The sequence below is a fragment of the Rhipicephalus sanguineus genome, chromosome 1, assembly GCF_013339695.2.
Source record: "Rhipicephalus sanguineus isolate Rsan-2018 chromosome 1, BIME_Rsan_1.4, whole genome shotgun sequence".
Taxonomy (NCBI): Eukaryota; Metazoa; Arthropoda; class Arachnida; order Ixodida; family Ixodidae; genus Rhipicephalus; species Rhipicephalus sanguineus.
Window position 1 is genome coordinate 169,221,586 of NC_051176.1, and position 288,358 is coordinate 169,509,943.

Sequence of the window (288,358 nt, forward strand, 5' to 3'; positions counted from 1 at the left end):
TTGACGTGGATACGAAAGATCCTATCGTACACCACGAGCCATAAGCTGTGGGTGCAACGGAAAGCCTGTGACCGTGAGTGGGGAGGATAGGGTTGCAGAAAATAGTGCCATTCTCTCCTCCTCCTCAAGAACCATTATAGGACACTGGCAACATGCACCCTCTTGCCATGCACACAGTTATGGAGGGGTCGAGGGGAGGTGCATGGTAGAAGGTAAGACAGCGCTGCTGTGCCCTATCTTGTACCGTAAAATGCCGAGAGAGTGCCCCCACCCGAGTGAGCGCCCCCCTCCCTTTTTCGGGAGATCTGAAATAAGCGCCAGGGACCGAGCAAGCGCACCCCCTCCTCCTCCTCCTCCCCTGCATCCACTTTTTTTTTCAAGACGAGCATCGCTTGTGTAAAAAGAACCACAAGAATGAGTACACTGAATGCGTATCTAATGTTGTTTATAAAATTCCGTTGTCATGTGGCCGGTCGTATATTGGTCAAACTGGTCGCTGCTTCAATGGTTTGACAATGACGAGGGGAAAAAAACAGTAAATGAATATTTCATTAGAAACGTGGTTGGGCATTTTTTATACAGTGAAACCTCGGTGATACGAATCTCACGGGACCACCAAAAATATTCGTATCACCAGAAAGCATGGAAAATTAGCATGCGACGAAAGAAAGGTGGCATACATTTTCATTTATTGTTTTTCAGGGCTGCAGCAACGTCAGAACCCTGAATGATTGTCAGTTAAGTATTTAGATGTCGGCAAACATACCAGCACTCGTAAATATGTGGCCCGTACGTGCGTATTTAATTAATGAACCAGGTGCGTTGTGACCCGCGACAGCAGTAGCCTCTTCCAAATTTTAGTATGATTTTTTGCATGACACCGGAGTACTGCAGCGAAAGTAACAAACGCTTTGACGCGATGGATCAAGGCCACAAAGGTTCAGAACCACGGTCCTATGTTATGATTTTGTTATTGCGGAGGTGTTGGGGATGTTTTTGGGAGATTTACAGTCGTTCCCTCACAAGTGCGACCTCAGCGGTCACGCATGTTGACGTTGTGAGGCCTGACTCCTTCACCAAGACCGTCCTCGCCTTCTTTCAGCCCTCGTGCACCTTTCATAGGATGTCTGATGCACGAGGCAGGCACGTGTAAACACAGTACAACGACAGCAGCTCGCGTCGACGCGTTAAAAAAAAGCATGATGCTAATGTGCTCTGTAATATAAATGCGAAGGCACACAGAGGCACATAAGAGCCTCAAATATTCGCGCACACAGTGTCAGAGGCCGTGACGCGTCTCTGAAGGTTTTTTGGGACCGTAAGAAAAATGCTTTTCTTCCACCATGATTCTGACGATTTGGCGGTGCGGCGCGCATGCCCACGCTTGCGTTCCCGCGCTCGCACGTGCTTGGCGCGTCCTCCGCGACAGCACGGACAGCACCTTTTTGTACCTGGGCGGTAGCGTACGTTCGCATCAAACGTCGCTGGGTGAAAATCGGTTCGCAACAACCGTACTCCATTACATTGCAGGCCAATGGGCCTTGGCCGGGACCAACGAAATATTTATCACCGCGAAATTCGTATGAGCTGTGATCGTATCACCGAGGTTTCACTGTATTTAGCAGCTCTCCCACCGCCATCTTGAATTTCCGTCCGGGACCAAGCAAGTGCCCCCCTTCCAAATATGGTCGGATTATCCTTCACCGTAGGGGGGCGCTTGCTTGCCATTTTACGGTAGTAAAATTCAAAGGCTTCTTGAGGAAAGGCTTCTTGAGCACGGATTCAAAGGCTTCTTGAGCACGTGAAATAAGTTTTGAAAAGACCATCGCTGCTTGCTGCACGCGATAGGAGCATGCAGTTTGGATGCTTGAGTCATTAGAGAGTTTTAGTATAGCGGAAAGCAGCAAGCACAAGGATTTAGAGTTAGCATTGGCATTGCATGCTCCACACTGTATATGCACAGGACATAAACGTAGCTGGAGCTCCCATATACATATGCTATTTTTGAAGTTTAGCATTTAATACCAAGACATTGAAGGGGAGCTGTATGTAGGACAGTGGCAGCACCTGTCGAAGTGAGAGCAGTCTGCTTCAGATCTGTATAATTATCGGCTTGAACTGTTAATCTCATTCATTCACCATTAATGCTTGTATTTTCTTTAGATTTGAGTATTGATGCATCGCCAGCAGTGTACTAGTGACAAAATAACTCCGCTTTCAAGACATGCTCTTGATAAGTGGCATAGAAAGTTTAATGAGAAAGAACTGCAATTCACTCATGTTTGCTGGAGCCACATTGATATGACATTAGATGGCACCAGTGCCTTTATTTTTTCATTCATTCACCCATTTCTGGGGGTATGGCCACAAGTCGGCTGGGATGTGTCATGTTTTCCGTGGCAAAACAAAGTTAAATGTAGTCATTTAAACTTGGGGTTTGTCAGTACTTAGTGATTTTACATCTAGATGGTGCCAGATATGCTTGCACTTGAGTTACTGTGTCTCTCCCTTCCACTACATTAAAAGACTAGTTTTCTCCAAGCGGTGTACCCTTTCTTAGCATTAGTGTCGAGAGGTGCTAATGTAAGTATTTTACGCCATACTAAATCTCTCCAGTAAGCAAATAAAGCAAAGCTGTGCGTCCGGTATAATGCATAAAGTGGGTTCTTCGAGTCAAAAAGAGGGGAGAAAGACGAGGTAGAATAGAACAGCTGGCCTAGCAAACGGACATCATACCTGTTTCTCTCTTTACACGGTGGCATTTTCATGCCACTTGAATATTCGTGTAAGAGGGTTTGAACATAGCCAGAAAACTGTGTGAATCTGTAGTTGAGCGTCTTGTGAATGAACCAAACAATATTGCACTTCATGCTGCAGGGAATTCGCAGTTTGATTCAGAAAAAGACAAAATTTGAAATATTTTGCTGCGGGAGATTTGCAAGGCAACAGAGTCCGAAAGTAATGTCATTCTGTAGTAATTTATAAAGGTGTTGCTGGGCCCCTTTAGTCTGTTTTAAGCACATTACATTCATTGTTCTGGGCTTGTAAAGCAGACTACAGCACTTTTCCACGACTTGCATGCTTGATGGCCATTTTATCTTCTCAGACAAACATGCTTTTTATGCACCATTAAAGGGCCCCTAAACCACCCAGAGGTCAAAATTTAGTCATGGTGTTGCAATTGTGCACAAGTCTTCAATAAACGCGCAGCCACGAGAATGATTCCAAAAGCGGCCCCTGCTTGCTTCGCTATTCCTTCACTAAGCTCCGTTCATCGGCTCATCTCTCTTTCTGGCCAAGTGCTCCTCGTCGCCATGCGAGAAGGAAGTGCAGCGAGCGTGCATACCTGCGAGCAGTCAAACACGTTCTTTTTGTGGATGACATGACCAGACATGAATGTTGGTGTCACAGCCAATGCTGCAAATTACCGAAAAGGCCGGAGAGAAGGGATTGTTTCTTGGAATTTGTGGCGCACCTGCGGCTTGTAGCGTTGCCGCGTTTTGCATTGTTCATTGTGACGGCATTGTGAACTCAATGCGCGTGTTTACTTGAAATGTTAAAAAAATCATTGGAGGTGGTTTAGGAGCCCTTTAATGTACAAGGCATATTCAGAAAGTAAGAGCCATTTGATTATATTGAACTTTTGGAAGGTCAAAGCAAAGTTGTATACACATTAATCTGTGTACTGGTTGCTTCTGAAGGCACTTAAGTTATTGTTGGAATCCACCATTTGTTTGCTTGTTAGTGAATGTAGACAACAATATCCGTGGAAATTCTCACTTCCACCAGTTGTGATGTGCATGCTTTGATTTGATTTTTGTTTAAGAAAGGATCATCAGCTGAAAAATTCATTGAGAGTTATCTAGTTCATTGATTTACACAAATGTATAGAAATGGGTGAAGGTAATTTTGTACAGTGACGATTTTGCTGCGCAACCTCTTGAAATTTTTCTTCTAATGCCAAGAACATTCCCCAAGCATCATTTGCTAGCAAGTGTACATCTCCCACATGAATATTTTTTAATTTATTTACTTGCTTACATTTTTCAAGTACTCTCTTTGCCAAAAAGAGCAGTAGGGTTGCATTTGGAAAAGCAGTTCAAAATTTAAGTATGTGGTGTCACATTACAGTTGTTACAGTAGCAACGTAATAAACTCTGAAAAACACATGCCATAGTAAATGTCGTAAACAGCATCATTGTACACTGGAATGGTGCTTAGTGAAGGGGAGGAGGGAAAAAAGGTGAAAAACCAATGCTAGATGTGTACATATATCTTAAATGCATAGACATATAATGCACCCTTAAAACAAGCAGATGCTGACGACCTGAGGGAATGAACGAAAGCGTAATTAGATTGATTTCTGAGGGCAGTGATTGAAGTTGTAGGTAAAGCAAAGGCAATAAGCAAGCAAGCTCTTCACAAAAGACTTAATAAACAAACGACAACAGATGAAAGTGACTACCTCAAGAGACAAAATATAATTTGCTGAATTGTCAAAGCAGCTAAAAGGAAACTTCATTGGAAGGACCAAAATGCATTCAGTAAAGGATAAGCAGAGGAGTGTTGTTAGCAGTTTCGACTACATAGTGAATGTGGCAGAAGAGAGATATTCTAAACTGCACAGCTTGCATATCATTCGAACAACCTTGAGCAAAATCAAAGTTGACCAAGACACTGAAGTTCCAGACGTTACTATTGATGAGGTTAGAAGGGCCCTACAAGGCATGTCCTGCAGAAAAGCAACCAAAGCAGGCAGTGTAACAGTCCATTTGATCAAAGATGGAGGCGATTTTATATTTAGAAAACTTGCAATACTTCATCCACAATGTCTTAAGATTTCAAATGTACCAGTGAGTTGGAAAAGCATAAACATTATATTAATACACAAGAAGAGAGATGTAAAAGACTTGGTATGGATCACAGCCACGTGATCAATCAGGTAAACGAAAAATCTGCCGAGTACAACAAGCCCCCTTTATATGGTTTTCATAGACTACGAAGAGGCATTCAACTCTGTAGATACACCAGCAATCTTTGAAGCAATGCGTCACCAAGGAATGCTTGAAACATACGTGAATACTTCAGTCGATATCAGCAAAGACTAAAACTACCGTGCTTCTTCATAAGAAACATAAAAAAAAATTTACAATCTTGAAAGAAGTCAAGCACGGCAAGAGAATCAGTCTAGTGTTCACTGCATACTTAGAAGTATCCAAATGACTAGATATGGAAGAAATAGGGATTAAGATTAACAGAAGATATCATTGCAGCTTACAGTTTGCAGATGATTATGTGCTACTTGGCAACAATGGTGACAAATTGCAACCAATGATTCAAAACCTCAACCAAGAATGCATTAAAGTAGTGTTAAAAACAAATATGCAAAAGACAAAGCTAATGCTCAATAGCTTAACAAGAGAAGAGTTCACAATTGGCAACCAGACCATAGAATCTGTTAAATGGTATAAATATCTAGGCCAGTTATTAACAGGGGAGCCTACTCATGTGAAGGAAATTCACCGAAGGATAAGGATGGGCTGGAGCACATATGGCAGGCATTTTCAAATCATTACCGTAAAAATTTGCACAGAGATCCTGTTTGACACAGTTAGAATTTGTTGATGCAGTGTGCTTTTTCTGTACGGACTCTTCCTCATTCTCATTTCGGAAAGTATAAGAGTAGAATTGATACATCCCACTTAAGTCCCACATGCATGTGATTCTGGAATATCCTATGGATCACCTACCTTGTTTCACTTGGGAGGTTTTTAGAATTAGTGACAAATATCCTTAAGATGTCCATGAAATCCCATTGAGGACATCCTTAAAATGTCTCTTGGGTGCTTGTGTGTTGTTGGGGGTGTACCACCCGATAAGCAATAGCATGGTGGAGCATTTTCACCGTCAGCTTCGGCCTGTGCCCTCATCAGCCGAAGAACACAAATGGGTGGAGATGCTCCCACTCGTCCTTTTAGGCATACGGTCCACCCTAACAGCAGACATTGGCTGCAGTGCCGCTGAGTTGGTCTATGGCACAACACTCAGGTAGCCAGGAGAGTTCTTTGTGCACGGCTCAGACGAGGCACCTATTGCTCGCAGTAGTTATGCACTCTGCAGACACAATGTTATGAGCAAACTTTGCGCTGCACCCGCGCGGTCCCCAGGGACGCAGGCAGGTAATGTTGACCTGCAGCTCATATCGTGCCCATATGTGTTCATGTAACATGACGCTGTTTGGCAGCCTTTTCAACCACCATATAATGGGCTGTTTAGAGTCCTCCATCGTGGGGAGAAGCATATCACCATAAATAAATGCAGCCGCCAGGACATTTTGTCGCTTGACCGCATTGAGCCAGTGCACATGCGACAGCAACGGCGCTGCAGTGTCTATGCCAAGGGAGCCCCTGCCTTCGCCACGAGCTCCAGCTGCAGCGCCAGCCCAAGCTACAGAGGTGCCCATTAGGCATACGCACAGTGGATGGTGCTCAAGAGCCCCTGCTCGCCTTGACTTAAACGTGCCATTCAGCAGCTCACTAGGGGGACAGCGCTGTAGCGGCCATGAGCAGGCCACAGCATGCAGGCAAGAGTGCGAAACAAGCGCTCTCGCGAACCGGTTTCTCCTTGCCATCTCCTCCCCCCACATAGAGTGAGGAGAGGGAAGGGGGAGAAGGCTGAAACTAATGAACAATAAAACCATTTGGGAGTTGGGTTTCACGCCATCAAGTCATTGCTCTATTCTGTGCATACTCGCGACCCAACAGACTTGTTTGGCTTTCACAGGACTGCCTTTGTAAAGTGCACATGAACAAAGATTATTACCATCTAGGTTCAAACTCATTAGTTTTAATATGCAGATTTAGAGTTCCAAACAGTTTTCACAAGTACTCGCATGCTCCCACAAATCCACATGTCCCTCAGTGTTATATGTGTAATTCTTGAGAATGAGCATGATTTAAGTTGACCCGGACGACTATGTGCAAATGTTTAATGTGTCTCTTGCGATCAATGTTTCATATTGCTTTCATCTAAACATTATGCATGACCAATTAGGTCATAAAAAGATGCAAGCAATATGCAGTTACAGACACGAGAACAAAACAACGCAGTCAAATAATTTATTACAGGTTTGACAATTATTGTCCACACAAATAATAAAGGCTAACAATAATATTGCACATAAATGAGAACGAGAACCATTAAACTTTCTAAGCAATCCTCCACAAGAGAGAAGTTCCTGTCGACAGTAACTATAGTAACCACCAGCTTACAAGGAGTAGAATGGGAAGACAACACACAACATAAAGTTTTCACACCTGTCTGCTTTAAGCAAAGGCACATGGAAGATCTGAACTGAATGCTATGCATCATACCAGATAATTATTAACAGTGATGTGCAAGGTGCATAAGAGAAGCTAACTGACAGAAGCACAGGCATAAAATCAAATAGTGCATAGCAAAAAAAAAAGTGGTGCCTTTCTTTCAGTCCATCTTGCAAGCACACAGCAAACAGCCTTTACAATATGCAATAGCTACATAGTGCTTGAATAGATCGTTTAATGGCATTCACCAATATGCAACATCTCTTTGGTTTGCTTGCTTTCTTGCAGCCAGACTTGTACGGAATCACTTATATTTCCAATCGACTTGTAATCATGTTTTCTGGATAGTTTTATAATGATCTATTACTTTTACTTGGTAATGGACACTAATTCAATTACTTTTTATGTAATCAATTACATGCAGTTCTAATGACTTTATTTACAAGACAAGCTTATAACAGGAGATGCCACATTTAACATTTGCATTTGGTGCAAACAACAGTAGCATGCTTGCAGCCGTGGAATGTGGAGGTCCAGTGGATGTGCACTTTCCAGGAAGCAAAGCTGAGCACTCTGTATTTGTTTTCTCATCTTAAGAGTGGGTAGCGTGGCTTGTCAGTACTGCATTCGGCATCTTGCCATGGTTTCATTTATTTATTTTCATTTTCATACAACATCTCCCGAGCTTCAACAAATTTGCTGTTCGTGACACTAATGAAAGTTTGTAGCATCATGGAAGGATGTAGTGCAGACTACATACATGCAACTCCTGACACAATATAAGTGGACTTGTACATTTTACGAAAAACTGCCATGAAGTGTCGCATAACTGCAACTGTACTTTTGTAAGAGAACCTCATTCATATGGGTGAGGCTTACTCATATCTTAAGGACCTGCACAAGCAGAGTAATACAGTAGACTCTCAGTCAACAGAAATCTGAAACGTAATTGCTGCTTTAATGAACAACTGCCTTAGGTATGACTGGTTTCATACTTGAATTCTGCACCCATTCATCTCTCAGTAAATGGAACTCCTGCTAAAAGGAACACAATTTTCCAGTCCCTTCAGGTTCTGTTTCACGGGTCTACTGTAGTTGAGAAAAAGAGCTCTTGGGCATGAGGTCTTTGGTATACGATACATGGCTTTGCCAAATTGTGGGATTGTTCTCAGTGTGAACCATTCCATTTGAGGCAAGATCATGTCATAGAAGACTTTTCTGTGAGTGAGTAGGCAAATATACGCTTGGCACATAAAATTGTAAGGAAAGTAATGTAAAAGTAGTCACTTACAATCACATCTCATGTATTCATAACCTCTTGTGCATAAAAGCTTTCCACTTGTAAAAAAAAAAGTTCCTAACAATAATCAAATCTTTTATTATGAAGTGAAGGCAAGATCATAATTAGAAAAACTAAGCTGACAGCAGTCCTTAGTGCCACTGGTTTTTTTTTTGTTAATGTTACACATGTATATTTCCTACCAGTTAACACTGTAATTATGCAGAGGCAAGCATAAATTTAAAACTGCCAAGGCATTGCAAACAAACCTCTATTTAAGAATGACGTACTAGCCATTGGAAACTCATTAGCAATCTTTTTCTCAATTATATCTCGTGTTTGAAAAGCACTACCCGCTATCCTAATGCAAGTGAGAAACTTTATAACCTAATTACAATAGAAATTAGAGTGATGGTTGCACTAATGCTACACCTTCCCCTTTTTCCAAATGAGGGTTAGGTATAAAGCCAAATTCTGTTTTTCATTATCATAATTCTCTGTGTGACAGTAAAGCCTGTGTGTATGTGATGCAGTCCGATATCTTTGAAGGCCCCAGAATAAGAAAATAAACATAACAATAATGAACCACACAGACCTTCAGTAATGTATATAAAGGATCCATGTGCACTGGCTGCTGCCTACACCAGTATAGCACAATCCATCTAGCATGAAAATCTTTCAGAGATACTGCAGCCACTACAACGATCAACCCATCACTAAAATCTAAGCTGTTCTGATGATGAAAAAAATTTGGGCTTGCTATTGAGCAAAGTAACATTATGAATGAAACATGAAGGCCAATAGTTTTGTATTTTTATTTCTAACTGAGGTAAAAAGACCTGGAAACATTCCAGACTGCATGAAATATGATTTTGGCATAAGCAAAACACTTGTACACACAAGTCCTGTGGAAGAGATGCAAAATATTTTTCAACTACAAATGGCTTGATAAAATAAATTATTTTTAGTTCTTTTTCCAGGAAGAAAATTTTCAATTTTGCAATAAGTTACGAATTTAAAACATGCCAATGTCTTACATTTATTTGTACAGTTGTAAAAAAATGTGCATGTTTTTTAAAGAAGCTGAAGTACTAGACAAAACGACTTATGTGTTATAGTACAAAAAAAAAGGCAAAAACACAGTAAATTGCTTCATGCTAGATTAATGGATGTGGCAATAAGTGCAATATGCTAGGTGTTTCACACTACTTGACCCAAGCATTTTTTAAAAAGTGGTAGGCAGCAGGCAAGCACAACCAATGGATTACTGTCTGAGTAATCCTAAACTGCCTGGACTATATTTCTTAAATGCAACTAGTTGGCTTATTATATTCAGTTATGCAATATTAAAATATTTACGTTAAGGAATAAGTATTGGAGAAGCTACATAATGTTGTCTTTTTAGGGGGTTCTTTTGTCTGTGCTCTGTAGAAAGCACACAAATGGAAAAAAATTCTTTTTAGCTGTCCAGACATTCAATCTATATGCATGTAAACGAGCCTTTGACCTCCATTTTTCCCAAAACCGCCTCCGAAGCTTCATTTGAATTTGCAAATTTAGATGCACAAATGCCATTTGTAATTTCTCTGTTCACAGCTGGTCGGGAGCATATGCAGCATCACCCCACACCACATCCTATAAATGTTTTGCTCCATGTCACCTTTGCATTATGAACAAACGTATATGAACACCACTACCAAAGAAGTGGAAAGTGGAGGTATCAAGTGTATCTTGGCAGGTGAAAAAAGTAGGGGAAATTTCTTCAGTGTGTGGATGGCCAGATTGCGGCCCGAGAGAATCACTCGTGGAGCCCATGACAGGAACCAACAGGAAGGGCCTATCGAGGCTGAATGAGGGACGGTCAAGTGATTCTTGGTAGAAGAGCCAAAATTTTCAGGTGCCATGTGTATCTGCTGAAGAACTGCTTAAGGTGTTTACTTTCCATGAATGCATGTCACAAATAGAAAGAAAAAAAAAGTGATGGTCAGCACAATGAATTGTTATTTTTGTCTCTGCTCTCTCGCTTAATAACTAGATGCCTTACCTCTTTTGCACGCCAAACTCACAGAAAAAAGGCATATATAAAGTACACATTAAAAAAAAGGACAAAAACGGAATGCTTCTTTAGGACAGACGAGCTTCCCATGGCAAGTGGCCTGCACTCATCTGGGTTGTGGAGGTGTGCAGAGCTTAAAATGAATGATATTTGTTTGAATTATTAAGAAGACATTTTCAATGAAGAGTATAGTCTGCTTCAAATAATTAAATGTATTTTTTTCAACACCACTTCAACCTGCCGCTTACCTCATAGAAAGCCCCCATCACCCAGCCTAGCCTACCTCATGAGCTGTTTTGCTCCAAGAAGAAGAAAAGTCAACATTTTTAGCCATTTACCTCACTGGTTCTTTTTGTGTGATGTGTTGCTTGCTTGTGCACTCCGAGAGCAAAAGCTACATCATTTGGCGAAAAAGGCAGAAGATTAGTAGAGACCTGAGCAAGACATGCTTAACATGCCACCTTTTACCTTTACCACTTTCCTTTATTCACCTGCCTAGCCTAATGCTATGCGGTCTCTGTTGCTGTGTAGTACCAGGCACAGCACCTGCTATTTATAGATGATGAGCCCATCCCACCTTGCACGTTGGCACATCTAAGTTGTCGGTTTTGTCCCTAACTTTTCAGAAGAGATGCTTTTCTCCACGAGGGAAAGTATAGCTCATTTTTGTCACATGAACCTGTTTCTTTGACTCCAATCTCAAATCGGGGAAGGGACATGCAGGTGCTTGCCTTGTATGCTCAGCTGGTTTTTTTGGCCTCTTGTCTTCTTATTAGGGCTTTTGTAGTGTTTGGCCTCCTTTCCAAGCTAGGGGGAGGTGACGTAAGACCTCCTTCCCAAACACTTTTAAATCACTCAGAGATGCTAAAGTTTCTTTCACTGCGACCTACGACAAAAGTGATGACTATGTCGGAGACAAAGGCATCCACCTCATCAATTCATAGGTGAGATCAATTAACAAAATAGCTATAGGCGTAGTGTGACAATGACTACAAAGAATACTGACTGCGCACAAGGTCATGATTTCAAGCTTGAGTAAAAGAAGGATGTCAAATTGGGCAGCAGGTCAGCAAAAATGAGTGAAACTGCACATGATGAAACTAGCAAAGTTCTGGCATGAAGCTTTGGTGCAATATTTTAGATGTAGAAGTAACATAAGAATGCAAACAACACAGGAAACACTTTTATGCACTTACTTAAAAAATACATTTTTTTATTTTTAGGAGGCTACACAATGAGTCAAGTTTCTCACTGTGGGTTTTTATATGCTGGTGATTTATATTCATAAAGTTGTAAATAAAGTGATACCATATTTCTGCTTTTTTTTTTTCACTGACAAAAAATTTTTGCCCTATCTCAAAATGAATTTCTAGGACTGCCACTGGGTGTCAACAGGGCAGTGCACTAATTCATTTATTTTACCACTTCAAAATGTCCCTTTTTACATTACCTGGCTCATTAATGTACACTGGAGTATAAAATTATTGGAATTCTGTTGAATTCTTTTCGGCAGAAAGAAGTAATAGTGCAAAAAATCATAACTACAGACTAAAGTTCAAAGACACAGCAGTAAATACATAATTAATTTCATTATATGACATATTTCCGTTTTCCTGCAGTGAAGCCGCAATATGATGCTACGTGGACCCACTTCTAGAATTTCATGATGGCATTGCATTTCATGTGTCATTTTTATGTCCTGTTGAATGCTACTGCTCAGGTAATCTAAAGTTTAACCCTCTTGTGAAGGCCCCATTTTTCTCCTCAAAAAACAAATCTAGCAATATTTCTGTTAAAGTCCTTCCACTTCCAACCTAGTGGCAGTGCCAGTTTTTATATAATTAATAAAAGGAACTGTGCCATAGTGGCACCACAGCGACCACATGAAGTAAAGCGAGAAGCTCGAAGCTAAGCACCCAAAAGTGCTTTGAGAATATAGGTGCACAGGTGACAGTTAGCTGTGATATTCAGGACAGTTTGAAATTTCAAGATGGCCTGCTCAATGCAATGCACATTTCAGCAGCAATTGTCTTGTGTAACTCTGTGTAACTGTTTACATATGGCTAACTTTTTTTTTTTTTCACTTTAGTCAGCTCTTGAAAAGCCTCTAGTTAATTTTATGGCTTATGAAGCCTGTATCAATCGAATGTATTGCTGGCATCCAGAGCCGTAACTAAGGGGGGTTGAGGGGTTCTGACACCTCCCAAAATTTTTTCATGCTTTAACTTTTCGGGTGACACTAAAATACTTGCACGCCTTCACAGCGACCACCAGTTGCCAAAGTTAGCCGTTCTACACAAAAACAGCCCTCGCAAAAAAAATCCTGGGTACGGCCCTGCTGGCATCAATGATACCTACCTACTTCACCCTCAATTTCACAATGTTCGTGGTAGCCTAGGCTATGATTAAACCAGAAGCTAAACATGAACTTCATAATATGCAATGTTACAACAAGGTTGGTGCCACCAGATCAATGCACCATGTATTTGTTGTGAGGGGGTGTATTCAATGTACTACAACGCATATAGCTAAATAAACAAATGTCACAGATCATTGTGTTTGTACTGCTGAAGTTATATACTAAAGATGTGAAATTTATCTGGTATTAAAGGGCATCCCTTCCTAATCATTCTTCATACAAAGGTTTTTGAATGTATCCTGTATAAGTGGTGTTTGTGGTAATCTCATTTTTTCATTCTTGCTGTGCCCGCAGAAATGTTGTGGTCCACCCATCACTGTGTTGAGGCATAATCATCACACTGCTTAGTTTTGGAGACGTATCAAAAACAAGTCGTAGGGCTCATTTAGGTATTTTTATCCACAAATAAATGCTGCACGCAGTATTTCTGATAATTTAACTTGAACTTTTTCAACTCTTCAGAGGGCTTTTTTGAAATTGCTTTTAATTAAAACACATCTTTTATACAACATTTTATACAACACACCTCTAATGTTATGAGGAGTGTCATTACAAACAGTCTTGGCTGTGTTCTAGAAGTACAACCTCTGAAACACGGGTCATATTGTGGTCATAGGTGATATTTTACTGAATAATGTGAATGCAAAATTACTACACTAAAACAAGAAAACGTCTTTTATAGGTTTTATGAAAATGAATAAATTAAACAATTTCGACAAATTGCGAAACCAATGTTTGCTGAGGTTCAACTATATTGTCAGATGCAAAAGTCAATACCACATGGGCAATGCATATTCGTGCTGTGAAAAAGTCCCATTTCCTCATGGCTTGCAAGCTTGGCTGATCAAAGTGAAGTGCACTGATTAGTCACACACGTGAGTGTGCACTGCATCAATAAACTTCAGGCAGCATGTCTAGACTGTAACATTCTTGTACCAATCGTGGTATCCAAACTTACTTGGGCTAGTATGGGCAAAAAAAAAAAAAAAGAAACCAAGCATATACACAGTGACCATAATTAACAATAAATTTATGGGCACTGCTTTGGTTTTTCTAAGCTTTACTTAGCACAACAGCCAAGCCGTGCCATACACAAAGCCAAGTAAAGCTTGTGCCTGCTGCTTCCATGCGGTTGAGGGAGTCGCGTGATGGCCATAAGACTGTATGAAGTTTCTATAAATGGCTACAACTGGACAAAAAATAGCTTTTTTTTTATAGCACAAAAATAACTTACGTTTGTAGAAAAATTTAAAATGCTGTTTAGCCTGAGGCTCAGTATGGCTTCTTGCAATGTTCAGACAATTAAAATAAATATATTCAAGAACATTCCAGATGACAAATGGCTTAGAGAACACTATACGGGTGAATATATTCCAGTAAATCTAATGCCAGCAGTAATCTAGTTCATGTGGCACCAAGGAAATGATATTAAAACTTAAAACAGAGCCTAAGCACAACTTGGAAATTGAACTCTGTCAGTGGAAATTAGGACTACATATACTTTGATGATTTACTTGAACACACACGCATGCACATAAAAGAAAGAGCAGAAAAAAGTAACTATGATGTTAAGTACATGGTAATGATACTAGCTTTTGACATGTGGTCATGACAAAATGCACTTTGCACTCTTGACACTAATGTACAACATTTAAATTTAAAAATTTACATTCACCGCAAGAAACATGATATTACGGTGACAGTGAATAGCAGTGAGAGTATACTAGCTGCCAAATTTTCATGTAGCTACACAATGTGCTGATATAAGCACTTGAAAGAGTTGATGTGTTGAATCAGGCATGCATCAAGAAGGTGAGAGGCAACTTGTGTGAATAACCTACCAAGGAAAGGTGGAGTTTTTTTTTCTTATGAATTGAAGGATGCAAGACAGTTCATCAAAGGGATGCAATATAGGCTCAACGTCAAATGCATAAACAAGAAGGCAATGGTGCACTGCACTAGTGGTAATGTAGAAGCAGTAGACATTTGGGCTATGCACACTGCTTCACTGCAGAAAGGCGAAGTTATGAAAGCACTTCTTCCTTGTACTGCTTTATCATGGGTAAACATCCTTCATGAGTAAACACTGAGTCTGCACAACCTATCACCATAACAGCGTGAGCGGTTTCCACATGAATCACACCCAGAACTACAGGATACATGGTTGCACAGCAGCTAAGTGTTTCAGTGCATTAACTTGAAGGGCAACAATCTTTAAAGTAACTTCACAAATAACACAAGAAAACAGTCTTCATAGGCTATAAATAGCCTTGAAAAGCATAAAATTTGAAGGAAGTTTGAATTTAAAGCTTTTTTTCATCATTCCTCATGCACTGACCAATAATGCTAGAAGGAATGAAAGTACTTCCCCACACACCATATCAAGTTTACATGTGTTGATGGCCACTTCCAAGGCTCAGTCTGCTAGAACCACTACCACACTGGTAATACAGCAGATGCAATGACAGTAGGTCAGAGCTATTTTTCTGCACAAACCATGCGCCTTTCTGATACTAGGCTTGATTCATGTGCATGAATACAAATCACTGGGACATGCCTCATTGGGCTCACTGTGGCAACACTTCAGGCTCCTCCATGAAATTTCAACCAATGGAGTGCTTTCTTGCTGCAGGAAGCCTCATAAGAGTTGGACTTGGAACCTTCACTCCAGCAACTTCTTATGTTCGGTCAATGCCTATTCAGTCAGCCACACTTAGCAGCCATACACACTTGGTAGGTCTGGTTCATAATTTCTAGCCATGACATGCAACAATGCTAGAATCAGATATATGCATGTTATCCTTTTCCCCTTGTTTTTCTGTACCAAGGTTCTTTTCAAAAATATTAAAATTCTTCTGCTGATAGAAGTCATAGGCTTACCATGATTGACAGCATTCATTGGCACTGCGTGTTCCTGATTAGACATGAGATCACTAAAAGTCTATACCAAAACTGCAGGCTGGCCTTAAATTTTGAAAGCGTGACAGTTTCACCATAACCAGAATTGCATGTTTTTAATGGGAACTTTTAACACTGCAAATACACCAGCCAAAAAACTCAGACACACTAATTTATTTCTTTTTTTATTTGCAGGTCCTTACTAGGTCTAAATAAATGTATTTTGACATATTTATATCAAGAAAAAAATATAGCATCACGTCAAAGCCATTTGATAAACGACAAATAGCCTGCACGTGCTCCTAAATTTTGGGAAACTACATTCAAGATGAAACATTGCCAAAAATAAAGTGCACTTTGGTAATGACTGGACGTTCTACTTTCTCTCGATGATATCAGACAATACTTTTTCTTTCTCCTCCATAGCATGAAGTTAAATATAGCCACATTATGGCATTTTTGAGAAATTATTCGGAAAAAATGGTTGTGTAAAAAAAAAAAGTCACAGTTTGCCGCAGAGGGGAAGCGATGAATGTGATAGCAAAAAATTGGATGTTAAATTGGAAGTAAGGCCGCCAGCTAACTCCATCAGCCCTTTCCAACAAGCATTATGATCGAATGTCTATAAATGCATGAAATTTACATAATTTGATGGCAAGATTCTGGAGACCAAATTAAAAGCAAGTGGCAGTGTTAGAATAATTATAGTGTATATTACAGCAATTATTTGTAATTACAACGTAAATAATTATCCAATTATTGTAGAGTCAGTCATGCAATATCTTTTCATAAACCAAATTCAACAACCCACTCAAACTACATGCAATAGTTATCTGCTGGCAGCGAGTATTTCTAAAAAGGTAAAAAAATATTTTGTAATTCCTGCTAGAACACCCCACATCCAACGTCTTGTTAAACATGGTACTGCCTTCACCAAAGCAATCGTTCGTAGCAAAATATCTCAAGCAGAAGCAATACGAAAGAACTTAAAGCAACAAGAATGCTTAATTTGCCATTAGCTCAGTGTTTGTGATCTCTTCCTTACATACAGTGCACAGAAACATCAAAAGTATGTCGCATCTCCAAATGAGAATGCCGCGTCTCAAAGGGTTAGGATCTGATATGGCGTAACTGTACAAAATGCCGGAGTAAGGGAATATGGAAATAATAAACACTAAATATAACTAGAAAGTTAATTAATCTTGAAATAAAAACTCCACTAGTTATTAGGGAAGCTGTTACAGACTTTAAATGAGGAGAAAGAGGCTCCTGGACGCATGGTACCAGCACTGGCTATTGTTGGCTAACGTCACCTGTGTGTAGTAATGCTTTGCATACATGACAGTTCCCCTTCGGGAAATCTGGTGAAATTTTTTGCAAAATTAATGTTTATCTTGGAGCACAGGTCAGCAAAAAATGCGGAGCTCACTGAGACTCACTCAGGAAATATATTTTGCGCTTAGAGCTCACTCGTACTCAGACTTGCCAAAATTTTCTTTCACCGGACTCGGTCAGACTCAGACTCACCGAAATTTTTCTCAGCCGGACTCACTCGGAATCAAACTCACCAACATATTACTCACTCAGAATCACTTATACTTACGGCTCTGAGTCTGAGTGAATCGACTCGTGAATCCGTTAGCGTATAATTAGATTTCAACCATGGTAGATTAGATTCAACCATGGTGTCTATGCTCTTTAACACCAATATCTCGTATAACCTGTGCTCTACTTGGCGCCTTTTCATCTCGTACCTTCAAATATGAGTTACGAGTGGTTGCAATCCAGTAAGGACATCTCTGTTGAAAGGTATGACTCACACGACATATTGTTATGAACAAGTTCCTGTGAAAGAGTTTGCGGGCGGGGGGGGGGGGGGGAGGAGATCGCGCCACCTGACCCCCCCCCCCCTTCGTAACTCACACCTCTGATCAATAAATATTGAGCTGGCGTATGAACACTAGTGCTTTGAAGTATGTGTGAGTCGACGGGAGTATAAATGTGAGCCAACGTAATGCTGATAGTAATGCTGAAGTTGTGTAGATAGAACCATAAATTGGCAAAAAAGTGCGGAGCTCACTCAGCCTCACTCAAGAAATATATTTTGCATTTAGGGCTCATTCGGACTCGACTCACCAAAATTTTCCTCAACCAGACTCACACGAACTCAAACTCACCAAAGTATTACTCACCCGGACTCCTCAGACTTACACTCACAGCTCGATCTGAGTCTGAGTGAGTCGACTCATGAGTGAGTTTGCTGACCTATGTCTTGGAGACACTCTGTAATAATCAGGTCTACATAAATTTTCAGCAGAAACTACATTTTAGACACAGTTACATAAAGGTAGTTTCAGATTTTTTGCATGACCATTTTTTTCTCAATAATTATCAGATATGCTATAATTTATAACTTCATGTTAAAAGAATAAAAACAAAAAAGTATTGCTTGAAATCATCTTTCAGCAAAACAAATCATTACAAAAAAATGCCAAGCCTGCATAAAACATGCAGCACAGTCACAGCGAAAGCTGGAGGAGCAGCCTTTCTAGAGCTCATTGTAAACTCTCTCGGCGCGACTACTGCAAGTAGAGTTGCAAGGTACCCACTACACCATAAATCATCATAATTATGTGAAGTAGGGAAGTAAGCACTATGCCATTATTCATCATTCTGCGGAGAGGCGAGATACCCACTACACATATGTAAGGCCTTATGTGCATTTTGTTGATGCTGTGGCTGATGACGAAGAATTATACGGCTGAGCACTTCGTAATGGGTGGGAAGCTTTAAACCACCCCGTCGTTACACAATTCGCATTGTGTAATGCACGGTTGTTATTTTGCTCTTCTACCATGCTATATTACATTTGTTATTGTGATTTCTTGCCTGACATGACACCTGTATAGGGTCTTTTTGCATAGGAGTTTCAAGCACTGGTGTGGCTCTGTGGTAGAATACTCGACTGCTACGCAGAGGGCCTAGGTTCCAATCCCACTTGATCCTGAATATCTTTTTGTTACTATGTGCAATAACGGTTACAGACATCGGCAGCGGCGGACAACTACGCCACCAAAATTGTCTGTTGTTGTGATCTCATAACAAGCTTTCGCTGTAAAAATGCAGGTCTTATAAAAAATCACTGAACATTTTATTTTTGGCAATGTTTGTCCTCACATGTATTTCTTGTGGTTTGGTGAAATTCAAACGGTCTTCAAATGTCAGAATATTTTTTCTACATTTTAGGAATGCATTTCTTTAGGCCTAATTTTTAAAACTCACAATTAAATAATTGGGGAAGGTTAAGTTTCTGACGTGCACTTTTAGCATGAAATGACTTCACTAATCATATAAAAAGCATGTATTTAAGCAGCAAATAGTTTTACTCAGTACAAAGATCACATTTACACAACACACACAGTATGAAAAGAAAACGTAAATGTGACCTCAAAATGTCACATAGTGCAAGGAGCGGCATGCAAGCATACTACAATGACACAATGCTGTCAACTGATGACATGAGCGCATGGAAACAAGGGAGGACTCTTGGCAACAGTCCTGAGGCACTGATAATGGCGAGCACGTGTTCAGTAGCTCTACTGCATATGTATCTTGTGCTGATCAGGATGCTCAGCATGGGTATAGATTATGACTAGAACATGCAATATGCGGGCCTTGAGAAACTTGAGAAAGAGTATGTTATGTTTGAAACAACTGTGATGACAGTGAGGTAAAAGCAATCACAATGGCAGCAACACAGCAGCCCTATCACCTCATGTTCATGCAAGGTAAAACTAGAAACTGAAGTTCACAAAAAATGTTAAGGGAAGCAGTTGTCACTGCTCTTTGATCACCAGCTTCAGACAGCACCTGCCCTTCAGCAGTCCACATCCATGTTGAGGAATGCCAGATGGCTCTGTTATGGTAAAAAACAATGAATTATAAGGTGACTTTTTTGAGCTCTTAACCTGCACACATTCTTATATTCTACTGTTCAACCATGAGAGGACACTTTTACCAAATACGAAACTAAAAAAACGGCAACGCTGTCCATTATTTGTGTCAATGAACAGTGTGAATCGTGTGGCACATTTTGCATTCGTATTCAGAGTGGATCACCACATCTGACAACATTGTGGTCAGTGTCTTCTCTTACATGCACATGCAGACGCAATTGTTTGCAATGTAACCTCTTGAATTAATTAATACCTCAGTTTATTAAACATCAGTTTATATCAGAAGATACAACAACTTGTTGCTGCTTCTTTGTAAATAAAACATGACCTCACATAATGAAGCAATACTGCTTGCCTCATTCCCTTGGCAACCCTCTACATGCTCTATTAGACCTGTTATGTGCTTAAGAAGTGGCAAACTGCCATGTAACAGGATGCTTCACACCACTCCACATCTCTCTTACAATCTTGGGGTGCAGTGGCTTGCCCAGCAGTTGACTACAACCTGAAATAGTTTGGAGGGACATACAGGCGGATATATTGGCTTTTTTGCCTAGTTAGGGTTGTGTGAATATAAGATGACCACAGCCATTACCAAATTAATTGACTGTCACTCACTCAGAAGCTATATCGATACCTGCATTAACTTGTGTTGAACACTATTCCTACATCTTTATGGTTTAGCTAAAGATTACTAGTGATTTGAGGCCATAACCTTGATTTAGCCATTCACCAACATTTGTAAAAGTGACCCAATCAATAATCAATGTACCCTTGCCAGCTAAGAAAAGGCTTTTAAATCCATACCTTACACTGCATTTCTTATTCTCTGGAAATGTGTATAAATAAAGCATGCTTTTCGTTATTAAAAACGAAAATGTTATTGTTATGCTTAAAAGATTCTGTGAAAATATGAAGAAAAATGACTAGATTCTCTTGAGCTACGGTGCTGGTGTGGGGTTGTCAGGATTTGCTGGACTGCAAAATGAAGCAATATCTCAGTCATAAACAAGATTAATCCTATTTACATGAAGGTTTGGGCGAGTTGATACTCCTTTGCACAAAACATTAATAGTGTGAAAAAATTAAACGAAGGAAGAAGTGAAGGGATGCAGACAAGTGCTTGTCTGTGTCCCCGCACTTTTTCCTTCATTTAATTTTTTTTCGCATTGTTAATGTCTTGTGCAGAAATTAATCCTAAATGTTTTTTCAAAGCAAAGGCCACGAAACTAAGCCTCCGTTATTTTGGTCACATCATGAGGGCTGCCGGTTAAGTGGAACAAAAACGTATGCTAGCCAGTGTGGAAGGTAAGAGAGAACAAGTTTGCCCTTGCATGAGATGTTTAGATCTTCAGGCCACAGGGAAATATCTAGATGAGCATAAAGAACTTGTATTAGGCAGATCTCCCTGGTGCTCATATACCCCCGGTACCACCAGGAGTCATCAGTGACTTGATGGTACCTAACAACAAAAACATTTTGGTGTTTATCCTTATACTAAGAACCTCGATAGCTAAACAATGCAGTCTTTTATTATACCATGAAACTGAACAGTCCACATACAGGTGGACATGGCTCTATTTATTGTATTTGTTATTGCCATGTTCCAATTTGTGGGGGTGCTATCACCCCCTGTAAAGTCGTTTGCGCTTCATGTCACACGTGCGTCTCACGGATGAGACGCACGTGCGATCAGTTGCAGTTGGGTTTAACATCCGCCGAACGTTGCAGTTGCAGTTAGGTTTAACATCCGCCGAATGTTGCAGTTGCAGTTAGGATTAACATCCGCCGAATCTACCAGCTGCAGTTAGGTTTAACGGCCGCCAAACGAGAGGTTGCGCTGTGATCGCGCAGTGTAAGATGGCGCGGTGGCGCCACCCTGTCATCGAGGATAGACCAAGGTACAGAAAACAGCAGCGGGTCTTTAGGGTATGGCGGCGTGCGCAGATGGACGTCTCCCGTGGTGGGTCCATGTGGTTGATATCGTAGCTCGTTTCCCGTGGACCCCTCGTGGTGAGTCGAATGTCGGCGACGCAGCATTTACGGTACATTGTGCATGTTATGTTTTCTGTGTATTGTATAGGCATTGTACAAGGTTACTTAGCGTGTTACTAGTTGTGTATTAGATTCGGCCGGCGAGCTCGTTGATGTAAAAAAGAGGTTAATAAATTTACATGTGTTGTTGTTGCACGATTGTGTGACTGTGTCTGTTTGTTCCGAGAGCAGCATTCTCCTTCAGACCCCACACTGGCTGCCCAACGTGGAGCTCTTGGAGCATCGGACGACAGTTTTCGTGGGCCGGGGCAACCTTTGTGCGAGCCGGATTAGAGTAGGCCTAAGGGGGAATTTTCATCGCTAACATCGGCGACGTGCTTTCTTGAGAGTGAGGAGATTGGTTGCTGTGGCGTGTTTGAACTTGTCGGCACACTACGAATTTTTTTTTCTGTTCACAAGTGGTTAATTTTTTTAAGAACGTCGTTGAGTTTTCGGTGCGAGAGCCACATGGTCTGCATCCTGGAAGAGCGAGGCATAGAGCACGTGGATTGTAGGCAAGCCCGAAGCGAGTGAGTACGGAAGCCTCGTAGGTGGTCCGAGTTTTCTGTAAATAGTTTCTTCTGTCTCTGACTCTGGGAGTCACGGCTTTTGTAGCCGGGTGACCAGGGGTCACGGGTGTTGATGCTGCTGGTATTGCGGCTCGATGTCAATCGCTCGTTAAGGTGCTGTGTGCGCTACGAGTGGCGTAGGGCCACCTGACAGAGCTGCTGCCTCTTCTGTGCTTATGCTGGGGGCTGGTTGGATGCTGGCTGTTGTCGAGCGACTCGTAAGGCCTAAGGCTCTGCAGAGCTGCCTGTCACACGTGGGACACAACCTGTTGGATTGTGGTGTTGAGGTGTTGCACTCTGCTTCTCTCATTCTATCTTGCGATGCATGAACTAAGAAAAGTGACCTTTGTTTATTTGAACTGGGCATCTCAGTCGCCGCCGATGTTTGCTAGCCATACTGACCATTGTACCACGTGGGTGATGTGCCCATAGCTCCCTTTCCTTTGTCCTAGTGCACCGTTCTATCGAGAGTGTTTTGAGTGTACGCTGCGGGAATGATGTAACCCGCAGCTAATCGTCTTCTGCACATCACCTTCGCCGCTGGCCAGGAATGCGGTCGAGACATTTCGAGTAGTGGACGTGCCTGTGACCTGTGCAGCTGCCTTCAAATCGGCTCCCTTGTGAGTGCTGCTCACAACCAGAAGACGTGTCGGCACGAGCGACGCTTTCTCGTGTCGACTGCCATGTTGCATTGTGGGTCCGGGACTGAGGTCATGTCGTCGAGCTACTGCGTCGATGTCGACCAGTGGCTGTGTCGTGGTGCACGGACATTCTTTAGGAACATTTACGCCACATGTGTTGTCTTCGTTTTTAGAGCTTGTGTAGCTGTTTGTTTTAAGTTTTTTTGCCGGGATGTGTTGATTTAAGGTTGGAGGGATGTGGGTGTGCTATCACCCTCTGTAAAGTCGTTTGTGCCTCATGGCGCACGTGTGTCTCGCGGATTAGCCGCAGGATTAGCCGCAGTTAGGTTTAAAAGCCGCCGAACGAGAGATGGCGCTGTGATCACGCGATGTAAGGTGGCAATGCCCTGTCGACGAAGATAGACTGGCGTACAAAAAACAGCAGCGGGTCTTTGGGGTTTGGCGGCGTGCGCAGATGGACGTCTCCCAAGGTGGGTCCATGGGGACAATACCACGGCTCGTTTCCCGTGGACCCCTCATGGGGAGTCGAACATCGGCAAAGCCACATTTGTGGTACATTGTGTGTGTTATGTTTTCTGTGTATTGTATTGGCATTAGGTTACTTAGCGTGCTACTAGTTGTGTATTAAATTCGGCTGGCGAGCTCGTTGATGTAAAAGCAGTTAATAAATGTACACGTGGTTGTTGCCCAACGGCGTGACTATCTCCTTTAGGCACCATGTGCAGTAAACAATATGTTCATGCAAATGAAGTGCCGGACGTACAGAATCCTGGTTTATTTCTCTCTCAAAAAAAAGGCAATCCAGTTGCACTGCAATATAGCTATCAATACACCAGTCGTCAGGCTAAGCCCAAATGCTTCTGTAGCACACTGCTGACATTCAGAGATGCCTCTCACGCATATGAAAGTGCTTGTTGCATGTTTTGATTACAGAATTGACATAGTACCATGACACATCAGTGTGTATAAAAACTGTGCTACATGAACGCCGATGCAACAGGAGTCATAACACGCCCTACATGCCCGTTAACGGCGTTTAAACAGCCAATATCATCTTCTGTCTCTCGGTGCCACGAGTTTCCAAATCAATTCCTGTGCATGTGTTACAAACTCCTCTTGCAAGCATAAATCACCCCCACTCCTCACTATCTGTCACCACGAGTTCACAGATTGTACGAATTTCGTGGCACACACTACAACTATGAGTCTTTAGTGCTACTACCATGTGGGTTGTTTTCGCTACTCAAAGACTCCCAATGTGCGGATTTGGCATGCTATGGCTTCATTAAATGCAGAATGCAATGCAAATTTTTTTGTATAAATAAATCAATTAGTGTTAATCGGGTTAAAATGGGAGTAGGTTGCATTCGTGCTGACATATTGCAGAACCCTAAAATGCTATTCATGAAACCCCCAACTTACACGGAACCCAGTTTGAGGACCCTTGCTCTAGACAGTGATCGCTTGAATTTGCTGAGGTTTCTGTTCTTGTTGAATGGTTGGCATTGCAGGGATTTGCACCATACCCACTCTCTGAACATGTGAAAATTTTGCACCCAATCTATCATGCCATCATGTGCAGCTGTGCCTACCCAATGCACCATTCCTCATAGTATGACTAAGCTACCTGCGTGCCATGTCTAAGGGGGCAGGGGCGATCGCAGCTATACTCCACCTCAAAAGCTGGTTCCAGCAAGGTAGAAGCTATAAGGTGTTATCAAGCCACATGCTCGAATAGCAAAACATAGTTCTATATGTAACTGTCTTATAATTGGCAAGAATGAGACACTTGCATTAGTTTGGTACAAGTTAGATCAAAACAATACGTGATACATTAATCCCACGTTGCATGTATGTTGTATGCCTTCAATAATTGTGTTGGTTACCACCAGTATTTGTGGTTAAGAAGCAAAATGGCACAGCCCATGCATATGCGGCCGCCCGCTTCGACCTGAACTCATGCTTGCTACTTGCCCACTGTACTGACAGCAATGAATAAACAGTGAAATTGGTTATCGCTTTACATCATTTCACGCTGAGGACAAAGCATCAGTTAATTTTTGTTCTCATCTGTTGTTTGTTCAGCCATGCCTGCTAAGCCTTGTCTCCAAGAACTCAAGAGTGGATCTTAGAAACACTGCAAAATAGTCACAAATACATTGCTGTCAAAGCATTAGGATGCAAATATAAAGCCAATACAAGCGTCAGTTTAGAACTTATGGGTTACACAGCACACGACAACGACTTGATAAATTCGAGGTAGAAGGCCTATGTTTTGAGTGATGCCACCCTCTTTTTTTTTTTCTTTTTTTTAAATGGTGCTGCCATCTGCTTGCATTACTTGCCCAACGCGTGTGTGCAGATACCATGGAGACACTGAGCAGACAACACGGTGCAGATGAATACATCTTGTGGGATCTTTGCTCCCCCTATTGGCTAAGCAGCCCTGCAGCATCCACAGTGCCGCAACAAACGTGTGACTATAGGTATTGATTGGGTGCCAAATTGGATTAAAGCTTGTTCATATCGGGAACCTTGGTACGCCTCATTCACAGAGAAGAAGCAGCAAGAAACAGCTACCTCTACAGTACATACCTAAGGCAAAGCTACATTGCCAAGCTATAGTGAAGGTGCTTCAAATCACTTGTCCAAAGGATGCCACTGAATCAGGGGACTACTAAGCCTTCTATGGTGCCTTCGTACTGCCTTTTGCAGCTTTGAGGCACAACCAACACAAAAATGCTGTTAAGTCAGCAAAGCCTGACTAAAAGCCAGTGCAATGCAAATGGATGGGTCAGAAACATTTTTTTTGTTTTGTTTCTCATTTGGCACTAGAAAGAGTGAAACCTAAAGACAGCATTTATCTAGAAAAACTATAGTCTGTCTAAAGACATAATGGATGACCAAGTTTGCAAAAAGTATCTCTGAGGATGTAGATGCGGTCACTGCCCAAATCAAGGTGAAGAACACAGAGACGTTTCGGGACCCATACGGGTTCCTTGTTCACACAGTGTGAGTGTGAGTGTGAACAAGGAACCCGTATGGGTCCTGAAACGTCTCTGTGTTCTTCACCTTGACTTGGTCATGGACCGCATCTACATCCTCATCATGATACCTGACCAGATGAACTTTCGTCGAACTCTTGACTACGTAAAAAAGTATCACTTTATAGCACTTTATAGCAGGTTAAAAGAGATCTCTTTATAACGCTCATATTTATTTTATCTATTTAGAGCAGCATATCTTTTATTAAAATGTATGGAAAATCAACAAGTCTAAAGCAATTCATAATATGACACCTGGTTTGAGCACCATGTTCGTGAATTATATCATTAGCCATGGTAGTGTGTACTCCAGAGGGGTCACTATCTGCATGTACAGGTGGCATGCAATGTTTGGTTCTTCTAACATTCTTAAAAGAGTATTCAAGAAAATGAAACTGCACCATAAAGCAACCAATATGTCACTTAGTTTAAGGTTACAATAACCTATGGAAAAAAACTTATTCTTTTAGGCAAGGAATGCCAACCTGAGATCTTTGAAGGCGCTCCCCAATGTCCTCCTCATCATCACTGTCTCCAATTGTGTCATCCAGTGGCAGCCCTGCCTGGCTCTTTTTGACTGGAGAGGCCCGTTTGCCAGTTGATGACCAGAACTTGAGCTCTCGTCCTCTTTCAGACTGCTGCTTCACAAAGTTTATAAACACCTAAATATAAAAAGAACAAAGCACAGGGAGTTGATCAAAATAGTGGAAAGAGTACTGATCTCTCAACATCAGTGTAATATCCATCATCATTCGATACTATTGCTATTGTAACGCTCATCACAATTAATGAAAACCTTTACAACATGCCATTTTATTCTACAAGAGAAAGAGAAAGACAAATGAGATGGGAAAGGTGGGAGGTTAACTGGAAGAGAAGCTTCTGGCTTGCAGGCCTGCAATGTTGAAAGAAAATGGGGAAAAAAAAAGGACGATTCTTATGAACTGTTGCTTTTACAGTGAAGCTCTTCGTGCAACACGTTTTACTCTTGCTAAAAACAGCAGCATAGATATGAGAGCACGAGAACAGCCAGTTACATTTTCACAGAAAATTTGCTACACAACTCTAGATTCTAATTATTCATTAATTTTATCCAGATAAGCATTTGAGCAGAAATTTTTGGTGGGGCAAATCATTTCATTGCACCTTGTAGGAATAGTCTGTTCTTTTACAAAAGATGTTTAAAAGAATTTTGCGAGATCTGAATCGTTAACAAGCGACCACTTTAGATAGTAAACACTTTATCATCATTGCTCGATTTATCACGTGTTGACTTGCTTCGTGCGCCCAGACATATCTGTAGGTGGGTGAAACACCTTCCTTGCTTGTTTACTATCTTGCAATTTACTGCACTTGTTATTGAATAAGTTATGTTTGCTTTAACTGTTAAAGATTTCTGTGAGTAGTTCTGAGAAAATGCATAACATTGTAGAACTCGCTGTCGGGCTAGTTGGTACATGTCTGAATTAAATAGACAACTTCGCGCCAAATTCACATTCACACAGAAGAAGAAACACAAGACAGGACGGGCGCTCGTTCTGTCTTGTGAGCGCCCGTCCTGTCTTGTGTTTCTTCTTCTGTGTGAATGTGAATTTGGCGCGAAGTTGACTATTTAATTCACGCATAACACTGTGTCTAATCCCCAAATGCCATCAAAGCTTTATAAGTCAGTATTGCTACAAATTACACAATAAATAGTGTACATATTATAATATTAGCAAGAGCAATGACAACTATAACAGCCAGGATAAGTGAAGTAGGAATGTTTAAGGCTCTAGTTCCACATTAAAAATGTCTTATATGTTAAAATTATAACTGAACATTATTTATGCATCTCTGTCTCAGATATGTATCATACTAATTTTTTACAGCACCAATTATAAAAATTTAAATAACCTGAGTATGTGCATTCATTATGCATGTGCTATCATCTCAGCATACACAACATTATGCGTGCACACTCATTTCTGCATGGTGGCCAACCACGATCACGTTGTCAATTGCAGTTTTATCAGCAGCAATTGCAGTACAGAGTAGTTTCATTTCGACATGGTCTGTGCTGGCTGTGTGCCTTCAGAACCAAATGGTCACAATCCATGATAGCATCATCTGCAGTGGTTGCAGCAAGCTGTAGTTTCAATTTGACTCAGTGCTACATGAGTGAAATGTCAGAAATATGGAGCCTTTTATGGGGGAGGCATGTGCATGAGTAGGGACACTTGCTTGGAATCTTATGGTAATTAAATTAACGAGGCTGCTGTCACGTATGCAGAAGAAAACACGAAAATATTTCACTCGATGACTGCCAACACATGCTTTCACAATGCTAGCGTAATGAACAGCTTAAACAAAAGTGAACAAACAATTTGTGCTGCCTCTCGCTTTTTTTGTTAGATAATGCCAGCTACAAAATCTGGGGTTGTCAGCAGAGAGAGTGCACGCTAAGTGGTCAGTCGTCTGAGCTTGTTCAAACTTTGGAACCACCAGATTATACTTGCAAGATAGGATAGAGCAGGCACACTAGCTTTTATGACCATTGCTGTGCAGGGAAATGGACGTAAGATGAAACTCTTCACCTGCATTTCCCCCCTTGACGTGCATGCCTACTTCCACTCCCCATTTCCTGCCTGGGTGTGCTCACAGCCTCCTTCCACCCATACCACACACTCCCGCTTCAAACCCTCCTACACCTTCCAGTGCTTGCACGTGTGAGGACATCTCGTTTACCTTGATCCCACACTGTGGGGTTTGATACCGTGCATTGGGTACGATAGGATCTTTTCACATTTGGACTTCATACGAGCTACCACACCAATTTTGACAGCAAGTTTTCATTAGGAGAGTCCCTATAATTGCTAGGAGAGTCCCTATAATTGCTATCGTAATAAAATAATATAGACAGAATGCAAGCACACCGTCCCGCATGCGCCACCCAACTCATGCAAGATGTGGTTTTGTGGAGGCAATTACAGACAAAAATGTTCCCACATCACATGTTATATCACACATATCACACAATGCATTTCACACTATACCCATAAATTTGTCACAACTCCTATGCACTGGCCAGTTTAACATTCCACAAGGGTGTATTAACAAAATCAATATTGCGCCAACCACACCCAAACACATAACAGTAGGAAGCTATATGCTGTCTAGGGTCGATGTGCCGGACCAGCTTGCTGGTCAGGAGAGTGTGCCAGGCAACTGTGGCTCATGGGTTATGTAATAAGGGCTCCACCCATGAACAAGCCTTCTGGCTGGGAATACACTAGTGCACCAATAATGTCTCTCTCTCTGTCTCTCTTGTATTATGCACATTTTACAGCTGATGATTGAGGATGCCATTAACAATATCAGAAAGATGTTTTTATGACCAGACATGTAGTCCACTTGGACAAAAGTAAGACACAGAAAGACACACTTACATTGTCTAAAGTGTTTTGGCACACAGAATACTCCTCTATTGGGAGTTCTACAAGGGCTTGTTCCATCTGGCAGAATACATAAGCCAGGGATATGTTCTCTGACTTCAATTCATACTGAAGCATGTTGAAATGCTGCTCCTGCAATCAAGACAATGGTGTGACAAGTTACTAACATCAACAAAAACTTTGAAAGTACCTAAGTAATTCTTATGATGTGTAAATGTGAGAGCACTAATTATCACTGAATGTGGTACCTGAAGTGCGCTGCTTCCTTGACAATGTGAAAGGCAGAGCAAGCAGCTCCATCACCATCTAATGAATTGCCCGCCAGGCAGAACTCAACCACGTACACAGCCATTCATCAATGTCATTGTTGCAATGGTGGCACAATCTTGATGGCACATTGGTTAGTGCACTCAACTACGAAGTGGTAGTAGTGGTGATGGCAGGGAAGTTTGAATCCTCACTCTGGCATTTTTCTACCAGAGCTTTCTGCCATGCTTTATGATGATGGCGAGGTCGTACAATGGGCTAAGTAATGCTCTCACATTAATGCTACTACATCACTTCTGTGAATGCTACTGCCACCATCACAGGAAACCTTATACGGCACTAAAACACTTGTATGCTCAATAAAGAACTTTCTACAAGAACACAGAAAAAGGATGTATATAATTCGGGGAAACTTGGCATTTGATAATGCTAGCAGTAAAACTAGTGATAGGACCAAATATTTATATCCTACTTACTACGTACTATATTTTCATATGATAAAGTTAATGATATTTTAAATAATCACTGAACATTCGTGCTGCTGAACACAATTCTATGCATGAAAATGTTTTTATCAGATGTGAAGATTGCTTCATGAGGGGGCACTCTCTTTATTTACAGCATTCTGCTACAGCCATGTGTATGGTAAGCTTTCAGCATATACAAGCTTGGCGGGTTTCTAGAAAAACTACTAGTAAAGGCAACTTTTCATACCTATTTGTAAAAGTAGCACTCTGACCTGTGTTTGTGTGCCACCTGATGTGATGACTGCTGTTGTTCATATTTTACTAGTATTGTATATGCAAAAATACACGCATGATGGTGAACAGCCCTACCTCCTTGAAATAATATACTGGCTACACCACTTATCGGTCTAACCTCACACACCACTGAGGAGCGACACCATTGATTCCTCTGCCAGCATACCTGATCATGCCATCATTCTTGATCATGCCATCATCATGGCACGTCTGGTATTCGCCATGGTTCCTGCTGTGCAACAGCAGTTGTCTCGTGCACTCAACCAATTTTGCAGAACCGCAGCAAAAGCTTCACCTACACAGATCACCACGGTGCATTCTACCTGAAAGTTTGTTCTCTTTCAGCTTTTCACATGCTTCATGGCTGCTGTGATGAGAACTTAGATGGCACAGCGTAAAACCATAAAAGTGGTTGTCAGCTGTGAAGTTCAACAAAAGTTCTGTTTTTGTTGTTACTGAAATTCATTTTTTCAGACTGCGCAATTACTTACCCAGACATTTTTATAGATTTCTTCCACGTAATAAAATGAATTGTGAAAACTGTAAGTTGTATCAAAAATAAAACTTCAATATAATTATATCCGGATATAACAAAGTAAAGTGAAAATTAAATCAATTTCATTATATCCAGGCTTAACAGCATATTTTTAGTATCTCATACAAGACTAAAATTAATAATTGTTGGTATTTTACATCCCAACGTGACAATATGATTATGAGAGGCACTGTAGTAGACGGCTCCGGAAATTATGACCATGAAGTTCTTTAACGTGTACCTAAGTCTAAGCACACAGGCCTCTAGCCTCTAGCATTCCAGCTCCATAGAAATGTGGCCGCCGTGGCTCAGATTCGACCCCGCGGCCTTCGGGTCAGCAGTCAAGCACCACAAACACTAGACCACCGTGGCGGGTTCTCTCATACACAAACCTTGAGCATGGCATTATGGAAGACTCTGTGGAACCATGCAGCAATGGCATCATGGGATGTTCCTCTTGTTCTGACGGTAATACAGTAGCCTTCCCCAAAACGATTCTTCAGGTGTTGAATGCTGCCCAAACACTTGAAGTGGCCATTCACCATGATAGCCAGCCTTGTGCACAGGGCTTCACACTCTTCCATGCTGCATGAGAGAAACTTGTAACCATTTAAAAGAAACAGAAAAATAAAATGCTACTCAAATACCATGGAAGAGAATGTAAACACGGTTTTAGTCCATTCATGGCTTGCTAAGTAAATCTAATAATAAGAAAAACTAGCTCAGCAACTCTTCGGTAGTAGCACTTAGGACCATGGATGACACTGACACTCAAGTCACACATGTAACAGCGGCACAAAACTGGCACTGTCTTATTTGTAGGGGTGTGCGAATATTCGAACTTTCGAATATTTTTCTAATAGTGTTTGCTATTCAATTTGCACCAAAATTTTACTCTTCGAAGTATTCGAACTTCTGGAAAATAAATATAACGGTTTCATTCGCTTAAAATCAAATCACAGTGCTTCTAAATGATGCGTACAAAACCAATTCTCTTAGTGAACTTCAAACTATCTAAAGGTTAACGGCCCTCACCACCTCCTGACACTATTTTAGACAAGGTAGCTTGAGCACTGCACACAGACTAGAAAGAGTGCAGCAAAGCGCAGCATCTGCTTATGCCGTACTTAATCGAATGTAACGCACATCCAATTTTCAAGAGTTCTAAAAAGATGCATCTGTGCGTAATGTTACAAGATCTTTTAAAACTATGGCATACCGCTATGTTGATGATCAGGAGAAAAAAAAAAGGCAAACACAATGCACCCTCATAGCAAGTGTAACTTATTCTGCTGGCAGTTCCTTTCCTTCAGTGATCCAGTTTTGCTGGCTTTAAGGTCGCTTCTGGATACGCCTCGATCGTGTGCCATTTCGAGGACTGTTACCTTGACAAACTCTGTCTACACGGAGCTGCTTGAGAAAGCCTGCAAGCTTGTCATCGAGATCCGGGTATTTTCTCATTTACGGCCCGTAGAAACTTTCTGGTCGACATGCAGCTGAAGATTTCATTCCTTTGTTTGCACCACTCACAGACACAGGTTGCGGGCATGCAGAATAGATGCGACGTAGCTGTCCTCAGCGTGCAAAATAACTTTTCTTTAATATGAGCGTTCATATTGAAAGGGCATGTCACCATTTCCACTTCGCTGGGAACAAATTTGAGGCAGACAGACTGTTGTCGAGCATGAAATGAGCCTGTCCAGACTAGCTTTAAATGCATTCCGTCATCATTTTGTGACGGTGATGTCACTATAATCTGCCACTGGCGGTTGGCTGTTGCTAATGCCGAGAACGTGGTTTCGGTTTCGTACTCGATTGACTTGTTTTGCGAAACATACTTTCCAAATAATGTCTTGGCGCCGCAAAATCGGCCTGCGATATAAAATTCATTAGTACCACGCTGAAAACGGCGAAATATAATGTTATCCAGGCTCGTGACAATACTACACATTATGTCACCTGCATAACTATGCGACAGCCAGCAGTACAGTTTCGATTTCATGCAGTGGACAGTGCGCTACCGTGCAAAAGGAATTGTTTTCTTTCGAAAAATATTCAAGTTGATTTGCACTCAAACTTTAATATTCTAATTCACTTCGCGCCCAAAATTTTGCTATTCACACAGCTCTACTTATTTGTTTTGTGTACATATACACCGCTGTCACATTCATTGTAAACCACTCCTGCTGTAGTCCTAATGGCATGAACAAATAATAAAATTAATAACATGTTTACACAGGGTACAACAGTGCAAGCTCCCAAATGCACAATCTCCAAATGTTAGAAATAAGTACGAATCACCTTCTACCAATTTCTCCTCGGTGTGTGATAATATCTTCACTATATGCGATTCTGAGCAATGCAATCTATTGTAGTAAAACTGAGAAGATGTTTTCATGCTGTCATGAGTAATGGAGTGAATAAGATGTCATGCAATGGCAGACAAATAAAAAAAGCAACAACACACTTAATTAACAATTGCATATAGGATAGTTGTTGCAAGAAAGCCAACATACGGAAGAGAGCAACAAGTGGCTTAATGAGTGAAAACTTCTATGATATTCATAAAAATTTTAAAGCCAAGCATTCAGCCTTCGACCAAGAATATTGGCACAGTGTATGGAAACGGCGTCAGTAGCAAGCCATTTGCAGCGATGCTACCGAGGACTTCTGATTTGGAGCAATTTTTGGAGCAGCAAAATTTCCGTTTTGGAGCATTTTGGAGCAGCAAAATTTTCATCTTGGAGCACTTTGGAGCAGATAATTTTGCATCTGGGAGCACTCTGGAGCAGCAAATTTTACATCCTGGAGTGCACTACAGAAGCATATTTGAATAACATTCAAGCACCGGAATAATACTATGGGGCTGTTATGAAGGCTAGAAATATTTCGATTCATTGCAAATCTAATGGAAAAAATCATCTCAGGAGAACTCTATATTTCACTCGATAAAAAAAAAAATAAGGGCTCATGCAGTTGAGTGTTCTGGATTAACCTCTTCGGCGATTATTTTCGACACTAGCAAATAAACAGAATACCGGATCAATAAAATCGCACTTCATGAAATAACACTCTAAATACATCTATGTGGTTATCAGCAGATATTGTAGACAAACGCCGTGATGTACAGCAGTGCCTCAATGCCAAAAAGCTACACTGTCCCTAATGCATTCCCCTAAGAAAACTCCAAGGCGAAAGCCAGGTTCTTTTTCTTCTCGATCGACGGGTAGATCCTCCCCCTCCCTCTCTGCAAGCTTTCTGCACCTCACCTGGTTTTGCACTAGCTCCATGATCGGCGGGCCGATTACGGAAGCAGTGTAAAGCGACGATGTCATGCGATGGCGTCATCACGTGACATCACGATATATGACGCCATGATGACGTCACAAGTTTTGACGATCTATGACGTGATCATGACGCCATCACATGATGATTATTTTTCGCATCAATCGACTGACGCCGCCGGCGGTCAATTTTCGTGTTTGATAAAGCATCTGAGGCTTTCGCATTAATATTGCGCATTGAACGTTAACAACCTGGCCTTACATACCAAACTGTCCTCCACCATGTCACCTCTTTGCCATGCGCGAAACAGCTTCGCTTATCATCCACTTCACAGAGTGAAATGGCTCCTCAACTTTTTAAAAATGTTTATTGTGATAACAATTATATGGACACTCTCCGCGGATTTTTGCCGTCGCCATTGCCGTAATTTTCTGTATAAAGACCAAATTAATAACATCACCATGAGCATTCTAGCCGCGGGTAAAAGCTCGCGAGCACTGGCGACGAACGCGGCTGAAGTGGAGATTAAACTAGCCGGCCGTCTGTCTCCGTCGAACGGACAGCGCATGAGATAACATCTTCCCGCGTGCAGGCCTGCCCTCGATTGCTCATCAAAAAGAGAGAAAACGCCCCGCCCGTCTTTCGTAAGAAGCATGAAAGGACGCCAGGGGAGCGGAAGGGGGGGGGGGGGGAGGGGGACCGCATCGTTCGAAGGGCACAGTCGCTTGCGCGCGCGCTATCTCGACGCATCAGGAGACGGCTCGTAAACTTGCTGCGCTCTCAACGCTTACTTCGTGCTTAGAGAACTCAGAGCAAGAAAACGCTTCGGTTCCTGGAGCGGCCATAGTCCCTTACACCAGTGTTTTGTTGAGTTACGCGAGATCGGATCCAAAAGAGTTAGCTGCTAGCCTTACTTCGTTCAACAATAGAATTTGTTGGTATCGCATTCATTGCTTCGCCCTTAAGCGAAACTGAGTTCTTTTAACCGTCAGCTATTGACCCCCGAAAGCGAGGGGTGGACGTGTAACATGGGGTAGCCGCTTCACTGTGGGCCGTCAGCGACGGGCCCGCTACTGACAGCTGCGCACTTGCGGCTGCTCCGACCAGGAGATATGCTTTTATTAATGAGATGTCATTTTTAAAAAGCAAGCAAAAAATTCGAATTGGAACCCTAGCACGTGAGCTCGAAAGGGCAGGGCCTTTTAGGGGGTATTTACCGCAGAGTGATTACAAACTCGGACGTGCTGGTATAAGCAATTACGAAAAAGCTCTTCCGAATGAAGATCCATGGATAAAGTATATCTGAGGAAATGTGTGAACGCGTTTCCACCATTCGCGTGCTCTTCCATAGACGCGAAGCAAGGAAAATTCGATATTGTCCCATATATCTACTGCTAGCGATCCCAGATTTCATTCCGCGATGTCCGGAAACAGAAGATGACAGACATTTTAGCAGCACACATGTAGTTATTACTGAACATTGCTTTCCTTACGTGCCATGCGACGCTTGAAACGAGCTATCAGCAGCGTTTCTAGAACAGACGACGTCCGCCGATAAATCGCCGTCGCACTTCCTCGCTACCGATAGGCCTAGACGTCACGAGCCTCTGCGGAGAGCGCGTTTTGCTGTCGAGCCGACTTGCAGAACAGAAGCTGCGTCAGCACCGTGCATGGCATCGTGGCTTACTCGAGACGCACGCGCGAGAGCTATTTATTTAGCGGAATAATTCTTGGTCCATGGTTGCGACTTTGGCAGCCCCAAGATCAAGCTGCACATGTTCTGACGCGCCGGCCGTGCGATTGCCGGTGATAGACGCCCCCGAACCCGAGACTTTGGCGCAGTTTGGCGCAATTTTCGTCGATATTATCAGGATGGCGCAGTAAATACAATTTGGCGCACTTTGGCGCAGTTGGCGCAGGAGTGGAACCACTGCATTTGTAAACAAAGCTGATTGGCCTTCCCTGAGCAAGAAACGATCTGGGTATCTTTCACACCCACTGCCATGTGACCATCTCTCTCTATGTAGACAACCTCTGCACACATTTCTAGACCTTTGTTGAAAAAGTGTTGAAAAAAAGAAGTAGCCTCCCAGAGAAGATGATGCTGCATAAAAATGATTCAGCCCGTTTCTTTTTGTTCTTTGGTGAAGGCAAAATATGTGTCTACAGCCACTAGTTTTTGTTTTTCTTTTTTCGATTGTATCTTTTCATCTGCATGCAACCAGAAAACTACACAACAATTTCTGAGGTAAGACATTCTAAGTGAAATGCAGATGGTGGTTACCCAGTTAAGGTCCACATCATACTACATTTAGCCAAAGGTAAAGAACAGCAAACGCTGAACCTATCGTTCTAACCTGTGAGATGTGAGAATCACTGATCGGCCTCCTCGCACCAGGTCCTGAATCAGGTCCCAGAGAAACCTACGAGTATATGGATCCATGCCTGTGGTAGGTTCATCCTGCAAAGACAAAATGTAGCAGGCAAGGCTTTATCCACCATAAGTGAATATAAGCAGTAGTAGTATTTTATATCATCAAGAGAAAAAAGGAAGGGAAGGGCCACAGGGTCTCACTTCCCAATGGACATCCGAGTTGTCATGTGCCATGGAAACATGCAAGCTAAGACGAAAGATACGAGAAAGTTACAATAAAAAAATTAAGACAGCTTCGCACTAGTGGTGCTAAGCCTGAAGGATCAGCGGAGCTGGGTGGCCTTCTTTTTTTTCTTTTTATTTTTCTCTTTCTTTTTCTCTCCTATTTTTTCTGCCTTCTTTCTCCTTGTTTATTTATATTTCTTTCTTTCTCTCTCAATATATTTTTTTTCTATTTCTTGCTCCTTCTACCTTTCCTTTTCTTTCTCTCCCTATTTCTTGCTTCCTCTTTCTATCTATTTCTCTTTTTTTCTTTGATTCTCTCTCTTCCTGTCTTTCTTCCCTTTCTTTCTATTTCTCTCTTTTGCTTGCTCTCAATGCTATGCTTTATCCTCCCCTCCTCCTTTCTCTCCTCCTCACCCTCACTTCCCTTTCCCACCCAGTTGGTATACTATACTATACGAGGCTATGTTATGCTCTGCTAGCATGCCTGGATAGCCAAGTTAGTTGTAAGTTAAGTCGGGTTTTTTGGCGCAAAAGCAACTCAGGCTATGATGCGCCAGCCACAAGGTTTTGAGAGATGACTCTTAACAGTGATCTTGAGCTAGATGTTCATGATGACATTACAGCGAGTGTGAGCGATGGTTATGTGAGGTGGCTGTAGAGGGGCCTAAAATTCCACACGCAAAAGGCGGGTAAAACGTATATGAATAATAATATCATGAGTGTGATGTGAAATGTGTCTCCTGACAATGAGTGACAAGGTGGTCGTGATTATAGAACTACATAACTATGACAGAAATATGGTGCTACAATTTACTTAAAAAACCACATTCTTTCAGAAAATTGAGCACATCAGAAAACGGCACAAGTTAGTCATCTCCTAGAAGAAGGGATGGATGTAACGGTACGTGTTTTTTGTACAGTGCACTGAAGTGTTTTTGTCTTTGTGTCTCAGTGTGAAAGCATGAGATTAGTATGTGTATAACAGTTAACGGCTCTTGACAATATTCACAAGTTGGTTGGGGCTCGTTTGCAAGTAAGAAGTTGTGTGTCAGGTGAGTATGTCGCATTCGTAGTCTGCATAACACGACTTCTATAAACCGTTCTTGGTGACGACAGGTTTTCCATTCTCCTAGCGCTGGTTTTACCAGATGGAACTTATTACTTTTGCATGTGTCCCAATGTTGCTGCCACTTTGTTAAGAGGGCCAGTTTTGTTACTCGCCGGCTATCTTTGAGGGGAACTTTTGCTTTGGTGACTGTTCTGTGAGCTGCCAGAGAAGCACATTTATCAGCCTTCTCGTTGCCAGGTATGCCAACGTGGCTTGGTACCCAGCAGAACCGAATCTGAGCTTCGTTGTTATGTATTATCATATTTAGAATGTCGCCTATTAGTGGTTCACACTCAGATCTGAAGTCAAGAGCTTTTAATGCGCTTAGCGAGTCTGTGTAAAGGACTGCCTTCTTGTGTTTCTTTGAGATTAGGTCTCGCACTGCCTCTCTCAGAGCATAGACTTCAGCTGTAAAAATGGACATGCATTCAGGTAGCCTGATGCTTATTGCACTTTCCCCTGTCACGATCCCAACGCCCACATGGTTTTTCGTTTTGGAGCCGTCTGTATAATATTCCGTGTAATCGCTGTACTTAAGTTGTAGTGCACGGAAATCTTGTATTATGTGTTCTGGTGGCGTGTTTCTTTTCTTCAGGTGGGTGAGTGACAAATCACAGAGTTGCGTGAAGTCAAACCATGGGGGTAGTCTGGGTGATTTTTGCGCAACGCTCAATACCTTTTTAGGGACGAAATTGGATTGGAGGAATTCTTCAAAACGTAAGATGAGTGGCTTGATTAAGTGTGGTTTGTTCAGGTAATGTGTGCGTGAGGTACATTTGGAAAGAATATCGTGACATATGTGTTCAGGTGATGACTTGATTCTGAGAACATATAACAGGGTTAGTAGTGCTCTTCGTTGGCATAGAGGAGGTTCGTTACAATATACATACAGACTCTGTACCGGTGATGTCCTGTAAGCACCGCTGGACAGACGTAGCCCGAGATGGTGTACAGGATCAAGACGTTTGATGTAGGACTCTCGTGCTGAGCCGTAAACAACACAACCATAGTCTAAAGTGCTGCGCACGACAGAGCGGTAGATTCGCAGCATACATAGTCGGTCGGAACCCCAATGTTTGTGCGGTAATACTTTCAGAAGATTGAGAGCCTTGTTTGCCTTAGTTTTTAAATTAGCGATGTGCGGAAGAAAATTTAGCTTTTGGTCAAATGTAATTCCTAAAAATTTATGGTGTGGTTTTATCGGCAATGTGACGTCGTTTAGATTCAAGACTGGGTCTGGGTGTAGGCCTCTCTTTTGAGTAAACAGAACAGCGACAGTTTTTTGCGTGGAGAATCGAAACCCATTTAGGTCGGCCCATTTCGTCAGCTTATTAATTGTAAGTTGGAGTTGCCTTTCACTTGTTGATAAGTTCGAGGCGCGACAGACAATTTGTAAGTCATCAACGTAGATGGAGTGCATGACTGTGTGTGGTATAACCTTGTTAATAGAGTTCATTTTGATAATAAAAAGAGTTGTGCTGAGTACGCAACCTTGAGGAACTCCGTTTTCCTGCACAAAAACGCGGGACAATACGGTGCCCAGACGTACCTGGAATGTTCTATTCGATAGAAAATCACTCAAACAGTTCAACATTCTGCCACGAATTCCTAAATCAACTAGGTCTCGTAGGATGCCAAATCGCCACGTCGTGTCATACGCCTTTTCCAAGTCAAAGAACACAGCGAGACAGTATTGTTTGTACAGAAAAGCGTCGCGTATTTCCTGCTCTAGCCTGACGAGATGGTCGGTGGTAGCACAACCCTTTTTGTAGCCACATTGGTGTGGGTCTACTAGGCGCTTCGAATAAAGGATGAATGTGAGTCTGATGTTTATAATACTCTCATATGTTTTGGCCAGACAGCTCGTTAACGCAATGGGCCTGTAGCTACTAGTGGAGGTTGGAGGCTTGCCAGGTTTTAGGAATGGCACCAATATGGCATTTTTCCAATCTTCTGGCATTATACCAGTTTCCCATATTTTGTTAAAAAACTGAAGGAGTGCTACTGTAGAGGTTTCAGATAAGTGTGCAAGCATTGTGTAGTGAACACAGTCCGGACCTGGCGCCGTTTTTTTGCCGGCGGAGAGTACTCGGTTTAATTCCTGTAATGTCAGAGGATTGTTATAAGCTTCGTTTGAAGTGGTCGTAAAGGGCAGTCTCTGGTTTTCTGCGGATTCTTTGTACCTGATAAATCGATCTGTGTAATTTTGTGAGCTTGAGATGTTGTAGAAGTGTTCGCCTAAAATATTTGCCTGTTCTTGTACTGTTGTTTGTGCGTGCAGACTTGTAAGTATCGGTATAGTGTATGACGAATAATCTCCTCTGAATTTCCTGACTTTGTCCCAAAGATGTTTAGATGGGATGGAGCTATTAATGGATGTAATGTATTTTTGCCAGGAACACTTTTCCGCCTTCCTTCTAATGTAACGCGCTTTGGCTTTCACCTCTTTGAAGTGGATGAGGTTCTCGTATGTAGGGTACCTTCGGAGAAGTCCCCAGGCTTTGTTTTGCTGTTTTTTTGCTTTTGTGCATTCATCTGTCCACCATGGATTCATCCTTTTACGCAGAGTCCCGGAAGTTCGCGGTATTGCTTTCTCTGCCGCTGAGATTATGACTTCTACAAACTTTTTGTTAAGTTCGTTTATGGATAATTCTGGTGCGAAGGCCTGTTCGAGATTTGCGTTTTTTGTAAAGGTTGGCCAGTCCGCACGGTGTATAATCCACCGACGAGGCCGTTCCGCTAAGGTTGGGTATGATGGTGTAAGTTTTATGATGGCGGGTAGGTGATCACTACCATATGACGTGTTAAGGACTTCCCATTTAAGATCACTAAAAAGGCATGGCGAACAGAGTGCAAGGTCTAAACAGCTAAAAGTCTGCCAAGTTGATGAAAAGTAAGTGAAAGCACCAGAGTTTAAAAGGCAAACGTCATTCGACAGAATGAAATCTTCAATGAGCTGCCCTCTTTGGTCGGTTTTCTCACTACCCCAAAGCGTGGAGTGAGCATTAAAATCTCCTACTAAAATAAATGGCTTTGGCAACTTTTCTACAAGATTGTGTAAGTTTTTGCAGCTCAAATTCACATGGGGTGGAATGTAAAGCGAACATATGGTAATGGTTTTGTAGGATAAAATGGTGACGGCTACTGCCTCAAAGGATGTGCTCAGTTCGACATCTCGGGTAGGGATGCCACCCTGGACAGCGATGGCTACTCCTCCCGACAGTCGGCTGCAGCATTCGCGATCTTTTCGGACTACTGTAAAGCCCTTAAGGACTTGGGTATGTTTCGCACCTAGATTTGTCTCTTGAAAGCAGAAAGCTGTTGGTGAATATTTGTTTATGATGTCCTTCACGTCACCTAAATTGTGTATGAGCCCTCTACAGTTCCATTGAACCATGAAAGCCATAATAAAGTAGCGGGAATAAAAGTAAGCAAATGTATATATGTAGAGCTTTCAGCTATTTAAAAACGGTAGGTGACATTAAAGGAAACTGGTCTATCTTACAGAGCCTTTACCGGGCCCTGTAATTAGGGATTTGTCTTTTTTGGAGCGGTCGAGGAGTTCTCGCCGCTCCTTTGGCGCTGTCTGCGCCTTTCCACTAGGAGTTGTGTCCATTGCCTCTGGCAAGGCAACGGGCACACGCTCCAGTGGGTTGTGTTTTCGTTGTGCTGGCTTCGCCTCAACAGACGAAGCCTTTGGCCCCACCAGGCCGGAGGTCGAGGGGACCTCTACTGCTGCCGGCCAGCCCTGGCTGCAACCAAGGCTTGCAGCAGCCGCTGGTGTGGCCGTGTCGTTCGTAGGCGGAGCAACCTTGGCTGCTTCCGCCATGGGGGCGGGTGGCGTTCGCCTCTGCACACTTCGTGTGGCATGGGCGACCGCTTGTGGCCGCTGCAGTGCTGCCCCCTGTTGCACTGCAGAAGCAAAAGATGGTTTCTGGGGAAAAGTTAGTGTTGCACGCTGTCGGGCTTCTCGAAAACTGATGTTTTGTTGGAATTTGATTGTAAGAACTTCTTTCTCTCTTTTCCAGGCTATGCACGAGCGAGAGTATGCGGGGTGGGCGCCGTCGCAGTTTGCGCAACGACGGGTCTCATCCTCAGCCCTGCAGTCATCGGTGGAGTGCCCAGTTGTGGCGCACTTTGCACAGGTGAGTTGCCCACGGCAACTCTGCGATGCGTGGCCGAACCTCTGGCACTTGAAACAGCGCCGTGGATTGCGTATGTACGGTCGGACGCGTAGCATAAGATAGCCTGTTGTGATTGTTTCAGGAAGTGTGCTGGAGCCAAAGGTGACTATAATGTGTTTTGTGGCAATTTCCGTGTCATCCCGCCTGATTTTGATTCGTTGTACATGTATAACATTTTCATCTTTCCACCCGTCCAAGAGTTCTTCATCTGTGAGGTCCACAAGGTCATCATCTGAAACGCCTTTAACTGTGTTCATTGTTCTGTGCGCGGTAACTGTAACAGGTTTATCTCCAAATGCTACGAGGTTGCTCAGTTTCTGATATTGGGTGTTATCCTTTAGTTCAATTAGAATGTCCCCACTGGCCATTTTGGTGGCTTTGTAGCCGGCGCCAATGGTTTCAGTGAGGCATCTAGAAACCAGAAATGGTGAAATATTTGTTGCTTTCTTGTTGCTGTCACAGTGGATGACATGGTATTTCGGGAAGGTGTCTTGTTTCTTGAAATAGAATGTCGAGGTCGCTTCGGTGCGTGTCCTTTTTGGGGCACGATCGCTGGGTGAGAAGTTCGAGGGTCCCATGAAGAAAGTCATTTGTTGTTCGGCAACGGCGCCTACCACCCACCACGGAGCCCAACAAGGGGGCGTGGCAGGACATGTTAAAAAGTCTGCACCACGCCAGTAGTACGCCGTCACTATAACCTAATATGGTCTACCCAAGGTTGGGGAGCCACACACGGTTAGCCCTTGCCGCCAGGAAAAACGGAAGTAACTAGAAGAGAGGACAAGACAGGATAGATGTAAAATGAGAGAAAAAGACGAAGATCAGGGAAGAGGGAGACAGGAAAAGGCGACTGCCGATTTCCCCTGGGTGGGCCAGCCTAGGGGTGCCGTCTACGTGAAGCCGGGGCCAAAGGGGTGTGTTGCCTCTGCCGAGGGGCCTTAAAGGTCCAATCACCCGGCGTCGGCTCAACCCCCAGGATCCCCTTTTCCCCGGACATGGCAATGCCACGCACGGCTAGGCGTGGGAGGGGGTCGAAACCCCCCCGTTAGCTCGGGTCCGTGGTGTCGGGATAGCCAAGTGCTTACGATGTTCACCTTCAGATCGTTGGTATGCGGGTTCGAATCCCACCTCGTCAAGAAATTTTTATCACCAAGAATTTCTCTCTGTCTCTTTCTTTTTATCTATTTCTTTCTCTCTCTCTCACCCATAAGAGTTATTGCATTCCACGCCGGACAAATCGATGCACGTGTTCTGGGAGCGAAGCAGAAGATGAAGAAGAGGATGAAGATAGTGAGTGCCGGTTCATGATAGTTTTCTGTTGATGGATTACAACCAATGGCTGGCATACGCAGTTCCGCAGTTAAAATTCATGAGCCATTCCACTCTGTAAAGGCAATTGACCGGCGAAGCTGTGTAGCACATGACACAGAGGCGACACAGAATTTTGATGAAAGGTACAGACACATTTTATTGTCTTGCGGTGGCGGCGGTCATTGCAACGAAAAGTGCACATACACATATTTATTCTTGATCGGTGGTCATTACTTGTCTTGATTGGTGCACTGCTCCTCAGGAATGTGCACTATGCACGGCCTCCCAATTACAGAAAGAAGTGAAATTAAATATGAAGAGCAGCTTGTTTATCTGTGAACAACCGCGCGAACAACCGAGACTAAGACGAAAGGAAGAAGTATGAACAAGGCGCCTTTCCCATGCTTGCTCTAGCCTGGAGGAGAAGGATGGCCTTAAAAACCCTCCTTTCCCAGTTGACTCGAGGCCTGAGTGTGCAGCGATTTGCCTCAGAAACCCCTCTTTACCACTTCACTACAGCTCTGAGCGAGCGACGATATGCACTTGCTTTTGTTGTTTGCTCTTTCACAGTCACTTTTTAGGGGAGAGTTTTTCTGCGTGAACGCCATAAAATCCCAGATCCTAGCCATAGACAGCTTTGCTGTAAAGAAGTGTAACTGAAATGGGAAATAAATCATATGAATTGATGAATAACTTTATTTGTGAAAGTGCAAAGAAACAATCTGGGTAACTTTCACATCATCTCTCTCTATGTAGACAACCTCTGCACACCTTTCCGGATATTTGTTGAAAAAGTGTTGAAAAAAAGAATCAGCTCACACAGAATATGATGTTGCATAAAAATGAATTAGCCCATTGCCTTTTGTTCTTTGGTGAAGGCAAAATATGGTTCTACAAATTATGGCAATTTTAGTGCCTTAGTTAACAAATGGCAACAATTACTTGGACATCAAACAGCCCACTAAACTCTAATCTCATGTTGTACCAATGATGTGCATTGGATTTGTAGAAGAGGCTGTACACATCAAAGTGTTTAATTTAGTGTAGATGAGTGTCTTGTTCTTTAAAGGGGTCATGAAAAGAAAATGGAGCTGCCTGTTTGTAATTTTCACTGCTTCAGTAAGCATCGGGCATGCTGATTTATAAATATTTCGGCGCAATGTTCAGTCTATTTTAATAACACCCAATTGAAATCCTAACCATCTTACACTTCTAAAACAACAATGCGGAACAGGCGGCCAGCATAGGCAATAACCAGTGATGTCATCTTAAGACATTTGAAATTGTAAACATATCGTTAACCTTCATTTGCTTTAACATAAATACAGTAGAACCTCGTTGATACGCAGATATTATCCAGAAAAGAATTATCACTCCTTGATGCCTCCACATTTCCGCATGCCTGAGTGATCACAAGTTTTCATGTATATATGTTTGATCCGGCTTCCAATAAATCATTGTGGAAAGCTAGCGCTTGTGTGTGTGTTACTCCCTGTCTCGTCTTCGTCTTTTCAGTTCCGTGCTTTACAATATGAATATGTCGCAGTAACAAGGCCAAATATCTACCCTTGCCAAGGTCATTATTTGTAGCTTTTAACTGAAGTATGATCAGATAAAAAAAAAAACTGAAAGTTGACAAAAAAAAAAAGGATTTCTGCCAGTGGGAACTAAACCCACAACCTCCACAGCTGAAAATGGGATTTTAATTCCATTTCCAATTGCAGTACTTGTCTGTACTATTCACAATAGATTGGAAGTTGCAGCATTTTTTGTACACTATTGGAATGCAGTACCTATGGAATATTTCTGCAAGTACTGACCAGATATATAACTGGTGGTCCTCCAAGTAAAGCAATAGCCGTGGACAACTTGCGCTTGTTGCCACCGCTGTATGTTCCCACCACACGGTCAGCATATGACATCAATCCAAGCTTCTGCAGAGTCCATTCAATAACCTGAAAAAATTATTTTGGAAAAGAAAAAAATATTTACACACCAACAGATGTGGTAACACTGTGGCATGCAAAAGGAGTTATGATTCAAATAATTGTTAAGCATAACGGTTGAACTAATGGTAAAACTAATGGGTAAAAATAATCAGCACGGCAACACTGAGCTCGGCAAAGCCATATAATCTATCTTGCTATTTTTTCTGCTGCGCTGTCTATGACAACAATTTTGACAGTGTCACAAGACCCTGTTACAATGCTTGTAAGCATTGGGTGCTCTTTCAGGGTTGTTGTGTATGGTCACAAAACATGTACAGGGCTCACGGATTGAACCACAACATCAAAACTTTTAGTATAACGACTAGTATGTGCAATCAATATAGATAACCACGGCACGTCGATTACGAAGCTGGCCGCTAAAGGTCATGTTGGCTCTGATGTAAGCGCTCGAGTTAAAATTATGCCAATATGACACGAACTGAAGATGGTGGAAACGAAAGCAAGTGCATTAGTTAGTATTAAATCGTACTGTTCCAATACGCGAGTACTGTGCAGTAAAATTTCCATGAAATCTCAAAATTCAAGCTTCATAGCTGGTCCAGGCAACGTTGTAATTATACATCGAGTTTCATACTGTAAGAGAGAAATATAGCGTCAGTGTCTCTGGGGGGCTCCCTGAGCGGTGCTCAACCACCATGGGAATGATGGGAAATACAGGCTTCGGATTAGCTTCGGATCGGCTTCGGATGCATTTCGTTCTTGAGATTCAAGGCGCTTGTTTACTAAGCTTTAAACAAAGTGATTTGAAGTTATTTCCAATTAAAATTTCCTCCATTGTACCGTATGTAAAACTTATTGCAGAAAGCTTGCGTGACCGTGACATTGAAGTGGAGCCTGGACTAATTCAACCATCAGTGTATGCATTGCTCTATGAATTGCATTCCAGATTTGGCAATACTAAGTAATGAATTTTTTTTTTTTTTTACTACAGTGAAAGCATACATGTGTGTTTTTCTCTCGAAAGCATGCATACTCTAATTTTGAAATAGAAATACTGTATCAAGTGAGAAATAATTATTGTATCGTCTGCCGCAATGCCAGGTGCGTCTGCCTGTGCACAGAACGAACGTAAGAGCAACGGTACGTACAACGCATCTCAGCATCTCAGTCCAAACATGTAAACTTGAAAAGAAATTTTGGAGGATTGGTAGCTATTCTAATGAGACTCTAAACTGTCCCTGCTTCTACCATGCAGTGGTCTTTCAAATACTTCATAAGAACAAAGCATTGGGTCTGATAATTGGTAATTAATTTAAAATACTGCAACACAAAACATATGAACTGCTTTTGAGTTGCTATAGACAGTGCTGTCATTGTTATCATTATTATCACAAAGTTTAATTAGTGCCTCTAGAGCACTGCCCTCATTACTCTCCTCGCAATCAGAGCCCACTGAAAATAAACTTGTACAACTTACATTATTCAATAAGAGAATGCAAAGCACAAGGGCACAATAGCAAAGATGACACATGATGGCACAAGAAACAAATATTGGATGGCCTCTAAACAGTGCTAGAGTGAAATGCATATTGCAGGAACAAAATTACAAAACAACTTGGTCCTGCCAGAAAACATGAATACAGAGGGGCATTAAAACATTGTAATATATCACAATTTCTGTCCATATAAATACCAGGCATTAATATGGTAAGAGTAAAGTTTAAATCTTAAAGACCTAATGAAGTATATGTATTAAAGTGGCTGCTGATAAAAATGGCAGCTGAGTTGCTTCTCTCAAAACAAAATGCATGTGCTGCGTCTCAGCGTCAAACTGCAAAGACATGCAGTACTAGGAAAACAAGGATTGCAGCTGAAAAGTTCATTAACTTTTGTGCAATAGAGAGGCAGTGATGAAGAACAGAAATAAGCATAGCATATATCTTTGCACTTAAACTTTAGGGTACAATATGGAGAGCAAGAGAGTTCACAAATTATGAATGCTGGAATTCATGGTTCAAATTTTTTCAAACATTATATGTGTACCTTGTTTTCCTCCTTCACTGGGATACCACGAAACCTTGAGTACAGTCTCAAGTGCTCCTTGGCTGTAAGTTCGTCATAAAGAGCATCAAACTGGGGACAATAGCCAATGTACTGCTGTGCTTTGTTCAGATCACGTGAGACACTGCAAGAAATGCGGAGCATAGTTTCAACCCTAAGACACACCTGTGCTGCATTACAAGAGCATAGGGAGGGGAGTGTAAGTACAATGTGAAAGTTACTTTTGCCGGCTATGCTGCAAAGATTTTTTTTAATATCTGAATATAGGCACTAAAAGGGAACGACCTTGGGCTAGTTGTTGTTGCATAGTCTTAAGTAAACGAGAGCGCGTAAAACATGGACGAAGAAAGAACAACAACACATTGTCGTTCTGCCTTCGTCCCTGTTGCACGCGCTGTCGTTCAGAATAGGCAAAAAGTGTGCAGTGGTATTCTTTTTAGAGAACTTCAATGTCACAGAGAATCTTAGGAAAGTGGAATAAGGATTTTTCTTTTTACCTGTGTCCATTCAGATAAGCATCTCCTGATGTTATCTCTGTGTCACCAGTTAGCATTTTGAATGTTGTGGATTTTCCAGCACCATTAACACCAAGGAGGCCAAAGCACTGAAATAAAAGCAATAAATCAATTGCAAGAGAATAAAAAAAATTTTTTTGCAAGCCTTCAGTCTGAATAGCTAACTGTTTGCAGCTATGTGCATGGGATAATTTATAGCACAAACAACAACACCCTATTACACGCACAGAACTTCTTTTACCCTGATCACCAATAAAACTGAACCACACATTTGCACTATCATGCCCAACACATTATAATTAGGAAGAATAAGTCTTCCAGATGCACATCATTTGCGTAATTAAGCAGCCATAAAAACAATGCCAACAATGGACAAGCAGTACAAGAATCTTTTCATACGTTCAAGTTTGAACACAGTTCTCATAGCAGAGAGTCATACGAGGGGCGTTCAATAAAGATTTCCCCTGACCCACTTCTATTTATTGCAGGATACGGAAACTGCCCATGTGTAATGACATACGCCACTATAGGTCACGTACCAATGTGTAACTGAACGAATAACGGTCTTACTTTTCCAGCTGCTGAAGTGGTGTGAGGTGTGAAAATGGATGCAGCGACATACAGAGCAGTCATCAAGTTCCTGTACTTGGAAGGCCGCACTCGAAGGGAGATGTTCGATGAGATAAAAGACGTTTATGGGGAGAATTCTCCATCATACGATGTAGCGAAGAACTGGCATCGGCAATTCAAATGCGGTCGGATTTCGGTGGAAACGGTTCCGATTCCAGGGCGACCCCACTCCGCTATCGATGCACACACCATTCAGCAAGTGGAGGCCGCCATTTTGCAAAATCGGCGCGTAACCGTTTGAGACCTAGCCCAAAATTTGAAGATTAGTGTGGGGTCCGTGGAAAAAATTACTCAGGACCATCTTCATATGTGTAAGGTATCCGCTCGCTGGGTTGCCCAGCTGCTCACACCTATCCAAAACCAGGAACGAGTCGAATGCTCCCAGTGTCTTTTGACCATGTGCCATGGAAACCAGAAGGACTTTTTCGACAGATTGATTACACAGGATGAATGTTGGGTCCATCACTATGATCCGGAGACTAAAGTCTACTCGACGCAGTGGAAGCGCTTGGACTCAGCGCCTCCAAACAAGGCACGTGCCCAGCCCTCGGCGGGCAAGGTCATGCTCACAGTCTTTTGGGACCAGCACAGAGTAGTCTTCATGGATTTCCTAGCAAAGGGTGCCATGATTACTGGGGCATACTATGCTTCACTGCTGCGGAAATTGCGGGCGGCCATCAAAAGCAAGAGACGTCGCATGCTCACCAAAGGTGTCCACCTTCTGCAAGACAATGCCCCAGTTCACAACTCACATGTTGCTCAGATGGAAGCACGCTGCGGCGGCTCTGAAATTCTACCGCATCCCCCTTATTATCCCGAGCTCGCACCATCGGACTTCCACCTCTTTCCAACAATGAAGTCATATTTGAAGGGCAAGCATTTTCCAGATGATAAGACTCTGATTGCTAAAGTCACAACGTAACTTTAGCAGCACCCTATCGACTTCTACAAGCGAGGTGTTTACAGTTGCACAAAAAGATGGGAGAAGTGTTTGTCCCTGGGTGGCACCTATGTAGAGAAGGACTAATAAATCTGCAAAGTTTCGTTGCTCTCCGTCCACAGGAAGTAGGTCAGGGGAAATCTTTATTGAAAGCCCCTCGTATGTTTTCCCTACATCCTTTCCATATCACACAGGCTAAAGAAAGTAGGAAGCAGATACAATGTAAACATTGTTTTTACCACTGCCAATAAGTTGGAGAAATTATGTGCCATCGTGCAGAGAAAAACACAGCCAAACAACAAAAGTCTAAGTGACATGTGTTCCATAAAACATACTAATAACTTTACAAAGTGCCACGAAAATGTAGTCCTTAAAGTTTCTTTAGCTATGGTTGCTTCTACATAGGGCAGACAGGCCATTATATAAAGAGATTAGTTGGGCATAAAAGTTTATTAACTAGAGGATCACTGTCTCATCTCTTGTTGTGCTATTGCAATTGTAAACATACACCAAAATTTGATGACTGCACAGTTTTATGCAGACATAAGAAAGAAAAGGTGTAACCTGTGGTTGAGGTTTGGCATATTGTTACGTGGTCGTGACTGTGAAGAAGGAAAAAGTCGGACCGTTAAAGATAAAATTCTTTATTGGGCGAACTTGTGCCCAGGAAAGTGACGGTACAAGCAATACACGCAGTACACTAATAGAGGCAATCACAGTCGTCGGCCGTCGGTGAACTGATCAGTTTTAAGGTGCATCAGCATTTACACACGTGGCATCAAAGATTCCAGCGTTATCGCTGGTGGCCGCGTTAGTTCCAGAATGAACTCCAGCGTTGTGTTGTGACCGTAATCTAATTAGAAGAGTCTAAAATAATTGGAAAGGTTCCGAGACATTCTGGCTTGGCCTGCACAAGGCAGTGGTTACATGTGTAACAAGTTGGTTACATAAAAAATAGAAAAAGAAGCGCACATGGCAATATGAATAATAGCAGAAATATGCACATAAGCCAACCTTCAATAACCTTCAATAAAATGTTAGACCTAAAAAATTATCCTTTGCATAGGCTTCCACGTGTATTAGATTGACAGGTGTCACTGCCATTCTTTAAGTAAACACAGATAAGTTTTGTGTCTACTTTCTTTTCCGCCACAGTGTAACCATTCAAATGATAGTTGAAATTAGTAACGTTTTTTTCCTTTTCTTGTGTCCGTGTCTGCATGCCTAACTTATCCAACAATACAAATCAGCAATATCCAGTCCATAGAGCTAAATGCACTAACTGAGTGTTGTTGAACACCAACAGTTTAGTACAACTGCACAACTCAACTCGCTGCATTACGGTTGCAAGGTTACTTATAAAAACTGCAGAAAGCAGTTTATCGGCAGGAAAAAAATAAGAGAATAGTACCTCCCCTTTCGGAATCCTCAAACACAGCCGGTCAACAGCCAAATGCTTGCCCAGTTTCCTTGTGTGGTATATCTGCATATATATGCACAAAAAGCACACACAAAAAAAAGGATAAAAACACTAAGTACCTGCTAAAGGTGCCAATCACTGAAAAAATGTCTTCTTAAAAGAACTGAACAAAGTTTCCCTTGTAAGGTTCCCAAAACTGTGCTGCAAAGTCTGTTTGCTGAACAAGTGTCGTCTTAAAGAACTGCACAAAGTTACCTTTGTTAGGTTCATGAGGCAGAGTGCTGCAGAGTCGGTTTGACCACTAAGAACACGTCTTCTTTCCTTCTGGACGTCCTCATCTTCAGTGACATTAAGAGCCTCAGGCACAATTACTTTTCTGCAATTGATGAACAAATGTGCACTTGATGCATGTCTATAAAACACCATAGAGCTTTTCTGAACAAGCACAAAAATGGCTGGCACACATTCCTAGCACTTTGACCAATGTTTTTTTTTCCTACTGCTCCTCAGACCCAGAAGGGTTTTTTTTTTTTTCTGCATTGGTTCAGTGAATATTTCACACTACTTCTGTCAGACTGACAGGCCTACCACACTGGCTATGGCTAGAGCTGCCTTTCCAATACTCAGCTTCAGCTAATTTGTTTTGTTTTTTCCTTCCTTTTTGTGTGTTCATATAGAGAGCATTTCGTGCTAAGCACACACTGATTGTCCATCGTTGATTTCTTCAGAGTCAGAGTACATCAACAGCTCATAAATCTCTTCTTCTAAAAGTGCGGATATAACTGATTCACCATGACTGCCCTGCCGAGATAGTGTGACACAGCTCTTGACAGCACTGAGACACCTGTAGTCAAAAGTTTGACTTACAAGTTATGTTTAAATCGCCTACATGTACACGGCAGAAAAGATACACAAAGTTCCTCTTTGTATGAGTTGCTTTTGGAGTGGTGAAGGTTATGCAAAGGTGGGCATGCAAGTTATTCAGACAGTGGCATTGAAGGGCAGAAAGGAGATAGTGAACAAAAATATGAAAAAATGAGGAATGCATTCGAACTGCACTAAAAAGACGCTATTATTCCAATATGAAGTGTTTATTTCTCATAGTTTTGAATAGGTGGCTGTATTTTATGTTGTATATGAGCACGCACTGGTGGCATGCCAGCGCTCATGGGGCGGTGTGCCAACAAGCATCACATCATGCCTACCTAAGCGAGCAGGTAGAGATGGGGGCAGTGCTACGCAGGTGCTTTCGTTTGAGGGACATGTCCAAGCTACGCAACAGATGATGATCACCTTGGCTGACACTCTCTCTCTCTCTCGGATGTCGACAGCAGCATACTATCAGGCATGAAATACACGCAGGCGAATGCCGAGAGAGGGTGAGCAAGTTACCTTTGAACAAACCCATGCCTCCTGCTACAAGATCGCTGCGCCCGACGTTCGAGTAATTGAAAGAGTCAACCCGCCAGCACATTCCAGATAAGCGAATCTCTCCGTTGTCTCCGCTGAATAGTATATGCCGAGCCACAGTTCTGGAGGTTGTATCTATACTGGTTTCAATGACACTTTCTGTTTATCCTGCTTCTTGTAACCTTTGTAACTTTTGAAACATTACAACTCCTTTATAAACTTTCCTCACACCCTTACCAAGCTGTTTGTAACTTTAACACCTCACATTTATTTTGTTAGCCTTCCTTGTAGTCCTCTGTTCTCAAACATGTATCTCCTGCTACGACAGAAAAATGGGGAAGGCGTGTGCGGGGGTTGCAGTTTGACACTTCCCAAAAAAGTTTGCAATGGTGTAGTTGTCCTCTCCCACCGTTATTTATTCTTCTGAGAACACATATTTCTTATGTGTGTGCGTGTGTGCATATGTGCATGCTGGTGTAGTTTGCACTGGTGTAGTTTGCACTGGTGTAGTTTGCACTGGTGTAGTTTGCACTGGTGTAGTTCTTGTTCTCACCCATCACCATTTGTGGCATTTTTTTTCTAAAAGTGCCAAAACCAGAAACAAAAATTGGGCTAAATTTCACGGATTCGTAAAGCGCGCCCAAGTATCTTTCACTTTTAAAACAATTGTAATTGAAATGGTGCAATTCCTGATTATAATATCAACTGAAAAAAGCAGTTTCAAATCAAAAGTGAGCCAAATCCTGCACCTGTTTGAATCAAATTGAGCCAGGTCCATTAAACCAGCACTGAGACAACAATCGTGACCAAAACAACCAACATGGCCGCATCATCCAATATGTTTCATTTGTGTCTTATTTGTTTTCCTATCGCATTTTCGTTCCACAATTAGTTGGGCGAGCTGGTACTTACTGAAGAACATGATGTTGTAGGGCAAGACTCGAATATAAAGAGTAAGAGGCCAACTTTCCCACTTCTTTCTGCCTTGTAGTGTTTCTTTTCGAGCTTTGCACTACAGTATCATGTCCTTTGTGCGCTCCAAGATGGTATATTTGAAATAGAAGACAAGTGAAAAGAAGATATTGGGCACCAATGTATTCCTCGAAGAAAAAGAAGTGATCTGAAACGGCACGGCATAAAACGAGTTAAGAAGAAGAAGAGCTGAAGCATTTTTTGAAGGCCATCAATAGATGCCAAGAACAAGAAAATTCTGCTGACAGTCCAGAATGGTGTGCCTTTTGCCTGGAAGGACCATTCATTCTAAAAGTCTAGTCATCGCCATTACACCCATATAACAAAGTACGGAACCGATGGAAACACAAGGATGGTGTTTTGTCGCAAAATATTGCTATATTGTTCATTCGCTGCGATTTTGGCTTCTTTTATGAGCTAATTCAAGCCCAAATGAAATGTTCTAATCTATAATAGCCAAATCCAAATTTTACTCCTGAATACAGACAATAATGGGCCATAAAGATTTTAGCCACTATATAGGTTTGAGGCATTTCGGTGACATGAGCACACTGGCAAAAAATTGTTGAAGCAGGTTCGGCCATATTGTCAATAGCAAAAAACTGCATTTTTCTCAGTTTCAGTTAAAGTGGACTTGGCTCTTTCAGAAAAAAAAAACACCACATTTATTCTTCTGAGAACACATATTTTGCATGTGTGTGTGTGTGTGTGTGCATGCGTGTTTATGACTCACCTAGGGGCATGTAGCAAGAAATTTTTAGGAGGCGAAACACTCGTTAAAACGGGTGTCCACAGGCATCCAGATAACGTCACAAAAATAGCATGCGCTGATGGAGGCACTTGCATTGGCGGCGCCTCACGGCGTGGAGCCTCAAACACAGTGCAGGAAAACAAAAAAACGAGAAAAAAAAAACGTGACCGGTTGCACGAGCCGGCTTTAGGCGAACACGCCCACGTGTGCTTTTGGTAGCAATCATGAGCAGACAACAGCAGCGTTCACGTGAAGTCAGTGGGCATGTATTTTTTAAAATTTTTTATTTATTTAATTATTTTTGCATTTAATTATTTTTGCGTCAGTTTCTGCGAGCTTACGCAAAGAGTCCATGGCAGCGGATTAAGAAATGAATAACACTTCACATCCACGCTCCGTGTGACTGTGGTGGAGCGGGAGCAACACACACAAACCCGTTCCCTTGGCAATTGAAATGGCGGCAATTTGCTTGTCTGCCGCCAGATACTGCTAGCGTGATGTGATAATGCTAGCGTGACATTATCTGGTTGCCTGAAATAGTGGAGTTGCGCATCCTAAATGTTTCTCGCATCATGATTAGGGGCGATGGTGCTATAAATAAGCATTGGAACCACCTAAACTTTGTCTTGAGAAAGGTCAGTCCCAGACCGAAACGTCATCGAATAAACAGTTGTTTAGAAGCATAAACTTTTTCACACACACACATATATATAGGCACTGTAACCACTGCACACACAAAGAAACACACAATGGGTATTTTTGATATAAGAAGCTAAGAAGGAAATATTTTTCACTCACTTTGGCTTCAAAAAAAAGTTGAACTCTAGGAGCAGCGTGAGCACCAAGAAGAGCATTCCTGACAGTGCCATAGCGAAAAGATTTCTGGTAACTAAGTCCCACGCAAATGGTGACCTCATTCGGTCATACCGACCTGCAAGGAATATTTTGCTCAAAATAAAATATAGGTCTAGGAGGACTGGTATAGGGATTCAACACTACTCCATGACACTGAGCACCACATGCCTAGCAAGTTGCGCACATAATGCATGAATGAAAGAAGGGAAATTTAAGGGCTCGTTTTTCTTTGTTAGACACAATTAATAAGAACTAACAGACAATATACCAAGGAAAGTATAGGGGATGTATTTGTAGTAATTATGATATAAATGTGAAGAAAGTAAAGTGGACGAAAAGATAACTTGCCGCTGGCAGGGACCGAACCTGCAACCTCTAAATAACACGTCCAATGCTCTACCAATTGAGCTACAGCGGCGGTCATCCCCCTGTCCACTTCATTGGGTATATCTGTGCATTTAAACCTGGTAGTGTTAGTCAGCAGCGATCGTAGCCATAGCAGCGAGTGTGGAACACTCTTTTTCTGCCTGCTGGCATCATGTAGCATGTGACGCATAGCACATAATGCATGCCACACATATTGTGATGATGGCACCAGAAAATGAACAGCTGCTGACACTTTGGACCCTCAGAAAAATAGAATGCACAAATGAGGTGCGTTCAAGTAAACTGCATTACTAACACCATCCCAGATTTATGCATACTAGCTAATCTACACAGTACCTAGTAATATCCAAGCTGTGCCATATAGCTAGCAGCCAGGCAAGGCCTTGTAAGCAAATGTTAATTGAGTGTTGTTTTGCTCAAATACCCTAGTGAATGCTGCAGAGAGCAGCACTTCTGTGTGTCATAGTTATCCATGCCATGATTTCGTAATAATATGCCTCCTGATTGATCCTATACAACTATTACCATCCACTATTCATGGCTGCCTGATCCAATACAATAAGACCTCAATATAATGACTTTCAATATAACAAAATTCTCCATATAACAAAGTATTTTACCTTTTAAAACTTCATGCCCATAGAACGCTACTTATCTTTAACATAATGAAACTGTGATATGAATATAACGAAATTTGACAACAAGTGCAAAGTAAGATTGAGGCAATAAATTGAAACATCTGCTGGTGCCAGTGATCAAAACATGCGATTTTTTGCAAACGCATTTTCAAATCACATGCTGCATGAGAAAGAGCAACCGCCAATATGAAGCAGTGCGTTTTCCGCCAGCGGTTCAGGGGCAAGGGAGGAACATTAGTGCTCACCTCCAGGGTGGAGGGGACAGAGAACTTGCAAGTGAGCACTCTAGAGCATCCGACTGCACACTCTACAGCCATTATAGTTCCATATTTCACACCTAACATTCCTTGCATCAACACCATATTTGGCCTTTTTGATGTTGCTGTGTTTCAAGTGACAGGCATTAGTAGCTGTAGGGCAGCAGTACTAAGTTCAAGCTATGAAAGAAAAAATTGACATCCATCTGTTTGTAGCATGAGTTGTCGATTAATTCGCCCTCGTACTGCCAACTGCTAGCCTCCTGGTTAGCTTACTTGGTAGAGCAATCACACTAATAGGTGTTGGTTCCGGGCTCGAACCCCAGACTAGGACAAATCTTTTGTCAACTAAGAAGCATTGCTTTCTGAGAAATTCGCATGTAATTTCTTGTCGCTTAGTGCTACAAATGGGTTGGTGGCCATTTTCTTTCCTAACCCTTTCTCTATCTTGCGAGATTCGACCGAACTTATTTCCTTTAAATTGAACAAGCTCACTTATCTTGCAAGTGGTCTCAACCGTTCAGGAAACAGATGTCACCGACAAAGCCATCTTTTAAAAGATATCAATTGGCAAGAAAAAAGATGTAGCTGCTTGTTTTGGGATGACATAGAGGTAAGCTCATTTTTCACGATCCGTAAGTCTAAAGCAGCTATTCTGGACTCTCTGAAGAATGGGATATATTCCCAGCAAAAGCAATCAGAACAAGCACTTTTATCAGAAATGAAAGTTTTTTGATTAGCACAGTACTGCAACAAGTTTTAAGAAGCTAACTGACTGTTTGCAGTTGCTTACAGTTACACGCTGGACCACTGCTAAGGCTATAATGTTCTGTAAGGATTCTGTGATAAAACCGACACAGAAGACTTGGTTGTACTAATGCACAGCAGTGACGAAATTTACAACGCCATAGCAGATCTTGCTCGAATCTTCAGACATAATGTGCACACATGCATGTGAGGTCACAGATGAGGAAACGTGGCATCCATGAATAAAAGTGCCATAATTCAGGGTGACCTTCCTTTCATGTGATCTTAAATCGTAGCTCATTTGTTTGCAACATGCGATGGGCTTCAATTTTGCCCGTTCAAATGACTGAGTGGAGAGTAAGTGGCTCAGTTTGGTGAGTGGATAATTCGGTGTCATGCTAATCTGGGCAACACCCAAGGTTCTGATGGCAAGTCATAGCCGTGGAATGGGAGCAGTAACTTTGCTTACGCTGATTAACACTGTGCATTGACCTGCACTTCTTTCTGCTTAAAGTACAATATATGGCCGCTGTAAAGAAGATTTTATAAGCACAGCATCAAACAGTAAATGCGGTTGCCAGCTCTCAGGTCTAACAAAATTAATTTTTCATTGCTAATTTAATTAGCTTTTCGTATATGGTATGGACATTTTTTGCGACACCTACCATGTAAAAAGGAACCCACAGGTGACTGTACTTCGCAAAAAAAGCCGTATCTCAACACAGTTAGCCCTTGATATAACACAGTCGGTAAAAGCGGCAATTCATTTTGTCATATTGAAACTTCAAGTTGAAATTCAACCTTTTATGCAAAGTGCAGTCACCAAAAGATTAATTTTTACACTGAATGCCGCAAAAATGCTCGAATAGTATGACAGTCTGAAAAAACTTTTTCTAACGTTAAAAATAAATTTTTTAAACCTGAAACTCGGCAATCGCAATTTTATACCGGACCAACGAGGTCCTCTTTACAGCTCCAGTGCATCACACGTAAAGCCTAAAGAACTGCAGCACCAGTGCACTGTGGTGATATGGGTTAAGCAAAGCTACCGCACATATTCTGCAAAAGCAACTCGTTGTCAAAACCTCACGTGTTACCCAGAGCATTGAAACTCCAATGCTATCATGTTCAATGAACCAAACCACTGGCTTTCCACTCATCCAATGAATGCGCAGCATCGAAAACCATCGCACACAATGAAACATGAGAGCTGTGGTCTAAAATCACAAGGAAGCAAGGGGACTAGCTTACATTAAGGCACCTCTGTTTATGGAGGCCACGTTTTCTATTTTGCGACATCGCACACGAAATCGAGCGCGACACAAGCCAGTGTCACAAATTTTGGTTGCCACTATGCATTGGTTCAACAGAAGTCTTGTAAGTCCACTTTATCGCAAAATATCCACTAATTTCATACAGCTGGTACCAGTGCGGATGATAACTGCGAGCAGCTCCGCAAAATATTGGTCGACCACTTAAAACTCACTGCAGCAGTGCCCTTACTGAAAAAAAAAACTTTAATTTGCGGTAAATGCACCAGCTAGTTTCAATTACTCTTGCCTGGGAATTTATTCTATTCTTAATAGAGTCCAAAATAGCTTCTTTAGAGTTTGGGATCATGGAGAGTGAGCTCTGTGATATGCCAAAACAGGTGACGACATCATATTTCTTACCAATCGAGATGGTTTTCAAGATACCACCTTGTCAGTGAAATCCATTTCCTAAACGATCACTTGCAAGCTGAGAGCTCATTGCATTACAGTCAACCCTGACAATATCGAACTCAGGTAAGCTGAATTATTCTTTATATCAAACTATCTTCGAACACGACAATGTTTTACCACCAATGTATAGGAAAATTTATGACTACATCGAACAAAAATAGCCGGAACACTTGATATGTTGAACATCGGGCAGTGCGATGCACCCAACTGGAGGTTTCAAGCACCCGATGAGTATGCACAGCTGAGTATGAAGATGTTGAGTCGTTGTTTACATCGATACTGTATTTTCTCACCCACAACCCGCATCTGCACATAACCCACATACCCAACTAAAAACCGTGGAAAAATAAAAACTAAAAAAAAACTTCCCTACATATTGCCGTAAACCGCCCAGGCATCCATTCTGCCAAAGTTACTACAAAACCTTCAAAATATAACTTGAAACAGTAACAAAACTGAAGTCACCTGTCTTGAACAGGAAGAAGTTCTGGTACTCATTAAAAGCAATGTCCATAAGTCCTCTTCCAAGGCAGTAGTTAGGAAACATAAGAAAAATGGCCTTGAGTAAGTGATGAACTTCACCAAGGTACTGAAAAATAAAAAAAAGTTTTTGCGCGTGAGCACACACGCACACAGAAGACATAAAAAATAAAGACAAGCAACAACTCAAATTCTATACTAAGCAGGTAACTGAACCAACAGTAGATTTCCCAATAAGCACGTGCAAATGCAAAGAATATGTAGGCACAGTTACAAGCAGTGTCTATAATAAAAAACTATTTACACTTATGCCAGCACCAGAATGACACAACAGTCAAGACATATAAAGCTTCTACAGGACTCTACAAACAATGACCAAATAAATGCCAGTGAGCATAGCTGTGTTATGTGGCATTATGTGCAGTCCAGTCACAATTGTTACTTTAAGTTGGAAACTTAAAGTACAGCTAGCATATCAATGAACATCGCCAGTTAATAGTATTAAAGTAAAAATGACAAGTAAAAATGGTTTATTCAGACAAACTCATTTTTGCAAAAGGAATGAAGTAAAACATACAGCATCATAGGAGAAGACTTCAAGCAAAAAGCTGGTCACAATACATGTGATCCCAACGAAGAGGTTGATCACAATGAGAAAAATATAGGCTGTGCTTGGCTCCTTGAATACGAAGGAAACCGGGTACATAACTGGTGTTATCGACCACCTGAAGAGAGCAAAATGCATCAATGTAGGCAACGTCTTCACAAAAAAGACCAATGCATTTCAGCCATGAATAGATTTTTAACACTTACCCATAAAGAAGAAACAATGAGAGTACAGCTGGAAAATTCTTTGCTGATGTATACGCAGGAATATCAAAAATAAGAAGAATAAGAACACAGCATGTTGCAGGGACAACGTAGCTGCACTGTAAGAAGCAAGAAAAAATTCATTAGACACAAAAATTTGGAACAAATATTCATGGATTTGATACAATCACCAGAACTACAGTAATTTGATGGCATAATTAATGAAGCCACAGCATAATTTGACTTTTGGCTGACTAAATTATGGTAAAGCATTCTTAATAAGCTAGATACTGCTTGGGTGTGTTCATATAAGGTTGGCTGGGTATGTCTGTCAACCATTTTTGGTTTGATTAAAAAATTGCATTCAATAACAAGTGCCATGAACGTCAAAATGAACCTTAATTTCATGAAAACGAAAACATCTCTTTGCAAAAAAAATGTAAAAATGCCATGTGAGCAACATCTTGGGTAACTCCCAAATAAGCAACTACAGCTCAGAAATATTTAGTGACTGACTATGATGGGTCAATATCACTGATTCTAACTAATTATCATTGAATATCACCGCTATATTATATGAAGAAAAAGAAGCTACAAAAACCTATCATTGCACAATATTGGCTAAAGTTCATATTTTTGCGTCTAGTACATGTGTAAAGGGCTAGTTTTTCACATTTTGTCAGCCTGTTGTCATGAAAGTTCTAAAATATAAGGTTCTATTTTTACCCTCATCTGCACAAAAAATCTGTGAGGAGCGCTTATGTTTAGGTGTGTTAGCAAATTAACAATATGCTTTAAAATCTGTTTTAAAAACACTGTCTACAATTTTCTTAACATATTCCCAAAATAAGTCCACAGACTTGAGCTAATATGTGGAAAAGTATGTTGCCTTAGTATACATAAGTTCTGGAATTACAAAACGTGAAATTCCACTGAATATATGGTCAGAGCAATATATAATCAGAGACTATATGGTCAGAGTCTTCCCTATACATGAAACAGTGAGCATTGCTAAGAAATTTGAGTGCACTACTGTTGCTGCATGCCAAGCCATATAGTATGTTTTCAAATCTCATGCAATTTCTTCGCTGCTTTGAAAAATAAAACCACACAAGCTATCAGCACAAAAAAAAATTATTTGAATGTTTTTGTCAATAGGCTTAACTTATCCATTGAAGATTTAATGCTTAACCCTTTGTGGGTCAATGATGCACATGTGCGGCATAGCGAACAAGTCCCAAATGGTCAATGCCATACACGTACGGCACCAAATGTATGCCTAGCAAGTGCTGTAACCCTGTGGTGATGCAGGAAATTTTTTTTCTTGCACCGTTGGCTTTTGATTTCCATCCGAAAGGTCATTTAGGCAGGCACATCGACTGTCACTCACACATCTGCAAGTGTTGGGGCACGTGCTGATAAGTTTGGTTTTTGTCTTGCGGGTAGTTTCCTCTTTTTTTTTTTTGCTTGCAAAAACTAATGTATATATGGTTTCTAATTTCTCAATGGGTAACCACTTGATACTATTTCGTTTATTACCCACAGGCAGGCACCGTTCGAAGGCAGGCACTAGTATGTACGAATGATGCTGCCATATACAAACGACGCTACAGTGCCTGTGCATTTTCTGTCTTGGTAAGCACACTTTCCTAAGCCTGTGATACATATTTATTTCCATGAACATACTTTTTATTAATAAGTTTCTTTCTCATTCTTATCTTTATTATTCATAAATAAGGGGAAAATTTTGGCAAAAAAGTTCTCCCTCAAAATAGTTGAAAAAATTTTGTTAAATTTTGGTTAACTAATTATTAATGATTCACCTAAACGCATGGTAAAGGATACTCTAAGTAGCTCAATAGGAGAGTGCACAATAGAAAACTGGTTGCATTCTTGTAATGCATATACAACTTATTTTTTAGGGCTTTAAGTTAGCTCAAACATCCAATATAATGTGGTCAGAAAATGTTGTTAGTCATGCATGCTTGCACTGTAAAGTAGCTGACACATTGAAGCCCTTCAACTTCTGCAATCTGTAGAGCTAAGCAAAAAAACTAAGACTTAATTTTTTCTCCAGCACAGCATTTCAAAAACCTTTACTGAATATTTCTGGAAGTTTAAAGAAATAAAAGGCCCTAAAAATACGCAACTTATTAGCCTATATGAGTGCACTTCACACGCTCACCTCGGCATACATTATAATCACAGAAAATCTATGCTGAGAAGCGCTTCTCAAACAGTATATGGTAAAGCAAGTGAACAGCTATGTGTGGCTCCATCTTTACAAGTTCACTAGCATTTGAATTTTACTATAAAACTGAGTTCTAGGCCATAGGACTTGTGGGCATATGCACCATTCAATCAACTGCACCAGAGCAATTGCTTCTCTTTAACAATGCTGGTGATGGTGACTAGGAAGTCAAGTACAAGCTATAACTGAATGAAAATCAGTCAAAAAGACATCCATAACAACTTCATTTGAAAATAGCCACAATAAAACAAGCAAGGATATCAGACTTTCACTGTGGTGTTGTAGCCAACGTTTCTTGTAGATGACACATATTTAAGATTATATGAAATTCGTCCCATCGAGATAATATTAGTATACGTTTTTTTTTAATTAATGTGAAGCATTCTTCGGCTAGATGCCTGAGGTGGATGCCTCCATCCCCTTTCTTTCATCCTTCAGCTTCATATAACAAAATCCCGAAACCTGCACAGCCATCTATGTAAGAATACACGAATCTGAACAAGTAAAAATAAAGGGCACAGTTTAGTAGAGCCAGGCTTTGAACTGGCGATCTATCACTCAACAGCTGAGTGTTGAGTGCTTGACTCACTAAGCAACTCGCTATGCTACTCAGGAAGGCGGCAAAAGAGTGAACACATTTGAAGCACATGCATGATTGCTGAGGACATGGAAAGGAGAAAGGACAGACAAAGCTGAGTGGAGGATGATGAGCAAAGTAAAAGGAGAAGAAAGGAGCTCTCTGTATACTCTTTCAGTTTAAGTTGGTACTATCTGTTGAGGAACTTGCAAACCTTTGAAGTAATCTTCAAACCTTTGAAAGTGCCAGCGCCAATACACATCCACCCGAAGTAATGTTTCCTGTCTCGTGTTTCATGCATTCAGAGCACTTGAAAAAAAGAGGATCTGCATTGCATCATATAATACTGGACATGTTCACTGCTTCTATTGCTTAGTACAGTAGACTCTCAGTAAACGGAAATCTCTTAGAACGAAATTACTGCTTAAATGGAACAACTGCCGACAATATGATTGGTTTCATACGTGAATTCTGCACCCCTGTTCATCTCTCAGGAAGTGGAAGTCCTGTTAAACAGAACATATTTTCCTGGTCCCCTCAGGTTCCATTTAATGAGAGTCTACTCTATATGACAATGCTGTGACACCTTAAAGATTAAGTGTGAAGAAGATTTGACTATGAAGATTTAATAAAACAAAGTGCTTATGCGAACCACAGGTAGCACACTTCAGTACAGTCTACTTCACAGTGTGTGTTGAACTCCTGACAAAGAATGCTTACACATTACAGGAGAATTACCATATGTATTTTGTGCTGGTCCTGCCAATGTTTTTTATTCGAGAGGACTTGTCGCAATACATATGAAGAACAAATGCAAGTTAAAGGCCTTCTAGCTGGGCTTTGGCAAGATGCACTTGCTGAAGATAGAAGTATTCAACCTTAAAATGCCAAGTTGTGAAAATTATCATGAAGCACATGAAATAGGTGTACCTTAGAACAATGCACATCTACTCACAATATCCCAGAAGTAGTTAGCCAGCCAGTACACCACAGGATTGACACCGCTGACTATCTGCAGGTGCTTGGCTTTGGTATAGCGCTCATAGACCAGGAATAGTACAAAACTTGCTGGCACAAATGACATTGCAACGATGATGAAGATGGCAATCAGCACATCTGTTCCTTGTAAGCTGAAAGTAACAATGTACAGTGCACTTGCTGAATCAGCACATGCAACCAACCAACTTTACAGTATAGCAAATTAAGACACAGTTTGTTGTGGTCACGCAATGAGCAGATGACAAGAGCGATGAGATATGAGCTAACTGATTAAAGGGTTTAATGGGCTGCTGTGTGCCGGCTCAGCTAGTATGGTAAGAGAGGTCATTTTAAATGTCGAATGACTGGTTTTTCGATTACCATAGCAATGTGTGCACCTAGTGCCACCTACTTGTGATCATGCACATCACACAATTAAATCACAGTATAGCGAAATTCAATATAACAAAATTAATTCTGTAATGAAAGTATTTATTTTTTATAACTTCTTGTCCATTGGACACTATGTATTTTTAACCTCACTATATTGAAGCCCGTTTATATGCAGTTTCAATAAAATGAAGTTTTCCTGCTGCCCTAAAAAAAGACTGTGACAGTAAAACGAAGGCACTAATAGTCAAATCCTTGAATTACATGTGGTGGTTTGTAAATGCACCATTTAAACCGTGCACCATGTGACAGAGGATGGCCAGTGCAGTGGGGCAATGTCTTTTCCGACATCGCCTAAGTTAGCTCTCCGTGGCCTATAATATGCACCGCCAGCTCTCCGAGGCCATATGCTGGCAAGTGCAATGTCAATCACTAGGGGGAAAATGTGGCACCTGTGTGCAAACCTGCTGCATTTTAGGTTATCATCTGACTTTAATGTGATTTAAAAGCCAAGCTGTCTTGTTCTTGTGGCATTTGATGAGTTTCAATGACGCGATGATTGAATTTGGGAAGAATACCAGTTTGGTTCTGTGGACATATCATTCCGTGTCGTACAACCTTGGTTGTTACCTAAGATTCTGCTGCGCACTTTCTGCTGCTCGGCAAGCTGCCGCAGCAGAATGTGCGTGATAGCTTTTCTTCACCACAGGCCACTTAAGCCGCATTTCTTTCAGATTAATCCATGTGTTATAGGGCTTCTGTGAAAAGGATTGTTTTGGCATGGCATCAAATCGTTAATGCAGTTGCTGGCTGAGAGGTCCAACAAATTTCTTCTTTTTTCTTTTTATTTAGAGAGTCTTAGAACTGCCATATCTGGAAATTTTTTTAAGAAAGGTTATCAGTCGGTGACTATACTTTGCTAAAACGTGACATTTTATCAAATTAAAGTTTCGACATAATTAAATGCTGACTTTACCGACTTAGTGATGTCGAGGTTGAACTGTAATAAGGGCTGTACCATATACACTTCACTAACCATTTTTTCTATTTTTACAAGTAGACAAGAAAAGAACAACCTCCTTCAATTTGAGGCTGAATCAGCCTCAAAATGTTAGGAACTATTCTTTAAATAAACCTTGGCAGGAGAGAAATCTTTTGCCACCTTATGTTCTGTACATCAACTTTCTGTTTCAGGCAGATAATGAACTTTACCTGAGCTAGCTACAGTTCCACAGCATGAATAAAATGCTGGCAACTTTTTAGTGACACTACTTAAAACATTAACTGATTCTCACAATGGGCTTCATCTACAATAAACCTAAGATGTGCAAAGTCAGCCTATAACAACATTCGACCTTTGTAATAAGTAGATTTTCACACTTGAGCTCCAAACAAGTTTGATCATTTTAAGTAAACAAGTGTCGCAGGTAGAGCATGCAGGTACAATGACATCATTGATGTAGCACTGGATGTCACAAGTGCTCACAGATTTAAAACTAAGTGCTCTATGTGTCCTCTAGTTTTTTTGCTGTGCATGTTTTAAGTGTTTTAAGACATCAACATACAAACAAGCTTGGACCCAGGCCTTATTTAAAAACTAAAGACCTTGACTGGTCGATGTGATGCCCAACTGCATTTTCACGATATTAATTTCCTCCATGTGCAAGTAGTCAGCAGGTTTACGGTCATCAGCTGGATAATGACCATATCAAGTAAACGACAGTAAAGCGAAGGAAAGCATTGGGGAAATGAACTGTTTCTTTTAAATGAACTATCACATTAATGATAGATGGGGATTAACTTAGTGATTTATATATTCTTGGGAAGACAAAATGAAAGACAAAGAAAGATGCTACCATTGATAGGAGCTCAACCCACAGTATCTTCATGACACATACCAAGCTCGTGGGTTATATTAATTCATTTAGAGCATTGTTTTAAATAATATTAATTTATTTTACACTGTAACATTCTGTTCCTACACTTTTTAACATTCTACATTTTTCTGCATTTTTAACACTCCTTCTTTTTGGAATCTCAGCATGTATGCTGAATGTAACAGCCACATTCTAAAAAAAAAAGGATTTTCTCGGATATGATTTAGCCCATTCAAAATGTGACCAAAAAAAGACACTGCATGAATGGCTTCCGGGTAGCTCTCAGAAAATCATGCTAGCACAAGGTAGCTTTGAGTGTCACTGGCCAGGAGGACACTAAGAAGGCTGGCTACCCACTGGAAAAGGGTTTGGCTGTTTTTGAAAGCTTCATCAAGAAGATAACAAGTGCCAGAAGAAGGGGCATAGAGACTTAGGTTGGCCTCAGCCGTGGCCTGTGCTTTTGCTTTATGTGCATGAGAAATCGTGCCGCCTAAAGGTGGCGACTGCGAGGTGCATAGCAACCACACTGGACAACCTGGTATGCATGTGCACAACTGTGAACTACGCTCACAAGAAAGGCACTTGCATTGAGAAGCACACAACGCACTTTGTAGCGTGCAGGGATGATGTGGTTTGCAAGGTCCCACTTTCATGTGATAAAAGCTACACACATTAAATGCGTAAAAGTGTGAATGATAGGCTGAGAGAGCACTGCTGCAATGCAAAGGCAACTGTGGGTCTGGAGCACCTGGCAGATTATTGTCATAGGTGCCAGAGCAGCCTACTATTTAATGCTACACGTGTTCTCGGCCATTTTAAAAATTAAAAAGTAGGTTGTTGCATGAAGCCTACTGCATAAGTGGAGAGTGAGATAACTGCATTAGTGCTCCTTCAGTTGGAATTATAGACAAGGAGGTGGCCTACTTGCATCAGGCCATATGGTGATATGTATGCGCAATGAACTTCATTCCCTTTTTCTGCTTATCTTCCTTGCACCGTACTCTTTATTAAATTGTCAGTTGTTAGTCCAACGTCTTTGCTGTCCCATAGCAATGGGATGTGAATACAAGAAAATGTGGGATTTGCACATGACTCCAAGGTTCCAAACATAGAAATTGAACATTAAAAACAGCAATAACAAATATACAAACATTTGCAGCTCTTTTTGTTTGAGCAGCTTGCAAATACATCCAGTTCTTGCTTTTTAATTTGGTCAGAACAATGTTGCTAAAACAACAGCAACAGTAATATTACACTGCACTTAAATATCACTTCTGACTGTGCGCACTGGTCTGTTTAAAATGGTGTGCTCTTAAGAGAAAGCAGGGTTTCAAAAGAAATACTAGGATTACTTTTCTTAAATACTTTTCAATTTCAGCATAAATTTCAATCTAACAAAATGGAAGCAATAGAAGAGAGTTACATTTGGTCCTTTGACAGCAGGAACGATGTGTCCGTCATGGGATGATTAACCACAGTAATTCCTACACAGAAAGAAAGAATGAGAATTCGGTAAATTGCTTGATCCATTAATCAGAAAAATGTCAAACTCTTGAAGGACCTAACATCGTGGTTTAGCGCTAAAGAAAGACAGACACAAGTGAGAGACAGGACAGGCGCAGGACAGGAAGTGTCTGTCCTGTCTCTCACTTGTGTCTGTCTTTCTTTAGCGCTAAACCACGATGTTAAGTACTCACCAACTCGCCCAACAACAAGTTCTTGAAGGACCCCTGACAGCCAAATTTTCATGTCTGACTCTTACGCCTTAATGAGTAGGTCTGTGTCTGATAATCATAAAATTTAGTAGTAAATTCTCTAACATAACATATAATTAATGCTAGTGTCATTAATCATGATGAATTTTGGCATCACTTCTAAATGCCCAACCAAAATTATAAGGCACGAGCACCCACAGCGGTGGAGCACCATAAGATCACGTGTGCTAGAGCTTCATAGACGTCGAGAGCATGCTTTTTGAATAAGAGCCCTGTGCATGGGAAGAAATGAAGCGATGACATGGGCAGTGCGGTATTAGCCAAGGTGTAACACACCAGGCATGTTCTCCTGCCAAAATTTCTGTCTTCTATATGACACCTACAATAAATAAAACGACATGGGGCACACCCACCTTCCCAGCACCCTATTCCCCATCGAAAGTGTGCCCCCTCAGAAATTCCTTGCTACACTACTTAAGCATCGCTGGTTTAAGCAACCAGAAGCACCTAGGGAGCAGCCTAACAACAGAGCAAGGGACGATAGCCACTGTTGTGCACCAGTCTAGGTGGTGGTGCAAATGCTTCAAAATTTTGTCTGTCTGTGATGTTGACAATACTCTTGGAATGGGTGAAACATAACAGGGAGAGAGCACAGCCTTTAAATGTGTCATATTGATGCCAATGTTGTGAGGTGCTTCCAAGTGAGATGGGCACTCGTGAATACTTTAAAACTGCATTAAAGTATGCTCAAGGCTACATTTCCCACTAATATGTGCTTAGAAGCACCTATGTATGCAGGAGAATGGAACAACACAAATATTTTGAGTTTGAAAGTTTAATGTCAGGGGTCCTTTCAACTCTGGGAATAAATGACTCAAAAACTGGACTTTTGCAGATATACTACTGGGTGGACGTGATTCCCACATGCTTACGCAAGCTAGCACTGTTAGCAGTTACTTTACAATAAAAAACAGCTGTTTTACAGAATATCAGCACTTTTTAGTGCATACATGAGAACAAGAGGTTTCACAAATGGTGCCGTGCAGTGAAACTTGATGTATAAGGGAATTATGTTTCTGTACACATGCTTTGTGTATGGAGCAGACTTGTAGATCTTACAGAAAAAAAAGTAACCAACTACAATTACAATAACTTCAGCGAAAAATGTAACTGATTACAGCTACCAATTACTGCCTGACGAAAGTAATTGGTGAATTACTAAAATGTAATCAATTACTTTTATGTTGCTTTCCATCCAATTTTATGTGACAAGCATTTCTTTATCTATCACACCAGAAGAGAAGGGTCATTTATGACATCATCTTGCTTTAAATGGAACACCTCACACTTTAAAAAATCCTGCAGTTTGGCAGTGCTTATTCTCATACAAGGGATCTCATGCCCAAGAGCAGAGTCTCAAAACTGTGGCATACCCTTAAAAAAATGTGTTTAGACAGTCTATAGACTGTCTAAACCCATTTTTAGACAGTATATTGACTGTCTAAATACATTTTCGTAAGGGTAGGTCTATAAGGCATGAATAAACCTAAACAATATGCATGAGGTTGTTGTAAAAGAGACAAAAGTGCAGTTGCAGTTACATAGCACCCTGTAATGGTTTCTCTTAAAAAATGTAGGCATGTCCACGTAGCATCAGGGGTTGCATTTATGTAGTCTCTGTGCATTGCTTCCATGAAACAATGAACTTTCACTAATGTCACAAACATCAGGACATGGATGGCAAATTTTTTTAACAAAGATTTAGAGATACTGAATGAAAATAGAAAAGTGAAACCATAGCGATATGCCAAATGCAGCGCAAACAATACAAGTCATGTGACCTGCCCTTAAGATGAAGAACTAAGTACAGCGTGCTCAGGTTCGCCAGTCACAACATGCACATCCATCAGGCTGCTGTGTTCCACGGCTGTGGGCATGCTACTGTTGTTCGTGCCAAATACAAATGCTAAAAGCGGCACCTCCTGTTACAAGCTTGTCTTGCGAATAATGCAACAGTTACATGTAGTTAATAAATTAGTTGAATTACAGTGACTGTTACTCAGTACAAAAGTAATCAATCAATTAAAAAAATACCAAAAAACATAATTGACCACATGTAATCAATTATGTAAAAGTCTGGTATGGAGGAATAATTTAATAAAGTTAACCAGAGATACACTCATAGTTTGTAAAAACCTCATATATCCAGTCCCATGCTAAAAGTTTCTATATCATTATTGTAAGTCGTGTGCATTTTCATACATTTAGTAGAGAATTACTGTCAGTAACACAGTGACTTTACAAGTACCATTTTTCCATGGTCACATAAATATACATAGAAATATACACAAAAACATACACGATATACAGGGTCGTCCACATCTAAGGTTAACCCCTCATTAGTACTCAAGATTTCATAAAAGCTGATATTTCATACATAATCCGGAAAATTATTATTGTGTTTATAGTAGAGCTGTGCGAATAGCAAAATTTTGGGTGCGAAGCGAATTCGAATATTGAGGTGTGAGTGTGAATCGAATCGAATATTTTTCGAATATTTCTCGAATATTTCTAGAATATTGTTCGAATACTTCGAAGCGAAATTGCAGAAAAAAAAGTTAGAGAGGATTCCTAAGCATATTCTTATGAGATAGCAACATGAAAGTGTTTCTTTTCACTAGGTTGATGAAGCACTGGCGGGGTGGTGTTTCATAGTTGTCTTATCAAGAATGAGGCAATGTAGATGCCGAATTCTATTTATGTGCGTGATTTGGTGCAACCAAAGTGTTGCCGACAACACTTTACATGTGATAGGCAAAGATGCCATTTCCTCAGCCTCTCCTCCTCTTTCAACTTCTGTGGAAGCCTAACTGATGCGGCGGACAAGGGTGTGCTCCCTTCAAGTCCGGAGTTCCAAATCTGCCTCGTAGACGTCGATATATAAGAACATCTGAAATTTTGGACGGTAAAAAGCTTCGGCTTCCGATTTTTCGGACTTCCTGCCCAAATTTCAGGTCCAAAACAGCATTAATTGAGCCCCCACCTCCACCACATCTTTCATCTCCATGTTGGAACCAGCGTTTTTTTTTTTAGTTAATACATTTGCGACCGTAGCGGAGCTTGAAAGGCAGCTTTGCCGCAATACGGGGGTGTGATGAGGTGAAGCATATTGAAACTCTGGGGACCCCTTCCAATCGGACGTTGACTGTGTCTTGGCAAAGTTCGACCGTAACGGAGCTTGAAAGGCAGCTTTGCCGCAATACGAGAGTGTAATGAGGTGAAGCATACTGAAAATCTAGGGACCACTTTCAATTGGACGTTGACTGTCTTGGCAAAGTTCGACTGTAACGGAGCTTGAAAGGCAGCTTTGCCGCAATACAGGGGTGTGATGAGGTGAAGCATATTGAATATCTAGGGACCACTTCCACTCGGACGTTGTCTCATGGCAAAGTTCGACCGTAACGGAGCTTGAAAGGCAGCTTTGCCGCAATACGAGGAGTGTAATGAGGTGAAGCATACTTAAAATCTAGGGACCGCTTCCAATTGGACGTTGACTAAGCGGACGTTGACTGTTCCTGGCAAAGTTGCTACTTATACGAAGCTTGAAAGGCAGCTTTGCCGCAATACAGAGTGTAATAGGTGAAGCATATTGAAAATCTGAAGGGGTCACTTTCATCGGACTTTGACTGTACTTGTTTTGGGAAGTTCGAATAGTTCGAATAGTAAAATTCCAGTGCGAATCGAATCGATAGCAAACACTAGTCGAAAAATATTCGAAATTTCGAATATTCGCACACCCCTAGTTTATAGACATCATGTTTAGACATCATATAATGGACATTTTCCTTCAGAAGTACAATAAACATTCTAGTTTTATCGGCTTGAATGCTAATGAGGGGTTCACCTTAGATGTGGTCGACCCTGTAGATCACACATTTATATCTAACATAGAAGGGTCAACCACAAAGTAGCTAACTATAATCAGTATAAGAATCACTTAAATGCATTTAATCCATTTGTTCAAAACAAGAAAACAACTTGTACCATGTGTAAAGCATTACCATTCTCTTCTTGGTATGTTACTGCTTACAAAAAGAAAGGGGAAATTCAAAAGCGGAGACATAATTCAAACAAAACAAAAAAGTGGGGTTGCTCTCTCCACCTGGGTGGTTCCTTTCAAAATGTCTCCTGCCTCCTCATGGCTGCTTCCAAAAGTAAAAAAGAAACAGCAGCAGATTGGCCACACTGGCACATTTTACACAACTAAGATGAAGAAAGAGTGGCTTTCTTTTTTCTCTTTATTTTAGCAACAAGTGAGCAAATTTTTATTCGAAACGGTGCATTTACTCCTCGTCATCTGAAAAACTAGAGGCAAGATCAAAGAATGCAGCCAGAAAAGAAGTAAATCCTTGGTTTAATGGTTCTATTATATGACAAGGCATGCAAAACAATAAAGAACTTTCGACATTATCAAAATGCTTAATGAAGCTTGCAACATTTCATGGCTATAAAACTGATAAGCTGAGTCTAAAACCAGGGTAGATATTGTGGTTAAAAAGCAGCATGAAAGCACTAGGATACGTAAGTTCTCCTGCTTAATAAGGGGCAAACACAGATGTAGGGGCCCCTCCAGCTTTGCACCACATCTGCTTATTGTGCTGCAACCATTTGCACAATGCTTCACAGGTTAACAGCATGGCCAACAGAAGCCATGATATCAAAGTCCAGAAGTATGCTTACGTATGCTTAGTCAGTCCAAGTTACTTTACCAATAAAAAACTTCTCATTCTTTTTTTTTTCTTCATGATCAAGAAATACAAAACGTTTCACGATGAACCTTTCTAGACTTACCATAAGTAGATGGGTGTCCATTTTCAGGTGGAAGGTTAGCCCTCAGAATGGCGTTATTGATGCTATTTATATAAGTGGGCATTGCATGGTATCCTTTATTGTTGTACCACACCTGATACAAAAGAACCATACATAAATTCTTAAAGCAATTAAAATACACCTCCACGCTTTTGTCTAACAATCTTCATGCTCTTGCTAGACTTTCACTTCAATGGAGAAGTGTACTACACAAGTGACAGAAGCCTTTCACATTTCAAGAAAAGGAATCAATTGTGTTAGTCAGCATTCTGTAGCCTTGTCTATAAAAGATAGCCCTGCTTAATCAGGGATAACGGCGGCATTTCTCGCACTTGCGTGTATGAGACAAGGTTTTATGCTTTTATGTACAGTCAAACCTCATTATAACAAAGTCACATCTGCCGTGAAAATAACTTTGTTATATCCAAAAATTCGTTATAAACGTTTATTTGTAACACTATCTATGACAAGACTATTCTTCATTTATTTCGTTATAACCGATAATTCGTTATATCCGTGTTTGTTATATCGAGGTTTGAGTGTACTTACCAGTGTTGTTTTTGGCAATGAGCATGCGCATATGCTTGTTATCTGGCTTAAAAATGCAAAATCTTTCTTTCAATAAACCCAGTTGCAAGTACAGTGTCGTATGTGTCTTCCCTTTCTTGGTCTAGTCTTTTCAGCTGTTGTTCAAATACCATGCAATGTTTCAGTCAAGACTACATTTAATCGCAATAAAATTTGTATAACGTCTTTTTTTACTGCTGTCTTCAAATACCCCCTTAGCTTGAATAAAATAGAATGTGGCTTCGGAAACGTGTACATGCTCCGATCAGGTGAAACTGCACAAAAAATTGTACATCACAGAGTAAACACTGTTTCCTTTTAAACTGATAAAAATAAATATTATGTGGACAGACTAAGACAAGAGGCTATATGCAAGTATATTTACAAGCAGATATATACAAACTTGGCCAGACAATAACAGCCCATGACAGCTTCAATTTGACAGCATCTATTTTTCAAAACTGGCCTCTTCGTCATCACTGGGACTGGTCATTAGCACTACCCTGGAGGCAGACGCACTATTCGGAGCAGTTCAGGCAAAGGTCCAAAACAGTGTAGTAGGCCCCAAGTTTACTGATGTGCACAATGTCACTGGATACCAGGATAGAGTGTAAGGTAGAAGTGACCAGAGCAATCTCTAACATTGCAGGCAGTACTTGGCGTAGCACATGGTAGGGCCCTGTGCATTAGGAGAAAAGCTTTTCCAAGAATCTCACATAATCAGAACGTGACCACAGTAACATGAGCACACCAGGTGAGAACTGTGCGTCACAGTGGCAGACATTGTGGTGATGCCACTGGGTGGTTTGCAGGTTGTCAGCCAAGTATGGGCAACTTCGTGCAGATGGTCAGCCAGGGCGGTGGCATTGCATGCTACTCGCTTGTTGAGGTGGCCACCAGAGGAAGAGAAGTGTCAGGCAGGAGTGGTTCACAACCACACAATAGATAAAATGGTGAAAATTCAGCAGTGGTGTCGTGAGAATTGTAGGAAAATGTGGCATAAATGAGGGCACCAGCCATGGTGGTCTTTTGAAACATACATGGAGTGGTCACTTAGCACTGAGTGGAGCAAGAACACCGAATGTCGGCGATAACTTTGGACAAAAATTAACGTCCATGCTTAGTCAGCAGCTGTCGCAGAGCACCATGAAGATAATGTCATTCAAAAGAAAGTCCATGATTCAGTGGCACAACTAGTCAGGAGAGCCCAAGTGATGGTGTATCAGGTGGCACAATCAGTCGCAGTGGTTGCCCATTTTTTCTTATGGGATGACGTTGGGAAGGGGCCAAGGAGATCAAGTCAGAAACGAAAGAATGGTTGTACAGGAATGTTTATGGGCCAGAGGTGACTGGCAGGGAGCATCTGAAGTGTTTCTCAATGCTGACATGGATCGCAGGCAGAAACGTAGCATTGGACTTAGCAAGTGAGATCGTCCAACAAAAGCGATGGTGGATGCGGCCGTACATACATGATACACCTAGGTGCCTTGCAGTGGACGCATCATGAAGCTCACAAGGACAGTCTGATATAGGTGTGTCTGGGAATGATGAAAAGAAGATCAGGCTTATCAGGATTGAAGTTATGGCAGTATAGAATGCCACCCTGGAGGACAAATTGGCAAACCGAAGCATCAGTTGGTTATGACTGCAGATGGCTGATGAGTGCTCACAGCAACAGGTTGTGATACTGCCCGTCTCGGCAGTTAGTGATGGCAGACACAGAAAATGCATTTAGCAGTGCCATGGTCGGTGGCATCAGGCTCATTGACTGGGCAACGAGACAAGCATCCAGCATTTTTCTGCAGGTGGCCAGACTTGTAAATGATGGAATAAGAATATTCTTGCAGGCATGACGCCCAGTGACCAAGTTGTCCTGCAGAATTTTTCAATGTGGACAACTGGAATAGCGTGTGACGGCCCTTGAAGACTGAAAAGGGTTAGCCGTATAAATACGGGCAGAATTTTGTGACCATCTGCACTATGGCTAGACACTCATGCACCGTGATGGAATAGTTGTGCTCTGAACTTGAAATGAGCCTGATGACAGGTGCAATAATGCAGTTGTTGGCCTCTTGGAATTGTGTTACTACAGTATATACCACTGTAGTGAATGAAGGGAATTTCTGAAAGAAATTTAGATGTTTGTGCGGAATTGTGAGGGTGAAGACGACGGTGACATGAAGGTGAGCCAGGGACAGGTGGCACGCGCGGCGGCGGCACAAGAGAAAAGAAGACGAAAAAGAAGAGAGGCGCGTGTGGAACGTGCAGAGGGCTGAGCGAAGCTAGCCGAAGGACACGCCGGACCAGGGCGCTGTCCGAGAAGTTCGTCGTGGCCGTGCTCAGCGAGGACTAGTGTTTTCCTGGTGGTTCGGGCGTTGGCGGTGGCTCCAGCGAGGATGTGCCGGACCAGGGCGCTGTCCGGGGAGCTCCTCCTGCCTGTTCTCGGTGAGACCTGGGGAGCCGAGCTACCTGCCTGAGGCTACCGGTACAGGGTGCGGCTCCTGCTGTGTCGGCGGGCAGGCGTCATGAGTTCCTGAACACCGTCGCCACCTGGGACGGCGCAAGGCCGTGATCAAACGGGAGGCCTTACGGAGGCCTTGTCTTCCTGCTGTGAAGCACACGGGGCGTGTCACCTGCGTGCCTGGGCTTGCCTTCAACGACACTCGTCGCCGCATGTGGACTGACCCTCGTCAAGGCAACGTCGTCTACGAGTCGTGAGACTTCGTTTTCTTGCTACCTTGAACGGACATTCCGCGGTTAAGACTTTCAGATTAATTTATGTGTGTTTATCTCCGTGCTTGTTTTTCGTCATCGTCCCTAGCATACCTTGTCCCTATAAATGTTGATCGAAACTCATTCGTGCGTATTCTCTTGTCGCCCGTCCCGTTGAGCCACGCACTCGCCAACGTGACGAACCACCACTCGGTCCTTACAACCACTTATAATGTAAGCTGCATGTGAAATTCCACATGTTCCATAGTACCGTGTTCAATTTCTTGGGCACTTGTACGATCGCGAAAGCATAGCAATTGCAAATTGCCATCTGGTGTCATGCGTGCCATGCACTCCGTGTCCATTCATTTCTTGTCTTCTCTTTCATACCATCTTTGTCACTCTGGTAGAGAAGAATACTATAATTTCATTCAAATAGTACAGGGATGTGAACCATTTGAATCCTTGAATGACAGAGTCCATCAAGGTAAAGATTGTGAGCATGCTCTGAAGATGGCTCTGTCACACTCATTTTCTTCAGGCCGGCGTTAGTACAAGTGGCCCTCTGAAGGCACTGAAGGGTCAGTTTAACTGTCGTATATTGTGACAGATGCTAGCAAATAATCCTCAAAGGCACTAATTTTAGCCAGAGACATTCCTCATGGCAGCACTTGTGTTTTCAAGCCAAAGCTGACCACTGGCATCCAGGTGCAATTTTATCTAATACATAAAATGGCATGAGGCACTGTGATACTGTGTGTGAAAAGAACATCGGTCACAGGAGTCAAAAAGTATAAACTGTCAGGCCCTGGTCAGGACAAAGTCAACATATTTTAGAGATGCAGGTGGCAAGTGAATGAAATCCATGGAACTGAGGCGACTGGGGGGCAGTCGGATCCACAAAAAGCAGGTCAAGGTAGATAACTAATACCAGCTCAGCAGCCTATGAGGGCAGAATGCACAGAAAAGAAGTCCAGGCCAGGATGACATTATGGGGGCAGTGGGATGGGACGGTAAAAAAAAACAACAGTAGAGTAATCAGTAACACAGATGCACAGAACACACACTAATTACAGAAGGTGTTCTGCTGTTGTTGATATGGACAGCTGTTGTGGCAGGTGCTGGAATATTTTTGAGTCATTCTTGAAGGTCAACGTTCATCCAAGGTACATGCGCATCAGTGTTGATGACAGCAGAGAGGGAAACACTGTCCACTTGTACTTCACAAAAGTCCATGTTGGTCAGAAGCGTCGGTAGAGGATCTGGCAGCTTAAAGAGCAATGCAGCATCACCTCTGGGTACTGCACCATCTAGTTTTCCAGTTGAGAGCATCCGTGGAACCTGGTCGACTATGAGTGATGGAGCTGAGGTGAGCGAGACTGTCAATGTAGGAGTGAAGCTAATCGCGAGTGTGGGCAGTTCGGTGCAGAAGGCTCAGGGGCAGAGTAATCGGCGCATGCTGTAGAGGGATGGGAAGAGCCGTTTGGGTGGGAGTAGCTAGTACATAAAATGTACAGGTTATGATGGACTGATGGAATTACTACCGTAAAGCGAAACATTAGTCATGAGAAATACCGTAGCAGAGGACTGATTTATTTTGACCATACAGAATTATTCAATATGTGCTACACAAAGCATAGCATACTTGAAACCACAATCATAATGAAGTGATGGCTGCCAGGAGGCAAATGCCAGGAGGCAGGAGGCAAAAAGGAGGCAATAAATGTGTAACAAGCAACAAGCTTACCTCACACTGTCAAGTACTTCCTATAAACTAAGCGTATTCCAAGTAATCATGGATTACAAAAACCAGCTGGTAGGGAATCATAAACATGGAATAGATCTATGCTAATGTTCTCTCTTGTGTTGCAGTGTTTTAATGCTATAGCCTCAATAGGACTGACAAAATTTAATTTGAAAGATAAGCCCTTAAGCACTTATAGTCTTTAATGTAGGCAATAATTTTAGCAACTAAACAAATATAAAGTATCAGTGCTGATGTATGTGTTCCACAAGGTTAGTGGAGGAAAGAAGAAACGAACAGTTGGCATTGTTTGTGTTTGTTTAATATTTCGTCCACTAACCTTTTGGGCCACAAGTGTCAACAGCAATACATAAATTAGCCCAACATCGTACTTTGATAAAAGCACTACCTTGGCAACGTCTCTGACAGCAATTTTTCTAAAAAGTGCTGGTGCATCTTCTCCAAAAGTCGAAGGAACATAGTCACGTGACAGACCAAAGGAAAATGCTCCATATCTGAAACAGTTAAAAAATAGCTTTCTTTTGAATATAACAGACTTCCTTTTGTATGAAGGAATCTTGGAAACATGTTCTATGAAAATTTGAACTCAAGCGAAGTATATGCTGAATGTACGGGAGACAAATAAATGTCAGCAAACTGTTCATTTTTAAATAGACAGCTTAGTCAATGAGGAGCATGGTGCATACAGAAATAAAAAACGGACTTGAATAAGATTTACAGGACATACCCATAACAAACTAAATAATGTTTTAAATGATACTTCCCTTTTTCATTTTGTAGCATGCCTAAGAAATTCTGTTATGATATCAGAAAAGAAGCTCAAGCTTAAGACCCCCAGGACCACAGATGCAGTCCTAAATAATTTTGGCCCGCAAAAGCTTTTAAAGTTAAATGAATCTTGTGTAGTATAAACACGTGTTTTTATAAACTTGGGGTTAAGTAGAAAAATACGAAATAAGAGTCGCTTAAAAGGAGCTTAACGTACTAGAAATGACCAAATTAGTTTCCAGTGTGTACATTTTTCATGAAACATAATAATATATACATTTTTTAGGTCATCCTCTTGAATTCTACACATTTAACATGAAATAGCTTCAAGATTTGTGAATTTGCAACCTGCAACGGTACACTGCATGGATACATTCACATTTGCCAACATAAAGTAACCACAGCAAGAATCGAGGTGTTTCACTTATAGCTAGGAGCTTAGCCTTCCATTTTGAAGCTCCTACTTACACAAGCACAGTGCAACTATTACAAACACAACATAAAACAATCAAATTTTGATTAGCTGAAATGGTAAAAGCTCATTATAAGAGCAAATTATGTAGGACTGCCATAACACATGTTATGTGGTCGCCATTTCTCCGAATGCATATAAAAAAATAACAAAGGTCAGTTTCGCTGCAAGAGTGAGCAATGAATACGACAGCAACCAATTGGAATGTTATACGAAGTAAGGCTAGCAGCTCACTCCTTTAGCATGCAATCTTGCATAACTCAACGAAACGCTGGCGTAAGGAAACATGGCCACTGCAGTGAATGAAGCGACCTTTGTGCAGTACATGGCTTCAACGCAATTTTTGCAATGAGAACACAATACACACAAAAGCATGAGCCATCTGCTGATCTCTGTAAAGACACGGCGTGCTCGACCGCGGGCGATCACACCTGACCGGTCAAAGTATGAAGTTCCTGCTGGAGCCATGCAGCCCCCCTTTCGGTATGCTCCATGCACCTTTTGCGCGACTGAGACTGCTCGTGCATTTCCTCTCTGCTTGAGCCACAATTATCGGTAGCCCTCACATGCTTTCACTCACACATAGAACATACGACGCATGGAGTGATGTTATCAATTTGGACTTCATTGGAACCTCGTGGCAACAGCGGTGGCAAAAATGCATCTGGACTGTCCACATAGTTGCAATCGCAATAAAAAGAAACAAAAGAAGATAATGCAATTCTGTGTATCAAATAATACTACCAGCTGAGCAACTGTCAATGAAAATGTGACATGAGTGGCCCAATGCAAGTCCCCATAAAAAATAAATCACTTGCCCCTCTTTCTCTTGCCCCAATTAAATGACCATCTACTTACCTTCGAAGCCTGTACATATCAGTTGTGTACAAGTAGTACTCATGCTCATTCTGGCTGCTTATGTCGAGAAGGATATCACCAGTCAAAGCCCTGAACATTGGCGGATCTTGGAAACCATATGGTTCACAGACATAACCAGTTTTATCTGCTGAACAGTGACAGTATGGGTAGAAGCGTTCTTTCCCTTCTTTAACTGGTTTTGCTGTAAAGGGAAAAAGCAAGATGAGTTTTCTGATGTAAACAGGCTGCTCAATTTGAGGATATCATTTTCCTACCATAACTATCACTACATTCTAACTTATATTGTGCAGATGATGACCACCACCAACGTCATTTCCCCACAAAAAGGGTAGCTACAGCATAGGAACAAGAACACGATAGAATGTTTTTTGTTCGCAGAAAATTTACATCTGTTCTAATACAAGAAATGTTTGAGCCCACACAGTGGTCAATACCTAGAAAAGATTTGTAATCTGTATCTACTGCTATATATCAAAGGCAAGCAAAATTTAAGTTACACACCACTCCAACACCACTAATTTGTGAGTAGGACTTATACAGATCTCGTGTAAATAGTGCTGTAAATAACAAAAAGGCTGTAAATTAACAAATCATATTTTTGTGCACTATCTGACTTAACACTATCTGACTAACACACATTGTGTTATCTACAAGAGACGCAAGGAAATAGTGCACTTCACTGAAAGTTCACAAAACTGAACATTCACTAGAAGATAGAGCAGCATATGGCACAACAGACATTGAGTCAAAAGTGTGAAATGCAATTTATGGAGTGACGTACACCCGTGAGAAAAAGTATACGGACTGCGGGAGCGCGTGCCCAAATGTATCGGCGCGCCATCTGCCAACACAGTGCCTGTTGTCGAGAGAGGTGCTAAAGCAGCGGTGTGCATGCGTGTCTCATCACATATGCTGGCCTGTTCAGTAGCTTTGCCTGGTGTGGTTATGGTGCTCGTCGACTAAGCGTCAATTGGGTGTCACTTTCTCAGCTCCGTCACATCTGCAATGGTATTATGTTGTGGCTGTGCAGGCTCAGGCGTCCAGCACACATCGCTTTCTTTCTTTCTTTCTTTTTTCATTTATCGCATGGCGCACTGCTTTCTCTCATGCCCTTAGATGACTATCACAAAATGACTTGTTTCTTTCTACGGCGTTGTATTATCGCAAACGGTTCCCGTGTTTGCTGCCGCATGTCGAAGCCCGGCATATCGAAGCGCGATAAAAAAATTTTAAAAAAGCGATGCGCGCCGAATGCATGATACAACCCAGTCGCAGCCGCTATGTAAAAAAATGGTGCAGATGCGATGAAGCAGAGAAAGCGACACCCAGTTGACATCTAGTCTGCAAGCGTCATCACCACGTCAGGCAAAGCCACATTACAGCAAGAAAATATGTTGAGATGCGCTTGTGTCAGCCCCCGTAGCCAGGAATTTTTTTCGGGGGGGGGGGGCACTTGCTGAAAACTTTGGCTATTTGAGAAAAACACCTATTTTCGTTTTTATTTTTGGTAAAAACGACTACTTCACCAAAATTTCGGGAAGGGGGGGGGGGGGGGCTGGCATGTGCACTGCTGCTCTTGGGGCCCTCTCGACAACAGGTGCCGCGCCGGCAGATAGCGTATCGGTGCACTTTGGCACGTGTACCCGTGGTTCGTATACTTTTGCTCGCGGGGGTACATCAATATATACGAAGTGTATAACAGTTGCATTTTTGCCAATCTCAATTGGAAAAAAACCACACAAAAATCTGTACTTTTCATTTGCACTGGAGCTTTAAAAGTGCAAGAGGTAATAATGCTGTCCAGAGAGTATGTTTTTGTGCACTTCCTCTGGCAGAACTTGTTGCTGAGACCCGAAGTCTTGTAACTTTTAAAGGTATCCTACAGCCTCACCTAGTGTTACAGGATTTGAATCTGCCTGTGCCAGCACTGCACAGCACAAAACTTCAGTGAATCAACTTCACAAATGAGACTGGGTCCACTGATCAAAAAGTTTAACTGAAATATTTGCTATTCAGAAATTACTTTAACTGAAAAATTTTCGCATAGAAAGCATAGGAGGATTTTCTAAATGTTCACTATCCTGAAATATTCATTAAACCGACATTTGAAAAACTTTCTAGTTTGCTGTATATTACCTATTTTTGGTGTCGTTATCTAGTTGTAATTATTGTGCTTCTACACTTCTTATTTTTATGAATATTTGACAGTTAACACGGCAAGTTGAGTGAGTTTGTATGCTAATACACTTGGGTAAACGTGCAGCACGGCACAAACACGGAACAAAGAATGGACGACATGAGCGCTGACTCACAGCTGAAAGTTTATTGCATTCACGATCATAATATAAACTTATACCCGTGACGGGGTTTGCCTCTCTTAAACTTCTTTAACAGCTCTTCACAAATGGAGATAGTGCTCAGCTTCTAGGAAATTCCATCTCTTCTAGTCGGCTTAGCTGTCATGTAAAACTGAACTTTGAAACATGGTGACAAGACTTTCTGAGACAAGACTTTCTGACAAGACTTCCTTTTTACACCAATTTCGAACGAGCCGACAAGACATCTAATGTTCATTTGCTTTATCTTGAGTTGTATGGCCAACAAATGTGCTCTGCCCCTCAGCAACAGACACAAAAAGACAGAAAAAAAGTTTGCATTTATCTCGTATGCCCGCTGGATGGGATGTGGTCTAAAAAAGATCGCTAATAAATATCAGGCATGACTTGTATTTTCTGCGAGGAATTAGTTAAGTATGCTGTGTAACCTGATCAATAAACCTGAGGAGACACAAACAACCTCGTGTCAGATCAAGCACACGAGGAAGTTCATCCCGTGTTCCGTAGGAGTGGTGTACACAATACCACTAACATGCGGCAAAGTGTACCATAGGGAAGACCCGCTCAAGTTTGCCCGCCGACGCCAGCGCTTGCCATTCCCCTGCCGGAAAAAGCGCACACTAGTAGCGTGCTACGACCCTTCCGCTCCCTTTGGCTCCCACGCATTTGCGAAGCGCGCGCTGCACGTGAAACGCCCCTCGTTCCGCGATGTCACCCCGGTAGAAAGGGGGGAACTACTGCTGCGTCGTCAATTGTCACAATGGCCATCCAAACACGAAGGGGTTGGCTCCAGCAGTGGAATTCTACCGATTCCCAAACAGATGGCACGAAAAAAGCAAACGACAGGCATGGATGCAAAACTCACGCTTGAGTGGGCACGACCACGACAACTACGAAAAAAGAAAAAAAAAGCATTAGCCGTTGTTGCATGTCCATTGGTTTTTTTCGGCAGTTACAGTGAATAGTTGTTACTGAGTGTGCAGGTACAGCCCGTACAACACGGTGCACTTTCGATAGTGAGCAAGATAAAATTCTTTCTCGTAAGACCGGGCGTGCAAACACAGACACAAGAAAGAAGTCAGGACACCACAAACGCCGTTTGTGGTGTGCTGACTTCTTTCTTGTGTCCGTGTTTGCACGCCCTGTCTCTTTAGAATGAATACTTACCAACTAGCTCAGCTCTCTGTTATTATAAAATGCCTTGACAGCAATTTCTGAAAGCTGGGCGCTCGTCATTTCCCTATTAATAATGCTATGTCACGTTCATAGTACGCATGCTGTTTGTGAACTCGGAGTACCGGCTATGAGAACGGCGATAATGCAAGGAAGGACACACGAGATAGATGTCAATTTTTGTTGCGGGAAAGAAAGAAGCCCGAAATAGACCATTTATTTTTGGAGTGTTGCGTACCGCACGATAACTCGAATGGTTGCTGGTAAATTAAGGTATCCCAACTAATAGCAGTCACAGAGCCAGGGCTGCTTAACCTAAAGCACGAGAAGCGGCCTTACGCACGCATCGAGTAACAAACATAGAGAGTGCGTAGTACACACAGCAAACCAAATAAAACAGAAATATAATTATTAACGTACAGAACATTGTGCTAACTTCACGTCGTAAACAGCGTCGTCCTTCACTTGCAAAATGCACTTCGCTCTGACGAGGACGGCGTCGTCTGCTATCACTTGCTCCGCATCTGCTACATGGCTGAGCAGACGCTGACCTTTCACCAAATTGCTGCCACGCGGACAGAAGCGTGCACATCCTAACCGCGCGCGACGCGAAATTCTCAAAACACGTGCAGAACGCGTGCAGCGTGCGAGCAAAGCAATGCGTTTTCAAGGCAGCTTGAAGGGGACAGCGCAGGGGTCAACACTCGAGTAACCAGTTTTCTCCCCACATTGAGTGACAGCGCCAGGCACCGCAGCGCCTCCCACGGCGTGGGTCTCCCCTATGGCCAGACTGGCCACTGCTGAAATGTTCATCTTAGGGAGAGTGTTTACCCACGCTGCTGTCAGGAATTCGACTAGCTCAAACTTGGTTACACATTGTAGATGCTGCTAATGCAAACCCCTGTTTCACGTAACTGCAGTGCTGTTCAAAAATAGACATCAAACAAGCTGAGAGATAGTCGAAGCGCACCACATGAACATAGATTGTGCCTGATGTGTCAGCCAGACATCTATCTCACTGCATCAAAAAGAAACAGAATTTTTTAATGGCTTGATTCACCAGCTCTCTTGCTTATCTGGCATGCACCATGTGACCTAAGCAGGCCCGTGGACAGGGGGGGGGGGGGGCGAGGGGCCGCCCCCCCCCCCCGAAATTTTGGTGAAGTAGGTGTTTTTACCAGAAATAAATAATGAAAATGGGTATTTTTCCCAAATAGTCAAGGTTTTCAGCAAGTGGGCCCCCCCAGAAAAAAATTCCTGGCTACGGGCCTGGACCTAAGTGTATATCACGGTTGTGCATGATGTCAGTCAGCGCTCGTGCCGTCCATGCTTTGTCCCTCATTTGTGGCGCGCTGCACATTTACCCAAGTATATGGCAGTTATTGTAAAAAAATGTGAAATTCTGAAGTGAAATTTTGATCCCAAACGTTATCGGAATTTACCATTCTCTCTCAGATACAACATAATTTAGTAAATTGATTCAAAAGTTGTATAAGTAAAGCATTTATATGTTTCACATGTACCTAAATATGAAAATTGACAGTAGCACCAAGCTAAAGCTTCCCTTAAAAACTTGTATATGTGGCTCTCTAACTCATAGGTGCCATGCAAAAGAAAAAAGTCCACAGTTACAGTTTCATATTAGGAACCTACTATTGCTCACATTTTACATAACTTAAAGGGAAAAAGCTAACTACACAAAAAGTAGATTAGAAAACAAAAATATGCTCACAAATGTTGATGAGGTGAAAGACATTTCCTGGTGATGTGGTAACATCCACAGAATCTCCAGTGGGGCTTTCAACTGTCGGAAGGGGTGGCACAAAGTTGTCCAAGGGAAGCCCTGGCACAAACACACTCCGGCACTCAGGCTCAAAGGCGTCTAGCATGTCCCAATCAAGGGAGCGCTCTGAATAGTTAGCATTGGATGAAGGCACCAGGATGCTGCTGCTTCCGTTGAGAGGCCACAATAAGACACAAGTGGCACCAACACCAGATGGAAGCCGAAGGGTAGCTGCCAAATGCTGTGCATCAGCATCAAGATTCCACCTATGCAGGAGCAATAATATTCAAATTACACTTTTTCTCACCTTAGTGCAAGGCTGTTTCCTTTCATTACTACCAGTTTTTACCAGTCATATGAAGTTTAGGAAATCCCACGGGCTACTAGAGCTCGGAAGTTTACCCTTTATTGCCCATAAAAAAAATTAAAAATGGCTTTGAAGGCACTGAAAGTATCGTCATGGTTGTGACATGCCAATAATAAAAAAGTAGCTATATGAATGAACTTTTCAGAGGTATGTACTTCAGAAACAAAGATATTTTATTTATTATAATGCCCAAAAGGCAAAGTTCACAGAAAAGTATAGGAAGTACTTACATTTTTCACTGATAACCTAGCAAGAAAATAAGAAAAATATTCTAAAGTATACAAAATGTTTCTACTTCAACAATCTAGAAGTAGTCCTGCAAGAATGAAAAAAGGCTTACAGTATTTCTAATTAAATAATTAATAAAGTTCACCATGCCCCAAAGAAATTTCAATGTTAAATTTGTTGTTAAGTACCACCAAGTTGCTCACAACTCTTGGCAACACCATGGGTACATAAGCACCAGGGAAAACATATTTAATACAAGTTCTTTATGTTTCCCTGTAGCCTCGACAATACCATTTAATTATCATGTACATTGACGACCTCATCTGTTATCTTCTACTTTGCCAAGCATTAATTTTACTGGTGTGCAAATATTCGATTAGAAAAGTTAGGTATTCGATCCAATTTGAAAGACACTTTTCCTGTCAAAAATATTTGAACACCCTAAAATTTCAAAATGTATTCAGAATGTTTTTAGAGCACAGAATTGACATAAAAAATGTTTCATCAGCAAAGGTGGCAAAAATTTAGCGGAATCATGAAAAGAAAACTTCATTTTCCAAGCCACCATACTTTCGCAATGGCTAACTATACAGCCTAGAACATATTCTCGGTACTATAGGCCAAATGAGCGCCACCACCACCATCTTGGTCTTGTTGGAAAGTGCATTCCTCAGTCTTCAAATGTGCCACTTCAGCTAGCCACACCCCAATGAAACAAATGCACAAGAAGCAAATGCTTGAAAGCTGTTTCAAGCTCTCCGATTGGCCATGCCCACAACATGGCTCCAGCATGGTTTCTCATTGGTCAGGTGCTCTCGCTGTGGAAGCAACATGCACTCCTTGTAGTCCTTGCTCCTGGCATGTTTACATAATCTGGTATGCAACTTTCATAATTGCCACTACATAGTTCCTTCCATGTTTTCACTCCTTCCATCATCGTAGATTGACAATCTTAACTGTGCATCAATTTGGCAGCCATAAACGGGAGTCTTCTTTGGCCAAAAAGAAAGCCCAATCACCAGGTGCAATGTGCTCATCGCAAACATCGCAAACATCGCAGAAGCGTGGCTGACATGAATCTCCTTTGTCTCAGACCATCAAGCACATCAAGTGCCGACTCCTAGGACCAGCAGTTAAACATTTCGCACACTGGTACCTTGGTCTGCACAACTAATCACACTGAGCGCGGACTTCTAGGATACGGCAACAAAGCACATTACACAACGACTGCTCAGGAACACGGCTAGAAATATTGCACAGCGCCGCCTCAACTTGCACAATCAAGAACATCTTACATGGATTCATCACACCTGTAGCTAAACATTTCACAGATTGTCACCTTGGACTGCACGATGAAGCACAATGTGCATGAACTTTTTGGAACCGCAGCTAGGAATCTTGCACATCGTTTGTGCCTCGTACTGCATGAAAAAGAATATAGAGTGCAGACTCCGCGAAACCACCACTAGGCATTCACGCATTGGCGTCTCGGACCCCAAGACCAAGCACATTGCGCAGTGACTACCCCGACTCCTGACCAAGCACTTTGCGAACAGGAGAAGTGCAGTGCAGCCATCAATGGCAGTGTTGCTGATGCCAACGGTCAATTTTCAAGGTTGATAAGGCATCTAAGGCTTTCACCTTAAAAGAAATGTCTAAAAATAAAGAAACCCAGCACTATTCTGGGTTAACCTATGATGAAACACCTGCAATGAACATAGTGCCAATCAGTTTCACTGCTCCACCCAATCGAGATAGCATATTCTTAGAGGATTATATCCCTGAAGAAGGCCAGACCTTCGACCAAAACATAGCAAGAATAAAAAACGTTTTGCACATTTTGTCCTATGCTTGAGCACTTTAATTCACTGGATCCAAGGACACTCCTGTCTTCATATGCCTATCTGAAGACAGAACAAGTTAGGCTCGTTATAGTATGCTGCTCAAAAAGTCTGCCAAAATGAATGCATGGTGTGTAGCATTTTCTAAGCTTGCAGTAGCACAAAAAAAATCTGAAAACCGGATTAACTGCTGTACAAAGTGCCTGTATTGCAAACACAGGACTATTAAAAAGGAATGCAAGAGTTTTGATGTGTTTTTGCAACAAAAAACTAAAATGTGATTAGAGCTACACAGGTTATTTTAAAGAGGCAAATTCACTGCAAAATTATTTCCTGTAGAGGCATTCACCAAGTATGTGAAATATAGTAAACTGGCTGAGGTTGTATATTTACCCTCATTATATCATTTCATTTCATTTTATATCCTTAAGGCCATGTGGCATTATAGAGGGGAGTGGTTACAAAGTAAAAGACATCAGAAAAAAATAGAGCACGAAAATGAAATATGCAACAAACAAAAAGCTTCTGAAGCTGTGTAAGGACGAGGACTGAAATACAATAGCTGGTACATAATGCAAACTTGTGCTTTCTAGGCTTGTGCGAATATTCAAGCACTTCGAATATTCGAACGAATATTACAGTATTCAAATTTGCTTCAAAACGAATTTAAATTCTAAGAAATTTCGAAGTATTCGAAATGAACGAATAGACATACATAAACCACATGTAACCCCCCCCCCTAAAGGTGGTTTCACTGCAGTGAAGGAGTGCTCTACCGTGAATACACCTTTCCAAAACAAATCTGCACTGCCGCGAAGCCTCACTTCAAGTTTAAATGAACATACAGTAAAACCTCGTTATTTCAAAGTCACTGGGACTAAAAAATCTAATTAAGCGGGTTTTCGAATGAACCAAACATACAAAAAGCGGGATGCAAGGAACTTTGAATTACTGGAAGTAATCAGATCTGGTCGTTTGCTGTTCCTGCTAGTTTGCGGCTACAAGGGTTATGTCTTCCAGCAATACCTGGTCCCAATTTTGCCGCTAAACCGAGAAGATGGCGGGCCTCGCTGCTGCCAGTGCAAGAAAAAAAAATCACAGCATATCCACGGGTGAATGATGAAGAGCTTGGGCGAAGCTCCTGAAGCAATCATGGTTACACCGTGAAATCTTCAGTGGTTTCGCCCAGCAGTAATCAAAGCGATAGCCCAGTACATCATCAGAGACGTGACAAACACTATATATATATATATATATATATATATATATATATATATATATATATATATATATATATATATATATATATATATATATATGCCCCACCAACGATCCGACACGTACGATTGTGTACAGCGCCATCTAGAATATCATCACTCAACTGCAGTTTGTATGTATTTCTATGAGACAGCGCCATCTATTATACTGTTCGGGAGATACTGCCGGTTACGCCTGACGCAGGACAAGGTTAGACTAGGAGGAGCTTCGCCCCTAAAAAAGAAAGAGGGGGAAAAAACGGTCTCGTGATCAACTGAAATGCGCGCCTGCGGAAAAGACGTGCTTCACTGCAACACAGCGACACACTGGCAGCATGTCACCTGCTCCTCGCAGCGTCAGCACGTCATGATGCGACCATTCGCCCATTCTTTCTGGTAAAATAAAGAATTTAATAATGACCAATGTGCGATGTGTTCTGGGTGGAAAAGATGATCATTGAAGTTTTCGAACTGAGTTTTCGAAGTAGGCGTTACAGGCAAGTACTCAGCCAGCAGTGCAAGTGTGCAAATTGCCAGAACAACCGCCATTTGGAGGTTTGCATACATCGCGAATTCCGTCAGACCGCCCTTTAATAATTTCTCTATTTTCCCAGAAAGAATGGGTAAATCATGACGTGCTGACGTTGACAGAAGCATGCGTCATGCTTCCCGCGTGTCACCGCTGTGTTGCAGTGAAGCACGTCTTCTTTTCCGCAGGCGCACTTTTCAGGTGAGCACGAGACCGCCTTTTGTTTAGTTTTTTTTCTTGCACTGGAAGCAGCGAGGCTGGGATGCTTCACTTGTCACTCATTAGTATCGCTACAATGCATTGCCTTGTGGCTCCTAAGAGCCATTGTTTCTGCGGATTTGCAGCTAAATTGGGATCAGGGGAATTGGCACAAGGCACCCAAAGTTTTCGAATTAACCAGGCTGGTACTGACCACCGCTTCAAATTATCCACTCAAATTTACATTGCAAAATACGGGGCCAAGGAAATCCTTCTAATTATGCAGGATTTCGAAATAACCGAGTTCGAATTAATGAGGTTTTACTGCATTACCCTCAGATCGATTCGTCATTTTTTAAGTTTAAAAGCTTGTTATACCGTCTTATATGCCCCAAGTATAGTAAATATTAAAACATAACATATTTTACAGGTTATCACTTGCATTCTACCGAAAGTCAAATTCTGCTATTACTCAAAGTTGCTTCCACTTCCCTTTGAACCAAAAAGAATGACATATGCATATACCTTGTTTGAACTTTAAAAATATCGTGCTGGTTAGTTGGGTCATGACAAATATGCTCATTTTTCTTTATAATATGTGATATAAACTATACGAATTCGCTTCGAAATTCGCTTTGACCAAATCACTATTTGCTTCGAATTCACTTCGGACCTAAAATTTACTATTCGCACAAGCCTAGTGTTTTCTAATTATATAATATTAACTAAAGTTTGTTGGAAAAGGTGGTTATTAGTAATAGTATAAACGTCTTCGGGTAGGTGGTTCCAATCTACTGATGTATGAGGTATAAATGATCGATAAAAAGACTGTGATTTACAAAATGCGATGCCAACCTTATGATGCTGGTCAATGCAATGGGATATGCACTGAGGTTTGAGGATTAGTAGGTCATGTAGGGTGGGATGACGAAATAATTTGTGGAATGTGGCCAAACGGGATATTTTCTGAGAGAAGGAAGACCTAGGCTAGATTTCATTGAAGTTATGCTGGCAGTTCGATTATAGTCAGAAAGTATGAAACTCATGGAGTTATTCTGTACTGTACAAGTGCAAGTAAAGTAATCAAGTTATTGTGGCAAGGACCCCACAAAGATGAGGCATATTCAAGTTTGGAACATATTAACATTTTATATAAGAGTAGTGTCAGTGCTTTTGAGAAGTTACAGCATATGTAGCCTAACTTGCGATTGGCATTATTAGTAATGTATTCAATGTGAGGCACCCAAGATAGGTTCGACGTAATAAGAATACCCAAGCATTTATAAGAGCTGACCGGATCGAGCAGGACATTGTTCAAGTAGTATGTTAGCGAGGTGTTAACAGTTCTAGTTACGCACATTACTTTACATTTACCAATATTTAATTCCATTCGCCATGTGCGCCAAGCTGCTACGGCATTAAGATCAGATTGGAGGCATAAACTGTCATTATCATTGGTTATTTCATGAAAAATGATGCAATCGTGCGCACAAAAAGATTAATGTTAGAAGCAATTGAGGATGTGAGATTGTTAACGTAAATTGAAAACAGAAGTGGACCGAGGATTGACCATAGTGGTACACCTGAGCTGCAGAAAATAATCAGCAGCAGATTAGCTGCAATGTATTGAACTCTGTTATATTAAAAACACTCCATCCACTTGAGTAAATTACTGTCAAGGTATAGTAGACTCCGTTTGAATAGTAGTAGTTGGTGACATACTTCGTCGAAAGCCTTACTAAAGTCTAAAAAAATGCAATCAGCACATGATGAACGATCCAAAATCTGACGCAGTTTGTGAGTGAATGATATTAGCTGTGTCTCACATGAAAAGTATTTGCGAAAACCATGTTGCGCTGATGTAAAAAGAACTCGATTCAAGGAGTTAATAAGGTTGGTGAAAACGAGATGCTCTAATGCAAGTCATGCAAGTCATTTCACTGTAAGGGCATCCAACTGTATCTCAGGGCAACCTCACTGTCTTCGATGTGCGTCTCTTCAATGCAGTTTCTTTATGACACAATATAAGATCTTTTTTCACACGCACGTAAGACCATAACATGTGTGTTCAAATGCCAATTCCAACACTGTCCTCTCAAACAAGCAACCAAAACAGTAGGTAAGTAACTGTTTCAGATTGAGGCCACTCACTTTGGCCGGGGCTCATCTCGAAAGGCGTAAGGAACCACGTTGCCTCGTGGTTGAGTGTAGTTGTAATACCGGGATGGTGACAATGTCAAAGGTGGAGGGTCCTCAACGTGAGGGGCTGTTAGGGCCACCGACATGGCAATGCTGACAAAAAAGGCCGGCAGCAAGATCTGTGAGAAGAGGCCCTTCCAGTTGCGTCGGGTGCAGTAGTAGCGCTTAAGCAGGATGGCACTCAGCTGCTGCACCAGCAGTAACTTTCCTTCCACCCGGCGACCATTGCCCACCCAGCTGCCACCAGCTGTTGGCTCCTCCCCTGTAGACAAAGCCAACAAGGCATTCGACACAGTACACAGGTGCATGGGAAGAGCAATGACATGTAAGACAAAAAATTGCATAAGCACAGGCTCTATATTATACCATAATGTCCAGGCTTATCCCTTTTTGGGTTCCCTAGCCCAATGTTGATTGGATGAAATGGTGAACCAAGGTACCCCAGTGTGCACCAGTGATTTGTCAAGAATGCAATAAGCAATTGCTTGGATGCATTATGTGATAACAACCATGTCACACAGTGCTTACTCCATTTAGCTGTTCAGCCTTTAAAACCAATTTCAAACCTTTAGCACATTCATAAGCATTGTGGTAATATTACTGTCAGCTGCACGTAAGAGCCGTTTTAGGTTTAAACTATCCAAAATAACAAGGCCATAAACGTGTTCATGGTTATTTTTGTAAAAGCCTGATACAGATGATTTGCCACCCACAATGTGCTTACAGCAGCAAAAGTGCTACACTTCATCATGGACCTTCCAGTGTAAATCTGTAATGAGCCAGAGCTAAGATACAAGGGCATCACAAGCACTCTGCAGCTGCTTTCAACATCTTCTAAACGGAGGTTGCTACCTTGAGCTTTTGCTGTGATGCCATTAGGTGCTTGAAAGTACACTGGGAAATTAAAATCTGTCATACATATTGTCACTCCCCTAACTGCGACAATATTTAGGCACCACTCAGAAGACCACAATAGGGCAAGTATTCCTTCACGCCATGTATGAACCATCACAAAAGAGCTTCCTCTCATCACTTAATGTTCTGCAAGCAACAATTTCCCTGAGAAGGTGCGTCAAGCTAGTCTACAATAATACGGCCATGTACTTGCACGTCAGATGCCAGTTAGCTTGCACACATTGGCTACACCCTTGAAGTACCCAAAAAAGTCCAAACAGGGCTGGGAAGCTACACTACAAACGCCACCTTGCCACCAAAAGACTTGGCCAAAATCAAGTGAAATAGAGAACTGAGGTCCAGAGGAGGCAACCGGCAATTGAAGAGGCGTTCAAGGCCAACAAAGAAGGAGCATTCCTCGTATACGAGAACGTGAGGGGTAGACTAGATGATTGCTGAAATGCCACTGAAGGGAGACTGCAAAGCCATGTAAGCAAGTCACTGCAACGAAAAACCTCAGAAACCACCGAAGCAAGCCAGTGACACTGGATGAAATTGTAGCCTCCTTGTATAAAGTGGCACCCCTAGCAGTAGCTTTTGTCCCTATAAAAACCTGGCTCGAAGTTTCATAAACATTGAAAAAGTATCAGGGGACTGATAATAGTACCAAACAATACACACTCCGAATGGCTTGTCTGAACATTTCACTGCAAACAATCATTTATACAGCAAAGTCTGGCCGTTTGAGTGATGCAGTGTACTGTCCACTGTTATGTCCACTGTGAATGCATACCTGCCAACCTAGAGACTTCTGAAATCAGGAGACTCACCACGTGGGAGGGAGGGGGGCACAGAAAAAAATTGTTTCAGGCAACGCCTGTGATCAGTCAACAAAACTGTCTCCAGCATACGGCCCCCGCGTTCGTAGCGTAGGAACATACGAAGCGGGTCTGCGGCTTGACTGTAGCACTGTTACTATAGAAGCGTTCCAGCCTCTCCACTGTTACTGTGTACTTTCCAAACTAGGCCATAAAATGAGGGACGTGCCCACCAGTGTCAACAATTGGGGTGTGTGCATGTTTGTGTGTTTCCGGTGGAAGGAGAAGAGCCCGGCGAACAACAGGAAACAGCAGTGGCCAGCAAACCTTTCGAGCTGCGTGGACGTTCCCTTTTCTTTGGTGTGTCATATAAATAAGTTCATGTTGTTTTATCACCAGTTTTCGTTTTAGTGTAGCTTTTCTTTTTTCGAAATTGGGTTGAGCCAGTTTATTGGGAGATTAATGGCCACGATCATACAATCGAGAATACAGGTCAGAAATCAGGAGTCTTGCGGGCAAATTGGGAAAGTTGGCAGGTATATCATTGGGATGAAAGTTATCACTGTTGTGCTTCAATTTTATGTTCGATCTGTGAAGAAGAAGACGTGTCACCGGTCAGCACTATTACCAACGCTCGGCGTGCTGGGTGTTGCTCAGATCGCTCGCCTCGCACTGCTGGTCGCTGGTTTCTTTCTGGATGGTGCTCTGCCCTGACTCGCTGTATTTTTTCATTGAGTCACCACAGGAACGCACCGCCAATAAACCTCTTCTCAATTGGTGGAGGGTGCTGAAGTTCCCCGTCAACTGAACCTGGAGCTGCGAAGCAGGATACTTCCGCCCATCATGACAACCAACGTTGAGCAATCGGTCCAGTCCGGCAGCGGCACCAGAGTTCCTCAGCTGAGGGACCCAAAGGTTTTCAGCAGTGCCATGAGACCAGTGTAGAAGATTGGTTTACTAAGTACGAAATGGTGAGCGCGCACAACAAGTGGGATGACGCCGAGAAGTTGACTCATGTCGTATTTTATCTCACTGACGTTGCCGAAATGTGGTATCACAACCACAAAAGCGACATAACGACATGGTCAGTATTCAAGACGTCTTTCGCTAAAGTGTTTGGCTGACCCGCTGTACGCAAATTTTGCGCCGAACAACGCTTACGCACTCGAGCACAGATGACATCCGAAACGTTCACGAGTTACCTTGAAGACATCATCGATCTTTGTAACAGTGTCAATGCTACCATGCACGAGTCTGACAAGATTCAGCACATCCTCAAAGAGATCGACGATGGCGCATTTCAGATGCTCCTGGCCAGGAATCCTCGCACCGTTTCCGAAGTCATCACCTTATGTCAAAGCTATGACGAGTTGAGGAAGCAGCGTGCCCTGACTCGGCCATTCTTGTTGCACGCCGACTCGCTATCGAGTCTTGTTACCGTTCCCGAGCACTCGTCGACACTTCAGGAGATCAAGGACTTCATGCGCAAAGAAGTTGCTCGTCAACTTTTCTTCACACAGGAACCGACCTCTCATCTGACGCCAACGCTCCACACTGTTATTGCCGAAGAGGTCGCTCACCATCAACAGTGCGTGGCCGCGCCTCTTAAGTATGCTCTGGCTATGCAGCCCGTAGCCTCACCTCTTACGTATGCCCAGGTGGTGCGTAGGCCTCCCCAGCAGCCTTGTTCACCCAAGCAGCAATATGCCCACCAATCCGGCCCTCTTCCTACATCTTGGGCCGAGCCGAGAGTCAGCATTTCTTGGAGGACTCCTGACAATCACCCATTTGCTACGCCTGCGGTACTCCAGGGAACGTTGCTCGATATTGTCGTCGTCGGTTTCTAACATCCAGCGACGCTACCCGGCCATTTCAATACGGCACTCAGCCCATGTGCCCATCTGCTACCCACCCCTCACCGCAGTATGCTTACACTGACCTCCCTGACTTTCCGTCGCGCCGCTCACCATCTCCTCGACGGCGATCGCTCTCCCCAATGCATCGTCGACCCGGACCCTCGAACCAGGAAAACTAAACGCCGCAGTTCAAGAGGCAAGAACGGTGCCATCTTCGAAATGCCCAAGTCCTCGCATCTCTTCTGCTAACGTCGTCGGCATATCTGTCGATGGTGTTTCTTCATTTGCCCTTGTAGACACCTGCGCAGCCGTTTCTGTTATAGTTTTTGTTTCTGTTCGACCTGGGAACGGATCACCACGCGCTTTGTTGGCTCGCCACGTTGAAAGATACTTCTGGCCGACTAGCATGCTGGGCACTCCGAATTCAGGAGTACGACATTTGCGTCATCTATCGCAGCGGACGCAAGCAATCTGACGCGGACGCCTTGTCCCGTTCGCCTCTATCTCCAGACTCGGCCTGCGCAACGAACTGCACACACTCAGTCTCATTTCTCGACATTGACTCCACTGCTACTGAACAATGCCGTGACCCATAGATCGCTTCTCTATTTGGCTATCTTTCTGGAGCATCGACCATCCCGATTTCTCCGACGCCAAGCTGCCCATTTCTCCACTCGTGATCGGCTGCTACACCAATGGAACTACACTCCCGCAGGCCGTAAATGGCTCTTGGTCATTCCCTGCAGCTTAAGGTCACAAATATGTGCTGCCTTCCACGACGATCCACAATGTGGCCATGCCGGAGTTTTCAAAACATATGAACGTATTCACCATCGCTACTACTGGCGCGGAATGTACAATTTTGTACGAAAATTTGTTCAGTGCTGCCCTGACTGTCAGCGTCGCAAATCACCACCTTTACGCACATCTGGAGCCTTGCAGCTACTTCCATGCCCTGCAAAACCCTTCGAACGCGTCGGCATTGATCTCTACAGCGCACTTCGGATGACACCGGATGGCAATCGGCGGATCATAGTCACTGTGGACCATTTGACACGCTACGGCGAAACTGCTGCTCTGCCAAGTGCCACAGCACGGGACGTAGCATCTTTCGTCCTATGTCGATTCATCCTTCGACGTGGCGCACCTCGGGAACTCCTTACAGACAGACGTCGAGCCTTCCTCTCAGAAGTCGTCGAAGCTCTGCTTTCCGAATGCCATGTTGTTCACCGAAGGACCACGGCATACCACCCGCAGACTAACGGGCTCACAGAACGATTCAACAGCACCCTCAGTGACGTGCTCGCGATCATCTGATCACGGTAACTGGGACCGCGTTCTTACATCCATAACGCTCGCCTACAACACAGCGACACAGGCTACCACGGGATTCTCACCTTTCTTCCTCCTGTATGGACGCGAACCTTCGCACACCATCGACACTTTCCTTCCATATCACCCTGACGCTTTCGAATGCCCACCTGCATCTGAAGCAGCCCGACAAGCGAAAGAGTGCTGCCAACTCGCACGCACCTTTACGTCCAAAGAGCAACAGCGCCAGAAGGAAAACAACGCCGACTCACTTCGAAGTCCCAACTATTCCCCTGGATCTCTTGTATGGCTGGCTGTTCCTTACCAAACTCCTGGGCTTTCCTCAAAACTCGTCCCAAAGTACAAGGGCCCTTACCGCGTTTTGGAGCAAACTTCCCTGGTGAATTTTCTCATTGAGCCGGTTTCCCCATCTGACGACATGCGCCGGCGTGGACGTGACCCCGTCCACGTGGCCCGTCTCAAGTCATACCACAGCCCTCTGCCTCCAGACTCCTAGGTCGCCAGTATGGCTTTTTTTTCGGCGGGGGCAAATTGTGAAGAAGACGCGTTGCCGGTCAGCACTATCACCAACGCTCGGCAAGCTGGGTGTTGCTCGGCTCGCTCGCCTCGTGCTGCTGGTCGCTGATTTCTTTCTGGACGGTGCTCTGCCCTGACTCGCTGTGTTTTTTCATTGAGTCACCACAGGAACACACCGCCAATAAACCTCTTCTCAGATCGTATAAAATCGATAACATAATCTATTAGATAACTATTAGAAAAATATCCAAATTTATATATAGTGACTATTTGATTCAAGAACCTAGTGAAATAGGATAATATTCAACTTGTTATTTGAAGTTTTCAGACATTTGCCTTATCTAATCGCAACACTTACTGACGTCTCATGGGAAAGGCTGTTTCAAGTGAGGATTGTTTGGAAACATTCTGCTGAAAGAAAAGCTGCAGTTGCACAGAACAAACACACAGATCAAATAACTTGTGCTAAACAATTTACAATGAATCAATAAAAATGTCTCATTTATAGGCAGTAATTATATCTGCAATTTGTTGCTAATAAATTTATTATTTCACCAGGGTAGCTATGTTTATATCTCTTTAGAACAATCTGACATGTTTTATGGTATCACAGCCATCTCCTTCAGTGAACATAATACTCAACATACATATGGGGATATGCTGCCTCCTTGTTTCATTACTGTCCTGGTCACGATCTACCAGATAAATGAAAGCACCTGTTTCTAATTTACAAGTTCCTCAGTTGTCTGGACATACAACTGTGAACAGCGTTGTATGCGGTACCGAAAAAAAGTAACTAAATACGTTAGTCGTTACGCTAACAAAAGGGAACATGTTACCGCCCTACGTTACCCACAAAAAAAGGTAATGCGTTACCTTTACCAAAAAAAAGTAACGCACGTTACTTCTGCCGTTACTCCAGGGTAGTAAATTTGAATCAGTGCGCCCTCGTTGCAGAAACGAGAATAACAATTTAATAAATGTCACATTTATATTTCACATAAAACTTCCAACCAGAACAACGATTTTAGCCAAATTACTGATATAATCAGAAAACTTTGCACAAGTGTGCCAAATTTTAGCGATACTATAGGGGCCAGATGTTTACTGTAGAGCTGCATGTGATGGCTTATAACTCCTTGGCACATCTCAAAGTGACAGTAAACAGAAAAGGGGATTTCATCATCAACGCTCTCCGGGAAGAAGAAATCACTGATCGCTCAACAAATTTGCAGTAATTCTGATGGCGCGCTTTTACTAGCGTACAAAACATATGCGTAGATCTTGTAGGAATAAAGAAATCCTTAACTTGCATAGTCCCTGAAAAAAATATTTGCAGCATAAAACATTTTCCCCCTTTAACCTATATTATTCCCACGAAAATTGCGAGTGTTCATGAGATGGCGTTCAAGGTCAGCCTCACTCGTTCAGGAATTCGACAACCAGAAATGTATAAGCGCAGTTAGAAGTAGATAGAAGCAAATTTTATTTTGAAAACAGAACTGATGAACAGCGCTATAGTATTGCAGGGACAACTTTATGACAACTACAACTTGTAGAATTTAAGCAACAGCTCTATCGCCAAGCTGTCGTCAGACAGCATGCCACGCGTCTTATTGAATTCATCCGCAGCTGCGGTAGACAGGCGCTTAACAGACGCATTAGATGATACTCTGGGAATGTGGCACCTATGAGACGGAGGAGTTTTATGCAAGATTCCTGGGATAATTGGAATAAAAAGTAACGAGTAACGTGGCACCCCACGTTACCTAAAAATGTTAATGTAAGTACGTTACAGATTACATTTATGAAATAGTAACAAGTATGTTACTACATTGCCGAATAAAATAACACGTAACAGGTAAACTTGTAACGCGTTACCACCAACACTGACTTAAAATAGCGTTATATTATATACGTATTAAATAATAGAGAGAGTGAAGAAGAAAAATTAAATGAAAAGGATTGCAGTTAACTAATAAGCTCCAACCTCCAAGGAAAAACAGTAGCAACATTACTGACATAGGCAAGTGCTAGCTTCTCACTAAATCGGCATGTTTATCGCAGCATCCTGCACATGCCATCTTGAAGTGCAGTGATGGGCATGCTGTTTTGGTTGCCCTTCCCTTAATTTGTTTGCACATTCCTTAGTTTGTGCATTTATTTGCTTGTACCAATGAGCACCTCACAAAAAAAAAATGTCTTTAGTGCTTACCCAGGTATAAATCTCATTGTTAATGTTTTTCATTTGTGCTTCAAGTTTATTAGTAATAGAATATCAACTACCTTGCTATCAAGGCGTGCATAGAGGTCATTCTCAAATATTTCCACCCAAATAGTAAATATGAAAATTTCATTATTCAAATATACCTACAAACAAGTGTATCCCAGATCTGACATCATGCAAATGGTACTTGCCCCACCCCATCAATTGTCTTTGAGGTCAATCACCACTTCAACTTACCTGTGTTCGTATATCCATTCCACTGACTGGCCTCATCAACATCACCACCACTGGACCCTGACAATTCAGCAAGACTATACCCGAATTCTGTCAGCGGCTGTTTCTCCTCCGCACATGTGCTGCCTTCATCGTGATTTGAAGAAACAACCTTTGGCTTCATCGGGGACTCATCGTAATCTGAAGAAAGCAAAGCAACACAACGTACACAATGAAATTTGTAATGGAGGACAAAAAGACCCCCTCACTTTTCTTGCAACAGAGATCCATTTAATTTGCCATCTTTAAAGGGACCCTACAACATTATTGTGTGCATAAATGGCCAGTTCGTCTAAATAGTGGCACACATTTGAAAGTGTACAAAGGAATACACAAGTGGCATATCAAAAAACAAAGATTCTGCCACAATGGGGTTTTAGAAAAGAAACCAATAAGTCAAATGTGTGCACTAAGTATAAATAGAAGTACATAAATACCCAACATGAGGCAAGATAAAGTTAAAAGGGAAGCAATCATGTAAGAGAGGTTAATCAAATACTGTCACGTGGCCATGACAGTGAAGAGGGGTCCAACAAGACACAGAAATACGGAGCTCTTTATTGGGCAAATTGTGCCCGCAAAATGAAAGGTCAAAGTACAAACAATTCACGCTGTACAGTGATAGCGGTGAGAACAGTTGTCGGCCAACCGATCATCTTATCAGCGGTAAGGCGCGTCGGCATTTATACATGTGTCATCGAAGATTCCAGCCTTATCGTTGGTGAAAGAAATACTGAAGTCAATTTTGTTAGATTTGTTACGACACTGTTACAAACTGCTAGTTAGATGAATAGAACTTTCTATAGGAATTACAGGGTCAACAGCACACACCTTTATTATGGTGGATAAGTTACAATGCCACAGTAGCCTCAGAGGGAAAGTGCTCCCAGATTTCAGTTCTGCAATTACTTGAACATGTCACAAACGATTTCAAATTGTTTGACAATTTGGGACTATTTAGTCACGTGACCATACAGGCATTTATGAAAAAACTGAGGATACTGTTTTAATGTCCTTGATTTTATTACCTTAATTTTGCTTGCATAACAGCAAGAATCACTCACAGCAATGTTTTCTACAAAGATATGTATAATACTAGTACAGCTGAACGAAACACTGTTGAATATTTTATTTCTTTTTCTTCTGATTCTTTGCTCAGATTGTGCGATGTGATAGGAGCAAGCTACTCTTTTTTTTTTATATAGCAAGCAATAGTCTTATAAGGTAGTGAGGATAGAAGAAGCCCCGTATAACTTGCATAGTAAAACCATACAAGGATATGGTGGATATCACAATGTCATTACAATGCTGGTGAAAGCTAAGTTGACAGCCCATATGCAAACCAAAATCTTGAGTACTTGTCGCTCACACAGCACAGTCACAGCGAAAGCTTGGCGGCCTTTCTAGAGCCCATTGTAAACGCTCTTGGGGCAAATAATACAAGTACACTTGCAGTACACTATGCCATTACTCATCATTCTGCAGAAAAGCGAGGTACCCACTAGCCGTCTGTAAGACATTATGTACACCTTGTAGATGCTGTGGCTGATGACGAATTATGACTGAGCCCTTTGTAATGGGTTGGAAGCATTAAAGGACCCACTCATTATGCAATTCGCATTGTGTGATGCCTTGTTGTTATTTTACTCTTCTACCACGCTACATAACACATGTTAACGTGATTCCTTGCCCGACATGACGTCTGTATAGGGTCTTTTTGCAAAGAGTTTCAAGCACCAGCATGGCTCTGTGGTAGAATACTCGACTGTCACACAGAAGGTCCGGTTTCAAATCCTATCCGATTCTGGATATTTTCTTCGCATTTCATTTTTTCTCATTTCGTGTGATAGCGGCGGCGGACAACTATGCCACCAAAGTTGGCTGTTGTTGTGATCTCATTACAGCTTTCGCTGTAAAGAGATTTGTGCATTGGTGGTGTTGAAACTGCTGACTTCTGAACAAACGTCAAGATGAAAAACATTAGGAAGAGCTCAGAAGCACTATTTTTCGCAACTTGTTTGGGCAGTAACTAGCGTATGTAATAAGGTGCTGTACAAAGGATTGGGGGCCAGAAACCACATTTTCTTAACTTTTGACTGGTTGCCCGTACGAGTGCCCAGATATTGGCTCTTGGTTTTGGCTCAAGGTGACTTGAAGGTTGCCAACAACAGGAGCTCAAAGCATTTCATGCTTATAAGAATGTTGCCACGATAAAAAGTGTAAGGGTGACCGAACGAGGACGTAGACAGAAACAGAGACACAGACAAAGCACAACTTTTGACCTACAGATTTTATTTTTGCATGATCTTATAAATATTTAGTGAATAAGCAGAAACAATAGAAAGTAAAATGAACACTCAGTGGTGCATATCAATCAACCATACACTTGTCTAAGGCATAACCAAAATGAACACTGCAATAGTTACTGCGATAACGCAAGGATAATAGTATCCATTTTGAGACAGTGGCATTGAAGGTTTGCTTACACACCTTTCTATAATTTTGAAATTTAATAGGCCACCACGATTTCTTTTGTCATATTACTATGGACCTTATACAAAAGAGAAGGATGTATTTTAAAATATGGGGATGCAGTGACAATCACGGCAATGAATTCTCAAATGATCCACAATTACTAATTACTTCAATGACGTTATAATGGTGCTCCTTTAATCTCTCTCAGGCCAATGCATCTGCCAGTTTGACCAACATTCATTCGTTGGCATGAAAGAATGAAATTTAGATTTGATTGGAACAAACTTTATTTGTGCCTGCAGTTAGGTGCTCACGCGCCCTGACAAAAGCCTATGCCATCTTCGACGTTGCCGTTACCCAGCGCGGGTCTCCGCTCACCATTGTCGGACCTGCTGGACGGCCCAGAGCTGTTGGTTCTGGTCGTAAATCTTCGCGGCTGCCTCAAGCTGCGCCGGGATCGTTCTTCACCTTTCTTACTTCGGGTGTTTGATGCAGTCCCACAAGATGTACCTGCGATCTGCCGTCTCCCTCCGGCAGACCTTGCACTTGTCGGTCGGGTATGTCTCAGGGTACATGCGATGCATCAGTGCCGGGCCCGGTAGTGATCCGGTCTGGAGCTGTCTCAGTAGTACTGCCTCCACTCGACTCAGCCTCAGGTGCGGGGGTGGGAGAGTCCTGAAAGCCAGGCGGTAGGCCATCGTGATGCGGTCCTTGGCTCCAAACCACATCGGACGGTCTGTCACTGGGGCACGGTTGGTTAGCACTAGCACCGCTGTGTGTGCTGTCTCATTGTGGTTGTCATTGCGTTCCGACGCGTCGCCCGCGTGCACCAGGAACCACTTGATTCTCACTTTTCTGTCTTGCAGTTTGGCTGCTCGCAATAACCACTCGGCCTCCCTGCAAATTTCGCCTTTGGTGAAGTTTTGCCCCCACCTGTCTCAAGTCACTCAGCACCGTGTGGCAGTCTGCGTCGGTGATGGCCAGGGCGATGGCCACCTCCTCCGATTGTTCCACTCCGGCACTTCCCATGGCTGCTGCCGTCCTCGTGGCGCCAATCAATGCCTCAATGACGACAGCTGCGAAGATGTTCCGTTGGTATTCTGCCACGTCCACACACCATGCGTGCGTGTTGTTGGCGCGCAGATTGATGAGAGCCTTGGCCCTCGCAGCTCTTCTTCCCTTGTTGTATTCGGGATCCATGTTCTTGGGTATGGGGTCAATTCTGGTCTGGCGTTGGACCTCTTCGGGGATGGGGAGCTTCGTCTCCGCCTCGTTAGAGCGTCCTATTCCGAGGTCGTCCAGCATCTTCCTCCTGGCTTTCGTCATGAACAGCCACTCCAGTTGAGCAGTCCGTCGCGTTTTGGCTATTTCTTCGAGCGTGTCGTGTATCCCGAGCTATAAAAAGCGGGTCGTGCTCGTGGACTCGAACAGGCCCAGCGCCGTCTTGTACGCTCTTCTGATGATGGTGTTCATCATGTTGCCGGATTTGGTTACGACTCGGATCTTTTCGTATTCGCGTTGTCTGGTCTTGCCTCTGCCGTTGTTGATGGGAGTAGTATTAGGAAACAAATGCCAGTAGATGGGAGTATGTATTAGGAGCTCCGATTTGCTCGGCAAACATCTCAGTCCAGTGCCTTTCAGCTGGTCTTCTCTAGCGTTGATGGCAGCTTGCAGCGCGCCTTTGATGTGGGTGTCGCTGCCACTGGTCACCAACAGCATTCTTTGACATGACAACTAAAGGATCATCAAAATAAAGTCACTAAAGTAATCTCAGGTCATTTGGGCATTCATTGCCGAGACTGCGGCTGCATCCCAATTTTTGAAGATACAGTTAATGCCCGATTTTTGGACTCCCACCGCGAAATCATCCAAAAAATCGGACAGTTTGAGAAAACAAATGCCACCTTTTTTACTTCGCTCAGTTGGCCAAATCGCCACATTCATGTCCGAAACCAGGACGACGTAAGGCCCTATGGAGACAGGGCCGGGGATTGGTCGCAACTATATTTTAACCCTTAGTATATTTAAAGCAGGTACGCATTAATGAGTTTAAACCGAGAGGAGCCAGCAGGTGTGCATGTGTATATTAAGAAACGTACAGTATGTCCTATAACAGTGGCTCCTCTGAATCTTGGTATGCTTCACTGCACATCTCCTTTGCATTGCGGCGAAACTGACTTATGGGATCCGTTACGACCGCAAGCTGATCGGCTCATGAGCGCACCAGTACAAACCTGCAAGATAATCAACGTGGCAGCAATGATGGCTTCCATTAATGTGGTTTCAGACCTGCAATCGGAGCAGAATGCCCAAAAAAATTGGACACTGAAGAGTTTCAACGTCCGAAACTCAATTTAACGAAGTGATGACTACGCTCGAATTATTTTGTTAAATCGGGAAGATCATAATATCGATAAAGGCATTTTTAGGTCCTCAGAAATCTAAAATTGAAATGTAGCGGCACCCAAAGGCTATTACGGCATTGTATTTGCCGCTAACCAACGCCTGCATGTGTGAAAAGTCTGCAAGAGTGGCTTGGACGTGGAGCCTCTCATGTCCAGGCGATGCAGACCAGGTAGACAGTCGCATATCTAGCTATGATAGGCTGCCAATATTCAAAGATGGGGAGAACAAATGTAGTGATATGCATATTAAGAAAGTTGCAAGCAGACAATCAGTGCCGTCCTTTGCATAAACCATGAAGTGACGAAAACAACCACTATAGTGTTCCTGTACGTGGGAGCATTTACAGGGACACTAAAGCACCGCCACTCCAACTAAAGCACCGCCACTACCAACTGTTGAGTCCGTCGTTTCGTGCATGTGTGCGGCTTGCAGCCTTGTCAAAATAAAACTACGGTCGTGACTAGGGTGGCTACACGTTTCAATTTGACAGTGTTAGAGTGCACGCTTGAAGAAAAACCCGTCTGCATGAAAATGAGAAAGAAATCGCCACATTTTTACTCATTTCAGGAAAAACTTCATTAAACTGGGTTAGGAGCCAAGGTAGTTTTGTTAATTTGTGTTGATGACAACACTGGACCCGATGGGCAGCTGCGAGGAATGAAAATTTCTCAGTTAGAACGAGAACTTCATAGAATCGGGTTTCGTTAGAAGGAGTTTTAACTGCATCAGGCATGTCTGCCAATTCGGTCATTGACTGTACTTTTATTTTGTATAATGACCACAGTAGGATGACAAGAGAAATTGTGGAGGCTTAAGAAATTGCAAAACTTGAGGAAAGGTGTGTATGCAAACCTTCAGTGTCGCTATACCAAAGAGAGATACAATTCCTCACAGTATCATGGTAACTATTGCAGTGCTCGTTTTGGTCTTGCCTTAGACACCTGTACGGTTCATCGATATGCACCACTAAGTGTTCATTTTTGTTTCTAGTGTTTCCGCTCACTGCTTGATACATACAGGATCATGCAAAAATAAGATCTATAGCTGAAAGTAATGCTGTATCTGTGTCTCGGTTTCTTTTTATGTCCTTGTTCAATCCTGCTTACACATTTTATCATGGAATCTAACCAACTAGTCTGATAACATGTTTTAGCTAAGAATGTTGCATTGAATGGAAAACTTCAAACAGCAGCAATATATTCACGCAAAGGGCCACCAGTGGTGGCAGAACTTGGATTTGCAAATATGATATTGAGCTAAAGCAGCACATCAAGAAGTGGAAAGAAAGATGAGCCAAGCTCAAGAAAAGCTTTAAATAACAAAGCATGAATCAAAGGAATGTTGCTGATGCTTTTGAGACTGTCATGGCTTTGTGCAGCACAAGTTTACACCTGAAAGTTAAACTGCCTATGCAGCTTTTTATGGGACGGTCCTGAAGTGACTGAAGGATTATGTGCACTGCATGCAACTAAATTTGTTAAAAGAGAGGCACATGATACTGCACGACGATAACTTCCCTTCCACATTCTGCATCGATAGTGCACGAGTTTTTGGCATGCATTTCTATAATTGTGCCAGAAACCCTGAAGGCGGATTGCCCCAAGTGAAACATTTTTGTTCATTAGATGCAAACTTGTGCTTTGGAGGTGGCATTTCATTCATAGTTACGATTCAAAAGTAAAACACATTGCTCTTGAATCACCTGGCATTAGAGAATTTCTAAGGGTGCCTCCAGGAACAGGAGAAGAGGTTGAACCAACATACTGGTGTCTAATGGTGATTATTTTGAAGGTGACCACATGATGTATTTCTGAAATACTATTAAAATAAAACTCACAGGGTCCCTTATGCACTTCCAGTGTGGCTACTTAGTTATCATCATCATTATCTGATCTTGCGAGGTCTTGTGAGTAGCTGTACACTTTGTGTATACTGAGGCCGATTATGATGATGATCAATTGTACCCGGGCCCTTTGTAATGGGTTGGCAGCTTTCAACCAGCCACTCATTACACACTTCACATGGTGTGATGCCTGGTGCAATTCTACATTTCTGCAATGCAATATTGCATCTGTGAATGTGACTCCTTGTCTGACATGACTGTATCGGATCTTTTTCTAAAGCAGTTTCAAGCAATGGCATGGCTCTGTGGTAGAATACCTGACTGCCATGCAAAAACCAGGGTTAGATTCTGGCTCAAACCTTGATTTTTAAGTAATTTTCATTAAACTCATTAAGGTCATGTGGGTTTTGTACCGCACACTGCGTTTCTCAAGGTCAGCGTCTAATGAGGGACTTAAGGCATTCACTTTAATCAACTTTTATTAAATACATACACATTCATAACTTTATAATGTGTGGCTGGAAGAACATAATGGGTCAACAAAGGAATAAAGCACATAGAAACCAGCTTAGCGGAAAAAATAAGGCTCACTGGTGTGCTAATATTCCAAGAACAAGAAGAGCACAGAGATATCAAGTGAACTCACTTTCAGAGTCAGAACGGCTAGCCTCCTCAGCCACTTTGAGAAAGACTTCTTCAAGAGTTGTGTTCTTGATGCCATAGCTGGACACGCCCAGGTCAGCCAAGCTGGTCTCCAATGCGGAGAAGAGTTTTTCGAAGCTTCCCTTCCGCAATTCAAATAATGGCAAGATATAATGCAGCTCATGCTGCGTTTCAGACACAAGCGCAGCTGTTTCAACATGTTGGCGAATGAACAGCGTAACAGCCTTCTCACAGCACTCTGAAATGCAAGTTTACATAACTCTCAGTTACACATGAGAAAGAAAATGATGTCCAGAACAAGATAAAAAAAAGAAAAAAGAAATGGTGACATACCTGAACAGCATTACAAAAAACTGATGTCAGTATATTTCATTTTGGCAAAGAGAAAAAAGTATTCTGCAGTGGATGTGAAGCATTTAGTATGAGCTATTGAGGATGGCAAATACCTCGTGCATGAAGAGTGGTAACAAATCCTTTTCAAGACAATAAGCTATCAACAAATAAAACAAATTGAGTGAGGTGGTGTCCTTGTGCAATACAGAGCTTATGGAAATCAGAGCCAATGCTAATTCCACACTTCTAGATCTACAGCTACAACTGCTAAAAGTAAATCCTCTTACATTTGGTTCCTACTCTACATATAGCACAAGCACTTAGGCAATTAAAAATTACTCTAGATGAACTGGGATCATCCAAAATGTGAAATGGCTTAAAAGCTTTGATTAACTCTGAATGGTCATGTTAAACAAACAACTATGAACTTTAGTGTAATACTTTTATAAACCTACCAGAAGGTAGTCCTGAAAAAAAAAAATAAAGAAGGTAACGGGTACAACTGTAAGCAAAAACCTACTCAAGAGAGTGTACAAAAAGAAACGTGAAACAACATGCTGCTACACACTGTAGAAACAAATACAAGGATGCATGTCCCTAACAGTATTCTCAGCTCCTTACAGCATGCAAGTTTTAATACAGTTAAACCTTTTTATAATAAAGTTCAATGTAATGAAATTCTCAATATAACAAAGTATTTAACTTTTTGTAACTTTATGTTATTAGAAAACCATGTATTTGTAACCTCAACATAACAAAGCGTATTTATATTTCAGCATGTAATGAACTTTCACTGCAACTACAAAGGAAGAATGAGGCAATCAATTAAAACTACTTCTCGTGCCAGTAGTCAAAACACACGGTATTTGTGAACAAATTTATAAAATACACACTCAGGCATTCAGGCACTCCACCACTTTACATTCGGTGCCTCTCAGCTGTGACGTAACATTTCTTGATGAAGTGTATACAACAAAAGATTTTCAAGCTATGCATCACAAGTAGCCAACAGGTGTCTGCATTGCACTGTCCGCCACATCATCAAACTTGTCTCACATGGCACTTTTGGCATTGGATTTTTGCACCAGTTTATAGTAGCCCTCTTCCAGCCCAGTTCTCGAGTCTTAAAAGATGCCTGTTTCCATAACCGATACAAGACACAGGTACTGCCAGCTGCTAAATTTTCGTGCTATAAAACATGCATGTCTATGGTATTGTACAGGTGCTGGTAAGTGATATGATATACAGACACTGCGTGGGGCGCAGGCTTGCTGCTCACTTGATATTTGCATGTCACCTGACATTTGGTTGTGAACAGCAGTCCTCACCCCACAGCATATCATGTCGCATATCTGCTATACCACGTCGCTTGCTGGTGCCTCATGGTACATTGACAAGCAGATACCGATGATATCGACATACTACTTGCTTCACTAGCTGGGGCTTCCATTTCTATTTTGGAACTTGCCAAACCACACTGCACAGCTTTTAACAGGTACCAGGCAAGTGGCAAACAGCTACCTAAAAGTCACCCAACAGCACTATAATAGGCCACATGTGGAGGCAGATACTGCAAGCTGACTTCCTCTTCCTGCTCACTGCACCTAAACGGATGTGGCTCCAGTATAGAGCAAGAATATTTCGGATGTGCAACTCCTGTCAACATTAACAACCAGATAACGCCACAAAAATAGCATGCACCAACAAAGCCGCGTGTAGTGGTGGCACCCTGCAATGAGTAATGGCAAAAGAAATAGGAAATGTGAATGGCCTAGCCATGTTGTGACACCTGGCCGAAAGGGAGCAACACACGCGAATGGTGGCCTTGGCAACTGAAACGGCGGCAGTTTCCTTCTCAGCTGCCAACACAATGGTTGCTCCACAGGCTTATGGTGTTATCTGGTCACTGCAAATAGCAGAGCTTCCGCTCCTAAATGTTTCTTGCTACATGGGCTCCAGTTTCGACATTTAACACATTCACTGCTGCTGTGACCAATACCTTCAAAGTGCACCAGAGCAACAATGGCAGATGGGCCTTTGAGTAATCTTTCGTGTGGAAGTGGTATGCTAGATAGAATCTCAGGCCCAAGTTGGGCTCCAACACCAGCTCGGCCAGCTCGATGAATAATGCCTGTTGGCCCGAGCCTGCCCTGTGGGCCAGGTCAGACCTGGGCCTTTGGGTTGGGCCAGGCCTTCGCACATATGTACTAAGGACAATATAAGGTTCAACAGTTTGCTTTACCTGCAGCGGGGTCCCCAGAAATATGCCGAGAAGGCTGCTTCACCAAAGTAAGATGGTATCCTTTGCCAAGGTTGTTTTTAAGAAACAGAGATGTGCCACAGCATCGTAACTGTCCATGAGAAATGACTGCAATACGGTCCCCCAATACATCTGCCTCATCCATGTGGTGAGTGGACAGCAAAATGGTCCTTTCTGTCAAGTGAAAAAGCACAAAAGCAAATACAAAAGTAGTTTTATATACCAAAGCTAGAAGTCATAGGTGCTGTGCCACTATAAATATTCAAGCAAAACACAGACAAGGCCAAGACATGTACTAGATATAGTTGAAGACTGGGCATATTGGTACATCATGGCAGATGGGGGATTGCACAGCACTGATGGGACACAAGGAAGTAACATACACAGAAGCGCGCTAGCAACTATCAATTTATTCCCTTGTCAGCAGAATAAATACATATAATAATAATTAATAATAATATCTGGGGTTTAACGTCCCAAAACCACGATATGATTATGAGAGACACCGTAGTGGAGGGCTCCGGAAATTTCGACCACCTGGGGTTCTTTAACGTGCACCTAAATCTAAGTACACGGGCCTCAAACATTTTCGCCTCCATCGAAAATGCAGTCGCCACGGCCGGGATTCGATCCCGTGACCGCAGAATAAATACAGGAAGGTAATGACAAGGGGGAAAAAACGATTAAAAGAGAATAAACAAACAGATCGTCCACCAACAATAAAAATGGCTTTGTCACACGTTCAAACAACTGCGCTCGACCGCACACAGGAAAGGCACAATTAAAGCACAAAAAAATAACTTCAGATTAGGGCACAAAGAAATAAATTTCTTTTGCAGTGAGGAAAACAGACAGCATTGTTGCACACATGCTTCCCGTGCTCACAATCTCAACAGGTTCCATAATATCCCGTTTTATCTAGCAACAATCTTTGCTAGATAACACGGGTTTTTAAAGTGTGGCCAACATCCGCAACCTCGACAATGAATCCGAAGGTATCTAGTTACTGTTCTGAAAACATTTTAATCATACTCCCTTGATCTTCTGTTTGAAGAATTCCCATTCTATTTGACATGCTTGCTACATGAAAGCACAACACAGTAAACCATTCCCTCTGTACATTTCACAAACATTTTTCTAAGATGTTTCACTAGATCTCATTTCAGTGTGACATGTGGATTTACCTTCGCACACCATAGCACTTTTTACAGTGCCAAAAAAAAAAAAAACTCTTTTATGTTACACCATATAACAATTTTCTTTCAACTGCGTGCAATTGAACAAACATGCGGCAGCACTTATATTTTGAGCACTCTTTTAACATTCATTCAAATTTACTCAATAGACATCACTAAGATAAATTATCTATGCAGATGGATATCATGTGCAAGAAAGCTTAAGTAGCACATTCGCTAATTAAACCAATTACGTAAATTACATTTTATAAAGTCCATGTTTACGATAGAAGGTTGATGAGAATACTCATGAAATGTAGGGGTTTACAAACAGTAAAATTTTAATGTATGAGAAAAATGAAGCCTGAAGTGAATATCAAATCAAACATGGACTATATATACATGAACTAAAGTACAGTGCAGAGATGAAGATACTATTTCCGCCGTTCAGTTTCAGCATTTGTGCAGTAGCCTGGATAAAAAAAAACATGTTCAGATAAAGGCACCGAATCAAATTTTCTTTGATTGTGAGGACACCTAGTACACTGTTCCAGCATTTTCAGCTTGTTTTTAAATACTATTACTTCACTTTGGTCAGCATCTGTGTTCTTTTCCACAAAGATTTGACTTGGCCAGACCAGTTTTCATCACATTTTCTACAGCACTCGAATGTGCAGCCGACCGTATCTGCTTTCAAAAGGATGGGGCAAGAAGCGTACTTGGCCCCTCTCCTCCCACTCTCCTCTTTCCCAGGTAAATATGTCAATGAAGCAGTGCATGCTCAAACATGCTTTGACGATGTCTGCTCAGTGTTAGCCGCCTCCACAATGCTGGCATGCAAAGCATGAAAGCGTCATGCAGGCAGCTTGCAATGCAGGGAACCTTCTGCATGACATGGTGGGGCACAGAAAACTACCTTCAGGGCATACGTAAGAAAGATCCATTAATATTACCATGCCATGTTAGAACAAAACTTCGCTTCAGTTGTTGGATTTGCCAGGGTGCAGTCAACATGTACTGCCTTCAAAAGGGGAGGGGAAATGCAAGTGCCCCATTGTGCCCGCCACTCACACTTAGGTAAATATGCCTATGAACAGTCAGGCATTAGGCCAAGGCACTTCTTTACCCATTTGAAAAACCAAAAACTAGGGATGGGCGAATATTCGGGCGTTTTGAATATTCGAACGAATATTACAGTATTCGAATTTGCTTCGATACAAATTTAGATTATTTGAAATTTCGAAGTATTCGAAATGAACGAATATATGTATACATTTGACCACACGTAACCCCCTGTAAAGGTGGTTTCACCGCAGCGTCTAGTTGCTGTGCCGTGAAACAACCCATCCAGGGGAAATCTGCACTTCCGCGAAGCCGCACTTCAAGGTTAAATGTACATATTTTTTTAGGTTTAAAAGCGTGTTATATGGGCTTATATGCACTAAGTATGGTAATTTTTAAATTGTAACGTATTGCACCACTTATAACTTGCACCCTACTTCTATTCAAATCTTGATACTATTTAAGGCTGCTTCATTTGAAACCAAAAAAGTGACATTCACTCATACCTAGTTCCAATCCTTAAAAATACTGTGCAAGGTCATGACAACAATGCTCATTTTTCTTAATAATATGCGGTAAGTACTATTCGAACTATTCAATTCGAAATTATACGACCAAATCATTATTCGCTTCGAATTCACTTCGAACCTCGAATTCACTATTCGCCCATCCCTACCAAAAACCAATAGATTTCTGTGCCACCGAGATTTAAACTTCGTATAATCCCAATACAAGGCAGATGCTCAACCATTCGGCTACCACTGCAGCGTTCCCCTTTAAAGAAGCCACTTGTGGAATTGCTGCCATCGGAGTGGCCCCCATCATAACATCAAAGAGTTTATGTTCTCATATTTTCCTCACACTGTCACCGAGCGGAAATCAATGCTGGCTGACATCTTCACAGTTGATTCTACAAGTGAATTCAAACATGCTCTTACTTCATTAATCAGTGTTTCCATTGCATATTTCTAACTTCTGACTGTCTTCTAGGCTACATTTTACTTCGTTAAATAAATTTTTCTGTTCATGTTATCATTCACTCAGTTGTCATACCCTGTGCTAGTTTTTGTTCAATTTGCAAATAATTTCTTTGTTACTTATAACTTATACTGCTGTACAATACAACAAAAACATGTTCTTTGCATTTATGTAACCCAAGCTGCATCGTCTTCTGGATCATAGTATATCCTAAATAAATCAAATGAATGCAATGAATACAATAAAGATGACCTGCATAGCCTTCTGCTATTCACCCCTTGGTGCATCACTATATGGTGCATGAGACAACAGTAAACCAGAAATAAGCCAAAAGTGATAACACCTGTTCACTACCTTTGATGTACAGCTGCTACAAGTTTGTGCAGCTCTTCCCAAAGTTTATTGCAATAGGCAGTTATGAGCTTCAGAGCAAAATTTGTTATTCCTTGCTTCATGTAATTTTATGAAGAAGGAGGCTGTAGCCTATACACACTTATAGCAGTACAGTATAAGAAAATCAACAGTGTCATTAATTTAATTCATTATTTTTTTCAGTATTCCCCACATTCCCTATCTAATACCCCTTTTGTAGGCCCCATAAGAAAATAAAGTGACCGTAAAAATATGTAAAATCTTTCATCTAATACAGCTCAGCAACAAAATGGCATGTACTAGAGTACAAATGAGAAACAAACATCTTGTGCAACATTTAACATGGCACTAATATGTGGCATTCAGGCAAGTGTTCTTTAAATAAGCATTCTGTTACAATATCAAAGTTAACATATATGCTACAAACATTGCACGTCCCAAAACAATTTCAGAGAATCACTGTGCATGTAATTTATCATATTTTGTGTCGTTATAATTAAATGTCAAAGCTTTGCAAAAAACACTATAGCCTGAAAAACGACATCAGAGAAACAAGAATGTAAAAAATCTAGCAGAATCAACTGTAGCTGACATCTATGTAATGCAAAGCATTATGCGAATTGTTCTGGTGTGCTTATCAAGCTGGAGGGACCATACATATGCGATGAAATCAAAACACGTCAAGCACCTCGGCGTTCTTCGACGCTTCAGTTTGGCGGAATTACATCATACTGTCTCCGGATTAGGCCCACTTTGCTATGAGACTGTCTGCGGGGTTAGCGCTCCAACAAGAATAGGCCGAGCCAATACATAGTATATTACCAGAGTCCTTCAATCTGGTAATACTGAACTGGACTTTATTTGTAAGACCAACAAAGCAGGTGTATCAAACCAGGAACCCCAGAAAAGAAGGCATACTCTTCATTACAGGAATTGAGCTCTTGATGATTAAATCTTTTGCACCAAGCATATTCAGGTACTGTTCGTTGTTTCACTGCATACTTGTGCAAAGAACAGTCAGCAACCAGTGCATCTCTAGATCTAGTTCAGATGGGGATAAACATAAACCATGGGAACACGCCACTCAGTGTATGTGGTTTCTAGTGGATCATTGGGTTTTTGGCTAGCAGACATATAGATGAGCAGCAACAGGAGTCCAAATGCTAAGAAACTCTCGGTTATCACCTCAGGCAGCATCTGACTGTAATATAAGTTCACAACTCAAAGGGCAGAGAAGACAGGACTACTTTGGGTTTGCCAAGAAATGCAGATTGTGAAAACAAAGCTGAGGACTAGTATGCTGGAATATTTCACCATTCAAATGCATATTTATAAGGTAAAAAGAAAATATCACCCACCTTTTTTATACTTGAGAATGAGGTCCCATATGGCACGACGAGAGTAGGGGTCCACACCTGCTGTTGGCTCATCCAGGATTACCACACGTGAGCCCCCAACAAAGGCAATAGCCACTGATAGCTTACGCTTCATGCCCCCTGACAGGCAGTCAACTTTGCTGAAGCGCTTTAGGGGCAATCCAAGATCCTGGATAATCCTGCATAGGCAGTACTAGCATGTCTCTCGGAAATCAGAAACTAGGGTGCACGCAGAGCATAACCACGAGGGCGCCACTATTATGCATCAAGATATATTGCATGCTGGTGATGAACAAGAAACTCTTGATTACTTCCTTCATGTCCAGAGCAGCGCACTTAGCATCAGCTTGCTACACCTCCAATTTGGACAGCCGCAGTTGTCCAAACTGAATCTCTTCAAGAATTAAAAAAGAATAGAGGCCTTTATGCGAATGGTGCTAAATCTAGTTTTATGGGCATTTTTCATGCTAGAAAAGAAGGTTCCCTTTTTTTTTTCATTGTGAACAAATAATTATTGAAGCAAAGCTCTCTTTGCCCACTGTCCTGAAGTTTCACCTGGGTCGGCCAGTCAGACAATAGCTGGTCGAGTTCTTAATGAGCAGATGTTCCCACACAATTAAAAAAAGAAAGGGCATTTGGTGGCAGAATTTAGTTAAATTTACTTCAGAATACCAGCCTGATGCTCTACTCATACAATCATAGCTGCAAGCACTTCTTATTGCAAATAATTATTGCAATTAGTACAAAATGTCAGCTAACACTGTCACTTGAAACGCGGCCTTTCCCATATCTGATGTATGGGTCATTTCTGAAGAGGATTTGTCATCACGATTCAAACATATCGATAGTGATCTCCAGAATGACTAAGATCTGGACGCCAATTCTAAAACATAGTGATTTTGTTTCACAGTTATATTTCAAAACTTGGTGCCCAGATGGGGTGCCTCCCGAAAAAAAAAAAAAAAAAATGCTTGAAACCAGCCATTCAAGTGTACCTTCATGAAGATACTTAGTAAGAAAAAAAAATTACCGCATCTCCACGAAGTGAATGATGATGAGTGGGTGAAGCACGTGGGGATAATTCGGTGTTACCGTAAATCACCCGTGACTCTCGTGTATTTTTCACTGCTGCGTGCATTGTGCTGTCACATGTTGGTGTTTTTCCGGTGTTTTGTCATTTTATTTTTGTGCTTGTTCACCTTTTGTTACCCTTTAGATGTTTTGTTTTTGCAGCGTTCTGTTATTTTATTTTTGTGCTTGTTCACCTTTAGTTAACTTTTTTTCACAGATGTTTTCCGTTTTGATTGCACACGGTGCTGTTAACTTTTTGTCACAGATGTTTTCGGTTTCGACTGTACACAGTGCTGTCGGTTTCGGTTTCGTGCACCGTGACGGCCGGACGTGGATGGATGGACAAGCCTCGGCCAACAAGTGGAAGAAGACTTCTCCTTGGCGCAAGCACGTGCTCACTTATCATCATCAAGGCGCTCGAAGAGCAAGAGGAAGAAGACTTCTCCTTGGTACGAGCGATGTTGGTTTAAATTTCGGTTTTGTGTGCTGTGATGACCGGACGCGGATGGGCAGACAAGCCTCAGCCCTAAGGTGTTTTACCCCTAAAAAATATAGGACGAAGAGAGTCATGTGTGGGCCGCGTGTTTGAGACCCTGGAGTTACAGCATCAAAAAAGTGCATATAATGCCTTACAGATGTGTAGTGGGTACCTCACTTCTCTGCAGAATGATGAATAATGTCATAGTGGGTACTTCCCTACTTCGAAAAATTATTTACGGCACAGTGGGTACCTTGCAACTGTACTTGTAGTGGTCGCCCAAGAGAGTTTACAATGGGCTCCAGGAAGGCCACTCCTTGAGCTTTCGCTGTGACTGTGCAGCGTGTTTCAAGCAGGCCTGGCATTTTTTTATTGAGTTTAGTTTGCTGACTTTTAATAAACTTATCCAGCTGATTAGAAAGGGAAAGTGACAGCCACCTGTTTGTAGCACGAAGCCACAAGGAAATCCAAACGGGTTTCCATATGGATTTCTCAGAAAGAAAGCTTCATAGTAGCTGAAAAATTCGTCCTGGTCTGGGGATCGAACCCGGGATTAATGCCTTTCTGGGGCGGTCGCTCTACCAATTGAGCTGATTAATCGGCAACACGAAGAGCACAGACACAGTATAATGTAAACTGGTTCTGCAGAATCTTGCAAGGTGGCGAAAGGGTTAAGAAAAGGACAGTGACAGCCACCCGTTTACAGCACGAAGCCACAACGAATTTTTCAGCTACTATGAAGCTTTCTTTCTGAGAAATCCACATGGATTTGCTTACAGATGCTGCCCTGCCCTGCCCTGCCCTGCCCTGCCTTAACTTTACACATACCAAAATTGGCATGTGAGGGCATTAGTGCATGACAAACACAATTAGCAGGTCATTACATGAATAGCTTGAGATACTTGTAAGGTACGTCATGAAAATCCTTTCCCTCAAGTCTCGTGTGACACATACCCACATACCACGGCCCATGGAATGCGGGTATAAGCCACAGGCGATTCATAGTTTACAATAAAACCTCATTCATTTGAACTTCGTTATTTCAAAATTTCACTTAATTCAAAGGATTTCTGCGGTCCTGTATTTTGCAAGTAAATTTGAGTGGATAATTTGAAGTAATGGCCAGCACCAGCCCGGTTCATTCGAAAACCTTGAAAGCCATGTGCCAATTCCCTATCCCGATTTCCCGTGAAATCCGCGGAAACAACAGCCCTTAGGAGCCACAAGGCGATGCAATGTAGCGATACTAATGAGTGACAGCTGAAGCACCCCAGGCTCACTGCTGCCAGCGCGAAAAAAGAAAAAGCGGGCTCGTGGTCAGCTGAAATGTGCGCCTGCGTAAAAGAAGGCATGCTACACTACAACAGAGTGATGACACGTGGGCAGCATGTCACATGCTTCTCGCAACATCAGCACGTCATGATTCACCCATTCTTTCTGGGAAAAGACAAAAAATAATAAAAGACGGTCTGACGGAATATGCAGGGATGCAACAGCCAAAATCGGATTTGGAGCAATTTTCGGAGCAGGAAAATCTCTCTTTTGGAGCAGGAAAATCCAAATTTGGAGCAGGTTACAGAAAAAAAAAACTCCGTTTTGGAGCTCAAAATTCCAAATTTGGAGCAGCTTCACAAACAGAGCTTGCTTTTGGAACAGTAACAAAAAAATATATGCGAACATTTCGATGTCACCACCACAATTATGTTTTCAGTGCATAACATGCTGAATAATTCCAGTGAATTCTCCGGAAACCAGTAAGGCCTTGTGCATTGGTGAATTTGCACCAAGGTCCTTTACACCTGGCCTATACGCCACTGGCTGATCACGTCATTGTTGCAATCCACTTCACTCAGCACCGATGCGCGGAATTTTGTATTCCGCCCTGCTAAGAAGGTCTTGAGGAGAAAGTCCATTTTAAAGACAGCCGCCATATGTATATATAGTTCAAGAGAAAAGTCCAAGTCCGGTGTTTATATGTTGTGCAACGTCTAAGACAAACCAGCCAATAAGTACAATCTTCATAAGTGTGTCCTCCCCCTTATCTTTATTATATATATATATAGAAATAGAGAGAGAGAGAGAGAGCGAGAGAGGGGGGGGGGAGGAGGGAGCTATGTACAGCGAAAGTCGGCGTCGTTTCACTGAACGCCGTACCTGTCGCCGCGTAGAGCCGAACCCTTGCTAGTTTCGTGCAGCGCGTCTCCAACAATGCGGACGCCATCACTCCCGGGTCGGTCGCGTGCTCTACCGTACGACAGCTTTTCCCGAGGAGTATTCCTACCCGCTCCGCTTGTGACTGCATGTAGGGATACGGCAAAGATTTCGTTGGGTTAACAATGGTGAGCTGCTTTCGTTTCTGCAAGCGACACGCAATCTGCGTTTCCGCTCAGGTGGCGGCAGCCAACGGCATACTTGGGTTCGTCGCCTATATTATGCGTGCAATATATTAACAGTATAGTACCAATAGCGCTATGCCGCACGTGCTACCGAGCAGATATAAAGATCCTGATCGCGATAAGGTTGCTGGCGATAACTCGTACTGACGTGCTCGTTAGTATGTGCCAGCAAACATTCGCGCCAGGAAAGCGGTGACCGCACTCGCGTCGACGTCAAAATGATTAGTCGACCAATGTCCACATTTCCCCAAAAACGGAAGGCCTTTTTCGGCACATTGTGGTGTCGGCCTCACCACGAGTGGGGGGGAGCAAGTACCTTGATGAACTCTTTCGGCTGAGGCGGTCAGGGTTTTCGCGTGTAGTACTTCTCTAAACAACACTTTACTCGTCAGTAGATTTAAAAATACTTTACTGTATACAACCCGCGAATTCGTGCACGTGATTACTGCTATTTGAACAAAGGCAGCGTTGAACCGGACTCCACCAAACAATAACCACAGCCCCACTAAGATTTGCAGCACGTGTCAAACGGCTCGTTTGTCAGTTAACTTTCTTTATGCGGTGCTTCCACATTAAATGGGCGCTCACCCTTGCTCATGCTGAATGACCCTGTAAAGCAGCGTTTGAACCAGCAGTAGAAACTTCATTTAGGCCCATCGGTCCACCGGAACAGATCAACGTCTTGAGTCAAGCGCCACTGGGTGGAATTGGATTGGATGAAGGTGCCTCTGGTGCTTCTCCCAACATTAGGGCGCCAATACGGGCTTCGTTTTGCATTAAAACGAGGCTAAAACTAGCGCAACAGAAAAATTTTGCGGTTACCGGGGGTGTTTTGGCGCAGCGTGGCGCAATTTCGAGAAATATCGCGGTTTTGGCGCAGCTTGGCGCAGAAAAACGAAATTGTATCAAAATGGCGCAATTGGCGCAGCTGTTGCATCCCTGAACATGCGATGTATGCGAACCTCCGACTGGCGGTTGCTCCAGCAATTTGCGCACGTGCACTGGTGGCGGAATTCTTGCCTGCAATGCCTACTTCGAAAATTCAGTTCGAAAACTTCAACGATCATGTTTTCCAGCCAGAACACATCGCGAATTCCGTCACAATGGACAATATTAAATTCTTTATTTTACCAGAAAGAATGGGCGAATGGTCGCATCAGGACGCGTTGACGCTGCCAGGAGCAGGTGACCTGCTGCCCACGTGTCACCACTGTGTTGCAGTGAAGCATGTCTTCTTTTCTGCAGCATTTTAGCTGACCATGAGGCAGTTTTTTTCTTTTCTATTTTTCCTTGCACTAGCAGCAGCAAGGCCCACCGCTTCCCCGGGTTTGCGGTGAAATTGGGACCGGGTATTGCTGGAAAACGTAACTCTTGGAGCTGTAAACTAGTGAGCAATGCAAACGACCACCTCTACTTACTTTCAGTTAAGTTTCTTCCATCCCGCTTTTTGTTGTTTCGTTAATTCGAAAACCCGCTTAATTTGAATATTTTTCACAGTCCCAGTGACTTTTAATTAACGAAGTTTTGCGGTATATCGGCTTAGGAATGATGATAAAATACTTTTGAAATCTTAACGCAATGCCATAAAGAGCTTGTGTTGCAGAAAAACGGGTGCCGGCGTTGGCAGCATTGTCAAGGAAAGAATGAAAATCACGGTTGCAGCCGGAATCGAACCCAGGCATCCTGCGTGGCAGTCAAGTATTCTACCACAGAGACACACCTGTGCTTGAACCTGCTTAAGAAAAAGACCCTGTAAAGGTGTCATATTACGGCAATGTCAATTGTGGCTCCAGTGTTCACTATCAGCTTTGATAACAATGTAATAAACATTACATATGAACTTCTATCACTCACCAAGCTATGGTCAGTTATTGCTCAACTCTGAGGAATATGGCAAAAATTGTTGCAAATCATCACACCGTAGTGTGCAGGTCTTTTCGATAAAACTGACACCTGTGCTCTAACGTGAGTACCGACATTACATCAGACCATAGGATACCCTTTGGGCGCCAGTGTAGTCGACGTGCCTGGTAAGCCCACTATCAAGCCCGTAGCCAGTGGTGGGAGTGGGAGAGCCCTAGGGGTCCACTCCCGTTTTCCTCCTCCCCTCCCCCTTCTCCTCCCCCTCCCCCCCCCTGCATAAAATTCCTGGCTATGGGCCTGCGCATGACATACCCATAACTACTCAAAGACCACAAGGAAGTCGGTCCAACTCGCAATGCTTGGCTCAAAGCAATAAAAAAATGTGGTATAAGCCGCTACTCGCCTACTGCTTCGCATCACATCGACTCCCAGCATGTGTGGAACCTGCCAGAATTTCTTTCATAAAAAAAATGGCACAAGCCCTTCCCTATCGGGGAAAGGGGGCAAGCAAAGCTTGACGTGGGCGACCTATTGCTTTTGTTTCCTTCTTTCTTTCTTTCATGTTGCACAATGCTCCCTCATAACATAATTTTATTATAGGTAGCAGCTGTCTTCGGAACGCCATTTTTGGGCTGAGTGAGCATGGCATCTTTCATGTTCTTTCCAGCGTTCGTCAGCCTCTAGAATGGCTCAACAAAAGGACCATCACGCAATCATGGAAATGCGGGTTAGGAATTCAATTTTCTCGAAGTTGGAATTTTCCTGAAATGTGCAATTCCTGATATCGACCTTACGCATTGTCCAGCAGATCACTTTTAGTCCATGAACACGTAATATTTCAATGAAGCGCCCAGAGCAAGTGTACTGCTTCCCAGTTGTTTTTTGTAATGTCAGTAGAACGCATTCATATGCTTCAGTTCAGTTCACATTGGGCAAACATGGGCGCGTGACTTAGTGTTCAAAGCACTCGCTTTCACTCTGAGGCAAAAGCCAGTCAAAAAGACGCCGCACAAGGGGAAGAAGTGACACACACAAGGACCTTGTGTGTGTCACTTCTTCCCCTTGTCCGGCGTCTTTTTGACTGGTTTTTGCCTCAGCGTCATGTACCAACTGACCCAGACTTCGACCTTATTGCACTCGCTTTCAGATAGGTCCGACACAGGTTCAAACCTCAGCCCCAGAAAGAAAATTTATTTACTTTTATTTATTATTTCTTTGGTGTGCGCCAGCTGTGGGTGAGGAGGATTTTTTGGAACACCACCATCACCAGCTTCACAGGTCTTATATGCCTTAGGCAAGATTTTTAAATGCTAACTAACTTAATAAAATAAGTAGTTGCTCAAAATAAAAGATACTCATGAGTAGCATGAGCAATGCTCATAAATATGCAATGGGTTTGTGTAATATCCCATGTTATTTTCAACTCTTGGTGATGTTTAGTCGGAACCATGGTGTAAGACATACACTCTTGAGGACAACGATGAGGCACAATCCACTAGACAGGGTACCAACAGCGTGTGCTCATCAGTCCACTGATTGCAGCGACTATGTATCAGCAGGGTGGCGCTACTTCAGTACGAAAAGAGTTTCGTCTCCAGCTGCTATAGCAACCAGCCCTTTGCGAGAAATCTCAATGCACTGACAAACAGGTGCATATCTTACTCAGCAAACCTGACCAGTTGTTGGGCACATGTAAAACATGGGTGCCTGTTTTTCTCTCTGGCAGTGACCTAATTTTGTGACTTGCCTCAGTCATTTCAGGTTTGCCATGAAGCACTAGTTGCTACATCAAGAGATAAAACCTTTCCTGCTTTGAAGTTATGCTGTCGTGCCAACAGATAGTAGCTGCTGTAGTGGACAAATGGGAACATGCCGTTGGTACTTTATCTGGTCGATCACGGCTCGCAAACAAGCCGTGAAGTGTCCCTACCACTGAGTAAGATAAGACAGAAGTGCCGACTCCGCCGCTGCGCAACGAATTCGCTCGGGACAAACCATGCAACGCAGACACGGGCACCTGGCTCATTCCTTTGCTCTCTCCCTCCGCTCCTCTTCATGCTTTCACAGAAGCTTTCGCCTTCCCTTGTGTTCCCAGCCAACTACTCATAGGGTGCCTCGATGTGTCCACCTCCTCCGCTACAGGGTGGAGACACTGCTTTAGCGGGTGCCAGCTTGGTTCAAACATTCATACTGACTGGCACTGCCTGGCATGCAGCGATGGAGCGCTCTCAATAAAATGAGCGGAAATTTGGCTCAGTTTATCCCTTCTGATGGTAGGGCTTGTATATATATTGTTAGTAGCCAATAGGTTAGGTGATTATTATTAAATGCAGAACGTTTCATGGCGAAGCAAAGGCATTTTGAGTGTATCTCTCAGTCTATCTAACTGGCCGCCTAGGTCTTCATGCTCTCACGGCCGTTTGATTAACTTGATGTATATCAAAATTCGCATGGCATGACAAGAGCATATGACCAGGTCATGTATGTTATGACATACATGACCTGGTCATGGTGCTCTACCAGCCGTTCTTTAACTTGAAGTATACCAAAATTGGTTAGCTCAAGGTTAGCTTCACAATGGCATGTCCGAGCTTCGAGTCATTTTGGGGGGAACGGGTAAGCGTCTGACTTCACACGAGTTTGTCAGTGATGACTTGGTCAGGTCAATCCGGATTAGCTTAATCTGGTTTAATTCAGAGCGGCTTCATCTGGCCATACTCAGTCATCCAACCGGCTATGCAATCTCAACTTACTCAAAATTACCTTGTTCAAGATTAGCTTAATCCAGGCTAATTTGGATGGGCTTAATGTGGATATCCTCATGTCATCCAACTAGCTAGGCATTCTCAACTTACTCAAAATTGACTAAATCAGGATCAACTTAATCCTCCGCCTTAAACCAAATTAAATTAATCCAGTCGGATCTAATCTACCTTACGGCTAGGCCATCTCATCTTGGTCCGGATTAGCGTAATCCAATATAGTCCACACTAATCCGGCTTAACTGGCATCCATCAGTATTGATTGGTATCAGCTAGTGTTGATTGGCTTGTCAAATCATAATTAGGCTGGGATATACTGGATTAACTAGGCTTTTTCTGAGCTTAAGTTGGCATAATCCGGTGGCTTAATTGGTATGGATTAGTATCAATCAGTATTGATTGGTATCGATTAGTATTGACTGGCTTGACTAAACTCTACTAGCCTGGGCTATGATTAACTTCTCTTGGCTATGCTTATCTAAGCTTAAATTGGCTTAAGTAGACACAGGCAATCTGGGCTTAGTTTCTGTTCACTCCGGACAGTATATAATGAACAGTACCCCTGTAATAGAAGCTTGACACAATGATTATCATATACAGCAATAGCGAGACAAGTATTTAATCGTGCATGAATTTGTTTAACAGGATGTTTACAGCCAGCAATAAAAAATGCACGGTCATATGCTACGACAAATCAATATACTGAGTTAGCAGGGACAGTTGCGCGAGTTGGTTGAAGTTCATCTTTAAAAGGCGATAAAAAAACCACAACAGACAGGTAGGAAGCGCGTCGTCCTGTCTCCTTCCTACCTGTCTGTTGTGGTTTTTTTCTCGCCTTTTAAAGATGGACAAATCAATAACTCGTCTCGCATATCTTGGTACTGTCTGTCGGATGCCAGCGGTCACGTTTTACTTGTGCCTCCCTTTTTTTTTCTTCACTTGCTGTTACGAGGGAAGCAAAACATCCGTTGGCTTTTCGCATGTTTACCAGTACACAGTGGCACACAGCAGCCTGTCATAGCGGTCAAAGAACTGATCTAATAACTTAAAAACCAACGAGTTTGCAGCGCTGTCCCCGCGCTAGCCACTGCACTCCGTCAGACACTTTAGAACCAATATGTCTCCCCGTGAAGAAACGGCGCCGCAGAGTGGGTCAAAAGGTGTCTTCACCCTGGAAGCAGCGGCGCTGGCATCGAGGCTCCCTAACTACTCATAGAGTTACGGTATATGCTACCTAAAGGTAGCAGATTTGCGCATCTGTCTTCCAAACGCCACTAGCAACCATGCATTGCGGAGAAGCTGACGCTCGGGCCCATTGTTTTGTATTTCTCGACACCGCCGCTGCAGCGAACTGAATTAACACGTCATCGACAGTCAATGTTTATCGCCGGCCTTCGACACGCCAGACAGGTTAATCGGCAACACGGTAGGCATGTCGCCTGCAAAAATGGAGTGCGACTTCACCGCACAGCTGTGGTTGCTAGCCGGACCTACGCACAACTCTGCTACCTAAAGGTAGCACATACAGTAACTCTAACTACTCACAATGAGTAGCGCCATCTGTCAAGGCACATGGAAATCATTCAACAACCTGCCCTCATGAGCACATGCGCTGACTGGCAGAGGCTGGCGGCGATGGCAGCAGGGAGCAGTGTGCGCGGAGCAGATGACAAAACGAGTGGGCAATCAGATGCTCGAGGACTGGCGCCTCTCCTCTGTAGCTTTTGTTCATTCATAGCGCCACCTGGCCAACATGCTGTGAAGCAAGATCCAGCGTTGCAGAATGTGTTCCTTCCAGACGAGCGGAGTCGGCACTCCTGTCTGATTTTACTCCGTGGTCTCTACCTAAAGAGTACGTATCTTACACCATGGTTGGGACAGTCAAAACAGTGACAATGACGTTTGGTTACAGTTTAAAGTATACCTGCCATGAATTTTCAGTCTCACAATTTTTGGAAATTTTACTACAATGTTGGCATATTTGTAGCCAGGATCTTTGAATGGCATCCTTTCGTGTGTGATTTCAGCAGGGGCATTCTACTGCCGCACTGCACGTGTGCTCACTACATCAAGGCACCTTGATACTGTCGGCATATATGCCCTGCTCAAATTACTGAAATATGAATCTGTAGATTTGTAGAATGGTTTGTGCAGAATGTTCCAGAACACTGTGCCCCACAATATCAGGAGGAGCTTCTGTCAACCGCAGTGTGGCATTGCTCCTGGTGCTGTCCACTATCCATCAGTGTATACCTCTGCATGTATAGTGTGTGTTTCTTGCCATGACTATTGCGTGGATTTAGTGCATCATGACATTCTAGCTCTTTTTAGATTATGTATACCTCTGTTACAAAGGCACTTTCTACTGCCGTTGAGTTAACAGTGAAGCTGCAGTTTAAATTAACAGCAGTGTGCTTGGAGTTACACAGCACTTGGTGCACTCAGTTCAGTTAAATTCTCTGGTCCCGTGAGATCAACTTGTAAGCAACTTAAAGCTTCCAATGGTATTGTACTGACAATAACTACTAATATTTAAGTATTGTATGAAAAAAGTTGTTTTCATGCAGTTTTACTACAGCATTCATTTATCTTTATTCTAACAGCAAGTTCGACAGCAAAAATAATGAGAAGCCTATACGCTAGTCATCTTTGTTACAAGCGTGCATTAGGAAGTGTCCACGCTGCTTTTTGTCATGTGCATGGCTCCACTCAATGGTCTTCCCAAATTCATATCAGTATCTAGGCCATTTGTTGTCAGCACTCAAACTGCATTTTTGATGCTGAATTTCTTATATGAGACAAAGGTGCACTAGCCGTACAAACGGACAGCACCATCTCATTAGTTGCGTGCCTGGACTGAGTTCCCCAGCCTCAGTTTAAGCAAATTGCCGTTGGGATGTCAATAGAAGTTTGACCTGCCGTGTAACACTTCCAACTATGATTGAGTTCAAGTGCCATTTGGTTCAATGGCAGTTCAAAGTGCCGCTGCTGCAACAGGTGTATAACTTCAACATTTCACCTTCAACTACAGTGTCTGCACTATGGTGCAGCATTTAGTTCAGTGCACTCAGTGTAGAAACTCAATTTTAATTATTAGTTAAATAATTATTGAGTCAAATTACCAAATTCTACTTTGAAGATAAAACCCACGAGGGCAAAAGTTCTGCCCTTAACTACTTAGTGGCACATATGTATCATCCCCATCTCAACATGTGCACTCATTTAAGAACCCTTCTGCTACTTCACTTAGCAACACAAAATACAAATCTAGTTGACCAAATTTGTACTTGCTTTTCTGTCTCATCTTTGATGTTGATGTCTGGAGTATGCTTTAAACGGGCATAAAACCACAAGTGTTCTTCCACAGTCAACCTGGCAAAAGCAAAAGAAAATTAAATTTATTAAAGAAACTATTGTTATTTACATTCATAACTGTCCCTCTTTTATATGAACAAAGCTGGCAGCAAAATCATGTCAGGAAATCTGCTTGCAAATTCTGAGGAATGCATACCACATTATTGAACATAATCTATTTCTATGTACTCAACTGGCTCGTTTCTTTTTTATCAAATATTTTTTTAGTATTTACAATCAAAGATCATTACTTGGAAGGAATAAGCGGCCTCATTCACACTTTTAAGAAACAAACTTTTTAAGCATTCATGTAACACAAAATTTTATAATTATTTTGCAATGCTCAATTGAAATTATTTGTGTGATGTAACAAATGCATGTGGGAAAGTCCTTTTTCGTGAGGAAAAGTCAACTTCTTGCAAGGGAAAGCCAACTTCTTGGGACGTATCGCACTGCTAAATGTTCTATATATCAAGTGTTCCGGCTATTTTTGGTCGATGTAGCTGTAACTTTTCCTATGCATTGATGTAAAAGCATCGTCGTGTTCGAAAATAGTTCGATATAAAGAATAATTCGATTAACCTGAGTTCGATATAGTCGGGTTTGACTGTACTGCTTTCTGACAACCGATTTACTATTTCTATGTACTATGTACGTCTATGTACTCTATGTACTGCATGTATATGTATGTGCAAATAAGCTCTGGCTGACAACCTAGATGACAATGCGGCACCCATCCTGTGTTTACTTTTAGTTGCTTGTTTCTGTCTGTACTATCAAGTCTTTCCTACAAGCTATTTGAACCATAATGCAAGATGTTAGTCTTATATATACTTGGCAAACAAGCTGAATTTTGGAATTTTGCACATTCGCTACAACATACCACTAAGGTATGATTTATCACCCAATGCCAAATACCACCAAAATATAACTGAATGCCAGTGCCAGGTCCACTTACTCATCAAACAACACATTGTGCTGTGGGCACATGCCCATACTTTGTCGAATCACATCCATTTCAGTGCGAATGTCATGTCCATATATTGTAGCATATCCAGATGTTGGTGGGAAAAGCCCTGTAAGAATTGACCTAACCAGAAGAAAATGTAGCAACCTATAAGCATTTTTTTCAATGGCAAAAATAAACAAACTCATAAAATGCAGGTATAAATTTGTCTTTTTTGAGAGTTTGGAAGATTACAGTCTAAAGAAACACATAAATGACGACACTATATTACTTTTATTAATGAACATAATTCTCATAGATAATATTAAAAAACGTATAAAGTTGCATTTGCTGAATAAAATCATTCTTAACAGCAATAATTTTTCCTTGAGAAAAAACGTAACCTAGAAGCTAACTGTCAAAAAATTATGCAAAGGAGCTGTTACCAAACATTTATCGTGTATATGCATAATTTACAAGGAAAACCACTCTATTGACACTTAAAACAGTCATAACAAAAATGACAAGTGTAACTCTTCTATTTGTCAGCTAAATTCATATCACAGGAGCACCTACATTGTAGTAGTTTTTCCAGCCCCATTGTGTCCAAGGAAGGAAGTTATCTGTCCCTCATACAAATTTAGGCTGAGCTTGTTTACAGCAAGTTTCTTGCCATCTTTGTAAATCTGGAAAAGTGACAATGATTAAGTACAGTTAAACCTCTATATAACCAACTTCAATATTATGACATTCTCAATATAACATTATTGCACCTTTAATAATCCCATGTGTACAGAGCACCACGTATTTTTAATTTCAACCTCAGTATAACAAAGCATGTTGATCTGCTATTTCAATATAATGAAGTTTCACTGCTGCCACGAAGGAAAACTGAGGCAATAAATTGGAACTACTTCCGATGCCCATAGTCAAATTGTTTGTTGCATGCTGTTTTTGCAAACACATCTTCAAAATCATGCACTGCGTTACGGAGAGTGGCTGCGAAAGAGGAATAGCACCTTTTGCAGCAGTGGCTGGAGGGCAAGGGTACACGTGAATGCTCTACTCCGCACCGCTGGAGCAGGAGAGAAGAGCATGCGAAACATGCGAGTACACTAGCGTATTGTGTCATGCATTCTATGCAACAATGCAATTCCATATTTCGTGCTGCGTGTGCCTTGCGTCAACACCCAATTTGGTGGTGGCGTCGCCATAGAGGCCAATTACAATGACATCTCACTTATCTTGCAAGCGATCTCAATTATTCAGGAAACAGACATCACTGACAAAGCTAGCAGTATCTTGCAAGAAATCTCTACAAGTGAGAAAAAGGATGTCACCATTTGTTTAGGGTTATCACTGAGCTCGCTCTACATGGTCCCAAAGTTAAAATAATCTATTCTTTATTCGAAGGATAAATTTTCAGTGAGAGCAATAGGAATTAACAAGTGCTTTAACTGCAAGTAAAATTTTGTTTAGTGAGTACACTGCTGCAGCATGTTTTAATGTAGCTGACTGATTCTTTTTTAGCTGTTCACAGTTACCCACTACACCGCTACCAGCTCTATAAATTTATGTGGGTGTCCCGCGATAAAACTGACAAGATTTCTGTTGAAATTATGTATAGCGGCAACTGAAATTTGGTATGCCATACAGAATCCCGCTCAATTCTACAGACTTATATAAGCATGACACCATGCGGGCCAGATTTCAGGCAAGGCAAACAGAAAATGTCGTCACTGTGAACAAGGGTGCCACAACACAGTTTATCACCTCGCTTTCATGTGATTGTAAACTGAAGCTCTTTTGTTTTTGTGGCGGACGTGTGACAGACTTCGACTTTGCATATTCATCGGACCGAGTACAGGGCAGTGTTGTGTCACTCTAGACAATACACGAGGTTGTGATGGAAAGCCACTGTGGTAAAACGTGCGAGAGTTTTGCTTACACTGATTACCACTGCACATTGGACCCTGCGCATTGGACCTTTTTGGCTTTACACATGCTGCACTGCTGCTGCGACAAGAATTTTATTGACACAGTTTTCTTATAATGAAATTAATTTTTTTTTTTCGTGCTGCTCTATCATTTAGTATTTCATGCAGCGCCTTCCTTCTAAAAAATTGCAGTGATATTTCACTTCGTGAACATGGATTATGCGCAATTGTATGGGCGCTATTCCTTTTTCATGCACTGCTTGTAGAATGTTTTATAAATGCTTTGATCGTGTGTACAAGGTGGCTGCAAAATTCTGTTATGCCAAAAAACAGCCATAGTTCTTCAACAAATGAACAAAATGAGGCAAGCTTTAGTTTATTCGAAAGGCTATTCAATTCTGTAAAAGAACTCAGATTTTAGCTTCAAAATCTCTGCCTTGGGCCTTGATACAGGCTTGAAGACTCTTCTGGAAATTTTTCAAAATAGACGTGATGTATTCTGGACAGATTTTGTCCCACGCCATTCCAGAGCACATTTTAGCAGTTCGATGGATTCCCGCTTCACTGCCGGTCGTTGATACTGCTTGTCTCCGGAAACCGTTTGATGACATGATGGACTTGGAACACGCTGCAATCTGAGCATCTTTGCGATGTCTTAAATCATCGTACCCTGCCTGTGGTAGACGATGATTGTGTGGTGCAACATGGCAAAGACTTTGGGGTCCGTCAATTCGTGCTCGACCTGCTGCTGCTTGCAGCGCTGCTCAGTTGTTCTCGCATGGCACTCGACCTCTCGATCACCAGACATACCCAGCACATCCATATAACACAAAGAGCCCATAGCTACTGTCAAAGGAGGTCAACCTAACGTGCCGCCAGTGCTGGGCAGTATCGAAGATACATGTATCTTAGATACTATCTTAGATACACTTTGGGTATCTTGTATCTGTATCGCGATACGTCTCGAAAGACGAGTATCTGTATCTGTATTTCCAATACATTCGATAATGTATCGTGTATGTTAAGATACAAGATACTTCTATCGCGACACAGCCGTGCGAAACAATAATCGCTGGCCAAACTCCGCTTCTCAAGCTGGTACTGGTGCCACTAAGCGATCTGAATAAGTCTAAGGGCAGTGACGTTATTTTTACGCCAGAGTCGTCCAGTGAGGGTAGATCAGGAAGACAAGCACGCGGACGTCTACGCCCAGCCCACGTACCTTTTGTTTTCTCAATTTCTTTTCTTTTTAGTTGCTCCAATGCCGCTACACTTGCTCATAGCCACTGTCCTGCGCCGCGTACTCCACTGCGTGCGGCGTCTATCGCGCAAATTCTGATGTTGTTACAGTGTCGTTATTGCAGATTCTTTTGCGTCTTGATCCATAACGAAATGTGATGCGTGCAAGAATGGGGTTGCTTTGCGTCGCGTGGATTTTACATATTAGCGATTTAAAAGATCTCGAGGATATAAGTTTGACTTGCATGCAATGAATTAACTTATATGCAAATAAGATTCTAACAACTTTAGCACCACAGGTACTGATGCTAGATCTAATAGAGCAAGCGTTCACCTAACAGAAAATATCTTGGCGTACGGTATTTTCCACTTCCATCTGCATTTATTCAAAGAATTTATGAAATCATAATTTGATTATTAGCACAAGGCACAAGTGCTTTCTTAGCTGTAATTTTGCGTCACATACATTACCTAGGCCTCTGCACTGTTTTTCCGGTCTGGTCACTGCAGTATGTCTTTCGTAACGCGCTCCCAGAAAAAGATTGCTGCTTTATTCTTCTAACTGTCTGCTTTATTTCTACTACTGTTTACACATTTACACGTTGCCAAGGCGATTTTAAAAACAAATATATTATTATGCGGGCGTGCCTTTAGTATACAGCACAAAATATTCTACTTACCGCTTAAGAAAATAACGAAAGTGAGTTTGCATTATAAAAATGGAAGAGCCATCTTAAAGATGTTAGGAAGGGGATTCCAGAAACGTTGTTTTAATGAATGCTCCGTTTTACTCATGAGCGTCCCAACGAGCCATTTCAGGCAATTTTCCATAGGCACTAAATTTCACATTGTCTCAACCAAGCCCTTCGCCGGGGGGGCTGGGCGGCTAAGGGCTTGGTTGCGGGGGGGAGTGGCCCGGGCCACTCCCCCCCCCCCCCCCCGAAATTTTGGTGAAGTAGGTGGTTATACCAAAAATAAATAACGAAAATAGGTGTTTTTCTCAAATAGTCAAGGTTTTCAGCAAGTGCCCCCCCCCCCCCCGAAAAAATTTTTGGCTACGGGCCTGGTCTCAACAGGTTAGTTGACGATACTTCGTGATCATAGCTGTTAAGGGCGCCGTCTGTATCGTGTTTCTGTACTCATTCAATGTGAATGTTTGATAAACAACCACCTCTCTATTTTACTTATACTTGTTTTCCGGTTTTAGGCCTTCTTAAATATTTTTCTTATTACTAATCGCTACGTAAAGGGAGCTATAAGCGGCAATGGCGCGAATAGCGGCGGTGTCCTGCGATGCTTCGTGCAGCTACGTAATACGTCTGAGACATTTCTGTGTTGCACATGTTCTCTCGTTCAAGAAAAATTGCTAAAAGATTGCACGTTAGTGAGTATATCAACAAAGAATCCCTTATGCCAGCAGCTAAGTAGAACATGGAAATTCATTGCAGGTTTACGTCATCTACATATACAACAGGGGTCTCAAACTCAGCTTATAGCCGGCGGGCCGCAGTCACGAAATTTAGCTCCAAAGGCCCGGGAACAGTGTAGATGGTGGGGTCGGAGAGAGTTTGAACAAAATGACGTTGCCATTTGAAAGGAGGCCTTTGACATATCTCATATATAGGTCATTTCTGAAGGGGATTTTGAGTCCGGATTCCAGAAACAACGATACGGATGTACATAACGACTGAAATCTGGACGCGGATCGAAATATAGAGTTTTTGTTCCACGGTTATGTTTCAGCACATGGTGACCACGTGTTCCTCACGAAAGAAACGCTTGAGAGCAGTCATGTCTGTGTAGCTCACTAACATACTTATTTAGAAAACAAAAGCACATGGAACGGAGACGGTCATGTGTGCCGGCCGGGCCGCTATCGAATGGTCGCAAGCCCCGTATACACCATGCGTTCCCCGCGCCACTCCCCCCTGCCCCCCCCCCCTCCTATAGGAAGAAAAAAAGTCGCTATTAGCGTTGTTGCTGCTGTACACCTCTCCGGATATACGGTATTGTGCAAACTGTCTTTTACGGACAAGGTAAAAGTCCACACCGGTATTTGCGCCGTCGTGCAAAGGCTTCTTATTTACGTTATTGTGATTACATGGCAAACCCGCTAGCTGGTCGCAAGCTGAGCAGCGACTCCCATCAATTACAAAAATGACAAGCAAGAACCGCTGTCAGCGAAGTGTATGAAGAGTTGTCCTGTGAACAAGCTAAAACAAGCCCCAATAGGTTGTTTTGGAAGGAAACTAATGTACTTTGAGCAAGAAGGGCAAAACTTTTGAGATACTAACAGACATTTCTTGCAAGTGAAACTAAATAGGTCACAGTTCAGAAATTTTCAAGGAGACATCTTTGTGTATAGGCGTTTGCTGCTACTTTGTATGGATCTATAATAACAAATTTGAAAATGTATCGAAGTATCTGAAGATACAATTGCCAAGTATCGTATCGGATACAATTAGTACGGCAGTATCTTGTATCTGTATCTCCAATACGTTTTGCCTCAGTATCTTGTATCGTATCGCGATACAATTTCAAAGTATCTTTGCCCAGCTCTGCGTGCCGCCATCTAGCCTCCTTTTCCATGATGCTCCATGACCTCCCCCCCTCCCTCCCCACTTAGTCGCAAGTTTTCCATACAATCCGCAATGCATATCCCTCCTTCTACCTCCAGGTGCCCCTCTCCTTTGGTGCTTGCTACCCTCTAAAACCTCAGACATAACTTTGCCAATTTTACAGACGGGGCTTATACACTAGTGACTATACTTTGCATAAAAGGCCAAATTTCTGCTTTATCAAGTGTCTTGTCTTTTTTAGCCCTATGGCTAATGATTATCGTAAGATGTACAAACAATGAGATGGAACATTAGGATGCGTTTACTCAATCTACTTTAAATTGGCTCAATTTTTCTTCTCCTGTCAAGCTCTGATTACCAGAAGTTAACTGCAGTAGACATCAACTTTTTGTATTTAACTATCCAAGAAGTTACTATTCAATTTGTATTTATGTATATGAGTGTCTACACTGTGCTACCTTACAGTCATAAGCCAACAGAACTGAGGTTACCAACGTATAGTTAAAGCAGCATCAATAGTTGGACCTCACAAAAGAATATGTCAGAAATTTATTTGAAGTTAAACGTTACCTTTACTAGGTTGTCGATGCAGACACCAAGTGGTAGTTCTGATGGGTCTGGCTCAAAAAAGCCAGTGTCAGCTGAAACCACAAACATATTTCAGTAGTTAGGCAGCCTAAAAATATCACCATGCTGCATAACGGACCATCAATAAACATTTCACTTCACACCTATGTGTGCTAGTGGCTTTAGTAGTTCTCATAGTGAACAAATTTCTATAAGCTTACTAAGCATAGAACAAAGTCTGGCTTTGGTAGGAAGCTTTTGTACACTTTGTTCGAGGAAAAGCAGCTCTTCTGCTATGAATTTATCTCATTAGTGGAAAGAAAAATACAAGTCACCTTTGAGCTTTCATCAACGTCAAAGAAAGATTTAGGGTGCTCACAATACAAGAAAGTACCTGTTCGACCTTCCATTGCACAAGCCTGCTCTTCTTCAGTAACAGACAAGTGTGCCACGTGCTTCCGCAATAACTTCCGCCAGAAGTACCGCAATGAGCCATACTCAAGGTCATGTCTGCCGCCACCAAACCAGTAGCTGTGGGTCAATGGGAAATACCATGGTCTAGGGAGACCATATGAGCCTAAGAGACAATACGTAGAAGTAATCATAATTGAGCAATGCATGTATGCAAGTATTTTTCATAATTATCAGGTTGCAAAGCGTACGTTGGCCTGCCTTTTAGAACCACGCAATAGTATTTATTTCAAGGTCTGCACACAGATGTGAGCATTCATTAATGCACTGAGGTAGAGCATAACAGGACGACCAAATGTGCACTCGCACATGCCATACCGAGTGCAAAAACACAACTGGGGCCTATGATTACTGAAAGCCTCATGAGAAACTGAAAAACAGCATCGACTGTTGTTTCCAGTTAACTCAATGTACATATATCTTTGACACTTCCAATATCTTTCTAAGCAAGCAGGTACACAAATTTCACTAAGTTTGCATAGACCTACCCAGTGAACTCCAAATCCTTGCAAAATAACATAGCTGTAATGTGCAGATAATGTATGTAAGCTTGAAGCTTAAATGCATTTAATTCATTTGACAAATTCCATAGCAGTCTGAAGGGCTTGCACACAACTTTCACTCACTTACTCACTCCACTTTGCTCCCTCACTCACTCGCACTTTTCTTTATCAGTAGGTAAAAGCTGAGCCTCTTACCTGGGTGCACATTCTCAATGTACCAGACGAGCAGAGAATAGATGAAGGCATCAATTAGCATCATAAAAGCAACGTGGGCCAGACTAAATGTATCGTCTTCAAGGGGTGAAATGCCTATGTTGGCCCACTGCACTCCAACTCCAACTTCCTCATAGAAGGCAAAATATTTGGCACCCAAGCCAAATGCTGTTGTAGAAAGCAAGGACTGCAAAATAATAATAATCATAAAATAATATTAAATAAATAAAGGACAAAGAGTCTCCTCTGTCAAATACACCACAAAAAGAAAATTTACTTTTGCAAGGTTAGGCGAGGGTACAAACAATAGTATTTATAAATGACAACATGAAAAAGAGCAAACATGCAATTCCAATAACTAGGTGACTTGGTAGAAAATGTCTGAACAATTGCTTAGGTGTGTCTAATTTTCTTTTACTGGTTTATGCAGGCAGTAAACACTACATTCAAGGAGAGAGAAAGCTTTTATGTATGTTCCTTTATTCTGCGGGCTTCTGCGTAACTAGCTGCGTTATAGCCAAATGGGGTTGGTTTCGGGTTTGACCCTTGGACCTAGACACTTTTTAACTGCTAAACTTTGTTTTTGAGGTAACCGTGTGGGCTTCTTTATTAGTTTTATTCTGTAGCTGCTCTCATGTCGATGACGATTCCTTCCATTCTTTAACACAACCTGTGCAAGTTACTGTTCTTTACAAGAGAACCGTGGAGGCTCAAGGTGCTCAGCTAGGCCAGATTCTTTACAGATGGAAGCTAACCAGGCACAGTTGAATGCAAAAAAAGCAGTGGGTGTTCCACGCCTGCTATATGAAAGGAACCATAGGCTTGCTACAATGAGTAAGAACAAATGTTTTTTGTATTATTAATGATGTACAGTCGAACCCACTTATAACGATCCCACTTATAACGATTTATCGGTTATAACGACCATATTTGGGTGCACTTACGATTTTCCAATGCTAACCATTGAAGCTGCGTCCACATATAGCGAACATTTTTCAAAGCCTCCTACTTTTACAACTAACACTTCAGACACGGTCGCGGTAAAAATATGGCGCATACGAAGCAAAAAAAAGTTAAAACAGGCCTTCTAAAGCGTGAGAGGGGCGTGTGCCTCGCTCCAGATTACTCGGACTAAGATATCCCTGCTGATCGGCGAGCACCGCACGCAGATTTCGGACGCTGCGAGCGAGGTCGCTCACTTTCCAGCCTTTTCTTCAGTGAGAGAATGGCAGTGAGGAAAAAAAAAAAAAAAAGAGGCAGCATGAAGCCTTGCAGTCAGCTTTCACACTGTAACCTTTCCCAACGCCGTTCTCTGCAGCTACGACCGCCTACGATGAACGAAACAATGCCTTGGAATGCAAGAAGGCATAAATGCAAGAAGTGATAACCTCGATAACTTTCCATCGCATAAAGGTTCACTGCGTCCCTAAACTCGTCAACGCCACAATGTGCCGCAAAAGGTCGTCCGTCTTTTCGGTAACGGCAGAGACCGGTCGATCGGTGATAACGATTTCCGCGCGATTGCGGCGATGCCTTCGCGGATAAGCATCAGAAAAGATCGAAGGCGAGGTGGCGGCTGTCAATGAACGTGCAGTTATGACTTATAGCCGACAACCTTATATCACACTGTCATCTGTAGATGTCTGCTCGGCTGCGCGTGTGGCGTACGCCGTACACTGTGCGGATTGACGGTGGTACGAGCGCGCCATGCAGCTGTTTGCAAGTTCGCCGCTGCCGTCGCGTTGTGCAAGACCGCTTTAAAGTGCACATTGCTTTGTAGAAACGAAAGTAGCTCGCTGTTGTTGAGCGGCACGGGCACCGAGAAACGTCGATGCACTGACAGCGAGCGTATACTGCGTGTTCGACTAGGTGACCACTCAAGTGCGCCGCGCATCGTCATGCAGGGCCGCGAGAGCATAGCGGAGACGTAGAGTGCGTGTTGCTTGCAAAATGCTTGTTTTCGCCGCGTTGAATGAACAGGCTATTCGCCGCACCCGTGCACGGTCCGGAGTGAAACAGGCACGAAGAATGTACAAACTCGCTCATACGGCATACAGCAAGCAGCCCGGCATTGACTCCGCGAGCCGAGTAGGCGATGCGCTGCACGCAACTAGCCAGGGATGATCGGCTCCACGTGGCAGTACTGCGCTTCGGTGATATGGTGTCAGTTCATTACAAAGGCGGTTAATTCACTCGTGAGCACGCAGCGAGCGTCACTTCACGATGCGAAAAGGCTTAGCTTGTCACCGGAGGGGTTGTTAGCACTTTATTAAAGGTGCACAGAAAAAAGAAACGGCTTGGCCGCTGAGTGCACGTTTTTAAAGCCGAGTCCACATACAATGAACTACTGATATAGCGACCACTTTTTGCGACACTTTCGAGTTCGTTATAAGCGGGTTTGACTGTATGCATATTCACATTTATGGAGTGACAGCTTCCATGCATAGCATACATATTATCTAGGCTAACATTAATCTCTGCAAAACTGTGGTTTCAAAGTGCCTTCCTGCGCCTCAATTCCTACTTGCTCATTAACAATCCTTCACAATACTTGATCTGTGCAAACTACTACCCAGCAGGAGTAAGCAGGGTAATACGCCAAATCAACTTTCCTACGCAAACGATGCATCTCCTCCCCGGAGTCATGTCCAATGCTTCATCACATGTTGTCAGAATGCACTCTGATTGTCCCCATAATCACCCTCTGGGTATTCTCTCACTCCTGAGTGCAGAACCATTGGGCACTTCCTTACCACAGCAGAAGCTCCACGGACCTCTAATGTAACACGACAAGTTTGCTCTCACAATTGAACTCGGTGAACTGTACAGTCAGCCCAGTTCAGTTGCTGCACGTGTGTAATTATCTTTGCCTGTAAGCCATGACTGCTATAATCTGGTGTATCTTGAGTTAATAAACATACATTTAATGGCACTCTCACTCAGCAGCCTCCCCTGCACAATGTTGCATCAAATCACAGTGTCCTCGGTACACTGCAAAGTGGAGGATCAGTGTCCATTTTCTAACTGCTGGTCACTATATTTCTTGCTATAAAGCAATACTATAACCAAAAGCACACTGAATTAGCACGTTTTAAATGGCAAGAAGGGAACTGTGCTGCATTAAGGTGAGGTTGCTAGTAATGCAAGTACTTATGTCTTTTACAGTGTCAAGTACAACTTCCCTAATTTATTTTTCATCCCCCTGAGCAAAAGTCCACTTGTTTAGGTAATTACATTTGAACCTGCCTTAAAAAAAGTTTAGTTCCTTTCAGTACACACAGACAGCCTTTTAGTGGTAGAGGGCACAGCCACACTTACATAGCTGTGTGCACAGTAGAAGACACTGACAGTTCTTTGCAATTTGTAAAAATACATTCTTCAGTGCATGCATTCCAGAAAAAATAAATGGTCATCAGACTCACAGCTAGGCTTTTCAACCAAGCAGGTATATTGTTGTGAGCTGCTTCTTCTCTAACAGCTATGTACATGTAGGGCACATAAGTAAGAAAATAGATGATGCCTGCACAGGCTGCTGCAAGCTTGGCCTTGGAGTATAAAACGCTTACTAGAAACCTACAAAGAAAGGAAACAAACTTTCAGGCATTAAAATACTTTCAATTAAAGAAGCACAAGGAGTAGTATGAAATTTTCAAATAGACATTAGTAAAGTTGCAAATTGGGCGAGTTGGTGATAGTTCATGTTTACGTGGGAAGCAGCGCAAATTAGACAAGGCACGAAAAGGAACGAAGAAAGACAGGACGACCGCTGCACTCGCAACTAGTTTATTTCGAAGAAAACATAGTTAATATACATACATGCAGGTGTACCACGTGTGGCCATGACTTACATATTACAACGGTTTTTTCAATGATTTTCCAAAAAAGACACTTCGCTATCACTCAGAACTACGGATGGCTGGCTGATGCAGTCATTTTTTCTTTTTGTGATATGGAAAGCCTCGATCACTTCCCTGGTTAGCTGATCCTTGTGATTGGAAAGTATTATCGTTTCAGAGAACAGCGGCTTGCAACCACAATCCAAGCAATGCCGTCTAATGTGAGAATACGCATTATTTGTTAGTGATCTCTTGTGTTCAGACAGCCTTGTGTTAACGCACCGGCCAGTCTGACCGATGTACATCTTTCTACATGACATAGGCAAACAAACTACTGCTGTCTTACACTCTACCCGGTGCGTTAACACAAGGCTGTCTGAACACAAGAGATCACTAACAAATAATGCGTATTCTCACATTAGACGGCATTGCTTGGATTGTGGTTGCAAGCCGCTGTTCTCTGAAACGATAATACTTTCCAATCACAAGGATCAGCTAACCAGGGAAGTGATCGAGGCTTTCCATATCACAAAAAGAAAAAATGACTGCATCAGCCAGCCATCCGTAGTTCTGAGTGATAGCGAAGTGTCTTTTTTGGAAAATCATTGAAAAAACCGTTGTAATATGTAAGTCATGGCCACACGTGGTACACCTGCATGTATGTATATTAACTATGTTTTCTTCGAAATAAACTAGTTGCGAGTGCAGCAGTCGTCCTGTCTTTCTTCGTTCCTTTTCGTGCCTTGTCTAATTTGCGCTGCTTCCCACATAGACATTAGTATTCGATAGTACATCCTTAAAATAAACTGTAACAGACCACGCGCAAAACTTTGTTTTTTTAATTTTCTGGGAAGCAATCTTGTGTCTCGCAACGTGTAACACTAATCGATAGGAAGGGAAGCAGGAATGTATCAAGTCAATGCTATATCAAGCTCACCAGCTGTCAAACTTACACAAACTGTAGCTTAAAAGACCAGTACTACAGTATCATGTTCAATGCACAAATATCAAAAATGACATTCATTAGGACTGCCATCTTATTTGCACTGCCAGTGGTACCAGTGCATACAAAACATTTCCTAAAAGTGTTGCAATTACAGGGTGTGAATGAGACGAAATTAAAACAGAAAGAAATGCACTAGAAAAATTCTAATTAATATTAACCGTTTGAGGGTCAATGATATAAACACACAGCGTCATGAACAAGCCCCACTGGTCAATGCCTTACATTTATGGCACTGTTTGTACGTTTGAAAAATGTGCCACTTTTTCAACTCATTTTTTACCAAGCAAGTCCAGTCACCCAGTGGAGATGCAAGTTTTCTTAGGCCAGTGAATTGGCTATTGCTCGCACATCTGTGCATGTACAGGTGCGTGATGGTAAGTTTGGTTTTGTCATGAGGGTGGTTTCTGTTTGTTGTGCTTACAAAAAGCTGATGTCTGTACGGTTTCTAATCCCTCAAAGGGTAACCACTTGATACTAGCTCATTTATTACCCACAGGGTTGAGACTTCAGCTGTTCGCAGGCTGGCGCTGGTATGTACAAACAATGCCGCTGCATACGAATGATGCTACTATGCTTGCGTGTTTTCTTCCTGGTAAGTGCATTGGATAAGCCTCTGAGACATATTTATTTCAGCAAAAATACTTTTTTTATTAATAATACATATAAGTTTCTTTTCCATTCTTATTTTAATTATTCATGAATAAGCAAAGCATCTACACATCATGAACCGCGATCGTCGGCTCCTCTCACATGCTTTCACTTACATAAAGAACATACACCGCACTGGCAACGTTATCACCCTTGGACATTATACGGAACGTCACAGCAACGACGGTCACGGCAAAAATGCACCTGGAGTGTCCATATAGTTGCTATAGCAATAAAGCAATGTTTCTTTAAATATACTGGTTAGATGCTGATAGCAGCATTTCCGTGTATGTGGAGAAAGCAGCTGTCTCCTCCTGGTTCTTGTCATGAAGATCACTTTTAATTTTATTGACCTAAACACAGATGAAAATGACATGAGAGGCTGGTATGTTGAAGCTGCATCTTCGATTTTGTGCAAACTAGAAGCACTTAAAAGACACTTTATGGGTGCTTTTCATCATATTGGCCTTGCCCAATTTGATTTAAATTTCTGCAAAGCTGGCAGCAATAATGCACTTAAGCCACTTTGATTCACCTATGAATGCATCCAACTTGATATCCAAGACAATCTTTTTCATTTAATTGCTTCTGAGTTAATTTTGAAAAGTCCTAGATAGCATTGCAACTAAATGGGCACCAGCTAGACTGAGAAGAATATAGTTTGAAAAAAAAATTTTTTTAAAGAAACACACTCACGAAAAGGCAATGTTGGCAATCACGAATATCTCAAGGACTAAGAAAAAGATTAAGGGGTTGCTGTAGGTCAATACGCGTCCGTATTTCAGCAATGCAGTCAAGACAGCTGCTGTTATGGTCATTTGAATGAAGCTCGTGATAAACCAGGCAAGCCAGTGAACTGCATTGTTCAAGCCCATGGTCTTCATCACCTGTAGGGTGAGGAAGAAGCATACAGATGAATAATGTGCACATAAAAGAAGTCCTGTCCAAAATCACTATCAGCACAAAAAACACACGAATGTTTTGTAAAACTAAAAGTGTAGATTCAGAGAACAATCTGGCTTACTTCTTTCAGTCGTTTCTCTTTCTCATAAACAACATTTTGAACTAGCATTGCAACAGAGTACACCCAGGAAATTGCCATGCATAATGGCATCACGTGTTCAATCATAAAGAGGAATCTGAAATACAAAGGGAAATTAGGCCAAGAATAAAAGAATGTAAGCATGCAAGCTTGCTTCAATAACAGAATGTTCATACTGGTCCTGGATGTAGCATGGGTATGGGAACTGGTGAATGTAGGTGCCAGGCTCAGTGACATCTCGACCAGCGTACACATTCACCATTGCACGCTCAAGAATATCCTATAAGTAGACACATACAATAATTAACAGCATGAAGCTTTATAGCTTCAGTGATAAAGCATAAGCCAAGGACAGAAGCTTATATGAAAAGTGAAAAACCTTTCATATGGAAAAGTAAACTATGTCCTTATTTTCTCATGGTCAGAAATGATTTACAGTACTCAGTGACTGAAAAGCGAGTGTATGGCTGGTGGTGCTTGATGTGTTGCTGGAGCGTGCTGATGAAAGTGAGCTGATGAATTATGGTATACAGTGAAGATGAGAGTGATCGTCATGCAGTCTTAAACACACTTGACAACACATGCTGCAAACAGTGAGCGCGAGAGCGGTTCGTGTTCGAGCTCGGCGGTTTAGTGCACATGCGTGCACTCCGTGCGCATGTGCTGAGGCTCGACATGGGCCACTGGCGGCCGCGAAGGCAGCGCTGCTTCTCACCATGCAACTCCTTTTACCTCGTAGGCAGCACAGAACAGAGCGGGGATAGATAATAATATACATACTCTAACTTTGAGGACCAATTATGGCGCGCACGACAGCATCAGACTACGTGACTCCGTGCAGCAAAGTGACCGACTTCACAATCCAGCTTCAAGGCTCTTCCGCTAGGCTGCGCGACATACCGATTTTTGTTACTTTTAAGCACAATTTAAAAATATAAATCCTACTTACAAAGCAAAAAGGATGCTGGAATCTGTCACTATATTTCACGGTCTTTTCATTTCTACCACGATCTAATCACACGTTCTGCCCAGTTGTCGGTCCCTTTAAGGTAATAGCACCACACTACGCACTCAGGAAAACAAAGAGGAACAGGGAGAGAAGGACTGTCTAAGGTTTGTTGAAAAACAAGACAAGATAATGCAAGAAAAAAGCAAACCCTCCCAGCACTTTCGGCCTTGTTAGCCTAATATTTGATCATTTGAAATGCTCATGTAAAATACATCATGCAAAGTGCAAAAAAACATGGTTGATCCCTCTATCATAGGAATCGGTATAACACGAAAGTAAAACATGTCATCACAGACGTAGTTCAGCGTTTGTCGTGCATTGTTTCGCCCCAAGGGCGAAGGAATGAATGCTATAGCAACAAGTTGTAATGTCACGCGAAGAACGGCAAGCAGCTCGAAACTTCCAACGCATTGCTCAAGCAGAAAGGATGCACGGAACGAACATACACAGGATGAGCGTGAACTAACAACTGTCACAGCTCGACAGTTAAAGCGCGCTGGTTAAATACAAAGGAGGACGACGAAACGAACGCACAAGTACATACAGGATGAGCGCGAACTGTCACAGTTGTAACTTATTTGTTTGTGAGCAGCGCGCTCCTTTCGCAAAAGCGGCCGCTGCGGTGAGCGAAATGGCCTTCGTGCTCTCTGTAACTTGAACGCAAACCTGCGGTGAGAGCGCAAGACATACAAGATAAGCGCGTGCGCAGGAGCGACCACGCCCTGTAGAGACACAAGCTCATCTCAACGCGCGGGGGGGGGGGGGGGGGGGGGGGCGATGACATTTAAAGCGCGCTCTTCGAGCCCTTCGCGCCATCTCGCTAGTGATAACGAAAACACGCTGATGTACCCCGATCTCTGAGTACCGAAACTGGCAAATGGTGTATATAAATAGCACGCCGTTAGTATGACGAAGAACGCGCCGTTTGTGGCGGAGTTGTTTCGCGCTGTGCGCTGGGGATCGAGAGGTCGCGAGTTCGATTCCACGTGACGGAACTTTTTCTTCCAGTTTTTTCTTTGCCATATGCTAGTCTTTATATTTTACAACGTCATATCCGTGACGGAAATGCGTCAGTGGAGCCGTGGTGGACCCCGGCATAAAACACTTTCGTGTTAAAATGTGCTTTCGTATCTGCTGTAACATGCACCCAACCAGCTCCTACAGCGAGAGTGGCTGCAGTACAGCCACTTCGCACGTGTGGCACACAAGCACAGTGAAGAAACGAGGGCTTGCAGTGCTCTGCTGGTGTTGCCACAAGAGACAGCGCACAGAACAGATGACACGAAGCAGTCCCGATGCGCCACTAACACTCTTGCCCTCGACGTATCCTACGACATATACCACAATGCGCCAGCTCCCACTCATGAGGACTCGGTGGTGCAACAGCACAGGCAGTGACATGCTTGAGTACCACATTTTAATCCCTGAGTACTGTACGTGACAGTGTCTTGGACGAGACTACCAAAGTGAAATTGGTATTCTCAGCAGCAATGCACTGCAAAGAACATCGTCAAGGTCGACAGCCACACCTTGGTATGCCACACATCACAGCCTCCAGACCTAAGCGCCTGCTGCTCCTGTCACCAGTGCACTGGTGGCAAGACAACCTTCTTCAGCAAGACCGACATGCACAATGCCAGCTCATTCCTTCTTCGTCTTCCTTCACGGCTCGGGTCACATGCCTCAAGAACTTCATGCCTTTCGTGCACGCACTTGTCCTTTCGTGCACGCACTTGTCCTTATTTGACCACACTTGGCTTTCATCGTCATCTTCTCTCCTGCCCCACAATTTTTACTCATGACGTGTCCCAGAAAATGGTAGCCATCATTTTCTAACATGAGTAAAGTGATTGCTGGAATTTTTTTCGGTTCTGGTGAAGATGAATGATGCACTACTGCACTGACTGTTGTTTTCGTTCTGTGTTGGTGTAGGGTATCCATGTTTTCACCGCTTGTAACAACGTAGGAAAGCAAGTCATGTTGGTCTCGTCGATAGCAGTCCAAAATTGCTCATCCACCTCAGTTTCTTTGCTCTTTATGTCGGACAGCAAGCGTTTCCCATACCCAACATGCACACACTTTGCAATATCCGAGCTCTTCCATTACCACTGTGTAAATTGTGGTGCACCCAAAAAGAACTTTATGAGCAAGAGCACTAATCGTCAAATGTTGATCAAATCACCATTTTTTGACCACTTATTGAACGATTTCATCGGTCCGGATACTGGGCCTGTCACTACGCTATCGTAATGCCCCGTTGTGCACCCATATCTGAATTCTCAACACCATTCTCTAGGGCACCTTTACTTCTCTCTTTACTGTACGTACATGAACTAAGCACAACTTGCAATGAAGTTGGGCAGCTGATGATCTTTTTGCACATGAAAACAGAATCACGGCACACACTTTGCAATTGGTAGAGGCAACTACTTTTGCAGACATTGTTGCCTGCAATGACCAAATGACTACCAATGAAATGACTACTCAGCATGTCTGCAGTCAACAAGCAACTACTGCATCAAAATAACTTCAGTGCCTTTGGAAACAATCAATACTAGATGGTGATGCATGCACACAACTTTGTTCTGACCCGTCAATATTCAGTACTATAAGCAAACAGCCCTTACTTTTCAAATATGCCTCATAACTATGCAAATACACAGTATCTTGCTGAAAACATCTCGCTTTTATGTTGCTCCTAACTGTCTACAATTTCTTATTATTACACTGCCAATTAAAACAGTAATCTGCAAGTTATTTTTATCATCATTAACAAAAGGAATTTTCCCAAAAAATTACTAGCAGTTGCTCAGCTTGACTTCAAACAATACCTATTTAATTTTTCAGTTGTGTTCTGATAAAATTATCAATATCTTTCTAAATCTTGGCACATGATAGTTGGGACACACCTGTATACTGTACATGGCAGAGTACTAGGTCAGTATGCACATGCTAACGGTAAATTTGGCTGGTTGCTTTTGAATGTTTCAGAGCACTACGGTAGCATTCTTCACACTGATGTCTGCAGCGACAAAGACATTGCTGGTCGGCGCACGCGCCTGTTTACTACAGAAGGAGGACGTGTTTACTTTTCTGGCTTCTGAATGCTGTGGCAAGGTGCTGTGCATTTTACTATGGCATAATTTATCCTGTTTCAATTTTAACAGGGTCCACATCGTGGTCATACGAGTTTAAAAGCAGTAAGAGCCAGCCAAATGTACTATAAAACACGAGGTACATTTCTGGAGCTGTAACAGCCGTTTTACCTGCAGCCACACGAATCCAAATTGGTAGTATTCATAACCCCAATTGCGAGGGCCTGGAAACCAGAATCGACTACGCATCAGGTTGGTGGTTGGAGTGAATGATGCATTCTGTCTGATGGTGTAAGTCATATGACGTGGCATCGAACCATTGTGGTCCATGTTGAATAAGACACCTGGAGCATGAGATAACCAGCAGTCAAACAGAATTGCAGCAACTGACGACAAGAGCATGGAAAGGCGCTTAATCTTTGCCTTTTAGAGTACAACGCAATAGCGCGATAGCGTTATCAGGCCCAGTTCACATCACCTTTTTTATTCACTTGTTATAGTACTTCACTTCTCGATGGACACCTCAACTGTACTTTAAGGGAAGAAACGTCAGTGTGCGTGACATTGGCCGTTGTAAACACTGCTAGGATGCCTGCTGAAATTACAGTTGTGAAGTACCCACTACTCTTCTGTAAGGCAATATGGGCACCTACAGAGGTGCACACTTTGTCGATGCTGTGGCTGATGATGATGATCAATTATAACTCAGCCCTTTGTAACGGTTTGGCAGCTTTCAACCAACCACTTGTTACTAGGGGTGTGTGAACATTCGAACTTTCGAATATTTTTTGAATAGTGTTTGCTATTCGATTCGATATGCACCGGAATTTTACTATACGAACTATTTGGACATTAGGAAAATAAATATAACGGTTCATAATAACGGAAAATAAACATAACGGCTTATAATAATGGAAAATAAATATAACAACGATAAATCGGCTGCAGCGTGCTTGGTCTTGCGTTTTGGGGCGCCGACGTGCGAAGCTGCTAGCCGCGTCCACCGGTGGTCTGAGCAGTTGCTATGCAACGAGCTTGGCTGGGGGGTCCGCTGCCGATGCATAAAGTGCCCATCCACGATTCCAAGAAGCCAGCGGACAATGCAATTCATTGCTTGCGACGAAGCACATTGCAGCTTCTTGGCTTTCACAAGAAAGCCGCAACTAGCACGAGTTAGGACTAGCCACGACTTCGAGCAGTAAGCTCAGTCGCGGTGTGCGTGGCCACGGTGCCCGATGTTTCAAAGTATGTCATGCTCGATCGTGAGTACAAAGAGTCGCCCAGCAATGGTCTTCGTCACGAGGTCCGAAGTGCTGACAAGCAGAACCTCTAACTGAAGGTCCCACGAGTTGGTCCGACATGCGCGTCTGCGATGTTCGCGACGAGTGCGGCCCATTATCGTAACCTGATGATTGAGGTTCCGCTTGCAGCTGCCAAACTAAAGCGTAATGATATTCTAAGTGATCGTCGACCTGTGAACACAACAAACGAACGTGTCCCTAAGTAGAGCGATTGTCGACAACCATGACCTCACAACGCGCAAGCAGCAGACGACGCTCTCCCGGAGGGAGCATCGGACCAATGGCGAAGTGTGCTGGAGCAACAATGCGGACGCAGCCAATGGGAGACCTCGAACTTTAAACATTTGCATTTTGTACACTTGTTTCTGAATGGAGGACCTAGCTACGGGAAATTTGAAGACGGAGAAATGCCCTTTCCAACGAGCCCAAAATGGCAGTGCCCGGTTGCGTAACTGCGGAGCTATAATTTTTTAGAATATAATGTAGAATATGCTTAGGGACCCTCTGCAATTTTTGTCTGTAATTTCGCTTCGAAGTATTAGAAAAATACTCGAGAAGTATTTGAAAATTATTCTATTCAATTTGCATTAAAACTTTATATTCGAATTCACTTCACACTCAAAATTTTGCTATTTGCACAGCTCTACTTGCTACACATGGTGCGACACCTGGTGTGATTCTACGCTTCTGTTACGTAACATTACACCTGTTAGCGTGACTCCTTGCCAGACATGATGACTGTATTGGGTCTTTTTCCAAAGTAGTTTCAAGCACTGGCATGGCTCTGTGGTATAAATATTTGACTGCCATGCGGACCACCTGGGTTTAATTCAAATTTTTATTCTTTGCATCGATCAGCTTTTTCGCTCACAACTAATGCCACCTACACCACATTTCCTGTGACATGGGCTCTTTCTAACGCTATCGCGTTAAAAAACTCACACAAATGCAGCACAGTAAAGAGGACAGTAGGTTTTATAACCTTCACAAAGTTTGAAGCACACTACACAATATGAAGTAATGATGCTCTGTGCATCACAGCATGCCAATAGGTATCAAAACTGGATATTTAGACTATCCTGGAAGCTCCTATCAGATATGTTGATGTTTTGATTAATTGAACCTTCTGAGTAATAAATGTGTCTGCATTGAACTTCATTTTGCAGTATACTATTGCATATGACCACTTTGCTGAAGGTGCTACCATGTTCCACGAGTCGTTTAACATGCGGCTCTTTGCGAGCCACATCAAAAGTATAATTCTTCTGTCCTCAAAACGAATATATTCAAAAGCGAAATTGCACAATATTTCTAGCCTGAGATTTCATTCTATTATTGCAAATGAATGACTTCAGAATAAATAGATGTTTAATTACAATTTAATTAAATCAATTATTATAAAAACATAAATCAATGTATTATGAGATTATTTTTGTTGCAATAGAATATGAAGTGCCTTCAAATAATGTTGTGTAAATTTGACGCATTTACAGACAGACATGGCCAGAACTCCTAGGTCAAAGTTGTATAAATACACATACAGTGGTGCCCACCAGTGAAACAAAAACAACATGAGTGCAGAGGAGACACAAATTTTTTCTCTCTAAGAAGTGTGGAAGCACCCAGCCTAGCTGTAGACAACTTGTGGCTGAGGGTGCAGTGCAGTGACACAGCATGAATTTCACAATAATCATTCTCCTGTAAAATCATGTTCCCAAAGGTCCATTAATGTCCTTTTATGCATCCACTAACCCGATAAAGGGAGAGAGAGGCAAAATTTATTTAAATGGTGGCTCTGTACATTACTGTCTTTCAACAAATACAGGTTAATCATGCCAGGTTGCTGTCAGTAAATCTAAGTGGATGGAAGCATAGAACTACAAAGTGTTGTTTCCCTGCAATTTATTTCTGCAGTGATGGCCCATATCTTTTCCCTTTAAATTATTGATCTTTGCTCCTACACAAATTCACTGCCTCAATTTCTGCCAGAATGAGAAAAAAAAAAGGACGAAAAGAATAAAACATGGGCTACTTTTGAATTTCACATACAGTACCTGCTGCAAATGTTCAACAAGAAAGGACGCTTGCATCTAACACACAGACAGTGGCATTAATTCACGGAGTATGACACTTGCCTAACTAAAGACCAACATAAACTGGTAAATAGTGCTGGCCACTGTGCTAAATTCTCTAGTTTTCCGCACAGGTAGAGCCAATATTGCGTACTTGCAAGTATGGTGACATTGTCAAAGTAGGCCCTGTTCTTGAAGTAGGCCATGAGGTCTTCCTCCGAACTGAAGCCCCTGAATATATTGAGGCTTAGGCCCGACATCAGTGCAATCCAGGAGCAAGCTGCATTGTCAATCACATCGAGCCGATGCAGGAATGCCTCTTTGTCCTCAATGACTGAGGCAGCGTTACCACGGGCAAATTCACGCAGCGCCTGGCTATGAGCCACATCTAACACCAGTGGATAGTGCCGCAGGTTATCCCTCATCTAGAAGAAAAAGGAAAAACAAGCACGTTGTTTTAAAACTGTCATATTTGTGCCACATACTATATTTGTGGCTGCCAAAATAAAGCTAAAGACTGGTTCCTGCAAATGCTTATGCAGCAGCAATATAAAACAATGCAGGTACAGAAAGAAGTAGGCAGATGAGATACTAACTCGCAAGTAACAACTTATTGAAAATGTGTAGTTATAGAGAAAGAGTAATCACCTTAATAATCTAACAAACTTAAACAAAAAGAGCCAACATTTTTATCTAAACTACAAGAATTATTCCCAATTATCAGATGCATTAATTGAGAAAAATTTCCCCACAACACAACTTGCACATTTATTCATCAATATTAAGGATTCAAAAATACGTAACTACTTTGTGAAGCTGTTTTCTAATGAAAGTAAAATGTTCAGACAACGCAAAACACGTAGTTTGAAAGGACGCACGAAACAGTAGATTTCTAGCAATTTTTTTTTGCATTTGGTTTTCCACCAGTTGAGAAATTCAAATAGCCTTCACATGCTCAAAAATTTTTTTTCCGCTCAAAATATTGCGCTGAAGACAAGAGGCAGATGGAATGAATATTTACAAGGGTATGCCAGTAGACAAACAAGATGGCTGACAAGCCACAAACGCAAGCATTTTACACACACTCGTTGTCTTCATCACTTTTGAGAGCAGTGCACCAATCCATGTTTGTATTGCTCCATAACAATACTTTTGGAAAACATTGTGCTGCTAATGCTTATATGCATGATTTTGTTTGAATCTTTTTAGAAAAATAGACATCGGTCAAGCACCACAGCTGGGACAGATGGCATGGAATAACCCTTCTATAGGTCATGCAATGTCTCAACACATTGCTTTCAGACTTCTATAGTGGCTTACGTAGAAAACAGTAATGTAGAGATTAACTACACAGTGATCCGTATTTTATTACAAAGGCACTCCACACAAAAACAAAAAAAAATGCCGAAAGAAGACAACAGCCTCCCTCACATGTTTCAGCATGGCCAATGAATAGTCACTGCTATTTTGTGCCAGGTAGTCTCTTATGTCTCGGGAAATGTTGAGCATCTTCTTGGCATATTGAGTCACTGTGTCCAACAGCCTGAATGTTTCATTTGCCTAAAAAGAGATTAAAAGAGCATGGCTTCACTTACCTTAAAAAGCATAGCTTCACACACAAGTAATACAGGGACTCAAAAGCACAGGGGTCAGAGCTTAAGTCTCTTGTTAGACTGATTACCAATGCCAAATAGTGGTTCATTGAACACTGAGAAGTCTCAGAAATGATGGTTGCAAGTTTAATTTGTAGCAAGGTCTGTGAAACATAAGCCTGTAGTGAGAAAGCATTAGGCAGTTAACGAGCTCAGGGCTTAGGAAGCTTCCAGAGTGCTTCAATATGCTACTCAAGCTTGGGAGAAAGAAGCACAATATGGGCAGAGAGGTAGTCCCAGAGGCTGCAAAAAATGTAATGGCATGCTAGCCATGTCAGCGATATTTCCGCAAGAGTTCCCAGAGACTGAACTTCGGTGCTAATGAGCTTACGCAGTCAATGATCTAACTTAGGCATTAACGATCTTGTGCATTCCTTGTCACCCATTGGCCATCCTTATTTCTTGTGCTATGCGAACTGCTTCCATTGAGAGCCACGGAGTTTTATCTCCCTTTTCCTTTCTATAAATGTGTTTAACCCTTTGCAGCACGCATTATGATGAACTGTCTATAAATGTGTGAAATATAAATAATTTGATGCCAAGTTTCTGGAGACCAAATTTAAAGCAAGTGGAAGTGTTAGAATAAATTAGAGTGTATTTACAGCACTTAATTATAATTACACCAGAAATAATTATCTAATTATGTACAGACAGTCATGCTGTATTTCTTCATAAACAGAATTCTACAACCCACTCAAATTACATGTGATAGTTATCTTCTGGCAGTGAACATTCCTAAAAAGGTAAAAAAAAATTTTTTTTGAAATTCTTGCTGAAATGCCCGACATCCAAAGTGTCGTTAAACATGGTACTGCCTCAACCAATGGGACAGTGTGTAGCAAATTATTTCAACCAGAAGTGATATAAAAAGCTTTAGGCAGCAAGAAGGCTCAATTTATCATTAGCTCAGTGTTTGTGGTCTCTTCGTGACAATAGTGCACAGAAACTGCAAAAGTAAATTGTGTCTTCAAATGAGGATGCCATGTCATAAAAGCGTTAATGGCTTCTTCAGTGACAATATTTTTGATATCATTCCAAAGCTCATCTGTCACCCAGTCAACAAGCTGCAGTGATAATAAAGCTGTGGTCGAGAGGACAACTAGTGGTAACCACTAGAGCCTTAGAAAAATCAAACACACCGCGTATGTATGCACAATGTACGCACATGGCACTTAGTAAAACTTCTTTTTCATATTCTCACTCTCCAAAGTGGCAAGCAGGCCTAACATGATGGTGGACCTGACATGAGTAAATATAGTATTTAAAATGCTAAGACAGCAGCACAAATTTGGCATGCACACATGCTTTATGCTTTTTGGAGAATGTACTGTGTGCAGCATGTTAAAATAATTATGCACAAAACTTAACCAAATATCATTATTTCACTTTTATCATTCTTGACTTAAGGGTCAGCAATGATATAGCAAAATTAACAACAGCCATATCCTATGGAAGTTCATCTTGTTTCGTTTTTGGCTTGCCTTATGACATATTCATCATTAACTTTGTCACTCAGTGCTAATCATAGTACATGTCGTTTTCTGGTTGCCTTGGAACACAATGCAATCCATTTTTACCAACAATGAATCATATAGGCCCTACCAAACAGCATTTAAATCTATGACACCATGGCAGCCTGGTGTGAGGATGTCAGGGTGGCACTGCCACCCGTTTATTATTATTTTCTTTCAGGTTCACTGGCTTATGAAAGTGTCTTCTCAATGCAATGAGCGATGCTTGTGGTATTATGGAAAGTAACTTACCAATAGAAATTAAAGGATTTTTTTCTTGTTGTTTTAAACATTCTGCACAATAAGAATGCACACAGAAAAGAAAACTCATACTTGCCTTGTGAACAATTAAATTAGCAGCAGTATTGTTCGGTGTGTAAAGTACTTTGGGGTTGCTGTAGAGTACGTGGACCAGAATTCCAATCTGCTCCTTCTGGTATTCTGAAATGCCAATATCTGGAACATAGTAAATCCACAATTTACTGCACTGAGCAAGCTTGTCAGATGTGCTTAATCAAGATTACCAAAACTTACCAAGATGCACAGAATTACGGCTGAGCCTAAGCCATGCTGTTCTGACTTTGGAATAAGGATCTGTATCTAAGCTAGTTTATAAGGCAATTTCTATGAGCAAGTACAATGCAACAGACAGATAGGACTCTGTATGTCCATCTTCTAATGTCCTGTCTGTTGTGCTATGTTTAAAGATCTTACTTTGAGACTTTGCATGCAAGATGAGGATAAACTGTAGATAGCGACATTCTTCTAACATTTTGTCCTAAGGTGATCCTTTCTTTTCATCAAAACTTATGTACTCATTTCCTTTTTCATGCCTTTAGACTACTCCTTGTCATAAAAGCAAAAATTTAATGAGACAAATAAAAGAGCTATACACGTATTACTTAATTATTTATTAATCTCTATGAATCCTGGCAACAAAGATTCAATAAATATTTCTAACATACTGAGATTGATGTCTTCATCATCACTGGACATGCTCGCTTCTGATTTTTCAACTTTTCCACAGACCATGCGCTGCATTCCAAGCCAAATTCTCAAAAGGCCATACTGTGGCTTTGTCCTCTTGACCTGTCACAGCACACAAGATCACTCAGAACCAGTCGTCAAGATCAGGAAAAGGTAAACAAAAACCAACACTGCTATATTCACAAATTTAAAGGTATTTTTGCTCAGTAAATGTTCACATCAAGCACTCTGCTTGATAAAAGAATGTGGCATAGTGACCACAAGCATGCACAGCTGTTGCCATTGGGGGAAAGACAAACTATCTAGCAGTGTTCCTCCACCCTTGCCTATCCATGCACCTTTCCATACTTAAACAGCTAAAGTATCTTCCAATGTCGCCCCTCTACCTCTAAGCAACTTTCCATGATTAAACAGCTGTACTTTAGGCCTTTCCTCAACCCTTCCCTGAAATGCCATTCCTAGTGGGAATGTATCAACTGCTTGTGCGATGAAACTTTTTTTTACCAGAACTCACTTACAGCTTTATCCGGACCCCAACATTAAAATGAATACCAAGGCTTGGGGGGTAGGTGAGGATGCTATATCAGCTTCTCCAGAAATACCTTGTTAATGCTCTGCTCTTACACTACGACTCCAAAAATGAAAACAATAACCTGTGGCAGCATGTGCCACATAGCTGCCTCCAGTATCATTTTTAATTACCGAAACTGGTGAGTAAAATTAGGTTTGCACTCTCCACCACCAAACAGGTCAACAGTGCCGCGGTCCCCCAGCCTACCCTGTGAGCCCGCACAAGATGGTGACAAAAATGTTGAACAGGATTTGCAAATAATGTGTGCCCCTGTAAAAATTAATAGCCACATCTCATAATATTGATAGTGTTCAGTGATATGATTTAAGGCACCAAATATAGCTGTAAAGGCAAATATAGCTGTAAAAAGTAACCCATTCACTTAAAAGGAAACAAAATATGACAAGTGAATGCAAATCATCCCACATTTTTAACACATTTTAACGCTATTTCACAATGCCAATATTGAAAATTGATGTCACCTGGTCCAGAATTTGACGGCTGTTTGAAGAAGTGCTCTCATCCTCCAAGATGGTAGCGTTATGAGGCAAAGTGGAGTTTGTGTCATTGAGATTGTGGCATGCATCTTGAGGCAATTCCAAAGCCAGCTCCGATATTTCTTGCACAGCAGTTTCAAAGAGATTAAACCTGTGTAACTGTTAAAAAAAATGCACTTTCAGGAAGCAGTGGATAACATTTCCTCCTGGACATTAACAGGTCTTTCCTATTCCTGCCTTTTCCCTGCTAGCATTTTTTACTTTGTTCCATGTGTCATACCACAATATTTGTCAGCCAAATGACACTGCACAAGGTAGACAGCTTCTTTAGCATGTCAAAGGCAGTATTGCCACCACGAAGTTCAAAGTGAAGAGAGATGGCTACAGCAGTAATATGATTAACTGGGTCCTGATACAATGATTACTGCAGCCCTCAATAACCATGGCTTTTACTTTATGTTACTGCCATTGTTGTCAGCACTAAACATTTCTAAATTGCATGTTCTCAATTTCATTATACATGCGCCACCTTTTCTTGTTCAAGTTCTAAGTTATGATACAATAAATTTTTGGTAATGTAGTATTGTATGCAGGTAACATCATCTAACCAGGTTCTAGTTATAGGTCTTGTGACTCTACTTATCACATGTTGTGCTGCATTGGCATTCCATTAACCCTTTGTGGGGCAATGGGACTCATGTCCCACTTTTTTCTTCACAATAATCTAATTTTTTAGAATAAAACCACTGAATCGATTGCTTTCAGACTTTTAGTGCGACCACGTGGATGTTCTAGAAAGCGGTTTTGGTAATTGTTTTTATGGTAGTATTTGCAAGGTGCCAGCCTTTGGAACCTGTGTTCCAAATGAACCATTCTGCTTGCACGCGCTGTATCATTTTTTCATGAGATTTTGGCGCGCTATCCGCCAGATTCAGCATGAGTGGTAAGCTTGAAAAGTTTATTTCATACTCACGAGTTCCTGAATGTGCTATTATAGTAGTTTTATTCGCTTCTACCCATGCAGCTTCCTAAAAAATTTGTGCAATACAAAGTTGACAACCTTTCAATGATATATTTCCGAAAGCGTAGCCAGTCTGACATTGTGTGCAACTGATTGCAATATCCAGTTTTCATTCTGCTTCACGCAGGGAAGTCCCTTCCAGTGGAGGAAGCAGTTGAGCTTCCTCCACCGACAAAAATTAGACTGTCGCAGGCATGCCCATTACCCACATCTGCTGCTCGAGTGCCGTTAGCAAGTGGATGTACAACGGATATGTAGTTTAGTTCTTTTTTGTGATAGAGAGTAGGTATTTGTAGGCTCTGTCCTTTGTGGTTTGTAAGGCAGTAGCAAGTTCGCATCAAAAAATAAAAGTACTTTTTTTTTGTCTGAAACAACTGTCTCTCAGTGTCAGTGGGACACATATGTCCCACTTTTTTCTCGAAAACCCTTTGATAGAGAGCTCAAATTTTGTACATATTATAAGAAGCTGATAGAAATGACAATGCCGCCTTCAATAGGTAGCGTGTGTTGTTCGTAACATTATGCCCCATAAAGCGTTAAGTGGCAATGGCTGAAGGGAAAGACAGCATCAGGTATGGTGCTACGATTGAACTCTAGAGAAAGAAGTGAGCCCTGCCAGCAAACGTTCATTAGCATGTGATAAATATCTAAAGATATTATGCAGTGTAGCATACAATTGTGCAAAAGCAGCTTTTATTAGTATTTTGCAAAGCACATAATAAATATAGAAGGGAAACATAATTATGTTTTAATTAGTAGGTACGTGACAGCTGTACATGTTCTAAAGAGGATAGGCTGCAGTGCAGGGTCCACAGAAATAAGTCTGCACGAACATGTTCGTTCTGCTCAGAGTGATTCCTCAAAATGTTAAGACTCTAAAAAAAAAATATAAAGTGGAGTATTACAGCGAGTCACTAGCAATAATGAACAATGATGTGAGCAGCTTTTAAGGCCAAGTGGTGACTGACAATGAAACCTGGCTCTACCACAAATACCATAAGAGCAAGCAAGAGACCATAGCCCAAAAGAACTGAACTTCCCCTCCACTGGTAGAATTCAACACAATCTTTCTGGGGTATGAAGACTCTTGAGGGATAAAGATTATGTACAGTGCATCAATTACCCATCCCCCAAAATAACTGTAATAGTGCCTGTAATGCCCAAGTGCTGTGTCTGCAATGTGAAGCCATTTAGGGGGGACATGGCATGTGGAGATATTTTGCTGTATTTTATGTCCAAACCTGGTGAAACTAAATACTGTAGACTTGTTTAGTTTTTCATACTGATTTCAAATATGCAATCATTTTTCTTGAAGGTCAACTAGTTTACGAAATACACAAAGCTGCCCCTCCAGTTTCCAAAGACAGTAGGAAAACTTCAGTTCAGTAGAAAGTGAACATTGTAAACAATATTATAAACATTAATACCTTGATTAGGGTGAGTCAGTCCATCTTTATTATCAGATATAGCTAGATACTGTAATATGGAACAAGTGCAATGCTGCAAACAGTTTTCGAATCAAATCATAACTAGTCATTCTGGAATTGATCAAAATTGAATATATATACCATGCCTACCATAAAGAAAAAACAAAACCAAGTTTTAAAAATGTATGAGCATAAAATGAAAATTCTGCTCTCAGCACTTTGTGATACACAGCCTGGGCTATATGTTTAAGAAATATTTACAGCTCTAACTGTTATAGATTATGAGATATTACTCTGACAAACTAAATAAGTTACCCAAAAACATTTCAGATTCAGCTCGTACTCATTGCATGGATCTAAACTGCAGATGAAATGCTAATCTCATAAGACTTCAGTTAAGCTTTACATGTGAAATAATAGCAGTAGATTCCAATAATGTAACAAAAGAAGTTTTTCTTTAACAATTCTTTGGTCTCCACAAGCCTGATGCATGTTCCTACACAAACATGCATCAGCCCACATACCTCATGTCCATGCATATGACATTTCAAAAGAGAAACAGAGGTTTTCAGCTCTTAATACTCACTTTATTCTCCAGATCTCACTTTGAGACAGCGAGAGTGAGTGAGTGTGTGCACATATATGAGTGTGTGTGTGTATGCACGTGCTTAGTGAAGTAGCGAGTTTACATGTGTGTCTAACAAATAAAGAACCATCTTCAAGAGTCCTTTTTTTCTGAATGATAAAGAACTTAACATGGGGTAACTGAAGACTATTTTCAAGGATGCAACAATTGTTATCTTTTAATCCTACATCTCAGAACCAACTGGTACCTGAAATGAGCCGATACTCAAAGTGCGATGAATTTAAAAATTGAATTGAACTGTGTTGTTTACACACTTCCCACTACAACATCAAGCTTATTAATTGACTGAACGCACGTCATAACAAAGATGGAGAATAGATTTTGTGCAATCAGTTGCACTTTTCTTTTTTTAAAAAAAACGATAGTCTTTCTTGGGATACTTCAACACAGAAATTTTGGACTGTCTGTCTGTCTGCCTGCCTGTCTGTCTGTCTGTCTGTCTGTCTGTCTGTCTGTCTGTCTGTCTGTCACTTGATTCAGCCACCTGGCCAAAGTTTAAGCACTTGCTGGATGCCCAGCCATCTTGAACTGGTAGTTGAGTTCATAGTTGTGAACATTGTCAATCAAAAAGCAAATATTGCGCATATCTGAGGCGCAACATCAATACATAAGTATTAGGTGGTGTGTTCCTTTACTAGAAAATACATAGATACGTAATTCTAAAGACCCTAGTATTTCTTAGGCTGTGCTGAAAATGCTAGTGTTTCTTAGGCTGCGCTGAAAATGTGACGCTATGAGCCAGATGCAGCGATTCAACACAGAGGAGGAGGAGTCGTGTAATATGGCTGGCAGAAGACTAGCGTCTTTCGACGACATTTGCAGCGAAGCACGCAGATATTTTTACCTCAGTGTTTCTTCCTGAATGTCTCATGCACAGCACTTTTACATTTCAATGGATCTGTTAAAGGGCAATACTACTCTACACACTTCTATTTTCTAATGTTTTTTGTGAAATGGTTGGAGTGCTACTTTATAGAAAAGAGATCAAAGGTTTGATTCCAACTGAGGTGTTTTTGTTTGTTCAATCTTTCCAATAATAGAAAGTCCACTGTGCAGTAGTCGCCAATGTGTGTTATAACTGACCGTTATGAAGTTATTTACTCCTGTACAATTCTTGATGTAATGCAAGTTAACGAAAACTTACACTGGAAAAACTTACTTTCTATGGAAGTGGCTGCTGAAACAAGTTAAAATTGATTGCATTTAGTGGTGAAACACAAGACACATGGGTACAACTATATGTTGTGACTTCAGGCACATGTCCTGCTGAATTAGGTGTCTGGCAAAATTCATGCTCTGATTCCTGCAATTCTTTGCAGTGAGCTAGCATAGCCCATGTGGTTTGGAACAGAATGACACAACTGGCACAGAATCTCCACACCTGGTGGGCATTCATAAATTTCAATCAAAAGAACCATTTCATGAGGCAACAACATTAACATAAATGTACAATTTCTTGCTTCAATCTACCAAAGCCTCTCAAAATTTGTATATTAACCTATAGTAAGCACTATTCAAGTTAGCAGAGGAAAAGAGCAAAATCCAAACTAAGCATTTATGCACTTACATCATCTGCAAGCTTTTCCATTCTTTTGTGGGCCACGGACAAGTTCCAATGGTCAAGAGCAAGCTGTCAAAGAGAGTAAACATGTCACACCATAAAATGACTGTGCACCAGGGCAAAGGTCCACATGTGACGAATTACTACAAACTAGGCAGCAGAATATATGGAAATACTTAGTAGGCTAGCCGCTCAAACTACACTAATAAGTTAGGCTTTGAATGCAGTAAACCTTCTATAACAGAACACGTTATACCTAATTGACTGATAATTGAAGTGTGATTTCCCCACTAAAGCCTGTGTATGCTTAAAACAATAGTACCAGTAGACAAGACAACCTCGATCAGGTGGCACTGCAGTGCCTTGCCAATAGCACCTCCTCGTACATGGTGCTTCGTCAGCATTTTGCTTACATTACAGCTGCATGCACTCTACCTCGCTGCTCATGGTGCTCATGCTTTAGGGCTGCGCATATGCTCTCTCCCTCTCTTGTACCCGTGCCCACACTCTCTATCACTGTCTGTTCTCTCACTTTTCCTTGCCTGTGGTGCTGGTGCTGTCTAAAGGCAGCACACATGCTCTTTCATTACTTATGGTTAGAGACCGGATTTTAGGCAAATGCCTATTTTGTTCCTTGCGCTCCTATCGGGCCATTTTGATATATGAGCATGAATTAGAGGTCAAGAAGGGCTTTTATAGTATTTTTAAAGTGCCTATAAATGCTTATTTTTGGCGTTCATGCCTAAATGCTTACAAATGCCTATAAATGCCTATTTCCAAAACTTGCGCTTATATGAACGCTATTTAGTCTCAAGTTTCGCTCCCAGGTGCTGTTTGAGACCGTTATTCATGTTACCGCGTAAGATTGACTGTTAGGAACTATGGGGTTCAACCTAGTCCTCTAGTTCAACCAACCAACAACCGCTAGCAGCAGTGAAGCAGGACACGCCGGCGAGCATTCGCCGCCGCGCTGACATGGCCCGAGCCGTTGGCGAATGCGAAGAGCTGACAGCGGAAAGGAGAGTGAAGAGCAAAAAAAGAAAGAAAAATGTGATGTGCATGCAGCTTTCGTTTTGTTTGTAATTTACTTTTCAAGGTGTTCACCGCAGTAGCGTAGCCAGAAATTTTTTTCAGGGGGGGTGGGGAGGTGGGGGTAGGTGTTGAACACTCTTCCACCCCCCACCCGCCTGGCTGCACCAGTGGTTCACTGCCAGGGGAGAAATTGGCTCTAAGCAATTTGACCCGGCCAATAGGAGGAATCCCTCCTTTCTGGTCTTGTAGCAATCTGGCTGTCTGCTCCTGCTCTGCACTTCTCAGTCATGCCGGAAAGATACTGTGGAGTGTGTTGATTAGAAAGTGGACACTTGACTCATCGTGCAGAACACGGGCGAACCGTTCGGTAGAAAGCACAATTGTACGGCTATGTTCAACTGTTGGCGCCTTTGCGCCATCTTAAGGAATAACATTTTTGTTTTCCTGTCGTAGATAAAGGTCGCACACGTCTTCATTTGAAAGTATTTGCATTTATGTGAAAATTTATTGTGCCCATATTTACGATTTCAGAAGCCTAAAACATTGTTTTGCCTGCCTATTTTTGGCGCCTAAAATGAGCTTTTTTAGTGCCTAAAAATCCGGCCTCTACTTATGGTGCTCACGCTGGGTGTACACTCTCTCTCTTGCTCGTGGCACCCATGCTGTATAAAGAACAGCAGCTCATGGACTGACTGTAAAATGGCGACGTGTAGACTGCATACAGTGCCATTTTCCAGAAGCTGTTCAAAGCAGAATATCACAGAATACTTTTTAATGGCAGGAACACCAGTAAAAGTCAGCCTCTGCTATGCTTGTGATTCAGGGTGAGAAATAAAATGAGGACATAAGACGTTATTACAGATGCCAAGTATGCATGCATGTGTGACGCATCAGTGATGAGATCTCTACCAAGCTTGAGGTATATGCCAATTCAATGCAAAAGCAGCCACAGTGCCTACAGATGCGTAAAAAAAATAATAGAACACTGTTTAATGCTTTCTAATGCCATTTCAACGCCCAATAAGCCACTGTAATTAGAAAAATGTGAAATACAGATGAGTACTGTTTATCCGTTCACAGTGTGAAGCACACTAACAACTTTCTTGAGGTGCTGAGTACAATGATATTTTCAGCAGACACATTTGTATTCAAGCAACCACATTTTTGTGCTAATCTATCTCATAAACATGGGCGCAATGTTTTGTGAAACTGTTTTAAGTGGGCTTGTACACTGTACTTACATGCTACACAACACCCAATCACATTAAGAAAAAAAAAACAACTGCAGCATAGAAATTTGTCTGATAATTTGTCTGCATTTAATCAAAGAAATTTTACGCAGCTCGTCCTTCTGGTCTTGCTTAGTACAGAAACGCTTAGCATCATTTCATAGGTGAACAGCATACTTAACTGAATTATAAATTATATCACAACTGTCACTGGTATAGCACATCCAGAAAGGGATAGAGAGACATAGGAACACATGCACACAGCCCGTATCACGGCACTCTTTATCCTGTCCTGCATGCACTATACCAATGGCAGTTATGATGAACCTCTAACAAGCCCAACATGCAACATTATAAATTATCTTAGTTTTGGCAACAACTGAGTGCAATTTTTGTACAAGAACTTGGTAAGGCTTGTGACAATACATTCAGCCAGTGCTTAATGACAAATGGTGCACAACAGCCAATTCCATAAACTACTAAAGCTGTCGTTTTTTTTATGCAGCTGCCTCACAGGCTTGCAGACCGCCGGTAGAATTCCAGAAAAACACCCATGAGATTTGCCCGTTTCACTGATGCAGAACATGCTATCACAATTACACAGTGTCAAAAAGTCTGCATCATACACTTAATTAGTACAACAATATTTCTCATCAGTCACTCCTGCAGTGCACTTCTTCCTGAAGGGGGCCATCATCGAATAAATGCAACTGTACATACAAAGCTTACTTAAAGGAGTAGTGACACAAAAGTTCGGACACAATTTGACTGTTGCATCACACTAATAGGTTTATATAGGTGCCATCTGTACAATATCAGTCACAAATACAGCCTAAAAAGTATTTTAATTGAGTTTTGAAGTTCGCAAAAGTGCCAAATCGGAAATAGAAGCAAAAAACGATGATGTTATCGAGCGGGGCCATTTTGTAAACAACACACGTCACGAGTTCTGGCTAAGTTAGCGGAGGCATGTACGAGATGGACAACGCTGGTGGCGATACCTGATGATGCATAGCCTAACCAGAGACCTACAAAATAACATTGCAGCGACTTACCTACTTACTGACTCTGTGTAAACCATTAGCAGTGAGATAATTAACAACTCACAGTATTCTCATTGCTTTTTTTTTAGAGCTGTGTGAATAGCAAAATTTTGGGTTCGAAGCGAATTAGAATATTGAAGTGTGAGTGTGAATCGAATCGAATATTTTTCGAATATTTGCCAAATATTTGCCAAATATTCTTCTAATACTTCAAAGCGAAATTGCCGACAAATGTTGGAGAGGATTCCTAAGCATATTCTTATAAGATAGCAACGTGAAAGTGTTTCTTTTCGCTAGATTGATGAAACGCTGGCGGGGTGGTGTTTCATAGTTGTCTTATCGAGAATGAGGCAATGTAGAGGCCGAACTGTATTTATGTACTTGATTTGGTACAACCAAAGTGTTGTAGACAACACTTTACACATGATAGGCAAAGATGCCATTTCCTCAGCCTCTCTTCCTCTTTCAACCTCTGTGTGGCCCAACTGATGTGGCGGACAAGGGTCTGTTCCCTTCAAGTCTGGAGTTCCAAATCTGTCTCGTAGATGTCGATATATAAGAACACCTGAAATTTTGGATGCTAAAAAGCTTCGGCGTCCGATTTTTTGAACTTCCTGCCCAAATTTTAGGTCCAAAACAGCATTAATTGAGCCCCCACCTCTGCCACATCTTTCATCTCCATGTTGGAACCAGCGTTTTCTTAGCTTAATACATATGAGACTGTAGCAGAGCTTGACAGGCAGCTTTGCCGCAATACGGGGGTGTGATGAGGTGAAGCATATTGAAAATCTGAAGGGGTCACTTGCAATCAGACGTTGCCTGTATTTGTCTTTGGGAAGTTCAGATTGTTCGAATTAGTAAAATTCCAGTGCGAATTGAATCGAATAGCAAACACTGTTAAAAAAATATTTGAAATTTCGAATATTCACACACCCCTACTTTTCTTTTTGCGACAAGAACAGCAACGCAACGGAGATAACAGAAAAAAAATTATTGTAGTTGGACAAAACACTACCAGCTCCATGGCTGTAGGGTTACTGTAGTATATGCTACCTTTAGATAGCAGAGTTACGCATAGGTCTGGCTAGCAACCACAGCTATGCGGTGAAGTCGCACTCCGTTTTTGCAGGCGACATGCCTACCGTGCTGCCGATTAACATGTCTTGCGTGTTGAAGACTGGCGATAAACATTGACTATCGATGACTAGTGTTAATTCAGTTCGCTGCAGCGGCGGCGTAGAGAAATACACAAATTGGCCTTAGTGTCAGCTTCTCCGCAATGCATGGTTGCTAGCGGCGTTTGGAAGACAGATGCGTAACTCTGCTACCTAAAGGTAGCACATACAGTAATCTACGTGGCTGCTGCTACTGCTGCAGCCGTCAACAGCTTTGGTAACCAGGTATCCGCAAACGTTAGAAAGTCAAAAAACAAACTAAAGCTCTCTACTGCCGGGATCGTATTGCGTACAGATAACTGCTTTGGCATTCCTATGTGCGTACGTGGCATTGGTATGCCTTGAGAACGCAGCGTTGCCCAATCTAAATACGCGTCAGTAAAGCGTACATCACGTCACTTGCATGTTACAGAGCGCCAATGTTATGATTTCACTGCTTCCTTCGTCACTTCTCAACCTGCTACTTTACAAATGATCGAAGCGAAATTGTTTCAGCACGTCTAATGCGGCAGCTGCTCCAAGCCTCACGGAAAACGTCGCGTCAGTTGGACGACAACAACAAGAACCAAATCGCAGCCACCGGCGAGATTTGCGGAGTGACTCGAGCTTTTCCGATTGATTTTTACACTCCTCCCAGCTCTTTCGTCTATCACCGCACTGGATAAGCAACGTTGTTTGATTATTCAGGAAACAAGCACTCCCAACGCTCAACACAACAGACAAAACAGCAGCGCTGACAACATGGCAGAATCTGGCCAGTGACGTCACTGGCTCTCACGGTCACCTGATATTATATTTGTTAATTAGTAGGCCGACTACGTCATGGGGCCACCGAGTGCTCTTCAAAATCGAAACTGCCTCTGGTCGTAACATACGAGCATATAATTAAACATTCGTCCGTGCTGGGGCAATTGAGTTTTGTTGCCGCTATTAACGAGTCAGTAGCCACTGATTAAGAGGAAAAAACAGAGGTTCACAAATTTTCTGTCACCACTCTTATAAATTTGACAAAGTGTATGTAAGGGCCCCTCAATATACCACATGACAAGGATCAAAAGAAAGCATGTAAAGCAAAAAAAAGCAAGATTTGACTGCATATGGCAAGGCACCTGTCTCACTTAAGGGGGCACTGACATAAAATTTCAAGCTCGAGATGTGTCCTTCATTTGATTGCTCGGTACGCATAGGTATTTTTGACCAAATTTGAATGGCATCCGTCACCTGGAAGTCGTTTTATTTCGAGGGCAAAGAGCACACGAAAGCTCATTGGGACTTTCAGCACCCTGTGACATTGACATTACTGTGACGTGTTCGGCGTGACCCATACCATCCTGAGTGACGATGCACAAGTAGCGATGACGTCGATGATCTGAGTGTTCTTATTGTGGCGCCGACGCCTGGAAACGCTCTCACTCCCAGTGGCTCTCCTCACTCTTCATGCCTGAACTTCGTTGCACCACTTTGAATGATTTCATGAAATTACAAGACGCAAGCCACTAACAAAAGACAGGCGAGAGGAAAGAGCTTGATTTGACGCGTGCTCATCAGTCAGCATGTCGGGGAACCATTGTGAGCGGCAGTTGTGTTGTTTAAAGCACGTGAAAAGCGGAAAGTTTGTCGTTTCATTACACCTACAGTATACGTCAACACGACCACAAGCTATCAAAGTGGAGTAGCACACAGATAAATATCATCGCTAACAAGTAACACACAGGTAGTGTTGATAGTGAATTTTAATTCGTCCATAGACTTCTTTGAGTTAGCCTAATACCGGATTACTGCAACCGTAAACGTGAAAGGCCATATAGGTGAGGCCATCTGGCGGCGCAAAGAAGAACCTGGCAAGCACAGAATTGTTACTGTAGAAACCTAACATATTCTACTTCTCCGCTGGTGGTCATTTGCTATTCCGATATTCAGTGAGTCCCTTTGGGTATGCTGGAATGCCGTGCATGCTTAAATTATCTAATATAGCTAACTGAGACATACCAGCCAGCGAGCATGGCCCAAGAGCGCGTCCCTGGGCACCTCCTCGTCGCTGCTTGGAACGGTGTCTATTTTTTGAATCGCTGTGTTGCAAAGGGTCGAAGCGAAAATGATTTGTGACATCGCAAATCGCAGAGATTTCAAGTTCTAGAATGTTGTCTTCATCACTTGTGCACCCTTTTAACGGCGACGATGGCGATGCTGGTGACAATGACATGACTGCACATACACGTCTAGCAGACGAAATGTCGACTGAGCCTCACGTCACCCCTTTCTGTGGCCAAGTGATCAGCTGGGGAGCAGTCTGGAGGTGACCGCGAGGAAGTGCTGCCAGCGCTAAATATTGGCAAGCTTGCCACTTATTTTGAATCGTGCTAGATACTGGCCATATTAATCAATAAAACAGATAGTTATTTGTCCCTCAGTTGCATGTTGGGTCGCGAATCGCTACTAGGGAGTCGATAACTACTCGTGGATGCAAAAATTTTGACATGCGTAAATTTAATGTCAGTGCTCCTTTAAAGACTTCTGTGAAATACAGTAGAACCCCGCTGATACGTTTTTGAAGGGACCGTAGGAAATAAACGTAAGAGACGGGAAACGTAAGAGCCGAAAAACAGGAAAAACGGCAAAATATTTAGTGGTACAGAATTTTATTTCAATTCTTACGAGCAGCACGAAAATTGGCGCGCTCAGCCGCGATCTAGTCGATGGATAGAAACGCGGAGCTTAGGACGGCCTTATCCACAGAAATGTAATCAACGTATGTGATTTTTTTAACACCAACAGCTGTAGGCATGAAAGAACTAAGCACACGCAATCACAACTGGCGCCGCGAGTCCGACCGCGAACCGCACGCATGACCATGCGAGCTCCAACCAGCTCGAACTCCTCCCGTTCTCCGACAAATAACGATGATGATGAGTCTACGCCAACGCGATGGCAGAAGTGAATGCCAATCTCGAAGGCCTTGCTTTCGCAAGCAATTACGTCATACACGCCATGTTTGTGCAATGCAAATCTCAGAGGCTATGCTTTTGTCAATAGTAAATGCCAATCTCGAAGGCCTTGCTTTCGCGAGCAGTTACGTCATAGACGCCATCTTTGCAATTTGAATCTCGAAGGCCATGCTTTTGTTTGCATCAATTGAAAGATTCTGTTGCTTGCGCCTCTCATGCGGCTAATATTACGGTCAAACGAGGCCAAGCTGCGCAAAAATGCGCCATGGCCGCTCTCTTTGGTAGTCACTCGGTCGGCTCCGGACGCACTTCGCGACGTATCATACGGGAACGGTCCGACAGTTACGACGTAACAGCGGGGTTCCCAATACATTGTATCCTATGGGAGCTATGCCGGGACCGGCGGAAAACGACGTAACAGCCGGGAAAACGCAGCAGTGAGGAACGTAACAGCAGGGTTCTACTGTATACAGTTTCACAGGCTCATCTCAGTGCTCCATATTTTCTAAGCTTTTGTGGACTGAGTGACGAGGCCATGCTTGCCATGATGGAAACATTGAGCACCAGTAACAGCCACTTCAATGCAAATGAGCGCACAATTGCTCAAACAAGCAAGAAGGTGACCCGCGATATTCAAATGTGCTTGCTAGGAGAGCAATTGGTGCTGACGTCACAGGTGAAAACTTGCAGTTGTCTCGTCTACAGCTCTAACTCAATCTTGTATCAAGAAAGCCAAGTTATCATAAGTTAATTACAAAAACTTTTTCATTTCATTATTTATTGTTAATCATTTTACCTCAAGCAAACCGAAATAACACCATGCAACACTGCTAGTAACTTATCTGATGCACTTGCTCAAAATTCCCACAACCTTATGGACACATGGCAATAATCCAAGGCCAATGAGCTATTGAGTAAGTGGTCCCTCGACTTCTGCAGTCTACTGCCGCTGACTCTGGGCTCATAAATAAATTTGCCTTGGTTACATGCCGTATAAAGTCATAGACAAATGAAATGCAAACAAAGTAGAACAGCTTTCGCATCTAATAACTTGAAAGTACTATCTCACACCCCCCATTATGTGGTTGCCACAGATGGTCTGGCCTCACAATAAGCATGCAAGCAGAAATCGTGCTGACACGCCCTGCATGCTGGTGAAAACAAAAACAAAAGAACACGCTTTAGTCAGCCCTAACTTGTTCGTATTTGAATTGTTCATGACAGCATAGCTGTGCCAGAATGAAACACAGTCACTAGAGCACGTGTCTGGTAAAGCTTGCAATACATGCATGTGGTGTAGCTGTGGCTGCGATAAAACTTTTGTGCATGTGCAGTGAATGCATTTGTAGCACTGTGCCCTGCTCTTATACCCATAGCAACTAAGTCCACTGGCACTTCCAAGTGTGTTGAAAGAGCACTGCAAGCCTATGGGATAGCTGAATGCTCTGTATGCCAGCATAAAGTAGTTGCTTATGTTATTTAGAAACATCTCCTGCATCCAGCCATGAGTATTGTATAAAATCAGAAGACTGCAGCACTCAATCGATCAGCTCACAAACCACTGATAAGCCTAATAAATACTACTAAGAGTGTGACTTTTCAAAATTTTGAATAATGATCAAATAGACCATGCTATTTAATTCGTATTTTATATAAGAATTCATTACTGGAAGTTGTCAAATATACAGTTAATTTTTTCTATTATATAAATGATAACAACAGTTGTTAAGGCCCTGAGAGAGACAGACTGATGGATGTGAAAACTCTTCTGAATTATTATTCTACAGTACAGCTGCTGTAATTGCAAACAGGCTGCAGTTTCCCAACGAATGCACAGAACACATAACGTCATTGAATTATTTAATGGGAGTTGAACGTTCTGCTCCTATAAAATAATAAAGACATGCATACACACATACACTGTGCCTTTAGATGTGCCAATAATTATAAATAATTATAAATTACAGTCCCTTCAACATAACCTACAGCATGAAGGGTACTGGCAATAGCATTCTAAGATGCCCTTCTAAGTAATCATATAATGACCTCACTACTGGACTGTATTACATTATGAATTTCCTATAGCAGGCTCTGAGGACTTTTTTTCTTTTATTCAGATGAGCCCACTGGCACATACACATGAGGGAGTGGGGGAGGGCAAGCCCCGACCCCCAAAAAAGTTACATTGTTACACGTCATGACCTTGACTGTTCTCTCTTCTTGTTTCTTCTTGAATGTGTTGACTGCTACTTCCAGTTTAGATGAGCATGGCGTCAACACATGACAGCACGTTATGGTAGCTGTAGTACCTATACAACACAGTAGAAGCAACAAGCAACTATTTTCCTTGACTGCAAGCTCACACGCTGCAGTCTGGCTGAGCTCTGCGAGGATCTGGTGCAGACCAGCTTTGTCCCGCACCTGCTTGACCAATGTATCTGCCAGTTTGATGTGCAATCTGCCAAATCCAGAGTGCAAATTTTGAAGCCCTTTCAGTTAGCTAAATACGAAAATATATCTGCCAAGAGGTCTAATTTGTGGAACATGTAAAGGAGAACTAGCATGTGCTAACACACGAAATTACAAGGACAAATTAAGTTAAGAATGTAGAAATTGCTATCCTTTCAAATCTGTACTTTTTTACTAACCCTTTGAGTGTTTACGCCGTACGTGTACGGCATCACCTAAGAGGCACCAAGGGGTTTACGCCGTACATGTACATCATTGCTTGTATGTTTAAAATGCGCACTTTTTTTGATCATTTCTCTTGCTTGGCATGTGCTGCCACACTTCAGGAATATGTGAAATTTCCGTTTCTTTTTTATGCCCTACTACAGCGGTACAGCGGTGCGCTGGCTAGTTTTGGTTTCGTCCTTCGGCCGGTTCCCGCTTATTGCGCCCACAAAACTGATAGCTTTCTGGTTTAGAATATTTCAAAAGGTAATGGATTTGTTACTATCTCGTTTTTTGCTCCCTGGTAAGCAATTATGCCTGTTTCGGTGCAGGCGCTGACTGACACAAACGATGCCGCTGTGGTTGCACTTCCTGTTTTGGGAACTCGCAAAAACTGCTTCCGTTTCGTTGGCGATAAGACAAAAGATTATTATAAGTTTCGGACTTGTTTTTGCTTTCCGGACGCGCTCACAACTACACAGTTTCCTTCAGTGCTCTCATCCGCGCAGTTTGCGTGCGCTATGGAAGTGCGCGCCGGTTTCTCGGCTGCAAAAGTGAGTCTAGCGTCAATTCCTCCGAATCACCGCTTGACTGGCGAATCAGAATCTGATTCAGTAAATGTCAACCCATCATACGAGACGTTCCTTACGTGTTAAGATTCAGATGTTGATAAACAAGCGACATCTCAAAAGCGTGCGCGGCGAGACGATGCTGACTGGAAAAAGTGGCTTTTTTCGCTCCATGTTTCCACTTGACGCCACTTCGTGCACTTATTCTTTATGTCTATGAACTACACAGACATTTATTGCAATGCATAATTTTTAACAGTCGTATAGGTTTTTTTATATAATTTATCTTGCTGTTACTCATGAAAAAAACCATGTGCATGTAACAACACAAAAGATTCTTTTGTCACTTTATGGTCACCCCAAAAAATTTTGGACAATTTCTTTCTTAAATAGATTCGTCTGAATAATTTAATACAGCAAGAAAAAAAATACACATTTTTGGAACGCATTTCGCAAAAAGAAAGAACCCTCAAAGGGGGTCGTTTAACCATGTTGGTAAAACCTCTTTGCTTAGTGCATAAATTTTATTCATTAATGCACATTGCACATTGTGAGAAGCCAAAGGTGAGGAGCCAAAGACAATCCAGAGACAGCCAGACCTGTCATAAATAAAACTTAATTTGAAATGCCAGCCACCCAGGACAAGTTCAGTGCTTTGCTTTCTTATGCCGTCGCATTGCTTGCATGGCCTCACCAAAATGAAAAGTACTATTAGCCAATGTGTCTGTACTTTCATATTTAGGCCAGTACAGACATACTCTTGTGCACTGAACATGCAGAAAGATTCTGTGCTAGAAGAGGCACCTTTTTTTTGGAATATGAATGTTGCAAGGCACGAGAAAAATAAAACAAGGATACAACAGTTCTGCTCAGGAGACGAGAAATGAGTGGAACGACTTTTTTTTATATATAGTAAAAATAATTTTCAATACTGTAAGCTTTGTAATTTTCTGAGATTGTTTAGCTCACTGACAGCATAGTTTTAGAGAAGATTAATTTAGAATAAACACAGATGAAATTTTGTGCTTTGTTTGCATCAAAAGTGCACAATTACTTATCTTCTAAACATAAGGTAGGCAAAACTAAAGCATTTACCACTCCCTGTTTACTGCGGCCTTATAGCTCAAGAGACCACAAAAAATTAAAGAGCAGTGACGCTTAGCAATAAATGTGTTTTTATCCCTTCAGCTTTCCTGTGAAAATCTTGACATGGAAAACAGCACTGAAGTGGTGAAGTACAAAAGAAATTCAGGTAAAACATATGTTCCTTACTGTCTCAGCAAGTTTCTTGCGGTCGACTTGTCTTTTCAGCTCCGAAGATAACAGTGCAGCTTCACTACTCGTAAGGTTGCAGAAATGGATCTGAAGATCAGCCTAAAAATTAAACATGCAAGCACCCAGTCAAACAGAGTCACATAAACACTTTGGACAACATCAGTGGGTTCATGTCCATTGAGGACATGCAGACAACTGAAGAAATAAGTTACGCACTTGACTTAATGAAACTCAACAACTAAACAGCATTTTCTTTTCAAAAAGGTGAGAAGCACAGCTCTACAAACAGGCACATACTATTTTTGGGCAGGTACTACTGACCATGAGAGCTTATGAATCATGAGAGCCGTCAAAAAATGAAATTTCCTGAAGGCCAAATGCTCAAGAAAGTTTGCTATCAAGTTTCTGGCCTACAGAGAAGCATTTTCAACCCCACAAATAAGCGACACGTCTGCCTGAGTTTATCAAACCAGCAGCAAGCAAAAGTGCTTTTTTTTCCCCATTTTAAAGACTAATTATTTTGTTCTGCTGCTACACAGCGTCTATCAAAATATACTCACAAGATATGCATCTAAGCAAACAGCTAGCTTTGCTTTCTAATGTTCACTTTGCCTGAGCAGACACTTTGCCTTGTTACTGAGCAGGCAGTAAGCAAAATTTTTTAGAATGCAAATCAGAGGAAAGGCAACCGACGAACAGGTACAGCCCTCTGAGAATTGCATAACTTCAGTTAGAGACAATAAATTAACAGAAGAATGTAGGTGGCACTTAAATATGTAAAAGCTTAATACTAAAAATGATTTAATAGCCTCATTTTTGTTTTTAGGTACTAGGCAATGTTGCGTGTGGACGGCTTTATTTATCGCCTGCTGCTGCATGTTCAAATCTCATCTGCTTTTACGTCATGCTGACAGTTCGGAACGTTCGGAACTTTCAGCTGGGCCCCCACAAATCTCAATGCCTGCCTTATTGTTATATTTAAGAAACAACTCAGAGTACAGCAACAAATGTAGCAGAATTAAATAAGTCTTATGAAAGCACTTCGCATGCATATTGTGGCAGTCAAATAATTTCACATGGCAGCCGGTAAATGTAGCCCCCCTGTTTCCTTATCTTATAAACAAACCATCAGCCCTGTGGGCAGCAAGAACATCTGCTGCCATTTGATATTGTTGCATGTCTGTGGCAGCAAGCGTACAGGCTGAACTGAAAACAATTTATTCGGCAAACTTCCGCCATCTAAGCTGTTGGTAGCATTGCTCGAAATAAATTTTTTGTCAGCAGTGCATCCCTAGTGGCTGGTTTCGGTTAGGTTGGAAGGCAAGTGAGAATATGTGCAAGTACTAAGCATAAAGAATGGTCATTATTTAGTATACTTAGGTGTTGCTTCCAGGACACCAAAAGGGTAAAGGGGACACCAAAGCTACCACCCAGATTGACTTCTGGGTTGTGAGCTCCTTGAGTCCTTCATGTGCTGGAAGTGTACAAGACTGGCTGTCTACAGACAGCCAATCTTGCATGCCTGCATACCCCTCAGCAAGCAAGACCAGCTCATATACCCCTTCACACGGCCCATCCGGTGGCGCAAAGCCATGAACCATCCTGGTTTAAGCTTTGATCCCCCGCCGTCTTTTTAAATGCCCTGGGCATTTTGTGCCGCCTGCTTCATAGTCTCAGGCATATTCCTGAGACTTCCACTTGCCTGTATTATCTGATCGGCCAGTATTAGGAATGCAAATATAACAAATAAATCAAGACAAACTTTGGTGTGATCTTAATGAAAAAGAAAGTGAGCATAAACAAAAGGAAGATGCCAAAGAAAGTAAGCACTATGGCATGAACACATATTACAACTTGTTCTTTTTTTTTAATTGAAAGGATTACAGAATATGTATATACAGTCATGATACGTTTTGCTACAATAGGCTAAAAATGATTACCAATGATTAACAATGAGCAGAAACTATTATGGAAACATGACAAGTGCTTGTCAAGAATCATTACACAATGAAACCAAGCCAATCAAATCAAGCTACTATAGCTTCATGAAGAGCTTTAAGCGTTGCATCCTTGCAGTGCCTATTCTGTGGTCCAGACCACACGATAAACTCCAGCTCTATTCTGTGGACCAGACCACAAAATAAAGTTCGGCTTTATTTTGTGGACCACACTAAACAGACTTGTGCTGTGGACTGTGCTGACCAGACTGCGATGTAGCCCAAACAGCCCACCTCTCTTGACAACGGGAGGTTTGTAACCCTCACATCATTGTTTTTCACATTTTCTTGAAAGTCAGCACTGTATTTGTCTATTGTGTGCCTTTCTTTATCCTCGCCAGTATATGCACCAACCAAATTCTAGGTTTTGTTCAATATATCTGATAAATCGTTACATCAGTGTTTGTTATATTGAGGCTACACTGTACTATCTAAAAAATTAACATGGAATAAAGTTAGCACCGAGATTCAGGTCAGCTTCACCTCGCCAACCAGTTTGCAGCAGCAAACAAAGCGTTCTCATCTCCCCAGAAATGTTTAGTGGAACAAGACAGTGCAATAGTTAATAGCAATAGTTACAGGAACAGACTACAAAGTTAATTTACACTCTGGCAAGATGAACCAGAAATAACCACCTTACCAATACCAAGTGCAAAACTGAAGTCCCATGCACTCAACTTTTCCTGATACTGTCAGAAGCATTGCTGCACACAATGCACCCTAGCGATACCTCCCAATAAAGCTATAAAGCTAACAATAAGCCAACACGTATTGCTATTGGCTGTAGAGGTCAACGTAATTAACAATACCACAGCGTTAAAGTGCATTCAGTCCCAAAAGCCTGTAATCAATTTACAATGAACAGCAATACTCTATTATTATTATTATTATTATTATTGTGCAAATAGTGATTTGGTCGAATAATTCCGAATCGAATTCGAATAGTGTATATCACATACTATGAAGAAAAATGAGCATATTTGTAACGACCCAACTAACCTGCACGATATTTTTTTTAATTGAAACAAGGCATGTGCAAATGTCATTCTTTTTAGTTCAAAGGGAAGTGGAAGCAGCTTTGAATAGTAGCAGGATTTCACTTTCGGTACAATGAGAGTTATAACCTGTAAAATACGTTACGTTTTAAAATTTACTATACTTAGAGCATATAAGCCAGTATAACGAGCTTTTAAAGTTAAAAAATGAGGAATCAACGTTAGGGTAATTTGTTCATTTAGCCTTGAAGCGGGGCTTTGTGGCAGTGCGGATTTCCCCTGGATAGGTGTATTTGCAGTATAGCACCCCTCCACTGCAGTGAAACAACCTTTACAGGTGGCTACATGCGATTGATATATGTCTATTCGTTCATTTCGAATACTTCGAAATTTAGAATAATTTAAATTCATTTCGAAGCAAATTCGAATACTGTAATAATCATTCGAATATTTGAACTGCTCGAATATCTGCACAAGCATAATAATAATAATAATAATAATAATAATAATAATAATAATAATAATAATAATATTATTATTAATTATTATTATTATTATTATTATTATTATTATTATTATTATTATTATTATTATTATTTGATATGGAAATTATATATACAAAGGATGAATAGGATACAGAGAAAAGGGGCACAAAGCTTGCCTACTTTTTTGGCAGGAGGAAGTACTCAAGAGAAACATAAAGAAAGCAAGTGATTGGTTTAGTGAATGGCTTTCAGCATTCTCAGATGAAGACTTCAATACCACACCATATAGTACAGGAAAATTAATTAGGTAGCACTGATCACTTACAATACTCTCTGCTGAGGTCGAAGCATTCAAAATGAACACATTGGGCATTTCATGGTATTCACAGAATGATGCTCTCAGCACTTCTGGGGACAGCAGCAATGCCTGAAAATAAAATAGTGACAATAGGCTTTGTACCTACAGCAAAAATTTGAGAAAAGTATTACTTTTTGCTTTAGTCAGGTGGCCCCAGCAGCAAAGCACTAGCGAACCTTTGGGTACATCCTCAAAAGGTTTTAATCGTTATCCCAGCGCTGCTTTGGGATTCTAAACACCACAAATCAATCAACTGCAATAGGTTTTCTGTGTGAAGGAGCTCCAGCTCATGAATTTCTTTCCACAAAACCTTTTTCAAAGCAATTTGCATCACTAGAGTTACACAACATTTTTATTTGCAACAAAACTGTAGCTTCTTTTTTCCTCTTTGTTTCTTGCAGAATACTGGAAGCTCTGGCTATTCACCAGCAAAAGGTGACGCTCCTGCCAGCTGCAGTTTGACAAAATGATTCCCTGATAGGCCACCTTTTCTATTACTACGAAATTTAGTGCAAGCATTACGCAGACACAAGAAGAAAACACGACAGACGAGTATGAGCGCTAACTACTAAAAGTTAATTTCAATTGACACACTCTCCAGTATATCAAGTCATCCACGTACATCTGTCATGACCCCTTCCTCATGCGAAGGTGAAAATTGAAAATCTAAACTGAAAAAAATGTGAACAGTACCACAGCACATTTTAGAGTTCAAGAAGTGTAGTTCGGCATTGTGCAAAAAAATTGGGGGACGCTTAGGCTTCGCCTTTAAGAGGTGAACGCGATAGCGATATCCAGCCCCTAGTGCGCACTTCGAACACTACGAGTGTTTAAGAGAATGCGCGCACTAAGGTGTGTGCCTTATGTAATGGGTAGCATGCTTTAAACCAGGAGCAGTTATGCGCGAGAAACTTTTTCGAAGTTGCGATGCATGTGCCTTTTGTAACGGGTGGCTGTCTTTGAACCACCAAGTCGTTATGATATTGACATGGTGTGACGCCCGATGGCAATGTACGCTTGTACCACGCAATATTACTGCGACATTACGTCTCGTACTGTGACGGCTGTATACAGGACGCGTATTTTTGGGAAGCATGAAAGTTACTTTTAGTGCAGCTCCAAGCAGAAGCGTGGCTGTGTGGTAGAACACCTGCTTGCCACGCAGACGGCCTGGGTTCGATTCTCACTCGGAGCCAGCATTTTTGTTATTTATTCTATTTGCAGCTTTTTCGATTTTTCGGTCACAAACAAGATGATTTTTCGCTCACAACCAACGGCGCCGACGCCGACGGCGGAATTTCTGCGATACGAGCTCTTTAACGCTATCGCGTTAAAAGAATAGAAGCTTCGCTGATACAGAAACGTGAAGCATTGTCGATAAAGAACGCTCCCAAGGCCACACGAGCTGTGTAGTTTGCAGACTTGCCTAAAATCTCGGTCTCACAATGTGCCTCCTTTTTTCTAGCTTTTAGCACATCCTCCCTGAGCCAGTCTTTGACACACCATTCAGTTTGGCTAATGTACACATTTCCCCACATCAAAGAATGAAGTATGCCACACCTGTTGTGCACCCAACTACAGTGGCTAGAATAGGGAAGTGTGACGACCGGCGAGCGATTCCTATGGGAGGCGCTGAAGACTGAGGAGAGGGAACCGCGTGGGGGCGCTCGCTCCCGCATTCACGTTGCTGAAGCTCTGCCGCGCCGAAAAGCCTGCTGTTTCTCTTTGTCGAGTGACATGTGCGTGCGGTTAATTTTACAGATCTGCGCGCAATGTTCGCCCCCCGTCCTTTGTAGCCATGCCACGGTCACTGTTTTGTGCCTGGGTGTACGCCAGGCTTTAAGTCTAATAAGACTAAACTGTCCTTGTTTGTTTGTGTGGCCGAGGACCCAGCCTTGCTCGCACAGTGACAACGCGCTATTCCTCTCGCGCCGACAAGAACTGAAGAAAATTGTGCAGTGTGCGGACTCCACTTCCACGACAGGTTCATTTCTAGATACTATGAGCACACTGTGAATGGTGAGCTCGTCCGCATTGACAGAACCAGGCCTGTGCTGCTTCCGGGAGTAGTTGCAACTCAGTTCCCGAACCTCCCTGCCTATTGCTCAAAGAGGCTACCACCGGAGAGAAAGCGCCCTACAGGACTGAACAGTATGCCCCCACCGAGGAAGAAACATGCTCAAGAAACTGCCTCATCACTAAGTGCTGAGAACGCGATCGACAGTGGTTGACATGAACAGCGATTCGTGCATGCCATTTGACAATCTCGCCTTACCGTCGCCCTCGTGCGGGAAACACACGTTCAGTGCAGGGGCGTATCCAAGTATCCAATTGAAAATTTTCAACCCCCCCCCCCCCCGAAAATTTTCAATTTTGCTTGGGTATATATATACACGCACACATACAGACGCACGCACGAGCATACATAATGTATGGTTGAACCCCCCCCCCCCCCCCCGAAAAAAAATTTCTGGCTACGCCTCTGGTTCGGTGCATCTCCTCTGACTGTTGGTTACAGCGTGTGTGAACCCAGAAAAGACAAAAGCATCTTGTTCGCCAGGAAGTTGGTTGTTTTCACACAAGAAGAAAGAAGAAGTGTTTGTGAAAGGAGTGCAGATACTGCACGATGGGCGCGACAACCCTGCCTCACTGTTAGGGCAGGTAGATGCTCTAAGTGTGTACCCAGGGGCTGGAACTCTTGAAGAATTTCCGTTTGCCATCGGCAACGAGAGGTACATACGTGGCCACTGGTACCGTAATATGGAGGTCAAAATGCCAGGGAACTACACAAGAGAAAAACAATGCGTTTCGTGCAAGCATCTCAGGAAAGGCCTCATTAATGAAAGATCTGCGCGGAAACAACGCAGCCTGACTCGAGCTGTTCGTATATCATTAAAGAGGAGGGCACAAACACAAGCTATTAAAAGATTAAGGGCCAAGCTTTCGCGGTATGAAGACACTATGCAGAAACTGAAACAGCAAAATGAGGAGCTCGAAGGAAACGTCCTTGAAAGCCGACTAAAAGATCTCACACCCAAGGTTGTCATCATTCAGTGTTTTCAGGGTGCACGACGTAAGTCGGCAAAGGGAATGAAATACAACCCAGATTGGTTAGTTGAATGCATGATAATGCGAAAGAAGAGCCCTCGATCAGCTGTTTTATCATCTGGTTGGTTAGGCAAGAGCCTAACCAACCAGATGATAAAGATTTTTTTCATAACGCGCCTCCACTTTTACACGAAGTCGCTGAACAAGGAACGTGCATCTACCCCCGAGAGAAAAAAAAAACATCTGAAGCTTAGCCGTCTGACATAAACATCCAGGCCACATGACTGCTTTCTAACCTGTGCGACTGCATCTGTGTGTTTTTCTGTTATGTTTGGACACGCATACAATAAAGTGTATTACAATAAACAATAATACAATAAAGTGTCCACACTCTTTTTTTCATTAAGAGTTGTTTAATAAATCTAAGGGCGAACTAAACTATTGCAATCGCAAGAATCCAACGTCCTGTTGATCGCGTTTAGCTGAGGGCATTCCGCATCCGTGCAAGCTTCAGCCATCTGTTCACGTCATCGTAGGCTCGTAGCATTACATATCAATGAGCGAAAAAAAAAACGCTAAGTGGAATAACGTTACGCGGCGATACACGACCTTGGCAACGCTTCTGCTTCAAGCGCGCGACGTGAATACGGGCCGCAGCGCCATCTACCTTGTTCCCTGCAAAACGGCACGACCGAGCGGGCGTGCTCATCACACTTCCCCATTCTAGCCACTGTAACCCAACACAGGGGCAATCATGCCTGGTTTGGCAACCTCATGTGCTGTCATTGCAAATTCGAGGGCAGAGCCTGAAAAGCTTATTAGCAGCTGTAAAGACCACAGGAATACTATGTCTGCTCGTGATCGTTCTCAGGTTGTGCGAGACCTTATGCATATAAGGCATAACTAAGGGTCTCACCATCTGTTCCTGAGTCTCAGCCCTTTCCATTCCAACTCTGTTCTTTATCTTCTGCAGGAGAGACCAGGCCACTGAACCAACAAGCAACTCGGGGAAACCCGCCGCCAAAATGGGGCCAATTTGATATTCGAAGCTATGCTGCATTTGAAGCGGGCACGAGTTTTGGAGCACAGCACCCAGGCACTGATATGCAATGCCCCTTCTTACGCCTTTGGAATGGGCATAATCAAAAGGGAGGAGAGACTCCTTGACCCGTGGGAGGTACTCCCAACATACATATAGCTGTTGTAAAACTTTAACCTGAGATCCAAGAACTGCAATCCCTCAGCATAAGGCAACTCCTGTATGGAACTCAAACCCAGCCCTGCTTGCATAAAAACATATAAAATACCCTTAGGGGAGATAAGGTCATCCTGTCTCTTCAAAAGAGTTAAAATGTCATCCATATACCTAAGAACTTTAGGAACCTTTCCACCATTAAAACTGAAATCTAGCACCCTCTCAACCTCAATGTCAACTAAAAACATATCACATGATATCGGAGCAATGCAGGACCCAATACGGAATATGACCCATACAATGTGAAAATGACCCCTACAATGAAAAAAAAAGCAGCTCATTAAAAACAATAAATATTACACTAAGTTAAAACTCTAACAGCTCTAAAAAATTGCCAACTGACAAGCAGGAAGAGTTTTGGAAGTCGCATTTGCCACTCTCTTCAATACAACTCCTAAAAGAAGCTAAAAGCTTATCTTGAGGAACTGAATAAAAGAAATCAACATCAACCAACAAGGCAGAGACTACACCTTTGTTTGTTTCACAAACTCAGTGACTTCTCCAGATTTTCTCATGAAGATCAACAATCATAACTGCTTTTAGGTTCCTCAATACAAACGGGCTCATATTCTTTTGCCAAGCACCATCATCACTCGTAATGGTTCTGAAGAGAACATGTACGCTATGCATCTTTTTTAGATGCGAAGCATCTCTTGCTCGGGGGTATGTCTCGTGGCATGCTAGTCTGCACTCACACTACGCATGCGCAACTCTCCTCCTTCCCTCTCTCCAACAGCTGCGCATTATTCTCTCCACTTCTCTCCCAGCAGCTGCTTGCGCTTCTGCATTCTTGCTTCTGCTCTCGCGGCGCATGCACTACTCTCCTCCTCAAGTCTCCTCTCCTTTAAGTGGTAGAGCGCTGCGCGTGTTCTTGCTTCGGTTGACTCCTCTGAAATGCGGGCTCGACATGCCGAAATGCTCTCCTGCGCAGCGCCGCGATGAGCGCCAGCGCATGCGCGTTAGAGCACTGCACGGGCCGATTTTTCCGGACCGGGCCCGGCCCGGCCCGAAAACACCATGCTCCGGCCCGCCCGAGCCCGGCCCAGTGTTCTTAAATGTGGCCCATACCCGGCCCGGGCCCGAAAGGTTTGGGCCCGGCCTTGTCCATTTCGGCTAGTTATGCCTTGAGCATAAAGGAGGCACTGTCCAACCTTCCGTTATTGTGAAGATACCTGCCGCACACAAGATATTTTCTAGAGATTGTTTTAGGAACTTCTTTCAGTGTCATGACTTTCACTGGTACTGTGTATACTTTCGGTGAATTACGCGCGTAACACTCTTGGGAAATGATTGCAGGGCAATATAAAATATAATTGGAGTCATAGCTGGCTCTTTCATGTACGCGCGCCGTGCTAACCACGCAATCTCATTTTTGCATTTAAAAGAACAACTACAAAATATAATACCTGCATAAAGTGGAGAAAAAAAAAGCATGACATACATTTTTAGGTTGAGTCTGCATCAACTGCATACGAGCTAGGGCTGTTGAGTAAAAGTAGCAAGTCTCCTGCAAACTTCATCTATTGCACAATGTAATGGGGAAAAAAAACATGCTCTAGCTGCTTCTGGGAGGAATATACCAGGCTGGGCAGCGTTACATAAATTAAAGCTGTCGTGTTGACTCCTTGACAGGCAACTGCACCCAACCTACACTACGTTTTCGTGTTCAAAACAACAAGGTTCTTTGTCCCACCCTTCTTCCCCAAGTCACCGCCACCGCAGTGCCATAGATCTGTCAAAGCGAGACACACCCGTTAACGAGCGAGCCACCGTCCTCGTGTCAGACGTGTGTACAGTAACAGTGTATCGAATAAAGGGTGGTTTAAATAAAACTAATCGTCTGTGTGTTGGGTATTCCCAGAATCCCGGATCGCTTCTCTAGCCTCATCACTCCAGTTGTGAGCCACATTCGGGGAAACGAGTGTCTCTATGGTCTGGCGCCTCACCAGTAGTAATGAGAAAATCAACAACGGTGTTCGCCCTGTGATAAGAGTCGCTCTGCATCTTGCACTTAAAATGCACGAAAAACAGCTCCTGAGATATTAATGACTCACAAGTCGCGTTGGCCAGTCTACGGGCATGTGAGCGTAGCTGCATACTCGAAATATTTCCCTAGATACAAACGCGCACATCTTATATACACTAATCTAGGCAGTTTACCGTTGCTTTCCTTACACAGTACCCAAGAACGTCTTTCACTCACTATAATGGCGAAAACTTATATTAGGCGTGTCCTGAAATCCCGTGTAGCATACCGTTGGAGCAAAATTGTAGACGTCTTGTACTATGCAATTTCTGTGCACGCCAATGCACTCCAGGTGGTTAAATTACCCGGAGCCCTCAACGACGGCGTCTCATATAGCCTTGGTCGCTTCTGGAAGTTAAACCCCACAAAACAACAAAAACAAAGCCACACAACGTACACACGCAATTATACATATACGTATGAGACCCGGGCCTAATACGGGCCTGGCTCAGGCCCGAGCCCAACCCGAGCCCAAAGATCACGGGCCCGAGCCCAGCCCGGGCCCGATCCAGCAACCACTTACCCAGCCCGGCCCGGCCCGCGGCCGGCCTGGGCCCAGGCTTTCGGGCCGGCCCGGGCCCGTGCAGTGCTCTAATGCGCGTCTCCTCCCCCTCTCTCCTCTCCTACGCTGCCTTCCTCTCGCGCGCATGTAGACCGCGTTCCCCGCTCGCCCTGTGAGAATTAACGGCCAGGCTAGAGGGAAGACACGATGCGCGTAGTGTTCCTCTTCGCGTTCCATGACGCGAGGTCGGTAGCATGCCCAACGAACACCAACGAAACGCGATCGTGCAAGTGCTCCGGCTTCGCATCGCCTCATGGTCCCCTTTAGCGGGAGATGGTGTAATTTTTTTTTTGGCTTACACATGGAGAACAGGGCATGAAAGATGTACGTGAATAATTTTGTATATCAGGAGGTGTGTTGATTGAAATAAACAGTTGGTAGCTAGTGCTTGTTCTCGTATATTATGTTTTCTTCTTGTGTCCGTGTAATTTCACACTAAATCTGGCACTATGTTAGACCAACTAACCCAACGGACTGCCCTGAGGCCGCCCTTTACTTTTATTTCATGTGCTTAAGGGGGACACAGTGCCAAAAATCACGATTTTGCCTAAAATGTGTTCCTGTATTTCATTCAATTTTGGGTTCAACCATTCAAGAAAGCAGTATCAGCAAAATATGAACCGAATCTGAGAGTACTAAAGCAACACATTGTATTTTTGTATGGGCAAGAGATGAGCCCATGACTATCATTACAACGATTCATTTGCGGTGCAAAGAAAAGGCTATGCATAAAATCCCAACCACGATATAGTCTTTTTTTTTTTGTTTAGCGATCTCAAAAAGTGTCCTTAATGTTCTGATAGGACATGCGCAAATCGACCAAAAAACCTATTTTGTTATTTCATCACTAAAAAGTAACACACTCTCTAAGGAATGAGACTATGCAATGGTGAACGCGCAGGTGCGCTTGAAGCCACTTGAAAATGGCGCCAAGAGCTGCGCCTCCTGATGGAAGCAAAGATGTTGTCCATTGTTTTTGCATGTATGGAATTTTTATAACAAATATGGCTACATCAATTAAATAAATTCAATTTCAGCCATTTTCACATGCTGTGATTGCACATTTTCCCACGAGGGATGTTTTCGTAGCGCACTGAAGCGCAGTCAATGATTTCTGTTGTGAACCCTTTCCGCAAGTGTCTAGAAACATAAAATGGTGTTTTTCCAAGATCACTTTTTTGACATTTTTTGAACATTGATGTGCCTTTTCTCAACAACTAGCCGGCCAATTACGTTGAATTTTATCAGATTATACTGAAACCTCTTTCAAACAACCTGAACCTAAAACTTCAAAAAACTGCTTCAGCTATAACTCAGAAAAAAAATTAATGGTAAGTATGCGACAAGGGAGGGCAATATTTTTTTTTTCTTGCAAAGTAAAAGCAGGAGCACATTTTTTTAGCTAGGTGAAAAAATTAAATATTATGTGGAATTACTGTGCAAAACTTCACAGTAACATTGTTGATTGCTTCTGAGCAAAGGTACATTTAATTTCACACCCCTGCTTAAAGTCTGCTTCTCCAATGCAAATAAAGTAACACAGGCTTCAGTGAAACAATTGGTATACATATACCAAGTTATGGCCAAAAGCATTCTTATTCAAAATACAATATTCCATAATAAAATATGAAACAGCTATTCAAATATAAAGCTGAAAGCAAAATGACCCATTTACCCTACCATACCCCCTTAAAAGAAGCAAAATTTGAGGCACATTTGGCACAGACACATTGTAACTTGACTACAATTTAATGTCAAATGAAGCTTCACACTGTCACCCAATTTTCTGGGATATGCAGCATAGCTTCAAACACTGAAACCATTTTCAACCATGCTGCATATTGTACTCTATGGTCTCATCACCATTTAAAATTTTAGCACCCATTTGCACCTCTGAAATGGCCCAAACATTCGGCACACACCACAGTTTTTAGGCATTATTTCATTTAGATTAGTGGCGCAGAGCAAAGGAGTGCAATAGTGCCTAGTGCTTCTGGTTTCCCAGGCCACCGCAACAGAGTGATGCAGCCACTTTTCCCTCAATGCTGGACTTGTCAGTTCACAAGTTCTGGTGTTTGAAAGTGCCATAGCTTGGCAGTCAAAGTTAGACAGTGGACAAAAAGACTCAAGAGAATGCTTGAGAAATTAGGCACTATTTACGGCACCTACAAGGTATACCATTAAAAAAAAGAGCTTCAACAAACCTCCGCCTAGTACAATAGTTATGGCATAAGAGTGCATAAAATTGGCCAAAAATAAGCAGAGAATTCAAGTCAATCTCACAAAATAACAGGGAATACAAGGTTTCATGTATCTTAAAGAGGGGGGGGGGGTGTTGGACAAATAAATTGGGCCAATTCTGCATCTTTGCAGGCATTTTCCCCACTCTGCACTTTTTAGCAATGGGTGAGCTTTCAAAAACCATCATTTCTGCATTAAATTATACACCCTTTTGTGAAGTAAAATTATGCAGGTTTTGGAGTAAAATTATGTAGGGTGCTACTGTACACTCAGATTTAAGGTAAGGTCTTGCCTTCCATATTATAACAAGATTGGAAATTTGAACACGAGGTAGAAGCGCAAGTGTAAATCATTTTTTGGCTGTGAGCTGTGAAACTACCAAAGTATAAAAAAAGAAAATGTCTTTACAGTGACACAGTCCAAGCCTTCCTAATATTACATGAGGTCCGAAATGGTAAACCTTCATATAATTAATGCATGGTAGTTTTTCTGACCGACCATGGTAACTTGAACTTTTCAAATGAAATCAGAAATAATTGTATAACAGAAAGCATTTAGCACTCAGCATTATCTACGCCTCCAAACATACCTTCCAATTTTTTATTAAGACTCAGCACTTCAACATTTTTCTTTCATGAGGCTTGTCCCTCTTGAGCAAGTGTATAAGTGCCACTTACAACCGCAGTGCCTTTGACATGAATCACAATGTCAACAGAAGCACAAAGCATAAACTTAAAACAAACTTTCATCACTAGTCGAGCTGGATACCACAGCTGTCATTTTATTCTTCCTGAATGAAAGCAGGGACAATGCCACACCACGTCCATCACCGTCACATTGTCCTACACCAGCTACTATACTACAGAGTCCAGGCACAGAAACCATATCACTTATTCATTTTAACAACAGTTCGGCTTCTCTTTAGCTTGCTTTCTTAGTCACAGTTATCCCTGTTCACACCACTTCTTACCAAAAGACAAGTGCCAACTGTTGAGGGTGATTAAAAGAATCCAGCTCACCTCACCCTTAACCTATCGCATGCTTCCTTTAAACTTCATTTTATGATGATCACTGTTTTACATATATTGCAGTACAAAAAAAAATATATTGAAAACTGTCAGGCATGGATGCATACATGTCTAGGTATGACCGCACTTTTCAGAGGACATGCAGTTTTGTAAATTAGCACAAACTAGCATGCCCTGGGAAGTAGAAATGCATGCATACATGTCTAGGTATCACTGCACTTTTTCAAGAACGTGCAGTTGTGGAAATGAGCACAAGTTAGCATGCCCTGGGAAGTGCAGTTTACTTTTGTAAGTAAAAAAAAAATCTTAATGTACTGCCACCTCAGTTCCCAACACAACTGACCTTTTCATTTCATGCTAAAGTGGCTAAAACATTCCTGCTTCACTCTGTTTACTGCAGTTTTGCTCATACCTGCATGTGTATGTATTGGATTTGATACAAGCATGCGCACCCTTTTCAATTTATCAAGGTTGTGAAAATTTATTCATATCTAGCTTCAATTTTCTTGACGTGTTACCAACAGACGCTAACCACACTGGTTCTTTCAGGGTATGTAATTAGCACTTCATTCCCACGCTGGTACTCCACACAAGCATGATACTGCTGCACAAAGATTATTCAAAAAGCAAAAGAATCATTGTATCTAGTTTACTGATCTAACCCATCATTTCTGTTAAGTTCCTTACTTGGTATTGGTTTTTATGATGGGCAGACAGCCACCAAGCTTACTTAGAGACACTCATCTGCATGCCATAAACATCTGACTTTCACAAAAGCTGCTTGCACTGGATGTTTCAACGATAGTTTGAATATAAAAATAAGCAGGTTTCACTGTTTGGAAGAGAAATACTACTATTACAGTGTATTTATATATTCAAAAATACACAATGTACACTGTAAACACAAATATTTTTTAACACTCAGTAGCATGTGCTAATTTTTTAGCACAGACATCATGATGACAAATTTGCAGAAAAATATTAAGTAAATGAAGCCTGCGATCCACATGCTGCTGCTACAAAAAGAAAATCAAGGCATTCAAAAGAAGGAAGGGCTTCATACTACAGGGGAGACAAGCAGCCTCTTGAGAATAAGGCATCATTCCCACTGGCTACTTTTGAGGCCATGCAACCAAGGAGGCCACAAAGGTTCTAGCACAGTGAAGTCACAAATAGTCATTTTTAGTTGAAAAGCGGCCATTTTCAATCAGACACTCGCTGCTCAAATTTGCAGTTGCATGATAATTCTAGCAGGGAGCTAAACCTTTAGTTTTTCAACCAAAAGTGACAATTTATTGCCATTTGCGGCCAATCGCTTTGCGACTTCAGTGTGCTAAAACATCTGCAAACTCTAGGAGCCGCTGGTGTGAATTAGCCCGAAGTGTGGCATTCCTGCTTTTTGCATGCAAATGAGTAATATTTGCTTCAGAAGTTTCTGACAGTATAAAGCAACATCAAAAAGTTTTTTCAAAGCTCATCTACCATCTCAGTGACTATAACCTACACAATTAGCATAAGTAGCATACATACAAGCCTCCATCCCTAAAGAATGTAATGATTTTTTAACAGTGAAGCTGTTGAAGCTGTCGGTAAGTTGTGCTCCGTCGTAAAAACTATCATCATCATGGACCGGCACGCCCTCTTTTAATTCTCTTTACAGTAAGGCTGTTTAAGCTATCGACAACTTGTGCTCCATCGTGCAAAACACCTCAGGTGGGTATGCGCCACAGGAATTGGGCAAGCACCACTACAGTGTACAGCAGGTGTGAGAGTCAAATGAAAACAAACACATGAAAACGAGAGAGAAAGAAACAGGAAGAGAAAAATAGAGAGAAATAAAGGGAACAAAGACATAAAAAGACAAAAAGACAGAAAAACACAGACAGAGAGAGAGAAAGAGAGAGAAAGAAAGAAAGCGATAGAAAGAGAAAAATAGATAAAAACATAAAAAATAGAGAGAGGGAGAAATAGATAGAAACAGATACGAAAAAGAGATAGAAAAAACAGCGAGCAATGCAGAAAGGGAAAGAAACAGAGAAATAAATGGAAACAAAGAAAGAGAGAGAAAGAAGCAGAGAGGGAGAGGGAGAAAGGAAGGGAGGAAAGATAAATAAAGATAGAAAGAGCGAGCAAGAGAAAGAAATAGAGAGAAACAGATAAAAAAAAAGATACAAGAAACAGAGAGAAAAAAAAAGAAAGAAAATTAAGAGAAACAAGGAAGGCCACCCAGCTGCGCTCTTCCTTCAGGCTTGGCACCACTAGTGCGAAGCTGCCATAATTTTTTTCAATTTTATGCCTTTGCAACACAGAAAAAGTAGAGAAAGGGGGTGGGGGGCGTAACAAACACAGAAAAACAATGAAAATGGTTGCTAAAGTAAAATACTACTGAACACATGAAATAAAGGGGCAGGGGAGTACAACCACCAATAGCATTTAAACATGTGCACTTACCACGAGACTAGATGCTGCTTCTTCAGGATTAATTTTTGGAGGTGGCTGGGAATGATCAGTGTCAAGGACCCAGCGCAATACACTAAGCAGATGTGCCGACTCATGAGGATAGGTACGCATCAGCTTGAGGATAAACTCAAGATGCTGAAAGCTGAGGAGATGTAGTCCAGGCAAAAAGCTGGGCACCACTAGAAAGACCGGTGCACTGGACACTGCCTGACGAGCACTGAAATGGTGTTGCCGGTCCTCAAAAGCAGATGACCCAGGGTCCAGCGACTCCCCAGGATGCTTCTTAAATGGGTGGCCAAACAAGGAGAAGTAGACCTGAGAGAAAATATGCAGAAGAGCATGCCTTCAAGACAAAGTAATGTGGTGAAAGCCTGGTTTCTCACTGCTACGTGACCATACACATTCATAGTCAACCAAAACCTCTTGGTTCATCATTTCATCCAACACAGCAAAGCATGCCTTTTAACTCCTACCACAAATGGCCAGGAACTCATAGTAAGAACCATTTATTTTTGTAACACAATAATTTTATCTAGACACTGGCAGTAGTGCCTCATGCACAATTTTGAGGTATATGCCTAGCCTACTGCCAACTGACCCAAGTACAATCAGGGAACCGAAATATGACTCCTCAACATCATGTTCTATGCACATTTGGATCAAACAGGGAACAGTAGAAACTAGTGTGAAAAAGAAGCGATTGAAAAAAAAAATGCCAGGTCTACATGGAAAGTCAGAACACTACAGTTTGTACACAACACATCAAATGCACATGAAAGTTGAGCAATAATAACAATATCTGGGACTTTACAGGCCAAAACCATGATATGATTATGAGGCACTCCGTAGTGGAGGGCTCAAGAAATTTTGACCATCTGGTGTTCTTTAATGTGCGCTGACATCACAGAGTACACAGGCCTTTGGCATTTCACCTTCATCGAAATGCGACCGCTGCGGCTGGGATCGAACCCACAACCTTCGGGTAAACAGCCAAGCACCACAACCACTGTATTACTGTGGCGGACATGGTTAGTTATAGCAATAAGAATTAGGTCGAAATTTTGAACAGGGCTTGTAAACAGGCTCGTGACTTTTTTTTATACCTCCCAAACATGCTCGCTCATTTGTACAGAAGGTTGTGGCAATTACACTTTGCGAATATCACAGCCTGGCGCACTGTGCAGATGCTCCATTTCGAAAAACAATTTCCATGCCCCTCTCCATTGCCTGTCTAGTCCTTGTAAGTGATGTAATGATGTAATGTTGCCTGTGAGCAAAATTACATAGCACTAGCTCATCGATTGGTCCTCTGCACTACTAAACTGCGCCTTGACTCTACGGTGATGCGGCTTTAGCCACGAAGTTGTGCATGTCTCGTACTTGTTTACCTCGTCAGTACCTCGCACTGTACTTCCTCACCACATGAGCGACACAAGGTCCTCAGGAAGCCTTGTTTGGTCATTGGCTGAGCGCCAATAATGTAATTGTTGATATCGTGTTACATTGCCGATGCGGCCATAGTTATGACAACGGGCTACGCCTACCTGTCTGCGCAATGGAGGAGGGTGGCAAGGCCGCTCATGAAACTGCAACCAGCCAAAGTGGTTGTTTTAGCCGCTGTATCTTCATTATTACACCACTTATTCGCAAAATTCTTACGGCAGCATGTTCACATTGTACAAGTGCGCAGTTATCTCTTCATCACAAATTTTGGACCATAAAGAGGCCCCGAAAAACCATTCTAAGTAATCATAGAATGACTTCACTTTTGAACTAGATTGCCTGATTAATGTCCTGCCGCAAGGATTTTTCTAATCAGTCAAATATAAATGGTACTACAGGAAGTTTCTCTCTCCTTTTGCCCCCAAGACCATGATGGATGCTAAACAGGAGCAGACTGCAATACAGTAAGGCTCTGCCCAAATGTTAGGTCACCATGCATCACTACCTTAGGCATTTTCTCTTTTGATTTTCTTTGAACATGTTGGCCACTACTTTTGCTTCAGGAATGCATAGCACTCTCTCGAAAAGCTCGAGCTACTTGGGCTTCCTTGCATCACCATGTACTTGGAGGTACGTCACCCACAGAGGCCAATGAGAGCATGCAGTTGTCCGATAGTGAGAGGATGGCGAGAGTACTTGTTTCAGGATCTCGTCGCATCCCATGGCAACATGGTATCTACACTACACAGCTAACTTCAGACATATCACGTAGCGTTTGCAGTTCGTACCACATGGTTGTTTGTCACAGCAGAATCCACATGAAGCAAGTCACTAACTCGGGCATCAAGTTTTTAAAAGAGCACACACTGCTGTCTCGTATTAAAGTAGGAGAAAAAGAAACATTAAGGTGATTGTCCATCAAGAAGGAGGAGCAAAGGTGAAATACTCCTTTAGTCTATCTGACATCACAAGCATATATTTTTCGAAATAAAAATTAGCAATGTTATTGTTACTGGGATTGTTCTCACAATCCCAGCCAGTACCTACTGGGCCCACATGCGGCCACATGCATCCACTTGCTGCATAGCCGATTATGACGTTGCAAAGAAGAGAACAAGCAATTTTTGGCTGTTTCTGACACGAGATTGTGAAAACGTTTCTGCATGCAGACCTCACACACTCACGGGAGCTCAACTACAGATAAGTTTTGTAAAACATCCCGCTTAAATAGAATACTAATATAATATGTATACAGAATAGTTCACATTGCCATTAGTCAATTTCAATAGGAACCAACATGAAAAGTTGATACCTTTCCGGGAAGGTGGTGGCCTGAACGGCTTTTAGCCACAGCACTAATCTTCACCATACTCCCTGTGAAAGTAGTGACATAGCTTTCTCCTATTACCTTTAACTAATGCTTGTTCACTTCTCATAAATTAAAAAAAAATGATAAGTATGCCAAATATTTGAAAAACAAAAAATAAAAATATACCCAACCCAACTTATATTTCAGAAATGTCATCACTAGCCTAAACATACATGCTTTTAAATTCAGTTTTCCCACACATAACAAGTGCAGGAAAGCCTATTAAAAAAATGATAAGTATGCCAAATATTTGAAAAACAAAAAATAAAAATATACCCAACCCAACTTATATTTCAGAAATGTCATCACTAGCCTAAACATACATGCTTTTAAATTCAGTTTTCCCACACATAACAAGTGCAGGAAAGCCTGCGACCTCACACAGACTCTCTTGTCAATTCAAGTAACATAAACCAAGATAAACAGTTAAAATATAATTTTGCAAAATAAGGAGCAAAATATGTTCACAAAGACGCAACATGTATTCATCGAACAGCCCAACTTACTTGTCTCATATCTAGAGAAGAATTAAATAGAATATCCAGATCTCGACTTGGCAGTGATAAGTTGGTAGATAAAAAGTCCTTAAGCTCATCAGGGTCCTTTAGGAAGTAGTCAACCCTCATGGCTGGCAAAGAGAATGGAAAGCATAAGAGTTTGCAAACAGTGGGTACAACAATAACATGCAGTAAGCAGCACCTTGTGCATTCAATGTGAAAACATTTCCCACCTCAAGTAATTATATTCTTCGTACTACAAAAGGTAGCATTTCAAAAATTAATAGAAATAAATTTTTGTTCTAAAGTCAATGGAATTATTCGAGCAAATCGAGAACTACCCCTATATACCCTATAAACTCATTACCTTATACACCCCTTCATGAAGAGAACTTGCTGAAAGAGAACTTATTTTCATTGAATAAAATGATACCGTGTGTGCCACCATATTTCAAAATGCAACTTTACTTTTTTACAAATTTTCATAGTTCACTGCATTCAGACATTAATGCTTGTCTCCACACCTTGTTGGAACCAAGTTCACACGGTAGCTCACAACTAGTAGCATTGCTTATGAAAGATTGAAGAACTACATGGCTGAAATACTGTGAGTGCCATGGTAATTCAAGTCCACTTAAGTGCTCTTAGCTGATTATGAAGAACCCTGCAGCTAAGCATACTATTATGCAGTGTGTTGAACTGAAACGTTTAAGTGATGGCTTCTCTATCCCATCAGCCACTTTCCGTGGTCCTTGATTGGTAAAGGCATTTCTAACCTAAGACCAGCTCATCGGCAAGAATATGTGGTGAGGGTGATGGTTTTGGTATGATTGAGTGCATTCCTCACCAAGTATAAAATTCAATGGTCACTATCTTATGATTCAGCTTACACAGCATTTTTACTGCCTCTACAGATGTGCCAGTGACTCTGTTTTATTCTCTATGGAATTGAGCCTTAAAACAGCACATGGTACGTAAATATTCTCATGATTGCGCTTCATGCGCGCTTTGCGCGATCAGTTTCGATTACACCCTGGACATTCGATGAAGAATATCTCGAACTACGTGCAACTTTTGTGATTTGTAAAAAATAGGTGTGACAAATTGGTACGCACTACAACTTCCTAATATAAACACCTGCCCTCAAGTCAATAATTAAAAAGTTAATTAACGATTTTTTGTTAATTAGTGGTAACAGTGTCATTTTTACTGCGGCAAAGTTTTTCCGCCTTGACGTGGAGTGCGTATGCGAAAACGACAAGAGCCTTACTGTCATAGGATTTTTATAAAAAATCTGTATTGTCTAAAAAAAACACCCTATATAGCTGACATTTTGCCATTACACGATGACTGTTCTTGCCACAACAAAGCAGTGCCTACAATCATGATTCAATATTTTACACTACCGAGGCCATTCTAGGTCGTTTTCTGGCGAATGCCGACCATAAAATAACTGACACAGTTTCGCACTGCAAAGCGACTGCTGAGTTATGAAAGGTGATATATAATAGGATGCTGGAGATTAATACTAAAGACCTGAGGTTTGCTATTCAACAATAAAATTTCAGGACACCAGTATTTATACACTGCAACCTTATAAGAAAAAAAGCCACCAGACACAAAAACTGAACATGCACCTTTGTGCTCAGCAGTGGAATATCACAGCCACTTAGCCCCTGTGGCAGAAGCAGAGAAAAGGCAGACAAAGTAAGAAATTGAGCCAGTGTAGTAACCACTAACACAAGTATTTCAATTACACTTATTGACAGTAAGTTAACTATTATGCAAAATAACCATGAAAGCAGATAATCTATGTCACTGTTCTGCCAAACGGTGCATTAATATAAGATATTGCTCTTTATTTCTCTTAAAATCAGCTATTCAATTCAGAGAGCTCATGAAGCCATTCACTTGGCCATTAAATGCGGCATGCAAATAGGCATATTTGCCCATGGCCACTGGCAGTGCAACAATGCCACAGAAGCCAAGTGCGTAAATAACACCCAATGATAATAATACCTGGGGTTTAACGTCCCTAAACCACGATATGATTATAAGAGACGCCGTAGTGGAGGGCTCCGGAAATTTCGACCACTTGGGGTTCTTTGACGTGCACCTAAATCTAAGTACACAGGCCTCAAACATTTTTGCCTCCATCGAAAATGCAGCCGCCGCGGCCGGGATTCGATCCCGCGACCTTCGGAACAATATCCAGTGAAAGCTATCTTTTTCAATAGTATTATGACAGAGACAGATAAAAACATAGGTACTTTAATTCCAAAATTTTCTAAGGTTAGAAAGTTTTCAATTATACAGTTAAACCTCGATATAACGAACTTTAATATTACAAAATTCTGAATATAACAAAGCATTTCACTTTTCACAATTTCATGCCGACAAAACACCATGTATTTTAAAGGGGTACTGACACAAAATTTCGCGGCCGAGATAGCCTGCTGGATCGATTTCCGTGTACGTGCGTGTACCTATCTGCGAAATATCGACAGCGAATAAAGCTTGGAAGGTATTTTATATGAATATTGAAGTTCGCGTGCGCGATCCAGCATTATAGGGCGCACCTATTGCATTGACACCCTCGGAGGTGACCCGAGGTGACCCCCCTACTTCCCCTACGTAACCGTTGTAGCCTGTACAACAAGTTGTGATGACGTCGTAGCCGCCATTTTTGTTTTGACGCGCTCGCCGCTGCGCTGTTGGTGTCTCAAGGAAATCGTCGCCAACAGACGATGATGAGGAGGACGACGACAACGAGGACGATGATGGCGACGTCATCGCGCAGCACGTGCGGCAAGCGTGCGAATGCGAGGAGACGACGCGAACAGCGCGGAAGTGCGTCACACTTCTGTGTGCTGACGTGATCGAGCGCTGCAGCCGCTAGGTGGTGATAGTTGCACCCGGAGGCTTGTCGTTTTTGAAACCGAAACTGACACTGGTCGGTAATGAGGAGCCTGTAAATAATTGTCTGTCGCGCGCTGCAGCAAACGATGTGCCGTGTTATGACTAACAGGCCCCCAGCAACACATTGCAGCAAAAAAACGCGAGGCCAAAATTTTTGTGTCAGTACCCCTTTAAACCTCAATATAACAAAGTTTCAGTGCTGCCCCAGGGGAAAATCGAGGCAATAAATTGCAACTTACGCTGGATCCAGTCGTCATATGGTTGAGTTGCAGAAAGTTTTTGCGAGCACTTATCTAATATTACCACAGTGAGTTGGACCTGCATTTCTCTTGGGTTCATGCATGATGTTTGACCGCTGTGGAAGCGACTTTTTCGCCGGTGCAGCATCAAGTCACGATCACCAGATCTCGGGTACAAGTTGATTTTTTCGCATTATTGGAATATGCACTGCCGTGTTATTAAAACATTCTTAAGCACTTCCTATGCAGAAAAAAAAAAGCCTTTGGCGATTATACTTTGCTTAAAAAGTCAAACTGCAATTTAGCGAAGTTTCAATATAACGAAGTCAACTGCCGACTTTAGTGACTTCGTTATATCATGGTTTAACTGTACCACAACACTTCACTACTCTTATCAACTGAAAAGAACAGATAACGCATTTCTAAAATAAACAGAATAGCACTAAAGTGGTTTTTAAATGGAACAGTAGCAACAGAAATAAAACAGAGACTTGTTCTTACCTGGAGCCTGTGCAAAACAATCATGTAGGGCTATGGGATCTTCTACGATGGTCTTGAATATCGAAGGAATAAGATCTAAGTCTCCAAGCGTAAATCCTGGTAAAAAAAAGTTGTGGTGCTTCGAAACATTCTTTAGTCGCTCCAGAAATGAAGTAACTCTGGAAGATAATGAAGATCTGTTGAATGTGAGTTCACCAGTTCAATACAGTCACCAAGCGATTGCCAATCGTGCAGATTAGTTCTATGCAGCTAAGCTGCAACAAAGAGAGGTTTGTGCAATCAAGATGAACACAGCTACCCCCTCAACACAAAAGCATAAAAAAGCTTTAACCAAAAGCTCCCATCTAAATACCACATGCAAAAGAACAAAATTGCGTTTCTCAACAACCAATGCACTAATTTTGATTAGATTTATTTCATTCAAAAGAAAAAGTTAAGATCTAGTGATCGTAAGAAGCAGACTTTTATTTAGGTCATCCATGGGCCATGTCTCTCTTTAACAAACAATGCAGAGTAAGGCTAATTAATTTCTGCTTGCCTTAATGCTGTCAGCTATACAAACTTAACAGATTGGTTCATAATTTGTTAAAAAAGTGGAGTTGCCGTTCTGTACAAAAAGCAACTTCTTTGGCAAAGCATTGCTAGTGATAGCAACTACACAAAGTTAAATTTGTACTTTTGTTAGTTTTATGTATTACAGTAAACATTTGCTTACCAATTAGATCAATAAGCATGGTCTCACACATGCACTGGCAAACATCAACGGATCTCATTTCATGACCACAAACATTTTATGTCACAATGCTGGTGCTGTCACAAAGCTGACAGCAGAAGTCAGCAAACATATTGCATCACATCTCACATCCACACATCTCCCATGTTATGACATAGTGCAACCTCCAACATTACGTGTTCTGGAATATAGTGCCCATGAAGCCACCAGCCATATTGGCTTGCCCAGCCTTTGCACAATTTGTACAGCCGCCACAGTTGGACTAGCAAAACTGTGCATAAAGCCACCATCCTTTTTACTTCACCCTCACACACATTCTCACGCACTCTCTGCGTGCAGCGTGCAGGCAACAACAGGATCTTATCATCACTTGGTCCTTGAACTTTCTACAGAACATCACGACAACAGCAAAACTTCACCTGTAGTGTCCCTTTAATTACCATAGCGACATTATTCCATGGCAAATAGTACATGTTTAAATGCCAGTCCAAGGTAATTTAACAAATCAGATAACCAAGCCTGTCATATCATGGCCTCTTGGTTTTAAGTCTCTAAGTATTTGTGAATCTGTATTAGCTTTGGTGATACTACATTAATATTGTAGTTCAGGACTCTGAACTAGGAGGGAAGGGGCAACATTTCTTAGCTCCATTTTATACTTGTGACCACTCACGGGATGCTGGAAGACACCATTATATGATCCCCATGGCTAGAGCACCTCTCACAAAACCATTTCACATCTCTCACAAATGCAAATACTTACGTGCTGTTAGGAAACGTCGCAAAGCCATTGCTGTCCCTCACACCATTGTCACAGAATGCCTGCATCACAGCAATGACTCCAGCTGATGGCAACGGGAAGGCAGGGAAAGAGGCTGTATACATAAAAAAAAAGTTTGCATCTGATGTCAGCATTAAAAGCTCACTAGGTAGTTATCTTCAATAAACCATGCATATACTAGCAGCTTAAGTACATCACTGAGTTGAGTAATGTGACAAATATTCCTACCTGCCCCAGAAGTGGCCTAAGAAACATTTTTATGTGAAAGTAGATGTGGTCCAGGCTAAGTGTGCCATTGCTTTAAACTAAATATTCTCAGACTAATGCAGAAAAGAGGCAGTAAGCGAAGCTTAAAGGAATACCTGCACAGTCACTGGCAGTTATTTCAATGCCAGTGATGCACACTTCCTTGCACTGCTGAAAGAAAAGATATGTTGGTCCATGACAGCAATAAGTGGACAAATTAACCAAAGCTTGTTGCTGCCCTACACAGTCACAGCATGGCAAAGTCACAGCATAAGCTAGAGGAATGGCCTTTCTAGAGCCCGTTGTGAACTGTCTTAGGGCACCTACTGCAAGTACAACTGCAAGGTGCCCACTAGGCCATAGTAATCATGATTTCACGAAGCAGGGAAGTACCCACTATGCCATTATTCATCATTGTGTGAAGTAGCGCAATACCCACTACATGTCTGTAAGGCAACATGTGCACCTACGTAGCTGCACACTTCGTTAATGTTGCAGCTGATTTTGATGAAGAATTACGGCTGAGCCCTTTGTATTGGGTGGCAAACTCTAAACCATCCACTTGTTACAAACTTCACATTGTGTGACGCCGGGTGTTATATTATTCTTCTGCAACGCAATATTACATCTGTTAACATGATTCCTTGCCCGACTTGATGCCTGTATAGGGTCTTTTTGAGAAGAAGTTTCAATGGGAATCTTCTATGCACCAAAATGGCTGCAACACTTGAAACTTCGGCGAAAGCCTTGGTTGATGTTGTCGTGGTATATCACAAGCAGCACAACAGAGGCACAATATTCAAAATGGAAAGTTGGGCCTCGATTTTCTGTTAAATAACGCAACCCTCCTGCATCAAATTAACAGTTCTTAAACCTTTGCGTTCCGAAACATTTACCCACTTTCCGGCCATTCTGGTCTGAAAATATTTCGTCAGTTTTGTGCCCCACAACCCGGCCGTGTTGCATTGTCGAAAGGGGCCCGACAATGGACCGCAAAGAGTAATACAGTGCCTCACCAGTCTACAGTAATGATTTCGTAGTTCTCTAATGTCTCAGTAAAGAAAAGGTGTCATAGGATTAAGGCTCCCAGGATTTTGCAAACAAAAGCTGCTGTGGCACCATAGTTTAACCTTTTGAATACTCGTTTATGGCGTGTTTGGCATGCACCAGGACAATATCTATTTAAGAACAGAATTCATAGGGCACTGTAAAAAGCAGATGCAGGTACGAAAATTTTGCAAATATACCATGTACAAGCACCATGGCCAAGATGCTTTCCTTCGGAGACACGCATATCTAATTTCATATGCAGAATCTGTGCTACTCTTGCGTGGATAAGTTCCTCCTAGCAAAAATTTCTATAGGAATCTGTATTAATCCTATAAAAGATATACAGGATATGTCTTTTTATAGAGTACAGATTTTTTATGAAAAATTCTACGACAGTTAGGCTCCTGTCATTTTTGCTCTACATAGAGGCAGAAATACATTGCTGCAGCTAAAATTACATTGAAGTGATTAATTAACAAAAACTCATTAATTTACTTTTTTTAAATTATTGACTTGAGGGCAGTTGTTTATATTGGCAAGTTATAGTGGGTGACAATTTATGGCATACCCATCTTTTAGAAATCACGAAAGTTGCACGTAATTTGAGATAATTATCCCCGAATTTCAATGGCGATATCGAAACTGACTGCGCTCAGCGCGCAGGAAGCACGGTCACTCTGTTATGTCAGATCAGAATATCATGTGACAAGAAAGTGACGAAATTTGAATCAAGGTACGCTGAAGCAGAATTTAGTCAAGAAAATTTGCAAGCATTCTGAAATACACAAGTAGACAGCTTATTCATTGCGTACGATGTGTCGTGCTTATCTGTTTCTTTCTTAAACCATAAACAGGCACAAAAAAACTCTTTCGCCTGTCTGCAAGAGCGCCGCAGCAGCTGCCCCCGAGTTTTATGCTTCACAGAGAAAGAAAAGCTTGATATAGCAGTTTTCTTTCGCACGGCTCGAAAGAAACAGATATGCACGAAACACCGCACGCAAAGGTGTGGACACGCGAACCACGTAACGCCACACACTGGCGAAAGTGAGACGACTAGCTGCTTTTCACGAAAAGATGTGGCTGTAACACACCTTCAGTCAAATTCCGTCACTTCTTTGTCATGGGACATTCTGGCCTGATGTAAGAGAGTGGCAGTGCTTACTGCGCACCAAGAACAGTCAGTTTCGGTATCGCCATTGAAATTCAAGGGTGAGTATCGCAAATTATGTGCAACCTTTATGGTTTCTAAAAAATGGGTTTGTCACCCACTACAACTTTCCAATATAAACAAGTGCCCTCAAGTCAATAATTAATGAAGTTAGTTAATGAGTTTGTGTTAATTAGTCACACATATGTCATTTCAGCTGTGGCAATGTATTTTCGCCTCATTGTAAAGTTCGTGCGCAAAAACGCAGGAGCTTTACTGTCATAGGATTTTTTAAAATCTGTATTGTGTAAAAATAAAACCCTGTATAGGTTCCATAACAGGATGTATAGGTCTCACAGAAAGATGTGTTGGACTAATAAAATTCTGTCCGACCAATAAAGGAGTGACATATGACAAACTTATGGGTCCCAATAGATGCTGTACAAGTAGTTTTATTAACTTGTATTGTTCTGCTCAAGAGGTGTGAACGTATTTACACTTGTAAAAGTGCATCAAGTGGTTCAACACTCATCTCGTGATGTTATTAGCTTGGCTTATGACAATCACACCTTCAGTGCTACACATGCATCACACTTTTATTAATTTTCCAGGATATCCGCAGACATATTTGCATGTTCTCATTAGGTTAGTAAAGCACAATTCCTACGTCAAAAAAAGCTAGGCATTATTGGCCGCTTTTTTTAAACAAACTAAGCTCTTCAGAACAGGGGTTAAAGCTATAAACCATTTCTGAAATAATAAATGGTTATTACATGTTACTGTTAATTTCCAAGGTTTTGCAGGCCAAACTATAATACGATTATGAGGCACGCTGTAGTGAACTCATAAGCCGCGGTTGTTATAAAGCAAGTGCTAGTCGCATTTCTTAGTTTCTGTAAGTCGCATATGTCTCAATGTTTTAAAAGTCTTTTGATGCACATTTGCTGACACAGTTTTAGCGATAACTGCCAATTTATTCGCGATGACTCTACTTTGTTCTTCTGCATAACAATGTAAAAAACACTTCATTGTATGTTTCTAGGAAAGATTATATGCTACCAAAGTGTACAAGCTAGTACAGTCGCGCTCAATATGACTTGCAACACGGGAGCGCGTGGCCTCACAAGTTCAAAGATTGCACACGGCATCAACTTGTTTTTATTTCAACAACAAAATGATATTTTCGTACTTGGGATCATACCCAAGTACGAGAACAGCGTTTAGTTATGGAAATGAGGGCTAGCGGAAACCATGCGCAGTCTTTGAACTTGTGAGGTCACGCGCTCCCGTGTTACAAGTCATATTAAGCGCGACTGTACATTGTATGCACCCTAGTGATGCAGAACTATCGGTAAATTAACTATCGATAGCATCGACAGTTTCTTTGAAACTATCAATAGTGTAAACGAACTATCGATAGTACTACTATCGACAAACTATCGATAGTCCAATCAGTAGTACCATCGGTAATATTACTAGTGATATTACTGCCGCTCGTGTTTATTGCTTTGTTTTGATGTATGTATTCGGGTTAGACTGTTAGCAGCGTTTGATACAGACCACGCCACAATGTTTGAGAAGCTTCGCGATTGTTTGAGATCATTTTGTTAAGATTACACGCTAGACGCGAATATTCAAGTTTATTCGAGAGCTTACACCAGCACCAGCGATAACGCTGGAAGGTTCGATGACTGATGTATAAAGCCCCGCCACGGTGGTCTAGTGGTTATGGCGCTCGACTGCTGACCCGAAGGTCGCGGGATCGAATCCCGGCCGCGGCGGCTGCATTTTCGATGGAGGCGAAAATGTTTGAGGCCCGTGTACTTAGATTTAGGTGCACGTTAAAGAACCCCAGGTGGTCGAAATTTCCGGAGCCCTCCACTACGGCGTCTCTCATAATCATATCGTGGTTTTGGGACGTTAAACCCCAGATATTATATTATTATTATTATTGACTGATGTATAAAAGACGAAGCGTTCCACCAATTATTAGATTACTAGACAGCCACCGACTGTTCTCGCCGCTATCAGTGCGCAGCGTGTATCGCTTGTATTTTGAGTTTTGATTTTCTGGGCACAAGTTCGACCAAATAAAGAGCTCCGTATTTCCCAGTCTTGCTGCAGCATTCTTCAATGTCACAACTACGTGACAAACTATCCATAATGGTGTGAATAACGATGCTGTTGCTAGCTGGCCAAATCGCCAAAATATTCACGATAGGCTACTATCAGCTTCGCTTAATTTATGAGGAAACGTTTGGCGAGAATTATTTCCGCTATGAAAATGGCAGCATATGTCCATCAATAAATTAACATTCAATAGCAACCAGTTACATTTTACAAATAAAAAACTTAGTTCTTGATAACTTTATTTTGAAATCATAAAATGCAATATTAATTTGAAGTCGTGCAGTTCCACCCATGTAATGGCTTCCTTTCCGCTACTGCTGAATAGTTTGACTTTATGATCATGTGTCACTGAAGCACTCTGGTTAAGAACACAAGCATGTCAACTTTCTTGCCCTTCAGCCTGCTCCTCCGGCTGCACAATGTACCACGCGCGCGGGGAACCAAGTTTATTCTGCAATGAGTTCGCACTGTTAATTTTATACTATCGATAGTATTTTTTACCATCGATAGTTTGATAGTGACTCAGCTATTGATAGTACCATCAATAGTTCTGTATCACTATTGCACCCTTATTCTTTGCTATATTTGTGTGCTCTCAATGTTCACCTGACTTGCAGTATTTTAAATATATTTTAATGTAATATCCTGTGCTCTGTTGCTTACTGTGTGGCTGTGAACTAATTTTGTACACAGTTGTCTAAACTACACCTATGCATGCATTTGACTTGACTTACACACCCATACAGGCTCTCAGTGTATTAGGTCTTTTGCTTTATAGTCCTACTCCATAGTAAAGCCTGACAGCTTTAATAGTGCATTATGTCTATCTGGTTATAGTCTAATAAACCAATACGTGCTATCAAGCATGACAGAATATACCAATACAGGATTTATTGGTGTATCAGGTATCAATAGAATCCAATAGAATGAAAGCAAAACCTTTTCCTAGGGGTCTTTCACAAGCACTGCAAGAAGAGATACTTCACTGGTAATACCAGCAGCAGTAAATTCGGACAAGCGAGAAATGATACTCACAGGACCCCACTGGGTAGGCTGGCTGTTTTTTCCGTATGCCAATCAAAATGAAGAACAGGACTAGTGGTATGACTAGCTCGAACAGCAACACCAGCTGCACAGCAACATACGTCACAAATACTAAAAATGACGCCAACATGAACGGTTCGTTTATTACATGGACGATGAACAAGTACATTCACTCTTGTCGTCAGCACACTAAACGACGTGACAATACAATGGGACTGCACATATCGGTTCGCTTATCTGCACGAGAAAATACAATTCTCTCGGTATGAGAGGGAGCCTAAAATAAAAGCTGGAGAACTCGGAACAAGCGTAACGCAGCACCAAGTCATTTCGAATAATTACATATGCGAGTTAGGGCGACAGACGCTAAATTAAAGACTGTATCAACATAACTGTTATGAATAAAGCATAGCGCGCCGCTCCAACCAATACAACACAAAATTCATTCCATGCTTACAATCAACATGTTTAACAAACAGCGTCGTTGCCGAAAAACCGAAACTGGAAACTGTCACACTTCACGGTTCTCACATCAGAGGTAAAAATATGTGCGCACAATACCCCCGGGCCACAAACGAAATTGCAGATAGAGGTCCAGCGGTATGTGAAGGCAGCTGTTAATGCATGAGGCTGCCGGCCGAAAGTAAGTGCACCCAACACTGAATGGTCGTTCGAGCCTCATTTGCAACCAGTTAAAAATTACTGAAAAATAAACGGCTCTGCCATCTGGAATTTCGACAATAAGTTCACTTAACTGCCAAGTTCACGGCTGCCAAAGCTGCTACACCAACCAAATTACATGGACGCGATGCACAGACAGTGACTGGGTACACGATCCTGCTTGACAGCTTTTCGTGCAAGCACGGCCAAGAGCATTCAATATAACCGCGAGAAAATGACGGTCTACGCTTTCCTCTAGAGTTTCCTATACAGCGCGCTTCCAAAAGCAAGCCTCGCGATACGAAGACAACGAGCATCTGCAGCGACAGCGTTTCCCTCTGCTTCCCCATCTCTACACCTAGGCGAGCGCAAAAACATTCATGCAATCGCAAAAGCACGTCCACTTACTGGCTTCCTTTTCTTCAACGTGTAGTTTTTCCATAACAGCAGACGCAACTGTAGACAAAAACCCATGCTGGCGACGCATTGGAGAGCGCAGTTTAGTCAATTGGCTTTTCCACCGAAGTGTGAGAGAGAAATCAGCTGGGTCTTAGCAGTCAAAGAAACATTGCCCCCGACGGCGCTGAGCAGCGTTACGATAGGCTGTTTCGATCTGGGCTTTTCAGCCCTCGGCTATTCCAAGGATACCTTGGCCACACACAGGGCCTTCAAAGGCTAAACTAATTGCTACCACACGCCCATACGACAACGCTTCACGCGCTAACTTCGCCCGCTGCTGCTGTATCGAAGCGGACCACAGCACCGATGCCGAAGCGAACACGCATGTGTAACACCGCATGAGGGCGCGATGGTAGCAACAAGGCATGCCAACATGCATGCCAAGAACAAAAAACAAATCGCAAGTTTGTGTCAGCATTTGTAAGCAATGTGCCAATGAACGGTCAGAACAAGTTGTTGAATACAGGACATCAAAGAGAAAACCTTTCTGAATAAGCGTTTTGACAAATAATGCGCAAAGAGATCGCCTTCACGACGCCCTTGCATAAAACGCGCGTTATTTAAACCACTCAGACTCAATGCGTTTCCTAAATGACATTTCTTGTCGTTTAATATTTCAGCGTGAATTTATGAACTGCTTGTGATGTCACTGTATAAAAATGACAAAATCGAGCAAACGTGTTCACAAGCGTTTTGGCAAGCGCGAAACGTGTGTCATCATGAGTCATCGGAGGCAAGGACGTCGGTGAATCCAAGTAGAAAATCGTCCTTCGAAATAAATTCTTTCTCAAATAAGGACTTCTCAAGCTTAGCCACTGGTTGCAATGTATCAGCGGAAACATCACTTTTAAAACAGAAGTAAACTTCTCTAACCCAACGTGTCTTGCTGCAACCATATTTATGTTCGCTGTTCCTCAAAAGGCTCGATGCCATTTTAAAATAATTTGGACACGCTGTGGTTTGACATATCTACATATCGTGGTAAGCGAGCAGCTGCTTTCACCTCCACGGCATTCGCAGATTCGATGGAACGAAGCAGCTGTACCAATAACAAATGTCCTGTTCCACAAAGGGACGGTTCGCTCATGAAGTGATGCACACCTTCTTTGATGTTGGTGTAAGGCTTGGTCACCCAAATATAATCCACCTTTGCGTTCCACTAGCGCATAACGAGCTTCGCGTTTCAGAACCATTGAACTTGACCATTCGCTGGCCATTGCTACATGTTTTGGTGGATGTTCTTTCTTCAAGATCTTTTGAGCGAGTGCAGAAGCGGCTGGCGTGTAGAGCCAATTCTTTCATCCGGACCCCCTGGCCGCAGAGGCCACATCGCGTCCTATAATACGAGCACACCCGGTAGTGCGACGGCATATCTAACAAAGAGCCGGAGTAGTTGCACCCCTCGATTCGGTTCCAGCAAAACACCGTGGCTCTTGAAACCAGCTCTAAGGTCGTGGCATCCGTCGTTGCGAGACTCCAGGATGAGCAGTCGAACGGGCACTTCGGTTGGGCTTGGACCACGCAGAACGGGCAGAACATATGCTGACATGACTCACTCGTGTAAAGCCTTGGCGGCACCAGTCCACACAACGAGCAGCGCGCTAGTGCGGGCACAGGTGGCGCGAACTGGACGGCTCTACGGTTGACTTCGTTCGAGAACTGCCCCAGCACGTACCAGCCATTTTCCTCAACCTCACTCTTCTTCAGCGGCACACTGCTTGGGGTCACTGTCAATGGCTCCTTAGTTAGCCTTGGTCGATGAAAAAGCGGGCAAAAGGGAAAGCACGCCCACATGGCACAGAACTGCTGCCGTCCAAACCACTTGATTCCGCTTCTTTTTCTTTTCTTCGAACCGGACACAGCACGAGATAATATGCGACACGCGAGAAAATTGACACGTTTTAGCGCCGCAGAATCCCGGGGGCTGTATATGAGCGACTAGCCCTGAAACCTTATACGAGTCAACAGCCGCACTGCAATGCACAGCCTAGCGAGTAGATGAAACGCTTTTCAGTATTACATGGTGCGATTCCACGCAGGCAGGCACACGTGTCCAGCTTCTGACCTGGCTCGACACAGAGTGCTTCGAAGTAGCGCATGCGCTCCTCGCAACGAGCATGAAAATTGCGCTTGGCTAGATATATCTGGCTAAAGTGAGCGTTGATACGGGGTGCACGTGCATAGGCGTGCGCACGAGGGGGGCAGGGGGAGAGGCGACCACCCCCTCAAATCACGGGGGGGGGCAAAGACTCCCCCATGCTCTTACTCAGTCGGACCGGTCCCGTCATTGTTTAAAAAGCAGGGTTATGGGCACGCACTTTTTTCACGCTATAATGGCGGCCGAAGACCCCTGATATGTTGCATTCCAAGAGCTGTTTACTTCCCATCTTTACCCTCGTAAAGCCAAGGACCAAAGGCAGGCCATTGTGTGAAGAACGTCATCACTTCATTTCCATTTTTTCATCCATTGTTAAGCATGTTGACTTTTGGACTCGACCGACGGGGGGTGGGGGAAGGAGGCGCTGAGTTAAAACTTTGCCCCCCCCCCCCCCCCCCCCCCCGATGGGGAACCCTGTGAACGCATATGTGCATGTGTATATGCATATCATGTCGTTCAAAATGTCAGGTCATCTTCGTGACAACCCGTGAACTGGGCGGTGAGGGGAACCTGCGCTGGGCACGGCCGGAAACACTCGGGCATGCAAACAAATACGAGTGGCTGCTAACGTGAACCATGCCGCCGTGCGCGATCATCAAACGAGGAAAAAGAAGCGTCGAGACCGGCGGTATTGTTGTATCCACAAATGCCACAATCAAAAATGTCTTTATTAACTGAAAAAAAAAATAGTCCAGAGCATAGTTGACTCCCTTTGGCCTTGCTTTCCACCGATGCACATGGGTTGGCGCTCTGGAAAACATCACAAATCTTCTATTTGAAACTGGCCTTGAAAAAGTTAAAGAAAGCACATGACAGCTTAGGTTGCGTAAGCATCGTGCCGTAGATTACATATACCGTATTTACTCGATTGTAACATGGCCACGATTGTAACGCCAGGTGTGACATTTCATTACGTCCAGGAGGAAAAAATAGAATTTCGGTATTCGATTGTAACGCCAGGGTCGACTTTAGGTTGCAAAAATCTAGAAAAAAAAAACTCGCGTTACATTCGAGTAAAACGGTATTGTACGTCACTGTCACGTGCACAGCTCTAGAACGGTTACAAATCCATGACCGCTAGAAAAACCGTATTGTCTACGCATGTTCCATTGCTGATCACTACACTGCATATCAAACTCGGAACCACCACGAAGTCAATTACCACTAGGTTCCTCAAAGGCTTTTTTTTTTTTTTTTAAGTATCAGGCTTAGACGACGGCTGATCGCAAGTTTGCAAACGGTCTGCAGACGATGGCGAATCGACGTCGTTAAAGCACGAGACCTGCGACATGTTTGTATTTCCGCTAACACCACTGATCTCCACTTTACACCGGCCTTTTTACATTTATTTCACGCTTCACCGTCAGCTTCAAAAACGTTTTTTAGACTGCGATACGAGCATTTAGTGGGCACATGCAAGCCGTTAAAAACACCGTAAAGCAAAGCGTGTAGCGAAACAGCTTCTGTAATATAGTACGAGAGCTGTAACTACAGATTACGTAAATGTGACATGCTCGCTCAAAACAGCTGTCACTCACTGGGCTGAATGTTCTCAGTGCTGCCTGAGGCACTAACTTTATTTCAAAGCGGGCGCACAACGAGCACACTGCATACACCGTCGAGAATTGCTAGCGCAATTTGAACACACTTACCTGTAAGTTTACGTCGTGCGGTGCTTGACACTTCGCCGAAAGGTCACAAGCGCTGTCTCTTCGAAAACCAGCTTCTTCCACGTCATAGACATACTTCGCATTGGACAGCTTCCGTCCTTTCGACAGCACACTCTCGCGAAGGTACCCGTCCGCACATTTCATCGCTGCTCGCCCGCTGCGCCACAGTGCAGCGAAGTGTCCCGATCTTCGCTAGTCTTGCGCGTTCCAAAGTACCTACAAAACGACGCACATCGAGCAAAAGCCGCGGTAGTGTCGAATGACGTTCAGCGTGCGTTTGAACATGCCACGAGGTATGTGAGGGCACGTTGAAACGTGCCGTCGTACGCCTCGCGGCGGCTCTGTATTACTGGATGTTTCTCAGCTAGCTCGCCAGGGCGGCACAGCTTGTACTACATTTTAGGCAGCGCGGTCTGCTAGAGAACGGACGTGTTTTTCGTGGGCTCCGGAATGACAGCGTCAGATAAGTTTTTTTTTTTTGGCAGTGATTCGAGCTTGTTTTTTTAGTTATATGAGTACATAAGCCACTAGATTGAAGGTAATAGGGCTTACAACTTTGTACTGTTTCCTGGTGACAGTTGCCTGGGGTTTTTTTTTATTATTATTTGTTTGTTCGGACACCACGTGGCTGAAAGGTACACATGTGATTTGCAGTGTAGCATACTCGCGGAGTTTAGTGATATCATTTGGATTTAAGTGTATTTAATCCGCCGTGTGAACGATCTAGCCATGGTCAAAAAGACCGTAAAGTGTTCCGGGTGCGGAATGGGATGGAAAATAGAGGTTGGTACGGATGAGAAGACAGAGGAGCTGACGCCAGTGTAAGCAATGCGGAGGTTAGAGGCGAAAATGGAAATAATGATGGCTGCTCAGAATGAGCTCATGGTAAGAATCGCCGAGCTGGAAAATGCGTTTGGCGACAGAGCGGGAAAAAACGATGGCTATGGGGAAAGGCTTAAGTCAGCCGAGGAGGGGTTAGCAAAGGTAGCAAGCGACAGAGGGAACAGAGGGGTACCGACCCCTACCGTGGTAGACGCGAAGGGGGAGGAACAGGTTTGGAAAAGGACAGGTGCAAGGGTCACAGGACCTAGCTTCCGCGAAGTAGTTTTGGGAAGGGGATGGGGACAATACAGCGCAGTGGCACGCGCTAATAACCGAGGCAGTGGCCAGGTGCGGGAGAGTCCAGCAGAAAAGTCGGAACACGTGATAATCGCCGGGGACTCGAATTTAGTTAGATGCGCAGGAAGCAGTCAAAGAAAGGGTGAGTAGGCGACAAACGAGTTTTAATAGGGAAGTTCCCCGGGACATGGGATGGGATCAGTGATGAGACAAGCTAGCGCAAAACTCGCAACTAAGGCTAATGGACGTAACCTCGTGATAATCGCGGGAGGTCTAAACGACGTCTTGAATGAAGAATCAGCCGAACTAGCGACCACATTAGCGAAAGGGGTAGAGACATGCGCGCCATTTCCCCTCAGGTGCAGATAGTGGTATGCACAATACCGGAGGTACCGGTGCGTGACGTCAACCTGCAAAGAGCGGTTGTCGACGCAAACAAAGAGATATGGCATATGAGTCGAAAGAAAGGCATCGAGGTAGTGGAAATAAACAGAGAGGTGCACAGGTGGGGTGGTTTTCAAAGAGACGGAATACACTTCGATAGGAGGCTTGGTCATGAGGTGGGTTGGCGACTTGCGGGACGCGCAGTAGCTTTTTTGGGGGGCACGCGGGCCTTCGGTGCCCAGGGTAGCTTGTAATGAGGAAACAACCAGGGGGACTCTTTGACAGGCAGTATAGCGAAAAAACCAGAGAAAAGTTTAAAAGAAGGGAGAAGGCCGCGTGTTGCAATTAGTTACATTAACATGCAGGGTGGCAGAAAAAAGGAAAAATGGTTAGAGATTGAGGGACAGTTAAACAAGGAACAGATAGGTGTTTATGCGGTTACAGAAACACACCTTAGAGACTTGGAAGAGCCACCACATATTGACAATTATATTTGGGAAGGATGTAACAGGATCACATCAGAAAGGAGAGGTGGGGGTGTTGGAATGCTAATTCATAGCAGAACAAAATGGGATAGAGTGAAGCAGACGTGTTCAGAGCACCTTGGGTTTCGGGCACAGTAGGTGGAAAGAAAACGTGGCTAGGTGTAGCATACTTGTGGACGGGGAATAACTGCAGAGAAAAGAATCTGGAGATAGTGAAATGCATAAGCACCGATATTAAAGAATTTGGTCATGATGCCGAAATAATCCTTCTAGGGGACATGAACGCTCACATTCGTGACCTTGACGGATATTCAGACACCAATGGCAAGTTATTGGTAGATCTCTGCGAGCAACATAGTCTTGAGATAGTTAACGTGGGGCCGAAGTGTGAGGGGCAGATCACGTGGGAAGTCGGAAACAGGCAATCGAGCATTGATTATTGTCTCATGACAGAAGGAATATATGACAAACTTAGAGAGATGAGAATAGACGAGGAAGGCATTAACAGCTTGGGTAGTGATCATAAACGCATAATATTACAAATGGGATATAAAACTGAAATAAGAACATAGAATCAAAATTGGCAGCTTGTATCTAAATGACAAACAAATAACGAATGTCGCCGCAAGAGTCGAAGAAAAAGTAGACGAACTGCCAGGCAAAGACTGGAAGTATAGTGAGCTGCTACATATAATCACAAAAGAAATGGAAAAAGAGAAGAAAACTATTTGTTGGAAAGGAAAGAGGAAAGCCAAAAAGTTGGTGGAACAAAGAAATGCGGGAGGCGATCGAGAAGCGACGTGAGGCATCACGGGAGCACAGACAGGCAAAAAAAGAGAAGCGGCCACAGGACGAAGTCAACCAATATGGGAAATATATTTAGAGCAAAAATCCATCGTGCAGAAATTAGTGGAGGCAAAATTAAAGGTGAAAGTGAACGCTGGATGACAGAGATTCGCGAAAAGAAGAAGGCCGCGCCTAGGATATTTTGGAGCCACCTAAAAGCGCTAGGTAGGAAGTCTGTCACAATGCAACAACGTTTGGTAGATGAAGGAGGAAATCAATTGGAAGGGCATGAAGCGCTAGGTTACATCCGAAAGATAACAGCCGATTCGTTTAAAAAGGTCACCCAGGGGATTCCCCCGGTAGGTAATAGTACGCAAAGGAGTGCAACTGACGAAGATGTAGTATAGAGAATTTCAATTGGAAGAAGGCCGAAGGAAAAATTCCTAAGCGCACTACTCCGGGCTTAGAGGGGTTCCCGTCAGCCTCATTAACGAACTCGGACATAACACTAAAGAAGCACTGCTGAAAGCCGTAGAAAAGTGCTTACAGGAGCGGGAAATACCAGACAGTTGGCGAAAAAGTAGAATGAACTTAATCTATAAAGGCAGGGGAGAAAAGGATAACATTCGCTCGTATAGACCGCTAACCATTACATCGGTGCTATACAGGTTGGCGATGCAGGCAGTAGTAAAATTAAAAATAGAAGCGTGGGTAGAACAAATGATATTTTTGGGAGAACTTCAGAATGGATTTCGAATCTGACAGGCGGTTAGACGATAATCTGTTTGTTCTTACCCAGTGTATAGAAATATCGAAATAGAAACAGGCCCTTATACATAGCTTATCTAGATATCACCGGAGCGTATGACAACGTTAAGCAGGAAATTTTGTGGATATATTGAAAGAAGTGGGCATAGGGGACGACTGTATACAGCTTTTGAGGGAAATGTACCGAGAAAATACAGTTGTATAGAATGGGAAGGAATAAGTAGCAAGGACAGCGTTGAAATTAGCAAGGGGCTGAGACAGGGATGTCCTTTGTCCCCGCTGTTATTCATGCTGTACATGGTGAGGATGGAAAAAGCGCTAGAAGGTAGCAACATTGGATTTAATTTGTCACACAAACAGGTCGGCACGATGGTTGAGCAGAAGCTTCCAGGTCTATTTTATGCTGATGATATTGTCTTATTTGCGGACAGTCAAGATGATATACAGCGACTGGCAGATATATGCGGAAGGGAATGTGAGGCTCTAGGACTAGGATTTAGTGCAACCAAATGTGGATTGATGGTATTCAATGATCACGAAGACCATGCGGTCTTCATACAGGGCCAAAAAATACCGAGGGTAAGCGAGTACAAGTACCTCGGAGTATGGGTAAATGAGGGGGATAGATATATGGAGGTACAAGAGAAAGCAGTGGTAGCAAAGGGAAAGAGGAATGCTGCAATTATGAAGCACAGAGCTTTATGGGGAATACAATAGGTACGAGGTGCTTCGAGGGCTGTGGAAGGGTGTGATGGTCCGGGGCTTACATTTGGGAACTCAGTGGTTTGCATGAAGTCAGAGGTACAATCAGGATTGGATGTAAATCAAAGGACGGTGGGCCGCCTCGCGTTGGGCGCTCACGGGAAGACGACAATTGAGGCTGTAAAGGGTGATATGGGATGGACAGGCTTTGAAGTGAGGGAAGCTCAGAGCAAAATGAGATTCGAAGAGAGGCTGAGGAAAATGAAGAAGAGTAGATGGGCAGACAAGGTTTTCAGGTATTTGTATAGAAAAAGCGTTGACACGCAGTGGAGAAAGAGAACTAGGAGGCTCACAGTAAATATACGGCTAGCAGTGCGGGCGATATGGCAACAGGGAGCATTAAGCGGAAGGTCAGGGAGGCGGAGAGGGACTTATGGATTGACAGCGATGGAAAGAAGCCGGCTCTGAGTAACTACCGAAAGGGAAAAAAAACGAAATAAGGAGGGAAAGGTTTTATGATAATTCAAGGGAAGCGCTTTACTGTTTGAAGCAAGGTCGGGCTGGCCTTAGAACGCGAAGCTATAAAGCGAGATTCAGTAACGAAGACGAACACTGTACATGCTGCGGGGGAAGCTAGGGAAACGATGGAACATGTACTGATGAATGTGGCGATATTCACCCAGGTATACGTGTGGGCACGAGTCTACAGGATAGCCTTGGGTTTAGGGACAACAATGGAAAGCTGAACACGTCCGCGATAGAAATAAGTAAGAGACGGTTAGAGTATTGGTGGCAGAAGAGGTAGAGATAAAAGTACAAAATAAATAATGGGGGGGGGGGGGGGGAATAAGGTCATTCTTCCTTAAGAGGCAGAGAGATAGACCGTGAATTTATAAATATTTTTGGTATAATAAGATAGATTTAATCAATGTAGACAAGGTATTAGGCCAGCATGAAACAAGGAAGTTTTTCCTTTTTCTTCGAGCATGGTGGCAGACATGTCACCGCCCCGTTATAAAGGGGACGCTCATAGCATCCATCCATCCAGGCGCGCCACCTGGGCAGCGCTGGCTATGATAGTACAGGAATTAAGGTGACCTGTGAGCCACTAAACCCCGTTTTTAATTCGGCCTTGCCTACCTGAAATAAATATTTTTTCCTTAGTGTGGCCCATAACTGATCGTCGAAGTGGGGGCTGCGCAGGGCAGCGCGCACCTCGACGATCAGCTATGGGCCACCCAACAAGCCTGCGAGGCGGTGAAGAGGCAAGACCTCGACGTCCCCACGCGGGAGGCCTAGGCCGCGCCACTTCCTCCTCCTCCTTAGTGTGCGGCAGCGGGGGCGTAGCCAGAAATTTTTTTCGGGGGGGAGGGGGGGGGGAGTTCAGCCATACTTTATGTATGTTCGGGTCCCTGTCCTCCCAAGGTCGGACAGGGACCCGAGATCAGCCCTTCGAGCTTTCCCGACTTAGGCTGTTCGTGAAGACGTTCCTAGGGCACTTGCGGGTAAGGTGCTTACTCATCACTTCATTGCATGGTTCCCGGCGCACGAAGGCGCCGAAGTAGGGGGCTAGACAACGTTAATGAGTTGGCCCATGCCCGGGCGCGAGGTCTTGCCTGCCGCGTCGGGCACTGGTGTGCCGGCTGGGGCCGGCGGCATACCAGTGCCGACCGTTCAGGAGGCCGGCTCCCCTCACTTCAGGGACAATCTCTCCACCTTCAACTAGATCAATAGCCACTACCAGATAAGTCGGAGGGCTTTCCCCTTGCCACATCGAAATCTCACGAGGCCTCAGGCCGTGACTCTCAGGCTCTTACAAACGAACTTGTACCCCACACTATCCGTCTTCAGTAGGTATACATTGAGGTCTTCCCTCTGTGTCCCGACTGTGGTGGGGTTAGCGGTTTTAAGCACATGCTCTGGGAGTGCCCCTCTTCACAGCACCACACGGACCATCACACGGATTGACGGCGGAAGCATTTTATTCATTGCTCAAGAGTTAAGAGCCACGACTGGATTGATCAACTCCGGGCTGTCCAGAAGGCCCACGACACGGCGGTGAGGCTTGGACTTCCGTCCCAACGTAGGAGCGGCCCGCAGTCTTGCCCCTATAGAAACGGGGTGAATATTCTCCTGGACCTCAATAAAGTTTACTACCTATCTACCTACCTAAAGAAAAAAAAAGACAAAAATCAGCGCAGCTTCTTGCGTCTTGTGGTTTTCGTTCCTTCTCCGTACTTTTCCACCACCAATCTTCCAGCTGCGTTGTAGGTGGGCAGAGGAAGTGTTCACGTACTGTTGACTTACAGTGGAGGAAAATAACAAAGAGGGTCACCAGGAAGTATGCGGACGGCAGTGTAAGCGATATGGTAACAAAGGGCGTTAAGCGCAAGGTCAGGGACACGAAGAATGCTTATTGGACAGCAGCGATGAAGGAGAGAAAAAAACGGCTCTTATTAACCACAGAAAGACTATATCTGAAGGGAAACATTTCAATATAATTCGCAGGGAAGCGCTTTACTGGTCGGGTTGCCTTACAATGCGTCGTTACAAAGCGAGATACAGTAAAGAAGACGCGGTTGTTCTGAGAAAGCTAGCTAAGCAACCGACGGAGCACGACACGCCCCCGATACGTTTCGGTGGTCGCTGTATGCACCTTCCGTTGGAGTGTTCCTTCACCAACTTAAATACCACCCATTTGCCCGGGGGGAATCAAGCAGGACTAACTGTGCATTGAGTAAAGTACCCAAAATAAGTAAGTCGTTGCTGCGATCAATATTTCGAATTGGATTGTGCAAGGTTCATTTAGCGCTATACAACAAGTATAGAGGGGGAAAATGCAGCTACTAATTAGCGCTGCTAAAGTCAGCGGCCCGAGGGTTGGGAGGGGTGAGCCTCCCTATATTTTTGATACGATGTTATAACAACCGGCTGTGGTATATACATATAAAATACAAAGAAATAGTATAAAACAGTCATGGAAATGAAGCCAGTATATACTTTGCTGGAAAAAAGTGGGACACATATGTCCCACTGACTGATGAAGGTACCATCATGCGATCCCATAACCCAGTATTTGGGATGAAACGGCCGTAACAAGTGGCGAAGAGGAGCACTGCCCACTTTTCAAAAGGTATAGATGATATCAAGAAAATAATTCTTATGCATCGTCATCCCCTATTAGGCTTAGCAAAGAGCGTGGTAATTTCGTAGAGGGCTGTGTTTCGATGCTTTTATCAGTCAAGTTACTACACAAATCTACATAAACACATGATGACTGGGAGCTGAAATCGCCTATCTATAAAAACAAGAAAAAGAGGAGACTGCCTGGAATATTGAATGACAGGTTTTTTTTTACGGAACGGGGCGAAAATTCAGAAGCTTCCGTAAAAAAAATGCAACAAATTTCAAAGACATCGCGGCACTACTGTCACCTCCTGAAACCGCGGTAAAGCATTTTTTCTCGAGCTTACAAAGACTTAGGTGAGATAGCAGCCACTTAGCGTTGCGCTAATTGTGACAGCTGATGCGGGAGCAAAGTATTTCTGCAGAAGGAAAACTGGGACTTATGTGTCCCGCTGTCGCACAAAGGGCCAAGAAGGGTGCGCATAACAACGTTGTGCAGCATTCCTCAGCGCACACGATTGCACAAGGGCCCTTGCGCGCACAAAAAAGTGGCAGTAGCGGAAAGTATCGTGTGGCGGATTACAAGAAGAAAATAAAAAGGGCGGTGAACGGAAAGAAATTGCTGCTGTTCTCTATCTGCATTAGATCTCGCACCAAAAAAGAAATGTAAAGAATGCAGGCGGAAAGGTAGTACTTTCAGTACCGCGCAACGGGAAACTATCTATAAGGCCACCAATGCTTATGAGGAGACAGAGGCCTGCAAAAAGCAGCATAGAACGCGTTTTGTAGATTGTAAGGAATTGATCGTGTACCAAATTCATCTGTCTTGTGTTAAGTCATATGTCGGGAAGACGAGCCAATACCTAAGCGACCGACTCCAAGAAAATGGGAAATAACGTGAAAAAAGGACGCTAAGGGTAGCTGGCACTGTACTAAAGCACGTGTGCATGCGGCTTTTTTTCCAAAATACCACAGCGGTATCGCCACATACAGACGAATTAACAAGACTGATCATTGAAGCAGCCAAAATAGCAGAATTGGGTATTAATTGCGTAAGCACTATCCCTCTCCTTAACCGGAAAATAACTGTCATTTCTTCATGTCGCACAAGAAGTGCATTTGATAATATACACCACCGTGATTCATATTGATTTATAGTTTTTTTTGTTATGATATATATGATTAGCAATGTCTAGAAAAGATAGAATGCGCGTAATCTGTGCGCATGGCAGTTACTGTGACGAGTGAGAGTATAGTGTATGTACCCTATATGTATGTGCTTCTAATTCCAAATAAATAAATAAAATCTGGGGTTTTACGTGGCAAAACCACGGTATGATTATGAGGCACGCCGTATAGTGGAGGGCTCCGGAAATTTCGATCATCTGTTGTTCATTAACGACATTGTAGCATTTCGCCCCCGGTGAACCTATCTGCGCCTCACCTGGTGTTTCATTGCCTCCGGGATCGGCCCACTTTTGAGCAAGCGGCGATGTCATGTGATGACATCATGATGACGGCACAAGCTTTGGCGCTCTGTGACGTCAGATGATGACGTCATGCGCTATTAAGTTCACTTTTAGTACGCTGATTCACTTTTCTCTTTTGAGCAACTTTTATTACTTAGCTTGTTTCTTTTTTTTTACTATTCGTGGGCTTTCGCCTTAATACGTTGCAGCAGGGGCGTAGCCACAAATTATTTCGCGGCGGGGGAGGGTCAACGATACTTATGTATGTTCGTGCGTGCGTTTGTATGTGTGCGTGCACTATATATGCACATGCGAAATCAGAAAAAAAGAAAAGCTGTATCCCATGCGTTCACAAGTTCACTCCGACCACACTTATACCCCTGTCACACAGGGCAACTTAAGTGCACTTTGAGGGAGTGCACTTCGCCGCTAGTGTCATTTGCACGTGAACGCAGTGACACTAGCTGCAAAGTACACTTGCCGGCAAGTGCGTTCGCCAAACTCACTTCGCTGTGACGGAGTGTCTAGCCTCGGTAGCAGTGGCTTGCAAATAAATGCGCGAATGCAAAACGCGGTGATCAAGGTATTTTTAAACCATCGTTCTCGTTATTAGGAATAATGCCATGCATTCAAACAAATCATACTCTAACGAAAGACCTCGCTACTCTCGCCCTCGGGCAGTTTGCGGTCACGTCCGCTAGGGGGATGCGGGAGCACATGCCGTGCAATGGCCGCGTCCTTCGCGTTGTTTACTTCCTTGCACATGTGTAGGTCAGTCATTCTTTATCATTTGCGATGGCGTGTGCCAGGTGCCACTTTGCGATGGCGTGTGCCACGGGTGCCACTTACAACGTACCGCCGTAATCCGCCGCAGAGACGCGGGCGGATACGCCTTTGGGAGGAGCAAATTGGGAGGAGCTGCCAAATGAACACGTGCTGTCCAAAACACGTTACAAACGCCGTCCCTTCTGCACCACAACGCGTTCCGCTTCATTTTTGTTTTCATTCATCCGCCATTTTTGTTTGATATGACATCTTTGATATGGACACTTCTTGTCTCGGCTCGTGATGCTCGTGATGACCAATGATGTTATGAGTTATGCAGTTGCATATTTACTTCATTTGCGCGCAAAGTTTTATTGCAAATTATGTTCATGCCTATAAGACGCTATTAAACAGCAAGCATTGCCAAAAATAACAGATATATGTTACGCTAGATAACCACTGTTGCCACTGCTCACCAAACACACTTCTCTTTCTCGTGTAGCCACTGCCATCATTCCAAGCCAGTGACACACTTCTCTTGCTCGTGTAGCGTAGCGCGCCGTGCCACTCGCTCAAAATGACATCTGTGAGCGTAAGTGCACTCGCTCAAATGCCACTACATTTGCACAAGTGTGACCGGGGTATTATATACCATCAGGTATTCACTCCAACCAGCAGGCATAAACGTATCAACGGGTGCTCTCGAATCTATTCGCTCTCGTTGAGACACAACTACGACCAGCAGTAGCACTTGAGGCTTTTATTGTCCAATCAATACAACGGTGAGCTTAGAAAAATCGTCCAATGGAGTCATTCTGAAGCCGCAGCTATGAGTGCGGCGGCGCACGCGGAGCTGCGAATGCAGCTGGACGGGAACGGTAGCAGTGGTAAAGTGGCGTTTGCAAGTACATAAATAAACAAACATAAATAAAATGTTCCGACGGCTGCATTTAAATCCTGAGCATTCATTACAGAAGTACGATGCTCTAACCACTTCGCCACAGGACTCACTTGGCGGAATAGAAGACTCGAATGTCCCTCGAGCAAGCCAGCGAGTTGAAACTATAAACACATTTTACAACACTGACAGTTTGCCATCGGCCTCACCTTGTGCACCTACGCGACATCGAGGATGCGAGGCCTGCCGCGCTGTTAGTGTCTCTCGACCGCGCCGACGATTTTTTCAAGTTGTTGCTATATATCGCTAAGGCAATAAAATCCTCAAGTGTTTCTACAATAGAAAAAAATATATACTCAAGCGCTCACTTTCAAACGTTTATATCTGTTAGTTGTAGTGCATTGAACTTGTGAATGCATGAGGTATACGGCTCTCAATGCGTGAGATAGGATCTCTCTGTCTACAGTCAAACTTCCGTTGTCGGATGAGGAGGAGGGACGTTTGACTGTGGTATCCAGCTGCACCTTCACGTTTTCTTCTTCTTTTTTGTTTTCTTTTTCGCGCACATGCTCCCTCTTGTCCTCTCCCATTGAAGGCGAGGAGGTGGAGCAAATCGTACCAAAAAAAAAAAAAAAAAAACGCTGCTAAGGAAAGTAGTCGTCCACAAGCCCAATAATGTCCAAACGATATTCCTTATCTGACGATTTCTCCTCACATCAAACGTCCATCTTCCCGTGGGCTTCTCTTTTGCATGAACACCAAGTATCGCATGAAGGGTCAGCAGATACTTCCACTTATGTTAAAGTACACTCCTGCAGGCATAGAAGCTTCGCGTGCACGCGTTGTGTTTGTATAAGACGCGCTTGCGAGCGTTTGTGGTCCGGGTTCAGTTCCATCCCACCGCTGCCACCAGTTGTTGTGGCGCGGGGTTGCGTTGGACCCAGACTCCGTTTGGTAGTGTGACTGAGCTTTCGGGTTGAGGAATTGATGCTCGCAAGTTGGGAAAACGAAAACAAGTTGAATGACACTTTTTACAAACTTATTTACATAGTGAAAGATTAAGAGTTCAGCGACGAGCGAGGTGGATGAGCCATTAACCCAGGGCCCATGAGCGTCTTGTCTCACTCAGCACCGTCGTTATAACACCTCAGGCTGGCTCCTCCTTCTTGGTTGTAGCCAATCACACACACCAACACGACACCACCCGCCAGGACGCCAGCCCATAACACACTGCCGCAGATGGGTCGTTGCACTCGCTGATGCAGCAAAGTTCCTGCGATCAATGACGCTCACTTGGGGTCAGGCCTGGAGAACGGGATGTCGGGCGAATTCCTCCGCCTCTCCCCAGAACGGCAAGAAAGGGTTTACGGCGACCTATAATTGCTCTTGCAAAAACACACGAGACTGGTCGGCGCCGTAGCATCCCAAACAAGCCACAGCGGCCCATTTTGAAGGCGGCGCCAGCTTTGACGTCGCCCCGCTGTTCATCGACGTTCGCACCATTCTCTTCCCTTTGTGGGGCTGCTCCTCGCCGCGGAAAGCGAAAGCCCGGATCCGACAACGATCAAGGTGCCTCGAGTTGTGTGGGAATGCACCGCCAGCTCACTCGCCAGTGACAGTCATAACAGCGTGTGCAAACGATGTGAAGGCAGGCTTTTGCTCAAAAGTACGTAAAGGCTGACGAAAAACTGTAAATTATGCTGTGAAAGACTTGTTGTATGCTGTGAGTATATGCAGTGACGTGATAGTATATACGACAGGAACACTATTTTTCGTTTTTTTTTTTTGGGCTGCCTACATGTTACGGGGAGTATTTATTCGGTGGTTAGCGTTCGTCAAGCTAAACTGCACGGAGCGCACACGTTTAAAGACCATTAGTTATTATGGTTGCCCAGGTCCTAGCGGAATGGCGCTCAACCCCCTACGGGGAATCGGCCATGAATCGTACGGCAGTAGAACTTGTGAAAAGAGGAAGGAAAGAAAAAAAGGAAAAAATTAAGAAAAAGAAGAAAAATGCTAGAAAGAGAGTTTCTAGACAAAATAAAATATCTGAGTGGCAATTTTGCTTTCTTTATAGAATGTTAATATAAAAGAGTGAAATTTCTTTTATCTAATTAGTATGACAGTCTCTTTGATGAATTTATAAAATGAAATATGGCAATACATATGTCCCTGTTGCAGTGACCCAGTGCCGACAAAGATGGAGCCCAAGTTTTCGAAGAGGAGTTTGCAAAAGTCTTTGCCTTTTGTTTTCATATCGGCAACATTCTGTCAAGAAGTGTTTTATGGTTTCTGCTTGATTACAATAATAACGTTCAGGGGAATGAGCGAATCCAGATATGTGCAAATAAGAATTTAGTGAGAGTATTCTGGCATTTCATTGGCGGTGACATCACCCTCGGTCGGAAAAGCACCATCGCGGTGTTTATTATGTGTGAAATGGCACGTCACCGTTGTAAGGCGCATCACTGTTGTAAATTTGGATGTCATTCGGGACGCACAATATATATATATATATATATATATGTGTGTGTGTGTGTGTGTGTGTGTGTGTGTGTGTGTGTGTGTGTGTGTGTGTGTGTGGTGTGTGTGGTGTGTGTGTGTTGTGGTGTGTGTGTTTGTGTGTGTGTGTGTGTGTGTGTGTGTGTGTGTGTGTGTTGTGTGTGACGCTATGAATGAGAGACGGGCCGTGGCTCATACGCCATACTTTTATTCCATTCACGCGCTCACTTCTTCATCGTCGGCTTCTCCTGACTGGCCTCATACGTCACATGATTCCCCCTCCCCCGAAAGAAAGCGAACATGATATATGACACGACAAAAGGGGAATAGCGAGAGGTCCGCATGTGAAAAAAGCAAAATCTCTGGGAAGGTCCATGTCACAACTGAGTTCTATAACCTCGCCAGGACTTTAAAACAGGGTTCAGCAGTCCGGTGATGTACAGCACACAACTCTGGTGGGCGAGGCTGGCTGTTCCACATCGGATGAGATAAGCTTTCCCGGCGGCTGGATGCTGATGAAAGCACAGCTTGAGTCCTCGTGAGAAACGAACAAGGTTGGGATACCCTGTAGCTTCGGCAGGTAGGGTGTCGTAGGCGTTGGATTCTTTGTCGTGGCAGTTTGCGTGTTGTTTGATCGAGGATGACAGGGTGACGTTTTTGTTCTTGTGGAGAACAATGGGTAGCTTTGTGCCTTTTTCGTTGTTTTCCTAGGGGCAGAAGGCGTTCTTTCATAGGCAGATGCTTTACGTCTTGAATTTGTCTTCGGCTTAATAATCTTGTTTTCGGACGTCCTTCAGTCCGCGAGTATGCTTCGGATGAAGTTTTCGTTCGTCGTTGTCCTTGTCGCAGTATCTGTTGTCGCCTAAGTTGGTCACCTCGCTTGTGCTGGATTTGTTGATGTTGCTGTGGAAATTGTTGATGGTCTTCACCATTCGATGAGCATACACTGTTCGTGGTCTCAGCGTAATTCACTGGTGGTACGTAAGCATGCTCCATGTCAACCGAAGTAAGAACTGCCTTGACGTTTTTATCCTTGCGGGTTATATTGAATGTTGTCTCATCATTGCTTTGACTTTTGGGCTTGAGAGCACTGGGCGATGATATCGCGGAAGACATGGCTTGGGCAGATTGCGATTCAGAATACTTTCTCTTTGCGGAACTATTGAGCTAAGCACTTCTGACTCATAAACACGTCCGGGTGGCTCGTGGCTTGGTCGAGTGTTTTCCCGATTCATCAGTTCCTCCATTGTGAACGTAGCGAGCTTTAGAGGAGGCCGGTGTGCGTTATGAGCAGTCGAGGAGCCACATGATGTGAAACCAGGTGGTAGTCCACGTATGCCAGACGAGTAGTGAGGCCCATCGGGTAGTTGAATATTGGCTTGATTTTTGTAGCAGAGTGGAGAGGTAGGAGATGGTGATCTTTGCGCAGATGGGAAACGTGGTGGAAGGTCGGTTCTTGTGAGAAAACATCTTGGGTGACTTTCAGTCAGCTGATGCTTTGATTTGTCTTGTGGGAATGGCAGATTCATGCTCGGTGTTCGAATGCATGAAGAGTGCTTGTGAAAATGACGACTGAGTGCGACTGTCCGCAGATGGTGCGTTATAAGCAAGTCTTCATCGTAGTCTTTAAATCGGGTGACCATAACTTCTTTGATTTTTGTCCACGACTCATTGTTTTCGAAGATGTGCGTGAGATAAAATCGGAAGGCCTCACCAGTGACGTATTCGTTGAAGTTGGTGACCATCTCCCTTTCCGACCATGATGCAGCGGAAGCGTGGCGTTCGAAGAGGTTGAACCAACCCTCCACGGGTCTATCGTCCGCTGATCCGGCGTACTTGGGGATGTCAAGGTCCACCGATGATGCCGCCATGAAGCTAGTCACTGAATGCTGCTAGGATGTGCTTCGGTGGTCCATGTATGGTCACGGCGTCTTGTTCAGAACTTCGTCGATAATGCGTGGGTGATGAAGTGGCTGCCAGGTCTTCATCCTGTCGACTTGTGTGTGCTGGTCTGGCTGATGAGGCAACCCTTTAGGAACATGACTCTGATCTTCTTCGCAAGTTGATGTGATGTCCACTGGGTAGCTGGTGCACGGGGGGCTGTTGTGTTGCTTGTCAGGCAGTGAAGACTTGGTCAATTGTGAATGCGTGTCGCTTTGCATAGCTATCGAGCTGAAAACATCCGACGAAAAACCCTGCTCTGGAAAGTGGTGGTGTGGTCTGGCTTCGTACAGGCTCCCCAGCTCGTTAAGAGTGAATGCAAGCGTCTTTTGAGGTGTGTCGTCAGGTTTATCGGTAATATTGACGTGAGGTGATGCCAAACCAGATTCTGGGCCATGCATACGACACGAGATGTCAAGTGCACTTGGGGCTTCAGTAATAATAAACCGTTCACCGAAGGTAGTTGTCTGAAAGAAGCTTGTGTCATCAGAAGTCACACCTGCGCTTTTGTTTTCATTGTTGGAACTGGTGCTGTATGGTGAATCCACATCGCTTCGACATTCCGGTGGTTGAGCGCTGGAAGTTACCGCAACAGACATGGCTTGACCCAATTCCGAATCTTTGTCTTTTTGCGGAATAACAGAAACAAGCTCTTCTGATGCTTTCAACTGAAGAGAAATGTCGTGGCTTGGTCGATTACTTTCCCGACGGGTCAGCTCATCTGTCGTGAACGTAATGACCTTCTGATGTATGTGGCAGTTGTTACGAAGAACATAAGAGCCACTTGATGCAAAGCCAGGTGGTGCGTCACGTATGCGAAACGACGAATCAGCTGCATTGGGTGGTTCAATAACGTCTCGTGTAGCTTGGTGCAGCGCAGAGGTAGAAGATGCCGATTTTTGAGCAGATGAGAAGCCCGGTGGAAGGCTGGGTCTTTCCGGCAAAAGCCATGGTTGCGTTTTAGTGAGCTGGGGCCTTGCTTTGTCTGTTGAAAATTGGGCATTCATTCTCGGCATTCGAATGCGCTTTCTGTTATCAGAACGTTCATAACTTGGGGCCATAGGCAACGATTTTCTCACATGAGGCTTTGTTTGGGAAAAATGCTTGCTGCGTGAAGGTTCTTCGTTACTGTGACGAGCGAGTTGAAAGGCCTCCAACTGATTGGTTATGGTCAAGTCTTCATCGTATTCTTTAAATCGAATGGTCATTTCTTCTTTGATTTTTTTCCAAGATTCATCGTTTTGAAAGATGTGTGTGAGGTAAAATTTGAAAGCCTCACCGGTGACGTAGTTGTTGAAGTCGGCGACCATGTCCCGTTCCGTCCATGATGCAGCGGTAGCATGGTGTTCGAAGAGGTTGAACCATTCTTCTACCGGTCCATCGTCCGCAGATCCGGTGTACTTGGGGATGTCAAGGTCATTCGATGGTTCGGTCATGATGCTGGTCGCTGTGTTCAACAGGATCTGCTTCGGTGGTCTGCATGCGGTGAAGGTGTCTTGCTGAGGTCTTTGCTGATGTGCGGCTGATGAGGCGGCTGCCAGGTCTCCATCTGTCGACTTGTGTGACGCTATGAATGAGAGACGGGCCGTGGCTCATACGCCATACTTTTATTCCATTCACGCGCTCACTTCTTCATCGTCGGCTTCTCCTGACTGGCCTCATACGTCACACACACACACACACACACACACACACACACACACACACACACACACACCACACACACACACACACTCACACACACACTATATATATATATATATATATATATATATATATATATATATATATATACATATACATATATACACACAGACACACACACACACACACACACACACACACACACACACACACACACACACACGCTATTACTACCTATTCAGTAGTGAAAGTCAGTAGTCTGATGCTTCTCACGCAGGTTCACGATTAAAAGTGGACCATTCTCTTTCCTATCGGATACGGAGACTATCAGTGGCTTACTATAGAGTGCGGTCGTGTGCGTAACATTCGTTGTACACGACATTCGTTGTTGCCCGACTCACCTTTGGGGATTTTGTCCAAGTGTCCATAAAAAGCGAAGAACACCCACAGCACCAAAACAAACACTTCCTTTTTAACGTTTCTCTATTAACGCGTTCTTACAAATTGAAAACGCAAAACAATATTTTTTTTCCCAGCCAGAATTTCATATTTTCTCGAAGATTAATCATTGTTAGTATAAGACCACAATGTTGAACACACCGCAAACGTTTCACTATTTGAAACTGTACACCAGTCTGAACATTGAGGGGGTAGTATCAGAATTCTGGCCTTCTTTCGACGCAGACTTCGTTTAACTTTGAGTAATGATTGAAGAAAGGTATACGTCGGCTGGCATCCAAAGCTCCCTCGATCGTTCTGAAAGTGCACTGCGCTCGTTACAGTGAGCAGCAGTTGCGCACTGCAGACGAAAAACGAGGCAAGAAATAAATTAGTTTGTAAACTTGCCGTATACTGTTTTATTCATGTATCTTGGAATAAACACGGCAGTTATATCAACACGCACCAGCACAACACCTTTAAGCACCACAAAAAAACATTTTTTCTATCTCTGTTTAGAGAGAGATCACATATGTACACAAAAATAGTTCACTGTTATATTTTATATAATATACTCTATCCATGGTTAACAAGTAATTAACACAACAATGGGGGCGGACAGGAAAAAGAGAAAGAGTGCCGGAGAAAACATACTTTAACGGGTGTCGACATTTCGGAACTTCATTAAAAGTGAAGCATACCCTCACCTCGACGATGTCCGCTTTCTGCAGTAAAACACCGACCCTTAATTTAACGGCAGGTGCGCATTGATATGTTTCAGAGATTACGTATTCGACCACCCGCACAGAAAAAAAAAAGCGAGTTTATGCGACCCTTCTGGATGTAGTGGCAAAGTGTGAGACCGTGAGAATGACGTTCGACACGGGCAGCAACGCGATCTAGAGAATTAGAGCGCCCCATCGCAGTCTGCGCAACACTCGCTTTCCGAGCTCCAGAGCGCGCCGGACGCTTTTGTGAGTTGGGGGTGCTGCCCTGCGTGCATTCAGATGCAGCCGCGCTCGCTTGCCAACAAGTATGACTCAAGGAACACTCTGCCTGTGCCACGTCGTCACAGCTGCGCGTGCTTGTTTGATGTCAGGCGGGTATTTCTGTTGACGTCACGCGAAACTTCCGCAGCGTAGCAGAACGCCCGCCGCGTGCGTGCAGGCGTTCGTTCGCTGAACTCGTTTACAAAGGCAAGATGGAAAGGGTGGGGGGAAGGTGCCGCAACGATAAACGGCGAACTTATTTCGGTGAAGTCAAGATTGCTGTACGCTTGGGACGTCAATTCTACGAATGAGTTGAGAACTTACTTAAATGAGATCAGTTGCATGGTGTTGACTCCAGTGGTGGCTATACAGAGAGGACTAATTAATGCGGCGTCGTGCAAAGCAACTTGAAAGCCCACATCTCTGGCATAGACTCTTCGAAAGAAAGATCTCGTCTTCTGAGTACAAAGCCGTGCTTACTTGTTCTTGATCGTATACGACTTGGCCGTAGGAAGCTAGGAGCGAATTGCACCACAGTACAAGTAAACTGATACAACGACAGACACACCGGATTCGCGTAAGACTGAACTGCCTGGCAAGACACATCTGTCTGTGAGGCATTCTATAATCTCGTTAATTTTGACAAAAGTACTTTTGTGATGAAAAGCGGGGTTATTTGCAAGACAGTCGACTGATATTGTCTCCCAGATATATACCTTTATTTGTTAATGACTTTCAACATTCATCTGCGTCTACAATATCGAATATGAGTAACTGTATAGTGCTCAAGGCGCAGGGGCGGAGGAGGCGTAAACTTCGAGTTGTTGTTGAAATGATAACACGTTGCAATAAGATCATTCAGCCACCTCTTCCCCTAAGAGTCCCGCATACAGATGTGACGCTGACATTACAAAGATGTAAGCCCTTTTCCGATTCCAAAGTGGAGGCAACCAGCTTCGCTCTGTGAATTTCAGAAACCAAACGCTGTTCGCGAGAAGCTCCGTCCCTGGTGTTACAAGTTCCTGTAAATTCCGCGTTCCCATTTGACGAGTTGTTACCCCGGTCTGAAATAATAAGAAACTCGGAAGCACAGTCATTCAAGAGTCCTGCCGGTGCGCGCCCCCTGCCAATGTTGAGCGGCCCTGGCAGTTGCTCATGCACCTCTGACTTTTGCGAAAGACACTTTTAAACGGCGGCATTCCGACGACGAATGTTTGAAACCTGGGCACCCGAGGACTCTCGTGTGTCTGCAGTTTCGTAACCTCGTCAGAGTACACTCTAACCGCGTCTTCGGTACATGTCACGGCACACCATTGTTGACGAAGGTACGTGCGCGGTGAAAACGAGTTGTAAGTCGCGCGCTGTTGCCTTATATGCACCCGCGCCGCCTTACCGCAAAGCGTTCAACAAAATCTCATCGCCCCGAAGTCTACTCCAGCCCTTTAAAAAATTGCAAATAGCAAAAGATAATTTTTTTTGAAAGACTTGGTGATTGTGTGTGTGTAAATAACGTTGTCCGAGTGAGAAAGGCACGTATCACCATTGTGCATCGGCGTCCGCGATGCGCATTTTGATCTTTTCGCGATGTCACAAAAACCGAATGCTTCTTCTAAATGTTCCACGAGCGATGAGCTGTTTCTTAAACTACCGTTGGAACCTTTCATCGTCTTCTGCGCTCGACATGCTATAAACGATTTCGTTGCCTTCTCTGTCAGCTGAGACATGCCGACTATATTTAACTCTCACGCGCTGCTCGGAGGGCGCCACGTCTGCCCCATGCCTTATACTTAAGTAGAGGGACCCGTTATAATAATAATAATAATAATTGCTGGGATTTTACGTCCCAGAACCACGCTATCACTGGGAGCTGTCCCGTCATTAGTGAGTAATAGTTAAGCGGCTCAGCGGACCAGCGAGCCCAGCGGAAGAGCTGAGAGATCAGCGGAGCGCGAGAAGAAAGGAAGAGTAATAGCTAAGCGGCTTAGCGTCGCCCCGCTCGTTGAACGTAGAACGCACCTCGCGTTCCGCTGTGGAGTCAGTTGAGCGTAGCGTGAAGGTGCGTCCACTTGGTTTCGCCGTCGTTTTGCAGCCAAGCTGACCGCGTCTCGACAAGACGCGCTTGCGAAAAACGCGAAATGTATGCAGTTCTCTGCACGTCTGTGAACACGCGATCAAATGTAATCTGTACGGAAAAGATGTCAAAGTAGCACCTATACTTTCTCAAGTTTATTGTGTCTTCTTGTCTCCAATTTCGAAATAAAAGAGCAACACGAGCTTTCGATGATTTGAATCCACTTTAGGTCATCTCCAAATGCCCTCGTCTTCAGAGGTCTTCTTATGTTGAAAATCAACGCCGGGACTTTTTCGCCTGGAGCAGAGCGAGCGCTATGTTGGCGGGAATCGCCGACAACATGCCGCTGCCGCTTGTGTTGGGGGTAGGCCTCTTGTCTCGCGAAAACGCTGGTCCGCTGGCCACGCTCCGCTGAGCAGAGGATACCAGCGGCTGAGCGGTCCGCTCCGTAAAAACGCTGATGGCCCCAGCGTGCCGCACATGCGCAGTTGGCATCTCCGCTCGTGCGCTGGGCCCGCTGGCCCGCTGAGGCGCTTAGCTATTACTCTCTATTGTTAAAAGTGCACGGTTATGGCCATACTGGTTCATGACGATAATGGCGGCTTAACACTGATGTTGCATTTCAAGAACTGTTTACTTCCCACCCACAGAAAGCCGGATACCAATGACAGGCCGTTGTGAGAAGCGCGTCATCGCTTCATTTTCATTCTTTCCATACATTGTGAAGCTTGCTTCTTTGGGACTCGACCAATAGAAAAGCCGGGGGAGGTGCTACGGGGAAACATCGCTCCCCTCAATGCCGCCTAATGGAGAACTCTGCTCACGCCTATGTATACTAGACCAAGCCAGGAGAACGAGTAAAGGGCAACATTTCAGCAGCAAGCATTGATGACAGTCAGGAAAGGGAAATGGGTGGGCTGTATTTTGAACGAACGATCTACAGGGTCCACATGACTGGCCGTTCATCACGTAAAAACGTTCCAGCAGCGATGGCGGTGCTTATGGCGGTGTGTTGTTTCACTCTATATAGACACTGTCAGCGTTTAAAAAAAAATGAAGGAAAAAAAGTTCGCGGTGCACGAATTAACTTTAATTTTCCCGAGGCCTGGGCACGCCGCCTGAAATTCTGAGTTGAATCGTGGCACTTGCTGTACGCAGTCGGGGACAAAATGCAAAAACGCTTGCATGCGCTTAGCTTTATAGATGCACGATAAAGAACCCCGGGTGGTCAAAATTAATCCGGATACGCCCTCTCCGGTGTGCCTCACAACTACCTCGCAATTTTGGCACGTAGAACCGCAGAGTATTTCTGTACCTTTCTTTGCTCGTAAACAATGCAGACAGTGACTACTTTTCTCGGAACGCGCATCCCGTAAACTTTCGGGCTCAACTTACGATGCACTTACGCGCGTGAAGGCAACAGAGTGTTCGAGCGCAGCGTTATCTCTCATTCTAAAGAGACAGGGCGTGCAAACACGGACACAAGAAAGAAGTCGGGACACCACAAAGGCCGGCGTTTGTGGTGTCCTGACTTCTTTCTTGTGTCCGTGTTTGCACGCCCTGTCTCTTTAAAATGAATACTTACCAACTAACTCAGCTCTCGGTTATTCTAAGTTATCTCTCACTCTGCCGTCGGCATTTCTTCCATATGTCAGGTTCGCGCGTGCTGGGTGCTGCGTCAGGCACGTCTAGTGCCTTCGCGGCGAGAATCGGCGAGCACGTGCGACTATATGGAGCGATATCGATAACGGTTGAACGACAGAGCCGCGCTAAAACCACTCTTAACCATACTCCGTGGTTCAGGAAGCTGCTTCGAACCAGTAGAGTTTTCACTGTCGCGGGAAGTTCATTTTACGTTGTATCATTTACAGCCGTTTACACGCCCTGAAGGACGTAGTAACGGTCATGTCTCATTGATGTATACGTGAATATATTTTAAGATTTATAGCCTTTCGCTTTAATATTTTTTTTCTGACGAACGCAAAGTCTGAATGTGGCATATAGGGCGAAATTCAAAGTTGGACTAAGCATTTAAAATGTACGATCAATTACCACCACGTATTTACCGCTCCATATATGACTTGCATGAGGTATGGAATGGGCAGACGCATGGAATTGGCAGAAGTGTGGTACGAAACTGTCAAGTTGCAGCACGTCAATATCAGCATGAGAATTATCTTGCACAGGCACACCAACGTTTACCGCATTCCTTCCTTGCAATACCGAGATCATACGGCGCATATTCTTCGAATTATTATCGAAACTGGCATGCCAATCAGAAGTCACGCTGTTGTGAAACCTACCCGCCATGTTACAGTTTAGTGGCACCTTCGCCCGAGGCGGCCGCATTTCGATGAGGAAGAAATGCAAAACCGTCCGCGTACTTGGATAATAGCGCTAGTTAAAGAACCCCATGATGGTCAGAATTAAGCCGGATTTACCCACTACGGAGTGGCTCGTATTCATATCGTGGTTTTGGCACGTAATATTCCATACAGGATTGTTTGAGATACTGTAAAACCCCAGCCCCATAATGCATGTAGTAAATGAAGAGCAACAAAGCTTGCGTGTCTCCAAAATACGTACAGCGTATCCCAGAGTCATACACTTTTGGACAGATCACTTTTTTTACTCTATGTGCGCAATGAGTAGCACAGTTATTATACAAATCGAATTCCGGGGCTTTACATGCCAGAAGCTCCTAATTTATCCTGTAGCATCTACACGGTTTCTTAACTAGAGTCTAAGTACACGGGTGCTCTTGCATTTTGACATCAGTGAAATGCAGCCGCTGTGGCCGGGAATTGATCTCGCGTCGTCAGCAGCGACCACGACGTGCGGGTAGTGTGTGTAAACCTTGCCTGCACGTATGCGTTACGACGGGCATCAATTTTAACAGCACTTGATAAGTGGCCCTTGAGTGAGGAAGTCGGCAGGTTTTAGAAGGCTAGATCCGCCTTCAGCTGGCAGCCCTCTCCTTCCGGAGAATGTCGCGATTTCTATAACAACCAGTTAACTGGAGAAAAAACTCCATCAGAGCTAGTTGGTTCACATTTGAGGTGTGCTGAAGTGGCGCGATGGGACAGAAACGTACACGGTCAGCGCGAGCTGTATACATCTGTCCTCAGCCATCGCGTTGCCTCAGCGCGCACATTCAAAAGGTAGACGCGCGACTCGATAAAAAAAAATAATGATAATGCGAACGTGTGTACTGCCACTCCTGCGCCAAATCATCCGCCTTCCAGGCGCGTGGACTCCTTCGCGCGCCCGCCATTATAGCAAGACTGCCCACACGCTCTGTCGTGCCTCGAGCTTAAATCAGGGTGTCGGAACGGAACGAAAACCAGAAACGAAAAACGAAAAAAAAGCGATATTTTTGACCGGAACGGAAACGTAACCGAAACTTTATCTATTATTTCGTTCCGGAGTGAAACCGAAATTTTTTCAATCGTTTTTCGGTTCACGAGAAAACTTGGCAATCCCGAACTGAGGTCATGCAACGTGAGCGATTATGCACATCTCAGAGTACAGTTTTAGCGCGTACCTCAGGCAAAATACCAAAGGAAAGATATGTTGAAATTGTGCGAAAAACGAAAACAGTGGCAACCAGATATGTTTATATTAACGCAAGTGGACTTTTGCGCGCCTGTCAAGCAGGCCAGCGTGGAGAGGGCATAGTCGGCACCGAAGTTTGTTACAGCGAAACCTGTTATGACATCAGAACAGCCGATCTTGGCACCATCCGCCGGTGTTCGTAACCGCTATCGCGTGAAATAAGAAAAAAAATGAAATGAGAAACAAATTTCTAGAATCCGAATGGATTTTAACCCGCGCCCTGTGCGTGGCAGTCGAGTATCCCTCCACAGTGTCACGCTGCTGCTTGTAACTTCTCCGCAAAAATACTCTACACAGGCATCATGACGGCCAAGGAATCGTGTTAACATATGTTATATAGCGTGGCAGAAGAGTAAAATAGCAACATGGCGTCACACAATGCGAATTGCTCAAGGAGTCAGTCGTTGAATGCTTTCAACCCGTTACAAAGGGCTCAGCCATAATTCTTCATCGTCATTAGCCACAGCACAAAGTGCACATAGTGCCTCACAGATGTGTAGCAGGTACTACGATTCTCCGAAGAATGAAGAAAAATGGCATAGTGGGTGCTTCGCTACTACAGAAAAATTATGATTTATGGCGTAGTGGGTACTTTGCATGTCTACTTGTATTAGTTTCCCCAAGAAAGTATAGAACGGGCTCTAGAAAGGCTGTTGTTCCAGCTTACGCTGTGACTGTGCTGCGTGTTCCGCGCAGGCTTGGCGAATTTTTTTATTCAAATCAGCGGCCTCGCACAGAGAGTGCACTCACTGACGTGCTGCTTTTGAGATCGTGCTCGCTCCCTTGACACAAAGCATTGAGCCCGCTAAAAAAAAGTCGTAATTGACTTTTGATAAAATAAATATTACGACTTTGAAGGGTATAGTACTGGTTTGTGCTAGTTGGTGGGAATTCGTGGTAGAGTTTCTTCCACTCCTCTGAAGAACGTAGAAAGAACGTGTTTTACCTCTCTCCCACTTTCTTAATTAAGCGGAGGGCAAGTAACTATATAACAAATCCCATATTTTTATGAGTACTTTAAATTCAAATTTTTGCATAAAAAAAAACGTTACGAACCGTTACGGAAAGTTTTTTTTTTTTTCGTTTCGGAACATAAACGGAACGAAACTTTTTGCGGTTGAACGAAACCAAAACCGAAACAAAAAACATTTCGTTCCGACACCCTGGTTTAAATCGTTGGAAACGTGTATGCAGTGGCGTAAATCCAGAAAAATCACAAGGGGGGACACACATCTTGATATATATATATATATATATATATATATATATATATATATATATATATATACCGAAACAACAAAGGGTTTCTAGGTCCGGTGAAATATTCACAGTGAAATTGCTTCGCACGCGCGTTTGTTTGCTGTTTCTGTATATATATATATATATATATATATATATATATATATATATATATATATATATATATATATATATATAAATGAAGGAAAGAAGTGTTAATTTCAAGGGCTCGTTTTCTTTGTTATAGACAATATTAATGAGAACTAACAGACAATAATGCCAAGGAAAGTATAGGGGATGTTTTTAGTAGTAAATGTAAGGTAAATGTGAAGAAAGAAAAGTGGACGAAAAGATAGCTTACCGCGGGCAGGGACCGAACCTGCGACCGTCGAATAACGCGTCCGATGCTCTACCAACTGAGCTACCGCGGCGGCCATCCCCCCGTCCACTTTATAGGGTATATATATAGATAATTTTATGAAATAAAATTAAATGACGAGCATGGGTTCCCAGCTCTCGTAATTGGATTGTTCTATTGAGTCTTCTCTGAAACCGGTCCAGCGGCAGTTGTGAGTTCAATAGTCTCACACAGCCGAGGGGTTCTGTATACAAGTACCCACAAAAATGTAAACGGGCATTAAAGAAAGTTGAATGCACTATACATAACTGTCAAACAATTCAAATACATGATCTTGGTTGAAACAGCGCTCACGAAACGTCGACTAAGTATAAGAAAACACAGGGCAGGCGTTGACTCGCAACTAGAGTTTATTAGGAAAAACACGCATATATATAAGTGATGTGCAACATAAACAAAACAACAACTAAAAACACCAAAAGCGAAGAAACCAAAGAAGCCTCAGGCAAGTAAAAGCAAAAGAAGCAGGTATCATACTCTGCAGGTGCTGCAAAGGTAGAAAAATTCTGCGTCACTCAGCGAAATCGATGGCATGCTAACACACTTATCTCCTTTTCTTCGAATGTGGAAGGCCTCGATCACTTCCCTTGCTACCTGCTCTTTATGATGCGATAAAATCATTGTGTCACTGAAGAAGGGTGCGCAGCCGCATTCGTGGCAATGAGCGGCGAGAGAAAACGGCTTTGTTTCTGTCAATGATCGTTCGTGTTCACGAAGACGAACGTTAACGCATCTTCCGCTTTGGCCAATGTAACGCAGAATTGACGAGTGACGCAGAATTTTTGTACCTTTGCAGCACCTGCAGAGTATGATACCTGCTTTTTTTTTCTTTTTTTTTCTTTTACTTGCCTGAGACTTCTTTGGTTTTTTCGCTTTTGGTCTTTTTAGTTGTTGTTTTGTTTACGTTGCACATCACCTATATATATGCGTGTTTTTCCTAATAAACTTTAGTTGCGAGTCAGCGCCTGTCCTGTGTTTTCTTATACTTCGTCGTCGTTTCGTGAGCGCTGTTTCAACCAAGATGAACGCATACCAACTCGCTCAAGCTTCCGTTCTTATGCAAATACATGATGTTTGAAAGATAAATTTCAAAGGGGGACACTTGCAAGGAGTGCCCCCCTTAGTCTAAACACAAGGGTGGTCAAGACCACCCTGACCCCCCTGGGATTTACGCCACTGAGTGTATGTATAGTACATGCACAAAGGATCGTAAGATCACAAGAAAAGGCTGGAGGACAACAGCGCCGACACCGCTCGACCTTGCATGCCTCTAAGCGGCAACGAGCGACAACGCGAGTCATTGCACGTCGTTTGCGGCACCGATCAGCAACAGAACGAACTGCAACGAGGCTGGCGACCACGGAAGAGAGCAAGGTTCGCTCGTTCGGCCAATGAACGCTAGCCCCGGGCGGCCCGCAACAACGCCCCGAGCCGAAACGGAGGCTTGGCGTATCGCCCAGCAGGCTTTGCCTCGATCGCAATGCACCTTCCTCACGTGCTCGCACTGTGCTCACGCGCCGAACCACTTCAGCATATCAGCTGCGACCATTTAGAACCGCCTGACCGAGGAAAGTATACTGAGAAGGCAAACAATCGCTCGACTTATCGGGAGTCAAAAAGTATCGATACCTGCTTGCGCGCACTGCCAGAAAAACTCATAAGTGGAAAAAAAAGAGAGAAAAAGACATTCGTGTCAGCTTCTTCTTTTATTTCTTTTGCAGGCGCAGAGTAACGAAGAAAAAAAATGCTTGGCTATCTACAGGTCATGCGGATCCCGCCTGCGACGGAGATAATCGAGTGTGCTAATCGCCCTGCAAAGATTTTGCTAAGTGGTGTAACTTCTCTGCAGTGTGAAATTCTAGAAAACATTCTCGTTCGCGCTCAATATCCGAAGTGCGACAGTGCGGGGGTTGTAGGACATGCGCGTTACAAATGTTTCAGGTGTTATCTGCCGCCAACCACTTGATAGACGTTGGATTTCCCCACGCAGTAATAAAATATGGCAATTCATTACGTTACAAAGTGCGAATCTGAATTTAGAAAATCGCGTTTACCAGGTGTGTGTGTGTGTGTGTGTGTGTGTGTGTGTGTGTGTGTGTGTGTGTGTGTGTGTGTGTGTGTGTGTGTGTGTGTGTGTGTGTGTGTGTGTGTGCGTGCGCGTGTGTGTGTTTAGACAATAAAGCATATTTAGAAGTCACCTGTGACATATAATTGGGCTCGATTCGGCAGACATTATTTGCGTGAGAAATCCAAATATAATCGACTCGTGGAAAAAATGCACTTATTAACTTTTTAATTAATTTATTTATGGCACATATCTCAACTTTCGAATAACGGGAACAATAGGGTATTTTCACCGTTAGTTTGATGTTGCATAGATAACGAAATCCGCGCCACTTGCATATTTAGCTCCAAGCGGATACACCCTGCAAGCTCACCGACTGCGATATGCACCGCGAAGGTGGGTAACTAATAACAATGAGTGAATTTTAGCCGATTTTGTATCTCGATTTTTTTGTGCGGGTGAGATCCACTGCTCAAGGAGTACAATAACGTTGTCTGTCACAAGCGATACAAACAAATCCGGCATTGTATTAAAAAATAAAAAAAGGACAACGCACAGGGTATACTGAACAGGCAGGTCTTCATTGTATTTACGAATGCGGCACAGCTTAACCGCTGAGGAAGTTGGCTTAAAGGGATACTGAAAAGAAAAACGATTTGTCTCGCATTAGTAAATTACTCTTTCAAAATACCAAAATCCCCACGCTTGTCGCGAGAAGACAGTTGGTACGCGAAAAAATGTGCAAAAACAAAATGCGGGTGGCGACGCCCCCTTGAAATTCCCGCATCAATCACCATGACGTCATAGATTTCGACAGCGTCTACTAGGGCCTACGTAGTTCCTAATCGGTCAAAATTAAGCGCACGGTCCTCTGAGGGGGCCAGAGACTTAACGTGCCAAGTTTCAACCGAATTTCATTGCGCCAATGTCGCCAAAATACGAAAATTTCACCTTGAACTCCGTGACGTCACGCGCGGAGATTTCCGCGCGAAATTTAAAAATGACACTTTGGCCTTGATATTCTCCTCTATTAATATGCCTATGATGGCGAAATTAACGACATTAGTGTTTTCAGAGTACAATTTATCAATCTAAACCGATTCATTGTTTCACTTGAGTGTCCCTTTTTGAAGGTAATAGCTGCGTCCACGCACACCAGCAGAGGATCGTCGAATGCATGAATGCGTCTATATGCAATATCATAGCAACTTAAAAATTGACCCAGTGGTGTCCTTCCTTTGGGGCCCCAGCGTATACGAACGTAGCCGCATTTCTTGTTACCCGCCGGTTATATATCTACATGCCGCGCAGCGTTCCCGGCTTGACAGACTTTTTGTCCACTTCCATTCTTCTCGTCTGTTTTCCCTTGCAATGCTTTATCCACTAGCAGAATCTACCTTCATTTTTCCGGACTTCAACGAAGGTTTTGATACAACGGACGCTTGCCCCATTGCCGTTTTCCAGTTCGACATATTGCGTTGAGACAGGAAAGAGGCGAAGAAAGCGACGGGAAAGGTGCGCTGCCGATAAGCTGCCTTCCATTATCTCTGTGGATAAACATCCGTGTAGCATTGCGAACGGTGTTCGGAAAATACGATACACCTGTTCCCTGTTCCAGAAGATGGTGGTATACCAAGCACAACACGAAATCAAGATTACCTATACGTAAGTGTCGAGAGAAGGAAAATTTGCCCGGGCGAGGTTCAAAGCCGTGTCACGCCGACTTGCGCAGTCTGTAACGACAGAATTTTCTCGACACCTGTGGTTACAGATAAAACAAGGCGATTAGACGAGATTCGCCGCGTCAGATATGACTGCGAACAAATGGCCAGCAAACAACCTGTTGAACAGACTGCGCTAGTGGACGGTCCCGTGGCACAAGTAAGTAAACGAAGCTTCGTAGATAGAGCCAGCAGATGGTGGCAGGCAATGTAGCTGCTCACAACGTTTCCCGATATCACATTCTCCGGGCTGTCCCACAGGGTTCGTCATGAAACCACATGAATGTGTCCCATAAAGATACTAAGATATTATGAACCATTACAGAGTGGGTAGGAGAACATATACATCCACCACCGCACCTCATGCTGCCCAGAAGAGAAGCGTGGCGATGTGCCGAAAACTACAGACCTGCAGATTTCGCGCGCGGCACCCTGCTGCATACCACGTATCCCCCGATCTGCAACTGCGCCTTCTACACTGCGCTCAATATTCTGTACCGCATTGTATGGGACTGTGGACACAACCCATGGAGACCCTGTCGCCGAACCAACCTTCGTGAAATGGGAGGCTCGCCTGACAAGCTCGAGCCCTGAAGACAAGCATCGTCTTGTGAACAAGGTCAAGTTGCTGGGACCTGGGACGCCACCCACCTTGGACGATTCTACCAGGGGCGTAGCCAGAAATGTACTTCACGGAAAGGGGGGAGGGGGGCATGTGTTTGTATGTGCGTGTATATATATATATATATATATATATATATATATATATATAGCATTGCGAATCCCCCCGGCTATGCCAGTCGATTCTACCATCGGTTCACTGTGCCCAAGGTTTAGTCCTCCCCTTCCTCTGAGTCCGCCATGGTGTGCTCGGCTGGTGACCCGCAAGAAGCGGGTTCCATCCCAGCCGCGGCAGTCGCATTTCGGCGGAGGCGAAATGCTAGAGGCCCGTGCACTGCGCGACGTCGGTGCCTGCGTTAAAGAACCCCAGGCGGTCGAAATTATCCGGAGCCCCACACTACGGCGTTTCTCACAGCCCGAGTCACTTTGGGATGTTAAACCCCACAAACCAACCAACCTTCCTTTCCTCTTTCTGAACGGTGGCTTCAGTGTAGGAATTTGACAAAGAGTAGCATGTATTCTTGAGAAGGCAGGTGAAAGGACTGTCCCATCGCCACTCATCAAATGCGTTATTACCAGTCTCAAGCCTTTTTACTCTACGCAGGTTTAAGCCGAAAGCCACGCGCATCAAACTTCGAATAGAGATCTCACGAGGACCAAAAAAAACCGACAGTTTCACCGCAAGGGCGAAGCAATGAATGTGATAGCAATAAATTGTAGTGTTACACGAAGTGAGGCTGGCAACTAACTGTTCTTCGTCACTTCGCGTTGAGAGCGCAGCACGTAGAGGGGTATACGCGACGCCCGCTGTAATGGCTTTCGAGATAGCGAGCGCGCCAGCTATCGCGACCGCGCCCTTCGATTCAAAGTTCAAAGTGGCTGCTCGCGCGACAACTCCCTCCCCCCCCCCCCCCCGCCCCCGCCGTGTTTTTTCATGGTCGTTAAAGACGGGCGGGGCGTTTCTTGTTTGCTTCGACGGCAGGCCTCCCGAGCGGGGTGATATTATCGCATGCACCCTCCGAGCGACGGAAATGGGCCGGCTCGTTTCAGGGGCGTAGCCAGGAGTTTTTTTCGGGGGGGGGGGGTTCAACCATACTTTATATATGTTCGTGCGTGCGTTTGTACGTGTGCGTGCATATATACGCAAGCAAAATTGAAAAATTTCGAGGGGGGGTTGAACCCCCCCCCCCCTTTGGCTACGCCCCTGGCTCGTTTGATCTCTGCATCGGCCGCGTTCGTCGCCCCCGTTCGCGCGCTTTTACCCGCGGTAGAACATACAATGCTCGGGGGGATCTTATCAATTTGGACTTCATGCCGGAAGGACATGGCGGCGACGGCAAAAACCGGTCGAGACTGTCGAGAATTGCTGTCGCAATAATAATAAAAAAAATGCACACCTCTACGCACTGTTCGAAACTTCTCACAGATGTCTGACCATCCAGTATCGTTCGCGATTCAGCAGAGCATTATCAGATGGACTAACGTACCTGCGAAAGGCGAGTAATTGTACGTACGCATGACGCTAGCGTGTTTGTGACGACGACTGTTCTGTATACATGACAATAATGACATGCATGCCTTATTCGTGTTTTCGCGCGTTCGTTCAGGCCAGCGGACATTACGACCTGTTGCATTACGACCCTGGGACCATCCAGAAGGCGCTACTATGTCGCACGTCGTCTACATGGTGCTAGCAGCAACGAGTAAAGAAGTGGAGAATGTGAGCCGATACCAAATGTAGCACAGCGTCTCAAAGTGCAAAGCCGACAGGAGGGAAGAATGAGAAAAACTCAACACGTTCTCGCTCTCATATGAGATTCGTCGCTACGCCGCATGACGCACGTGAAAGACCATGGCAAGGTTGACATTTATTTGCGCGTTTCATTCCCGCTTCTTTGGCCTAATATAGGAACTGGCGTACGCCATTCCCCCTCTCCCCAACCCTACGCGAGAGGACTGGGAGGCGACGCTGCTTAGCTGCTCTGACCTGGGGGCCCAACAAGCCCTCATTGCGCGAGCTAGAGCAGCGGTGTCGTCCAATGACGTCCCGGACTGAGGATGTCACCTAGTCTGTAGGGCCCTTTCAGGGGCTCATACACTCTCTTTTATAATAAAGTTTTCACCACCACCACCACGCACTCTCGCTCTGCGACGTGATGCATGCACCAACCTTCTCAAGGAGCTAGCCTGATTTGGCCTAACGGTTACTGCACCAGACCGACGAGGGTATCGATGTCGGTTTGTTGGTCACCCTTATTGAATTAGGTGTAGTGCAACATCAGGGCATGAACAAAAGGACCTACCAACACAAGCGACAGGTCTGTCGTTCCTTCTCGTGTCCCGATGCTTCGCTACACTTCGCCCAATTCAATAAGAGGCTCAGATTCGATCGGACCCTTATCATTTTGATAGAATGAAGCCCGTAGCTAGGCGAGCAAGGAACCGACTTACCACAAAGTGATGGGTATGACGCGAATTAAGAGCGGCATTAACAGTTGACCCCGGCCGGATACTTCAGACTTCCGAGCTGCGCGCGTTTTTTGGTTGTTGCTATAGGTGGTACTCGGCAGGTATGATCACGTGTTCTCAATGTATATCGTATTCCATGCTGCGCCAGTCGCTGCGCGTTACTACCGACAGCTGTCCAATGCCACTTCGTACCGCTAATTGTCACTGGACTTGTTTTAAAAAATGCAGACTGTATCCGTTGCCCATACTTAAAGGCAGTATAAACCACCAGGTGTATGAACCACATATCTAATAAAGCTTGCTTTGAACGAGGCCATAACATTTAGTACCGCTACGCGGGACATGCTGTATTTTCTAAATCTATGCATAAGCTTGTGAGTGAAGTAAAATAATGTCACAGAAAGAAACTAAACAAAACGAAAGTTTGTTTTCCTTTTTAATAAACAATATATAGAGTTTCAGAAATGTCAATCAAATAAAAGCACGCCGGATACTTAAAAACGCCCACAGGGGCAACGGGCACTTAGATTCTTATTTACAAAAAGGTTTCACAAACGCAAGCTGCATGTGCAACTGTACAAAACGAGTGGAATGTTGTGGCCATGAGGATGCCCATATATGTATATATAAGAGTTTGCCATGATGCATGCTTTTCGAAACTTCTGTGCGTGCCACCGCGAGATACATGCAGTGAGAGGGTGGAAACATTCAGTTTGCAACACGAGGAAAACTTTTTTTTAACATTGCAATAGGCAAGAAAGATCTCATACCATCCCACTGTTTGGCATTTTTAAACTTCACAGGCACATCCAAGGAAAATTGAAGAATTGACTGCTTTGTGCACAATCTCGAGTGGCGTTACGTCATGTCAATTCCACAGCAATGAGTAGCTTCCTGCAAACATCTAATGAAAACAATCGAGTGCCTCTCTTCAGATACCTTCCTTGGTAACATGGAACCTTATCCAGTTTACATAATATTGAACAGACAAAGAGCGAGAAACAAAGATAACTACACGGCGTGTTTTCCAGTTCAACGAGCACCAGTGAGCCCCGAGTGGCAGCCAGTGCTGTCTGGCACAAAGCATACAGAACGGACCCAGCACACCTTAGGCGACCTCCAATGGAGTTCAGGCTGTGCACCTTTTAGCGTTTCGTTCACAGCCAACATATTTGATGGACACAGTATTGGAAGACATGTTGAAAACATTTCATAAAGTTCCTCTTAAAACAAGACTACAAATATCTTCCATACTTCAGCGAAGTTATCTTATAGCTTTTCTTTCGCGTAAAAATAAATTTCACATTCAGGATACCATTAGATCAATGCGAGTGGCAGTACTATTTTCCTTTTTCACACAACTGGAGAGAAACTAAAGCTATTAGGCTGTCATGCAGATTCTCACTGAGCTCATTCAGATATAGTCAAGACATGCAACCTAAACAACAGTTATTTTCAACTAAAGGGGTTCAGCTTGCTCTGCACACTAGACAATTTTGAAGGCTCACGAAGGCAGCCCTGAGTTGGCATGCGACTAAAAACTCTTGGATGTCATGGTCTACTCTTCAAGGAGGCAGGTACGGACAAGAACTTCGGTGACCATGTAGGGATCCATGTTAGACGACGGCCGGCGGTCCTCGAAATATCCCTTGTTCTGCTCTGCAACGGCCCGTGGGATCCGCACACTGCAGCCTCGGTTGGCCACTCCAGACGAGAAGTCGTGGATGCTTGACGTCTCATGGTGACCAGTTAGGCGACGCTCGTTGTCGCGGCCCTGCTTTGGGTCGTAGGCCTCAATGTGGCGCTTGTGGTGTTTCGCCAGGCGAGCGATTGCCGCCTCAATGGCCCTGTGGTGCAAGAGAAGAGGCAGACTCGTCTTAATCTTGCAAAGGCACTGGTTGTATATACTGCGAAGTGCGCGACTAGGCGCAAACGACATGCTATCGTGCGCAGCACCAGCTGCGGAACGCCAGCCACGGTGGCAGGGGACTTCGCACTGAGGTTTGCAACTAAAATGAAAAATAAAGGCACTTAACCCTGCAGCTGTAAGTTGCGATAGCATGTACATGTATTTCGCGCACAGCGCCGCTGACGCACACCTGTGATCAAAAGCATGCGGACCAGGGGATACTGCAGAAAAAAACATATGGGCAACTGAAACCGGCAAACCTAAAGCTGATTATTGTGCCCCTTCTCTACCTCTGTCCTCGTTTGTTTCGCGCTGAAAACCACTCAACATGTTTAACTACATCCAACTCGCCCAAACGTCAGCTCTGATTACGCTGAGGCGTTTGCGACGCCGAATCTAAACTTCAGTTTCAGGTTACATGCCAAGGCGTCGAGAAACCTGTGGACCAGGCCACTGACATGCGAGAACCAAAAATCGCACTTTTGGTCGCAGGTGGACACGCTAGTGTCGAACGCTGGAGTTGCGCATTCGGGACTGCATAAAGGATGTCTACGGAGAACGCGTGGCTTGAGGCAGGCCAAATTTACGCATGCGCTGCTACCAATGATGCATGATTAGACGTTGATTATCTCAAACCAGGCGTAGTCGGTAGACGTCGCCAGTGCAGTCGCTTGAGCGTTCTATACAAGTATGTTGAGTCTGTACACGCGCTTTGGCTTATCAATCACTACCTCAGGTTCAACACGACGAACTCGATCGGGCATGGCGCAGATGCTCCGCGCCACATTGAAGACCGTTTTCGTTGCGCCCCGGTACTTTGGCAGCTTCCAGAATGCTTGCCAAAAGTGAAGGAATGCAAGCCTGCGTAACAAGGGGACTCACTTGATTCCACCCTCAGCCCGCATCGCCTTAGTACTGAAGTTTGTGTGCGCGCCAGCTCCATTCCAGTCGCCGGTCATGGGCTTAGGGTCGAAGGTAACCACGATGCCGAAGTCCTCGGCAACGCGATGAAGAATGTAGCGGGACATCCAGAGCTCGTCAGAAGCACTCACGCCAACACAGGGACCCACTTGGTACTCCCACTGCGCAAAGAAGGTCAGTACATAAATAATCACTTCAGAAGGAAGGCTAGTCGGCATGCAGCATACACCGCCATTCCATTTTCCCTTTCATTTCATTCCATTTCGGACTGAAATGCGTAAAAACGGCACAACAGAGCAAGACGTCCGATTTGTTTGCGATCCTATATATGTATACACCTCCCTGCCAGCTTTTCGGCGAACTATTCCTATCCGTGCATCAGGGAATACGAAACCGTAAGCAGAGTTACACATTTGTTTTGACAAAAGTTCTCAGTGCATTCGCCGTTTGTGGCTAAGTTTGCAACAAACGACAACGTGAATGATGCTGTCACTGGTGCGGAAGAGCGCCACCAGCGCGTAAAGACTGCGTTGAAAAAATTCGCACCGAACTGCGCAGTACCATGGCAGCATTTGTGACGATCGTCGAGAATCGTGCGATTGCAAGAATATTGGTGGGGCCGTCTCAACCCCATTTCTGGCAAGCTCGTATTAATCTTCTTGCGGTGATATAGCACCAGCGCACGCATTCATACGAAATTCCATCAACACGACTTCACACGCCACTTTGTTCTAGAAAGCGCTGCCATAAGGGAAGGAAACTCCTGAAGCGCAACGTACGAGCAAAAAACAATCACGACTCTCAAAAGACACAGAAATGATGCAAATAGAGATTAAAATAAAATTTAAAAAACCAGTACACACACACACACACACACACACACACACACACACACACACACACACACACACACACACACACACACACACACACACACACACAAGCGACGACAACAGTCGTACCTGGGAAGGCATAACCTCGGCGTTGGTTCCAGAGACGTTGATGTTAGAGTAAAGGCAGGCCCTATAGTGGGCCTCGACCACATCGCGGCCCATTACACGCCCAGTGCCGACGCCACAGTAGTACGGCCCCTGGGGTCCCGGGAAGCCGCCCTTGGGCCAACCAAAGGGCTTGCCTGTGGTGTCCAGGAACGTGTACTCCTGCTCGATGCCGAACCAAGGTTCCTGGTCCTTGACCTTCTCCATAGCAGCAGCACACTTGTTTCGGTGATTCGTTTCTGACAGCGAAAAGAAAACGATTACTCTCGACGCCATCGATCCAGCAAAAGGGCAGATATTCGCATCATCAGGAGCCAACATTCCCGATATTGTCGCCTCACTAAAACCTTGCAGATGCGCAAGTGCTAACCAGCCGGCACGCTAACGAGCAAACAGCGCTACCACAACTGCGCCAACAAACGTGGTCCTCTCCTTGTGGAGAAGACCGGAGTACGCTCAAGGAAAATCGCAACGCGCCAAGACCATGAAAAGCTGGTGCCACCTCACGCGCACCTGTTGGCTCGTTGTTGGGCCTGTACGTCTCGCACATGACCAGCTTGTTGTTGCCCCTTAAGAAAGGGTCGGGAAACACCGCGGCAGGCTTGAGAAACACGTCAGAATTGGATCCCTGGGCCTGGTAAGTGCTGGAGCCATCGTAATTCCACATAGGCAGCTCTAATAAAAAAGAAAGAGAGAGAGATTACAAGAAGTTCTTTGAGCGCGACCTGCGAAATTAATTTACACAAATGCCATTTAGCGCAGAGAACTTTGACAAAAGCACAGTAGCAGTTACCTTCAGCACTCTTTGGCACAAAGTTGACGGTTCGTGTCTTCGAACGTAGTAGCTCTCCGGTACCATCAATCCAGATGTAAGTGCACAAGGACTTGTCCGAGGGCATCGGCAGGTCCAAGTAGTGGAACATCGTGGGCTTCCCCGCAGTTTTCTCAAGGCGAGTTTCTTCGCCTAAAACGAAATAAAATTTGGAGACGTCACCAACAGCGCTCTCCAAATCTGACTGCTTGCTTGTACGAGCACAAAAGATAATACATGATAGGTTCTTGATTACTGTCACGTCCTGCATCACCTTGCTTTATCATGGCTTACGGTACATCGTTGGGGGTTACAGCTCGTTTCCATTCCTGAGCTGAATAATCGCGAGTTTGATAAACCGGTGCCGGAGGTAAGTATGGTCAATAATATCTAGAATTAAAAAAAGAAGTTAATGCTGCTTCATCTGTCATAACCTCGACGGTAAAGACCACTTCGACTGTAGACGCATACGTTACAAGGACTCGTGATTACGTAAGCGCTCGCGTCAACTGCAATCTTGCTTTTCCGCACTGCCGATAGAAGATTCAGAAACGCAGCACCTCCAGGCGCAGGCGGAAAAAAACGCGGTTTTGCAAAAAGATTATATATATATATATATATATATATATATATATATATATATATATATATATATATATATATATAACCGAATTTACGAAACTTCTGCTTCATAAATGCTTTTTAACGTTAGCCGGCCGATTTCGATAATGATATGTCTAGCATCATGACTGAAATATTCTACGAAAACGTCTAGCGTAAGAGCTTTTTGCGAACACTGGCCCTGCTGTCCGCGCCGACATTCGAGAAGCATAACCAGTGTGGCAGCTCGAACGCTTTTAGGAAGCCAGACGTTCAACAACTGTGTTCCAGTGGTCAGTTTGCATGTTTGGATACGTATCACAAGGACGCCAAGTTCGCACCCATTCGTTGTTTCGTTGCGATTTTTTTAAGAAGCTAAACACGAAAGACGCAGGCGGCTGAACTTGCATCCTAAACGCGCGGCATCCAGCTTGAGACATTAAGAAATGATCAGAAGACAACAATAGAGGGAGCGACACGAGCAACCCAGTGTGCCTATGTTCTCGCAGCTCTCACCGTTGACGCTACATAGGTACGCAGTCTCCAAAGGACCCATACGTGGGTGCAAACGCTTAGGCAGCCCATTTGTGCAGATCAGAGAACTTTAGCCACACTGAATAGATATATGAGCCGTATGCGAATGGCACCGGCATCCGTCATTTAACTACTCCCTTTTACCGGGCGGGAATATCTGGAGTTTGCCCAACAGCCATTTCCGCATTGTAATAAGGTAATTAAGAAATAAAAGAATGTTTTCAAGACAGAACGCTACACAATAAACAGCTTCCTAGAGGTAAGCAACCGCGAAAACCCCGTAGAAAGTGATCCACCCACAGTCACTGCGAAGAGCAGAGGGTTAAAAAAAAAGAAGAAAGGCTTTGAAACCGTCAGAAAGCTTACACGTGGGTACATTAGCACTAGTTGATACATTCGGTGGGTTTAACGACCCTGTGTCTGAGCAGCACCGCAGTACTGCTCACAGACTGCATTAGTTTGCACCACGGTTTCTTTAACGACCACCAAACATTATTATAGCGTAGAAGAGTTACAATTCGTTCATTCATCTTTTTTTTTTCTTTTTTTACCGCAATATACATTACGTAACTTTTTTTTCGTCTTAGCTTATCCACTTCCTGTCCCTTCCCCCCCCCCCCTACTGTCACAGCAAATGTAATTATAGGCAGTTACTGCGCGATCAGTTGGAACTTACTTTTCATCACTACATTTAAGTACCAACAACCAGTCAGAAATACTACTACTGCTCCGCAAAGTTCATACGACGAGGGTTTGCGCAAATAAGCATTTCAAGAGGTGGCATAGGGAAACAGTTACAAGGGCAGCGTATACAGAAACCCCAATTAAATGCCACAAGTTTCTTGTTCTTTCGCCTTTTCACTTTCCTCCCCACACACGCACAAAAAAATATCACGAACGAGGCGATGCGGTTGACGCACAAGCAGTGACGCCGTGGCCGCACTCGCCTATTAGATAGCTGTCGCGAAACTCAGAAACCGCCGGCTGCGTGCTTCTTGTGGCGAGCAAGCCCCAGCTGCGGCTAGAAACAAGCATTGCGGCAAGCACGGGTTGAAAAGACGCACACGCCAAGACGGCGCAGATAGCGTGCGTAACAAACAGGACGCTGCTACGTCAGGCGCCACGCCACTTTCACCCAGACTAGGTCCGACGAGGCTCGGAAAACATGCCCGAATATAACTGAAGACAACAAAAGACGGGAGGCCTGCTGCGGCCCGGATAAATATAAAGAAATATACTCGACTCGCAGTCGTACTAACGAATAAAGAAGCCAACGGACAATGCAACGAAGGAAAGCTCAGGGTGCACTAATTTGTTTAAGTGAAATGCAGAACTGAGAGAGAAAAATGAAAGTGGACGAGACAAACCCCATTATAATCTTTGGTAGTTGTCCAAGTGATGAGTAAGTTATTGTACAACGTGGTATTCGGGCGGCATGTGGTGGCATGGCGTCTTCCATCTTTCAAGCGTTCATCAGCGTCTGGAACAGCCCAACGAAAGGCGCCTAGCACGGTCATGGAAACGAGTGTTTGGCATGAAATTTTCGCAAAGTTTGAATCTTCCTGATGTGCACAATCTTGCTCGTCGGCTTATATTGTCCTAGAGAAGGGCTTTTATTTTACAATCTCGAAATATTTCAACGAAGCCTTTATAGAAAGTCTTCTACTTTTGCAGTTTTGTACCACTGGTACAATGCATTAATCTGCTTCCGACATATTCACATTCTGCAAGCGCAGCTGTATAGCACATTGGTTAGGACACCCGCCTTTGGACCGTGGGCGCCTGGGTTCAAACCCAGCACCGCCAAGAATTTATTTCATTATAGCGATGACCGTCATGCGTGACAGACAGGCAGACAGTTTTCCCGGTGAGTCGGCATGAAATGCTTACGCATTAAAAAAATTGACTGCATTCAGGCCCTGTAGAAGTCGAAGGTGTTGAAAACCACCACTATGCAAATGCAGAAGCGTGATAAGGTGGGCCAGTTGGTAATGACCCAAAACACCAAAGAAGAGAAAGACACAAACAAGGGCGACTCGTAAGCTTTATAAGCATACGGCAACGAATTTCATGGGCACGCGTGAGGACGTAGCTATGAGCGAAACGTGGCGAAAACGGACCTGCCAAGTGAGTGTGTATACGACCCGCCGGTCAGACAGAAGTGAAACAAATTTACTAGTGAAATCGACCCGCGCCCCATCTATCGTTAGCTGCAGCAAACATACCGGGTTCAACGCTTGGCGGTGCTGGCGTCAGTCGAAGCAGTCGAAGCCAGAGTCACTCGAGGCCACGCAGCGGAGCGTTCGAGTTAAGCGTGCTGACGGCTGTACGCACTATTCGCTTCAATCACTGAAGCTTTTTTTTTTCCTCTCGGGAGACGCTGCCGCGAAATATCCCGAGAAAGTGGTGACTAACAGCTTCACTGTGAAAAAAAAAAAATCTTGCCGCAGATGGGATCCAAACCCGCACTTGCGATGTTCTTACTGTAATTAGACATCGCGACGCCGTTTTCCCATCCACTGCCTTGGGCATTATGTATGTACTCTATGCATATCTAGACCAGCGAATAATTCGAAGACCTAGTTTCGGAGCCCATCAGCGGCAAGAAGTTTTTTTTCGTTCACTTTCACTTCCGTTCACTTGAGCATTTTCACATTTAAATTAAAACGAGTAATTCATAATTTTCTCGGTTATACTGTCTGTTGGCTTCGTAGGATTAACTTTTCTAAATGGGGCCCTCAGCACCACTTTGTCTCGTTCCTAATAATCTGGATGATCCAGTAGCGTCACTTTCATTAAAACCAAAATTAAAATGTCACCTCTGTAACGTAAATTTCTAAAACGAAAACACGCCGGACGAAACGCTTTATGTGAAAGAAAAAGGGGGGGGGGAGGCAATTTTTTTTTCCTTTTTGCAAAGGGCAACTGGCAGCAAATGAATACACGCTATACACGCAATTGAAACATGAATACACGTAAAACTTATTTATTCAAAGGCGTACGAAGGGCACAGTATCGCATATCACGCTTTTGGGAAGGCGTGTAGCAGCTGCGATGACTACGTGCGTGTAACGCAGCGCGACGAACAGCCGCGAAACATATCTTTTCATACTTTTGTTTGAGACATTGCCACAGAAGCCTATGAGGCACTGAATAATAGGGGTGTGCGAATATTCGAAAATTTCGAATAACGAATCGAATAGCATTCTATTCGATTCGGTACTCGAATCGAATAGTACATACTCGAAATACCGAATATTTTTCGAATAGTTTTCGAATAATTAGCGCCGACGGGAGAACCCCAAAACAATAAAACTTTGGAATAGTTAAAGGCCATTTTTCTTCTTTTAATCACTAAATTACCAGTATGCATGCAGCCCAAGCTTTTATGAAACTACCGACGCTATATTGATTACCGGATGAAGGCGTTTTTTCATGAAAGCTCCATACTGCTCAGTTTTTACTATGCTGCCTCTGCATCGCATTAATCAGTTCCTGTCGTCATCTTGTAAGAACTGAAGGTGCAACTGCATTCAGCTTCATGAATAGCAATAGATGCAAGGGTTGTGTTTGCGTAAATTGTTCTTGCAGATACAGCTTTCAACACCGATGTCTACATGCCTTCAGTGCCGAGGACCATGTTGCGATGGCAGGTTTATGTGTTTCATTACCGCCTTAGCTGTATGCATAGTCTTCGGTTCAAAATTGTTTAGATTTTATGTCTCACTTTTATTTAAAAGCAGGCGACAAAGTATCTGCAGTCACTGCTTTATTTCAACCTACAGTTAGAAATATTTCGAAGGTTGTGGTCGCTGCTGTATACGAGCTTACCTCAGATTTCATAGCTGTGGTATTTTGAGTCAGTTAAAAGTAAGCGCAACGCTCTTTGGTGAAAGTTCGTGAATATTTCTTTCAAACAAAGAAAAAAAAAACGCTGCGGAGTTCTAGGACCGTTTTGAGAACGGTTGTCTTACTATTCGAAAACTATTCGATTAGTATTCGTATTCGATTCGGTGTCGTCACTATTCGATTCGTATTCGATTCGGTTCCAAAATTCACTATTCGCACACCCCTACTGAATAACCTTGCTATAACCCGTTCTTTATTGCTATTTGAATAATTAAACTTGAAATCTCACGTGCCTAGGTGCCTTAACACCTATACAGTAGCGAGCGGTGTACACATATAAGTACTCCTTTAGAGAAGGGTACGAGTGTCGGACTACGAAATATTTCTCATGAGCTCAGAATGTTCAACATCACAGAAACAAACGTTCATCCAGGCGACGTTTCTGCTCGTTGGCTTCTCGTGCGCTAAGATTAAATTATGCCACGCGTAACCCGACTGCCCAACTCCACCTTCCTCCCTTGCCGGGTGCGTGTACATATACAGAGAATGGGTGACACGTTTCCGCATATATGCGCTTCAGCCGGCGAAGCTTGATCCTGCCACGACGACGAAAGCTTCACGGTCTAACACGAAGCTTCAGCGCGGCAAAGGGCTGTCGTCATGCGCTGCTACGACATACACACCTGATCAACACTGTTTTCGCAGACGACTGCTGATGGAAAACGAGATTGCATCACAGCTGTAATGCGCCGAAGCTCAGTGCATTCGAAACAGCGCCGAGCGCTCCAGCACATGCGCCCGCAAATAAGAGTCGCATTTCTGATGACCTCCCACAGCTGGTGCGAGCACGTTGCAGAGCAGCTGTTTCAACGGATACAGGGAGCAAAGGGCGGAAGAAGCGCTGTCAGTCATCGACGGCACGATAAACATAGCGCTTCGGTTTTCGTACAAGCGGCACGGACCTGGCGAGCGGCTCCGGGTGATTTATTTATAACTGAAGCTGACGCATTTACCAGCGCACCGGAATATCACAAAATGCATCAAAAGCAAGCAAGCAATGGGAACAGCACGTTGGAGAGACCGGAGAGGGTGTGGATCCGCTGCTGGTGCATCGGGATAACGAGAGGCCGCCGCTAAGAAATTAAAAGGTTCTCGAGCCCTTCACTCATCCCCTTTTGTTTAATCGCATTTTTTCCCGAGCCCGGGGTAGTCGATTCATTTGGATAATAAAAATAATAACGTGAAGTGGTCAGACTTTTAAAAGAAATAGGGCACGACTCTGATGAGCGAAGGTGCAGCTCGAAAGAGGTGCGGAGGGATGCACTAAGGAAAACAGTCTTCGTATAGGATGATCACTTCGCAGTGCAATCCATAGGCCACCGAAGACAACGCGCTCGCCGAAAAGCCGATACTGCGCCCGCGGAGACGTGCCGGATTGGGTATCGTGCCTGCCTCAGTGCCTCGAATCTCCGGCCGACGAAGCGTGAGCGACTGAGCCAGGCTCTGCGTTGCGGTGCTCGCCGTCGCCACAGGCAACAGTGGCGCAGCGGCAGCAGCAGCAGCGCCGTATCACGTGCACACCGGTGCCCGCGAGCACCGGCACGCTCGTGATCGCGCACGTGTTCGGGGCAGTGCGCCGAGGCGGACGCGGTCACGTGCCACTCCGTGGAAGACCTGCGCGCTGCGTCACGGGCGGGGACAGCCGGCGGCCCGCTTCCACCGGTGGCGTCATCCGCAACGCGCGCGCACAGCTGACGAGGCAACGGAAACGAACCGCAGAGAGGAGCCCGCCCCTCCACAGAATCTCTCGCTCCATATGCCCGGTTTCTAAGCGCTGTTTACAGAATTGAACGGGAAAACACTGAGTCAGAGAAAAAACGAAAAAAAAAAAAAAACCGGAGAGGTCCCCAAACGTTTGCGCTGGAGTCTAGCCAGACAACCGCCCACGCGGCTGGGAGTTTCACACGGGTGACAATTCGGCTGTACGAAGCGACAGCCACAAACGCGGCTTTCGTTACAGCCGATGTAGTGATGGATCCGGGAAACCTTAGAAGCGCCCAGGAACGGCGCAACTATAGAGGGTAGAGGTGTGCGAATATTCGAGTTTCGAATTCGAATAACACCTAACGGAATAATTCGATTCGACTTTCGAATAGCCAGTATTCGAACTTTCGAATAATTCGAAAGGACGAATATCCAAAGCGCCACAAAGCCCAATGGTGCAACTTGGTTAGAGTGGGGTGGCTAAAGTTAAGGCTAACATCGTTACAGTAGAACTTTCGTTGAAGCTTTCAGCGCGTTCCTAGTTTAAAAGCGAACACATGTTTATTTAAAAAAAAAATGTCATTTCAGCACGTAAAAAAACACGTGAGAAAACTGTCAAGCCCTTTGCAAACTTCGCGTCCGAAACAAAGGCACGGACTTCCTGCGTAGTTCGGTTGCGCAAGCCGCAAGCACCGTAAAACGTCCCGACTATGGCCCGCAATACCCTCAGTGATTGGCTTCACACGTGAAAATTTGTTCACGCTGTGCAGTCGCCAATGCCGCACCGCCAAGCAAGGAGCTGCACTTTATCCATGTATCGCTGAAATCTCCCCATTCCTGCTACTGAGGTGCCCAGTGAGCGCATGTTTTCAACCGCAGGAAATAACGTAACATCAAGGCGAGAGAGCCTGCAGACAGGTCATGTGGAACAGCTTGTGTTTCTGCATGACTATTTGTAGTCTTTCGGTGGCAGTCACTCACCGCGTTATGTGCTCGAGGACATGGTCAGATTTTATTGCGTTGTTTTTTCTTTCTATTTTCAATAAAATCTCTCGTATTCGATATTTTTGGTCACTATTCGGCACTATTCGATTCGAATTCGATTCGAAATGAAATTTCACTATTCGCACACCCCTAATAGAGGGTGTTTTTTTTTTTCAGATAATACAGATTTTTTTATAAAAATCTTATTAACTAGCTTTCATTAATTAGCCGCAACAGTGGAATTTCAGCTGCGGCGAAGTACTTCTGCCTCGACGTAGAGTATGTGCCAAAACGATAGGAGCCTTACTGTCATGGCATATTTAGTTAAAAAAGTATTGTCTAAAAAAAGTAACGCCCTGCACGTGCTCTTGAACCTGCGTCACCCACGCGAACGGGTAAACGCGTTTTAGCATACGCAAAACGTGAAAAAAAGGAGGAAGTGCGCAGCGCCCGAAAAAAAAAAAAAAAATCTCACACAAGCAGCGCTGTTTTTAGCTCTAAAAAATATAGCCACGGAGGTATATCGAAAAATTTGATTATGAAGCAACGCCTTAGCGGGATTTGAATGATACTGCCCACTTCTGGCAATAATATTGCACCTAAAGCGTTTTTACAGCTGGCCATTACCGAAATGCCGCCACCTCGACCAGGATTGAACCCGCGCCCAGAGCTCGGCATCGCAACGACATAGCCACTAAGCTACCGCTCTGTCACACGGCCACCACCGAACTCCATTTCACTCCGTTCGGCATTTAACTACCTGATGGAGCATTACGAGAATGGAGTTGTGGCCGTGCTACACGGCTTGGTGCAAGCTTTCGACGGTTGCCGCATGGGGCAGAAACAGCGCTGCTGCGCTCGTCGAAACGTCCAATTTTTTTGCCTCTGCAGTCGCCGTTAAAGCAACAAAAACGTGTTTTTGTGTGTTGATGAAGTGCTTGGAATCACCATTGCTGTCAGAGTGCTTCTGCGTGCGCCTCACACGTGCAGAGACAAATATCGCGCGACGCTTCACAGCGGCGGCTTGGCGAGGCGTTGGTGTGGAGAGTACAAGCTCTGATGTCCGAAAAAATGCAACTAAAACTTACACTACGGGGCGTGAAATGATACGCAAAAAAGAGCATAGTTTTTAAAATTATAATTGAGCTCATTAGGACGATTTTGCTAGTGCGGTTTTCAGCGTAGCAGTAGCTGGCTGGGAACGAGAGTACTCCATCGAGCCGAAATGGTCTTTACCGAACTCCCTCCACCAAAAGCTCCTTTTAACTTCCCCAGCGAAACGGTGACCGTGTGACATGAACCCCATCTCCCTCGAGGAAAAGACGAGGGAGTTAAACGGAGTACACGGGTGCCCGTGTGACAGGGAGAGAAGCGTTGAGCTGCTTCAGGCAAAATACACTTAAAAAACAAAAGAAAGCTGCGCTTACCACCAATTCCCACATGCGTGGGAGCTGTCGATCTTTTTTTTTTTTTTAATTTCCGTTTAGCGAATTTGGCCCTGATCTGTCCTTGCGCCGTGTTCAGTGAACGTATTTTTTTTTTCTTTTTAGGCCCACACTTCCGAACGCTTATTGTGTTGTAGCTATGAACCGTCGCCCATCGGATCTGACTATGCAGGTGTATTCCGTAGTGCACAAAACTTCTTTCCTCCCAGTGAATTCGCCTTCATGTTCGTGCACGAGTTTTGCTGTAGCTGCTTTGTTTCTCCCACGTTGACGTGCTCGACTTTCACGTCGACTCGTTATCGACTATATGTATGCCCGTGCGGGCACTGACCAATAACGGCATCTGATCAGCGCATCTTACTGCTTATGCACATTATTATCATAGAAAAAACATTTTAATGTCCGTGTACCGTGTCAAGAGAGCTACAGTGTACTAAATTTAACAGCGACTTTCTCAAAATAATGGTTTGCCTTCTGTACTTATTTTACATTTCCGCAGTAATCAAGCGTTCGCAATCATTTCCGTCATTTCACCCCTCTCTTTCGTTCGCCCGAACTGCGCTGAGGCTCACTATAATGCAATGCTTTTAAATTACACGTAGCCAAAGTGGCAGCGATAGGTAGAGTCAATGCGGCCTGAATATGTACGCGATCTCAAAACAAGCCTGCAGGCACAAGGAGCAACAGATGCCCTTAGGGCGGTTTTAGCTGCACTCACAGCCAGGCCCGTAGCCAGGAGATGGGGGGGCCCATGGGCTTGGCCCCCTCCCCCCGAAATTTTGGTGAAGGTGTTTTTACCAAAAATAAATAATAAAAATAAGTGTTTTTCTCAAATAGTCAATGTTTTCAGCAAGTGCCCCTCCCCCCCTCCCCCGAAAAAAATTCCTGGCTACGGGCCTGCTTGCAGCACTCGTCAGCGGTTCGCAGATACAACTACAGCGGATGCAGCGTCGTCGCCAGCGGACACTCCGTAGATGGCTAAACATTGAAAGCAATCGTGTCCGTTTTGTTGGCGCAGCATTGAGTGAGGGAGTAGCAGTTTTCCCCGGCTATAGTCGCGGCGCATTGACATTGTCCCACAATCACCGGCACGGAACGCCAATGCCATATCAACGAGCGGCGCGACAGGCGGTAGTGGCCATCCATGCTTCCCGCTGCCTTTAATCGGTCAACGCAATCGTTAAACAACCGCACGAACTGATTAGTGGTCGAGGCTGCGAAGGATATGCCGGCGTGCAGGCAACGAGGTGCGATGAGGAAGGAGCGCTGTCAGCCTCGCGAGCAGTGTTCCAACGTTACGCCGGCTGGCAGCGTGCCCAAAGAGTGACGGGCAGCCTTCGAGCCTGATCAGTGGCGACCTTAGAGCGAATCCAGGGGGGCCGTGGACAGTCTCGCAATGAGCGCTCCGACGACGAGGCCCCAACGCTGCGATCTACGAGTCGCCAGAGGGGGACCAACGCGGAGCACCAAGTGAAAAGGTGACCCCCGCCGTACAAAGATGAAATTCCATGCCGCTGGACAAGTGGCAACGGACGAAGGAAGCGTTATGTCGAAACAGCCGAACGACATTTGTGCGGCCGCCTTGCGAAATGGCAGTGCGCCAATTGTGCCCTCGCATCGCTGGCGCCAGCGACTTCTGCAGCCCACATAACGAAACGCTAGCAACATGCAGTACTACACTTACCGCCGCGAGCCTGCCAGCTGCATGTTATGACACAAAGAGTACGACAAAGACAGGCTTTGGCTCGCAAAATTTAGCCTCGTAATCGCCCTGCTAGAGCGCGCAGCCGAAGCAGGACTCGAAAATGACCGGTCGAAAATTGATGTATTGATTCACGAACAATCGAGCGGAGGGAAGCACGAAAGGCATATACCCTGACTGAGGACACTGCCCCTGGGAGGTTTTGAATAGACATACATTATAACTGCTAACAGAATTCTTCGTTACAAATAAAAACGCCGAGTTTTGGTGGAATGCAGTTGAGAAAACAAACGAACATACAAGTGCCACTTCAGTGCGCTTAGTGGTTACGGAGCTCGGCTGGTGACCTGAAAGACGCGGGTTCGACCACGGCCGCGGCATTTCGACGGAGGCAAAATGCCAGAGGCATATGTACTGTGCGATGTCAGTGCACGTTGAACTCCAGGTGGTCGAAATTATACGGAACACCCCCCACCCCCACTACGGCGTCTCCCATAGCATGAGTCACTTTGGGACCCATTAACAAACCCTTAAACCCCATTAACCAACCAAACAAACGCGCAAGTTACCTTTACAAGCGAAGAACACGGTAGGACGTTCAACGACAGTTTAAATGGTGCGCGCATGGCTTGCTCAAGCAAAGCATATTAACAGATTCTTTGATATGTTATTTTACAGGGCGATGAGAGAGAGAACAAAGGAAACAAGATTCTTTCCCACGTAGGCTGAATAAAAGCGCGTCAAATGACTGCGGCTCGCGTGGCGTCGAGTGATGCTGCTCCGCATAACGTGTTATGCGTTACAGCATCGCTAGACTACACGCGAGCCTTTGCTATTGAGTTAGATTTTGCACATGTTCTGCTTTTTGGAGCTTGCTTTGGATAATACGATCTTCAAAATATACAGTTTATTTCCCGGTTCCCGCGAAAACCGTATCAACGAGATTCCACTCTATACCATATACCTGACATCTAAAGAGCTCAGTACAAATAATATTCAAATGCGCGTTTCAAGCCACTTCTACAAGCAGCAGCCGCATTCCTTATCACTTTCGGTTAGCAAACCTGTAATAAAACAAAAGTAACGCTCGGCGCAAAGGCTTTCGCTGCGTGACCGGATGATAGCGCGCGCGCGAGCGTGTGTGTATGTGTGAGTGTGTTATGTATTCACCCTAACCACTATCCTAGCGATATCGAATAGCGTTTCCGCCTCGCACGTCGTTATCTTAGTAAAAAAAATTTACTGCTATTCCCTGACCGTGAACGCGTGCTGCGCTTTGCGGTCCCTTTGGGATTTTTCAAAGCGCTACGAAAGTGCGCTTTGTGTCGTCGGTTCCTTCCTTTTGTCCTTGTTCCCATAGTGCGCCTATTTGCTTTAAGATATGAACCGTTACCAACTAGCCCAAATGGCTGTTTTGCTACGAAAGTTCAGACATGCTACTGATCCTGCTCTGCAATGCGGCCAGAGGTTCGAATCGCTCTCTCTCTCTCTCTCTCTCTCGCCCTTTTAAATAAATAGAGCGAATACAAGTCTCGGACATTAACGCTGAATAACAATGTCATTTATAAACAAGCAAATAGCGTAGTATCACGCAACTGCATGCTTGCTGCATTCGTTACTTGATCAAAACTCATTAACTGAACATTGTGATTGCCCCTACACAAATGTTCGTTAAAATGTCACCGTCATAGCCACATACTTCGGACACCTCGCCAGCGTAATTATCAGGAGCTCATGGTTGATGCGATTTACCGCACTTTGTCTTTATTAAGATCATAAAATGTCAGCAAGTTCCTGCATTTTAGTTTCATGGTGGCCACCGCAATTAGTTCTCTTCCGCATGCAGGGGGAGCAGTATTCGTGGATGATAGACGTCCGCTACAAACTCGAGCTCCGCGAAGGCAGCTGGATCGTTGTTGGCGAGTCATTTGACGCTTGCACGCATATGATGTGCAACAGCCGATGTTTCACGGAAAACGCTATTACTATCAAACTGCTAAGATACGAACCAATCTTTCTTCCACGTACATGGAACGCCGCAGTGCTGTATAACCTCATGCGGATTTTTCGTATGTTCACCTCTTAACGTAAGTGCAATAGCTTAGACAGGGACAGAGTAATCAAGACGACACGAGCGCCTACACTTGCTTACTATGTCCCTCGAAGTGCGCGCTATTACACTTCCATTACATAACAAGCCCAAGCTGCTCTTTCCCTTTCCCCCAGTGTAGGCTAGCAAACCGGACGCGCGTCTGGTTGACCTCCCTATAGTGATGCAGAACTATCGATGGTACTATCGATACTATCGATAGCTGAGCCACTATCGAACTATCGATGGTGAAAAATACTATCGATAGCGCTATCGATAGTAAAAAAATAAATGGTACTATCGATAGTTTAAAATCAACAGCACGAACTCATTGCAGAATAAGGTAGGTTCCCCGCGCACGTAGTACGTGATGGAGCCAGAGGAGCAGGCTGAAGGGCAAGAAAGTTGACATCATTGCGTTTTTCACCAGAGTGCTTTGCTGACACATGATCACAAACTCAAACTGTTCAGCTGTAGCGGAAAGGAAGCCTTTACATGTGGTAGGACTGCGCAGCTTCAAATTGATGTTGCATTTTATGATTTCAAAATAAAAAAATACCAAGTTGATTCTAAGGTGTAACTGGTTGCTTTTGGATAAGAATTTATTGATGGACATATTTCGCCATTTTGACAGCGGAAATAATTTCTCTGCCAAAAATTGCTCATAAATTAAGCGAAGCTGGTAGTAGGCTATCGCACATATTTTGGCTATATGGCCGGCCAGCAACCGCATCATTATTCACACCACTATCGATAGTATTGTCACGTGGTTGTGTCGGTGAAGAATGCTGCAGCAAGACTAGGAAATACGGAGCTCTTTGTTTGGGCGAACTTGTGTCCAGAAAATCAAAACTCAAAATAGAAGCGATACATGCTGCGCACTGATAGCAGCGGGAGCAGTCGTCAGCTGTTGAGTAATCTGATCATCGGTGGAACGCGTCGTCCTTTATATATCAGTCATCAAACCTTTCAGCGTTATCGCTGGTGCTCGCGTAAGCTCTCGAATAAACTTGACTATTCGCGTCTGGCGCGTAATCTTAACAGAATGATCTCAAACAATTGTGAAGCTTTTCACACATTACGGCGCGGTCTTTGTCAAACGTTGCTAACAGTCTTTGTGGGTGAAACCCGAATACGTCAAAACAAAGCAATAAACACGCGTGGCAGTAATATAGTAATATCGCTATACTAATATTAACGATGGTACTACCGGTTGCACTATCGATAGTTTGTCGATAGTAGCACTATCGATAGTTTGTTTACACTATCGATAGTTTAAAAAAAACTATCGATACTATCGATAGTCAATTTACCGATAGTTCTACATCACTACCGCCCTACCTTTTCTCCTCATCTTCACGCATTTGAAGAAGCTAAATTCATGGAGCACGGAGAAATTTCGGATACTACCACAAAATTCTCCATACCAGGTTTTGAAGCGAGAAGCTAGAATAAGCAATCCTTCGAAATGAAGGTGATACAGACGAAACCGTGCAACAAATAAAGGGCACTGCTCATGGTACCGAAGTCAATGCTTCGTGAAATAACGAGTAGCGAGGGAGAGCGAGTGCATTCATTTCGACCAATCGCAAGATCGAAGTGGCTTGCAGTGGCACGAGCGCCGGCTCCATGCACTGGAACGAGTCAGACGCTGCATGGGGCCGTCGCTTCCAAACCACGGCGGTGAACGCTGTACAGGGGGCGTATTTTCAGTTGGCGATATGGTCGACGAGTTCTTCAAGACTCTGGTATGATGGATTGGCGCGGACGTTGCTTCAGCCAATGGGCACGCTAGATTCTACGTCACGCAACTCGAATGTGATCGTCTCCGAGTGCGGCCCCAGAAGCGGCTGTATACTGCTCGGCATGCCCGAACAGGGACACGGGTCAGACACGCCCCTGTGCGGATGACCGCGCAAAAAGCCCGAGAGGAGCCGCGATCGGCGCGATGCAGCAGATGACGAGTGATCACAGGCGGAAATGTACGGCTGCAGATCCTCGGGGACACGCGCTTCGGGAACGACGGAATAACGAGCTGTGGGGCGCCGGGAAAGCGCGGCGCTGTGGGGTATTTCGCGCCGGGAACACGCCTCGTCACAATCTAGCTCGCGCGCATCCGGAGAGTTTGCCGGCAGGGCTGTATAACCGCTTGGCGCAAACTGGATTTCATTTGGCTGCCGGTCGACTTGCATTTAGGCCGAAGTCAACACAATATATCGACTGCCACAAGTGAGTCAACAGCATGGAGTTGGATCATCAGAAGAGAACGAAGGACACGAACATCCCAAGGTTTATTTCGAAGAGAACTGAAAACCCAGGAAGCCCTTTCTTTTAAGTGCACTTGCTGATCAGCATATTCGCTACAACGATTACGTAAACATGCAAACAGGTGGAATTTTTCATCCACCTCCGGGCGACGCCCCGCGCGAAACGATGTGTATCAGATGTGCTGCTCCTGAAATCGGCAGGCAGCAGGGTCCTGTCGCGACAAGGCTGAAAGAAGCGGAGAAAAAGCTTTCAGATGCACATCGCTTGACTGCGTGTAAGCGCGCGCGCCATGCATGGTGCATAAGAAACGGCATAAAACGTGCGCGAACCACGTCGCAAGAGCTGCGATCCCTGTGAGCGCACGCTGATAGATAATAGGGAGCTTTCGAATAGCGTACGCTAAGTTAGCGTTAACGGCCCGCTATTTCCGTCACTTAACGGGAGCCCACAAGCGGTTAGTGTATGACGCATGCGCAGTTGCGCGAAAAGCCAACGCGAAGCTTTGCGTACGCTATTTGAAAACTATTGACGTATCCAGGCACCGCACGGTTCTACAGAAGCTCAGGCGCGTTCGTGTTGCAATGGGAGGAAGGGGTCGGGTGAATACCTGCGCGTGCACAGACGTGAGACAAACGCTGATGGGCCCCACAGCTGGTAGTACGGAATTCCAACGCAGCCGTCTCGAAGGCCGCACTCGAGACAAGCGCCTGTTGCTAAGGTAAGGCTGGCTGGAAGAAACGGCAGTCCGCAGAAGCTTCCTCTGCGTTTTTCTTGAACTCCGCAAAACATCGCAGTATAAGCCGGATCGGACCACTGATCCCCTACAGGAGCGTAGGCAGAAACTGTTTTCGGGGGCGGGGGCACCACCTTGATCTGAAGCTGGGGCGGGGCAGTCATTTTGTGCTCTGTGTGCCATGGCAAAAATAAAATTCGAAGGGGGGGGGGGGGGGTACGGGCCCGGTGTGGTCACTAAGGGCAAATAAAATAATTTATGTCAGGGTGAAAGGTAAATGTTTGAGAACGCCTAAAACGTCAGGATATTATCAACAGCAGTGCTTTACTAATCGAGAAATTAAGATAAATGTAAAACATGCACGATAGGCGCCACCAGTGGGGCATTTCGGAGTGAGCCCGATGAGGTCAAGAGTCCCGAGTACAATTAATCACTAGTACTCAAACTACTTATAATAAAGAAATTAACATTCCGTACATTACAAGATTTAATACAATGCTGCTTTTGTGTTTCATTCATGGAAAAAAGAACGTTACGTTACCAAGGAGAACGGCGCGTGTGGTTTAATCTAATGGTTTGAAAGTTCCGTTTTCGCCGGGCTGCTCTCCGCTCGCGCGGTCGCATCTCAGTGGTGGTGCTTTGCTCGCTCATGAAAGTCGCGTAAAGTTCGACAAAATGCCGCGTCCCTGTTGTGTGTGCCTGAATGGTGTGCGCCGCTTGAGCAACAGCAGCAAGGAAACCGACGCGACTTCCCAACGCGCGACGCAAATAAACCCTTACGCCGAGGTGGCCGAGTGCCGTGCCTCTGTGACAGTGTGCTAAACAACCAAGAAATCTGCGTGTGAGCTCGCCGCACTTTCGTGCAGAAGGTTACGAGATCAACCGCAACTTGGGGAAGGCTTGTAATGTGTCCTTCAGAGCAGAAGCCGCAGCGTCGGCTGCCGGGCAGTAAAGGCAGGCAACGTTGGGCAAGGCAACGCTAGGAGGCCCTTTCCAGGCGGGCGATTTGAAGTGCGCTAACGCTGTGCGGACCACTAAAATGCGATTTGCTTTCAAAATGTGCATTTCCTTGGCACGAAACAAGTACTACGAGGTTTCTGGAACGCTATTTCGGCAGTCAACGTCGACTTTATACATTTGTCTTTAGTGTCCCTTCCTTTAACGTGCACCTAAATCTAAGCACACGGGCCTCTAGTATTTCGCCTCCATCGAAATGCGGCCGCCGCGGCTGGTATTCGACCGCGTGACCCGAAGGTCAGCAGTCAAGCACCATAAACAACGGCGGGTAGAGTTTCACCATAGTAAAGGCGGAGGGAACCGAAGTGCATTTTGTTTAATCTTCGGTGCTCACTATTCACGTTTACCATTGCCACAAAACATTACTGCGTCACTGATTAGTACTTGAAAATATCGCGCTTCCTTTTATGTAAGATACTACCCATACATGGACTATTCGTCATCTGCTGGAAGGGAACGGGAAATGAGATGTGATGGTGGGCTACCGTTGGTGGTCGGAGGGTGATGCGAAGGCGAAGCTTCTCTAGACCAGGACAACCAGCCTTGAGCTAAGTGAGGAGCAGCAGTCGTGCACCTTTCTCTTTTTTTTTTAAATCCTATGCCTCGGGTATATACACCGCCGATGTTGTCACACGCCATATAAAAAAAAATACAAAAGAACGAGGATGCCTTTAGATATGGTCAAAAAGCTGTGTAACTTCGGAGCAAGCAGGCGGCGGTGTGTTGCATTCTATACTAAACAATGGCTCGAGGAGGCGCCCAGAAATGCTTATTGCTTTGACGTTTTCCGAGAATTCTGAACCAGCGACGTGCTGCGCAATTACTGTAGCAAGGACAGACAGAAAGGAGCGCAGACTACCAGTTGTTGATTGCATTGAACACAGAAAGAGTACATGGGCAAAATAATCATGTTACACACGGATGCGAAAAAAAAACCAAGAAATAAAAACCTAAGCACTAATTTTGCCACCACACTAACGCAAGGCGCGCAGACCATTTTTCTCTCGCGAATTTTCCCTTGTACTATAGGGGAAACGGTCATAATGACGGCGCTGCAAAAGAAAAAAAAAACGAAACTCCAACTTTACAGCAGTATAAGAACAAAAACAACAATGCTAACAGCATTCGACGCCAATCACAACAATAAAGATATTTAAAGAAAAGCGGCGCACAAAAAGACGGAGACAAAGAAGAGAACCACACACAGCGCTGCACTCACAACTGAAAGTTTATTCAGAGGAACAAGAATTTAAAAGGTAAAAACCGCGCATGACAAGTGAGGTACAATTTCTTGTCTACAATTTCTCGATCTTAACCTTCGGTTTCAGAGTTCCCATATTTGCTGGTGTTTTGAGCCACGATCAGTGAAACCAATTCTTAATTTTGGATCAGCCCACTCAAAGGTGGTAAAGAGGGGCATCGCCTTTACTTGTCTTAAATCCGCTCTAGAAAAATCTTGCAGGCATGTGTTGGGCTCTAGTTTTGCTAAGCAAGTTGCAAGACTAGAGGAAGCAGGGTTCCCCCCTAACATAATCGTGGCTGTTTGCGATAAGCTAATTGGTGGTTTAAAAGGACGTGCAGCTAGGAAACTTAATGTCGATCGGGAAAAAACGAGGTTCGCAGTAATTCCTTATATGCATAAATTGGCACATGGGCTAAAAAATGTTGGTTCCCGCTACGGAGTTGATGTGGTTTTTAGGGCACCCAATAAATTGGGAAAGATATGTGCTTTGGTGTCAAATAAGCTAGACAAGGACAAGCCAGATGTAAAGAAATGTGCCGTAAACCATAGAAATAAGTATGTGCCTTGTGCTGTGGGGGTGGTGTACCGCATTCCTTTGTCCTGTGGCCTTCATTATGTCGGACAGACGGGCCGCTGTGTCAATAAAAGGTTGCGGGAGCACTATCTCTCTTTGCATAACGGCTCGCCTTCCCATTTGGCATCGCATTGTGCCACGTGTGGGTGCACACCTGTTCTGTCTAACACAGTTATTATTTTTAAGCACCACGATCAATTCACCCGTGAGGTTTCTGAAGCCTATCATATTAACAAGTCACGTGATGCTTGCGTAAGCCAGACCTCGGTTACATTGCACAAAAAAGAGTTTACTTTTATTGATGAGCGTATCACCTAATCACGTTGTACCTCACTTGTCATGCGCGGTTTTTACCTTTTAAATTCTTGTTCCTCTGAATAAACTTTCAGTTGTGAGTGCAGCGCTGTGTGTGGTTCTCTTCTTTGTCTCCGTCTTTTTGTGCGCCGCTTTTCTTTAAATATGAATATACACCAACTCGCCCAACTTTCTATTCTGTTACAACAATAAAGCTAGTGAAAAGATGACCAAGTGAACGAAAAAAAAAAAAAAACGTATGACCCCACACACAGCCATTGACAATAGCAACTTCTTTGTCTGAAAAATCGAAGGCATGCTTGCGCACTTGCCATTATGATGTGTCATGCAGAAAGCCTCAATTCCGTTTTGTCACGCGCTTTTGCCATGACCCCGATTTGATCGAACTTTGTTGAGCAGCCGCGACTTCTCGAATTGAGGGCTGAGGATAAATGCTCTTCAAACTAAATGGCCAACCATCTGCCTTTTGCAACTTGCGCAGCATACAGTCAATTCAGCATAAACCAACTACAGTCGGCAAGAAAATTTTACTCTGATCTTTTTTTTTTTGGCTGTATGTCTAGTTTTATTGATTTTTCGTTCATACGTCGTGGTACCTTGATGCGCTGTTTTGTTACTGATGGCATGTGCCGTAACTGGTGTTGTATCGGGTTCGAACAGAGAAAGAGACGGAGACAGAGTAACATGACTCCCGGTGCGTTGTGTCACGCCCATGCGAGCGCCCCACAACGTCTCTTTATTGAGGCTCTCAAACCGTTTAATCCCACATCTCTTTTTCCCCCAAGCGGAAGAATTGGTCAGTTCCGGTACCTGACGGGTTTCACAATGCGTCGACCATATCTTGAAAACACGCCCTTTTCTTCACTCAAGTCGGGGTCAACGCTGTCCTCTTCATCCCTTGATGTAGCCACCGTTCCTGGTGTTTCTTGGTTTGCTTCCACTTGGTCATCTTCGATGTCTGCGTGATCTTCCCTAGTTGCCGGGGCTGGAATCAAATAGTGTGTGTTCCGAACGAGTTGTCTTCGTGGAGTATCGACGACCCATGATCTTGGATTGTAGCTCTTCTTCACGAGCCGGCCTGTAGTGCCAGGTATTGTCACCCATACTGGACTTCCTGGGGTCATTTCGCTTCGATCGCTGGCTTTATGCCTAATGTTGTAGCTTTGGGTTTGCTTCCGCTTCTCTTCTTTATCTTTCCGGCGGAATTCCTCATGGTTGGGCAACTTAGGGGTCAGCTGGGATGGCAGTGTAGGTAAAGTCGTCCTGAGCTGTCTTCCCATTAGGAGCTGAGCTGGAGTATATCCACTGCGTCCTGGAGTCGTCCTGTACATGAGGAGTCCTATATTTGGGTCTTCAGCTTTTTTGAGGATGTCTTTGGCAACTTTCACCATCCTTTCTGCTTCACCGTTGCTCTTGGGATAGTGCGGACTGCTCGTGACATGCTTTATTTGGTATTCCTTTGTGAAGTTCGCAAACTTCCCTGAGGTGAACTGGGGTCCATTGTCTGACCTAAACGTCTCTGGTATTCCGTGACGGGCAAACAACGACTTCAACAGAGCTATCACCGTATCCATAGTCGTGTTCCGCAGATAACATACTTCTATATAACGGGAATAGTAGTCCACGACGACCAAATAGTGCCTGCCTTTCAGTTCAAACAGGTCAGCAGCAACTTTCTGCCATGGATAATCTGGTAGCTCTGACTCAATCATGGGCTCCACTCTTGGAGTCCGTTCTTGAATGCAGGTCGTGCAGTTTGCGACAATCTCTTGAATTTGAGTACTTAGTCCTGGCCACCACACTGACAGTTTCGCCCTTTCTCTACACTTGGGCACCCCTTGATGTCCCGCGTGCAGTTGGCCAAGCACTTTCCTCCATAGAGACTTCGGAATGACCAACCTGTTGTCTTTCACAAGTAAATTCTGTTGCACCGTGAGGCTGTCTCGGTATTGGAAGTAGGAGACAATCTCAGGCGCAATTTTGCCCTTGCCTGGCCAGCCTCTAGTGCAATACTCTCACTTGTCGGCACACTGGGTCATCAGTCTGTGCAAACTCTATTTCTTTTAGGTAGTCACTCGATGCTGGCAGCAAACTTGTCACTATCTGAACATATGCTTCGACCTCTTCTTCCATACTCTCTGCAATTTCTACTGGGGCTCTCGAGAGTGCATCTGCAATCCACATCTCTTTACCCGGAACATGCTCGATGGAGTAGTCAAAACGCATGAGTCTCAGCTTGAATCTCTGAATCCTTGCTGGGATTCTGTCTAGTTCTCGATCGCCTAGCAATGAGATCAGAGGTTTGTGGTCAGTCTGGACATGAAACTTCGTCCCTACAAGGAACTTTTCAAAGCGTTCGCATGCCCATGTAATAGCGTATGCCTCTTTCTCAATCTGAGCGTATCTTCTCTCCGTTTAACTCAGTCCTTTAGACGCAAATGCAACTGGCCTTTCACGACTGTCCTTGTCTCTCTGCAACAACACAGCACCAAGACCGAAAGAAGATGCATCTGCAGAGACTATCAGCTGTTGTTTGGGGTCATACACAGTGAGTGTCGCTGCTTCTTGGATGTCTTTCTTCACCTGGTCAAATGCCTGCTGCTGCTGAGCATCCCACCTCCACTCCATGTCCTTTCGGAGGAGTTCCCTGAGGTGTCTCATCTTGTCAGACAGGTTCGGTATGAACCTTCCCACTTTGTTTGCCATGCCAATGAACTGACGTACTTCTGTTACTGTGCGTGGTACCGGAAAATCTATCATTGCTCTCACTCTTTCTGGATCAGGTTGAATGCCCTTTTCACTGAGGATGTGACCCAAGAATTTCACCGACGTTTTTGCAAACTCGCATTTTTCATTCAAAGTCACCCCTGCAGCTCTCAGCTTTGACAGAACTTCCTCCAGCCGCCTGTCATGTTCCGGAAGCGTTGCTCCGAAGACCAAGATGTCATCCATATGACACAGAACTCCTGTCATGCCTTCAAGGACCTGAGTCATCCTCCTCTGGAAATGTTCAGGCGCTGAGGTTATTCCAAAGGGCAACCTTTGAAAGTAAAATCTTCCAAATGGTGCTATGAAAGTTGTGAGCAATTGCGAATGCTTGGAGAGCTTCACTTGCCAAAATCCGGCCTTTGCGTCCAGTTTCGTAAAGAACTTGGCTCCTGACAGTCTTCCTAGCGTTTCTTCCACTGAAGGAAGTACCAGCTTCTCCCTTTCAATGGCTTTGTTGAGGTTAGTCAGATCTACACAAATTCTGACTTCACCATTCGACTTGGGTACAACTACCATTGCTGAACACCATGGAGTTGGCTCTTCCACTTTTCTGATGATGCCATTTCTCTCCATCTCCTTTAATTGGGCCTCCACCTTTTCAAGCAGCGGCAAGGGAACTCTGCGGGAAGTACTGACGGATACTGGTCTGGCCTCTGGCTTAAGCTTGATATGGTACTCTCCTTGCATTTCTCCTGTCCCGGCGAATAATTCAGGGAACTTCGCCTGGTACTTTTCTCGGGAATCTTCTGTGACTTGCTGCAGAAGTTGCACAAGTTTCAAGCCTAAACTTGCTCGACGTCCAAGGAGAGCCTCTTCTAAGTCCTCTACGACGTAGAGCTCTTCACGGAAAGTGTTTCCACTACACTTAAGTACCGCGTGAAGCCTGCCTACTACTTTGAGTGGCTGTCCCCCGGCGCCATATAGTTTGTCGTGGTCGGAGTAACAGTTTTAACAGCAGTCACACTTCCTGCCGGCACTGCACTTACATCTGCTGCAGTGTCTATCTTGAAGCTGATCTGTTCTCCACCGACATCAATGATTTTTCTCCACGCCTCTGCTGTTTTGTTAATACGCAGGGCTCCCAAAGTCCACACCTGCTCTGGCGCAGCACCTTCTTTTACTTCTCTGAGCGTTTTTGATCGGCACATCTTTTCCCAGTGCCCCTTTTTCCCACAAGAATGGCATTTTGTCTTAGAAGCCGGACAGTTGATGCGGTCATGTTTCTCATGTCCACCACATCTGCTACAACCCTGGTGCCCTTTTCTTTGTGTTGAAGGACGTTTTTGCTTGAGCAGCTCTGGAGGAGCTCCTTTACCGGCCTTTCGCAAGGCATCAACAGACGCTTCTCCGGATAAGAGTTCCTGTCTTACCACGGCTTTCTGCTTTCGAACCGCTTCTGTCTGGCGAGCTTTTTGTACAGCAGTCTCCAACGTGAGATCTGGATAGCTCTGTAGCGTTTCCGACAGCTTTGCATCCTGTAAGCCCACAATTAGCCTGTCGCGCACCATTTCATATTTCAGTGCTCCGTATCCGCAGTGAGCTACCAATCTGTGCAAAGCAGTCACAAAAGCTTCCACTGTCTCTCCAGGCTCCTGCCGCCTCTGATTGAACCTTGCTCTTTCGTATATTATGTTTCTTTTACCGATGAAATGATTTTCCAGCATGTCAATCACTTTCTCGAAGTTCTCCTGCTCTTCTTTGGTTAGCGTCGACGCCGCTAGAATATCTTCCGCGTCTCCCCCGAGACAATAAATCAAAGCGTCTACTTGAGCTGCTCCGTCTTGCTCTGCCAAACGCGACACTCGCCTGTAACGCATGAAGCGTTGCCGCCACGCTGTCCACTCTTCTGGCCTCTGGAAGTCCAACGGCGCCGGTGGTGCGAACCCGACACCCAGCGGCGTCTGCTGGGGCCCACCTGTTGCCATCGTGATCTGTCCTTGACCGTTGTCGTTGTGGTCACTTGCGGTGCGCTCGTTGCTCATGCTCACAGGCAAATTCTTGTCCGTTTGTTGCGGGTGCACTCTAGACGCGTGGTTTTGTCCTGTCGATTCCGGCTACACTGATGGCGCGAGACCGACGCACGTTTGGCTCGGCTGCTGCTTGGCCGCCATGTTGCTTCTTTCGCGTCCACAGGTGCCTTTTGCTTTCGCCGTAAATCCGGTCAATGAAACCTACTGCAGCGTGGTCTCTACTTCGACTGCTGTCGTTCCCGATCTCGCCACGAGCACCCCACTTCTGACACCATGTCGTAACTGGTGTTGTATCGGGTTCGAACAGAGAACGAGACGGAGACACAGAGTAACAGGACCACCGGTGCGTTGTGTCACGCCCATGCGAGCGCCCCACAACGTCTTTATTGAGGCTCTCAAACCGTTTAATCCCACAGCATGAATGCCCCGTTCTCGGCCAAAATATGAAAGAAAGAAAAAAGTTTGGCCTTAACTACCTGCACTACATGCCGTCGTCAAGCAAGGCAAATCACCGTGACATAATGGGCAAGTTGAGTATTCTGCCATGTCCTCCGACAGCGAGGAGAGGGTGATCTGATGCAACATTAGGCAACGCGGAAATTTTTCGGTGTCGCAACACGAGACGCAAGCACTTTAGACGCAAGAAGAACGACTGGCTGGAGGGACTCGCGAAAACCTAAATGCTCAAAGCTTATCTAAATATGCAGCAAGCCACCCCATGAATATCCACATAACGCAAAATGACACCACGAAGCGAGCCATTCATCTGGGGGTTACCGACTTCAACCTCGTCTGACAACTACGTCCGTACGAGCGAATTTATTAATATTCAAATCACGCATACATAGCACGAAGCCGGCAGTCAAGGCGTGTTACGATTTATAATTTTAAAAACTAAGAACTTCCGCTCTGTAGGGCCAGTGAAGACAAAGCAGGAAGGACATGTAAGGTCATAACTTGGCGGTCGTTCAACGTAGCAGAGCATGCTTTTCGCAGAATGTATGCCCGCGCGTGCAAGATGGAACAAAATGTATCGACAAGCATCACACAGCTGACTATACAGCATGAAGCCTCTGCCTCATCAAGTACTCTGACTCATTCACAGGAAGTCACGGCTGTCAAAGCCCGGAAGTGACTCAACAAATACCGCGCACACGAACAAGACCGCTTTGTGTACGTGTGCAGCAGACAATGCACAAACCGAACAAAAGGCCAACGACATGCGAATCGTCGAACGCCAGCTCCGCATGAGATGCCCAAAGGGGACGCTTCTGACGTTCGAACAAACGCCTTTCCGCGTGCGAGAATACGGCTTGTGCTAGTAACCCGAAAACACATAATTCGAGCCGGAAGACCACTCCACGGACTTTGACTACGCTACGGGAATGACCGGTGATTTAGGCGTAATGGTCGCTAGAGGCGGCTGCGCTGCAGACTCGCGTAGTCGCCAACAGAAAGCACAATAGCCGGCCATGTTCGTGACCTCGGCGAAGGTATAGGCGCTCTTTCGACAGAGGTGGAGCGTGGAACTGCCGCAATAAAAGAGGGCCGACGTATTCGCTGGCATCGCCGTGCCTCGCAGCTCTGGTCAGAAAGCTGCGCCGCACACGCGACAATTGCGGACGTTAGAGACTCATTTGTATGCAGCGCACATCCTCACGGAGACTCTTCATAAAGTCGGCGAAGAAGCGCTCCTCGCCTCCTGAAAAGTAGCGGAATCGAGCAGAACCGTTGGTTGCGCAAGGACCCGTACGCGGCAGGTTCGCGTTCGTGCCGCGCGAGTCAGCGAACGGGGTGGGGTGTCCTTGTGACGCCAGCGGCCAGTCGACGTCAAAGGGCTTCCCCCGCGCCCTTGGAGACGAGCGCGGCCGACCGCTGCTATCTGGGCGGGAAACAGGCACGTGCTGCTGCTGCCTCGTAACTACTCTTGCACCGTGTGCCTCGTGCAGCTCGGGCTGGCAAAAAAGACGCCCCCGGGAACATCACCAGTGCAAAACAGGCAGGCGGCGTCAACTATACGAGAGCAGGGTGCTAGGCGGAAACGGAACGCTCCGGAGACGGCAGATCATCGCAGGCCAGCTGACACGAGCGCGGGCACTTTGCCAAGCTAGTACAGGAGCAGCCGAGCTAGACAGAACGAATAAAGCAACCCATAAACGACGGGCGACGACGCGCGCGCGCGCGCGCGCACACACACACACACACACACACAACGGTGCACGCGCCGAGGGCGGTGCGTATGTTAGCGAAAGCGTTCGGCCGAGAAATGCAAATTTGAAAACATGGTCCTGCCTTGACAATAGTGAATTTCGTTTTTTTTTTCTGATTCTTCTCTCCCCTCGCCCAGCTCCCAGCCCCGCCGGTTGGCTAGCAAGCAGCCACTCTGTATGACGCATACAAAAAATAAATAAAAAAGTGCAGAATGAGAACGTTACGAAATACGGGCCTTGACACCTCGGTTACAGCACTTGCTTGGAAAAAACATGATAGCAACAAGGATGGAGGCTTGAGCTTATTCGTCATTACAATCATGCATATAAATAAGCCCGAAGGGACGTGCGCAGTAAATGAAAAGACAAAAAAAAAAGGAAACAAAAAGGCCCCCTAACAGCAAATCAATACCACCAAGAAACGTAAAAAACAAAAACAAACAAATCGCTACTCTCTATTCAGATACGCGACTACACTCGGTGCCAGAACGATAGAAGGTGAACGAACGCATTTTTTTCTTCTAGTGGAATCAGCGTGTATGATTTCTCGCGTGACATGCAAGCTGTGTCTCGCGAAAACTTCAGAACTCGATGCGGTAGTAAATAGGTTGACAAACTGGCAGGCGCTTAAGTGAGCGCTTAAACTAACACCATAACTTTCATAATACAGGCCATCCAGGCATCCATTGCCGCAAATGCGTGCCTCTGAATTAATTTGAAAGTGCTGAAATTTCGTCGAGACAGCTTGCAGCTCGCACGGGAAATCATAGGAGCGATTTCATCAGAAAACTAGGCAATGCGTGCGTTTCGTTTCTATCGCGCCGACACCTAGTGAAGCCACGTATCTGCATAGATTACGATAGCAATGTGCGTTTTTCCCGTAGCCACCCGAAGAAAAAAAACCGCGTGACTATCATTGTCACGCGACTATGGCACGTGACCGCAACAATCATCGCTCACCGATATGTTGGCAAGGGGCCACACGTTGCGACGTTTCTTCTCGAAACATTCTAAAGCGCCGAGTAGACATTCGGAACGGTAGCGGAGAGTTTTGTTACGTTCAAGTCAACGACGAAGAAAAAGAAATGATACAAAACTCGACAACAGAGAAGGCAGAGGATTTCGGTACTTTTGACTCATTTCAAGGAATGGGATTGTGACGAAAGCGATCCCTAAAGACGTACCGAACACTGCGTACAGATAAAAGGATGCCGGCAGCCCACAGAAAACTAGGCGGTGGAAAAGATCGCAATACGCGACCTCCCTTATCTCAGAGGCTTTGCACAGACGCGCACAAGACTGGCATTCTAAAAGAAAGGCCGGATCATGGGTCCCGAGCGCTGCACCTTGAAAGCAAGATCGGCCTGCCGACAGGAAACCAAGACTTAGAGAATGACAAAAGACTGGCTTTGAGAACGATCTGGGCAGTCAGGCAGAAATGTAGAAACAGCTGAAGAAAAGACAACGGGGCTCTCGGTGGGGGGTGCGCGGTAATTAGAGGCTTTGCCAATAGGTTTTGTGAGCAAACCGGCTCGACCTGCTGTCTCGGTACTGGAGATGCTTGAGGCGCCGATGCAGCGACAGTTGCCAACTGGGGACTGCAAGGTGACCCGGTTGTTCAACCGCCTCTATAACGGCAAGTTCCCGCGCATTCCAAGAGCCTCGAACTGCCGTACACAAGAGGGCTGTGCGCACGTGCACCGCGGGTGTTGTGCACGGGGCACGCCGTAAGCGACAACGGGAGAGAAATGCGAGCCGACATCACATGTGATCACGTGCACGATGAATGAAGAAAGTTGATAGATTAGGAGCTGTACGACGGCTCAGACTGTCGACACATTCGCGGAAAAATAGCGCTGTAAAGGCATCAAACGAAGCTCTATCGAAACCAGCCAACGCGTTGCTGTTGGAATTCCCGTTTTTTTTTTTTTGTTTCGGTGCAATACGAAGCAACGTTTATATAAACGTTCTATAAACGTTGATACGAAGTGACGCACACCGTGGCCCATCTCACTCATAAGCTGCCGCACGCGGTTATCTAGGCAGTGATCGAGGAAGACAGCCGTCGCCTACGAGACGCGCCTAGCAGCTCGATGCAAAACTGGAGCCAATGCGTCTACGAACAGTCCCTCGAGGCGGGTGCGCTTCCGCTGTGCTCCCGTGCATATGCTCGCAGCGATCGCCGAGGGTCCCGACGGTGGGCCCGAGCGGTGCACACGCGAACGAGTGCCGCGTCCTTGAATGCGGCTGCACAACTGCTTTTGGCGGGCGTCCAGAACGAGATTCCCGCCACTGAGGAAGGCAGGCAGCCCGCCCGTGGCAAACCTTTTCGCGCCGCAAACTTTCGCTGCTGCCGTGTGGTCAGCGAGTGATAGGCGGAAGCCAGCTCGCGCCACCGCATCGCTCGAGGCTTCTTGGCGCCGTGCGCTCTTTCGCTCCCTCTTGGTTGCCTTGCCAGAACGCACTGTGCTACACAGTGCAATTAGGAAAGGCACGATCGCAGACGGAGATTGTCGAGCGAGCAGCGATTTTGACACAGACGCCACGTGCACGTCGGCAAGAATAGATATAGGAGGCACGGAAAACACGGACGCCGCGTGTTTCATAGGTAACTGCATTGCGCAGCCCCTTGCGGCGAAAAAAGATATAAATATCCAACAGTGCGGTCACATCGCAGATGTACCGCGTACGTAAATCGTATCGCTGCTTCGAAGGTTTACGGGCAATGGTAATTAAAGCGCGCTTACGAGAGACCCTGCCAGTCGATGCTCCTATTTAAGAAAAAAAAGCAGAGCAGAAACGGGACCAGCGGACACCAGAAACGTATGATGAGCCACACGCCAGATTGATACTAAAATTGGTGCATGATGTAACTGCTCAGAGAAGTTAACCGGAGTAGCTTCGCTGCATCTCGTGGATCTCGGTGCAATGAAACCGAGAATGCACGGCCCTCCCGACGGTGCCTTACCATAAACCATTTATGGTCTCGACATATTGCGATATGAGAGAGGATACAAACGGCTGGCACACTGCTCATAAGCCTCTAGCATGAAGCAGTAAAAATATAACCCCGATGAGAACTAAAGTGTGACGGCGCAAGCGTGTGTCAAGACCGTTGACACAACGTTCCCCTAGAGTTTCTTGATTATACTTTATTGCTTTCATTGTATAGCAAGGTTAAAATCACAAATAAATTTATAACTCGTGCAGCAGCATCGCAAGCAGTTGCTTCCGTAAAAGACGCAATGAACTTGAAACTATCAGCAGCGAGAGATTCGGCAGAACCAACACCACCTATTTTGCAGAACGCGCAATACGCGTGCGCACTCGATTTCACGGGCAGGAGTGAGCGGCGGTGTTTTTCCAAGGTCACAATCCGGAGAAGCGCAACTTGCATTGGGAGGACCGCCGACAACAGCCTCCCATATTCTGCAGTAGCTCGCTGAGGGTGTTGCATCATCAGAAAGCGGAAGGTCAAATTTTTAAAACTTTTCAGAGAAGATATCGACAGCTATGATAACTGCACACGGCTGCCACAGATATCAACTCGCCGCACGGCGAGCGTAGCTGACGAATAATGCTACATATTCGATGTTAACTTATGGCCACGGAGAAGTATAGCTTGAGCAGACAAAAAAAAATAATAATAAGCTGTGCGAGCGGAAGAAAACCGAAGCCCCATAGCAACCGACCGTGTGACACGGCCGTGTTTACTGCCGCATACAAAACGTATGACGCGCACGCCACCGCGAGCTTTTAGTGCAAGCAAATGAACTAAAATATGTATATCTGCAACTAACTACTGGCCCTCCCAACCGTTTACTTATCTCAGTTAATCTCTAAGCTGGCTATTGAGACAGTAATCCTAAATGCGGGTGCGAGCATCTCCGATTTTCGCTAACCATTTCCCGTGCTCTAGTTGAGCCCGAGCAGACGATTTTTCCGAAGCGCCGCGCATCACGCTTCCATTCGCTGCTTTGCGGACGCGTCACGACTGCTAAATCAAGCGAGGAGAAAATTTCGTGCGAAGAGGTGGTGCAGCGAGGTGCTCTTACCTGTCATGACTGGCGAGCTGGTCTTGAAGCCGCATGCGGAAGCCGCGGGCAGAGCCGCGCGCTGCTGCGTTCGGAGCAGAGCGGCAACGGCGCGGCCCGATTTTTTCAGTGCTGACGACGCCATTCCTTCGTGCAAAAATAAATTTAGAAATTCAACTCCTTCGCCAGATTACCGGGGGGAAATCCGTTAATGCGGAAAACAAAAGGCGGTTTGGGACAACGTGCCCGTCTAGATCACGACTGGCGCATAGGAATAGACGGACGAGGTTCCCGACGGGGGCAAGGTCCTGAAATGCTACGGCCGAAGAAGCAGCAGCAGCGGCACCGGCGAACCGATGTGAGCGGCGGAGAGTCACAAGTGCGCGCGAACGAGCGCCCGGAACTATTTAAGTACGCGGAGGAGTAGGGGCGCCGTTTGCCGACAGAGGGTGCATACAGAGCCAGAGGAGCGGCGGCAGTCGGAGCAGGGCCGGAGCCGACGCGCTTCCTTTGAGCAGGTGCCTCGTCTCCTCCAGTCCCAGGCGTGCCGCGATAAACGTCTTTTACTGCACGGCGACCGGCTGAAAGCATCGTTGGGCACTCCAACAGGCCACTTGTGACTCACTTGAACAACCACACTTTCTAATGGAAGGAAAAGATACGCGAGTTTGGGTGCGCGTCTCGTAAGCACTCTACTGACGAGATTGAAAAGTGAATTGCGGGTACGAATGCACCGCAACTGTCGACGTCTGTAGCCGCGTCATCGCTGGACAAAGATGTGATTTTGCATTTTGCCCACCCCCTCCCCCCTCTCTCTCTTTCGTTAATGAAAAGTGCGCGCGTAGCGAGCGCTTCTATAACACCATGAATACGCAGATTTTCCTTAGCGCGATTAAAAGGCTGGACATAAGGCGCACAAGGGCACACTTTTTTTGTTAAGTATTTTACTCGCCCCAAGGAAAACCTATTCAATGTGGGATACCAACAAACCCACATTGCTCCTCTGACAACCTTTGATAACACAACACAATATTGACTTGTGGATGGGCAAGGATATAAGCGTAAGCAAAAAAAAGAAATTGTGCGGGCGGGGAAGTTACAGCTATAGGAAACGAACTTACGTACACAAGTGTAGAGACAAGCATGGTGTAAACGACACAATTTTGGAAAAAAAAAAGAATGTGCTTCAGGGCCTTGAGAAACATCGAGCGGCGCACGCGTGAGATAAGGTTAGACATATAAAGGTTACTCAGCAAAAGTAATTAAGTCGCTGAGAACCAGTTTAGAAAAGTGATACATGGAGCACAATTTACATTATTCGAAAAAGCACTCGATTAACTGCACTAACTACAAAAAAGTAATAATAACTTGCGGTTATGATGTTACTTTCAATTTAATTGCAAGTTACATATTCCTAAAGAACGTTATTTAGTTAGTTAATTCGGTTTTTATGGCGCAAAAGCAGCTGAGGCTATGTTGCGCCAGTCACAAGGTGTTAAATAATGGGCAGTGATATGATGTAGTTTTAGAGCTTACTTAAAAAGCCACATTCTTTAAGAAAGTTTAGCACGTCAGACAACAGTACTAGAGGATGATCTCTAGAAGCAAAGTAGGGTGTAGAGGTATGTGTTGTTTGCATAATTTGCTGAAGTATTTTGGTCTCTGCGTTTCAACGTCGGGGAATAAGATTAGGATGTATATGAGTGCTAACGGTTGTTGGCATTTTTCACATGTTGGTTGTTGTTCTTTTGTGAGTAGGAAGTTGTGTGTTAGGTGTGCGTGCCCAATTCGGAGTCTGCATAAAATGACCTCAACAAAGCGTTCTTGGTGACGAAAGGTCTTCCATTCTCCAAGTACAGGCTTTACCAGATGGAACTTATTATTTGTGCAAGAGTCCCACTGTTGCTGCCATTTTGCAAACAGTGCTTGACGAATTGTTCTTTGGCTGTCTTCCAGGGGATTTTTTTATTTTTGTCAGTGCTTTGTGCACTGCCAAAGAGCCGTGTTCATCTGCTTTTTCGTTGCCCGGTATTCCAACATGACTTGGCACCCAGCAGAAACGGATAGAAGTTACATCGCTATTTAAAAATTCGGCAGATCTCACGCGTTGTGGGAATCGATTTCATGCGAAGTAGTCAGCGTGTACTTCTATGATGTACTTTATGGCTTTGAGCCAAGCGTTACGAGGTGGATCGACGTGTTTTTGTAAGTGTAGTAGCTATGTGCACATAGTGGGCTTACCAGGCACGTCGACAACCCTGGCGTTTAAAGGGTAACTTATGGTGCGACGTAACGTCAGCCCTCACATTAGAGTACATAAGTCAGTATTATCGAAACCAAGTGCGCCTTATGGTGCAATCATGTGAATATCACACATAACTTTCGTTAATGTATTCCACCGGGGTTGAGCAATGCTTCAATATGGCTTGCTGAATCATATAAATACAAATGTAATGTTTATTACATGCATATTGTAAAAAAAGTCAGCGCTAACGAGACGGCCGGAACAAAAGAAAGGAGGACACAGTACTTGTTCCGTCTCGTTTGCGCTGACCTTTTTTTACAATATGCATCAATTCCAACTCGCCCACCTCTCTACCTTGCTGTTTATTAGACTGCTATAAAAGCGGAGCCAACACTGGAACCACAGATGTCAATCCGATATGACGCCTGTATCGTAGGAGTACATTTGTAGTGTTTACTGCTTTCTTGCAAAATTAGATAGCCAGCACCACAGCCCCAATTGACGTTGCACCAACATTACGCCTGCATAGGCTGTTTTTCCCAACCAGTTTATAGACCTGGCGTGGGTCTGCGGTAGAATACCTGATTTCCACGCAGAATGCTTGGGTTCGATTCCCGCTGGGATCCTAATTCTTATTATTTCCATTCGTCGAGTCATCGCTGCCGATTTCGGTTTTTCTTGACGCACTCGCATTTAGATTACCAATGTCTGTTCTCGCCGTTCCTGGGTGGATATAAACTGTCAAACACCTGTGGCGCATACCCGTACACCGCGGCCGTGGTAAACGGTTATGTGCCACACGTGTCTGGCGGAAAGCGTTTGACGACGTACGTGACAGGATTTTCACGTTATTCATGTCATGACCCGACAGTCATATTCGTCAAACCCTCTTACCCTCCCATGCCAACTTCGGTCGACACCAAGTTAAGGAGGCGATCACGAGCGCACTCATACGTGGGCGGCTAAATAGATAGATAGACGCGTAGATAGAAACGCTCAAAGTGCCAAAGGTTCGCCAAGGCATGGCATGGCATGCAAGAACTTTATTATGGTCCGAAGAAACTACGGCCCGAGGGCAAAGCCCCTAGGCTAAGTCAGTGGCTCCGCCCACGTCGGCACCGGTAGGTCAAAGGCTTTCCCGATGGCGTGAGTTCTCCGGACGGTCAGGAGTTGATCTTGGAGGACTTCACTGGTTATACGCCGACTCCAGTCCTCCTCACTGTTGAGATCCGAGGCCCCTTGGTTGGGGCACAGCCAGAACATAAATGCTCGCGCTTGTTCTCAGAGACGTACGGTATTGGTAAGCTTCCCATTGCGTAGTTTTATCATTTGACACTGCTTTTATGTGTGTTTTTTACAGTGGCCCTGCCTTAGTCCCCTGTGCCGCCGCCGCCATCGTCGCCGTCGTCGTACATATAGTAGCAGTAGTAGTATAGTAGTAGCAGGCGTCACGCAGGTTACGTGACCAGGAGGGGGAGGGGGGGGAGGTAAAGGGTGAATAAAGAAATAAATGAAACGAAATGACTACGACAATGACGCTGCTCCAAATGATGATGATGATGGTTTTTTTTTTTTACTGAAAGTCATCATCATTACAGCTTCGCTTGGCGATCCATGGGTGCACGGCGTGGAACTATCTCAATTTTTTTCTTTTTTTCTTAGGTATGTCGTGTGTGTGTGTGTGTGTGTGTGGCTGGGTGAGTGAACATAATGACAAGCGAAATGGAGCGCGATGAGGATGGGGCCGGATATCGCTATCGCGTTCAACTCTTAAAGGCGAAGCTTAAGCGCCCCCCAATCTTTTTTCATACGTGGGCTACTTTTTTGCGCGCATAAGCAGCGTTTCCGAATCATCCCGGCCGCGACGGCCGCATTTTCGATGGAGGCGAGAATGCTTGAGGCCTTAGTGCAAGTTAAAGAAGCCCGGGTGGTCGAAATTTCCGGAGCCCCCCACTACGGCGTCCCTCATAATCATATTGTGGCTTTGGGACTTAAACCCCAACAATTAACAAAGAGTTTCCCAATCTGAATCGACTTAGCAAAAACTATCCGGCAACGCATGACAATCGATGCCCGCTATGCGGGGAATACCCAACGTTTTTCCACATTACACGGGCCTGCCGAAAATCAAAGGTAGCGCCAATAAACAACACCGGAGCGCTGTCCTGCTCGAAGCCTGAAGAACAGCTCAAGCTGACCCAACCCACAGAGCTCGCAAGATAGCAAAGGCCACAGGGGCCATATATATATATATATATATATATATATATATATATATATATATATATATATATATATATATATATTGTTCATATCATGACCAGTTAAACACGTGATTGATAGATAGATAGATAGATAGATAGATAGATAGATAGGGCCAATGTGTATTCGTTTCGCCAAGAAATGCTTCGCATTAAAAATGGAATCAGCTGCGCAGGGCAGGACAAATTAGAGACCATTGGCCCTTCAACTGCAGTTGACATAAAATATACTGTGCTGCTGCTGCTGATGATGATGATGAATATTGTGATCGAGTTAGTACATCGAGAATGCATTAGTGACCTGCGGCGTATAAATATAAACATACCGCATGAGGTGACACGTATTCCCGCTCGTAACGTATACGAGTTGCATAAGACGGCCTCGCTAAGTTTAGCTGTCGCCACTAGACAAAACCAAGTATGCGGTTTTTACGGACAATAATTTGCATGCGCGCACGATAAGGGTTTTCATGTTGCTTGTCAGTTAGCTTGTAACATGACGCTCAGAAAGAAGCCATAGTTTCCGAGCTTCAACCTACTTAGTTCTTGTCGCCATATGCGTCACCTGCTTGGGGGCCGCCACGACAAGCTTTGGCGACGCCGCTGTTATCGCTGGCATCGGACGCTGTCTACGCATTTTAAGAACGGCAAAGGAAATGGAATGTCTCAAAATACGATTTCCTCATTTGAAAAAAAAAAAAACACTTGGAGAATTGGTAAGAATAGTAGCACGCAGGAGCTGTAGCCAATCCATCCGCTTTGAATAAAGCAACGAAGGGGACCTTGAATACCACCAATTGATTTAGGTGCACGTTAAAGAACCCCAGGTGGTCGAAATTTCCGGAGCCCTCCACTACGGCGTCCCTCATAATCATGTCGTAGTTTTGGGACGTTAAACCCCATATATAAAAAAAAAAAACCAATTGAGACGGTGCATCAAGTGTAAAACACTGATCAGGCGTGTGCGGCAAGTGAAACATCGCTTAAACCGTTGTACGCATTCAAACGTCTTCATTACCTCATGCCAAATGACCCCCCCCCCCCCGCTGGCGCTTTCTTCGCTCAGGTATGAAGGACAAAAAAAAAAGAAGCAAAGTTGCCAATTAGTATTCAGTTCACTCACGCACTACTGAGACAGAGCGCGCACTGCTGGAGCGCTGCAGCGTGCAACTGCCGGGGAGGAGGTTGTAACTAATTGATGTCTGAGTAACGTCTGGATATTTCTTCAGAGCACTCAACAACGTTAGTAAAGAAAGCAACTAGTAACCGCTTAACTTGTAACAGTTTGAATCAACTTGTAACAGCTTAAGGGCATATAAGGCGCTCTATGCGCATTGCATTGGGACTGTTCGCGATGAAGCACCTTGAATCGATTAAAGGGCAAAATTTAATCTCTCAGTTAATAGTAAGCCCCCCAGTCACAAATTCTGACATACCGTCGATAACTTACAGGAAGCTGCAGACACCGCTGAAGAAAAGTCTGGGTGATAGAATAACGTACGGACTTAGTGTACAGTAATTCACGTCGCGGTTTTTAAACTCTGTAATTCCCAAGCTTAGCTCCACGTGGAGACACCGAATCGAGGCAACAGAACGGAAATAATAATAATATCTGGGGTTTAACGTCCCAAAACCACGATATGATTATGAGGGACGCGGTAGTGGAGGGCTCCGGAAATTTCGACCACCTGGGGTTCTTTCGCGTGCACCTAAATCTAAGTACACGGGCCTCAAACATTTCCGCCTCCATCGAAAATGCAGCCGCCACGGCAGGGATTCGATCCCGCGACCTTCGGGTCTAGACCACCGTGGCGGGGCAACATAACGGAAAGCGAAGTATGTAATTATGTAAATCAGCCAAGGTGTTTCAAATTCTGCATTTGATATTAGGCTCTAAGGCTTGTATCCCGTCTCACGAGCAGTAACTACAAGCAGAAATGACTGTCGCTTCAAACATTAACAGGACGGGAAAAAACGTTAACGAAAAAAAAACATAATATGCACAGGAGTAACTAGAGAAGATGCAGCTTTCGCCTGCATCTTGTATTTTTTGTATTTTGTGGTCGTGTGTCAAGGCCTTTTTTTTTCTTTGCCAAAGGTGTGCAGTCGACATTCTAACAACATTAAATCGGCTTTCAATGTTCTGCTTCCATTATCTCTTCATTCGCTCTTTCATTCTTTATTTCCTTAAAGACCCCACTAGGGGGTATTACATAAGGGGTGGGTTACAAGATATACAACAAGGTAAACACTTTGTTACATGGTATGGATGTGATAGCTTCCATGAAGGCAGATGGGCTTGAGTCAGCGATTTCCTGCGCAAGGTCGTTCCAGTCCTTGGCTGCTCGAGGAAAAAAAAGAAGATGCGAATGTGACAGTACGAGCATGAGGACGGGCAACATTTAAGGGGTGACCAATGCGATAGGATATGCGTGATAATGGCAAAATATACGGTGCTTGATTTAGCGCGCTGTGATAGAACTTATGAAATAACGATAAACTAGCGATGAGACGTCGATTGGAAAGTGTTTGTAGGCCAGATTCTGCTTTCAAAGATGTTACGCTGATATCATATGAAAAGGCGGAATGGATGAAACGAGTGGCACGATTCTGAAAGACCTCAAGGGCATTTTGAGGAAAATCTGGCGAGGATTCCAAATGGCTGATGCGTACTCTAGTTTCGGCCGTATGCTTTCGGTCTTGTATGCTAGGAGTTTGACATGCTGTGGAGTGCTTTGTAAGTGACGTCGTAAAAACCTAAACGTTTTGTTAGCTGATGCGATTACTTTTGTCACATGCGCACACCAGTCAAGGTCATTTGATATCGTCAAACCTAAATATTTATATTGGCTCACTGTCTCACGTTGCTGATTTACTATTTCATACTGGAATTCCAACGGGTTAGAACGGCGAGAAGAGGACACTGTTTTGCATTTACTGGGATTTAAAACCATTAACCAACGTTGACACCAATTTTGAATGTTGTGCAAGTCCTGTTGAAGAGCAAGCTGGTCAGTATTGTTACCAACTGAACGATAAATAACGCAATCATCGGCAAACATGCGGATTTTGCTAGTAACGAGCATTGGTAGGTCGTTAATATATATTAGAAAAAGTAGGGGACCTAATACCGAACCCTGAGGGACGCCGGATCCTACTAGAAGAGGCTCAGAGTCGTTGTTATTGACGCACACTGACTGTAGGCGGTTAGTAAGGAATTGCTCAATCCATGCTAGAACAGCGGGTTGTAGACTTAGTTATGAGAGCTTTAGTAATAAGCGTTGATGAGCAACTTTGTCGACTGCTTTCGCAACATCAAGGAAAATTTCATCAGTTTGTATGTTAGCTCTAGATTTATGTGCAGGTCGTGTAGAAAGCCAGCTAATTGTGTTTCGCAAGATAGTCCCTTGTGGAACCCATGCTAAGAATGGTGACAGAAATGTTATCATCAAGGAAGTTAATTATATGAGTGTATAGGACATGCTCCATGATCTTACATGGCACCGCTGTGATGGAAATGGGGCGGTAGTTTAGAGGTGAACTCTTGCTGCCAGATTTGTGGACCGGAATGACCTTGGCCATTTTCCATTCTATCGGTAGGCTTCCAGATGACAGTGACTGGGAAAACAACCAGGTTAGATATGCCGCAGAAATGAATTTGGTGTTCTTTAGGAACTTCGACGTGATTTCATCAAAACCGGCTGATGATGACAGTTTAATGTTGGAAATTATGTTTGAAATGCCTTCTATCGAGAAGGTGATAGGAGGCATTGTAGCCTCAAAAGGGGCAAGAAACGCAGGAAATGGTCCGTCAGATTCTTTGGTGAATACAGAAGAAAACGCGGTGTTAAACGTGTTAGCGGTGTCTTTATCCGATAGCATTTCACCCTGTTCGTTGGGCAGAGATATCGTGCGGGTTGGCTGCGGGTTGATGATATGCCAAAATTTCTTAGTATTTTCACTGATCATCTTAGCCAGGTCGTAGTGAAAGAAGGTGAACTTGCTTTGACGGATTGCTTTAAGATATGAACGTTCAGCTTCATAGTACTTTTCCCATGCGTGGTACTGGGGGTTTTGTTTAGCCTGACGAAAAAGTCGCTTTTTCTTGTTTTCAAATTTTTTGAGGCTTTTCGTGAACCATGGTTTGTGACGGTTAGCGTTGATTGATTTTGTTGGAATGTATTTGTTGGTTAGATATGCAATTTTTTCTTTGAAAAGAGACCAGCTTTCATGAATGTCGCGCTGTTAATGTCGGCATTATTGTCTGTTAGTTCTCATTAATATTGTGTATAACAAAGAAAACGAGCCCTTGAAATTAACAGCGCTGTTGAAATGTTGCTTCGTATTCCTCGTAAAACTGTTCAAATTCATTATTTATCGCTGAGTAATTGCCTTTATCATAGAGACGGATGATTTTCTTTTGTGAATGACGCGCGGGCTGGGTTAGAGCAAATGTGGCATGAATTACTTTGTGGTCACTTATTTCGTGAAGATAAGTGATAGAAGACAACGTTTCTGGGCTTGAAGACAATACTAAATCAAGAATGTTAGCACTATCCTGTGTGACACGTGTTGGCTCGGTTACCAGTTGACTGAGGCTAAAGTTTAAACAGACGTTAACGAATTCTTTAGATTCCAAACTTCCTGTACTTAGTTCAGGGTTTGACCAATCTATGTTAGGGTAATTAAAATCCCCCGAAGAGTAGAACTTCGTGAACAGTGGAGAAGGAGGTGGTCGAGCTGGTTGAGCATCCTGACTTGCTTGGCCGTCCGGGCATTGCTGACTGTGGACGCGTTGTATCTCGTAAAAGCGCCGCGTTTCGTAGCTCGTAAGAGACGACTGCGACAAAGTTACGAAATTTCTGATAATTTTTAAGGGTCCACTATAGAACATAGGAGAATTTCGGCAGTCACTGAAGCCACATGTCCCTACAAAATTGGCAGGATATCCGTATCAACAAATGGTAGATTCCGAATGAGAAGAACCACGTTTTCTTTTTCTTTTTTCGCTACGGTCAGAAACAGCATGCAGTCTTCCTCTAGCTCACCATGCATTCGACTGTTTCCACTTAGAATGAATGCAGGAAGGCCGTACGCGTACTGCCCGGTTACGTAAGCTCGGCTCACTGGACCCTGCAGAACCAATGCTTCCAGAAAGCTCTCGAATCGGGCATTACACATCCGTTCAGCGACTCATCGATCGTCGGTTCCGCCCATACGGTTGTCTACCACGACTGCAGTACCAGAGAAAGATGGCGGCCGGTGGAATCACGCGCCAGCTGCTATTGTTCCGGCTGCCTTACAGGACGCCGCAGAGGACGCCCAGCGAGCCTCTTTCAGTCGCTTATATTATCGCGCTTTTGCAACTACAGCTCTCAGACTGATAAGACGGAACATATGTGAGTCTCCCAAGGATTTATAAGCGTGCGCTGCGGCGTGTCGCCAATAAGCTCAGGAGCGCGTGACTTTGCTCGATTTCATCCGTTATCGGTAAGTTCGCTGCCAATGGATACGGACTTGCTCAGTTATACAGAGGAACAAAGCTGCGATAGCCTCGTACACTTTATCTTATCATACAATTATCGCACACGCTTTGCCCTTCGATACTGATTCTAAATGGTTCGCAACAAGTCGGACGCGGGGATAAATAAGCGATTCTCCGATTATTATTACTGTCGTTATTAAAAGAAGATCCTGGAGCACGACAGTTGTCTCATGTATACGTGAAACGGCTACATAGGCTCTGTAAATTACTTCATTGAAGACACTTTTCGAATCGATAAGTGAGTGCTTCACAACTTGCGTGATGCGAAAGTGAGCACGTGAACTAAGCATGAAACGCCTACAATGAACATCATGTCGATCAGTTGTCATTGCGTGTCCTAGCTGAGACAGCATGCTCAGAGGATTAAATTATGACATGCGAAAACAGACCAACACTAGTGTGTTTGATATATAATAATTGTTGGGGTTTTACGTCCCGAAACCACGACATGATTATGAGGGGCGCCTTAGTGGAGGGCTCCGGAAATTTCGACCACCTGGGGTTCTTTAACGTGCACCTAAACCTAAGTACGCGGGCCTCTAGCATTTCGTCTCCATCGAAATACGGCCGCCGCGGCCGGGATTCGATCCCACGACCTTCGGGTCAGCAGTTGAGCACCATAACCACTGTATATCACACTTCACTCTTAAAAAAATTACCGGAGCTTGCTTACTTCGGGTAGTAACCGCTGGTCACGTATGTTGCTACCATGTTAGTAACTACAGTTAGTAATGGCAAGTGTAGTAACTGTTGCTACCCTTGCCGTTACTAACAGCAACCAGTAACTGTTACTACTCTAGCCGTAACTAACCATAGGTAGTAGAATGAAGGTTGCAAGGAAAGAAAGGTAGTAATCGTTGCTAACGCGTTCATTATGCCACATCATTTATCTATTATTAATAATGGTCATATACACGAGATCAACATCAGGGCACAACATCGGGTTTTAAGCACGGAGTGTTATGAATCAGGAGAGCACACATGTGTACCAACAATTTCACTACGCGCTACCTACTTCGTACGCGACTCCATGGATTTGATTCATACGCCGTACCTTGGAGATTCATAGCTGGTACTGGTGAGCACGTGTGTTTTAGGATGAATAATTTAAAATATGGGCCTATAGTTCTATACCATACTACCCGATTAGGTGTGCTTGGGGACGTAGCGCAAGAGTCTTAATCAACCGTAGTGAAAAAAGAAAAGAGAACAATATGTCATGTCCATTTTTTCATAAAACTGCCACAACAAGGCATTATATACAACTGCCGAGACAAGGTACTAAACTTGCTAACATAGCCTCAGTACAGCCTCAGTACATAGGCAGTAAAAAGCTAAAAATAATAGTTTCTGGAGTTTTACGTGACAAAACCACGATACGATTATGAGCGACGCCATAGTGAGGGACTCCGGATTAATCTTGACCACCTGGGTTTCTTTCACATCCACCTGCCATGTTAGTTTGCTGGAATCTATATCGTGTACTAAAACGCGTATAGCATTTGTTAATTAACTCTTACTCCCCCCTTTTCACAATATCATAATGACGCTTTGAAATTGCGGTTGCTCGAATTTTAAAAGGAAAAACTGTGCTTTTTTGCTTGATCCATGGACATTTTTCTTCGCAAGTTCCTGCTTAAAAGTGACATGTCGAGACGATCGAAGTGTAGCGAAGCGTTGGAAGTCTATGTAATGGGTTGCCCTCTCGGGCGCTCTCTAGTGGGTCGTCCCCTTCGGCTCTTCTCTGACAGCACGCTCCTCGCGCTCAGAGTCCGCGCTCTGTCTTGACTGTCGCCGTTGTGCTTCGTCGACTAGTGCCGTCAATAAACGCCTTTATAATTTGGTGGAGGTGCGGGGTAAACACAGCCCAAACGGCATGACGTTGAATTCGTACAGGCCGTCGGGCGTGACAAAGGCGGTCTTCGGTCGAGCGTCGTCAGCCATAGGTACTTGCCAGTACCCTGAGCGCAAATCGAGAGATGAAAAGAATTCGGCGCCTTGCAGGCTGTCAATCGCATCGTCTATTCGCGGCAGTGGATACACGTCCTTACGAGTGATCTTGTTGAGTCGTCTGTAGTCGACACAGAACCGCACAGAACCGTCCTTCTTCGCAACAAGAACGACAGGAGACGCCCAGGGGCTGTTGGAGGGTCGAATAACATCGCGTCGAAGCATGTCGTCGACTTGCTCGGTGATTACACGGCGTTCTGTGGGAGATACGCGATATGGACGTTGCCGCAGTGGCAGGTGGGCGCCAGTATCGATGCCGTGCCTAACGGCCGACGTGCGGCCGAGAGGCGTTTGAGCGACATCGAAAGAAGAGCGAAATTCTTCCAACAGGTCCAGAAGTTATAACTTAAACCACTAGGTATTAACTAAAAATTTAGATTAAGTAGTGAAGACCCATGGTAGCAAAAAGTTAGTAATAGGGGTGTGCGAATACCAAATTTTTCGAATACGAATCGAATACGAATATCCACCTTCGAACATCGAATCGAATATCGAATACCAAAGGAAGAATGCCTCCACAGTAACAATATTTTATTTAACATGTAGCTATTTGAAAAAAAAAAAAAACATTAACAGCCTGACTGGCAACACAACATACACTGCTATTTCCAGAACACAATGTCCAGGCTAGCACAATGCACATCACAACACAAGCAAATATCACGGCACGATGAAAGTAATGACTAGATGTTATCATGAAGAAATATGAGTTGCTCCACATGATCAGGCAGCAGGCGCTCCCTTTTAACAGAGACAACCCCCCCTGCCACTGAAAAGGCACGCTCGCTTGGAACAGAAGTGGCTGGTATAGGGAGGTACATGGGGCAAAGCTTTGCCAGACTGTGGTATCTGAAGGTGCCTACAGTCCGCCACCAGTCACATGGGTCACTGTCTTTCTTCAGAAGTGGTCCCGCATAGTGAACGAGTGGTAGTGCGGCACGTTACGGCCGCATAACATTGAAAATGTACGGTTACATGATCGCCAACAGCGCTGCACGTCGGAGATGCACCAGCAATAAATCATACGTATTGGGGCGCTCGTCGCAGGCAGATATCGTGCCTCCGTGTACTTACGATGTGTATCGCTTTTCTCGGCAACGTTTTTAGCTGTACGGAGGCAGCAAAAATGTGGAAGACGAGTTATTTTATGCCTGATAATCGAATCGTATATTCGATTTTTTCGAATATTCGAAGTTACCGAATATTCGAAACTTTTCGAATACACGATTTTCGAATCGAATATTAGGAATGTAATATTCGACGAATATTCGAAACTTTCGAATATTCGCACACCCCTAGTTAGTAATGGTCCAAGAAAGGCAGTAACCGCTGCAGTTTCTACCTATTTGCTTGCGGTTACTAACGTTTTACCAATTTTTTTTAACAGGGCAGACCACCGTGGCGGGTAGTTCAACATTGCCACTATTACTACGTCCTAACTTTTTTTTTTTTTTTCGCGTTCTGGCCGGCGAAAGCTCGTGACGAAAAAAAAAAGGAAGGAACAGGAGAGAAAGGAATGGCAGGGATGTTAACCAGCCTAGAAAAACTGCTATGCTGGGATAGGGAAGTTTGAAAGTTAAAGGTAGAGAGAAAGAGAGAGAGGGAGGGCACGCACACACAAAGTCACACACCTCACAGTCACGATATCGCCATTGGTCATATAACCGCCGGTGCAAGTCTGACGTCTTCAAGAATTTGAGCGCTGCCTTCGTCGCCTTCATCCGCGATGACCTCTCAGGACGGCATTCAAAAATGGTTTCTGTGCTGTAATGTCTCCTCGCTGCCGCAGTTGTCACAAAAGGAGTTGTCAACCATTTCGATGCAAAAGGAGGATTACAAAAAAAGAAAAAACAAAAAGAAAACACGTTATTGTACATACTCGCTTGTGCGCCACCTATTGCAGCGCCATTAAACTCGCCACGCGTGAAGCAACAGGCATTTGAAGTTCGCTGTACCGCTTAGAAAGTGGCCGGGCAGCATTGCAGACGTTGACTGCGAAATCCACGCCAGCGGTCTCGCTTCAGCTGCCGAGAGCAACAGTGTTGCACGGCGGCTCGTGATAGCAATGATCAGATCCAAGAATCCAGAGCAATCGCGTCTTACTTTCTCAGCGGCTGCGTGCTGGTTTAAAAGAGCTCGTCGTTCGTACAGTTCATACATGTCACCCATCTGGGACTTTCCGAGCACTGCGTGCAGTTTTTCTTCACGACGCGGTAACTCATTGTCAAACGTCATCGGACTGGACGCTTCCCAGAACGCTCTGCGCCTTTCTGATTGCAAATCTTACGCTAAATTTAAGACTTTAGAAGCTGGTCTAAATCGATCGTAACAGTATGGAATACAGAAGTATTGCGAGTTTCTCCGTGTGCTGGTCAACAAGACGCGTTTATAATGCACAGCCATGCACTTCAGCCAATAGGTAAAACTTAGCTAAAGCTGCCCTGCACATCTCGACCGTTTAAAGTCTTCCTCAGAAAATTTTCTACCGAAATCGCAGCAAACATTCGAAGTAATTGTAAATCATTCCATGCTCGTAACGATGGTTTAACTATGCATATAAACGCTGCTGAACTCAAGCTCGTATGTTATGGTACGGAAGTATACGTCTCAATTTTAATAACGCCGTCCTGGCTGAAAAGAGCAACGTTTCACGTTTCCTCGATATTAACGCAACTCCGAATGAGTGAAAAACGAAAGAAAAAAAAATGCGGGAAGTTTGCAGCATGTCGCGCAAAGCTTGGCACAGCGAAGCACAGGACCGTCGCCACTCGTACTCCCCGTCG

At 43.7% G+C, this 288,358-nt stretch overlaps 2 protein-coding genes and 1 long non-coding RNA gene across 4 annotated transcripts; 1 reads left to right on the top strand and 2 right to left on the bottom strand.

Moving 5' to 3' along the window:
- Positions 1-19,081: 19,081 nt before the first annotated feature.
- LOC119402036 (ATP-binding cassette sub-family A member 2) lies at positions 19,082-203,459 on the bottom strand. Of its 2 annotated transcripts, XM_037669109.2 has the most exons (50): positions 202,662-203,456; positions 201,585-201,678; positions 195,959-196,070; positions 194,463-194,620; positions 190,813-190,934; positions 187,486-187,809; positions 174,842-174,943; positions 171,037-171,138; positions 159,105-159,167; positions 154,429-154,602; positions 153,354-153,477; positions 152,726-152,844; positions 150,657-150,785; positions 149,380-149,650; positions 146,024-146,196; positions 141,925-142,028; positions 141,731-141,845; positions 141,403-141,593; positions 138,639-138,789; positions 135,199-135,403; positions 134,424-134,606; positions 134,033-134,103; positions 128,284-128,393; positions 127,720-127,851; positions 126,699-126,779; positions 114,820-115,016; positions 109,857-110,048; positions 107,265-107,519; positions 99,859-100,035; positions 91,931-92,240; positions 85,310-85,626; positions 80,048-80,249; positions 78,338-78,443; positions 72,888-72,999; positions 67,745-67,805; positions 64,032-64,206; positions 60,252-60,367; positions 60,016-60,163; positions 59,424-59,547; positions 55,149-55,281; positions 51,473-51,593; positions 51,209-51,280; positions 48,210-48,316; positions 47,695-47,836; positions 45,523-45,657; positions 36,858-36,961; positions 31,608-31,800; positions 29,647-29,784; positions 26,704-26,880; positions 19,082-19,890 (listed from the first exon to the last, which is right to left on the bottom strand). In XM_037669109.2, exons 1-50 carry the CDS (start codon positions 202,725-202,727, stop codon positions 19,852-19,854), a joined length of 7,329 nt encoding a protein of 2,442 aa, XP_037525037.1. In that variant the 5' UTR covers positions 202,728-203,456; the 3' UTR covers positions 19,082-19,851. The 2 variants fall into 2 exon arrangements, with proteins under 2 accessions (XP_037525037.1, XP_049273616.1); XM_049417659.1 differs by lacking the exon at positions 174,842-174,943 and having other exon boundaries at positions 202,662-203,459.
- Positions 108,391-140,839, top strand: LOC119402044 (uncharacterized). Its single transcript, XR_007416824.1, has 4 exons — positions 108,391-108,476; positions 116,174-116,357; positions 135,960-136,050; positions 140,555-140,839. It is a non-coding gene; the product is annotated as an uncharacterized LOC119402044 (long non-coding RNA).
- Positions 203,460-239,198: 35,739 nt separating the features above from the next.
- LOC119402050 (glutamine synthetase) lies at positions 239,199-273,887 on the bottom strand. The gene is made up of 6 exons (XM_037669134.2): positions 273,536-273,887; positions 243,397-243,567; positions 243,117-243,278; positions 242,568-242,842; positions 241,567-241,766; positions 239,199-240,622 (listed from the first exon to the last, which is right to left on the bottom strand). The coding sequence occupies exons 1-6, from the start codon at positions 273,657-273,659 to the stop codon at positions 240,334-240,336; spliced, it is 1,221 nt and encodes a 406-aa protein (XP_037525062.1). The 5' UTR covers positions 273,660-273,887; the 3' UTR covers positions 239,199-240,333.
- Positions 273,888-288,358: the final 14,471 nt, after the last annotated feature.

Excerpts from the sequence above, each read along its gene's own strand:
- LOC119402036 (XM_037669109.2), bottom strand. The coding sequence starts at position 202,727 with ATGGGTTTTTGTCTACAGTTGCGTCTGCTGTTATGGAAAAACTACACG. Across the intron at positions 85,627-91,930 it reads CGAGATGAGCCCCGGCCAAA|GTGGAATCTTGATGCTGATG; the intron begins GTGAGTGGCCTC and ends GCTCCTGCATAG. Across the intron at positions 19,891-26,703 it reads AGCGCCTTCAAAGATCTCAG|AGCCATCTGGCATTCCTCAA; the intron begins GTTGGCATTCCT and ends TTACCATAACAG.
- LOC119402050 (XM_037669134.2), bottom strand. The coding sequence starts at position 273,659 with ATGGCGTCGTCAGCACTGAAAAAATCGGGCCGCGCCGTTGCCGCTCTG. Across the intron at positions 241,767-242,567 it reads CCGAGGTTATGCCTTCCCAG|TGGGAGTACCAAGTGGGTCC; the intron begins GTACGACTGTTG and ends TTCTTTGCGCAG. Across the intron at positions 240,623-241,566 it reads CGGGCTGAGGGTGGAATCAA|GGCCATTGAGGCGGCAATCG; the intron begins GTGAGTCCCCTT and ends CTTGCACCACAG.